The sequence below is a fragment of the Vidua chalybeata genome, chromosome 28 (assembly GCF_026979565.1).
Source record: "Vidua chalybeata isolate OUT-0048 chromosome 28, bVidCha1 merged haplotype, whole genome shotgun sequence".
Lineage (NCBI taxonomy): Eukaryota > Metazoa > Chordata > Aves > Passeriformes > Viduidae > Vidua > Vidua chalybeata.
The window spans coordinates 3961068-4193402 of record NC_071557.1 but is presented as its reverse complement, the minus strand read 5'-3'; the positions used below and the strand labels follow the sequence as shown (position 1 = coordinate 4193402).

General features: G+C 58.0%; 9 protein-coding genes and 2 long non-coding RNA genes across 30 annotated transcripts; 2 read left to right on the top strand and 9 right to left on the bottom strand.

Annotated features, from left to right (window-relative positions):
* Nucleotides 1-40351: 40351 nt before the first annotated feature.
* LOC128800964 (uncharacterized) lies at nucleotides 40352-40890 on the bottom strand. Its single transcript, XR_008435097.1, has 2 exons — nucleotides 40689-40890; nucleotides 40352-40563 (listed from the first exon to the last, which is right to left on the bottom strand). It is a non-coding gene; the product is annotated as an uncharacterized LOC128800964 (long non-coding RNA).
* Nucleotides 40891-40926: 36 nt separating this feature from the next.
* Nucleotides 40927-42279, bottom strand: LOC128800965 (uncharacterized). Of its 2 annotated transcripts, none has more exons than XR_008435098.1 (3): nucleotides 41783-42279; nucleotides 41625-41692; nucleotides 40927-41453 (listed from the first exon to the last, which is right to left on the bottom strand). It is a non-coding gene; the product is annotated as an uncharacterized LOC128800965 (long non-coding RNA). The 2 variants fall into 2 exon arrangements; XR_008435099.1 differs by having other exon boundaries at nucleotides 40927-41205.
* Nucleotides 42280-43575: 1296 nt separating this feature from the next.
* Nucleotides 43576-67870, bottom strand: FER1L5 (fer-1 like family member 5). Of its 8 annotated transcripts, none has more exons than XM_053966460.1 (52): nucleotides 67477-67870; nucleotides 67286-67341; nucleotides 67117-67208; nucleotides 66929-67037; nucleotides 66725-66856; nucleotides 66520-66648; nucleotides 66382-66444; nucleotides 65729-65779; nucleotides 65333-65363; nucleotides 64680-64795; nucleotides 64502-64607; nucleotides 63659-63738; nucleotides 63504-63572; nucleotides 63367-63410; nucleotides 62602-62678; nucleotides 62450-62526; nucleotides 61663-61776; nucleotides 61432-61576; nucleotides 60583-60707; nucleotides 59411-59502; nucleotides 58567-58750; nucleotides 58273-58425; nucleotides 57798-57911; nucleotides 57469-57632; nucleotides 57228-57336; nucleotides 57050-57152; nucleotides 56717-56880; nucleotides 56110-56283; nucleotides 55766-55877; nucleotides 55542-55619; nucleotides 55276-55457; nucleotides 54714-54872; nucleotides 54516-54614; nucleotides 53728-53877; nucleotides 53459-53657; nucleotides 53072-53160; nucleotides 52929-52970; nucleotides 52729-52848; nucleotides 52074-52205; nucleotides 51843-51998; nucleotides 51669-51760; nucleotides 50937-51107; nucleotides 49985-50133; nucleotides 49186-49325; nucleotides 48779-48867; nucleotides 48585-48680; nucleotides 48062-48203; nucleotides 47335-47434; nucleotides 46669-46907; nucleotides 45457-45566; nucleotides 45242-45380; nucleotides 43576-45168 (listed from the first exon to the last, which is right to left on the bottom strand). In XM_053966460.1, the coding sequence occupies exons 1-52, from the start codon at nucleotides 67559-67561 to the stop codon at nucleotides 45085-45087; spliced, it is 6027 nt and encodes a 2008-aa protein (XP_053822435.1). In that variant the 5' UTR covers nucleotides 67562-67870; the 3' UTR covers nucleotides 43576-45084. The 8 variants fall into 8 exon arrangements, 6 of the variants coding, with proteins under 6 accessions (XP_053822435.1, XP_053822438.1, XP_053822437.1 ...); XM_053966463.1 differs by having other exon boundaries at nucleotides 52729-52842; XM_053966462.1 differs by having other exon boundaries at nucleotides 63659-63735.
* Nucleotides 67871-68230: 360 nt separating this feature from the next.
* KANSL3 (KAT8 regulatory NSL complex subunit 3) lies at nucleotides 68231-88636 on the top strand. Of its 4 annotated transcripts, none has more exons than XM_053966472.1 (20): nucleotides 68231-68480; nucleotides 69980-70150; nucleotides 71241-71331; nucleotides 72141-72326; nucleotides 72444-72575; nucleotides 73122-73238; nucleotides 73941-74042; nucleotides 74162-74233; nucleotides 74840-74914; nucleotides 76189-76346; nucleotides 76743-76806; nucleotides 77221-77421; nucleotides 77828-77981; nucleotides 80677-80859; nucleotides 83011-83089; nucleotides 83995-84143; nucleotides 84918-85030; nucleotides 85954-86173; nucleotides 86336-86460; nucleotides 88416-88636. In XM_053966472.1, exons 1-20 carry the CDS (start codon nucleotides 68248-68250, stop codon nucleotides 88416-88418), a joined length of 2628 nt encoding a protein of 875 aa, XP_053822447.1. In that variant the 5' UTR covers nucleotides 68231-68247; the 3' UTR covers nucleotides 88419-88636. The 4 variants fall into 4 exon arrangements, with proteins under 4 accessions (XP_053822447.1, XP_053822446.1, XP_053822448.1 ...); XM_053966471.1 differs by having other exon boundaries at nucleotides 77825-77981; XM_053966473.1 differs by lacking the exon at nucleotides 80677-80859 and having other exon boundaries at nucleotides 77825-77981.
* Nucleotides 88637-88714: 78 nt separating this feature from the next.
* On the bottom strand, nucleotides 88715-95596 carry ARID5A (AT-rich interaction domain 5A). Of its 3 annotated transcripts, none has more exons than XM_053966478.1 (7): nucleotides 95412-95596; nucleotides 93630-93719; nucleotides 92349-92502; nucleotides 92187-92239; nucleotides 91675-91772; nucleotides 91438-91573; nucleotides 88715-91232 (listed from the first exon to the last, which is right to left on the bottom strand). In XM_053966478.1, exons 2-7 carry the CDS (start codon nucleotides 93681-93683, stop codon nucleotides 89988-89990), a joined length of 1740 nt encoding a protein of 579 aa, XP_053822453.1. In that variant the 5' UTR covers nucleotides 93684-93719; nucleotides 95412-95596; the 3' UTR covers nucleotides 88715-89987. The 3 variants fall into 3 exon arrangements, with proteins under 3 accessions (XP_053822453.1, XP_053822456.1, XP_053822457.1); XM_053966481.1 differs by lacking the exon at nucleotides 95412-95596 and adding an exon at nucleotides 93940-94181; XM_053966482.1 differs by lacking the exons at nucleotides 93630-93719; nucleotides 95412-95596 and adding an exon at nucleotides 92672-93134.
* Nucleotides 95597-98138: 2542 nt separating this feature from the next.
* On the bottom strand, nucleotides 98139-110561 carry NCAPH (non-SMC condensin I complex subunit H). 2 transcript variants are annotated; one of them, XM_053966476.1, is made up of 17 exons: nucleotides 110350-110561; nucleotides 109838-109928; nucleotides 108942-109034; nucleotides 107268-107406; nucleotides 106659-106777; nucleotides 105194-105383; nucleotides 104712-104803; nucleotides 103909-104093; nucleotides 103212-103360; nucleotides 102721-102827; nucleotides 102417-102539; nucleotides 101703-101810; nucleotides 100783-100941; nucleotides 100144-100242; nucleotides 99581-99663; nucleotides 99134-99209; nucleotides 98139-98678 (listed from the first exon to the last, which is right to left on the bottom strand). In XM_053966476.1, exons 1-17 carry the CDS (start codon nucleotides 110541-110543, stop codon nucleotides 98619-98621), a joined length of 2067 nt encoding a protein of 688 aa, XP_053822451.1. In that variant the 5' UTR covers nucleotides 110544-110561; the 3' UTR covers nucleotides 98139-98618. The 2 variants fall into 2 exon arrangements, with proteins under 2 accessions (XP_053822451.1, XP_053822452.1); XM_053966477.1 differs by having other exon boundaries at nucleotides 102721-102824.
* Nucleotides 110562-110733: 172 nt separating this feature from the next.
* SLC4A5 (solute carrier family 4 member 5) lies at nucleotides 110734-179814 on the top strand. 4 transcript variants are annotated; one of them, XM_053966339.1, is made up of 30 exons: nucleotides 110734-110996; nucleotides 127932-128162; nucleotides 128747-128966; nucleotides 133878-133928; nucleotides 145531-145623; nucleotides 146176-146364; nucleotides 151750-151879; nucleotides 153665-153825; nucleotides 154833-154988; nucleotides 156782-156877; nucleotides 158053-158108; nucleotides 160069-160226; nucleotides 160315-160402; nucleotides 160571-160725; nucleotides 161559-161705; nucleotides 162466-162640; nucleotides 163288-163421; nucleotides 163528-163799; nucleotides 166354-166415; nucleotides 167136-167336; nucleotides 168713-168826; nucleotides 170359-170520; nucleotides 171276-171454; nucleotides 171699-171771; nucleotides 171966-172034; nucleotides 172734-172907; nucleotides 173716-173877; nucleotides 174298-174379; nucleotides 176316-176383; nucleotides 179174-179261. In XM_053966339.1, the coding sequence occupies exons 5-29, from the start codon at nucleotides 145551-145553 to the stop codon at nucleotides 176348-176350; spliced, it is 3303 nt and encodes a 1100-aa protein (XP_053822314.1). In that variant the 5' UTR covers nucleotides 110734-110996; nucleotides 127932-128162; nucleotides 128747-128966; nucleotides 133878-133928; nucleotides 145531-145550; the 3' UTR covers nucleotides 176351-176383; nucleotides 179174-179261. The 4 variants fall into 4 exon arrangements, with proteins under 4 accessions (XP_053822314.1, XP_053822310.1, XP_053822311.1 ...); XM_053966335.1 differs by lacking the exons at nucleotides 168713-168826; nucleotides 174298-174379 and adding an exon at nucleotides 169422-169535 and having other exon boundaries at nucleotides 179174-179814; XM_053966336.1 differs by lacking the exon at nucleotides 174298-174379 and having other exon boundaries at nucleotides 179174-179814.
* TACR1 (tachykinin receptor 1) lies at nucleotides 115785-125635 on the bottom strand. Its single transcript, XM_053966340.1, has 5 exons — nucleotides 125223-125635; nucleotides 121421-121615; nucleotides 118621-118771; nucleotides 117858-118054; nucleotides 115785-117332 (listed from the first exon to the last, which is right to left on the bottom strand). The coding sequence occupies exons 1-5, from the start codon at nucleotides 125618-125620 to the stop codon at nucleotides 117038-117040; spliced, it is 1236 nt and encodes a 411-aa protein (XP_053822315.1). The 5' UTR covers nucleotides 125621-125635; the 3' UTR covers nucleotides 115785-117037.
* A 2334-nt stretch (nucleotides 179815-182148) lies between the features above and the next one.
* MTHFD2 (methylenetetrahydrofolate dehydrogenase (NADP+ dependent) 2, methenyltetrahydrofolate cyclohydrolase) lies at nucleotides 182149-192563 on the bottom strand. Of its 2 annotated transcripts, XM_053966586.1 has the most exons (8): nucleotides 192457-192563; nucleotides 191244-191428; nucleotides 190419-190541; nucleotides 189388-189540; nucleotides 188272-188379; nucleotides 186002-186094; nucleotides 184778-184903; nucleotides 182149-183908 (listed from the first exon to the last, which is right to left on the bottom strand). In XM_053966586.1, exons 1-8 carry the CDS (start codon nucleotides 192540-192542, stop codon nucleotides 183769-183771), a joined length of 1014 nt encoding a protein of 337 aa, XP_053822561.1. In that variant the 5' UTR covers nucleotides 192543-192563; the 3' UTR covers nucleotides 182149-183768. The 2 variants fall into 2 exon arrangements, with proteins under 2 accessions (XP_053822561.1, XP_053822562.1); XM_053966587.1 differs by lacking the exons at nucleotides 186002-186094; nucleotides 188272-188379.
* Nucleotides 192564-193821: 1258 nt separating this feature from the next.
* On the bottom strand, nucleotides 193822-196486 carry BOLA3 (bolA family member 3). Of its 2 annotated transcripts, XM_053966571.1 has the most exons (5): nucleotides 196395-196486; nucleotides 195841-195964; nucleotides 195090-195178; nucleotides 194124-194190; nucleotides 193822-193919 (listed from the first exon to the last, which is right to left on the bottom strand). In XM_053966571.1, the coding sequence occupies exons 1-4, from the start codon at nucleotides 196440-196442 to the stop codon at nucleotides 194125-194127; spliced, it is 327 nt and encodes a 108-aa protein (XP_053822546.1). In that variant the 5' UTR covers nucleotides 196443-196486; the 3' UTR covers nucleotides 193822-193919; nucleotide 194124. The 2 variants fall into 2 exon arrangements, with proteins under 2 accessions (XP_053822546.1, XP_053822545.1); XM_053966570.1 differs by having other exon boundaries at nucleotides 193822-194190.
* An 8887-nt stretch (nucleotides 196487-205373) lies between these two features.
* On the bottom strand, nucleotides 205374-215948 carry TET3 (tet methylcytosine dioxygenase 3). The gene is made up of 9 exons (XM_053966577.1): nucleotides 213784-215948; nucleotides 211552-211642; nucleotides 211094-211187; nucleotides 209770-209978; nucleotides 208784-208934; nucleotides 208340-208429; nucleotides 208107-208244; nucleotides 207440-207776; nucleotides 205374-207121 (listed from the first exon to the last, which is right to left on the bottom strand). The coding sequence occupies exons 1-9, from the start codon at nucleotides 215921-215923 to the stop codon at nucleotides 205386-205388; spliced, it is 4986 nt and encodes a 1661-aa protein (XP_053822552.1). The 5' UTR covers nucleotides 215924-215948; the 3' UTR covers nucleotides 205374-205385.
* Nucleotides 215949-232335: the final 16387 nt, after the last annotated feature.

Here is a 232335-nt window from a genome sequence, read left to right as displayed (position 1 = left end):
GGTGCTCCCTGTAGATTCCTACCCTATTTGAGAATATCCCTTACCTGTGGGGATGATCCGGTGGGTGTCCGTGCTCCTCCCGCCCGATCCCGGCACCCTCTTCACCGCTGACCCGGGTGGATGCTCCATGGGTCCCCGTGGTGCTCCTGGTTCCGTGTCCCTCGCTCTGGGGCGGTGCTCGGCCGCTCTCGGTGCTTGCTGCCCCGGGGGATGCTCTGTCCGTGTCTTCCTTTCTCACCCCGGGGATGCTCCGCCGCTCTCCGTGGGGATCCCTACCCTATTTGGGAAAATACAATACCTGTGGGGATGCTCCGGTAGCGTCGGCGGAGCTCCCTCACGATCCTGGCACCGTTTTCGCCGCTTGCCTGGGGAGATTCTCTGTTGGTGTCCGCCCTTCTCACCTCCGGGGGATGCTATCTCACTCTCCGTGCTGCTCCTGGCACCGTCGTCCTCACCACGGGGATGCTCGGATTGCTCTCGGCACTCGTTGACCCAAGGGATTCTCTGTCGGTGTCCTCCCTTCGCACCCCGGGGATGCTCCGACGCTCTCGCTGCTCCGTGGGGATTCCTACCCTATTTGGGAAAACACATTACCTCTGGGGGATGCTCCGGTAGTGTCTGCAGAGCTTCCGCCCGATCCCGCCACCGTCTTCACCCCTGCCCCCGGGGGATGCTCTGCCCGTGTCTTCCCTTTTCGCCCGGGGATGATCCGCCACTCTCGGTGCTCCCTGTAGATTCCTACCCTATTTGAGAATATCCCTTACCTGTGGGGGATGATCCGGTGGGTGTCCGTGCTCCTCCCACCCAATCCCGGCACCCTCTTCACCGCTGACCCAGGTGGATGCTCCATGGGTCCCCGTGGTGCTCCCGGTTCCGTGTCCCTCGCTCTGGGGCGGTGCTCGGCCGCTCTCGGTGCTTGCTGCCCCGGGGGATGCTCTGTCCGTGTCTTCCTTTCTCACCCCGGGGATGCTCCGCCGCTCTCCGTGGGGATCCGTACCCTATTTGGGAAAATAAAATACCTGTGGGGGATGCTCCGGTAGCGTCGGCGGAGCTCCCTCCCGATCCTGGCACCGTTTTCGCCGCTGCCCTGGGGAGATTCTCTGTTGGTGTCCACCCTTCTCACCTCCGGGGGATGCTATCTCACTCTCCGTGCTGCTCCTGGCACCGTCGTCCTCACCACGGGGATGCTCGGTCGCTCTCGGCGCTCGTTGACCCAAGGGATTCTCTGTCGGTGTCCTCCCTTCGCACCCCGGGGATGCTCCGACGCTCTCGCTGCTCCGTGGGGATTCCTACCCTATTTGGGAAAACACATTACCTCTGGGGGATGCTCCGGTAGTGTCTGCAGAGCTTCCGCCCGATCCCGCCACCGTCTTCACCCCTGCCCCGGGGGATGCTCTGCCCGAGTCTTCCCTTTTCACCCAGGGATGATCCGCCACTCTCGGTGCTCCCTGTAGATTCCTACCCTATTTGAGAATATCCCTTACCTGTGGGGGATGATCCGGTGGGTGTCCGTGCTCCTCCCGCCCGATCCCGGCACCCTCTTCACCGCTGACCCGGGTGGATGCTCCATGGGTCCCCGTGGTGCTCCCGGTTCCGTGTCCCTCGCTCTGGGGCGGTGCTCGGCCGCTCTCGGTGCTTGCTGCCCCGGGGGATGCTCTGTCCGTGTCTTCCTTTCTCACCCCGGGGATGCTCCGCCGCTCTCCGTGGGGATCTGTACCTTATTTGGGAAAATACAATACCTGTGGGGGACGCTCTGGTAGCGTCAGCGGAGCTCCCTCCGGATCCCAGCACCGTTTTCGCCGCTGCCCTTGGGAGATTCTCTGTTGGTGTCCACCCTTCTCACCTCCGGGGGATGCTATCTCACTCTCCGTGCTGCTCCTGGCACCGTCGTCCTCACCACGGGGATGCTCGGTCGCTCTCGGCGCTCGTTGACCCAAGGGATTCTCTGTCGGTGTCCTCCCTTCGCACCCCGGGGATGCTCCGCAGCTCTCGCTGCTCCGTGGGGATTCCTACCCTATTTGGGAAAACACATTACCTCTGGGGGATGCTCCGGTAGTGTCTGCAGAGCTTCTGCCCGATCCCGCCACCGTCTTCACCCCTGCCCCGGGGGATGCTCTGCCCGAGTCTTCCCTTTTCACTCGGGGATGATCCGCCACTCTCGGTGCTCCTGTAGATTCCTACCCTATTTGAGAATATCCCTTACCTGTGGGGGATGATCCGGTGGGTGTCCGTGCTCCTCCCGCCCGATCCCGGCACCCTCTTCACCGCTGACCCGGGTGGATGCTCCATGGGTCCCCGTGGTGCTCCCGGTTCCGTGTCCTCGCTCTGGGGCGGTGCTCGGCCGCTCTCGGTGCTTGCTGCCCCGGGGGATGCTCTGTCCGTGTCTTCCTTTCTCACCCCGGGGATGCTCCGCCGCTCTCCGTGGGGATCCCTACCCTATTTGGGAAAATACAATACCTGTGGGGGATGCTCCGGTAGCGTCGGCGGAGCTCCCTCACGATCCCGGCACCGTTTTCGCCGCTGCCCTTGGGAGATTCTCTGTTGGTGTCCGCCCTTCTCACCTCCGGGGGATGCTATCTCACTCTCCGTGCTGCTCCTGGCACCGTCGTCCTCACCACGGGGATGCTCGGTCGCTCTCGGCGCTCGTTGACCCAAGGGATTCTCTGTCGGTGTCCTCCCTTCGCACCCCGGGGATGCTCCGCAGCTCTCGCTGCTCCGTGGGGATTCCTACCCTATTTGGGAAAACACATTACCTCTGGGGGATGCTCCGGTAGTGTCTGCAGAGCTTCCGCCCGATCCCGGCACCGTCTTCACCCCTGCCCCGGGGGATGCTCTGCCCGAGTCTTCCCTTTTCACCCGGGGATGATCCGCCACTCTCGGTGCTCCCTGTAGATTCCTACCCTATTTGAGAATATCCCTTACCTGTGGGGGATGATCCGGTGGGTGTCCGTGCTCCTCCCGCCCGATCCCGGCACCCTCTTCACCGCTGACCCGGGTGGATGCTCCATGGGTCCCCGTGGTGCTCCCGGTTCCGTGTCCCTCGCTCTGGGGCGGTGCTCGGCCGCTCTCGGTGCTTGCTGCCCCGGGGGATGCTCTGTCCGTGTCTTCCTTTCTCACCCCGGGGATGCTCCGCCGCTCTCCGTGGGGATCCCTACCCTATTTGGGAAAATACAATACCTGTGGGGGACGCTCCGGTAGCGTCGGCGGAGCTCCCTCCGGATCCCAGCACCGTTTTCGCCGCTGCCCTTCGGAGATTCTCTGTTGGTGTCCACCCTTCTCACCTCCGGGGGATGCTATCTCACTCTCCGTGCTGCTCCTGGCACCGTCGTCCTCACCACGGGGATGCTCGGATTGCTCTCGGCGCTCGTTGACCCAAATGATTCTCTGTCGGTGTCCTCCCTTCGCACCCCGGGGATGCTCCGCAGCTCTCGCTGCTCCGTGGGGATTCCTACCCTATTTGGGAGAACACATTACCTCTGGGGGATGCTCCGGTAGTGTCTGCAGAGCTTCCGCCCGATCCCGCCACCGTCTTCACCCCTGCCCCGGGGGATGCTCTGCCCGAGTCTTCCCTTTTCACCCGGGGACGATCCGCCACTCTCGGTGCTCCCTGTAGATTCCTACCCTATTTGAGAATATCCCTTACCTGTGGGGGATGATCCGGTGGGTGTCCGTGCTCCTCCCGCCCGATCCCGGCACCCTCTTCACCGCTGACCCGGGTGGATGCTCCATGGGTCCCCGTGGTGCTCCCGGTTCCGTGTCCCTCGCTCTGGGGCGGTGCTCGGCCGCTCTCGGTGCTTGCTGCCCCGGGGGATGCTCTGTCCGTGTCTTCCTTTCTCACCCCGGGGATGCTCCGCCGCTCTCTGTGGGGATCCGTACCCTATTTGGGAAAATAAAATACCTGTGGGGGATGCTCCGGTAGCGTCGGCGGAGCTCCCTCCCGATCCCGGCACCGTTTTCGCCGCTGCCCTGGGAGATTCTCTGTTGGTGTCCACCCTTCTCACCTCCGGGGGATGCTATCTCACTCTCCGTGCTGCTCCTGGCACCGTCGTCCTCACCACGGGGATGCTCGGTCGCTCTCGGCGCTCGTTGACCCAAGGGATTCTCTGTCGGTGTCCTCCCTTCGCACCCCGGGGATGCTCCAACGCTCTCGCTGCTCCGTGGGGATTCCTACCCTATTTGGGAAAACACATTACCTCTGGGGGATGCTCCGGTAGTGTCTGCAGAGCTTCCACCCGATCCCGGCACCGTCTTCACCCCTGCCCCGGGGGATGCTCTGCCCGAGTCTTCCCTTTTCACCCGGGGATGATCCGCCACTCTCGGTGCTCCCTGTAGATTCCTACCCTATTTGAGAATATCCCTTACCTGTGGGGGATGATCCGGTGGGTGTCCGTGCTCCTCCCGCCCGATCCCGGCACCCTCTTCACCGCTGACCCGGGTGGATGCTCCATGGGTCCCCGTGGTGCTCCCGGTTCCGTGTCCCTCGCTCTGGGGCGGTGCTCGGCCGCTCTCGGTGCTTGCTGCCCCGGGGGATGCTCTGTCCGTGTCTTCCTTTCTCACCCCGGGGATGCTCCGCCGCTCTCCGTGGGGATCTGTACCTTATTTGGGAAAATACAATACCTGTGGGGGATGCTCCGGTAGCGTCGGCGGAGCTCCCTCCCGATCCCAGCACCGTTTTCGCCGCTGCCCTTGGGAGATTCTCTGTTGGTGTCCACCCTTCTCACCTCCGGGGGATGCTATCTCACTCTCCGTGCTGCTCCTGGCACCGTCGTCCTCACCACGGGGATGCTCGGATTGCTCTCGGCGCTCGTTGACCCAAGGGATTCTCTGTCGGTGTCCTCCCTTCGCACCCGGGGATGCTCCGACGCTCTCGCTGCTCCGTGGGGATTCCTACCCTATTTGGGAAAACACATTACCTCTGGGGGATGCTCCGGTAGTGTCTGCAGAGCTTCCGCCCGATCCCGCCACCGTCTTCACCCCTGCCCCGGGGGATGCTCTGCCCGAGTCTTCCCTTTTCACCCGGGGATGATCCGCCACTCTCGGTGCTCCCTGTAGATTCCTACCCTATTTGAGAATATCCCTTACCTGTGGGGGATGATCCGGTGGGTGTCCGTGCTCCTCCCGCCCGATCCCGGCACCCTCTTCACCGCTGACCCGGGTGGATGCTCCATGGGTCCCCGTGGTGCTCCCGGTTCCGTGTCCCTCGCTCTGGGGCGGTGCTCGGCCGCTCTCGGTGCTTGCTGCCCCGGGGGATGCTCTGTCCGTGTCTTCCTTTCTCACCCCGGGGATGCTCCGCCGCTCTCCGTGGGGATCCCTACCCTATTTGGGAAAATAAAATACCTGTGGGGGACGCTCCGGTAGCGTCGGCGGAGCTCCCTCCGGATCCCGGCACCGTTTTCGCCGCTGCCCTTGGGAGATTCTCTGTTGGTGTCCGCCCTTCTCACCTCCGGGGGATGCTATCTCACTCTCCGTGCTGCTCCTGGCACCGTCGTCCTCACCACGGGGATGCTCGGTCGCTCTCGGCGCTCGTTGACCCAAGGGATTCTGTGTCGGTGTCCTCCCTTCGCACCCCGGGGATGCTCCGCAGCTCTCGCTGCTCCGTGGGGATTCCTACCCTATTTGGGAAAACACATTACCTCTGGGGGATGCTCCGGTAGTGTCTGCAGAGCTTCCGCCCGATCCCGGCACCGTCCTCACCCCTGCCCCGGGGGATGCTCTGCCCGAGTCTTCCCTTTTCACCCGGGGATGATCCGCCACTCTCGGTGCTCCCTGTAGATTCCTACCCTATTTGAGAATATCCCTTACCTGTGGGGGATGATCCGGTGGGTGTCCGTGCTCCTCCCGCCCGATCCCGGCACCCTCTTCACCGCTGACCCGGGTGGATGCTCCATGGGTCCCCGTGGTGCTCCTGGTTCCGTGCTCCTCGCTCTGGGGCGGTGCTCGGCCGCTCTCGGTGCTTGCTGCCCCGGGGGATGCTCTGTCCGTGTCTTCCTTTCTCACCCCGGGGATGCTCCGCCGCTCTCCGTGGGGATCCCTACCCTATTTGGGAAAATACAATACCTGTGGGGGATGCTCCAGTAGCGTTGCCGGAGCACCCTCACGATCCTGGCACCGTTTTCGCCGCTGCCCTGGGAGATTCTCTGTTGGTGTCCACCCTTCTCACCTCCGGGGGATGCTATCTCTCTCTCCGTGCTGCTCCTGGCACCGTCGTCCTCACCACGGGGATGCTCGGATTGCTCTCGGCGCTCGTTGACCCAAGGGATTCTCTGTCGGTGTCCTCCCTTCGCACCCCGGGGATGCTCCGACGCTCTCGCTGCTCCGTGGGGATTCCTACCCTATTTGGGAAAACACATTACCTCTGGGGGATGCTCCGGTAGTGTCTGCAGAGCTTCCGCCCGATCCCGGCACCGTCTTCACCCCTGCCCCGGGGGATGCCCTGCCCGAGTCTTCCCTTTTCACCCGGGGATGATCCACCACTCTCGGTGCTCCCTGTAGATTCCTACCCTATTTGAGACTATCCCTTACCTGTGGGGGATGATCCGGTGGGTGTCCGTGCTCCTCCCGCCCGATCCCGGCACCCTCTTCACCGCTGACCCGGGTGGATGCTCCATGGGTCCCCGTGGTGCTCCCGGTTCCGTGTCCCTCGCTCTGGGGCGGTGCTCGGCCGCTCTCGGTGCTTGCTGCCCCGGGGGATGCTCTGTCCGTGTCTTCCTTTCTCACCCCGGGGATGCTCCGCCGCTCTCCGTGGGGATCCGTACCCTATTTGGGAAAATAAAATACCTGTGGGGGATGCTCCGGTAGCGTCGGCGGAGCTCCCTCCCGATCCTGGCACCGTTTTCGCCGCTGCCCTCGGGAGATTCTCTGTTGGTGTCCACCCTTCTCACCTCCGGGGGATGCTATCTCACTCTCCGTGCTGCTCCTGGCACCGTCGTCCTCACCACGGGGATGCTCGGTCGCTCTCGGCGCTCGTTGACCCAAGGGATTCTCTGTCGGTGTCCTCCCTTCGCACCCCGGGGATGCTCCAACGCTCTCACTGCTCCGTGGGGATTCCTACCCTATTTGGGAAAACACATTACCTCTGGGGATGCTCCGGTAGTGTCTGCAGAGCTTCCGCCCGATCCCGCCACCGTCTTCACCCCTGCCCCGGGGATGCTCTGCCCGAGTCTTCCCTTTTCACCCGGGGATGATCCGCCACTCTCGGTGCTCCTGTAGATTCCTACCCTATTTGAGAATATCCCTTACCTGTGGGGGATGATCCGGTGGGTGTCCGTGCTCCTCCCGCCCGATCCCGGCACCCTCTTCACCGCTGACCCGGGTGGATGCTCCATGGGTCCCCGTGGTGCTCCCGGTTCCGTGTCCCTCGCTCTGGGGCGGTGCTCGGCCGCTCTCGGTGCTTGCTGCCCCGGGGGATGCTCTGTCCGTGTCTTCCTTTCTCACCCCGGGGATGCTCCGCCGCTCTCCGTGGGGATCTGTACCTTATTTGGGAAAATACAATACCTGTGGGGGACGCTCCGGTAGCGTCGGCGGAGCTCCCTCCGGATCCCAGCACCGTTTTCGCCGCTGCCCTTGGGAGATTCTCTGTTGGTGTCCACCCTTCTCACCTCCGGGGGATGCTATCTCACTCTCCGTGCTGCTCCTGGCACCGTCGTCCTCACCACGGGGATGCTCGGATTGCTCTCGGCGCTCGTTGACCCAAGGGATTCTCTGTCGGTGTCCTCCCTTCGCACCCCGGGGATGCTCCGACGCTCTCGCTGCTCCGTGGGGATTCCTACCCTATTTGGGAAAACACATTACCTCTGGGGGATGCTCCGGTAGTGTCTGCAGAGCTTCTGCCCGATCCCGCCACCGTCTTCACCCCTGCCCCGGGGGATGCCCTGCCCGAGTCTTCCCTTTTCACCCGGGGATGATCCGCCACTCTCGGTGCTCCCTGTAGATTCCTACCCTATTTGAGAATATCCCTTACCTGTGGGGGATGATCCGGTGGGTGTCCGTGCTCCTCCCGCCCGATCCCGGCACCCTCTTCACCGCTGACCCGGGTGGATGCTCCATGGGTCCCCGTGGTGCTCCAGGTTCCGTGTTCCTCGCTCTGGGGCGGTGCTCGGCCGCTCTCGGTGCTTGCTGCCCCGGGGGATGCTCTGTCCGTGTCTTCCTTTCTCACCCCGGGGATGCTCCGCCACTCTCCGTGGGGATCCCTAACCTATTTGGGAAAATACAATACCTGTGGGGGATGCTCCAGTAGCGTTGGCGGAGCACCCTCACGATCCCAGCACCGTTTTCGCCGCTGCCCTTGGGAGATTCTCTGTTGGTGTCCGCCCTTCTCACCTCCGGGGGATGCTATCTCACTCTCCGTGCTGCTCCTGGCACCGTCGTCCTCACCACGGGGATGCTCGGTCGCTCTCGGCGCTCGTTGACCCAAGGGATTCTGTGTCAGTGTCCTCCCTTCGCACCCCGGGGATGCTCCGCAGCTCTCGCTGCTCCGTGGGGATTCCTACCCTATTTGGGAAAACACATTACCTCTGGGGGATGCTCCGGTAGTGTCTGCAGAGCTTCCGCCCGATCCCGCCACCGTCTTCACCCCTGCCCCGGGGGATGCTCTGCCCGAGTCTTCCCTTTTCACCCGGGGATGATCCGCCACTCTCGGTGCTCCCTGTAGATTCCTACCCTATTTGAGAATATCCCTTACCTGTGGGGGATGATCCGGTGGGTGTCCGTGCTCCTCCCGCCCGATCCCGGCACCCTCTTCACCGCTGACCCGGGTGGATGCTCCATGGGTCCCCGTGGTGCTCCCGGTTCCGTGTCCCTCGCTCTGGGGCGGTGCTCGGCCGCTCTCGGTGCTTGCTGCCCCGGGGGATGCTCTGTCCGTGTCTTCCTTTCTCACCCCGGGGATGCTCCGCCGCTCTCCGTGGGGATCCCTACCCTATTTGGGAAAATACAATACCTGTGGGGGACGCTCCGGTAGCGTCGGCGGAGCTCACACCGGATCCCAGCACTGTTTTCGCCGCTGCCCTTGGGAGATTCTCTGTTGGTGTCCACCCTTCTCACCTCCGGGGGATGCTATCTCACTCTCCGTGCTGCTCCTGGCACCGTTGTCCTCACCACGGGGATGCTCGGTTGCTCTCGGCGCTCGTTGACCCAAGGGATTCTCTGTCGGTGTCCTCCCTTCGCACCCCGGGGATGCTCCGCAGCTCTCGCTGCTCCGTGGGGATTCCTACCCTATTTGGGAGAACACATTACCTCTGGGGGATGCTCCGGTAGTGTCTGCAGAGCTTCCGCCCGATCCCGGCACCGTCTTCACCCCTGCCCCGGGGGATGCTCTGCCCGAGTCTTCCCTTTTCACCCGGGGATGATCCGCCACTCTCGGTGCTCCTGTAGATTCCTACCCTATTTGAGACTATCCCTTACCTGTGGGGGATGATCCGGTGGGTGTCCGTGCTCCTCCCGCCCGATCCCGGCACCCTCTTCACCGCTGACCCGGGTGGATGCTCCATGGGTCCCCGTGGTGCTCCCGGTTCCGTGTCCCTCGCTCTGGGGCGGTGCTCGGCCGCTCTCGGTGCTTGCTGCCCCGGGGGATGCTCTGTCCGTGTCTTCCTTTCTCACCCCGGGGATGCTCCGCCGCTCTCCGTGGGGATCCGTACCCTATTTGGGAAAATACAATACCTGTGGGGGATGCTCCGGTAGCGTCGGCGGAGCTCCCTCCCGATCCTGGCACCGTTTTCGCCGCTGCCCTTGGGAGATTCTCTGTTGGTGTCCACCCTTCTCACCTCCGGGGGATGCTATCTCACTCTCCGTGCTGCTCCTGGCACCGTCGTCCTCACCACGGGGATGCTCGGTCGCTCTCGGCGCTCGTTGACCCAAGGGATTCTCTGTCGGTGTCCTCCCTTCGCACCCCGGGGATGCTCCAACGCTCTCGCTGCTCCGTGGGGATTCCTACCCTATTTGGGAAAACACATTACCTCTGGGGATGCTCCGGTAGTGTCTGCAGAGCTTCCGCCCGATCCCGGCACCGTCTTCACCCCTGCCCCGGGGGATGCTCTGCCCGAGTCTTCCCTTTTCACCCGGGGATGATCCGCCACTCTCGGTGCTCCCTGTAGATTCCTACCCTATTTGAGAATATCCCTTACCTGTGGGGGATGATCCGGTGGGTGTCCGTGCTCCTCCCGCCCGATCCCGGCACCCTCTTCACCGCTGACCCGGGTGGATGCTCCATGGGTCCCCGTGGTGCTCCCGGTTCCGTGTCCCTCGCTCTGGGGCGGTGCTCGGCCGCTCTCGGTGCTTGCTGCCCCGGGGGATGCTCTGTCCGTGTCTTCCTTTCTCACCCCGGGGATGCTCCGCCGCTCTCCGTGGGGATCCCTACCCTATTTGGGAAAATACAATACCTGTGGGGGATGCTCCGGTAGCGTCGGCGGAGCTCCCTCCGGATCCCAGCACCGTTTTCGCCGCTGCCCTTGGGAGATTCTCTGTTGGTGTCCACCCTTCTCACCTCCGGGGGATGCTATCTCACTCTCCGTGCTGCTCCTGGCACCGTCGTCCTCACCACGGGGATGCTCGGATTGCTCTCGGCGCTCGTTGACCCAAGGGATTCTCTGTCGGTGTCCTCCCTTCGCACCCGGGGATGCTCCGACGCTCTCGCTGCTCCGTGGGGATTCCTACCCTATTTGGGAAAACACATTACCTCTGGGGGATGCTCCGGTAGTGTCTGCAGAGCTTCCGCCCGATCCCGCCACCGTCTTCACCCCTGCCCCGGGGGATGCTCTGCCCGAGTCTTCCCTTTTCACCCGGGGATGATCCGCCACTCTCGGTGCTCCCTGTAGATTCCTACCCTATTTGAGAATATCCCTTACCTGTGGGGGATGATCCGGTGGGTGTCCGTGCTCCTCCCGCCCGATCCCGGCACCCTCTTCACCGCTGACCCGGGTGGATGCTCCATGGGTCCCCGTGGTGCTCCCGGTTCCGTGTCCCTCGCTCTGGGGCGGTGCTCGGCCGCTCTCGGTGCTTGCTGCCCCGGGGGATGCTCTGTCCGTGTCTTCCTTTCTCACCCCGGGGATGCTCCGCCGCTCTCCGTGGGGATCCCTACCCTATTTGGGAAAATAAAATACCTGTGGGGGACGCTCCAGTAGCGTCGGCAGAGCTCCCTCCGGATCCCGGCACCGTTTTCGCCGCTGCCCTTGGGAGATTCTCTGTTGGTGTCCACCCTTCTCACCTCCGGGGGATGCTATCTCACTCTCCGTGCTGCTCCTGGCACCGTCGTCCTCACCACGGGGATGCTCGGTCGCTCTCGGCGCTCGTTGACCCAAGGGATTCTGTGTCGGTGTCCTCCCTTCGCACCCCGGGGATGCTCCGCAGCTCTCGCTGCTCCGTGGGGATTCCTACCCTATTTGGGAAAACACATTACCTCTGGGGGATGCTCCGGTAGTGTCTGCAGAGCTTCCGCCCGATCCCGGCACCGTGTTCACCCCTGCCCCGGGGGATGCTCTGCCCGAGTCTTCCCTTTTCACCCGGGGATGATCCGCCACTCTCGGTGCTCCCTGTAGATTCCTACCCTATTTGAGAATATCCCTTACCTGTGGGGGATGATCCGGTGGGTGTCCGTGCTCCTCCCGCCCGATCCCGGCACCCTCTTCACCGCTGACCCGGGTGGATGCTCCATGGGTCCCCGTGGTGCTCCCGGTTCCGTGCTCCTCGCTCTGGGGCGGTGCTCGGCCGCTCTCGGTGCTTGCTGCCCCGGGGGATGCTCTGTCCGTGTCTTCCTTTCTCACCCCGGGGATGCTCCGCCGCTCTCCGTGGGGATCCCTACCCTATTTGGGAAAATACAATACCTGTGGGGGATGCTCCGGTAGCGTCGGCGGAGCTCCCTCACGATCCTGGCACCGTTTTCGCCGCTTGCCTGGGGAGATTCTCTGTTGGTGTCCGCCCTTCTCACCTCCGGGGGATGCTATCTCACTCTCCGTGCTGCTCCTGGCACCGTCGTCCTCACCACGGGGATGCTCGGTCGCTCTCGGCGCTCGTTGACCCAAGGGATTCTCTGTCGGTGTCCTCCCTTCGCACCCGGGGATGCTCCGACGCTCTCGCTGCTCCGTGGGGATTCCTACCCTATTTGGGAAAACACATTACCTCTGGGGGATGCTCCGGTAGTGTCTGCAGAGCTTCCGCCCGATCCCGGCACCGTCTTCACCCCTGCCCCGGGGGATGCTCTGCCCGAGTCTTCCCTTTTCGCCCGGGGATGATCCGCCACTCTCGGTGCTCCCTGTAGATTCCTACCCTATTTGAGAATATCCCTTACCTGTGGGGATGATCCGGTGGGTGTCCGTGCTCCTCCCGCCCGATCCCGGCACCCTCTTCACCGCTGACCCGGGTGGATGCTCCATGGGTCCCCGTGGTGCTCCCGGTTCCGTGTCCCTCGCTCTGGGGCGGTGCTCGGCCGCTCTCGGTGCTTGCTGCCCCGGGGGATGCTCTGTCCGTGTCTTCCTTTCTCACCCCGGGGATGCTCCGCCGCTCTCCGTGGGGATCCGTACCCTATTTGGGAAAATAAAATACCTGTGGGGGATGCTCCGGTAGCGTCGGCGGAGCTCCCTCCCGATCCTGGCACCGTTTTCGCCGCTGCCCTGGGAGATTCTCTGTTGGTGTCCACCCTTCTCACCTCCGGGGGATGCTATCTCACTCTCCGTGCTGCTCCTGGCACCGTCGTCCTCACCACGGGGATGCTCGGTCGCTCTCGGCGCTCGTTGACCCAAGGGATTCTCTGTCGGTGTCCTCCCTTCGCACCCCGGGGATGCTCCAACGCTCTCACTGCTCCATGGGGATTCCTACCCTATTTGGGAAAACACATTACCTCTGGGGGATGCTCCGGTAGTGTCTGCAGAGCTTCCACCCGATCCCGCCACCGTCTTCACCCCTGCCCCGGGGGATGCTCTGCCCGAGTCTTCCCTTTTCACCCGGGGATGATCCGCCACTCTCGGTGCTCCCTGTAGATTCCTACCCTATTTGAGAATATCCCTTACCTGTGGGGGATGATCCGGTGGGTGTCCGTGCTCCTCCCGCCCGATCCCGGCACCCTCTTCACCGCTGACCCGGGTGGATGCTCCATGGGTCCCCGTGGTGCTCCCGGTTCCGTGTCCCTCGCTCTGGGGCGGTGCTCGGCCGCTCTCGGTGCTTGCTGCCCCGGGGGATGCTCTGTCCGTGTCTTCCTTTCTCACCCCGGGGATGCTCCGCCGCTCTCCGTGGGGATCTGTACCCTATTTGGGAAAATACAATACCTGTGGGGGACGCTCCGGTAGCGTCGGCGGAGCTCCCTCCGGATCCCAGCACCGTTTTCGCCGCTGCCCTGGGAGATTCTCTGTTGGTGTCCACCCTTCTCACCTCCGGGGATGCTATCTCACTCTCCGTGCTGCTCCTGGCACCGTCGTCCTCACCACGGGGATGCTCGGTCGCTCTCGGCGCTCGTTGACCCAAGGGATTCTCTGTCGGTGTCCTCCCTTCGCACCCCGGGGATGCTCCGACGCTCTCGCTGCTCCGTGGGGATTCCTACCCTATTTGGGAAAACACATTACCTCTGGGGGATGCTCCGGTAGTGTCTGCAGAGCTTCTGCCCGATCCCGCCACCGTCTTCACCCCTGCCCCGGGGGATGCCCTGCCCGAGTCTTCCCTTTTCACTCGGGGATGATCCGCCACTCTCGGTGCTCCCTGTAGATTCCTACCCTATTTGAGAATATCCCTTACCTGTGGGGGATGATCCGGTGGGTGTCCGTGCTCCTCCCGCCCGATCCCGGCACCCTCTTCACCGCTGACCCGGGTGGATGCTCCATGGGTCCCCGTGGTGGTCCCGGTTCCGTGTCCCTCGCTCTGGGGCGGTGCTCGGCCGCTCTCGGTGCTTGCTGCCCCGGGGGATGCTCTGTCCGTGTCTTCCTTTCTCACCCCGGGGATGCTCCGCCGCTCTCCGTGGGGATCCCTAACCTATTTGGGAAAATACAATACCTGTGGGGGATGCTCCGGTAGCGTCGGCGGAGCTCCCTCCCGATCCCAGCACCGTTTTCGCCGCTGCCCTGGGAGATTCTCTGTTGGTGTCCGCCCTTCTCACCTCCGGGGGATGCTATCTCACTCTCCGTGCTGCTCCTGGCACCGTCGTCCTCACCACGGGGATGCTCGGTCGCTCTCGGCGCTCGTTGACCCAAGGGATTCTCTGTCGGTGTCCTCCCTTCGCACCCCGGGGATGCTCCGCAGCTCTCGCTGCTCCGTGGGGATTCCTACCCTATTTGGGAAAACACATTACCTCTGGGGGATGCTCCGGTAGTGTCTGCAGAGCTTCCGCCCGATCCCGGCACCGTCTTCACCCCTGCCCCGGGGGATGCTCTGCCCGAGTCTTCCCTTTTCACCCGGGGATGATCCGCCACTCTCGGTGCTCCCTGTAGATTCCTACCCTATTTGAGAATATCCCTTACCTGTGGGGGATGATCCGGTGGGTGTCCGTGCTCCTCCCGCCCGATCCCGGCACCCTCTTCACCGCTGACCCGGGTGGATGCTCCATGGGTCCCCGTGGTGCTCCCGGTTCCGTGTCCCTCGCTCTGGGGCGGTGCTCGGCCGCTCTCGGTGCTTGCTGCCCCGGGGGATGCTCTGTCCGTGTCTTCCTTTCTCACCCCGGGGATGCTCCGCCGCTCTCCGTGGGGATCCCTACCCTATTTGGGAAAATACAATACCTGTGGGGGACGCTCCGGTAGCGTCGGCGGAGCTCCCTCCGGATCCCAGCACCGTTTTCGCCGCTGCCCTGGGAGATTCTCTGTTGGTGTCCACCCTTCTCACCTCCGGGGGATGCTATCTCACTCTCCGTGCTGCTCCTGGCACCGTCGTCCTCACCACGGGGATGCTCGGTCGCTCTCGGCGCTCGTTGACCCAAGGGATTCTCTGTCGGTGTCCTCCCTTCGCACCCCGGGGATGCTCCGCAGCTCTCGCTGCTCCGTGGGGATTCCTACCCTATTTGGGAAAACACATTACCTCTGGGGGATGCTCCGGTAGTGTCTGCAGAGCTTCCGCCCGATCCCGGCACCGTCTTCACCCCTGCCCCGGGGGATGCTCTGCCCGAGTCTTCCCTTTTCACCCGGGGATGATCCGCCACTCTCGGTGCTCCCTGTAGATTCCTACCCTATTTGAGAATATCCTTACCTGTGGGGGATGATCCGGTGGGTGTCCGTGCTCCTCCCGCCCGATCCCGGCACCCTCTTCACCGCTGACCCGGGTGGATGCTCCATGGGTCCCCGTGGTGCTCCCGGTTCCGTGTCCCTCGCTCTGGGGCGGTGCTCGGCCGCTCTCGGTGCTTGCTGCCCCGGGGGATGCTCTGTCCGTGTCTTCCTTTCTCACCCCGGGGATGCTCCGCCGCTCTCCGTGGGGATCCGTACCCTATTTGGGAAAATACAATACCTGTGGGGGATGCTCCGGTAGCGTCGGCGGAGCTCCCTCCCGATCCTGGCACCGTTTTCGCCGCTGCCCTCGGGAGATTCTCTGTTGGTGTCCACCCTTCTCACCTCCGGGGGATGCTATCTCACTCTCCGTGCTGCTCCTGGCACCGTCGTCCTCACCACGGGGATGCTCGGTCGCTCTCGGCGCTCGTTGACCCAAGGGATTCTCTGTCGGTGTCCTCCCTTCGCACCCCGGGGATGCTCCAACGCTCTCGCTGCTCCGTGGGGATTCCTACCCTATTTGGGAAAACACATTACCTCTGGGGGATGCTCCGGTAGTGTCTGCAGAGCTTCCGCCCGATCCCGCCACCGTCTTCACCCCTGCCCCGGGGGATGCTCTGCCCGAGTCTTCCCTTTTCACCCGGGGATGATCCGCCACTCTCGGTGCTCCCTGTAGATTCCTACCCTATTTGAGAATATCCCTTACCTGTGGGGGATGATCCGGTGGGTGTCCGTGCTCCTCCCGCCCGATCCCGGCACCCTCTTCACCGCTGACCCGGGTGGATGCTCCATGGGTCCCCGTGGTGCTCCCGGTTCCGTGTCCCTCGCTCTGGGGCGGTGCTCGGCCGCTCTCGGTGCTTGCTGCCCCGGGGGATGCTCTGTCCGTGTCTTCCTTTCTCACCCCGGGGATGCTCCGCCGCTCTCCGTGGGGATCCGTACCCTATTTGGGAAAATACAATACCTGTGGGGGATGCTCCGGTAGCGTCGGCGGAGCTCCCTCCGGATCCCGGCACCGTTTTCGCCGCTGCCCTTGGGAGATTCTCTGTTGGTGTCCACCCTTCTCACCTCCGGGGGATGCTATCTCACTCTCCGTGCTGCTCCTGGCACCGTCGTCCTCACCACGGGGATGCTCGGTCGCTCTCGGCGCTCGTTGACCCAAGGGATTCTCTGTCGGTGTCCTCCCTTCGCACCCCGGGGATGCTCCGACGCTCTCGCTGCTCCGTGGGGATTCCTACCCTATTTGGGAAAACACATTACCTCTGGGGGATGCTCCGGTAGTGTCTGCAGAGCTTCCGCCCGATCCCGCCACCGTCTTCACCCCTGCCCCGGGGGATGCTCTGCCCGAGTCTTCCCTTTTCACCCGGGGATGATCCGCCACTCTCGGTGCTCCCTGTAGATTCCTACCCTATTTGAGAATATCCCTTACCTGTGGGGGATGATCCGGTGGGTGTCCGTGCTCCTCCCGCCCGATCCCGGCACCCTCTTCACCGCTGACCCGGGTGGATGCTCCATGGGTCCCCGTGGTGCTCCCGGTTCCGTGTCCCTCGCTCTGGGGCGGTGCTCGGCCGCTCTCGGTGCTTGCTGCCCCGGGGGATGCTCTGTCCGTGTCTTCCTTTCTCACCCCGGGGATGCTCCGCCGCTCTCCGTGGGGATCCCTACCCTATTTGGGAAAATACAATACCTGTGGGGGACGCTCCGGTAGCGTCGGCGGAGCTCCCTCCGGATCCCGGCACCGTTTTCGCCGCTGCCCTTGGGAGATTCTCTGTTGGTGTCCGCCCTTCTCACCTCCGGGGGATGCTATCTCACTCTCCGTGCTGCTCCTGGCACCGTCGTCCTCACCACGGGGATGCTCGGTCGCTCTCGGCGCTCGTTGACCCAAGGGATTCTCTGTCGGTGTCCTCCCTTCGCACCCCGGGGATGCTCCGCAGCTCTCGCTGCTCCGTGGGGATTCCTACCCTATTTGGGAAAACACATTACCTCTGGGGGATGCTCCGGTAGTGTCTGCAGAGCTTCCGCCCGATCCCGGCACCGTCTTCACCCCTGCCCCGGGGGATGCTCTGCCCGAGTCTTCCCTTTTCACCCGGGGATGATCCGCCACTCTCGGTGCTCCCTGTAGATTCCTACCCTATTTGAGAATATCCCTTACCTGTGGGGGATGATCCGGTGGGTGTCCGTGCTCCTCCCGCCCGATCCCGGCACCCTCTTCACCGCTGACCCGGGTGGATGCTCCATGGGTCCCCGTGGTGCTCCCGGTTCCGTGTCCCTCGCTCTGGGGCGGTGCTCGGCCGCTCTCGGTGCTTGCTGCCCCGGGGGATGCTCTGTCCGTGTCTTCCTTTCTCACCCCGGGGATGCTCCGCCGCTCTCCGTGGGGATCCCTACCCTATTTGGGAAAATACAATACCTGTGGGGGATGCTCCAGTAGCGTTGCCAGAGCACCCTCACGATCCTGGCACCGTTTTCGCCGCTTGCCTGGGGAGATTCTCTGTTGGTGTCCGCCCTTCTCACCTCCGGGGGATGCTATCTCTATCTCCGTGCTGCTCCTGGCACCGTCGTCCTCACCACGGGGATGCTCGGATTGCTCTCGGCGCTCGTTGACCCAAGGGATTCTCTGTCGGTGTCCTCCCTTCGCACCCGGGGATGCTCCGACGCTCTCGCTGCTCCGTGGGGATTCCTACCCTATTTGGGAAAACACATTACCTCTGGGGGATGCTCCGGTAGTGTCTGCAGAGCTTCCGCCCGATCCCGGCACCGTCTTCACCCCTGCCCCCGGGGGATGCTCTGCCCGTGTCTTCCCTTTTCGCCCGGGGATGATCCGCCACTCTCGGTGCTCCCTGTAGATTCCTACCCTATTTGAGAATATCCCTTACCTGTGGGGGATGATCCGGTGGGTGTCCGTGCTCCTCCCGCCCGATCCCGGCACCCTCTTCACCGCTGACCCGGGTGGATGCTCCATGGGTCCCCGTGGTGCTCCCGGTTCCGTGTCCCTCGCTCTGGGGCGGTGCTCGGCCGCTCTCGGTGCTTGCTGCCCCGGGGGATGCTCTGTCCGTGTCTTCCTTTCTCACCCCGGGGATGCTCCGCCGCTCTCCGTGGGGATCCGTACCCTATTTGGGAAAATACAATACCTGTGGGGGATGCTCCGGTAGCGTCGGCGGAGCTCCCTCCCGATCCTGGCACCGTTTTCGCCGCTGCCCTTGGGAGATTCTCTGTTGGTGTCCACCCTTCTCACCTCCGGGGATGCTATCTCACTCTCCGTGCTGCTCCTGGCACCGTCGTCCTCACCACGGGGATGCTCGGTCGCTCTCGGCGCTCGTTGACCCAAGGGATTCTCTGTCGGTGTCCTCCCTTCGCACCCCGGGGATGCTCCAACGCTCTCGCTGCTCCGTGGGGATTCCTACCCTATTTGGGAAAACACATTACCTCTGGGGGATGCTCCGGTAGTGTCTGCAGAGCTTCCGCCCGATCCCGCCACCGTCTTCACCCCTGCCCCGGGGGATGCTCTGCCCGAGTCTTCCCTTTTCACCCGGGGATGATCCGCCACTCTCGGTGCTCCCTGTAGATTCCTACCCTATTTGAGAATATCCCTTACCTGTGGGGGATGATCCGGTGGGTGTCCGTGCTCCTCCCGCCCGATCCCGGCACCCTCTTCACCGCTGACCCGGGTGGATGCTCCATGGGTCCCCGTGGTGCTCCCGGTTCCGTGTCCCTCGCTCTGGGGCGGTGCTCGGCCGCTCTCGGTGCTTGCTGCCCCGGGGGATGCTCTGTCCGTGTCTTCCTTTCTCACCCCGGGGATTCTCCGCCGCTCTCCGTGTGGATCCGTACCCTATTTGGGAAAATACAATACCTGTGGGGGACGCTCCGGTAGCGTCGGCGGAGCTCCCTCCGGATCCCAGCACCGTTTTCGCCGCTGCCCTTGGGAGATTCTCTGTTGGTGTCCACCCTTCTCACCTCCGGGGGATGCTATCTCACTCTCCGTGCTGCTCCTGGCACCGTCGTCCTCACCACGGGGATGCTCGGTCGCTCTCGGCGCTCGTTGACCCAAGGGATTCTCTGTCGGTGTCCTCCCTTCGCACCCCGGGGATGCTCCGACGCTCTCGCTGCTCCGTGGGGATTCCTACCCTATTTGGGAAAACACATTACCTCTGGGGGATGCTCCGGTAGTGTCTGCAGAGCTTCCGCCCGATCCCGCCACCGTCTTCACCCCTGCCCCGGGGGATGCTCTGCCCGAGTCTTCCCTTTTCACCGGGGATGATCCGCCACTCTCGGTGCTCCCTGTAGATTCCTACCCTATTTGAGAATATCCCTTACCTGTGGGGGATGATCCGGTGGGTGTCCGTGCTCCTCCCGCCCGATCCCGGCACCCTCTTCACCGCTGACCCGGGTGGATGCTCCATGGGTCCCCGTGGTGCTCCAGGTTCCGTGTCCCTCGCTCTGGGGCGGTGCTCGGCCGCTCTCGGTGCTTGCTGCCCCGGGGGATGCTCTGTCCGTGTCTTCCTTTCTCACCCCGGGGATGCTCCGCCGCTCTCCGTGGGGATCCCTACCCTATTTGGGAAAATACAATACCTGTGGGGGATGCTCCGGTAGCGTCGGCGGAGCTCCCTCCCGATCCCAGCACCGTTTTCGCCGCTGCCCTTGGGAGATTCTCTGTTGGTGTCCGCCCTTCTCACCTCCGGGGGATGCTATCTCACTCTCCGTGCTGCTCCTGGCACCGTCGTCCTCACCACGGGGATGCTCGGTCGCTCTCGGCGCTCGTTGACCCAAGGGATTCTCTGTCGGTGTCCTCCCTTCGCACCCCGGGGATGCTCCGCAGCTCTCGCTGCTCCGTGGGGATTCCTACCCTATTTGGGAAAACACATTACCTCTGGGGGATGCTCCGGTAGTGTCTGCAGAGCTTCCGCCCGATCCCGCCACCGTCTTCACCCCTGCCCCGGGGGATGCTCTGCCCGAGTCTTCCCTTTTCACCCGGGGATGATCCGCCACTCTCGGTGCTCCCTGTAGATTCCTACCCTATTTGAGAATATCCCTTACCTGTGGGGGATGATCCGGTGGGTGTCCGTGCTCCTCCCGCCCGATCCCGGCACCCTCTTCACCGCTGACCCGGGTGGATGCTCCATGGGTCCCCGTGGTGCTCCCGGTTCCGTGTCCCTCGCTCTGGGGCGGTGCTCGGCCGCTCTCGGTGCTTGCTGCCCCGGGGGATGCTCTGTCCGTGTCTTCCTTTCTCACCCCGGGGATGCTCCGCCGCTCTCCGTGGGGATCCCTACCCTATTTGGGAAAATACAATACCTGTGGGGGACGCTCCGGTAGCGTCGGCGGAGCTCCCTCCGGATCCCAGCACCGTTTTCGCCGCTGCCCTTGGGAGATTCTCTGTTGGTGTCCACCCTTCTCACCTCCGGGGGATGCTATCTCACTCTCCGTGCTGCTCCTGGCACCGTCGTCCTCACCACGGGGATGCTCGGTCGCTCTCGGCGCTCGTTGACCCAAGGGATTCTCTGTCGGTGTCCTCCCTTCGCACCCCGGGGATGCTCCGCAGCTCTCGCTGCTCCGTGGGGATTCCTACCCTATTTGGGAAAACACATTACCTCTGGGGGATGCTCCGGTAGTGTCTGCAGAGCTTCCGCCCGATCCCGGCACCGTCTTCACCCCTGCCCCGGGGGATGCTCTGCCCGAGTCTTCCCTTTTCACCCGGGGATGATCCGCCACTCTCGGTGCTCCCTGTAGATTCCTACCCTATTTGAGAATATCCCTTACCTGTGGGGGATGATCCGGTGGGTGTCCGTGCTCCTCCCGCCCGATCCCGGCACCCTCTTCACCGCTGACCCGGGTGGATGCTCCATGGGTCCCCGTGGTGCTCCCGGTTCCGTGTCCCTCGCTCTGGGGCGGTGCTCGGCCGCTCTCGGTGCTTGCTGCCCCGGGGGATGCTCTGTCCGTGTCTTCCTTTCTCACCCCGGGGATGCTCCGCCGCTCTCCGTGGGGATCCGTACCCTATTTGGGAAAATACAATACCTGTGGGGATGCTCCGGTAGCGTCGGCGGAGCTCCCTCCCGATCCTGGCACCGTTTTCGCCGCTGCCCTTGGGAGATTCTCTGTTGGTGTCCACCCTTCTCACCTCCGGGGGATGCTATCTCACTCTCCGTGCTGCTCCTGGCACCGTCGTCCTCACCACGGGGATGCTCGGTCGCTCTCGGCGCTCGTTGACCCAAGGGATTCTCTGTCGGTGTCCTCCCTGCGCACCCCGGGGATGCTCCAACGCTCTCGCTGCTCCGTGGGGATTCCTACCCTATTTGGGAAAACACATTACCTCTGGGGGATGCTCCGGTAGTGTCTGCAGAGCTTCTGCCCGATCCCGCCACCGTCTTCACCCCTGCCCCGGGGGATGCTCTGCCCGAGTCTTCCCTTTTCACCCGGGGATGATCCGCCACTCTCGGTGCTCCCTGTAGATTCCTACCCTATTTGAGAATATCCCTTACCTGTGGGGGATGATCCGGTGGGTGTCCGTGCTCCTCCCGCCCGATCCCGGCACCCTCTTCACCGCTGACCCGGGTGGATGCTCCATGGGTCCCCGTGGTGCTCCCGGTTCCGTGTCCCTCGCTCTGGGGCGGTGCTCGGCCGCTCTCGGTGCTTGCTGCCCCGGGGGATGCTCTGTCCGTGTCTTCCTTTCTCACCCCGGGGATGCTCCGCCGCTCTCCGTGGGGATCCCTACCCTATTTGGGAAAATACAATACCTGTGGGGGACGCTCCGGTAGCGTCGGCGGAGCTCCCTCCGGATCCCGGCACCGTTTTCGCCGCTGCCCTGGGAGATTCTCTGTTGGTGTCCACCCTTCTCACCTCCGGGGGATGCTATCTCACTCTCCGTGCTGCTCCTGGCACCGTCGTCCTCACCACGGGGATGCTCGGTCGCTCTCGGCGCTCGTTGACCCAAGGGATTCTGTGTCGGTGTCCTCCCTTCGCACCCCGGGGATGCTCCGCAGCTCTCGCTGCTCCGTGGGGATTCCTACCCTATTTGGGAAAACACATTACCTCTGGGGGATGCTCCGGTAGTGTCTGCAGAGCTTCCGTCCGATCCCGGCACCGTCTTCACCCCTGCCCCGGGGGATGCTCTGCCCGAGTCTTCCCTTTTCATCCGGGGATGATCCGCCACTCTCGGTGCTCCCTGTAGATTCCTACCCTATTTGAGAATATCCCTTACCTGTGGGGGATGATCCGGTGGGTGTCCGTGCTCCTCCCGCCCGATCCCGGCACCCTCTTCACCGCTGACCCGGGTGGATGCTCCATGGGTCCCCGTGGTGCTCCCGGTTCCATGCTCCTCGCTCTGGGGCGGTGCTCGGCCGCTCTCGGTGCTTGCTGCCCCGGGGGATGCTCTGTCCGCGTCTTCCTTTCTCACCCCGGGGATGCTCCGCCGCTCTCCGTGGGGATCCCTACCCTATTTGGGAAAATACAATACCTGTGGGGGATGCTCCGGTAGCGTCGGCGGAGCTCCCTCACGATCCTGGCACCGTTTTCGCCGCTGCCCTGGGAGATTCTCTGTTGGTGTCCGCCCTTCTCACCTCCGGGGGATGCTATCTCACTCTCCGTGCTGCTCCTGGCACCGTCGTCCTCACCACGGGGATGCTCGGTCGCTCTCGGCGCTCGTTGACCCAAGGGATTCTCTGTCGGTGTCCTCCCTTCGCACCCCGGGGATGCTCCGACGCTCTCGCTGCTCCGTGGGGATTCCTACCCTATTTGGGAAAACACATTACCTCTGGGGGATGCTCCGGTAGTGTCTGCAGAGCTTCCGCCCGATCCCGGCACCGTCTTCACCCCTGCCCCCGGGGGATGCTCTGCCCGAGTCTTCCCTTTTCACCCGGGGATGATCCGCCACTCTCGGTGCTCCCTGTAGATTCCTACCCTATTTGAGAATATCCCTTACCTGTGGGGGATGATCCGGTGGGTGTCCGTGCTCCTCCCGCCCGATCCCGGCACCCTCTTCACCGCTGACCCGGGTGGATGCTCCATGGGTCCCCGTGGTGCTCCCGGTTCCGTGTCCCTCGCTCTGGGGCGGTGCTCGGCCGCTCTCGGTGCTTGCTGCCCCGGGGGATGCTCTGTCCGTGTCTTCCTTTCTCACCCCGGGGATGCTCCGCCGCTCTCCGTGGGGATCCGTACCCTATTTGGGAAAATACAATACCTGTGGGGGATGCTCCGGTAGCGTCGGCGGAGCTCCCTCCCGATCCTGGCACCGTTTTCGCCGCTGCCCTCGGGAGATTCTCTGTTGGTGTCCACCCTTCTCACCTCCGGGGGATGCTATCTCACTCTCCGTGCTGCTCCTGGCACCGTCGTCCTCACCACGGGGATGCTCGGTCGCTCTCGGCGCTCGTTGACCCAAGGGATTCTCTGTCGGTGTCCTCCCTTCGCACCCCGGGGATGCTCCAACGCTCTCGCTGCTCCGTGGGGATTCCTACCCTATTTGGGAAAACACATTACCTCTGGGGGATGCTCCGGTAGTGTCTGCAGAGCTTCCGCCCGATCCCGCCACCGTCTTCACCCCTGCCCGGGGGATGCTCTGCCCGAGTCTTCCCTTTTCACCCGGGGATGATCCGCCACTCTCGGTGCTCCCTGTAGATTCCTACCCTATTTGAGAATATCCCTTACCTGTGGGGGATGATCCGGTGGGTGTCCGTGCTCCTCCCGCCCGATCCCGGCACCCTCTTCACCGCTGACCCGGGTGGATGCTCCATGGGTCCCCGTGGTGCTCCCGGTTCCGTGTCCCTCGCTCTGGGGCGGTGCTCGGCCGCTCTCGGTGCTTGCTGCCCCGGGGGATGCTCTGTCCGTGTCTTCCTTTCTCACCCCGGGGATGCTCCGCCGCTCTCCGTGGGGATCCGTACCTTATTTGGGAAAATACAATACCTGTGGGGGACGCTCCGGTAGCGTCGGCGGAGCTCCCTCCGGATCCCGGCACCGTTTTCGCCGCTGCCCTTGGGAGATTCTCTGTTGGTGTCCACCCTTCTCACCTCCGGGGGATGCTATCTCACTCTCCGTGCTGCTCCTGGCACCGTCGTCCTCACCACGGGGATGCTCGGTCGCTCTCGGCGCTCGTTGACCCAAGGGATTCTCTGTCGGTGTCCTCCCTTCGCACCCCGGGGATGCTCCGACGCTCTCGCTGCTCCGTGGGGATTCCTACCCTATTTGGGAAAACACATTACCTCTGGGGGATGCTCCGGTAGTGTCTGCAGAGCTTCCGCCCGATCCCGCCACCGTCTTCACCCCTGCCCCGGGGGATGCTCTGCCCGAGTCTTCCCTTTTCACCCGGGGATGATCCGCCACTCTCGGTGCTCCCTGTAGATTCCTACCCTATTTGAGAATATCCCTTACCTGTGGGGGATGATCCGGTGGGTGTCCGTGCTCCTCCCGCCCGATCCCGGCACCCTCTTCACCGCTGACCCGGGTGGATGCTCCATGGGTCCCCGTGGTGCTCCAGGTTCCGTGTTCCTCGCTCTGGGGCGGTGCTCGGCCGCTCTCGGTGCTTGCTGCCCTGGGGGATGCTCTGTCCGTGTCTTCCTTTCTCACCCTGGGGATGCTCCGCCGCTCTCCGTGGGGATCCCTAACCTATTTGGGAAAATACAATACCTGTGGGGGATGCTCCAGTAGCGTTGGCGGAGCACCCTCACGATCCCAGCACCGTTTTCGCCGCTGCCCTGGGAGATTCTCTGTTGGTGTCCGCCCTTCTCACCTCCGGGGGATGCTATCTCACTCTCCGTGCTGCTCCTGGCACCGTCGTCCTCACCACGGGGATGCTCGGTCGCTCTCGGCGCTCGTTGACCCAAGGGATTCTCTGTCGGTGTCCTCCCTTCGCACCCCGGGGATGCTCCGCAGCTCTCGCTGCTCCGTGGGGATTCCTACCCTATTTGGGAAAACACATTACCTCTGGGGGATGCTCCGGTAGTGTCTGCAGAGCTTCCGCCCGATCCCGGCACCGTCTTCACCCCTGCCCCGGGGGATGCTCTGCCCGAGTCTTCCCTTTTCACCCGGGGATGATCCGCCACTCTCGGTGCTCCCTGTAGATTCCTACCCTATTTGAGAATATCCCTTACCTGTGGGGGATGATCCGGTGGGTGTCCGTGCTCCTCCCGCCCGATCCCGGCACCCTCTTCACCGCTGACCCGGGTGGATGCTCCATGGGTCCCCGTGGTGCTCCCGGTTCCGTGTCCCTCGCTCTGGGGCGGTGCTCGGCCGCTCTCGGTGCTTGCTGCCCCGGGGGATGCTCTGTCCGTGTCTTCCTTTCTCACCCCGGGGATGCTCCGCCGCTCTCCGTGGGGATCCCTACCCTATTTGGGAAAATACAATACCTGTGGGGGACGCTCCGGTAGCGTCGGCGGAGCTCCCTCCGGATCCCAGCACCGTTTTCGCCGCTGCCCTTGGGAGATTCTCTGTTGGTGTCCACCCTTCTCACCTCCGGGGGATGCTATCTCACTCTCCGTGCTGCTCCTGGCACCGTCGTCCTCACCACGGGGATGCTCGGTCGCTCTCGGCGCTCGTTGACCCAAGGGATTCTCTGTCGGTGTCCTCCCTTCGCACCCCGGGGATGCTCCGCAGCTCTCGCTGCTCCGTGGGGATTCCTACCCTATTTGGGAAAACACATTACCTCTGGGGATGCTCCGGTAGTGTCTGCAGAGCTTCCGCCCGATCCCGGCACCGTCTTCACCCCTGCCCCGGGGGATGCTCTGCCCGAGTCTTCCCTTTTCACCCGGGGATGATCCGCCACTCTCGGTGCTCCCTGTAGATTCCTACCCTATTTGAGAATATCCCTTACCTGTGGGGGATGATCCGGTGGGTGTCCGTGCTCCTCCCGCCCGATCCCGGCACCCTCTTCACCGCTGACCCGGGTGGATGCTCCATGGGTCCCCGTGGTGCTCCCGGTTCCGTGTCCCTCGCTCTGGGGCGGTGCTCGGCCGCTCTCGGTGCTTGCTGCCCCGGGGGATGCTCTGTCCGTGTCTTCCTTTCTCACCCCGGGGATGCTCCGCCGCTCTCCGTGGGGATCCGTACCCTATTTGGGAAAATACAATACCTGTGGGGGATGCTCCGGTAGCGTCGGCGGAGCTCCCTCCCGATCCTGGCACCGTTTTCGCCGCTGCCCTGGGAGATTCTCTGTTGGTGTCCACCCTTCTCACCTCCGGGGGATGCTATCTCACTCTCCGTGCTGCTCCTGGCACCGTCGTCCTCACCACGGGGATGCTCGGTCGCTCTCGGCACTCGTTGACCCAAGGGATTCTCTGTCAGTCTCCTCCCTTCGCACCCCGGGGATGCTCCAACGCTCTCGCTGCTCCGTGGGGATTCCTACCCTATTTGGGAAAACACATTACCTCTGGGGGATGCTCCGGTTGTGTCTGCAGAGCTTCCGCGCGATCCCGGCACCGTCTTCACCCCTGCCCCGGGGGATGCTCTGCCCGAGTCTTCCCTTTTCACCCGGGGATGATCCGCCACTCTCGGTGCTCCCTGTAGATTCCTACCCTATTTGAGAATATCCCTTACCTGTGGGGGATGATCCGGTGGGTGTCCGTGCTCCTCCCGCCCGATCCCGGCACCCTCTTCACCGCTGACCCGGGTGGATGCTCCATGGGTCCCCGTGGTGCTCCCGGTTCCGTGTCCCTCGCTCTGGGGCGGTGCTCGGCCGCTCTCGGTGCTTGCTGCCCCGGGGGATGCTCTGTCCGTGTCTTCCTTTCTCACCCCGGGGATGCTCCGCCGCTCTCCGTGGGGATCCGTACCCTATTTGGGAAAATACAATACCTGTGGGGGATGCTCCGGTAGCGTCGGCGGAGCTCCCTCCGGATCCCGGCACCGTTTTCGCCGCTGCCCTTGGGAGATTCTCTGTTGGTGTCCACCCTTCTCACCTCCGGGGGATGCTATCTCACTCTCCGTGCTGCTCCTGGCACCGTCGTCCTCACCACGGGGATGCTCGGTCGCTCTCGGCGCTCGTTGACCCAAGGGATTCTCTGTCGGTGTCCTCCCTTCGCACCCGGGGATGCTCCGACGCTCTCGCTGCTCCGTGGGGATTCCTACCCTATTTGGGAAAACACATTACCTCTGGGGGATGCTCCGGTAGTGTCTGCAGAGCTTCCGCCCGATCCCGCCACCGTCTTCACCCCTGCCCCGGGGGATGCTCTGCCCGAGTCTTCCCTTTTCACCCGGGGATGATCCGCCACTCTCGGTGCTCCCTGTAGATTCCTACCCTATTTGAGAATATCCCTTACCTGTGGGGGATGATCCGGTGGGTGTCCGTGCTCCTCCCGCCCGATCCCGGCACCCTCTTCACCGCTGACCCGGGTGGATGCTCCATGGGTCCCCGTGGTGCTCCCGGTTCCGTGTCCCTCGCTCTGGGGCGGTGCTCGGCCGCTCTCGGTGCTTGCTGCCCCGGGGGATGCTCTGTCCGTGTCTTCCTTTCTCACCCCGGGGATGCTCCGCCGCTCTCCGTGGGGATCCCTACCCTATTTGGGAAAATACAATACCTGTGGGGGACGCTCCGGTAGCGTCGGCGGAGCTCCCTCCGGATCCCGGCACCGTTTTCGCCGCTGCCCTTGGGAGATTCTCTGTTGGTGTCCGCCCTTCTCACCTCCGGGGGATGCTATCTCACTCTCCGTGCTGCTCCTGGCACCGTCGTCCTCACCACGGGGATGCTCGGTCGCTCTCGGCGCTCGTTGACCCAAGGGATTCTCTGTCGGTGTCCTCCCTTCGCACCCCGGGGATGCTCCGCAGCTCTCGCTGCTCCGTGGGGATTCCTACCCTATTTGGGAAAACACATTACCTCTGGGGGATGCTCCGGTAGTGTCTGCAGAGCTTCCGCCCGATCCCGGCACCGTCTTCACCCCTGCCCCGGGGGATGCTCTGCCCGAGTCTTCGCTTTTCACCCGGGTATGATCCGCCACTCTCGGTGCTCCCTGTAGATTCCTACCCTATTTGAGAATATCCCTTACCTGTGGGGGATGATCCGGTGGGTGTCCGTGCTCCTCCCGCCCGATCCCGGCACCCTCTTCACCGCTGACCCGGGTGGATGCTCCATGGGTCCCCGTGGTGCTCCCGGTTCCGTGCTCCTCGCTCTGGGGCGGTGCTCGGCCGCTCTCGGTGCTTGCTGCCCCGGGGGATGCTCTGTCCGTGTCTTCCTTTCTCACCCCGGGGATGCTCCGCCGCTCTCCGTGGGGATCCCTACCCTATTTGGGAAAATACAATACCTGTGGGGGATGCTCCGGTAGCGTCGGCGGAGCTCCCTCACGATCCTGGCACCGTTTTCGCCGCTTGCCTGGGGAGATTCTCTGTTGGTGTCCGCCCTTCTCACCTCCGGGGGATGCTATCTCACTCTCCGTGCTGCTCCTGGCACCGTCGTCCTCACCACGGGGATGCTCGGTCGCTCTCGGCGCTCGTTGACCCAAGGGATTCTCTGTCGGTGTCCTCCCTTCGCACCCCGGGGATGCTCCGACGCTCTCGCTGCTCCGTGGGGATTCCTACCCTATTTGGGAAAACACATTACCTCTGGGGGATGCTCCGGTAGTGTCTGCAGAGCTTCCGCCCGATCCCGGCACCGTCTTCACCCCTGCCCCGGGGGATGCTCTGCCCGAGTCTTCCCTTTTCACCCGGGGATGATCCGCCACTCTCGGTGCTCCCTGTAGATTCCTACCCTATTTGAGAATATCCCTTACCTGTGGGGGATGATCCGGTGGGTGTCCGTGCTCCTCCCGCCCGATCCCGGCACCCTCTTCACCGCTGACCCGGGTGGATGCTCCATGGGTCCCCGTGGTGCTCCCGGTTCCGTGTCCCTCGCTCTGGGGCGGTGCTCGGCCGCTCTCGGTGCTTGCTGCCCCGGGGGATGCTCTGTCCGTGTCTTCCTTTCTCACCCCGGGGATGCTCCGCCGCTCTCCGTGGGGATCCGTACCCTATTTGGGAAAATACAATACCTGTGGGGGATGCTCCGGTAGCGTCGGCGGAGCTCCCTCCCGATCCTGGCACCGTTTTCGCCGCTGCCCTGGGAGATTCTCTGTTGGTGTCCACCCTTCTCACCTCCGGGGGATGCTATCTCACTCTCCGTGCTGCTCCTGGCACCGTCGTCCTCACCACGGGGATGCTCGGTCGCTCTCGGCGCTCGTTGACCCAAGGGATTCTCTGTCGGTGTCCTCCCTTCGCACCCCGGGGATGCTCCAACGCTCTCGCTGCTCCGTGGGGATTCCTACCCTATTTGGGAAAACACATTACCTCTGGGGGATGCTCCGGTAGTGTCTGCAGAGCTTCCGCCCGATCCCGCCACCGTCTTCACCCCTGCCCCGGGGGATGCTCTGCCCGAGTCTTCCCTTTTCACCCGGGGATGATCCGCCACTCTCGGTGCTCCCTGTAGATTCCTACCCTATTTGAGAATATCCCTTACCTGTGGGGGATGATCCGGTGGGTGTCCGTGCTCCTCCCGCCCGATCCCGGCACCCTCTTCACCGCTGACCCGGGTGGATGCTCCATGGGTCCCCGTGGTGCTCCCGGTTCCGTGTCCCTCGCTCTGGGGCGGTGCTCGGCCGCTCTCGGTGCTTGCTGCCCCGGGGGATGCTCTGTCCGTGTCTTCCTTTCTCACCCCGGGGATGCTCCGCCGCTCTCCGTGGGGATCTGTACCTTATTTGGGAAAATACAATACCTGTGGGGGACGCTCCGGTAGCGTCGGCGGAGCTCCCTCCGGATCCCAGCACCGTTTTCGCCGCTGCCCTTGGGAGATTCTCTGTTGGTGTCCACCCTTCTCACCTCCGGGGGATGCTATCTCACTCTCCGTGCTGCTCCTGGCACCGTCGTCCTCACCACGGGGATGCTCGGTCGCTCTCGGCGCTCGTTGACCCAAGGGATTCTCTGTCGGTGTCCTCCCTTCGCACCCGGGGATGCTCCGACGCTCTCGCTGCTCCGTGGGGATTCCTACCCTATTTGGGAAAACACATTACCTCTGGGGGATGCTCCGGTAGTGTCTGCAGAGCTTCCGCCCGATCCCGCCACCGTCTTCACCCCTGCCCCGGGGGATGCTCTGCCCGAGTCTTCCCTTTTCACCCGGGGATGATCCGCCACTCTCGGTGCTCCCTGTAGATTCCTACCCTATTTGAGAATATCCCTTACCTGTGGGGGATGATCCGGTGGGTGTCCGTGCTCCTCCCGCCCGATCCCGGCACCCTCTTCACCGCTGACCCGGGTGGATGCTCCATGGGTCCCCGTGGTGCTCCCGGTTCCGTGTCCTCGCTCTGGGGCGGTGCTCGGCCGCTCTCGGTGCTTGCTGCCCCGGGGGATGCTCTGTCCGTGTCTTCCTTTCTCACCCCGGGGATGCTCCGCCACTCTCCGTGGGGATCCCTAACCTATTTGGGAAAATACAATACCTGTGGGGGATGCTCCAGTAGCGTTGGCGGAGCACCCTCACGATCCCAGCACCGTTTTCGCCGCTGCCCTTGGGAGATTCTCTGTTGGTGTCCGCCCTTCTCACCTCCGGGGGATGCTATCTCACTCTCCGTGCTGCTCCTGGCACCGTCGTCCTCACCACGGGGATGCTCGGTCGCTCTCGGCGCTCGTTGACCCAAGGGATTCTGTGTCAGTGTCCTCCCTTCGCACCCCGGGGATGCTCCGCAGCTCTCGCTGCTCCGTGGGGATTCCTACCCTATTTGGGAAAACACATTACCTCTGGGGGATGCTCCGGTAGTGTCTGCAGAGCTTCCGCCCGATCCCGGCACCGTCTTCACCCCTGCCCCCGGGGATGCTCTGCCCGAGTCTTCCCTTTTCACCCGGGGATGATCCGCCACTCTCGGTGCTCCCTGTAGATTCCTACCCTATTTGAGAATATCCCTTACCTGTGGGGGATGATCCGGTGGGTGTCCGTGCTCCTCCCGCCCGATCCCGGCACCCTCTTCACCGCTGACCCGGGTGGATGCTCCATGGGTCCCCGTGGTGCTCCCGGTTCCGTGTCCCTCGCTCTGGGGCGGTGCTCGGCCGCTCTCGGTGCTTGCTGCCCCGGGGGATGCTCTGTCCGTGTCTTCCTTTCTCACCCCGGGGATGCTCCGCCGCTCTCCGTGGGGATCCCTACCCTATTTGGGAAAATACAATACCTGTGGGGGACGCTCCGGTAGCGTCGGCGGAGCTCCCTCCGGATCCCAGCACCGTTTTCGCCGCTGCCCTTGGGAGATTCTCTGTTGGTGTCCACCCTTCTCACCTCCGGGGGATGCTATCTCACTCTCCGTGCTGCTCCTGGCACCGTCGTCCTCACCACGGGGATGCTCGGTCGCTCTCGGCGCTCGTTGACCCAAGGGATTCTCTGTCGGTGTCCTCCCTTCGCACCCCGGGGATGCTCCGCAGCTCTCGCTGCTCCGTGGGGATTCCTACCCTATTTGGGAAAACACATTACCTCTGGGGGATGCTCCGGTAGTGTCTGCAGAGCTTCCGCCCGATCCCGGCACCGTCTTCACCCCTGCCCCGGGGGATGCTCTGCCCGAGTCTTCCCTTTTCACCCGGGGATGATCCGCCACTCTCGGTGCTCCCTGTAGATTCCTACCCTATTTGAGAATATCCCTTACCTGTGGGGGATGATCCGGTGGGTGTCCGTGCTCCTCCCGCCCGATCCCGGCACCCTCTTCACCGCTGACCCGGTGGATGCTCCATGGGTCCCCGTGGTGCTCCCGGTTCCGTGTCCCTCGCTCTGGGGCGGTGCTCGGCCGCTCTCGGTGCTTGCTGCCCCGGGGGATGCTCTGTCCGTGTCTTCCTTTCTCACCCCGGGGATGCTCCGCCGCTCTCCGTGGGGATCCGTACCCTATTTGGGAAAATACAATACCTGTGGGGGATGCTCCGGTAGCGTCGGCGGAGCTCCCTCCCGATCCTGGCACCGTTTTCGCCGCTGCCCTCGGGAGATTCTCTGTTGGTGTCCACCCTTCTCACCTCCGGGGGATGCTATCTCACTCTCCGTGCTGCTCCTGGCACCGTCGTCCTCACCACGGGGATGCTCGGTCGCTCTCGGCGCTCGTTGACCCAAGGGATTCTCTGTCGGTGTCCTCCCTTCGCACCCCGGGGATGCTCCAGCGCTCTCGCTGCTCCGTGGGGATTCCTACCCTATTTGGGAAAACACATTACCTCTGGGGGATGCTCCGGTAGTGTCTGCAGAGCTTCCGCCCGATCCCGCCACCGTCTTCACCCCTGCCCCGGGGATGCTCTGCCCGAGTCTTCCCTTTTCACCCGGGGATGATCCGCCACTCTCGGTGCTCCCTGTAGATTCCTACCCTATTTGAGAATATCCCTTACCTGTGGGGGATGATCCGGTGGGTGTCCGTGCTCCTCCCGCCCGATCCCGGCACCCTCTTCACCGCTGACCCGGGTGGATGCTCCATGGGTCCCCGTGGTGCTCCCGGTTCCGTGTCCCTCGCTCTGGGGCGGTGCTCGGCCGCTCTCGGTGCTTGCTGCCCCGGGGGATGCTCTGTCCGTGTCTTCCTTTCTCACCCCGGGGATGCTCCGCCGCTCTCCGTGGGGATCCCTACCCTATTTGGGAAAATACAATACCTGTGGGGGATGCTCCGGTAGCGTCGGCGGAGCTCCCTCCGGATCCCAGCACCGTTTTCGCCGCTGCCCTTGGGAGATTCTCTGTTGGTGTCCACCCTTCTCACCTCCGGGGGATGCTATCTCACTCTCCGTGCTGCTCCTGGCACCGTCGTCCTCACCACGGGGATGCTCGGTCGCTCTCGGCGCTCGTTGACCCAAGGGATTCTCTGTCGGTGTCCTCCCTTCGCACCCCGGGGATGCTCCGACGCTCTCGCTGCTCCGTGGGGATTCCTACCCTATTTGGGAAAACACATTACCTCTGGGGGATGCTCCGGTAGTGTCTGCAGAGCTTCCGCCCGATCCCGCCACCGTCTTCACCCCTGCCCCGGGGGATGCTCTGCCCGAGTCTTCCCTTTTCACCCGGGGATGATCCGCCACTCTCGGTGCTCCCTGTAGATTCCTACCCTATTTGAGAATATCCCTTACCTGTGGGGGATGATCCGGTGGGTGTCCGTGCTCCTCCCGCCCGATCCCGGCACCCTCTTCACCGCTGACCCGGGTGGATGCTCCATGGGTCCCCGTGGTGCTCCCGGTTCCGTGTCCCTCGCTCTGGGGCGGTGCTCGGCCGCTCTCGGTGCTTGCTGCCCCGGGGGATGCTCTGTCCGTGTCTTCCTTTCTCACCCCGGGGATGCTCCGCCGCTCTCCGTGGGGATCCCTACCCTATTTGGGAAAATACAATACCTGTGGGGGACGCTCCGGTAGCGTCGGCGGAGCTCCCTCCGGATCCCGGCACCGTTTTCGCCGCTGCCCTTGGGAGATTCTCTGTTGGTGTCCACCCTTCTCACCTCCGGGGGATGCTATCTCACTCTCCGTGCTGCTCCTGGCACCGTCGTCCTCACCACGGGGATGCTCGGTCGCTCTCGGCGCTCGTTGACCCAAGGGATTCTCTGTCGGTGTCCTCCCTTCGCACCCCGGGGATGCTCCGCAGCTCTCGCTGCTCCGTGGGGATTCCTACCCTATTTGGGAAAACACATTACCTCTGGGGGATGCTCCGGTAGTGTCTGCAGAGCTTCCGCCCGATCCCGCCACCGTCTTCACCCCTGCCCCGGGGGATGCTCTGCCCGAGTCTTCCCTTTTCACCCGGGGATGATCCGCCACTCTCGGTGCTCCTGTAGATTCCTACCCTATTTGAGAATATCCCTTACCTGTGGGGGATGATCCGGTGGGTGTCCGTGCTCCTCCCGCCCGATCCCGGCACCCTCTTCACCGCTGACCCGGGTGGATGCTCCATGGGTCCCCGTGGTGCTCCCGGTTCCGTGTCCCTCGCTCTGGGGCGGTGCTCGGCCGCTCTCGGTGCTTGCTGCCCCGGGGGATGCTCTGTCCGTGTCTTCCTTTCTCACCCCGGGATGCTCCGCCGCTCTCCGTGGGGATCCGTACCCTATTTGGGAAAATACAATACCTGTGGGGGATGCTCCGGTAGCGTCGGCGGAGCTCCCTCCCGATCCCGGCACCGTTTTCGCCGCTGCCCTGGGGAGATTCTCTGTTGGTGTCCACCCTTCTCACCTCCGGGGGATGCTATCTCACTCTCCGTGCTGCTCCTGGCACCGTCGTCCTCACCACGGGGATGCTCGGTCGCTCTCGGCGCTCGTTGACCCAAGGGATTCTCTGTCGGTGTCCTCCCTTCGCACCCCGGGGATGCTCCGCAGCTCTCGCTGCTCCGTGGGGATTCCTACCCTATTTGGGAAAACACATTACCTCTGGGGGATGCTCCGGTAGTGTCTGCAGAGCTTCCGCCCGATCCCGCCACCGTCTTCACCCCTGCCCCGGGGGATGCTCTGCCCGAGTCTTCCCTTTTCACCCGGGGATGATCCGCCACTCTCGGTGCTCCCTGTAGATTCCTACCCTATTTGAGAATATCCCTTACCTGTGGGGGATGATCCGGTGGGTGTCCGTGCTCCTCCCGCCCGATCCCGGCACCCTCTTCACCGCTGACCCGGGTGGATGCTCCATGGGTCCCCGTGGTGCTCCCGGTTCCGTGTCCCTCGCTCTGGGGCGGTGCTCGGCCGCTCTCGGTGCTTGCTGCCCCGGGGGATGCTCTGTCCGTGTCTTCCTTTCTCACCCCGGGGATGCTCCGCCGCTCTCCGTGGGGATCCCTACCCTATTTGGGAAAATACAATACCTGTGGGGGATGCTCCGGTAGCGTCGGCGGAGCTCCCTCACGATCCTGGCACCGTTTTCGCCGCTTGCCTGGGGAGATTCTCTGTTGGTGTCCGCCCTTCTCACCTCCGGGGGATGCTATCTCACTCTCCGTGCTGCTCCTGGCACCGTCGTCCTCACCACGGGGATGCTCGGTCGCTCTCGGCGCTCGTTGACCCAAGGGATTCTCTGTCGGTGTCCTCCCTTCGCACCCCGGGATGCTCCGACGCTCTCGCTGCTCCGTGGGGATTCCTACCCTATTTGGGAAAACACATTACCTCTGGGGGATGCTCCGGTAGTGTCTGCAGAGCTTCCGCCCGATCCCGGCACCGTCTTCACCCCTGCCCCGGGGGATGCTCTGCCCGAGTCTTCCCTTTTCACCCGGGATGATCCGCCACTCTCGGTGCTCCCTGTAGATTCCTACCCTATTTGAGAATATCCCTTACCTGTGGGGGATGATCCGGTGGGTGTCCGTGCTCCTCCCGCCCGATCCCGGCACCCTCTTCACCGCTGACCCGGGTGGATGCTCCATGGGTCCCCGTGGTGCTCCCGGTTCCGTGTCCCTCGCTCTGGGGCGGTGCTCGGCCGCTCTCGGTGCTTGCTGCCCCGGGGGATGCTCTGTCCGTGTCTTCCTTTCTCACCCCGGGGATGCTCCGCCGCTCTCCGTGGGGATCCGTACCCTATTTGGGAAAATACAATACCTGTGGGGGATGCTCCGGTAGCGTCGGCGGAGCTCCCTCCCGATCCTGGCACCGTTTTCGCCGCTGCCCTTGGGAGATTCTCTGTTGGTGTCCACCCTTCTCACCTCCGGGGGATGCTATCTCACTCTCCGTGCTGCTCCTGGCACCGTCGTCCTCACCACGGGGATGCTCGGTCGCTCTCGGCGCTCGTTGACCCAAGGGATTCTCTGTCGGTGTCCTCCCTTCGCACCCCGGGGATGCTCCGCAGCTCTCGCTGCTCCGTGGGGATTCCTACCCTATTTGGGAAAACACATTACCTCTGGGGGATGCTCCGGTAGTGTCTGCAGAGCTTCCGCCCGATCCCGCCACCGTCTTCACCCCTGCCCCGGGGGATGCTCTGCCCGAGTCTTCCCTTTTCACCCGGGGATGATCCGCCACTCTCGGTGCTCCCTGTAGATTCCTACCCTATTTGAGAATATCCCTTACCTGTGGGGGATGATCCGGTGGGTGTCCGTGCTCCTCCCGCCCGATCCCGGCACCCTCTTCACCGCTGACCCGGGTGGATGCTCCATGGGTCCCCGTGGTGCTCCCGGTTCCGTGTCCCTCGCTCTGGGGCGGTGCTCGGCCGCTCTCGGTGCTTGCTGCCCCGGGGGATGCTCTGTCCGTGTCTTCCTTTCTCACCCCGGGGATGCTCCGCCGCTCTCCGTGGGGATCCGTACCCTATTTGGGAAAATACAATACCTGTGGGGGACGCTCCGGTAGCGTCGGCGGAGCTCCCTCCGGATCCGGCACCGTTTTCGCCGCTGCCCTGGGAGATTCTCTGTTGGTGTCCACCCTTCTCACCTCCGGGGGATGCTATCTCACTCTCCGTGCTGCTCCTGGCACCGTCGTCCTCACCACGGGGATGCTCGGTCGCTCTCGGCGCTCGTTGACCCAAGGGATTCTCTGTCGGTGTCCTCCCTTCGCACCCCGGGGATGCTCCGCAGCTCTCGCTGCTCCGTGGGGATTCCTACCCTATTTGGGAAAACACATTACCTCTGGGGGATGCTCCGGTAGTGTCTGCAGAGCTTCCGCCCGATCCCGCCACCGTCTTCACCCCTGCCCCGGGGGATGCTCTGCCCGAGTCTTCCCTTTTCACCCGGGGATGATCCGCCACTCTCGGTGCTCCCTGTAGATTCCTACCCTATTTGAGAATATCCCTTACCTGTGGGGGATGATCCGGTGGGTGTCCGTGCTCCTCCCGCCCGATCCCGGCACCCTCTTCACCGCTGACCCGGGTGGATGCTCCATGGGTCCCCGTGGTGCTCCCGGTTCCGTGTCCCTCGCTCTGGGGCGGTGCTCGGCCGCTCTCGGTGCTTGCTGCCCCGGGGGATGCTCTGTCCGTGTCTTCCTTTCTCACCCCGGGGATGCTCCGCCGCTCTCCGTGGGGATCCCTACCCTATTTGGGAAAATACAATACCTGTGGGGGATGCTCCGGTAGCGTCGGCGGAGCTCCCTCCCGATCCTGGCACCGTTTTCGCCGCTGCCCTGGGGAGATTCTCTGTTGGTGTCCACCCTTCTCACCTCCGGGGGATGCTATCTCACTCTCCGTGCTGCTCCTGGCACCGTCGTCCTCACCACGGGGATGCTCGGTCGCTCTCGGCGCTCGTTGACCCAAGGGATTCTCTGTCGGTGTCCTCCCTTCGCACCCCGGGGATGCTCCGCAGCTCTCGCTGCTCCGTGGGGATTCCTACCCTATTTGGGAAAACACATTACCTCTGGGGGATGCTCCGGTAGTGTCTGCAGAGCTTCCGCCCGATCCCGGCACCGTCTTCACCCCTGCCCCGGGGGATGCTCTGCCCGAGTCTTCCCTTTTCACCCGGGGATGATCCGCCACTCTCGGTGCTCCCTGTAGATTCCTACCCTATTTGAGAATATCCCTTACCTGTGGGGGATGATCCGGTGGGTGTCCGTGCTCCTCCCGCCCGATCCCGGCACCCTCTTCACCGCTGACCCGGGTGGATGCTCCATGGGTCCCCGTGGTGCTCCCGGTTCCGTGTCCCTCGCTCTGGGGCGGTGCTCGGCCGCTCTCGGTGCTTGCTGCCCCGGGGGATGCTCTGTCCGTGTCTTCCTTTCTCACCCCGGGATGCTCCGCCGCTCTCCGTGGGGATCCGTACCCTATTTGGGAAAATAAAATACCTGTGGGGGATGCTCCGGTAGCGTCGGCGGAGCTCCCTCCCGATCCTGGCACCGTTTTCGCCGCTGCCCTGGGAGATTCTCTGTTGGTGTCCACCCTTCTCACCTCCGGGGGATGCTATCTCACTCTCCGTGCTGCTCCTGGCACCGTCGTCCTCACCACGGGGATGCTCGGTCGCTCTCGGCGCTCGTTGACCCAAGGGATTCTCTGTCGGTGTCCTCCCTTCGCACCCCGGGGATGCTCCAACGCTCTCGCTGCTCCGTGGGGATTCCTACCCTATTTGGGAAAACACATTACCTCTGGGGGATGCTCCGGTAGTGTCTGCAGAGCTTCCGCCCGATCCCGCCACCGTCTTCACCCCTGCCCCGGGGGATGCTCTGCCCGAGTCTTCCCTTTTCACCCGGGGATGATCCGCCACTCTCGGTGCTCCCTGTAGATTCCTACCCTATTTGAGAATATCCCTTACCTGTGGGGGATGATCCGGTGGGTGTCCGTGCTCCTCCCGCCCGATCCCGGCACCCTCTTCACCGCTGACCCGGGTGGATGCTCCATGGGTCCCCGTGGTGCTCCCGGTTCCGTGTCCCTCGCTCTGGGGCGGTGCTCGGCCGCTCTCGGTGCTTGCTGCCCCGGGGGATGCTCTGTCCGTGTCTTCCTTTCTCACCCCGGGGATGCTCCGCCGCTCTCCGTGGGGATCCCTACCCTATTTGGGAAAATACAATACCTGTGGGGAACGCTCCGGTAGCGTCGGCGGAGCTCCCTCCGGATCCCAGCACGGTTTTCGCCGCTGCCCTTGGGAGATTCTCTGTTGGTGTCCACCCTTCTCACCTCCGGGGGATGCTATCTCACTCTCCGTGCTGCTCCTGGCACCGTCGTCCTCACCACGGGGATGCTCGGTCGCTCTCGGCGCTCGTTGACCCAAGGGATTCTCTGTCGGTGTCCTCCCTTCGCACCCCGGGGATGCTCCGACGCTCTCGCTGCTCCGTGGGGATTCCTACCCTATTTGGGAAAACACATTACCTCTGGGGGATGCTCCGGTAGTGTCTGCAGAGCTTCCGCCCGATCCCGCCACCGTCTTCACCCCTGCCCCGGGGGATGCTCTGCCCGAGTCTTCCCTTTTCACCCGGGGATGATCCGCCACTCTCGGTGCTCCCTGTAGATTCCTACCCTATTTGAGAATATCCCTTACCTGTGGGGGATGATCCGGTGGGTGTCCGTGCTCCTCCCGCCCGATCCCGGCACCCTCTTCACCGCTGACCCGGGTGGATGCTCCATGGGTCCCCGTGGTGCTCCAGGTTCCGTGTTCCTCGCTCTGGGGCGGTGCTCGGCCGCTCTCGGTGCTTGCTGCCCCGGGGGATGCTCTGTCCGTGTCTTCCTTTCTCACCCCGGGGATGCTCCGCCGCTCTCCGTGGGGATCCCTACCCTATTTGGGAAAATACAATACCTGTGGGGGATGCTCCGGTAGCGTCGGCGGAGCTCCCTCACGATCCTGGCACCGTTTTCGCCGCTGCCCTTGGGAGATTCTCTGTTGGTGTCCACCCTTCTCACCTCCGGGGGATGCTATCTCACTCTCCGTGCTGCTCCTGGCACCGTCGTCCTCACCACGGGGATGCTCGGTCGCTCTCGGCGCTCGTTGACCCAAGGGATTCTCTGTCGGTGTCCTCCCTTCGCACCCCGGGGATGCTCCGCAGCTCTCGCTGCTCCGTGGGGATTCCTACCCTATTTGGGAGAACACATTACCTCTGGGGGATGCTCCGGTAGTGTCTGCAGAGCTTCCGCCCGATCCCGGCACCGTCTTCACCCCTGCCCCGGGGGATGCTCTGCCCGAGTCTTCCCTTTTCACCCGGGGATGATCCGCCACTCTCGGTGCTCCCTGTAGATTCCTACCCTATTTGAGAATATCCCTTACCTGTGGGGGATGATCCGGTGGGTGTCCGTGCTCCTCCCGCCCGATCCCGGCACCCTCTTCACCGCTGACCCGGGTGGATGCTCCATGGGTCCCCGTGGTGCTCCAGGTTCCGTGTCCCTCGCTCTGGGGCGGTGCTCGGCCGCTCTCGGTGCTTGCTACCTCGGGGGATGCTCTGTCCGTGTCTTCCTTTCTCACCCCGGGGATGCTCCGCCGCTCTCCGTGGGGATCCGTACCCTATTTGGGAAAATACAATACCTGTGGGGGATGCTCCGGTAGCGTCGGCGGAGCTCCCTCCCGATCCTGGCACCGTTTTCGCCGCTGCCCTTGGGAGATTCTCTGTTGGTGTCCACCCTTCTCACCTCCGGGGGATGCTATCTCACTCTCCGTGCTGCTCCTGGCACCGTCGTCCTCACCACGGGGATGCTCGGTCGCTCTCGGCGCTCGTTGACCCAAGGGATTCTCTGTCGGTGTCCTCCCTTCGCACCCCGGGGATGCTCCGCAGCTCTCGCTGCTCCGTGGGGATTCCTACCCTATTTGGGAAAACACATTACCTCTGGGGGATGCTCCGGTAGTGTCTGCAGAGCTTCCGCCCGATCCCGCCACCGTCTTCACCCCTGCCCCGGGGGATGCTCTGCCCGAGTCTTCCCTTTTCACCCGGGGATGATCCGCCACTCTCGGTGCTCCCTGTAGATTCCTACCCTATTTGAGAATATCCCTTACCTGTGGGGGATGATCCGGTGGGTGTCCGTGCTCCTCCCGCCCGATCCCGGCACCCTCTTCACCGCTGACCCGGGTGGATGCTCCATGGGTCCCCGTGGTGCTCCCGGTTCCGTGTTCCTCGCTCTGGGGCGGTGCTCGGCCGCTCTCGGTGCTTGCTGCCCCGGGGGATGCTCTGTCCGTGTCTTCCTTTCTCACCCCGGGGATGCTCCGCCGCTCTCCGTGGGGATCCGTACCCTATTTGGGAAAATACAATACCTGTGGGGGACGCTCCGGTAGCGTCGGCGGAGCTCCCTCCGGATCCCAGCACCGTTTTCGCCGCTGCCCTTGGGATATTCTCTGTTGGTGTCCACCTTTCTCACCTCCGGGGGATGCGATCTCACTCTCCGTGCTGCTCCTGGCACCGTCGTCCTCACCACGGGGATGCTCGGTCGCTCTCGGCGCTCGTTGACCTAGGGGATTCTCTGTCGGTGTCCTCCCTTCGCACCCCGGGGATGCTCCGCAGCTCTCGCTGCTCCGTGGGGATTCCTACCCTATTTGGGAAAACACATTACCTCTGGGGGATGCTCCGGTGGTGTCTGCAGAGCTTCCGCTCGATCCTGGCACCGTCTTCACCCCTGCCCCCGGGGGATGCTTTGCCCGAGTCTTCCCTTTTCACCCGGGGATGATCTGCCACTCTCGGTGCTCCCTGTAGATTCCTACCCTATTTGAGAATATCCCTTACCTGTGGGGGATGATCCGGTGGGTGTCCGTGCTCCTCCCGCCCGATCCCGGCACCCTCTTCACCGCTGACCCGGGTGGATGCTCCATGGGTCCCCGTGGTGCTCCCAGTTCCATGTTGCTCGCTCTGGGGCAGTGCTCGGCCTCTCTCGGAACTTTCTGCCGTGGGGATGCTCTGTTGGTGTCCTCACCCCGGAGCATTTCGTGCCGCTTGCCGTTGTCCTTGGCTGGTGTTGGTTCCGGGGCCCTCCCGGGGTTCCGCTGCCGCCGCCGCTCCCATCACCAGGCCCGCACTGGGCCCCGTGCGCTCGCGCACGCCTTTTATAGGCCCGCTAAGCCCCGCCCTCTCGCCGGCAGCCAATGGGAGCGCAGTGACGTCATAGGGGCGAGGGGTGATCGTCAGGGCTCTTTGTGAAATCAGAGTGAAAGGGTGGGGCCAGAATGAGAGAGCAATCTGATCTAGGTGCTTCGCACCCTGCGGGATTCTCTGTCCATGGCCCCCTTCCTCAACCCCAGTGATGCTCTGCTGCTCTCAGTGCTCCGTGGGGATCCCTACCCTATTTGGGAAAATGCAATACCTTGGGGAGACGCTCCAATAGTGTCCGCGGAGCTTCCTCCCGATCCCAGCACCGTCTTCACCACTGCCCTGGGGAGATTCTCTGTTGGTGTCCGCACTTCTCACCTCCGGGGGATGCTATCTCACTCTCTGTGGTGCTCCCGGCACCGTCGTCCTCACCACAGGAATGCTCCGCCGCTCTCGCTGCTCGCTGCCTCGGGGGATTCTCTGTCGCTGTCCTGCCTTCTCACCCTGAGGATGCTCCGCCGCTCTCCGTGCTGCTCCCGACACCGCGGTCCTCGCTCCGGGCCGATACTCCGCCACTCTCTTGGTGCTCCATGGGGATTCCTAGGCTATTTGGGAAAACACATTACCAGTGGGGAATGCTCCGGTAGGGCCCGCGGAGGTCCCGCCCGATCCCAGCACCGTCTTCACCGCTGCTCCGGGGGGATGCTCCATGGGTCCCCGTGGTGCTCCCGGTTCCGTGGTCCTCGCTCCGGGGCGATGCTCGGCCGCTCTCGTTGCTCGCTGCCCCGGGAATGCTCTGTCGGTGTCCTCAACCCTGGGCATTCCCCGCCGCTGGACGCCGTCCGTGGCCGGTGTTGGCTCTGGGGTGCTTCAGGGCTCCGCTGCTGCCGCCGCTCCCATCGCCGGACCCGAACTGAGCTCTGCGTACCCACGCACGCCTTTTATAGGCTGGGCAAGCCCCGCCCTCCCGCCAGCAGCCAATGGGAGCGCAGTGACGTCATAGGCGTGAGGGGGGATCGTCACGGATCTTTTTGATGTCAGAATGAAAGGGTGGGGCCAGAATGAGAGAGCGATCTGATTGGTCGGTGCCGAAGGCCTTCCCGCGCTGATTGTTCCAGCTGCTGATTGGTTAGTTCGAGGCAGAGGGTGGGGCAAGGCGGGGAGTGGGCGTGGCTTACATGTGGGGGTCCCAGCCCCATTTCTTACAGTCCCAAGTCCATGGGGAGGGGTCTGTGGAGGTTCCAGCCCAATTCTGAGGGTCCCAGCCCCATTCTGGGGGTGTCCAGCTCCATTTTGGGGATGCCAAACTCCATTTTGGGGGTGGCAGCCCTATTCTGGTTGTCCCAGCTCCATTTCTGGGAGTCCCAGCCCCATTTCTGGGAATCTCATGCCCATGGGGAGGGGTCTTCTGGGGGTGCCAGCCCTATGGGGAGGGGTCTCTTGGGGTCCCAACCCCATGTCTGGAGTGCCAAGTCCATGGGGAGGGGTCTGTGAGGGTCCCAGCCCCATTTCTGGGGGTGCCAGGTCCATAGGGAGGGGTCTTCTGGGGGTGCCAGCCCTATGGGGAGGGGTCCCTTGGGGTGCCAGCCCCATTTCTGGGGATCCCAGTCCTGTTTCTGGGGGCTCTGGGGGTCCCCACCTTACTACTGGTAGTCCCAGATCCATGGGGAGTGGTTCGTGAGGGTCCCAGCCCCATTTCAGAGGGTCCCAGGTCCACAGGGAGCAGTGTTCTGGGGGCCCCAGCCCTATGGGCAGGGGTCTCTGGAGGTCCCAGGTCCATGGCAAGAGGTGTCTGGTGGTCCCAGCCCCATTCTGGGTGGTCCTAAGACCATGGGGAGGGGTCTCTGGGGGTCCCAGCCCCACTTCTGGAACTTTCAGGTCCATGGGGAGGGTCTGTGAGGGTCCCAGCCCTATGGGGAGGGGTCTCTGGGGGTCCCAGCGTCATTTCTGTGGGTCCCAGCCCTATGGGGAAGGGTCTCTGGGGGTCCCAACCCCATGTCTGGAGTGCCCAGTCCATAGGGAGGGGTCTGTGAGGGTCCCAGCCCCATTTCTGTGGGTCCCAGGTCCATAGGGAGGGGTCTTCTGGGGGTCCCAGCCCTATTGAGAGGGGTCTCTGGGGGTCCCAGCCCCATTTCTGCGGCTCCCAGCCCCACTCTTGAGGACGAGCTTTGTGATTTGTGTGGCTGGCACACGACTCATGGGGACAGCAAAGATCAGGCACAGCATTTAAGGAGATTTTTGTCAACTTTATTTCAGAAATTTGGGGGCGGGGGGGTGGGCCTTAGCTGTGGGAGATTCTTCGGTGGGCGTCCACGGAGCTTCTGCCCGATCCCTGCACTGTCTTCACCGCTGCTCCGGGGGGATTCTCTGACCATTGCCTCCTTCCTCATCCCCGGGGATGCTCTCTCTCTCTCTCGGTGCTCCGTGTGGATTCCTAGGCTATTTGGGAAAACACATTACCTGTGGGGAATGCTCCGGTAGGGCCCGCGGAGGTCCCGCCCGATCCCAGCACCGTCTTCACCGCTGCTCCGGGGGGATGCTCCATGGGTCCCCGTGGTGCTCCCGGTTCCGTGGTCCTCGCTCCGGGGCGATGCTTGGCCGCTCTCGTTGCTCGCTGCCCCGGGAATGCTCTGTCGGTGTCCTCAACCCTGGGCATTCCCCGCCGCTGGACGCCGTCCGTGGCTGGTGTTGGCTCTGGGGTGCTCCCAGGGCTCCGCTGCTGCCGCCGCTCCCATCGCCGGACCCGAACTGAGCTCTGCGCACCCACGCACGCCTTTTATAGGCTGGGCAAGCCCCGCCCTCCTGCCGGCAGCCAATGGGAGCGCAGTGACGTCATAGGGGTGAGGGGGGATCGTCACGGATCTTTTTGATGTCAGAATGAAAGGGTGGGGCCAGAATGAGAGAGCGATCTGATTGGTCGATGCCGAAGGCCTTCCCGCGCTGATTGTTCCAGGCGCTGATTGGTTAGTTCGAGGCAGAGGGTGGGGCAAGGCGGGGAGTGGGCGTGGCTTACATGCGGGGGTCCCAGCCCCATTTCTGGGGGTCCCAGCCCCATTTCTTGTGGTCCCAAGTTCATGGGGAGTGGTCCGTGTGGGTTCCAGCCCCATTCTAGGTGTGCCCACCTCCATTTTGGGGGTCCCCGATCCATCCTGGGGCCCCCAGGCCCATTCTGATGGTGGCCAGCTCCATTTTGGGGTTCCCAGCCCCATCCTTGCAGTGCCCAGCTCCATTTTGGGGGTTCCCAGCTCCATTTTGGGGGTCCCCAGCCCCATCCTGGGGGACCCAGCTCCATTCTGGGGTCAGGTTTGAGAATAGGGTGGTGGAGGGGCCGCGCCGGGATTTGGGGTGAGTTTGGGTGGGATTGGGTCCGAGGGGGTCTCGGTGCGGGGCTGGGGGAGGCAGTGGCACCAGGGCTGGCGCTGGGGTGGCAGCTGATGACGGTCTGGGTTTAGAGCAGGAATTGGGGCCGAATTTGGGAGCTGGAGCTGCAGCTAGGGCTGATTGGGATCGGGGCTGGGGGGTTAGGGTGTCTGTGTCCCTCTCGCGCTGCCAGAAACGGGGACGATGCTCTGGTGCTGCTCGGACATGGCTTTTGTTCAGGAGAGAACACGTTCCTGCTGGCACAGCGGCTCCGGAGCGGAGCAACCCCCTGCGGGCTGGAGAAGCCACCGAGGACATCCAGAAAGGGAAGGGGGGATGTTCAGAGCCGGGAAATCGGGGAGCTCGGCGGCTCCTCAGCGTTCCGTCCCCGTCCCGCCCGGGGGACGCTTCATGTCCGGCCGCTGGCGGGGTTCAGCCACCGTCACCGCCAGGGAGCCCTGCGGGGCGACACAGGGGGACTCAGTGCGCGCCCAGGGGTGACAACGGGGCGCTCGTGGGGACGCCGCTGACCGGGAAGAAGGAACGGAGCAGCAGGAGCAGCAGGAACGCCGCCAGCCCCACGCCGACCCACAGCAGGTAGCGCCAGCGGACGCCGTGGCGGACGAGGCTCAGCGGCGAGCGCAGCCACAGGAACGAGGACTTGGGGCGCCTGCGGGGACACCGGGCTCAGGCACCGCTTGTCCCCCCGCTCCCCGGCCGCCCCTCCTGGCTCGCCCCGGGCTCACCTGGGCTCGGGCAGCGTCGGGTGCTTGTTGGGCTCCTCCCGAGCCTTACCCACCGGGCGCTGCTCGGCCTCGCGCGCCGTCAGCAGCTCCAGGCTGAGCTCCAGCTTCCCCTTCCAGGGCGGCCGTCGAGAGGGAGAAATGGGTTTGGGAAAGGGTTTTTCAAAGCTCGGTAGGAAATTCAGGCGGTTTTGTAAATAAACGCCGAGATGGAGGGTGCTGGTTGAGGGAAGTTACGGAGCGGAGGTGGCGGTGCTGTCGGTGGAACTGGGAACGGGTTTTGGTTAAGTTTTCAAATGGGGTTTTGTGAAAAGGCCAAGTGTTTTAGAGAATTCAGAGTGTAAAACTGAACTGGAGGAGGACTGCCAGGGGTGAAAATTGGAGTGATTGGTGTTAGTAGTTATAGGTAATTAGGTAATTCGATGTAATCAATTAGATCATTAATATCATCGAATTATAAATAATTAAGTAATTAATAGAGCTATATAATTAGACAGTAAGCAATTAGTAATAGTATATATTTTATATACATTACAATATATTGTATATATAATATATATTATGTAAGTAGCCATAGATTAATAATAGTATGTATTATATATATTATATTATATATTGTAAAATACATTATATTATATTATATTATATTATATTAATTATATTACATTACATTATATTATAGCAACAGATTAGTAATAGTAGCATTGTATAGCAGAAGCTAATAAGCTGAAAAACATTTATAAAATATCGTAACCAAAAAATAAGTTTGCTTCGGATAGAATATGGTTAAGTTTTACATCTCTTATGTCTTTTAATGCCAGAAGATCATCTATTACCTTCTGGATAATACCAATATAATAAATACCAATAATAGACTAATAATGTTATAACAAAAAATAATAAAATTAATAAATACCGAAAAATAATAAAAATACTAGAATAATATAATCAAATATAATATATAATACTATAATGTAATGCAATGTAATATCATATCCAATCATATACTATAATATAATATAATGTAATGTAACGTAATGTAATGTAATGTAATGTAATATAATATAATATAGTATAGTATAATACATAATAACAATATAATGAAAACCATTAAAACGCCTCTCAGTCAGTCGCCCCATCGCTGTGAAGCCCAGCAGGCTGGCGCAGGTTCTGTTGCCGCTGTCCCCCAGCCCTGCGCAGATGTCCCCAACCTACCGAGAGCCGCTGGCCGCCCTCGTCCTGCATGGTGCAGGGCCACCAGCCCCGCGCCCTCCTCCTGCGGAACAGGTTCAGGGGCGAGCGCTGCAGCGCCGGGGCGCGGCACCAGCACCGGGAGAGCCGGGCCAGGGAGAGCCAGGCCCGGGAGAGCCGGGACAGGTCCCGCGGTGAGGCCCGGCACAGGCGGGCGCTGCTGGCCGGGCGGGGCAGCCGCGTCAGCTCCAGCTCCAGGATCCCTGCGGGAGAGGCCAGGGGACAGCTCTGTCACCGGGGGAGCTCCCTGTCACCAGTGGGTGCTCCTTATCAGCAGTGGGTGCTCCCTGTCACCAGTGGGTGCTCCCTATCACCAGTGGGTGCTCCTTATCATCAATGGGAGCTCCTTATCACCAGTGGGTGCTCCTTGTCACTGGTGGGAACTCTTTGTCACCAGTGGGAGCTCCTTATCACCAGTGGGTGCTTCTTATTATCAGTGGGTGCTCCCTGTCACCAGTGGGAGCTCCCTGTCACCAGTGGGAACTCCTTATCACCAGTGGGAGCTCCTGGTCCCCAGTGGCCGCTCCCTGTCCCCACTGGCCGCTCCCTGTCCCCACTGGCCGCTCCCTGTCCCCAGTGGCTGTTCCCTGTCCCCTGCAGTGTCCCCCCGGTGGTGGCACGGGCTCTCACCCAGCAGATCGTCCGCCTTGAACTTGTCATTGTCCCACACCTGCAGGATGAGTTTGGGCGGCACCTTCAGCAGCGTCTCATCCAGGCTCCACACGTGCTCCTGCCCGGGGACACGGGAAGGTCGTGCGTGTCCCTGCTCTGTCCCCAGGCCATGCCCTCACACCGTGTCCCTGCTCTGTGCCCGGGCCATGCCCTCAGACCGTGTCCCCGAGCCATGTCCGCAGGCCATGTCCTCACACCGTGTCCCCACGCTGTCCCCGCACTGTCCCCACTCTGTCCCCATGCTGTCACCACTCTGTCCCCATGCTATCCCCGCTCTGTCCCTACTCTGTCCCTGCGCTGTCCCCACTCTGTCCCTGCTCTGTCCCCGCGCTGTCCCCACTCTGTCCCCGTGCTATCCCCGCTCTGTCCCCGCTCTGTCCCCATGCTATTCCTGCTCTGTCCCCGCTCTGTCCCCGTACTGTCCCCGCTCTGTCCCCATGCTATTCCTGCTCTGTCCCCGCACTGTCCCCGCACTGTCCCTGCTCTGTCCCCATGCTATTCCTGCTCTGTCCCCGCTCTGTCCCCGTACTGTCCCCGCTCTGTCCCCATGCTATTCCTGCTCTGTCCCCGCTCTGTCCCCGCACTGTCCCCATGCTATCCCTGCTCTGTCCCCGCTCTGTCCCCACGCTGTCCCCACTCTGTCCCCACTCTGTCCCCGCGCTGTCACAGCCCAGCTGCCGCTGACCTTGCGGCGGATGGCGCAGAGCTTCTCTGCCACCAGGAACTCGAAGGCGAACACGAAGCGCCAGTTGAAGGCGCCGTTGCCGTCCAGGGAGCGATAGTGGATGTCGGTGTGCTGCCGCTGCTCGGGGAGCCCGTCCAGCCACCTGCGGGGACAGAGCTGTCACCACTGTGTCACCCCCCAGGGGACACCGCAGTCACCTCTGCACCCATCCCAGCCCATCCAGCCACCTGCAGTGACAGCACTGTCACCACTGTATCACCCCCCCAGGGGACACTGCTGTCACCCCTGTGCCACTCCAGCCACTTGTGCCATCCCGCAGGGGACACCGCTGTCACCACCGTGCCCATCCCAGCCATCCGTGCCACCCCACAGGGGACACTGATGGCACCACTGGTGATGGGGACACCCTGGGGTGACAGGGACCCTGGGGATGGGGACCCTGGGGTGACAAAGGACCTGCCAGGGGCTCTGGGATGAGCAGGACAGATGCTGGGGGGTGACAGGGGACACCATGGGGACACACCCGGTCACATAGATGTCACTCATGCGCTGGCCCAGCAGGTTGATGTCCCCAAGGTCCGTGTCCCGCACGTTCCACACCACGCAGCGCAGCTCGTACCTCGGGAGGGGACACCGACATGTCACCTTCCGCCTGGGGTGGCACTGTCCCCACGGGGATGGCCCTGTCCCCACGGGGGTGGCCGGTCATTCACTCACCCCTCGGCCTTGCGGGGGTCGATGTTCACGGGGGGCCCGGGGGGGCCGAGGCTGGTGGGGAAAATGTCCACCCACATCTGCACCTTGCCCTGGGGACACCGTGACAGGCTAGCACTGGCCCCAGTGTCCCCCAGTGTCCCCTCTCTGTCCCCAGAGCCCCAGGCTCCTCATCACCGTGGGGTCCCTTTGTCCCCGCAGCATTTGTCCTTGTCAGCCCCCAGTCCCATCAGCCACTCCTGGGGTCCCTGGCACCCACACCAGTGTCCCTGTCACCACAATGTCCCCACCCCCAGTGCCCCTGTCCCTGCGGTGTCCCCATCATTCCCCACAGTCTGCTGTCGCCGTGGTGTCGCTGTCCCCGGGTGTCTCTGTCCCCAGCTGTCGCTGTCCCCAGGTGTCGCTGTCACCTGCTCCAGCCCGGGCCGGGCACGGCTCTGCAGCCCGCGGGTCTCCAGGTGCTCCGGGACGAGCTCGCACAGGTTCAGCACGTGCAGGGCCAGGCGCTCCCGGGGGGCCCCGGGGTGTCGCGGCGGGGGGTGGCCGCGCTCTGTGACACCGACCGACCTGTCACCCGCCCGCCGGCGACCCCCCAGACCCACCTAGATCCCCCAAACCCTCAAACACCCCCCAAACCCACCCAGATCCCCCCAAACCCCCCCAGACCCACCCAGATCCCCCCAAACCCTCAAAACCCATCAGACCCTCCCCAGATCCCATCAATACCCCCAAATTACCCCAAAGCCCCCCAGACCCACACAGACCATCCCCAGACCCCCAATCCCTCCCAGACCCTTCCCAAACCCTGCCCAATTCCCTCCACACTCCCCAAATCCCCCAGACCCCTCCAAACCCCCACCAGATCCACCCAGATCTCCTCAGATCCCCCCAAACCCCCTCAGACCCTCCCTAGATCTCCTGAAACTCCCCCAACCCAGACCCTTCCCAGACCCCCCAAACCCCCATCAGACCCTCCCCCGCCCCCTCAAACCCCCACCAGATCCCCCAAAACCCCATCAGAGCCTCCCCAGCCCCCCCCAAACCCCCATCAGACCCCCCCAGACCCCTACAAACCCCCCCAAGACCCTCCCCAGCCCCCCCAAACCCCCACCAGATCCTCCCCAGAGCCCCTCAACCACCCCTAAATGCCCCCCAGCCCCCTCCAAGCCCCCCCCAGATTCCCCCCAGCCCCATTCCATCCCCCCTCACCGAAGTGGCGCAGCTCGAAGCGCTGCCCACTCAGGCTCAGGGCGGTGCCCCCGCGGCTGAAGCGGGGCCCGGGCAGCCCCCGGGCGCCCGCCAGGAGCTCCAGGGCCCGGCTGGGGCACAGCTGGTCCCGCCAGCACGAGGGACCCGCGCTGGGGACAGGGCAGTGGCACCTCTGCTGGGTGTGACCCCTGTGCCCGCTCCGTGCCATCCTCCTGTGCCCCCCATCCTACCCCTCCTTGGCCCTCTCTCTGCCACCCTCCTGTGCCCTCCAAACCCTCCGTACCCCCCAACCCTCCTGTGGCCCCCGTGTCCCCTCCCTATCACGCCCCCTGTGTCCCCTCCTGTGCCTTCCCAGCCCCCGTATCCCCCCTGTATGTCCCCCGTGTCCCCTCCTGTGCCCCCATGTACCCTCCCTTGTGCCCTCCCCGTCTCCCCCCGTACCTCTCCCCGTGTCCCCTTGCCCCCCATGTCCCTTCCCCACCCCCCGTGCCCCCTCCCCATGTCCCTTTCCTGTGCCCCTCCCCAGCGCCCCGTGTCCCCTCCCCGTGTCCCCCCTGTGTCCTCTCCCCGTGTCCGTCCCCAACCCCTGGTGTACCCCTGTGCCCGGTGTCCCTTTCCCGTGTCCCTCCCTGTCCCCCCTGTGTCTTTTTCCCGTGCCCCTCCCCGTATCCCTTTCCCGTGTCTCCCCTGTCTCCCCCGTGTCCCTTTCCCGTCTCCCCCGTGTCCCCGTGTCCCCTCCCCGTGTCCCTCCCTGTCCCACCCCAGCCCCCGGTGTCCCCTCCCCGTGTCCCCGTGTCCCTCCCCGTGTCCCCCGTGTCCCCTCCCCGTGTCCCCGTGTCCCTCCCCGTGTCCCCGTGTCCCCTCCCCGTGTCCCTCCCTGTCCCACCCCAGCCCCCGGTGTCCCCTCCCCGTGTCCCCCCCCTGTGTCCCCCCCGTGCCCGGGGACACGCACGCGTGGTACAGGGTGGGCAGCCCGCAGTGGGCACGGCGGTGGGACAGCAGCCGGTCCTCCAGGTCGATGGTGGTGCTGCCGATCTCCTGGTCCGGTGGCACCTTGTCGTGGTCCATGATTGTCACCCGCAGGTCCTTCTCCAGGGGGATGGTGGCCGTCAGCTCGAACATCCTGCTGGCAGCAGGGACGTCAGGCTGTCCCCGGGCTGGCATGGGGACAGGGACCCGCGGGGACAGGGGAGCTGGGGACACAGGGACACGGTGGGACAGGGAATGGGACAGGTGATGGCACAGGGACATGGCAGGACAAGGAAGGGGACAGGTGGGGACACAGGGAATGGGACAGGCAGGGGCACAGGGACACGGTGGGACAGGGAATGGGACAGGTGGGGACACAGGGACACGGTGGGACAGGGAATGGGACAGGTGATGGCACAGGGAATGGCACAGGGATGTGGTGGCACACCAGCACAGGGAATGGCGACCTGGTGGCACCAGGCCAGGCTGACACAGGGCCACGCTGCCATCGGGAATGAGTCCCCTCAGTGCCCCCTGGGGGTGACAGTGGCATGGGCCACCCACCCCGGGAGTGACACTGCCAGGGCCACTCATCCGGGGAGTGACAGTGACATGGGCCATCCATCCCGGGAATGACACTGCCAGGGCAACCCACCCCGAGGGTGACACTGCCACCTGCCCCGGGGGTGACAGTGCCAGGGCCACCCGGCCGCACCTGCCAAAGACGGGCTCCAGGGTGTTGGGCACGTACTGGTCCCGCCGTCCCAGCGTCTTCTTGCCCAGCGCCACCCGCACGTAGGGATCGCTCTGGGGCACGGAGGGGACACCGCGGTGACACCGCGGCCCGCACGCCCCGCCCGGCCCCGCCGGGGGTGCCCGCTGTCCTTACCAGCCCGGTGACATCGCGGGGGGACAGGTCGAAGGCTCGCACGACGTAGACGCGCACTAGGCACGGCTGCGGCTGGCGGGGCGGCAGCCGCTGGAAGCAGCGCGGCGCGGGGGCCGCTCCGGCCTCCTCGGGCACGGGGTAGATGCGGAAAAGCCCCTGAGAGACCCCGCCGTGCCCTCCGGGGGTCCCGCCCCGCTGCCGGGATCCCACGGGGTGAGGGGGGTCACCCACCTTGAAGCTGCCCACGGGCTCGGGGTGCTGGCCTGGCACGGGGGCACGGCCCGGTTTGGAGAGGGGGAAGGTCTGGCAGAAATCCTGCAGCCCCTCGAACTCGGGCACCGCCTCCAGCTCGCAGCCGTAGATCTGCGGGGCCGGGCCGGCCTCGGATCAGCCCCGGGCCCGGCCCCGTCCTGGAGCTGCTCCCCACTGTGGCCCCGGCCCCTTCTTCATCCCTGTCCCCATTCCCTCCTCATCCTCATCCTTGTTCCCTCCCCAGTTTCATCATCATCCCTGTCCTTGTCCCCATTCCCTCCTCATCCTTGTCCCCCCCAGTTTCATTATCCCTGTCCTTGTCTCCATTCCCTCCTCATCCTCATCCTTGTCCCCTCCCCAGCTTCATCATCCCTGTCCACCTCAGCTTCATCCCCATCCTTGTTCCCCTCAGTTTCATCCCCATCATTGTCCTCCCCAGCTTCATCATCCCTGTCTTTGTCCCCATTCCCTCCTCATCCTCATCCTTGTCCCCTCCCCAGCTTCATCCCCATCCCTGTCCCCAGTCCTATCCTTGTCCTCACCCACTCCCTTCATCCTCCCTGTCCCTGTCCTGTCCCTGTCCCTATTCCTGTCCCTGTCCCCATCCCAGGGCAGGCCCCAGGCTCTGGCACACCTTCAGTCTGTCCCCGTTGGTTCCCCTCGGAGATTTGGGGTCCTTGTCCTCCATGGAGGCGTAGAATTTGCTCCACCAGTCCCTCTCCTCCTCCTCCTCCTCCTCCTCGTCTTCCTTGTCCTGGTGGGGAGCAGAAGCAGGTGGGCACAGGTGGCCCTGGTGGCATCCCAGGTGCCACCTGTCCCCATTCCTGTGCCCACCTCATCCTCAGCCCGCTTGTTCCTGAGGTAGCCGAGCAGGTCCTGTAGGGACAAAGGGTTCTGGGGGAAACTGAGGCACAGGGCCGGGCAGTACCAGTGCCCAGCGGTGCCAGGGCTGGTGCCAGGTGGCCAGGGGGACTCACCTGAGCCATCCTGGCCGGGGCTGTGGGCAGGAACAAGGGACACCAGCGCCTGCAGGGGCTGGAGGAGATGGGCACGGAAAGGAGCTCGTCTGTGGGACAGAGGGACAGCAGGGATGAGGGAGGGGACAGCTGGGACGGGCTGGGGACACCGGGGATGGGGCTGGGATAGGGCAAGGGACAGCTGGGATGGGTTGGGGATACAGGGGATGGGCAGGGGGTACAAAGAGCGAGGCAGGGATGGGACAGGTGGCACCAGGCATGGGCAGGGACAGGCAGGGATGGGACAGGTGGCACCAGGCATGGGCAGGGACCGGACAGGTGGCACCAGGAACGGGCAGGAACGGGACAGGTGGCACCAGGGACGGGCAGGGATGGGACGGGCAGTACCTGGCATTGACACAACCGTGTGAGAGCCGCTGCCGGACCTGCCGGAGCCCGGGAGCTGCTCCTGGCGGGGCGGGTGGCAGCGGTACCGCCCCAGGTCCCCGACGCTGGCCTGGCCCAGCAGCAGCCGCCGGTCGGTGTCCGCGCGGTCCCAGAGCCGCAGGCGGATGGGCGGCACGAACCGCTCCTCCTCGGGCAGCGCCTGCGGGGACAGCCCGGTCACCCGCGGCGACACCCGTGGGCCCGGTGCCCTCCACCCGTCCCGCCCTCACCAGGGTGAGCACGAAGACGTTGCTGGGAAAGTTGGGGTCAGTGGCCATGTCCTGGATCGGGGGGGTCCACAGGCTCTGCTCCCCCCACTGCAGCTCCAGCCGCGGCTCCCGCACGGCCCCGCGCAGCCCCCGCAGCCCCCAGGCCAGCACCTGGCGGGACACGCAGCTCCTGTCACCCGCGGCGCTCCCTTTGGTGGCATGCTGAAGGTGCTGTCACCATCCGTGTCCCTGTCCCCACCCCTGTGCTGGCTTTGCCTTCACCCCCTGTGCCCGCTCTCATCTTGGCTCCTGTTCTGGTCCCCATCCTGTCCCCATCCCCTGTCCCTGTCCCCATCCCCAGGACCTTCAGCTCTGCCCACAGCCTGTGCCACACCCAGGCTCCATCTCCAGTCTTGTCCCCATCCCACTTTTATCCCCATCCCAGTCCTGTTCCCATCCCTGTCCCCATCCCACCTTTATCCCTGTCCCATTCCCTGTCCCCATTCCTGTCCCCATCCCACCTTTATCCCTGTCCCATTCCTGTCCCCATCCTTGTCCCCATCCCACCTTTATCCCTGTCCCATTCCTGTCCCCATCTTGTCCCCATCCCACATTTATCCCTGTCCCATTCCTGTCCCCATCCTTGTCCCCATCCCACATTTATCCCTGTCCCATTCCTGTCCCCATTCCTGTCCCCATCCCACCTTTATCCCTGTCCCCATCCTTGTCCCCATCCCAGCCCCGCCTCCATCCCATTCCCCACTCCCTGCTTGTCCCCGCGCTGTCCCCTCCCCGCAGGTGGCTCCCACCTCCAGCGCCACCCTCTGCAGGCGCGGCCGCAGCTCCGGGGGGATGCCGAACCCGTCCTTCCTCAGGGGCGGGGGGCTGAGCGGAGCCGGGGACCCGTCCTGCCGTGGGGGGGGGACACCACGACAATGCCACCCCGGCCCTGGGTGCCCTCTGTGCCACCCCTGTGTCACCCTGTGTCGCCCGAGTCACCGCCTCACCTCGGGCTCCTGCAGGAGCTCGAAGGCCGCCAGCAGCTCTCCGGCCGGGCCCCGCGGCCCCCGCAGCGGATGGGGCTGGAGCCGGGGCGGCTCCCGGAGCGCCGCGTCCAGCCAGACCCGCGGGGAGCACACGCACCGGCCCAGGAACACCGCGGCGCCCTGCGAGGCAGAGCCTGAGCGCGGGGCTGGCCCAGCCGGGGGTGTCCCTGTCCCTCCATCCCTGACCTCCTGTCCCTCCATCCCTGATCCCTGTCCCTCCATCCCTCCTGCCAGACCTCCATCCATGTTCCTTCCATCCATCCATCCATCCATCCATCCCTCCCTCCCTCTGCTCCCATCCTTCCCTCTTTCCTTCCTCCTTCCCTCTCTCCTTCCTCCCTCCCTCTCTCTCCACATTGCTCCATCCTTCCATCCTTGGTCCCCCATCCTTATCCACGTCCTATTTCTCATCCATTCCTCCCTCCCTTCCTTCTTCTCTCCCTCCTTCCCTCCCTCTCTCCTTCCCTCCCTCCCTCCATCTCCCCACCCCACGCCTCGCCCCCTCGCCCGGTGTGTCCCGTACCTGTCCCCGCTGGTCGCACACCTCCACCACCACGGCAGGTGGGTCCTCCCGGACGCCTCGGGGGTCCCCGAACAGCGGCACCCGGGGGAACAGCAGCGTCTGCTCCCAGCGCGGGTCCAGCACCCCGCGCACCGCCCGCGTGCACTGGCTCAGCGACACGAACGACACGTGCGCGGTGGCATCTGGTGACAGCGACAGCGTCAGCGCCCCGGGCTGCCGGCGTGGCGGCGGCCGGGGCCGGGGGGGTCCCGGCAGGGGGGTCCCACCTATGGAGGTCCTGGCGCTGCCAGGCGCCAGATCCAGCGCCTGGAAGATGTAACAGCGGAGCTGGAAGCGGCCGGGCCCTGGGGACAGCCGGGGGTCAGGGGGGGCTGCGAGCCCCCAGCCCCTTCTGACCCTTCTGCATCCCTCCTGACCCCTCCTTGGTAATTCCCAGTCCCTCCCGGTTCCTCCCCAGTCATTCCCGGTCACTCCTGGCCCCCGGACTCACGTTGGAAGGTGCAGAGGATGAAGGGGGGCGGCTGCTGAAGGGGCGTCAGGGAGGAGCCCCCCGGCAGCTGCGGGGCCACAGATGGATTGTCCTGGGCTGGCTCTTCGGCGTCCTGGGAGAGGACAGGGCTGGGGCCTGCTGTCCCCCTGTTCTCTGTGCTACTGTCCCGTCATGGCCTTGCTCCACAGGGTTCCATCCACCATCCATCCATTATCCACCCATCATCCATCCATCCATCCATCCATCATCCATCCATCCATCCCTCTCCTTCCCTCTTCCCTCCTCTCCATCTCCACTTCTCCCGTTCCCCCGGGTCCCTCCCGCCTCCCCGGCCCCATTCCTACCGGGACTCCCTGGAGCAGGAAGAGCGGTGCCACGGCCACGGGCTCGGCAGGCACCAGGCTGCGCTGCCAGCGCCGCCGGCGGCACCAGGGACCGGCCGGGACCTTGGACTGGAAGGTGCAGCCCCAGAAGCACTCGGGCTGCCAGGCCTCGTCCTCCCACAGCTCCTCGGGGTCCTGCAGGGGCACAGCACGGGGACAGCGTGACACGGGGACAGCGTGACACGGGGACTGCCACCCTCATCCCCATCACCTCCTTCCCTGTCATCGTCATCCCATCACCCCAACCCACTGCCCTCATCCCCCATCACCCCCATCCCTGTCACCTCCATCCCTGCCATCCCCACCCGTGTCACCCCCATCCCTGTCACCTCCATCCCTGTCACCCTCACCTCTGTCACCCTCATCCTGCCATCCCATCCTTGTTATCCTCTATCATCCCCATCCTGCCATCCCCACCCGTGTCACCCCCATCCCTGTCACCTCCACCCCTGTCATCCTCATCCTGCCATCTCCATCCCTCTCACACCCATTTCTGTCCCCTCCAGCCCCGTCACCCCCACCCTGCCACCTCCATCCCCATCGCCCCGCCCCTGTCCCCGTGTGTCACCAGGGTGCTGCGGGTGTCCGTGTCCTGCTCCTGTGCCCAGCTGTCGCTGTCCCTGTGGCAGACCCGGACCCAGCGCCGCCGCCGGAGGGTGTGGCACTGCTGTCCCTTGCCGTGCCACGCTGCCGGGGGGCTGCCATCCTCCGTGCCCACCCCGTACTGCCAACCTGCACACACGGGTCAGCTCCTTCCGTGCCACCCTGTCCCTATCACCGTGACCCTGTCACCCCATCTCCATCCCCTCCTTCCCTGTCACCCTGCCCCTGCCACCCCCAGCCCTGTCATCCCATCTCTGTCCTCTCAGTCCCTGTCACCCCACCGGGGACCCCCACTCACCGTCCTCATCCTCGGCCCCCTCCGTGTCCACGTGCCAGTCACTGGTGACGCGCCAGCCCTGGGGACACGCCACCTCTTCCTTCGGTGGCACCGCCACTCCCTTCTGCAAAACCAGGCGAGCGCTGAGCCCTGACACTCCGGTGTCACCCGCGCTGTCCCCGCGTTGTCCCCAACTCACGGCGTCCGTGCTGGTCGTGCTGGCCCAGCCCCCGCTGGGGTCGCGCCTCTGGTTCTCGTAGAGCTCCTGCAGCACCGCGCTGCCCGCGCCCTCCGCCCGTGCTAGCACCCTGGGGACACCGGGGACACGGCTGGTGTCACCGCGCCCTCCGCCCGTGCTGGCACCCTGGGGACACCGGGGGACACGGCTGGCGTCACCGCGCTCCCCGCAGGGACAGGGGGTGGCCGTCCCCTCGGCTCACCGCTGCGGCCGCTCCACGCTCCAGGGGCCGTCCCAGCGCCAGCCCTTGGGGGGCCGCAGCTCGTCCGGGGGGGGCGCGGCCCGGCCGGAGCTGTCGGAGAACGCGGCGCGCCCCAAAAGCCTCCGGGGCCCCCATTTCCCCAGCAGCCGCGTCTGGTTCTCGTACTGCGGGGACACAGGCGCTGGCCTTAGGGGACAGTGTGGGGTGCTGTCCCCTCCCAGGTGTTCCCTCCCCGCTGTACCCTCCCGGTGCTGTCCCCTGTACTGTCCCCTCCCCTGTCCCCATGCTGTCCCCGCCCTGTCCCCATGCTGTCCCCCTGCTGTCCCCACCGTCTCGCTGTAGAAGCGCAGGCTCCCCTCGAGCAGCCGGGCCAGCTCCCCGCTCTCGGCCACTCGCCCCAGCCACAGCCGGACCCGCACCTGCGCCTGGCTGTCCCCGCAGCCCTGCGGCACAAAAGTGTCACCGAGGGGCGGGGACACGCGGGGGGGGGACAGAAAGGGGACACGGCGGGGTGTGCAGGGGACAGGGAGGGGACACAGAGGGGACAGAGAGCAGGGACTTGGAGGAGATGAGGTGGGAAGAGAGAGAGGACATGGAGCAGGGATGGAGGGGACATGAGGGGACATGGAGGGGACAGAGGGGGACATGGAGCAGTGAGGAAGGGGGACATGGAGGGACACACAGGGGACACGAAGGGACACAAAGGGGCTGTGGGGACACCGAGAGGACACGGAGGGACATAAAGGGGCTGTGAGGACACCGAGGGGACACGGAGGGACACCAGGGGACAGCGGGAGCTCCCACCAGGAACAGGGTGAGGATCCTCCCGCAGAGTCGGCCGCAGGCGCCGGGGCCACGCGGGGAGTGCAGGACATCGGTGGCGGCGACACGGGCCGAGGCCACCCGGAGCTGGCCCCGCAGCAGCCACAGCTGCACGTCGGGGACACCGGCCTGGGGCTGCGGGGACACGGGGACAGGGCACAGGCGTGAGAGCGGCACCGGAACGGGCACGGGAACTGCCCCAAAGGCGCCCTGGACGCGCCCAAGCTCAGCGTTGTGGGGTTTGGATTTGTCCCACGTTGGGGTTTTGGGTGTCACCTCCACGGCCAGCGCGGCCGCGCGTCGCAGCCACCCCTGGGCCGCTGTCCCCAGGGTGTCCCCATGCTGGCCACCGGCCCCGGCCTCGCGCCGCAGCCGCCGCAGGAGGAGGCGCCGGCAGCTGCGGAGCTGCTGGTCCAGGGCGGTCAGAGTGGGCTGCTCCTCCAGGCAGTGCAGGGCGGCCCTGCAGCACCCAAAACAGCCCAAAATCACCCCAAAATCACCCCGAAAACATCCCAGAATCAACCCAAAACCGCCCCAGTCCAGGGCGTCCTTGCAGCACCCCAGAACACCCCAAAATCACCCCAAAAACATCCCAGAATCGCCCCAGTCCAGGGCGTTCCTGCAGCACCCCAAAAAGATCCCAGAATCACCCCAAAACCACCTCACTCCAGGGCATCCCTGCAGCACCCCAAAAAGGTCCCAAAACACCCCAGAACCACCCCAGAACTGCCCCCAAATCATCCCAGACCAGGGCATCCCTGCAGCACCCCAAATTACCCCAAGAAGATCCCAAAACACCCCAGAATCATCCCAAATCACCCCAAAATCACCCCAGAACTGCCCCCAAATCATCCCAAAACCACCCCAGTCCAGGGCATCCCTGCAGCACCCCAAAATCCCCCCAAAACATCCCAAAATACCCCAAAATCACCCCAAAACCACACAGGGCCACCCCAAACACCCCTCATCCCATTTCCACCCCAAATTCCCTTCCGGAATGACCCAGTGTCCCCCAGAGTGTCCCAAATTCCCCAAACCCCAACCGCCAGCCCCACATTCCCCCCCGAGATTGGGGATCCCCCGACCCCAAACCCCGATTTTGGGATTTGGGATCGCCCACTCGCAGTCCTGCTCCAGCTCCCGCAGCAGCTTCGTCCTGATGTCCCTCGCGGTGTCCCCGCGGTGTCCCCGCAGCTCGGCCAGGTTCCCCTCCTGGCAACGGCCCCAGACCGTCCCCAAATGGATTTGGGGTCAAACCCACCCCATCCCAGCTGGATTTGAGAACAATCCCATCCCAAACCGTTCCCACATGAGCTTGGGAATCATTCCCATACAGATTTAGGATCAGTCCCAGCTGGATTTAGGATCAATCCCACCCGGATTTGGGGTCAATCCCAGCTGGATTTAGGATCATTCCCACACAGATTTGGGGTCAGTCCTGCCTGGATTTATGATCAGTCCCACCTGGATTTGGAATCATTCCCACAGAGATTTGGGATTAATCCCACCTGGATTTAGGATGAGTCCCAATGGGATTTGGGATCAATCCCACCTGGATTTGGGATCATTTCCATACAGATTTAGGATCAATCCCAGCTGGATTTGGGATCAGTCCCAGCCAGATTTGGGATCATTCCCACACAGATTTAGGATCAGTCCCAGCTGGATTTAGGATCAATCCCACCCGGATTTGGGATCACTCCCACCTGGATTTGGGATCATTCCCAGCCAGACTGGGGATTAGTCCTGCCTGGATTTAGGATCATTCCCAGCCCGATTTGGGGTCATTCCCAGCCGGATTTGGGGTCAGTCCAAGCCGAATTTGGGATCACTCCCATACAGATTTGGGGTCAGTCCAAGCCGGATTTGGGGTCATTCCCATACAGATTTAGGATCAATCCCAGCTGGATTTGGGGTCATTCCCAGCCAGATTTGGGGTCAGTCCTGCCTGGATTTGGGATCATTCCCATACAGATTTGGGGTCAGTCCCAGCTGGATTTGGGGTCAGTCCCAGCCAGATTTGGGGTCATTCCCAGCTGGATTTGGGGTCAGTCCAAGCCGGATTTGGGATCATTCCCACCCGATTTGGGGTCATTCCCAGCCAGATTTGGGGTCAGTCCAAGCCGGATTTGGGATCATTCCCACCCGATTTGGGGTCATTCCCATACAGATTTGGGCTCAGTCCTGCCTGGATTTAGGCTCATTCCCAGCCGGATTTGGGATTATTCCCAGCCGATTTGGGATCATTCCCAGCCGATTTGGGATCATTCCCAGCCGGATTTGGGGTCTCACCAGGCGTTGGCACAGGGCTCGCAGGAGGTTCAGGCTGTCCCAGCGGTGCCCGGCGTCCTCCCACTGCGAGGTGACAGCGGCCACCGGTTTGTCCCCGAACCATGGCAGGTGGTGGTAGAGGTTCCCTAGATCCGGAAAATTCGGGAAAATCGGGAAATTCGGGGTCAGAATGGACCCAGCCGCACTGCTGGGGGGCAGCTGTGGCTTCCTGGGAGGTGGCATGGGATCATCCAAGATTCCCAAATTGTCCCCTGATCCGCAGGTGACATCAGCCAGGTGACACCCAATCCGTGTCCCCAACACCCCAAAAACCACCCCAAAATAACCCTAAAACACCCTGAAATCACCCCAGCCCAGGGCATCCTGGCAGCACCCCAAAACACCCAAAAATCAACCCAGAATCACCCCAAACCACCCCGAAATCCCCCCAAAACACCCCAAAATCAACCCAGAATCACCCCAAATCACCCCAAACCACCCCGAAATCACCCCAAAATCAATCCAGAATCACCCCAAACCACCCCGAAATCCCCCAAAACACCCCAAAATGAAACCAGAATCACCCCAAACCACCCCAAAACCATCCCGAACACTCCAAACCACCCCAAAATCAATCCAGAATCATCCCAAACCACCCCAAAACCACCCCAACATGACCCCAGTCCCTCACGCGCATGGGGACGGAACACTCTGATAATTACACTAATTAACCATTCTCAACAATTAACCACTCCCAACCTTGCCCCCCCCCCCCCGCCCCGCTGTCTCAACCGCCCCCTTCCCAAGACGGGGCACGGTTTGGGGGGGTGACAATGTCACCGGTGCCACGCGGGCACTGTCCCCGCTCACCATCGAACGCGGGCGCTGCCGGCGCGGTGGCGGCCGCGGCGCCGCCGATGCCCAGCTCGAGGCTCAGCCCCTCGGGGCCGCCTGGCACCATGGTGGCCGAGTAGAAAACCCCACAGAGCCCCAGCTGGCAGCGGGGCAGGCGGCTCTGCGGCGAGGAGAAACCCCAAAAAAGCGCTCAGCTGGCCCCTCGGGGCGCAGGTGGCACCAGCCCCGTTGCCCCCGTGTCCCCACCTGCGCCCGCTCGGCATCCACGGGGGCGACGGTGTCGCGTTGGCGCCCAGGCGGGGTCCCCGTGTGGGTGTAGAGCTCCAGCAGCAGCCGGCCCCGATAAACCAGCCCCGAGTCCTGGGTAACGAGCTCGGCATGGGGGGTGTCCAACGGCCACCCCAAATGTCCCGTTGTCCCCTAAAGTCCTGCCCCAAAAATTCCTGTTTTCCCCTAAATGCCCCATTCTCTGTTTCCCATCCCATTTTCATCCCAAATGTCCCATTGTCCCATCAAGTCCTGTGTTTTCCCCACCAATTCCTCATTTACGCTCAAATTCCCTGTTCTCCTTGCCTCCATCCCATTTTCACCCCAAATGTCCCATTGTCCCATCAAGTCCTGCCCCAAAAATTCCTGCTTGCCCCTAAATGCTGCGTTCCGTTTCCCATCCCATTCTCACCCCAAATGTCCCATTGTCCCCTAAAGTCCTGCCCCAAAAATTCCTGTTTCCCCTCAAACACCCCATTCTCCATTTCCCATCCCATTTTCACCCCAAAAGACCCTGAAAACATCCCAAATCCCCTTTCCCATTCCCCAAACCCCCAGGGACAAAGCCCCAGAACCCCATTCCACCTCCAAACCCCCGATTTCCTCCTCCATCGCCCCGTTCTCACCCCAAACATCCCATGGCCCTCAAAAATCCTTCCTTTGCCCCAGTGACCCGTGATTTTCCCCACGGATGCTCCATTCCCACCCCAAAAACCCCATTTCCCCCCAAAAACCCCCTTTCTCCCCCAAAAACCCTGCTCTGTACCCTGGCAGCGTCCGGCCGGGGGCCGTAGAAGGGCAGGAAGCTGGGCCCGAAGGAGGGCAAGAACCCGGGGGTCCCCTCTGGGGGCAGAGAAAAGGGGGTTCGGGGTGGGCTCTGGCGAATGGGGACCCCAAAAAAGGGACAGCTCTGCTCACCCTCGAGCTCGTCGGGGTCGCGGGAGATTTGGGACAGGCTCAGGGTGGCCCTGCCCACGGCTTTGCTCCGGCACGGCCTGGCGGGGGCACGGTCAGGGGTACCCCGAATGCGGGGGGGTCCCCAAATCCGAGGGGGTCCCCCAAACCCACGGGGTGCCCCCCAAACCCGCGGGGTGCCGCCCAAACCCGCGGGGTGTCCCCCTAACCTGGGGATGTACCCCAAACCCGCGGGGTGTCCCCCAAACCCGCGGGGTGTCCCCGTAACCTGGGGATGTCCCCCCAAACCCGCGGGGTACCCCCAAAACTGGGGATGTCCCCCAAACCCGCGGGATGTCCCCCCAAACCCGAAGGGTGTCCCCCAAACCCGAAGGGTGTCCCCCTAACCTGGGGATGTTCCCCCAAACCCGCGGGGTGCCCCCAAAACTGGGGATGTCCCCCATACCCGCGGGGTGCCCTCCAAACCCTCGGGATGTCCCCCAAACCTGGGCATGACCCCCCAAACCCGCCGGGTGTCCCCCAAACCCGCGGGGTGTCCCCCAAACCCGAGGGATGTCCCTCAAACCCGCGGGGTGCCGCCCAAACCCGAGGGACGTCCCCCAAACCTGGGGATGTCCCCCCAAACCCGCGGGGTGTCCCCCAAACCCGAGGGGTGTCCCCCCAAACCTGGGGATGTCCCCTAAACCCGCGGGGTGTCCCCCCAAATCCGCGGGGTGCCCCCCAAACCCGCGGGGTGCCCCCCAAACCCGAGGGGTGCTCCCCGCTCACCCACGCAGGATTTCCAGCAGGATCTCGTCACAGATGGGGGGCAGCTGCGGGGACAGAACAGCGCCGAGTGTGGCTCTGGAAATGGGGGCGTCCCCCTTTTTGGGGTGCCCCTGTTTGGGGCCGGGGCCGCTCCTCACCCGCAGGGGGAAGAACAAAACCTCGTTCCACTCGGGGCTGGCGTCGGCGGGCACCTCGCGGGTGCAGAGCTGCGGCAGGGACGGCCGTGAGCCCCCGAAAAGATCGGGCACCCCCAGAGCCCCCGGGCACCCCAAATTCCCCGCCCGGCGCTCACCGTCCTGCCCGCAAAGCCGACCCGCACCGACACCTTCAGCGAGCCCACGGTGCCGCCCAGGCACGGCCGCGCCGGCTCTGCTGCGCAGGGATGGCGAGCAGCGAGATTTTGGGGGGTCCCCAAATCCATCCCCACCCCAAATCCCCCCCCCCGGTTTCCACTCTGCAGCAAGCAGGGGGTCCCCAAATCCACCCCTCATCCCAAATTCCCAGTGTCTCCACCCTGTGGTGAGCAGGATGGTCCCCAAATCCCCCCTTCGCCCCAAATTCCCCCATGCCCCCCTTGTGATGAGAAGGGGGGTCCCCAAAGCCACCCCCACCGCAAATTCCCGCTGTCCCCACCATGCGGCAAGCAGGGGGTCCCCAAATCCACCCTTCACCCCAATCCCCGGTGTCCCCCCCCAATTCCCTGGTGTCCCCACCCCAATTCTCGATGTCCCCACCCCAATCCCCGATGTCCCCACGCCAACCCCAGGTGTCCCCACCCTAATCCCCAGTGTCCCCACGCCAATCCCCGATGTCCCCACACCAATTCCCTGTGTCCCCACACCAATCCCCGGTGTCCCCACCCCAATCCCCAGTGTCCCCACCCTAATTCTCGATGTCCCCACCCCAATCCCCAGTGTCCCCACCCCAATCCCCAGTGTCCCCACCCCAATTCCCAGTGTTCCCACCCCAATCCCCAGTGTCCCCACCCCAATTCTCGATGTCCCCAACCCAATCCCCAGTGTCCCCACACCAATCCCCAGTGTCCCCACCCCAATTCCCCGATGTCCCCAACCCAAACGCTGGTGTCCCCACGCCAATCCCCGGTGTTCCCACGCCACACCCGCGGTGTCCCCACCCCGCGGCAGGTCCTCGGCGCGGAACACGCGGATCTGCAGCGTGGTGGCGCAGGGTGGTGGCCGCAGCAGGTTGGCCTCCACGTCCCCCGCCGGCATCTCCTGCTCCTGGAGGGGGGAGGTGACAGCGTGGGGACCCCCCAGGAGGGATTTTGGGGTGCGGGGGAGGGGGGCGCTCACCTGGGCACGCTCGCCGGCGCGGCGCACCGCGAGGCTGACCTGCAGCAAGCCCTGCGAGCGGCCGTCGCGGTGCCGCGGGTGCTGCAGGCTCAGCCACTTCCCGCTCAGGCTGCGCCCTGCCCCGCCGGGGACACCGCGGTCACCTCCTCGGTGGCACCGGAGCCACCCCGGAGGCACCGCGGGGCCCGCCTAAATCACCCCGAAAACGCATGGTGCTCCCCCAAAATGAGGCTTCACCTCTGGCTAGTGCTGGCATGAAACGTCGCCCAAAATGTGTCACCCCAGTGTCACCCCAGTGCCACCACAATGTCACCCCAGTGGCACCCTGGTGGCACTGCAGGGCCCGCCTAAATCACTCCCAAAACACACGGTGTTCCCCCAGAATGAGGCTTCACCCCTGGTCAGTGCTGGCGTGAAATGAAACATCACCCAAAATGTGGCACTCCAAAATGTGTCACCCAGTGCCACCCCCATGTCACCTCAGTGTCACCCTGGTGGCACCGGAGGGCCCGCCTAAATCACCCCCAAAACGCACGGTGCTCCCCCAAAATGAGGCTCCACCCCTGGCCAGTGCTGGCGTGAAACATCGCCCAAAATGTGGCACCCCAGTGTCACCCAGTGTCACCCCAGTGCCACCCCAACCCTGTCGTTACCTGGGGCAGAGTAGACGGTGCCGACATCAAGCTGTGGGAATGGCAAAGGGAGTGAGAGTGCTCTGACACCCCAATCCCAAAATCCCACCCCTGACACCCCATTCCCAAAGCCCCAGTCCCAAAATCCCATTCCTGATCCCCCATTCCCAAACCCTGATCCCAATCCCCCAATTCCCAATCCCCCACTCCGAAACCCCAATTCTAATCCCCATTCCAAATCCCCCATTCCCAATCTCCCATTCCCAAACCCCAATCCCAATCCCCCATTCCTAAACTCTGATCCCAATCCCCCATTCCCAAACCTTATTCCCAATCCCCACTCCCAATCCCCCATTTCCAAACCCCCATTCCCAATCCCCCGTTCCCAAACCCCAATCCCAATCCCCCACTCCTCACCTCGAAGATGCCGATGACGGCTTTGGTGCAGATGTTTGGTGAACGGAGCACCTGGGACAGGGAAGGGGACACGGCTGTCCCTGTGTCCCTTGTCCCTCGTCCCTGTCCCTGTGTCCTTGTACCTGTGTCCCTGTGTCCTTGTTCCTGTCCCTGTGTCCCTGCTCCTGATTCCCTGTCCCTGTCCCCATGTCCCTGTCCCTGTGTCCCTGCTCTTGTGTCCCTGTCCCGGTGTCCCTGCCCCTGTGTCCCTATCCCTGTGTCCCTGCTCCTGTGTCTCTGTCCCTGTCCCCATGTCCCTGTGTCCTTGTGTCTCTGTCCCTGTCCCCATGTCCCTGTCCCTGTGTCCCTGCTCCTGTGTCTCTGTCCCTGTCCCCATGTCCCTGTGTCCTTGTACCTGTGTCCCTGTACCTGTGTCCCTGTCCCTGTCCCTGTGTCTCTGTCCCTGTTCCTGTGTCCCTGATCCTGTGTCCCTATCCGTGTGTCCTTGTCCCTGTGTCCCTGTCCCTGTGTCCCTGTCCCCATGTCCCTGTCCCTGCCCCTGTGTCCCTGTCCCTGTGTCGCTGTCCCTGTGTCCCTGTCCCTGCCCCTGTGTCCCTGCCCCTGTGTCCCTGCCCCTGTGTCCCTGTCCCCCCAGTGCCACCGCTCCGTCCCACCTGGATCTGGATGGGCTGTGCCACCAGCTGCTCCGGCGTCAGGCGGAAATTCTGGCAAAACACCTGAAAACCCGAGAAGGGACAGTGAGGGCGGGCTGGGGGACAGCGGCCACGCCCGTGTCCCCTCGGCGGTGTCACCTCGTTGAAGTAGGGGTTGTTCCCGCTGCGGCTGCGGCTGCGGAAGTTCTGCGTCCCGATCTGCACCCTCACCACGGGTTTGATGTCATTGCCCCGCAGCTGGTGGCCCTTGATGACCCTCACCCGGACCTGCGGGGTGGCACTGACGTGGTGGCCGCGAGGGGACGTCACGCCCCGGGTGCCACCGCGCCCGTGGGTGCCCTACCTGGAAATCCTCTTTCCTCTCCGCGGGTGCCACCGCCGGTGGCTCCAGGGCCACCTGGCCGTGCGCGGGGGGAACAGGGACGTCCCCGGCCGCGCCGTGCGGGTCGTGGTAGCAGCGGAGGGTGACGGTGCACTGCAAAGGGACGGTGACGTGGGGACAATGCCACCCCGGGGTGCTGTGGGGTGCTGTGGGGTGGGGGCTCACCCCCGTGGGCCGTTCCCGGTGGTCCAGCAGGGGGATGTCCCGGACGGCCATCGGTAGGCTGGGGTTGGCCACCAACTCGTCCAAGGACACCGTGGTGGCACCCAGGTCCCTGTGGGAGCGGGGGACACGGTGAGGGTGGCCGTGCTGAGGGGGTGGCCGCAGGGCGGCCGCCCAGGGCTGGCACTCACCCCTGGGGCAGCGGGCAGTCCCCGCGCCGCAGACGCAGGCCCAGCGTGTCCGTGGCACTCAGGGGACACGTGTCCAGTGGCCACACCAGCTCCTGAGGGGCGTGACACGGCTCAGAGGGGTGACCCGGTGTCCCTGTGCCACCACGGGTCACCCCCGGGGCCGCCTCACCTCATTCCAGGTGAGGCTGCGCTCCTCGGGCACCACCTGGGTTCTCCTGGGGACGCCTGTGTGGGACAGAAGGGGTGGTGGCAACTCAGCATGGGGACACTGGGGACTAGCCACATGCACGGGCAGTGCGCCGGTGCCACCCGGTGCCACGGGGTGTCCCAGACCCCGCGGTGTCCCCAACCCCGCGGTACCTCGGAAGCAGACGGACAGCAGGACACCGGGACCGAAGCCGGTGGCCCCGGGAATGTGGACGGCGACCACGTGGCACCGCAGCATGGCCACGGAGCGCTGGCACCGGGGACGGAGCTGTCACCAGGGCGTGTCACCAACGGGCCACCCCCGACGTGCTGTCATCGGGGATGGCGGCAGCTCTGTCACCGAGGGGTTGCCACCAATGTGCCACTCCCGAGGCTCTGCCACCGGCGGCAGCTTTGTCACCAAGGGGGTGCCACCAATGTGCCACCCCCGAGGCTCCGCCACCGGCGGCAGCTTTGTCACCGAGGGGCTGCCACCACAGTGCCAGCCCCAGGTGCCACCAGCCCTCTGGCGAGCAGCACGGCGGTTGGCTCGCCGCGCCCCAGCGCCAACGGCGGGTGGCGGCGCGGGGACTGTGGCGCGGGCGGCTCTCACCGGTAACTGCGTCCCCGCGTCCGCACGCGGGACGCTCCGTGACCCCGCGGGAGCGCGCAGCGTCCTGCGCGGGGCTGGGTGGGCCTGGAGTGTCCCTTCCCGCGGGGACATCCCTCGGGGACATCCCCTGGTCCCCGCGGGTCGCTTCCCACGGGGACACCCCGCGGGAGCGCGCCCCGCGCGCGAACGCTGAGGGGAGGCGGGAGCGCGCCCCGCGCACGCGCGCTGAGGGGCGGGCGGAGAGGAGGGAGCGCGCCCCGCGCACGCGCGCTGAGGGGCGGGCGGCGGCGGCGCCGTGAGGGGAAGGGGGGGAAGGGGGCGGGGCTCCCGCCATGTCGCAGCGCGCCGGGGACCGCGATCGCGACAGGGAGCGCGAGCTGCAGTGGTCGGCCCGCAGGATGGGCACGTCGCTGCTGCTGCAGCTGTCGGCACACGAGCGGGAGCTGGACCTGGTGTGCCTCGACCACAGCTACGCCAAGCCCTGGAGCGCGCACCCGGACGCCAGCGCCGCCCGGCCCGCCCGGCTCCTCTTCCTCACCCCGCGGAGGCACCTCGGCGGCGCCCCGTGAGAGCCCGCGCGGCGTAGGGGACGGCAGGGCTCGGAGGGGGGAACTGGGGGGGGTCCTGTGAGGCTCAGGGGCCTGTGAGGGAAAAGGAGGGGGTTCTATGGGATCTGAGGGGGCCGTGAGGTGAAAGGAGGGGTCTTATGGGCTTGTGAGGGGAAAGGAGGGGATTCTATGGGACTGAGGGGGCTGTGAGGGGAAAAGAGGCGTCTTGTGGTCTTGTGAGGGGGTCTTGTGAGGCTCAGGGAGAAATTGAGGGGGTTCCTGTGCGGCTATGGGGCCGTGAGGGGAAGGAGGGGGGTCCTGTGGGGTTGTGAGGGGAAAGGAGGGGGTCTGTAGGGTTGGGGGCGCTCATAAGGGCGAGCGGGGAGTTGTGAGGGGGAAACTGGGGGGTCCTGATGGGTGAGGAGGGCAGTGAGGAGTCTCGGTTTGGGGTGTCCAGAGGTTTTGATTTAGGGTGTCCAGGGGTCTCAGTTTTGGGGCTCTAGGTTTAGTGGTCCAGGATGCTTGGTTTGGGCCTTCAGGGAGATCAGTTTGAGGGTCCAGAATAGGTTTGGTTTGGGGGTCAGGAGGTCTCAGTTTGGGGTGTCCAGGGGTGTCGAGGGGGCCATGGTTTGGGGTGTCCAGGGGTCTCAGTTTTGGGGCTCTAGGTTTGGCAGTCCAGGATTCTTGGTTTGGGGCTTCAGGGAGATCAGTTTGGAGGTGCAGAATAGGTTTGGTTTGGGGGCCCAGAGGTCTCAGTTTGGGGTGTCTAAGCTGCTTGGTTTGGTGGTCCAGGGGCCACCAGTTGATGGCCCAGGAGTACCAAGGTCCCTGGGTCAATCCCACCCTGTGCATCCCTGGGAGAGCTGCCCCAATCCCCCTGGATCCCCCAAATCCCCTGGATCCCCCAAACCCCCCCTGGATCCCCCAAACCCCCCTGGATCCCCCAAACCCCTGGGATCCCCCAAATCCCCTGGGAATCCTAAACCCCCCTGGATCCCCCAAACCCCTGGGAACCCCAAACCCCCCTGGATCCCCCAAATCCCCTGGATCCCCCAAACCCCCCTGGATCCTCCAAACCCCCCTGGGAACCCCAAACCCCCCTGGATCCCCCAAATCCCCCTGGATCCCCCAATCCCCTGGGAACCCCAAACCCCCCTGGATCCCCCAAATCCCCTGGGAACCCCAACCCCCGCCCCTGGATCCCCCAAACCCCCCTGGGAACCCCAAACTCCCCTGGGATCCCCCAAATCCCTGGGAACCCCAAACCCCCCTGGGAACCCCCAAACCCCCCTGGGAACCCCAAATCCCCTGGGAACCCCAAACCCCCCCTGGATCCCCCAAACCCCTGGGATCCCCCAAACCCCTGGGAACCCTAAACCCCCCTGGATCCCCCAAATCCCCTGGGATCCCCCAAATCCCCTGGGAACCCCAAACTCTCCTCTAACCCCAAACTCCCTGGAACCCCCCAAGCGCCCGGGGTGCCCCATCGTTGCCCTGACGCCCGTGTGGGTGGCAGGGAGGCCGATGTCCCCATCGACGTGGAGACGGTGACGCCCACGCCGGTGCCGCTGTACGACAACCAGAAGGCTCGGAGCGTGATGAACGAGTGCGAGCGGCACGTCATGTTCGCCCGCACCGACGCTGACGCGCCCCCGCCGCCCGACGACTGGGAGGAGCACGTCAACAGGTGGGAACGTGGCCTGGGGATGGGAATATGGGCTGGGAATGGGAATTTGGCCTGGGAATGGAAATTTGGCCTGGGAATGGGAATTTGGGCTGGGAGGAGCACGTCAACAGGTGAGAACGTGGGCTGGGAACGGGAATATGGGCTGGGAATGGGAATTTGGCCTGGGAATGGGAATTTGGCCTGGGAATGGGAATTTGGGCTGGGAGGAGCACGTCAACAGGTGAGAACGTGGGCTGGGAACGGGAATATGGGCTGGGAATGGGAATTTGGCCTGGGAATGGGAATTTGGGCTGGGAGGAGCACGTCAACAGGTGAGAACGTGGGCTGGGAACGGGAATTTGGGCTGGGAATGGGAATTTGGCCTGGGAATGGGAATTTGGACTGGGAGGAGCACGTCAACAGGTGAGAATGTGGGCTAGGAACGGGAATTTGGGCTGGGAGGAGCATGTCAACAGCTGGGAACATGGGCTGGCAACGGGAACATGGGCTGGGAATGGGAATATGGACTGGGAGGAGCATGTCCACAAGTGGGAATTTGGGCTGGGAACGGGAATATGGGCTGGGAATGGAAATTTGGGCTGGGAACAGCAGGGGATATGGGCTGGGAATGGGAATATGGGCTGGGAGGAGCACGTCAAGAGGTGGGAACGTGGGCTGGGAACAGGAATTTGGCCTGGGAATGGGAATTTGGCCTGGGAATGGAAATTTGGGCTGGGAACAGCAGGGGATATGGGCTGGGAATGGGAATCTGGTCTGGGAATGGGAATATGGGCTGGGGGGAGCACATCAACAGGTGGGAATGCCAGGGAATCTGGTCTGGGAATGGCAGGGAAGGCCAGGGAATATGGGTTGGAAGTGCCAGGGAATGCGAATCTGGGCTGGGAATGTCAGGGAATCTGGGCTGGGAGTGGCAGGGAAGTGGAATATGGGCTGGGAGTGCCAGAGAAAGGGGATCCAAGCTGGGAATTCCAGGGAATGGGAATCTAGGCTAGGAGGAGCACATCAACAGGTGGGGTGGCAATTCCAGAGCAGAGGGAGCAGGAATGCTTTGGTGGTTCTGTGGGTGACCCCGCTGTGTCTGTCCCCGCAGGACGGGCTGGACCATGGCCCAGAACAAGCTGTTCAACAAGATCCACAAAGCGCTGCAGTCAGACAGGCTGGCCCGCCTGGCCAACGAAGGGGTGAGAGGGGCTGGGGTCCAGCCTTCCCACAAAACCTGGGGTGGTCAGCGTGGAAACTGTGACCCTGGGGTAGCCTTGAGGAGCAGCTCTGGGCTCCCCTGAGCCATGGCTTTTGTGGGATCTTAGAATGTCCTGGGCTGGAAGGACCTGAATGGATCATCAGTGCAACCTCTGGCAGTCCTGCACAGACACCTCAAAATGCCAACTTGGCAGTCCTGCACAGACACCTCAAAATGCCAGCTTGGCAGCCCTGCACAGACACCTCAAAATGCTACCCCAGGCCCTGCACAGACACCCCAAAATCCCACCCCTGGCCCTGCACAGACACCTCAGAATCCACCCTGGGAACCCTGCACAGACACCCCAAAACCCCACCCTGGGCATCCCTGCACAGACACCCCAAAATCCACCCTGGGAGCCCTGCACAGGCACCCCAAAATCCCACCCTGGCAGCCCTGCACAGACACCCCAAAATCCAAAGGCTCCTGGTCTCTGGCAGCCTCGGGGCCATGGCCGTTCCCTGGACAGTGCCCAGCACCCTCTGGGGAAAACCTTTCCCAAAACCCAGCCTGAGCCTGCCCTAGCCCAGCTCCAGCCGTTCCCTGGGTCCTGTCCCAGGGATCAGAGCCTCCCCTTGGAAGGTTTGGATTGCTCTGAGGGCTCCCTTCATCCTCCTCCTCCTCGGACAGATGCTATCCTCACTCAGGATGTTTGGGCAGCTCACACTGACATTTCCCTAAGGATGAGGTTGCAGTGCCATGCTCCATCTTCCTTCCCCTGAGCTGTTTTTTGGGAATTCCTGCTTCCAGGCCTGCAACGAGCCCGTGCTGAGGAGGATCGCTGTGGATAAATGTGCCCGCAGGGTGCGCCAGGCCCTGGCCAGCGTCAACTGGGACACCAAACTCATCCAGTGGCTTCACACCACGCTGGTGGAGACCCTGAGCCTGCCTGTGCTGGCTGCATACCTGGATGCCCTGCAGACCCTGAAGGGAAAGGTGATAAAAGCAGGAGGAAGCTTGGCTGTCACAGCTGGCAGAGGGGAGAGGCTGGAATTGTTGTCCTGTGGTTTGGGTGCATTTTCTCAGGCCCCCCCACCCGGCCTCTGCTTGCAGATCCCTGCGCTGATCGACAGGATGCTGCTCTCCTCCACGGCCAAGACGGGAGCAGCGGGGGCTGAGGCGCTGTCCCTGCTGCTCAAGAGACCCTGGGACCCAGCAGTGGGTGTTCTATCCCATAATAAACCAGTGAGTGCCCTGGGGGGTGTGGGAGTCCCATGGCAGATTCAGTCTTCCCATGATCTGCCTCTGTCCTCTCCCTGGGCTCTTTGGCCCCTGCTTTAGACCTGCTCCGTGAAGGGAAGGGACCCACCAGGATCATCAATCCAACCTGTCCTTGCACAGACAACCCAAAATCCCACCCTGGGCATCCCTGCACAGACACCCCAAAATTCAAAGGCTCCTGGATCTCTGCAGCCTCGGGGCCGTGCCCATTCTCTGGGCAGTGCCCAGCACCCTCTGGGGAAGAGCCTTTCCCAAAATCCAGCCTAAGCCTGCCCTGGCCCAGCTCCAGCCATTCCCTGGATCCTGTCCCTGTCCCAGGGAGCAGAGACCGGAGCTGTCCCTCAGAAAGGAGAGTCCCTTCTGTTGGAGGAATTCCAGCTATCCTGAGGGAGCTTTGGCTTGGGAAGACAATTAAAGAGCTGTGCAAGATCCTTCCCTCTTCCTCGTGGGGCAGGGAGCCTTTCCTGGCAGCGCTGCTGTCCCTGACACGGCTCCTTTTGGACTTTGCAGAGCAAACTGCCCGGATCCCCCCTGATCCTCATCGCCTCCTCCGGCCCCGCCAACTCTCTGTTCCCCACGTCCCGACGGCACCGCTTCTGGCAGTCGCAGCTCTCCTGCCTGGGAAAGGTCTGTGGGGTTCCTCTGTGGGACTGGATCAGTGGGGCTGGCTCTGTGGGGTTCCTCTCTGGGGCTGGATCAGTGGGGCTGGATCTGTGAACTGGATCTGTGAGCTGGATCAGTGGGGTTCCTCTTTGGGGCTGGCTCTGTGGGGCAGCTCTGTGGGGCTGGATCAGTGGGGTTCATCAGTGGGGTTGGCTCTGAGGGGCTGGATCTGTGAGCTGGATCAGTGGGGTTGCCTTTTGAGGCTGGCTCTGTGGGGCAGCTCTGTGGGACTGGATCAGTGGGACTGGCTCTGTGGGGTAGCTCTGTGGGGTTCCTCTGTGAGGCTGGATCAGTGGGGTTCCCCTTTGGGGCTGGCTCTGTGGGGCAGCTCTGTGGGACTGGCTCTGTGGAGCTGGCTCTGTGGGGCTAGATCAGCGGGGCTGGATCTGTGAGCTGGCTCTGTGGGGTTCCTCTGTGGGGCTGGATCAGTGGGGTTCCTCTGTGGAGCTGGCTCTGTGGGGCAGCTTGGGCTGGATCTGTGGGGCAGCTTGGGCTGGATCTGTGAGCTGGATCAGTGAGGCTCCTCTGTGGGGTGGCTCTGTGGGGCAGCTTGGGCTGGATCTGTGAGCTGGATCAGTGGGGCTCCTCTGTGGGGTGGCTCTGTGGCCATTCCCGCCGTTGTCCCCAGCCCTGCCAGCTGTCCCTGATGTCCCCTTTCCCTCGCAGGTGATCCCCATCGCCACGTCCCTGCTGAACAACGGCAGCGGCGTGGGGGTGCTGCAGTGCCTGGAGCACATGATCGGCGCCGTCAGGGGCAAGGTGGCTGAGGTGAGGGACAGCAGGAGGGTCTCCCTGTGCCCCCTGCCCCGTGCCCAGGGGAGCTGTGCCACCCTGGGCACCGCCCCCATGTCTGTCCCAGCTCTCCAGCTCGGTTTTGTGTCCCGCAGATCCACAACCACTTCTCTCACAAGCAGATCATCCTGATCGGGTGGAACACGGGTGCCTTGGTGGCCTGTCACGTGAGTACCCCAGTGCTCCGTGTCCTCGGGGGGCACGGGAAGGGTGTGGGTCTGGGAGAGCAGGTCCAGAGGAGGCCACAGAGCTGCTCCAGGGCTGGAGCCCCTCTGGAACTGTGCTGGGAGAGCTGGGAATGGTCCCCTGGAGAAGGGAAATTCCAGGAGAGCTGGGAATGATCACCTGGGGAAGGGAAGGCTCCAGGGAGAGCTGGGAATGGTCACCTGGAGAAGGGAAGGATCAGGGAGAGCTCAGAGCCCCTTCCAGGGGCTGAAGAGGCTCCAGGAGAGCTGGAGAGGGATTTGGGATAAGGGATGGAGGGACAGGACACAGGGAATGGCTTCCCAGTGCCAGAGGGCAGGGATGTTGGGAAGGAATTCCTGGCTGGGAGGGTGGGGAGGGGCTGGGATGGAATTCCCAGAGGAGCTGTGGCTGCTCCATCCTGGGAAGTGTCAGGAGCCTGGCAAAGCAGCCTTCATTCCTGGGATGTGCTGGGCTCTGGGAATGCTGACCTGTGATGGAATGTGTGCCTGCTGGGCTCTGGGAATTCTGACTGATGGAATGTGTCCCTGCTGGGCTCTGGGAATGCTGACTGCTCTCTCCCTGCCCAGGTTTCCGTCATGGAATATGTCACTGCTGTCGTGTGCCTTGGCTTCCCACTGCTCACTGTGGATGGCCCCAGAGGGGTAAGGACCGCATGGAGCTGCTTAAAGAACCCTGTTTGTCTTTAAACCTCCCTGGGTTGTTTTGTGGAATGGTTCCTGGAAGTCCAAGGCTGATTTTTTGGGGGAGTGTGGCTGTGAGTGTTGTTTGGAGGAGCTGTTGCTCTCAGAGGAGGGGCTGTAGCACCCTGGTGGGGTTCTTGATGCCATAGCTGGTGTGAGGAGTGCTCTTGGCTTGTCTCTGCTGTGGTGTGGTTTTGGGGCTCCTTCCTGGGGCCTGGATCCCTCGTTATCCCTGTCCTGTGTCTCTGGTTATCCCTGTTATGGTTCCATTATCCCTGTCCCGTGTCCCTCGTTATCCCTGTTCTATGTCGGTCATTATCCCTGTCCTGGCTCCCTTTTCCATGTCCCGTGTCCCTCGTTATCCCTGTCCCATGTCCCTCGTTATCCCTGTCCTGTGTCCTTCATTATCCCTGTCCTGGCTCCATTATCCCTGTCCCGTGTCCCTCGTTATCCCTGTCCTGTGTCCCTTCTTATCCCTGTCTTGTGTCGCCTGTTATCCCTGTCCTGGCTCCCTTTTCCATGTCCCATGTCCCTCCTTATCCCTGTCCCGTGTCCTTCATTATCCCTGTCCCGTGTCCCTCATTTTCCATGTCCCATGTCCCTCGTTATCCCTGTCCTGTGTCCCTCATTATCCCTGTCCTGGCTCCCTTTTCCATGTCCCGTGTCCCTCGTTATCCCTGTCCCGTGTCCCTCATTATCCATGTCCTGGCTCCATTATCCCTGTCCTGTGTCCCTCGTTATCCCTGTCCCATGTCCCTCATTATCCATGTCCTGTGTCCCTCGTTATCCCTGTCCTGGCTCCGTTATCCCTGTCCCGTGTCCCCCATTATCCCTGTCCCGTGTCCCCCATTATCCCTGTCCCGTGTCCCTCATTATCCCTGTCCCGTGTCCCTCATTATCCCTGTCCCGTGTCCCTCGTTATCCATGTCCCGTGTCCCTCGTTAGCCCTGCCCTGGCTCCGTTATCCCTGTCCTGTGTCCCTCATTTTCTGTGTAATTTCCACGGAGCCCAGATTTGTCCCTTCTGGGTGTGACTGGATAGGGACTGGTGATGGACACAGCCACGCTGGGAAGTGGCTCCTTCCGAGGGCAGTGGAATTCCACTGGAAAGGCTCCATTTCCTGCTCCATTTTCTGGAGCACGCTGCAGCTCAGGCAGAGTTTCGCTCCAACCTCAGTAAATCCCGTTGGGCCTCATCCCTGGAAACTCCTCAGCTCCATCCCAGCCCTGTTGCAGGATGTGGATGACCCCCTCCTGGAGATGAAGACCCCGGTGCTCTTCGTCATTGGGCAGAACTCCCTGCAGTGCAACGTGGAAGCCATGGAGGATTTCCGGGAGAAGATCCGCGCGGACAACAGCATGGTGGTGGTGGGAGGAGCAGATGACAACCTCAGGTGAGGCTCTGCTACCTGGGCTCTGTCTTCCTGGGAATTCTGGGGACACCAACCCCAAATCTGGAGGTGGGAATTGCAAGGAAATACTTCCAGACTTGTCTGCGTTGGGAATAAATGCAGGAAAAATATGTATGGGAATGAGCCTAATTTAGGGGTGCACCCAGCAGCACAGAGGAGGTTTTGGAGCATCACAGGAGTCAGGAATGTCTAGCAGTGAGAATCAGTAAAGAAAGAAACCTAAAACTGACACTGGGTGTGAAGGCAAAGCTCTGAAATGTCAGGTTGGTTTTGGGGAGTCGCAAAAAGGATCTTTGTCCTCACCAGGTGAAGAATGATGGGAGTGTGCTCGTGGAAGAGTGTGGATTTCCACCTGGTTTGGTTCTTTTTTCCCCCTAGGATAAGCAAAGCCAAAAAGAAGTCAGAAGGCCTGACCCAGAGCATGGTGGACAGGTGCATCCAGGTACCCACAGGGATCAGGGAACGGGAGGTGAAGGGCCCCAGGTTACAGCAGGGATGGGTTGGATTGGGGGGAATCTTCTCCTGAGGGGGGTTTGGAAGGGAGGTGGGAGATCCCCAGGGGTGCCCTTTAACCTGAGCAGTTTCCTGAGTGTCCCAACACGTCTGCCTGGGGGCACAGCAGCATTTTGGGAGAAACCATTGTGGTTTTTTTCCCCACAAGCCCTAAATCAGTGCTTTGTGAGCTTCACTGAGAAATCTACATTCTCTCTGTGAGGTTTTGGGGATTTCCTGCAGAATACCAAACCCACAGTGTATCCCTGTGGGAATGCTTCATTTCCTTGCTTCGAGCTGTGGAGATCCATTGCTCAGTGACCTGCCCAGCACTGAAGCCCACTGTTTATCCCAAAATTCCCAGGATGAGATTGCAGACTTCCTGACAGGGGTGCTGACCCGGGCCGAGAGCCACTCGGGCTCCGAGCCCCGTGACCTGGATGCCGAGAGGAAGAAGAAGCCCCGTGACTGCAGCAGGAGGGATCTGTCCTTCGAGCTGCCCGAGAGGAGCAGTAGACCCACCTCCCCTGCGGCCAAAGTGCCAGCCTCGCCCTCGGGCTCCGAGGTGGGGGATCTTCCTGGCCTAATTCCAGCTGGGGGTGTGCAAAGAGGGGGTTTTGTGACACCAAAATCTGTGCTGAGCGCTGGGAGAGGGAGGTGAGAGGGTACCCGGGGGGATGTGGCCTCACAGGAGGTTTAAATGAGAGATTTGGGAAAATTTTCTCACGGGAAGGGTTGTAAGGCTTTGGAAGAGGCTGGTGGAGTCATCACCCCTGGGGTGTTCAAAACACAGCTGGATGTGGCACTGGGGGACAGGGCTTGGTGGTGACCCTGCTGTTGACAACGGCCCTTGATCCTGAAGGTCTTTTCCAGCCTTAAAAATCCCAGGATTCTCACAGTGAGGGAAATGAGTGCTCAGGGCCAGGACTGCCTCAGGCAAGCGTGGGCTGAGTGTCCCTCTGTCCCAGCAGGACCTGTCCAGCGTGTCCAGCAGCCCCACGTCCAGCCCCAAGACCAAGGTGGCCGCCCTGGCCCTGCCCAAGCCCAGCCAGATGGGCCCCACGCAGCTGCAGAGGAGGCAGGTGCCGAGGCCAGACGCTGTCCTGACCCACAAGCAGGCACAAGGTAATTCCCTGCAGCTTCCCCACCCTTCCAGCAGCCGGAATTTTGGGGTTTCTCTCTCTGGACCTGTGTAGGTTTTTATTTTCCCTGTCCTGTGTTGAATTCCAAGCTCCTCGTGGCAGCTTTCTCTGCAGCACAGCTCCTGTCACAGCCTTGGAGGGTTGGAATTGGGTTGGAAATGGTGTTTCTGCAGCTTGTGGAGCCTTGCTGCTGTTGGAAGGGGGAAGGATTCTCTCTCTGGCTGACCAAACCCCCTGTAGCCATGCTCTGATCCTTTTGGGACACCCTGGTCTGGTGTCTCCCTCAAGGCTGCCTGGGGAGACCCTGAAGGCACTCAGGAGATGGTTGAGGTGGAAACTGGGATTTGGGGAATTCCAGAACCATCCTGTGGAAAACCTGCTGTGGAGAAGGAACCAGCTTGAGCTGTGGGGTTTTGTGTCCTCTTAGAGGTTGGTTAAAAACTTTCAGTGTGGTGGTGAGCTTGGGGAGTTCAGGGATTGCTTTTGTGGCTGAGGAGCCCTCCTGGCAAATTCCAGCAGCACCTGGGATGCATGGCTCTGCATCCCCCCTTCTCCTTGCTGTGCTCAGGTCAGACCTGAGCAGGCGCATGGGTGTCACCTGCAGCTGTGACCCTGCAGGTCCATGGGTGTCACCTGCAGCAGTGTCACCTGCAGCAGTGTCCCTGCAGATCCGTGGGTGTCGCCTGCAGCTGTGACCCTGCAGGTCCATGGGTGTCACCTGCAGCAGTGTCACCTGCAGCAGTGTCCCTGCAGATCCGTGGGTGTCGCCTGCAGCTGTGACCCTGCAGGTCCATGGGTGTCACCTGCAGCAGTGTCACCTGCAGCAGTGTCCCTGCAGGTCCCTCCTGGCTCAGGGATGGGCTCCAGGGGGAAGCTGGAGCTTGGATCAGCCTTCATTCCTCAGCCCAGAGACTGAAGGGAGTTCTGAGGGAGGCAGGAGGAGGCTCTGTGGTGGAGCTGTGTCCTGGTGCCTGGTTCTGTCAGGAATGGTGGGATTTAATTCCCAGTGCCTGGTTCTGTCAGGAACGCTGGGGTTTACTGAGCTCTTCCTGCTCCCCATGGATAAATCTCAGGCTTTGCTGAGCTCCTCCTGCTCCCCATGGATTCTGGGTTGCTCTGATGGACTGGAGCTTAGTGTTTAACCCTTTCCTGCACTGGGGGTGTGGACACACCTGGGGACATGAGGGACAGCCAGGGCTGGACACGCAGCAGCATGGCTTGGCCTGAGGGTTAGAGAGGAACAGAGAGGTCAGGGACAGGGACGGCTTTGGGAAGGCTCTGATGGATCAGGGCCGGCTTTGGGAAGGCCCTGATGGATCAGGGATGGATTTGGGAAGGCCCTGATGGATCAGGGACGGCTTTGGGAAGGCCCTGATGGATCAGGGCCGGCTTTGGGAAGGCTCTGATGGATCAGGGCCGGCTTTGGGAAGGCCCTGATGGATCAGGGATGGATTTGGGAAGGCCCTGATGGATCAGGGACGGCTTTGGGAAGGTTCTGATGGATCAGGGATGGCTTTGGGAAGGCTCTGATGGATCACAGATGGATTTGGGAAGGTTCTGATGGATTAGGGACAGCTTTGGGAAGGTTCTGATGGATCAGGGACGGCTTTCGGAAGGCTCTGGTGGATCACGGATGGATTTGGGAAGGCTCTGATGGATCAGGGACAGCTTTGGGAAGGTTCTGATGGATCAGGGCAGGCTGGCATGCAGGGAGCCATGCAGGCTGGCACAGAGGGAGCTGGGCAGGCTGGCACGGAAGGAGCCGGGCAGGCTGGCACAGAGGGAGCTGGGCAGGCTGGCACAGAGGGAGCCGTGCAGGCTGGCACGGAAGGAGCCGTGCAGGCTGGCACGCAGGGAGCTGTGCAGGCTGGCACAGAGGGAGCCGAGCAGGCTGGCACGCAGGGAGCTGTGCAGGCTGGCACAGAGGGAGCCGTGCAGGCTGGCACGCAGGGAGCTGTGCAGGCTGGCACAGAGGGAGCCGTGCAGGCTGGCACAGAAGGAGCCGTGCAGGCTGGCACGGAAGGAGCCGTGCAGGCTGGCACGCAGGGAGCCGTGCAGGCTGGCACAGAGGGAGCCGTGCAGGCTGGCACGCAGGGAGCCGGGCAGGCTGGCACAGAGGGAGCCGTGCAGGCTGGCACAGAAGGAGCCGTGCAGGCTGGCACGGAAGGAGCCGTGCAGGCTGGCACGGAAGGAGCCGTGCAGGCTGGCACAGAGGGAGCCGTGCAGGCTGGCACAGAGGGAGCCGAGCAGGCTGGCACGGAAGGAGCCGGGCAGGCTGGCACAGAGGGAGCCGTGCAGGCTGGCACGCAGGGAGCCGAGCAGGCTGGCACAGAGGGAGCCGAGCAGGCTGGCACGCAGGGAGCCGAGCAGGCTGGCACAGAGGGAGCCGAGCAGGCTGGCACAGAGGGAGCCGTGCAGGCTGGCACACAGGGAGCCGAGCAGGCTGGCACGCAGGGAGCCGAGCAGGCTGGCACAGAGGGAGCCGAGCAGGCTGGCACGCAGGGAGCCAAGCAGGCTGGCACAGAGGGAGCTGAGCAGGCTGGCACAGAGGGAGCCGTGCAGGTTGGCACGTAGGGAGCCATGCAGGCTGGCACAGAGGGAGCTGTACCTGGGCACGTTCCCCTCCCAGCACCCCAAGCCACCCTGGGCGCTCCAAAAGCCCCTTCTGTGTCCCCCAGTTCCAGCGGCCTCCGAGCCCTCGGAGGGGGCTGACAAAGACGCGCGAGTGCAGCTGAAGAGGCAGCAGAGCCCCAGCCCGAGCCGGTGCACCAAAGCCTCCAAACGAGCCAAAATCAAGGTGACCGTTGTCTCCCACGGCGATGGCACGGGCACCGGAGCAGCCCTCAGCACCCAGGCTGGAAGTGAGTTGGGACCCGACTGTGGCACCCAGCAGGGCCTGGAGGGGAGGGAGCTGTGCTTCCTTAGGCCTGGTTTTCCTTAGCCTTGCTTTTCCTTAGGCCTGTTGTTCATTGGGCCTGGTTTTCCTTAGCCCTGGTTTTCCTGCTTTTCCTTAGGCCTGCTTTTCCTTAGCCCTGGTTTTCCTGCTTTTCCTTAGGCCTGCTGTTCATTGGGCTTGGTTTTCCTTAGGCCTGCTGTTCATTGGGCCTGGTTTTCCTTAGCCTTTCTTTTCCTTAGGCCTGTTGTTCATTGGGCCTGGTTTTCCTTAGCCTTGCTTTTCCTTAGGCCTGCTGTTCCTTAGCCTTGGTTTTCCTGCTGTTCCTTAGGCCTGCTTTTCCTTAGGCCTGCTTTTCCTTAGGCCTGCTTTTCCTTAGGCCTGCTGTTCCTTAGGCCTGCTTTTCCGTTGTCCCTGGTTTTTGGAGGATTTAGCTGCAGGGGAAAGCTGGAGACAGCCAGTGAGTGGCTGGGGGGGCCTGGAATTCCACACTCCTGAGAACCAGCCTGGAGCTGGGATGGAATCCTGCCCCTCCCTCTGCTCGTGCACCTTCCTCTGGAGGCCTGGAGCTGCTGCTGGGAGCAGGGTGCTGGTGCTACTGGTCCTGCTGGGAGCAGGGTGCTGGTGCTGCTGGTGCTACTGGGAACAGGGTGCTGGTGCTGCTGGGGGCAGGGTGCTGGTGCTGCTGGTCCTACTGGTGCTGCTGGTACTACTGGGAATGGGGTGCTGGTGCTACTGGTGCTGCTGGGAGCAGGGTGCTGGTGCTGCTGGGGGCAGGGTGCTGGTCCTGCTGGGAGCAGGGTGCTGGTACTACTGGTCCTACTGGGAGCAGGGTTCTGGTGCTGCTGGGAGCAGGGTTCTGGTGCTACTGGTCCTACTGGGAGCAGGATGGATACTGGTCCTGCTGGGAGCAGGGGTCTGATGCTGCTGGGAGCAGGGTTCTGGTCCTGCTGGTGCTGCTGGAGCAGGGTGCTGGTGCTACTGGTCCTACTGGGAGCAGTTTTCTGGGCCTGCTGGGCCTGCTGGTCTTGCTGGGAGCAGGGTACTAGTCCTGCTGGGCCTGCTGGTGCTGCTGGGAGCAGGATTCTGGTCCTGCTGGGCCCCTCTCTCTGTGTTCCTCCTGCCTGGACCCCGCTGCTGCTTGAGGGATCTTGGCGAAGTTGCTCCCTCTGGAAGAGTTCTGTGCCCTCCAGATCCCCCACCCAGCCGAGCTGCTCGTTCTGCTGGTCCCCCTCCGGCCTGGAGCGTGGCAGGCACCCCTGGGGTTCACATCCGAGCAAACCCAGCTCCCAGCCTGCCTCTGCACCCCGGGAAATGCCCAGGAAGAGCTGGTGGCTGCATCTTCCTGCCCTGAGCTGTTACAGGAGAGCCCCAAAGCTCAGGACTCAGCACCTTCCTCCTTCAGAGCAGGTGGAATTTGTGGAATCAGAGGCCAGCAGCTCCGTCTTGCTGGGAAATCCCAAGGTGTTCAATGCTGGGGAATGACTCTGCTCCTTTCCAAGCACCTTTCAGCATCTCTGAGCTGCCAGAAGACACAAATCCACGTCCTTCTGGAAGGTTTCACTTGATCTTCTGGCAGCTTTGAAAACCTCTGCTTTCCAGAATAATTTTTTTTTAATCATTTTTAATTTTCCAAACTTTACTTCTTTCCACAGAAAGGAAATGAATTGCAGAAGTAAACATGAACCCAAACAGAGAATTGCCTCTTTGCCAGGAGGAATGCACGAGGAAGGAATGCAGTTGTATCCCCCAGTGCTGCAATAAACAAATTCCGTGACTTGTTGCATCCCTGTGTATTTTGTAAAGTGTCTTGAACCAAGAATCCTTACAAAATCACCCAGACCCCAGCAATCCATCCCTGGAACAGGAGGGGATTGGTGGAGAGAACCTTCAGGAGAGAGATTTGCATTTGGTGCCAGGGGCCTGAGGTTCCTTAGGGATTTCGGGAGGCGATTCCTTCCCTCCTGCCTCTGTAATTCCATCATTTGTGTGTTCTAACTGGATTTTGCTCCTCCCAGTCTGGGATTCCTGCAGAATCTTGGAAAAAGGGGGATCCCAGAGGAGCCCCAGAGGATCTGTGGGGGACAGGAGCTGAGCATTCTCCTTTCTTGTCTTGCAGTTGTCTCTGGGAAGCCGCTGCCCCTGGGCCAAGCCGTGTCCAGCACCAAGGAGCTCTCGGGGCTGCTCTCCACCCCCAAGTGAGTGGGAATTTGGGAATTTTTTTGGGGTCTTTCTCTCCTGCACGTGGAGCTTTCCGGCGTCTTGCTCCCCACTGGGATTTTCTGGCGTGGGGGAGGCTCTGGGGCTCCTGGAAACTCCAGTGGGGCCTGGGGATGGCAGGAGTGGCTGTGCTTGTGTCTGCTGCGGTTTCCCAGCCTCAGGTTCGTTTATCTCTGTCTTTGTAGTGGCTTTGGCAGAAATTCTGTGTTTAATCCTTCCCTTCTGGCACCTTTGCAATAAAAAGAAACATTTCTGTTGCAAAGACAAGGGAGAGAAGCCCCAAATCAGGTCGTGAAGGGCATGAGCTGCGCACTGCTGGGGAGTAAACCTCACCTTGACACCTTTTTCCCATCCTAAAATGGAAACATTTTCACGCTTTGGGGAACTGGGCTCTGACTGATCCCATTCCCAGAGGAGCTGTGGAGGTGTTGGACGGGGCTGAGTGACCTGTGGCAGGGGGAGGTATCCCTGCAGGTGGCACTGGGTGGGCTTTAAGGCCCTTTCCAGCCCAAACCATCCCAGGATTCTGTGATCTGGGATAGGAGAGGAAGAAGAGCTGGTTTTAAATAAATAAATAAAATCTATTTTATTTATAAAATGAAATTTTAAATCAATAAAAAGTGGGGTTTAGGCAGGGACAGTGCAGTGCCTTTGGGGCAGGGTGACCCTGGGAGGTGAACACAGCCACCAAGCTCTCCCAGTTTGGAAATCCTTGGATTTGGCTGCTGCTCTGGAAGCTTCTCTTGGAATTGATAATTTTTAGGTTATTTTTTCAGCCTTCCAGCCCTGCCATTCCCCTGCTGTGCTTGTGCAGCTCAGGGCTGTCGGGGCAGTGCCAGCTCTCTGTCCCAGCCCTCACTGTGGTCTCTCCCTTCCCTTTTAGGCTGAGCTCAAGCACAGAGGCCTCGCTGAGCCCGGCTCAGCCCGGCATCCCCAGCAGCTCCGCCCCCAGCGCCTTCCACGCCCTGCAGAGCCGGCTGGTGGCCAGCAGCAGCCACGGCCTGCCAGCCCAGCCGGCCACTGCCCTGCCAGGTACCAGGGGAGAGCTCACGGGGTTTGGGGGAGCCTCTCCTCGCCCTCCCCGGCCTGGCTGAGGTGGGGCTTTGCTCTGGGGGTTGTGGCATTTGTGTGTAAAACACCCAAAACCCCAAAAGCTGCCGTGCTCCACAGCTGCCCCTCTGCAGGAAATGAGCCAGGGGGGCTTGGGTGGGTTTTGGGAAAGGTTCTTCCCAAACGAGGGGAAGAGGTTTGGGGTGGGTTTTGGGAAAGGTTCTTCCCAAAAGAGGGGAAGAGGTTTGGGGTGGGTTTTGGGAAAGGTTCTGTCCCCAGAGGGTGCTGGGCACTGCACGGGGAATGGGCATGGCCCCGAGGCTGCAAAGTTCCAGGAGGGTTTGGATTTTGGGGTGTCTGTGCAGGGATGCCCAGGGTGGGATTTTGGGGTGTCTGTGCAGGGATGCCCAGGGTGGGATTTTGGGGTGTCTGTGCAGGGCTCCTAGGGTGGGATTTTGGGGTGTCTGTGCAAGGTTCCCAGGGTGGAATTTTGGGGTGTCTGTGCAGGGCCTGGGGTGGGATTTTGAGGTGTCTGTGTAGGGCCTGGGGTGGGATTTTGGGGTGTCTGCGCAGAGCTCCCAGAGCTGGATTGGATGATCCCAATGGATCCCTTCCCGCTCAGGACATTCCCTGATCACCTAAACAAGCTGTGGGAGGATTCCCCAGTGACCTCAGGTTGAAGAACAGCTCTGCAGCCCCAGAATTTGGTGCTGGTGAACCCTCCCAGGCTGACCTTGTCCTCCCATGGGTTTTCAGGAGCAGCCTCGGCCAGCAGCCTGCTCCAGGGGCTGAGCTTCAGCCTGCAGGACATGGGCACCAAGGCCTCCAGCCTGGCCCCCAGCGCCGCAGCTGCCGGCTCACCTGCACAGGTGAGCGGCCTCTGGAGCCCCCACCGGGCCAAGGAGGTTTTGGAGGGCAGAGGAGGTTTTGGGGGGCAGAGGGAGCCTGGATGGGAGCTCAGGGCTGTGCTCTGGGTGTTCCTGAAGGGGTTCTGTGAGCAGCTCTTTCTGTGCAGGTGGCCCCAGAGTGCTGAGCTGGTGAACAGGTGGGGAGGGATCAGTGGGAAAAGCCACACTGGGACCTCTCAGGGTCCCGCTTTGTCCCGCTCAGAGTTTCAGGCTGGGAGGGACAAATTCACCGAGACCAGACCTGCCCGTGGCCAGGGAGAAGTGTGGAACCCCCAAAGGCTCTGCTGGAGAGGGGAGTGACAATCCCGGCCTGGGCCTGGGCCTAAAGGAGCTCAGGGCTGCCCTCTGTCCTTGCAGAGCTCGGCCCTAAAGGAGCTCAGAGCTGCCCTCTGTCCTTGCAGAGCTCGGCCCCAAAGGAGCTCAGAGCTGCCCTCTGTCCTTGCAGAGCTCGGCCCTAAAGGAGCTCAGGGCTGCCTCTGTCCTTGCAGAGCTCGGCCCTAAAGGAGCTCAGAGCTGCCCTCTGTCCTTGCAGAGCTCGGCCCCAAAGGAGCTCAGAGCTGCCCTCTGTCCTTGCAGAGCTCGGCCCTAAAGGAGCTCAGAGCTGCCCTCTGTCCTTGCAGAGCTCGGCCCCAAAGGAGCTCAGAGCTGCCCTCTGTCCTTGCAGAGCTCGGCCCTAAAGGAGCTCAGAGCTGCCCTCTGTCCTTGCAGAGCTCGGCCCCAAAGGAGCTCAGAGCTGCCCTCTGTCCTTGCAAAGCTCGGCCCCAAAGGAGCTCAGAGCTGCCCTCTGTCCTTGCAGAGCTCGGCCCTAAAGGAGCTCACAGCTGCCCTCTGTCCTTGCAGAGCTCGGCCCTAAAGGTGCTCACAGCTGCCCTCTGTCCTTGCAGAGCTCGGCCCTGAAGGCTCCGGGGGCCCTGCAGAGCCTGGCTGCCATCAGCACGGACACAGGCGCCGTGGTGCGCACCATCCCCGTGGCCACCTCGCTGGCCCTGGGTGCCTCGGCCAGCGGCAAGCCCACGGCCATCCACCAGCTGCTGAGCAACGGGGGGCTGGCCAAGCTGGCCAGCAGCCTGCCCGGGCTGGCCCACATCTCCAACCAGGCCGCAGGTGAGCAGGACGGAGGGAGGGAGGTGCTGCTGGTGCCTGGAGTTTTTTTCCCAAAGCTCCTCCTGCTCTGTGGGCTGCTGCTTCCCGAGCAGCCCCAGTCCTGTTTGGAAGTGGCCTCCGCCATCCCCTGTGGCTCAGGGACATTTTCTGTGTGCCCTACAGGCCTGAAGGCCCCAGCCACCATCACGGTGACACTGCGGGGACAGCCCGGCCGCGTGGGCACCCTGAGCCAGGCGGGGCTGGGCACCGCACAGCCCCAGCTGGAGGAGCAGCCCCAGGGCCCTCAGGTAAGGGGGACACCTCTCCTTGCTCACCTGGGCAGCTCTTGCCCCTGCTATGTGTGGCTGTTCCATGTCTGGGCTGTGAGGAGGGGGTGACAGCAGCCAGGGCATTGTCACTGTGTCCGTTCAGGTTTGATTGTCCTTGATCCATGGAATCCTGGGATGGTTTGGGCTCAAAGAGACCTCAGATCCCACCCAGTGCCCTTTTTGGGCTGAAAGGGACCTCAGATCCCACCCAGTGCCCTTTTTGGGCTGAAAGGGACCTCAGATCCCACCCAGTGCCACCCCCACTACAGCAGGGACACCTCCCACTGTCCCAGGTTAGTTTGGCTCGTGCTGCCCCAGACCTGACGCTGCACCCGTCGTTGCCAGGAGTTTCCAGGCAGAGTCCTGGATAATCTCAGGATTTGGGAGCACCCACATCCCCCTTCCCTCGACCTTCCTGAGTTTCATGCAGTCGCTGAGCTCAGAGCTTGCAGCCCCTCAGGTCACTGGGGACTGGTCTGAAATTCTGTGTCAGAGGCAGCTTTGGTGCTTTTCAGTCCCCCTCAGAGCTGCTGTGCTGCCCTTGGTGTCCCTGCCACCTCCAAACCCTCAGGACAGCCAGGAACAGCGATGGACTTGGTCTCCAGGGTGAGGCCATCCAGGAAGGGGTTAAATTTTTTGGATCTTGACTTTCCCTTACAATGCTGAGCTTGTGTGTTCAAGGCAGGGCTCAAACGGTGCCAGGGCTGCTCCAAAAGCAAACTGAAAGCAGCTCTGGCAGGAAATGAGGCTTTGTTCCTAATTTTAGCCCTGACATCAGCGGGGTTACGTAACCCTCCCCAAAGGCCTCGGCAGCAGCCAGATCTGAGATTCCCCTTGGAATTCCCTTGGAGGGCTCTGCAGGAAGCTGGGATTTGAATTTGGGGCTGAGCTGTGCTTTGGGGTGGGCACTTCCCTTTCCTTCCCCCCCGTGGGCATCACAGGAATCTCCCCTGGGAGCAGGGTGAGGAGAAAGCTGAGGGTTTGTGTGGCTGGGAGGTGAGAATTGGAGTAAAACCGAGTTTTATCTTTTCAGTAAACTGCTCGGGGGGGGGGGGTTGACCTTGTGGGGTGTCCCCTGCAGCATGGGGACAGCCACACCTCTGTGTGCTGTGGTTCTCAGCAAGGCCTGGAGCTGGGTTTGGGTGAGGATGGTGGGAGAAAAGCTCACTCAGAGCCCGTGGAGGCAGGAATTCATTTCCCCTCCTGAGCTCTACTGACAGATTTTAGTCATAGCCTGTGCAGCCAGGGCTGTAAGCTGTGGGGGCCTGGCCTTGCTGGGAAGGGTCTCAGCATCCTGGGATGGGTTGGCTGGAAGGGATTTGGAGCCCATCCAGCCCCACCATGGGCAGGGACACCTTCCCCTGCCCAGCCTGGCCTTGGGCACTGCCAGGGACCTGCCCTGAGGGACCTGTGTGGGGAGAAACTGCAGGGAGAGAGGAACTTCTGGGGGATCTGAGCAGGGAAACACCTCTGGGGATCTGGGAATGGAGCAGTCCCAGTTTGGGTGCTGTGGATTGGAGCAATCCCAGTTTGGGTGCTGTGGGATTGGAGCAGTCCCAGTTTGGGTGCTGTGGGATTGGAGCAATCCCAGTTTGGGTGCTGTGGGATTGGAGCAGTCCCAATTTGGGTGATGGATCTGGGTGCCCTGGCAGTGGAGCTCTCCCACTTTGGGTGCTGTGGGAGTGGAGCAGTCCCAGTTTGGGTGCTGGATCTGGGTGCTATGGATTGGAGCAGTCCCAGTTTGGGTGCCCTGGGAATGGAGCTCTCCCAGTTTGGGTGCTCTGGGATTGGAGCAGTCCCAGTTTGGGTGCTGTGCTTGCCCTGCCAGCCCCAGGGTCAGGTTTGGGGGATGAACCAGGCTCAGGGGGGGGAGTTCTGCAGCCCGGGGTGGGCAGGATGTCACCAGAGCACTGACCCTGTCCCCTTGTCCGCAGTGACCACCATGGAGCCCCTGTGGTGTGGGAGGCCAGGCTGTCAGCCCTGGCCGGGTGTGGCACTGCCAGCCTGGGCACCCCAAGGTGGCACCTGTCCTGCAAGGCACCTCCAGGACACTGCAGGGACACTTTGGGGATACTGTGGGGCCGGCCAGCAGCAGCCACGCTGTCCTGGGGGCTGTGGGGACCCCCAGGATTCCTGGAGGGTGGGAAAGGGGGGGGGGGGTGTTCTTCTGGGTTTGTTGCTGTTTAATAAAAAGTTCCTTTTTTTTATAGTTTTTTTTTTTAATTTTGTTGCGCTTTTGGACTGAGTTTGTGGCCGTGGCCACGCTGGGGCTGGCTTTTGTTGAGGGTGGATTTTGTGAGCGGTGAAGGGATGGAGGGACAGAGCAGGGAAGGATCCACCCTGAAATCATCAGAGAATCCTGGAATCTCCTGAGTGGCAAGGGACCCACTGGGATCATCAATCCAGCCCCTGGCCCTGCACAGACACCCCAAAATCTGAGCTTGGGCAGCCTCGGGGCCGTGCCCATTCTCTGGGCAGTGCCCAGCACCCTCTGGGGGAAGAACCTTTCCCAAAATCCAGCCTATTCCAGCTTGTTCCCAATTCCTGTCCCCAAACTTGGCCTTTCCATGGATTCCGTGGTCTTTCCACGCTGACTCACAGCTCCTGCTCCCCCCGAAGCTGTCACAATCCTGGGGACAAGGAAGTGCCACCATCGCTGTGCCCTGTCCCAGCTGCCCTGGGGGGAGCCAGGCCTGGAGCTCCCACAGAGCCTTGGGATGGACTGGAACGGCTCAGGTGCAGCTGCTGGGGGCAAAAAAGTAATCTGGAGGCAAAAAGGGATTCTGGAGGCAAAAAAGGACCTGCAGGGAAAAAGGGTTCTGGGGGTGAAAAGGACCTGGAAGCAAAAAAGAATTCTGGAGGCAAAAAAGGATTCTGGAGACAAAAAAGGATTCTGGAAGCAAAAAAGCCCTGGGGACAAAAAAGGATTCTGGGGGCAAAAAAAAAGATTCTGAAGGCAAAAATCACCTGGAGGCAAAGAGGACTTGGGAGGCACAAAGGACCTGGAGCTGTTGCTGGGCTCCTTCCCACGTGGACTCGTGGCTGCTCCCTGGAATTGCTGCGGTTCCCCCAAAACTGAGAGGGAAAAGCTCCTCCTTCCCTCCCCACGGGATGAGTTCTCAGCCCTGCAGCTCTGCATTTAGGGAGAGGAACCCCCAAACCCCTGATCCCCGAAATCAAGGACACCCCAAGATCTGCCAGCTCGGGACCAGCCAGGCAGGTTTATCCCCTTTCCACCTCTGGATGGAGCGACCCAAACTCCAAATTCTGGTGTAGGGGGCCCAGGGATGGGAACAACCATCCCCACCCGTGCCCGGGCACGAACAGAAACCTGCGGCACAGCTTTTGCTCCCTTTTTTTATAGATTTGTGTGTGGATATATAGAAAATAGAGATATCCATGGGGCGCCCGCAGCGGAGCCACCGCCGGCCACAAACAGCTCTGAGACGGGGAATAAAAACGGCCCAGTCCGGATTGTCCCCTCGCTGTCCCCAGCGATGGCAGCGCTAGGGCCTGGCGTGGTGCGGGAAGGCCGGGACGTGCGGGGAGCGCTGGCCGTGCCACGGAGCCGCCGGGTACAGCCGCGGCGAGCTCCCGTAGGACGCGGGCAAGCGGCCGGCGCCGGTGGCCAGCGGGCGGCACAGCTCCGAGGCCACCACCAAAGGGCTGGGGAAGGCCGGGATCACCAAGGGGCTCACGGAGAGCGCCGGGGCCACCGGCACGCCCTGGGTTTTCAGGTGCTCGAGGGGGCTCCCGAAGGCGCCCGGGAAGTGCAGCGCGGCTCCCTTGAAAGCGTCCGGCGGCAGCGGCGCGGTGAAACCCGGAGTGGCCACCACGGCCTTGGGTTTGGCCAGCCCTCGGTGGCCCCCCGGCGAGCGGCTCCGCATGTCCCTGCCTTCCTTGGCCAAGGGGGACACGGCGCGTGACTTGGCAGCGAGGCCGAAGGGCTCCTCGTCCTCCTCATCATCATCATCATCTTCCTCTTCCTCCTCCTCCTCCTCGTGGCGGCTGCGGCCGGCCCGGGGCGCGGCGGGGCCGAAGGTGGCCCCGGGGGGCACCCAGCAGGCCTGGACAGCGGCGGCCCGGCCCTCCCACGGCCGCCCTGCGTGGCTCCGCAGCTCCGGGGGCTGCTCGGGCTCCTCGGGCCGCGCCGGGAAGGCGGAGGGCGGCTCCAAAAAATCCTTCAGGTTGGAGAAGTACCCCCAGAGCGGGGGACAACCGCCGGGCTGCGGGCCCTCGCTGCGGTAGGCGTGGAAGTAGCCGGTGAAGACGGCGGGGGCCGCGCCCCCGTCCTGCGGGCAGCCCTGGCTGTCTCTGCCCGCCGGGGATGCGCTGCGGGCCGGGCCCGCCTCGCTCGCCACGCTCGGAGCTCTGTCCGGAGCTCCCGACGGCTCCGGGCTCCTTTGCTCAGCCGGCCCAGCGCCGGGGAGCCCGGGAGGCTCGGGGCCGGTGTCGCTCGGTGCCCGCCGGCCCTCGGGGCAGTGGCGCTTGTGGCAGGGCAAGGACTCGGCCTTGCTCACCTGCGCCAGCAGCTTCTTCTTGGCCAGCGGGGACATGATGGGGTGGTTCCCTTTGGAGTAGAAGCTGGAGAAGAGGCGCTTGTAGGTCTCGCTGTGGCTCCTGCAGGGGCTGGGACACCTCCCCGAGGGGCTGGGGGCCGGGATGGCCGGGCTGGAGCGTCCGTCTGTCCCCCGGCCCCGCTCCGCCGCGTCCTCCGCGCCCGCCTCCGGCCGCGCCTTGTCCGGAGCCACCTGCGAGCGGAGGGGTCGGGCTGTGGGCGCCGCATCCCGGGCTGGGGTCCCGGCTGCCCGCCCACCTCTGGCTGCCCTCCCAGCCCCGCTCTCGTTCCCCGGCCGGGCCCATCCCTCCCTGCCCTGCCCGTCCCCGGGCAGGTTCCGCGGCGAGGGCGGACCCCGCTCCGGGGCCGCTCCCATCCCCTCCGGAGGGGCCGCGCACCTGCTCGCGGCCCTTCTCCTTCCTGGCCCTCTTGCTCTTGTCGTCCTTGTTGACCTTGTACTGCCTGCGGGGTTTGCTGGGGGGCAGCGGTTTGTCCTCCTCGCCCTTGAGGTGCCGCACGTAGGGAAGGACAAGCCTGCGGAGCGAGCGGTGAGCGCGGTCAGCGCCGCGCCGGGGGAAACTGAGGCACGCGGCGGGACACCCCCCCCGGCCCCGCCCGGCCCGGCCCGGCCCCACCTCTCGTAGTGGCGCCGGGTGCAGGTGGCCGCGCTGGTGCTGCCGGGGCTGCCCCCGAGCTCGTCGTAGACGTTCTTCCAGAGCCGGCGGCCCGTCACCTGCGGCGGGAGGGAGGGACGGAGGGGTGAGCCCCGGCACCTCGGGGGACAGCCTGGAACCCAGGGGACGTCCCGGCACCCCAGGGGACATCTGGATGCCCAAGGGACATCGGGGTACCCAGGGAGGCACCCTAGAACCCAGGGAACGTCCCAGCACCCCAGGGGACATCCGGATGCCAGGGGACGTCGGGGCACCCAGGGGACATCCGGGCGTCCCGGGGACACCCTGGAACCCAGGGGACATCCGGGCACCCAGGGGACATCCTGGCACCCAGGGGACACCCGGATGCCCAAGGGACACTCTGGAACCCCGGGGTCACACTCGTGTCTAGCCCTGATGTCCAGGGGACATCCTGATACCGAGGGGACATCCTGGCACCCAGGGGACACCCCGGCTCCACGGCCACCACTCACCAGCTCGTAGGCTCCCAGCTTTTCCACAGCCTTGTAGATCTTCCAGAGGTTAACTGGGAATAAATAAAGGGGAGATGCCGAGGTTCAGGAGGACACGGGAGCTGAGCACGGCCACCCCCCCCCCATGTCCCTGTCCCTGTCCCCGGGGTGGGGGGGACATACTCTGCTTGAAGCCGAGGTGCGGGATCCTCTCGATGGGCGTGTGCCGCTCCTTCATGAACTTGTAGAGGCTGACGAGGAAAGCTTCCTCCTCCTCCTTCTCCTTGTCCTTGTCCTCCTTGTCCCTCTCGGCGCCATCCCCGGCCCCCGGCGCGTCCTGCGGGACACGGGGCTGAGTTTTGGGGGAGCTGCGGCCGCTCCACCCGCACCCCCCGTTCCCCACAGCCCCGGGGAGCTCCGGACCCGTTCCCCTCAGCCTGGAAAGCTCTGAGCTCGTTCCCCGGTAGCTTCAGACCCGTTCCCCACAGCCCCAGGGTACTCCGGACCCGTTCCCGGCAGCCCCGGACCCGTTCCCCGCAGCCTGGGGAGCTCCGGACCCGTTCCCGGCAGCCCCGGACCCGTTCCCCGGCAGCCCCGGACCCGTTCCCCGGCAGCCTGGGGAGCTCCGGACCCGTTCCCGGCAGCCCCGGACCCGTTCCCCGGCAGCCCCGGAGAGCTCCGGGCCCGTTCCCCGGCAGCCCCGGAGAGCTCCGGGCCCGTTCCCCGGCAGCCCCGGGCCGGTGGCCAAGTTGGTCAAAGCGCTGGATGCGGGCGAGAGCACGAGGAGCGGCTTCCAGGAAAACAGACGGGCAGAAATTCCGAAATTCAGGCCCCCCCGCGCCGCCGCCGCCGCCTTTCTCAGCTAAAAATGTTCCTCGTTTGTTTGTTCTACATTTTCCGGAGTTATAAAACTTGTTGCTATTTTTGGGCAAAGAAGCTGCTCGGCTCCCAAGTCCGTCCTTTTCTATTTTTTTTAGGTTTGTTTTTTTTTTTTTTTGTTTTTTTTTTTTTTTTTTTTTTTTTTTTCTATTCATTTAACGGCTTGTGACAGACACCGGATTTTAACGGCTGAAAGAGTTCAAAGCTTTCTCTTTTTGTTTTCTTTTTTGGTGTGGTTTTTGGTTTTTTTTTTTTTTTTTTTTTTTTTTTTTTTTTTTTTTGTGGTGTGAAATAAAAAGCTGCTGGGGGAGGGAAAAGCTCCAGCGCCACAAAATCCAAACCCCTTTTCCTCACGAGGATAAAAAATAACTACAAAAACGATCCTGTTCCCACGGGACCGCTCACTTTCTCCCCCCAAAAATGCCAATTTTGTTCCATTTCCCCCCTGGTCCCCCACCCAAAGCTGGGAATTTCCCGTTTCTCTCCCTCATCCTCACTTCCACCGGCGGCCAAAGCGCTCCTCCCTCCCTCCCCCGAATTTTTGGGGCGTTCAGCACCCCCCAAAAAACACCGGGGCGCACTCACGGCGGGGCTGGAGGGGTCTCGGGGGTCTCCTTGCGGCTCTCGGTTCTTCTCCATGGGGGGAAATCGCTGCCTTTGGGTTTGGGACGGGACCTGGAAGGGGAAAAAACGGGCGGAGGGTGAGACCCAAATCGCGTCTGCTCTCCTAAAATGACGGGGCAGTCGAGGTGATTTGGGGCTGCACGTCGGGCACCGGAACCGGCCCGAAGCTGCTCCGTCCCTGCCCCCCTCCCCATTCCGGGCTCGCTGCCCCCAAATCCCCCGGGTTTTGAGGAAAAACTCCGGGAAAACGGCGGAAAGCGGCGGTGCCAACCTGGGGAAGGAGCGGGGCGGGCACAGGGGGTCCCGAGGGGGTCCCCAGGTGCTCCCGGTGCCACCGAGCCCCTCCGGTGCCCCCGGTCCCGATTGCGCTCACCGGCCGCGCCCGCGCCACGTGACAGCGAGGCGCGCCCGAGGGGCGGGGCCTATACGCCCTCTTCGCTGCCCATTGGCTGGTGCCAACACGCCCCTTCTCCTATTGGGCAGCGGCGCTGCCTGTCTCCGCCCCCCGCGAGGGGCACGCCGGGAGTTGTAGTCCTGAAGCCGCAGCGTGGGCACGGCTGTGGGTGAGCGCACCTGAGCACAGGTGAGCACGGCCAGGTGATTGTGCCCGTGGGCAGGTGGGCGCGTGTGTGTGTACAGATACAGGTGTGCAGCACACACACACACAGGTGTTTATCAGGTACAGGTGACATGCACAGGTGTGTGCAGGTACAGGTCACACACACACACCTGTGTTTACCAGGTACAGGTTACACACACACCTGTGTTTATCAGGTCCAGGTGTCCCCCGCACACACACACACACCCCCCTGTATTTATCAGGTACAGGTGACACGTACAGGTGTTTATCAGGTACAGGTGTCCCCCGCACACACACACCTGTATTTATCAGGTACAGGTGACACGCACAGGTGTGCAGTTACAGGTGTCCCACACGCACACCTGTGTTTATCAGGTACAGGTGACACACACAGGTGTTTATCAGGTCCAGGTGTCCCACCCCTGTGTGTGCAGGTGCCGGTGTCCCCCCCGTGTCCCGCCCCCGCGGCCCCGGTTCGGTTCCCGGCACCGCTGACGCGATTTCCTCCCTTCCCGGCGGCGCTCCGAGCGCAGGAAACCGCCGCGGCTTTTGGGGCAAAAAGCGGCCGCTTCGGGGCTCAACGACCCCCCCCGGTGCCAACAGCCCCCGCAGCCCCCGACCCGCCGGTACCGGGGCTGGGGGCGGCACCGGGCTCTAATTACACCCTTAATGAGCTAACAACCATCATTATCACAACACTAATTTCGGGCGCTTCGGCGGCGGCGCTTTCCGACCTCATCCCGAATCCCGCCCCGCTCCTCAGCCCCGCGGAGCCCGGCGCCGCTCCTCTTTCCCCCGCTCCCCCAAATCCCGCCGGTTTAGGCCCAAACCGGCGGGGCTGGAGCGTCACGGCCCGGAATAGTGCGGGAGCGCTGCCAGGCCGTGACGGCGGCTGAGCAATGGGCTGAAGTCATCCTCCTTCCCCATCCCGTACCGCCGGTTTGGCCAAACCCCCACCCCCACCCCGACATCCCCGGGGGGCTGCCCGAGGGGCCGGGGGCCCGCGGGGCGGCCGTGGCTCCGGGACCCCCGCGGGGCTCCCGCTGGCTTCGGGATTTCGGGGTTCCCGGCCGGTCCCGCTCGGGACGCTGCGGGCCGGGGGACGCGCAGTTCGGGGCGGGCTCCGGGACCCCCCCGGCCCCCCGGGGGACCCCCGGACTCACCGGCGGAGGCTCGGGCCGGGCTCCGGGGCGGCCGGAGCGGAGCGCGGGTGTCGCGGAGCGGGACCGAGCCCGGGATGAGTCAGCCCCGCTCGGGGAAGTGGCGTGTGCGAGCCGGAGCGGGGCGAGCCGCAGCCATTGACTCTTTCCTTACCGGAACGGACGCGCTTTTGGGGCTTCTCCCCCCGCGCCCCGAATGACTGGGCCGGACTTTCCCGGCCCCAAAGCGCCGCTCCCCTTGGCGGAGCCGCCCCGAGGGCGGGGACACGGCGGGATGCTCCGGGGTCCCGCTCCCTTCCCGGGGGTCCCCAGCATTCCGGGGACGCTGTCCCTTGTCCCGGGATTGCCAATCCCCGTCCCGCGGCACCGGAGCCGCTCACACGCCGGGGACAGTCGGGGCTCAGCCCCCCGAGAATCCCCCCTCGGCTTCGACTGGTGAGAGAGTCCCGAAAAATGAGAGAAAAAGAAAAAATCCCCCGGTGACTCATTTTGGGCCAAAAGCCCGAGAAAGCAGCAGCGAGGGGAAGTCGGGAGGGGCGTCGGGCTCCTGCTGCCCCTCCCGGTGTAGGAAGGGGATGAAGCAGACGCGGGCGCCACCGAACCCCCCCTTCCCCGCCTCTCCCCGCGATAAATCCGGGATTTAGCGAGAATGGGTGAAATAAACCAGCAAAAAGCCCCGCTCGGGGTTTTATTCCCGGCTTTTGTACGGAACTGCGCGAAGGGAGGGCCCTGCCTCAGTTTCCCCTCGCTCCCGGTGCAGCCTTCCCAGATCCATCGGCGCTGGGATGTATTTCAGGAATAAATAAAGGGATTTTTAGGAACAGATCGGGTTTCACGAATAAAAAACCGGGATTTTAGGAACAGATCGGGTTTCAGGAATAAAAAAACGGGATTTTAGGAACAGCTCGGGTTTCAGGAATAAATAAAGGGATTTTAGGAACAGCTCGGGTTTCAGGAATAAGTAAAGGGATTTTAGGAACAGCTCGGGTTTCAGGGTCCCGGGGCCAGCTGAATACCCCTGGGTGGGACCGCTCGTGGGAACCGTCCCGACCCCACAATTCCGAGGGTGAAAAATCCCGAAATCCTGCCGGGATTTCCTGAGGAGGCGCCCGGAGAAGAGCCCCGAGGGGCGCCCACGGAGATGCTGCAGGTGGGAGCCCCCAGAGCCCCCTCCCCATTACCGGGACACCTCTCTGGTGCTCCTGGGACCCCTCTCCGATTTTGGGACCCGTCCCCAGAGCTGGGACCAGTCCCCGGTGCTGCTGGGACCCCTTCCCTGGTTCTGGGACCCCTCCCCGGTGCTGTCCCATCGCCCCTCGCACCCGTTCCTTGCCGGGTCCGGGACACGGCGCCGCTCCGAGGAGGAGGAAGGTCCGGTGCCTTTGGGGGTGCGGGATCGCTCCAGCCCTGCCCGAAACTCCCGGAGCCTCAGCTCTGCCCTCGCATCCCCCCCACAGCCCGGGCGGGAGCACCGCGAGTCCTCCGGCCCCCGGGATCCCCTGGAATAACAACACTGGAGCAGCAGCCCTTGGAGCATCAATCCCTGGAATATCAGCCCCCGGAGCAACAATTCCTGGAGCAGCAGCTCCTAGAATATCCGTGCCTGGAGCATCAATTCCTGGAAAATCATCCCCCGGAGGAGCAGCCTCTGGAACACCGATCCCGGGAGCAGCAGCCCCGGGAGGAGCGAGGGAAGAGCCGCACATCCCTCCTGGAATCCCCTGCGGAGCCCTGGGAGAGGCTCCACATTCCCGGAGCAGAGGAGCGGGAGGTCCCAGGCCGAGCCCGGCGGAATTCCCGAGCCCCGGGAGGCGGCGCCGGCCGCTCCTTGGAGCGGAGAAATGCCGGGAAGAGCCCGGCGGGTCGGGAATTGTGGCTCTGGATGTTCCCAAGGGAGCAGCAGCCCCAGGAAAAGCAGAAGGAGACCCTTCCCCTGGGGATCCTTATCCCAGGAAAGGCTGGAGGAGAATTCCAGGGGGGGCGAGAGGACCCACCCCTCCTCTGGGGACCCCATTCCCAGAAAGATCAGGAGATCCCTCCCCTGGGGACCCCCAGTTCCCCCTGGAGCTGCGGGAGGAGCGGGATGAGTCCAAGGCAGACCCCCAGGAGGAAAATCCAAGTCCTGACACGGCCCCAAATCCCACTGAGGAGCCCCAGAAGTGGCAGGAAGGAGCCAGGATCTCCCGGCTGATCCCAATCCCAGAACTGATCCCATCCTGGACTTGATCCCATCTCAGAACTGATCTCATCCCAGAACTGATCCCAATCCCAGAACTGATCCCAGTCCCAGAACTGATCCCATCCCAGAACTGATCCCCATCCCAGAAATGATCCCAACCCAGAACTGACCCCCATCCTAGAACCAATCCCATCCTGGACTTGATCCCATCTCAGAACTGATCTCATCCCAGAACTGATCCCAGTCCCAGAACTGATCCCATCCCAGAACTGATCCCCATCCCAGAACTGATCCCAACCCAGAACTGACCCCCATCCTAGAACCAATCCCATCCTGGACTTGATCCCATCTCAGAAGTGATCCCAATCCTAGAACTGATCCCCATCCCATAACTGATCCTATCCCAGAACCGATCCCATCCCAGAACTCAGCTCCTGGATCCCATTCCCAGCTGCTGCTCCAGGCTCTGATCCCTGCATTCCCTTTTTTTTAGGGATTTGTCCCCATTTTCTGCCCCACCCTGCTCCGGGGTTATTCTTCCCAGGCCGCTCTCCAAAGTGTGCAGAATTTATTAACCCTAAAACCAGTAAAAAAAACAGGAATAATCCCAGGGAATGGAGGGAACAGGGACCAGGAGTAACAGTCAGTCCAAAAACTGGGAATTACAGACTGGGAAGGACACGGGGAGGGAATTCTGGGACACACAGAGGGAATTTTGGGATAGACAGAGGGAATTTTGGGACACAGGAAAGCTTGGGACACAGACAGGAAATTTTGGGATACAGACAGGAAATTCTGTGACAGAGAGAGAGGAAGTTTTGGGACAGAGAGAGAGGAAATTTTGGGACACAGAGAGGAAATTTTGGAACACAGAGCAGCCTGGGTTCACAGTGAAGTGCAGGAATTCCCAATCCCAGGGAAAAGCTGCTGGATCCTGGCTGGATCTGTCCAGCCAGGACATCCCTGAATGTCCTTCCCAAGGAATTTGGGAATTCTCAGAATTCCCTGCTGGATTGGGAGCGGCTCCGGGGTCAGTCTCCCGCTTTCACCAGGATATCCGACAGGTCCTCGGTGCTCTCCAGCCTCAAATTCTGGGAATGGGAAGGAAAAGCTTTGGAATAAAATCCCCTGGGATGAGGCTCAGGAACAATCCCAGCCCCTTATGCCCTGCTGAGGGCTTTTCCAGGGAATTGGGACAGAGCAGGAATTTCCTCGTGGGAAGGGGCCCCCAGGGGGGTTTGGAGGAATTCCAAGGAATTCCTGGGTGTGGAAGGAATCCAGGTGGGGATTGGGCATGTTGTGACCTTGGAGAGTTGTTCAGGAATTCTGAAAATTCAGGAATTCTGGGATTTTGGGATTCTGTTCCCTTATCCAGAGTCTGGAATGCTTGGGATGGGTCTGAGGGACAAACCCTGCACGAGCTGGGAATGTTCCCATTCCCTGGAATGATGGGATGAGCTGCATTCCCTGAATTCCTGGGATTTTTGGGGTTGAGCTGCATTCCCTGGAATTCCTGGGATTGTTGGGAATGGCTCCCTGCTCTCACCTTCTCGTTGGCCAGGTGCAGGAGGCACACGAAGGCCAAGGGCACCGACAGGTTGGTGGCCATGGCAGGAGGGAGCCTGCGGAAAAGCGGGATCGGGATCAGAGCCCAGGAATGCCAGAGCAGCCAGGAATGCTTGGGAGCAGGGACTGGGCACAGCTCGGCTCCTCCCTGGGAACACCCACAGGGATTTGCCCTGTCCCATTCCCAGTCCCATCCCAACATCCAGAGGGATTTTCCCATTCCCATTCCAACTCCCATGAGGGATTATCCCATTCCTGTTCCCATTCCCATTCTCCTTCCCATTCCTAGTCAGGATTTTCCCTGTCCCATTCAGGATTTTCCCATTCCCATTCGGGATTTTCCTGTTCCCATTCCCATTCAGGATTTCCCTGTCCCGTTCCCATTCCCATTTGGGATTTTCCCATTCCCATTCTTCCCATTCCCGACCTGTGGAGCAGATCCTTGGTGATGTCACTCAGGATTTTCTCTCCGCCCATCTCCATGTCTGTCCCTTCCCCGTCTTCCTCCCCCTGCTCGGAAAAATCCAGGAATGCAGAGCCCCGAAATTCCAAGGAAAACCCCTGGGAACCTCAGCCCATCCTGGTCAATGGGAAACTTGGGGCTGATCCCATGGGATTGGGGTTTATCCTATAGGATTGGGGTTCATTCCCATGGAACTGGGGTTTATCCCTGGAACTGGGGTTTATCCCATGGAACTGGGGTTTATTCCCATGGAATTGGGTTTATCTCCATGGAACTGGGGTTTATCCCATGGAATTGGGGCTGATCCCATAGAATTTGGGGTTTATCCCCATGGGATTGGGGTCTCTTCCCATGGAATTTGGGTTCATTCCCATGGAACTGGGCTTTATCCCTGGAACTGGGGCTGATCTCATAGAATCTGGGGTTTATCCCCATGGAATTGGGTTTATCCCCATGGGATTGGGGTTTATCCCTGGAACTGGGAAGGAACCCCTGCAGAATTCCCAGTGGGAATTTCCCTTCCCGACCTCTTCCTGCCCCGTCAGCAGCTCCCACATGTTCCTCTTCAGCCTCCTCATGTCCATCCTCTTGGCCGTCCTGGCGTATTGGATGGAGATCTTCTGGATCTGAGGGGGGAATCCGGGATCATCTCTGGGATCATCACTGGGATCACAGCTAGAACGATCAGCATTCCCAATTTTCCCCGGGAATAATATCGAGTGCAGCCTCGCTGCCAATCCCGGTGTTTAATCTGGGAATTGTTCCTCTGGGAATGCCAATCCCGGTATTTAATCTGGGAATTGTTCCTCTGGAATTGACAATCCCAGTGTTTAATCTGGGAATTGTTCCTCTGGCAATGACAGTCCCAGTGTTTAATCTGGGAACTTTTCCTCTGGCAATGACAATCCCAATGTTTCATTTGGGAATTGTTCCTCTGGGAATGTCAGTCCTGGCAATCCCTGGAATCACATGGCTGTCCTGGGATTTTTAACCCTGGAGGTGCCGAGAGGTTTTTGCTCCAGTCGCCAGTGAGGAATTCTCAGTCCCCAGGGAGGAGCTCCCAATGCCAGGGAGGAATTTCCAGCCCATTACTCCTAATCATTCCCAGTCCCTCCCAGTCCCAGTGTTCCCAGCGCTCCCAGTCCATTCCCAGTGCTCCCAGTGACCTTGTGGGGCTCGTCGATCAGCTCCAGCTCCTTGCAGCCCGGGACGTTCCCACCATTGATCCCGGAACCCTCTGGAGCCTCGGGATGATCCGGGAGTGGGAACAGCTCGGCCTGGCCCAGGAATTCCGTGGGATCGGGATCGTCATCGCTGTCAGGGACCTGCCAGGGGACACGGGGGGACACCAGAGGGGACACCAGGGTCACCTGAGAGGAGCCAGAGGCAGGAGCCACTCCGGAGGGTGGGAATTCCTGCCTGGCTTCCCCATGGGATTGGGATTTATCCCCTTGGAATTGGGTTTATCCCCTTGGAATTGGGGCTGATCCCCATGGGATTGGGTTTATTCCAATGGGATTGGGGTTTATCACCATAGGATTGGGGTTTATCCCCATGGAATTGGGTTTATCCCCTTGGAATTGGGGCTAGTCTCCATGGAATTAGGGCTGATCCCCATGGGATTGGGGTTTATACTCATGGAATTGAGTTTATCCCATGGGATTGGGGTTCATCCCCATAGGATTGGGGTTCATCCCCATGGGATTGGGTTTATCCCCATGGAATTGAGTTTATCCCATGGGATGGGGGTTTATCCCATAGAACTCGGGTTTTCCCCATCGGATTGGGACTCATCCCCATGGGATTGGGGCTCATCTCCATGGGACTGGGTTTATTCCAGTGGGATTGGGGTTTTCCCCATAGAATTGGGGCTGGTCTCCATGGGATTGGGTGTATTCCCATGGAACTGGGCCAAAGCTGAAGCTAAGGCAGCTGCAGGGAGCAGAAATCCCAAAGTTTTCCCATCCTTGGGAATATCCAGGCGAGGCTGGATGCCCTGCAGCTCCAATTCCTCCCCTCAGGAATTCTCTAGCCATGGATCTCCCCAGGCTATCCCAGCAGGAATTCCCCAATCCCGGGGCTGTACCTGCAGGGCAGGGCAGAAGTTGGAGGTGTCGTTGGGGTTATTGTAGTCGTAATCCTCAATTCCAGCCTCGCTGTCCAAGGCTCCCACTGGATCCGAGCTCGGGCTGAGCTGGGGGAAAACATTCCAAAACATTCCTGGATAAAGGCTGGGCCTTGGCCCCTCTTCCCCCTTTTTGCCCTCCCAGGAGGGTTTGTGGTGAGAGCAGCCCTGGGGAACATCCAGAACATTCCCAGGGTCTGGTGAGGAGAGGTTTGGTGCTGGGAATGGCTCCCTGGGATGATTCCCCAGGATGATTCATTCCTTGGGATGATTCATTCCCTGGGATGATTCCTTGAGTTGGCTGATTCCCCAGGATGATTCCCTGGGATAATTCCCTGGGATGATCCCTAGGAATGATTTCCTGGAATGACTCCCTGGGACAATTCCCTGGAATGGCTCCCTGGGATAATTCCCTGGGATGATTCCCTTGGGATAATTCCCTGGGATGATTCCCTTGGGATGATTCCCTGGGATGATTCCCCGGGATGATTCCTTAGGATGATTCCACAGGATGATTCCTCGTGATGATTCCCTGGAATGATTCCCTTGGGATGATTCCCTGGGATGATCCCTTGGAATGATCTCCTGGAACGATCCCTTGGAATGACTCGCTGGGACAATTCCCTGGAATGGCTCCCCAGGACAATTCTCTGGAATTCCTTTGGGAATTCTCACCTTGAGCAGGGGTTTGAGGAAGAGCTGCCGCAGGTTCTGGGGGTCGTAGCTGAAGTCTGCAGGGAGCGTGGTGCTCCGGCTGTTCTGGCTTTCCAGGATGGATTTGGCCAAAGTTGTGGATGCCTGGGAATGGGATCGGACAGCTCCATGGAAAAACAGGAAGCTCCACCAACTTTCCATGGAAAAACAGGGAATGTTTTGTCTGGGAAGGGGCAGGGTCGGAGGTGCCCCCCAGGACATGCAGCTGGAGCTGCCCAAATCCCGGGAATTCCGGGCTGCTGTGGGAAAAGGGCACCGTGGGCACCTTGGTCTTATGGAAATGGGCTTGGAAGTCGATGTCCTCCTGGAAATCCAGCTCAAAAACCTTCCTGGGAATCCTCTGCCGGGAATCCTTCTCTGGGCCTGGGGCTGCTGAGGGAGAGCAGGGGAAAAGGGAAAGGGAAAAGGGAGGGAAAGGGGGGAAAAGGAGGGAAAAAGGGGGAAAAGGGGGGAATTCCAGGATTGAGCCCTTCCAGTCTGGAAGTCCAGGATTTGAGCCCCTCCCAGCCTGGAATTCTAGGATTGAGCCCTTCCCAGTCTAGAATTCCAGGACTGAGCCCTTCTCAGCCTGGAATTCCAGGATTGAGCCCTTCCCATTCTGGAATTCCAGGATTCCAGCCCATCCCAGCCTGGAATTCCAGGATTTGAGCCCCTCCCAGTCTAGAATTCCAGGATTGAGCCCTTCCCAGCCTGGAATTCCAGGATTCCAGCCCTTCCCAGCCCAAAATTCCAGGATTCCCTGCCCTGGACACTCACGGGGCTGGCGGGGCCGGAAGCGCCAGTGCTCAGGGCCAGCCCACATGGAGAGAACACGGGGGCTGAAGTAGGAATATTCCCCGGGATTCAGGGACACGTGCAGGCTCAGCGTGCCGATGTCCCCCTCTCCCAGGGGAGCCCCATTGCTCCTGGAAAAGGAATGGCAGCTGCTCAGAATTCCCAGGATTTCTTATCCCTGCTCAGAGTTCCCGGGATTTGTTATCCCTGCTCACAGAATTCCCTCGGCATTCCCAGGATTTGTTTTTCCTGCTCAGAATTCCCTCAGCATTCCCAGGATTTGTTATCCCTGCTCACAGAATTCCTGGGATTTCTTATCCCTGTTCCCTCAGCATTCCCAGGATTTGTTATCACTGCTCAGAATTCCCTCAGCATTCCCAGGATTTGTTATCCCTGCTCACAGAATTCCTGGGATTTCTTATCCCTGTTCCCTCAGCATTCCCAGGATTTGTTATCACTGCTCAGAATTCCCTCAGCATTCCCAGGATTTGTTATCACTGCTCACAGAATTCCTGGGATTTCTTATCCCTGCTCAGAATTCCCTCGGCATTCCCAAGGGATTTGCTATCCCTGCTCAGAATTCCCTCGGCATTCCCGGGGTTTTCTCCCTGGCATTGGGAATTCCTCCCTGGCACCGGGAATTCCAGCCCAGCCCCCCATCCCTGGATCCCAGCCCCACCTCTTGCTGTGGCCGACGGAGTCTCCGTTGGCCTGGAATTCCCGGCTCCGGTCCCCGGCTGGGGATTCGGGCTGGAATTGGGGCTGGGAGGGGACCCAGCCCTCCCCGTCCTCGCTGTCGGGATCCAGGTTGGGATCGAAGGCCTGCTCGCTCTTCCGGAACTTCTCCAGGAGCGCTGACACCGACTGCAACACAGGAGTGCCCAACCTGGATCGGGAATTCCCGCCTGGATCGGGAATTCCCCGCCTGCATCGGGAATTCCCCGCCTGCATCGGGGATCCCCTGCCTGGATCCCCTGCCTGGATCAGGGATCCCTGCCTGGATCAGGGAATTCCCCACCTGGATCGGGGATCCCCGCCTGGATCGGGGATTCCCGCCTGGATCGGGGATTCCCTGCCTGGATCAGGAATTCCCCACGTGTATCAGGAATTCCCCACCTGGATCAGGGATCCTGCCTGGATCAGGGATCCTGCCTGGATCAGGAATTCCCTGCCTGGATCATGGATCCCCACCTGGATCAGGGATCCCCCACCTGGATCAGGGATCCCCCACCTGGATCGGGAATTCCCAACCTGGATCGGGAATTCCCATCTGGACTGGGAGATCCTGCCTGGATCAGGGATCCTGCCTGGATTGGGAATTCCTCAACCTGGCACAGGAATCCCTGATCTGGCACAGGAATTCCCAAACTGGCTCAGGAATCTGGTTTAGGAATTCCCACCTGGATCAGGGATTCCCAACATCGCTCTGGAATTCCCACCTGGATCAGGAATTCTCACCTTGGCTCAGGGATTCCCACCCACCTCGTCGTGGGACTCCTCATCCCACTTGGTGAACTGGAATCCAGACAGGGAGGAGCAGATCCGGCGTTTTTCCAGGCACGGGGCCAGCAGGGCTGCAGAGGGGTGGGACACAGGTGAATTCCTGGGATCCCAGCAGGAATTCCCACCTGGATCAGGACCTCAAACCTCCCAAATTCCTGCACAGGATCCGAAATTCAGGAATTCCCACCTGGCTCTAGAATCCCTAATCTGGTTCAGGAATTCCCACCTGGCTCAGGACCTCAAACCTCCCAAATTCCTGTACTGGATCGGAAATTCAGGAATTCCCACATGGCTCTGGAATTCCCACCTGGCTCAGAACCTCAAACCTCCCAAATTCCCAGTTCTCCAGCAGCCTGGAAAACTCCCAGTTTTCCAGCTGCCAGGGATCCAAGCAGCGAACAAACGCAGGGGAAAAGGAGCTGGATAAGGGCAGGAAAAGCAGGGAAAAGGCTGGGACTCACCTTTTAGAGCCGGCACGGTGACGGGCTGGGAGCTGGGCAGGGCCAGGCTCTCCGAGGAGGGCAGAGGGACAATTCCAGAGTGGAAAAGGAGCCGGCTCTGGAAGCCCTGGGAGCGCAGCCCCGTCAGGAAAATGCCGGCAGTGTTACACTCGTCGAAGGAGGCGGCTGCTCTCTGGAACATGGGATCCACCTGGAAAGCGGGAATGGACACAGGAATTAGGGAGTGGGGATGGGAATGAGGAGGGGAATGGAGAGGGGAATTGGGAATGGGAATCAGGGAATGAAGAGGGGAATTAGGGAATGGGGATGGGAATGGGGAGGGGAATTGGGGAATGGAGAGGGGAATTAGGGAATGGGAAATGGAGAGGGGAATTAGAGAGTGGGGATGGGAATGCGGAGGGGAATTGGGGAATGGGGAGTGGAGAGGGGAATTGGGAATGGGGAGGGGAATTAGGGAATGGGGAATGGAGAGGGGAATTAGGGAATGGGGAATGGAGAGAGGAATTAGGGAATGGGGATGGCAGTGGAGAGGGGAATCAGGGAGTGGGGATGGGAATTGGGAATGGAGAGAGGAATTAGGGAGTGGGGATGGGAATGGAGAGGGGAATTGTGGAATGGGAATCAGGGAATGGAGAAGGGAATTGGGGAATGGGGATGGGGAGTGGAGAAGAGAATTGGGGAATGGGAATCAGGGAATGGGGAATGGAAAGGGGAATTAGGGAGTGGGGATGGGGGAGTGGAGAGGGGAATCGGGGAGTGGAAATGGGAATAGAGAGGAGAATTGTGGAATGGGGATGGGAATTGGGGAATAAGAATCTGGGAATGGGAATCTGGGAATCCAGAAATGGGGTATAAATCAGGGAATGGCGATTGGAATCAGGGAATGGAGGTGGGAATTAGGGAGTGGGGATGGGAATGGAGAGGGGAATTAGGGAATGGGAATCAGGGAATGGAGAGGGGAATTGTGGAATGGGGATGGAGAGTGGAGAGGGGAATTGGGGAATGGGGATGGGAATGGAGAGGGGAATTAGGGAATGGGAATTGGGAATGGAGAGGGGAATTAGGGAGTGGGGATGGGGAGTGGAGAGGGGAATTGGGGAATGGGAATCGGGGAGTGGAGAAGGGAATCAGGCAAAGGGAATTAGGGAATGAGAATGGGAATCAGGGAATGGGGATAGGAATCCAGGAATGGGGCGTAAATCAGGGAATGGAGGTGGGAATTAGGGAATGGGGAAGGGAATGGGGAAGGGAATGGGGGAGTGGTGAGGGGAACTGGGGAATGGGGATCCAGGAATGGAGAGGGGAATGGGACTAGGGAATGGAGAGGGGAATCAGGGAATGATAATCAGGGAATGGAGGTGGGAATTAGGAACAGGAAAGCAGGACAGCAGGGCAGGGAGGATGAGGAGCAGGGCAGGGAGGATGAGGAGCAGGGCAGGGAGGATGAGGAGCAGGGCAGGCCCACCTCGGCCCTGCGGCTGCCCTCGGGCACGTTGATGTTGCTCAGGTTCTGCTCGATGGTTTTGAAGCTTTGCTTCTTCTTTGGCTGAGACTTCCTGGCAGCCTCGGAGGCTGGGCTGGAGCCTGGCATGGGAAAAGGGACAAATCCCACCTCAGAAGGGCTGGGATATCCCAAAGGAGGGAGAAAACCTGGAATTTGTACAGCAAACTGCTGTTTCAGCAGGCACTGAAATTCCTCAGGATCTGTGGGCATGAGCAACGTTCTGCTGGCTTTTTATGGATTCTGTTGGACAAAAAAATGCCCTTGTTTGATCCCAAAGTGCCCCTGTTTGATCCCAAAGTGCCCCTGTTTGATCCCAAACTGACCCCGTTTGATCCCAAACTGGCCCTGTCTGGCCCCAAACTGAAATCTGAAATCACTGAGTGACAGATCCAGCTCCTCCTCCCATCCCTCCCTGCCCCGGCATTCCAGGAGAACCAATCTGGGATCTCCCAGCCCAATTCATCCCAAACCTCTTCAGAACTCCCAAAGAGCGCTGAATCTCCACCTGATCCCGGGTGGGAAATGAGGGAATTCCGGGTTTTTTCTGGGAGGAAAAGAGGGCATTCCCACCTTCCTGGGGGCTGTCCTGGCCCTTGGCAGGGGCTGGCTCCTTGCCCAGGTGGCCCAGGACCCTGAAGGCGTCGGCGTGGACGGAATCCACGCGCACGGCGTAGATCTTGGCGCTGGCGTCCAGAGTCCCCGCGGCCACCTGCAGGGAACGGGGAATTCCCAGCTGGGCAGGGAGATCCCTGCCTGGAGCAGCCCAGAGCTGATCCCCCAGAGCTCTGCACCCCCAGGAACATCGAGGCTAATGGGGAAAGGGAGCAGTGGAAGCTCCAGGCTCCCCAAAGGGGTGTTCTCGCCACGGCTTGCTTCGTTTTTTATGGGATTGCAGCTAAAAATCCTTTAGGAATTTTTAGGAACCCCACTTTTGTGCAGTGGTTTTGGTTTGTTAATTGAGGATTTTTTTTTTGTTAATGTATTAATTAGTGTGGTGGGTTTAGCGCTGGTTAATTATGAGTGTATTTATTCAAATGTGTTTGTGTGTTTTTTGTTGTGAGATAGAATTAGGAGAGAGGTAAAATAGGTTTTTGGTTTGTTAATTTGGGATTTTTTTTTCATTAATGTATTAATTAGTGTGGTGGGTTTAGCGCTGGTTAATTATCATTCATAATAACTTAAAAAAATGATCAAAATATATTACATTACATATTAATGTTAATATATATTAGTATTAATATTATACATTAGTAATTACATATATAGAACACATATTAATATATATTAATATAACTTACATTGTGTATTTATTAGAATGCTTTTTTTGTGTTTTTATTAGAATTTTTTGTTGTGAGATAGAATTAGGGGGTAAAGAGGCTTAAAACTTTAAGAGTATAAAGAAAAATGTATTAATAATTACACCAAATTTATTAAAAAAAAACCAAGAAATGAGGCTTTTCAACCTTTCCTTCTTCTCCTTTAAATCTATTAAGTATTAAGTCACTTTTAAAAAATATTCAATTTCCCCTAAGTATTAAAAAGATCCTACCTAATATTTAACCTGTTTTCATCCCAAAGGCCTTCCCAGTCCTTTTTGACCCCAAACTGGGAGGATTTGAGCCCTTTTTGACCCCACAACTGGGAGGATTCAGCCTTTAATGACTCAGTGCCTCCAATTTCTGCTGAGTTTTGCCCTAAACAGCGTTGGAGGTTTCACATGAATTAAGCCTGGGGTTAATTAGAGGTGGAAACTGTGGGAATTAGATTTGTGGAAAATTCTCAGAACCTGACAGAAAAGTCACAGAGCGTGGATCTGTATGCAAACCTTGAGATAAGAAATGCTGACTTAGGAATGCCATGGAATAGGGCAGACATTGCTGAGACAGAAATGGAAATAGAAACAAGTTTCAAAGGGTGGCCTTGAAAATAAGACTGGACACTTGGGAGAAACAGAACTTTGAAAGATACCACGAAGGGTAATTTTAGATGAGTGGCTTTAAGTCATTTACAGCATGGTGTAGCAAAAGCTGACAGGCCAAGAAACACTTACAGTGTTTGGTAATTAGGAAATATTTGGCTTCTGATTGTGATGGCGTGAATTATAACACCTGTATTGTCTCACCCTTCACACGAGACTGAAAATGGAACACAAGCTTTTAAAATGCCTCTCAGATGCCCCATGTCTGGGTCAGAAAGGGCATGATCTGACAAAAACAAGGCAGCAGCAGCAAGGACCCTTCTGACCTGGAAGTTGGTGAGATCCGAGTTCTTCTGCTTCAGGATGTCGGTCATGTAATCGATCAGGTGCAGGCCAAAGGCGTTCTTGGTGGTGATTTTCTGCAAGAAAGCACAGCTGGGAACCCTTCCCCTGGCCAGGGACACCCTGGGGACCGAGGGGACAGCCCGGGTAGCACCAGGGACCAAGGGCAACACCAGCCCGGGCATGGCCACAGCTTCCTCTTGGGAGAGGAGCGAGAGCTGGGCAGAGAACTGTCAGAAATTCAACAGAGAATTGTTTGAAATTCAAACTCAGGCAGGGAGGGACAGCCCTGGACACTGGCACAGGCTGGAGGTGATGCCTATGAAGGACCTGAGGGATAACAAGGTGTCCCTGAGTGCCACAGGGTCCTGGGGACAAGGACACCAATGGGATCCACCAGGAAGAGCATTCCCAGCAGGACAGGGAGTGATCAGCCCCAGGAGTGCTGTGTCCAGCTCTGGCATCATCAGGACAGGAGGGACAAGGAGCTCCAGCAGAAGGTGACAAAGATGAGGGATCTGGAGCATCTCCCTGACGATCAAAGGCTAAGGGAGCTGGGGCTGGGCAGCCTCGGGAAGAGACGGCTGAGAGGGGACCTCAGCCCTAAATACCCAAGGGGGAATGTGGGAGGATGGATCCAGGCTCTGCTCCATGGGGCCAGCCATGGGACGAGAGGATGAGGCAGGAAAAAGTCCCACAGGAACTTTTTCCTGGGATTGCCCAGATATTCCAGAACCGTGTGGACAGAACACATGGCCCAGCTGGGACCTGACATCCCTTTACGGTCCCTTAACGTGCCCCACCCCACTGCAAAGCCCCGGGCTTCTCAAACCCCACTGCTGAGGGGTTTTAAACCCCAAACGCGTCCGCCCCAACTCACATTCTCGGCGGAGAGTTTGATGCAGGTGCTGTAGTGCTCCGAGATCTGCGCGTTGCTCCACTGGGGCAGCGGCGGCTGCCAGCTCTCGGGCCTGCGGGACACAGCGGGGTCGGTGTTGGGCAGCCCCTCAGACAGGGACACAGCGGGGTCGATGTCCGGCTACCTCCCAGCCCAGGACACAGCGGGGTCGGTGTCCGGGCTGTCCCCAGCCCCAGGACACAGCGGGGTGGGTGTCCAGCTGCCCCTCAGCCCCAGGAGACAGCGGGATCAGTGTCCGGCAGCCTCTCAGACAGGGACACAGCGGGGTCGATGTCCGGCTACCTCCCAGCCCAGGACACAGCGGGGTCGGTGTCCGGCTGCCCCTCAGCCCCAGGACACAGCGGGGTCGGTGTCCGGCAGCCCCTCTGACAGGGACACAGCAGGGCCGGTGTCCGGCTCGCCCCTCAGCCCCGGCCCGGCGGGGTCGGTGTCCGGCCTCTCTCCTCTGCCCGAGCCCCGCGCACCGGCCGTACCTGAGCGAGGGGGAACCGAGGCCCTGCAGCGACGAGTCCACCGCCCTGGAGCGGCGGCGCTGGCGCCTCTCGCGCTCATCGTCGTTGCCGGGGCACTCAGCGAGCACGGGCGTGCCGGCGCCGCCGAGGGCCCGCGGGGTCGGGGAGAGGAAGGCGGCGGCCGCCGCGGCGGCGCGGGGCCTGCGGGCGGCCATAGCTGCGGCTCTGCGCCGCGCTCAGGGGGAACCCGCCATGGCCGCGACCACGCCCCCTCCGCCCCTTCCTACCAATCAACGCGCGGGGTGCCAGCCCGGCAGCCAATCAGCGCGCGGAGCGCCCGCCCGCGAGGCGGGTTTGAACGGCGGCGCGCGCTCAGTAACGGTCGTGAGGGTGAGAGGGCGGGGCCGCGCTCTGAGGGAGCCCGGGGGGGGCCCGGGAAGGGAAGGGGCGGCCTTCCCATTTTCCTTTTTTTCCCCCTAATTCCGGGGCTGGAGCGCCGTCAGCAGCCTCCAGTGCTGTCCCGGCACACTCCGGAAGGAGGAGGAGCCGCCAGAGCAGCGCCGCTTGCCCCGGAATCCCGGAGGTTGGAATCTTTGGGATCACCGAGTCCAAGCTGGGCCCGATCCCCGCCTTGTCACTGAGTGCAACGTCCAGGCCTTCCCCTCCAGGTGGGTCCCGATATTCCCTTTGCCCTTCCAGGTGTGTTCCCACATTCCCTGTCACTCTCCAGGTGTGTTCCCACATTCCCTGTCACTCCAGGTGTGTTCCCACATTCCCTGTCACTCTCCAGGTGTAATTCCCACATTCCCTTTGCCCTTCCAGGTGTGTTCCCACATTCACTGTGATGCTCCAGGTGTAATTCCCACATTCCTTGTCACTCTCCAGGTGTAATTCCCACATTCCCTGTCACTCTCCAGGTGTAATTCCCACATTCCCTTTGCCCTTCCAGGTGTAATTCCCACATTCCTTGTCACTCTCCAGGTGTAATTCCCACATTCTCTGTCACTCTAGGTGTGTTCCCACATTCCCTGTCACTCTCCAGGTGTATTCCCACATTCCCAGTGACTGCAGGTGTGTTCCCCCATTCCCTGTGACCCTCACCTGGCTCCAGGTCCCTCATCCCGGGCTTAGGGGACACTCCTGGGAGAGCCCCGAGCTCTGTGCCTAAGGCAAAACTCTGCCAGGAGGGAAGGAAATCCATGGCTTTTCCTTCTGGAGCATCCCTCGTGCTCTGGGAGCTTTAGGAAAAATTTGGGATGGCCTGGATGTGGCTGATCCGTCCCCAAAGCTTGGGAATCCCGTTGCGTTCCAAAGTTTGGGAAGAGGGATTTGAATCCACCGGGAGCAGGAGCTTTTCCGGCATTCTCAGCCGGAATTTAGGATTTAGGGACGCTGCCGCTGGGTGCCGCCGTTTTTCCCGGCGGTTTTTCCCGGCCAAGCCGCTGGATGGAGCAGGGGGAAAAGCCGTGGATTGATCTCCACAGAAATGATTCCCAGGATTTCCCCTCCCCGCACGGAGCAGCCAAGGGGTCACAGAACCATGGAATTGTTGAGGCTGGAAAACACCTTTGGGATCATCAAATAGGAGCTCCAGAGCGGGATGGAGCCGCAGGATCTCCCTGCGGGGGTGATAATCCGGATTTAGGGAATGGTGTCCCTATCCAGGATATTCCAGGCTCTCGGGAAGGGCTGATCCAAGGAAACGCCGCCCAGCCCTGTCCCCAGGACGGGAGTGACAGCTGGGTTTTCATAGAACCCCTTCCAAACACGGCCATCCATCAGCCAAGCAAGGACAATCCCATTTTTTCCTAAGGAATATGTGGGTTTAGGGTGATCCTTAACCGCCAAATCCCATTTTTATTTTGGCTCCATCTGTCCTTCTGGAGCTGAGCTTGATCCACACTTGGATTTTTATAGAACCCATTCCACACACAGCTGTCCATCAGCCAAACAAGGACAGTCCCATTTTTCCTAAGGAATGTGTGGATTTAGGGTGATCCTTAACCTCCAAATCCCACTTTTATTTTGTCTCCGTCTGTCCCTCTGGAGCTGGGCTCCATTCCCGCCAGGATGGAGCCAGAGGGATCTCAGCTCTGCCTTCATCCAACCCCAAAAATGGCAAAGGAATCAACGCTTGGAGCCCGGAATCTCCTTGGAAGAGCAGCCCAGAATCTCCTTGGAAGATTCCAAGCACCCGGGAGGCCCCAGCCAGTTCCCAAACCTGGAAGATCTGAACCACTTTAGGGTTTTTTTTGTCTCCCCGATAATTTGGGGGCTGAGCAATGGGCTCAGTTCCTTCCCTCCTTCCCTCAGCTGCTCCAGGATAAACGGGAGAGGCTGGAAAATCCCTGGCTGAGTCTGGGATGTGTTTTCCTGGGAGCAGCCCCCGCTTTCCATGGCTGCAGTAAACAAATCAATCTCTGCAGCTGAGCCCGTCCCGGAGAAGACTCCAAGGAATTCTGATGGGTTTTATGCCCAAATAAATCACTCCTGCCCTGGCAACGGTGTTGGATTTTCCCCCGGCATCAACAGGAACATTCCCGAATGGAAGTGGAAATTGAGGGAATGGATCACTGTGACAGCAGTGGTGTAAACGGCTATGATCCCTTCCTGGCTCCAGAAATCCCTGCCAGGACTCCATTCCCAGCTCCCCACATTCCAGAGGGGTTTGCATTCCCAAAGTGCCTGGGAGGATGTGGGGATGCTCCTGGGTGCAGGGTGAGCTTTCCTTCGGGAGCTGCCGGGGCTTTTCCAGCTGGGCTCCTGTAGGATTTGGGAGGATTTGGGACACTGGGATGTCCCCGAGCTGTGGGGTGGGAAACTTGGGAAAAGGGGAGGAAATGGGGATTGGAGGAGAGCTTGCCTGGAACAGGCAGGGAATGGGCAGGGAATGACCTCAGAATGAGCAGGGAATGGGCAGGGAATCCCACCCCAGGACCAACTGCCCATTCCCTGAATGGAAGCCTGGAAAAGGCCTCGGATTTGGGATTTCAGGGCATTCTCCCCCTGCTTTCTCCTTTCAGGGCCGTGTCCATCCCCTCTACCACAGCTCCAATGCTCGGGAGAGGGAAAGGGGTTGGATCTTTCCAAGATTTCATTGGGAAGCTCTGTTCTGCCTGGTGGCCGCTCGCCTCGCTCGCATCCAGCTGGGATGGATTCTTTTCCCTTTAGTGGGAATGCTCTGGAAGAGGCTGGAGTGTCACAGACCTCGGGATGGCCCCAGTGCCTTTTCCCTGCTCCTGAGAATGGCCCCAATCCCTTTTCCCTGCACCTCATTCCCTGGGAATGGTCCTAATCCCTTCTCCTGCTCCTCATTCCCAAAAAGCAGTGAGGATCTGACCTTTGGTGCTCCCATTCCCTGTGTTTTATCCATACTTCTTGTGCCACAAATCCCAGGATTTCACAGGTTTTTGGTGCTCTCATTCCCTGTTTTTTATCCATACTTCTTGTGCCACAAATCCCAGGATTTCACAGGTTTTTGGTGCTCTCATTCCCTGTGTTTTATCCCCACTTCTTGTGCCACAAATCCCAGGATTTATCAGATTTTTGGTGTTCCCATTCCCTGTGTTTTATCCCCATTTCTTGTGCCACAAATCCCAGGATTTCCCAGATTTTTGGTGCCCTGTCCAGCCTGGCCTTGGAAACTCCCAGGGCTCCAGGGGCAGCCACAGCTCCTCTGGGAATTCCATCCCAGCCCCTCAGGGAGGAATTTCATCCTAAAAATCCTGGCTGGAATCCCCCCAGGATTCCTTAAATCCTCCTACAACTCCTTGGTTGCTACAATGAATAATTAATTTCTAATTAAGCCCATCAGAGCATCCTTGTGGAAGTGATTCCCTCTTTCCCCTTGTCCCTTTCTTCCCTCTGGAATTCCTGATGCCCAGGAGGTTCCTCGGCCCTGGAAACACCAAATCTGATTGAATTCCTCATTTCCCACCCCAAAATTCCCACCCAGCCCGGCTTGGTTTCCAATCGCCAGCAGCTCCTGCTCAGGGCTCAGTAATTACCAGGGTAATTAACGCTAATTACTGCTGGGAACAAGCTGGAATTCTCCACCCTCCAGGAACCCCAAATCTGCCGGAATCTGCCCCAAAAATGAAACTGGGCATTCCTGAAAAACATGAATTCACTTCCATCCGGATGTCCTGAACACAAATCGTTCCTCCCTGAGCTCTGATTTTTTGGGAAGCATCCCAGAGCGCCCCGGGTGCCATGGAAACTGCGGGATCCGCCCCGGGAGCCGCCTTGAATTCCCGTTTTTTTTTTTTTTTTTTTATTATTTTCTGGGATATTTTGGACTCTGCATTAAGCAAACATTTATGCAAAATGCTGGAGTGCATCCATGGAAATGAGGCTGAACAACCAGGGGGGGAATTCAGCGGGATGGGCTCGCTCAGAGCTGCAGATCCTGCTCAGGAAGCACCAAAATCGACAAAATTTGGGGTGTTTTGGGGGATTTCCCATGGAATTGGAGATGGAGGGACAACCCAAAGCCCTGGGAATGTGGAATTCCCTTTTTCTTGTTTGGCTGAGGGGGATTTTTATACCTCATTTTATAGGGTGGGGGTGAAATTCCCCATTAGGGACAGCCCTGTAAAAGGGGATGGGATGATCCCAATGGATCCTTTGGGATCTGAATCCTGCTGGGAAGGGATGATCCCAAACAGTTCTGTGGGGATCTGAATCTGTATGGGATGGGACGATCCCGATGGATCCACTGGGATCTGAATCCTGCTGGGAAGGGATGATCCCAAACAGCTCTGTGGGGATCTGAATCCGTATGGGATGGGATGATCCCGATGGATTCATCGGGATCTGAATCCTGCTGGGAAGGGATGATCCCAATGGATCCATTGGGATCTGAATCCCACTGGAATGGGATGGGATGGGATGATCCCAAAAGAGAAAACAGCTCCATGGGGATCTGAATCCCGCCGGGATGGGGGATCCAGCCTGGTGTTCACAGGAAGCTCGGCCAGGAACATGTGGATGTTCATCCCTTCCCTCCTTTTTCTCGGATAAAATCACCAATGGAAAACCAACAGCCGGAGCTTACTGGGCCCGTGGGATTGAGCTGAGCCCGGGAACGCTGCTTTAATTAAAATCCAGAATTCCAGCCAGCTGGAACCACCAGCAGGGGCGGGATGCTTCTGCAATTCCCACCTGGAATGTCCCGCTTGGAAAAGCATGGATTGTGCGTTCCCAGCGGAGCAGCGGGATTTGGGAATCCCAGCCCTGGAAGGGGAGCCGGACTCCATCAGGGATACATCCCAGCCCTGAGTTTGAGGAGGAATTTTGGGAATTGTCCCTTTTCCTGTTTCGGTGACATTTCAGGGCAAACCCCTCCCACAGAGGGTGCCCCAAACCCATCATCCATCTTTTTTATGGAATTTTAGCTTTTCCACCTCTTCCCGCTCCCACCCCTCCTCCCCTTGTTAAAGGATAACAAACCATTCTCCACATCGAAGGAATATTTATCCATGAAAATCCACGCTGGGACAATCCCGAGACACTTTGGGAAGGATGGTTGCGTTCTCTCTTGGGATGTTCCCATGGGAAGAACTTCCCAGAAAGCTCCCTCCAGCTGCCGACATCCTGAATTCTCCAGGGATGTCACAGTCACAGAGATGGGATTTGGGGATGGATATTCCAGTGGGAATGGGATTTGGGGTGGATATTCCACAGGAATGGAATTTGGGGGATATTCCATGGAAAAGGAAGATTCCCATGCTAAACTTTGCATTATAATGATTATGTCCATTTTTCAGCTGGACACGGGATTTTGGGGCAGGGTTTGGGAGAGGAATAAATCCTAAAATCCCAGAATCCCGGATTGGGGAAGACTGGAAGGGTCCATGGTGGGTCCTGAAGGCTGAAAATTTGATTTTTTTTGGATTAGGGTGATTTTAATGGGAAATAAACCCCAGGAGCTCCTGGGCTGGGCTCTGTGACCTCACACCAAGGCTCCAGCAAGGACACGGAAATCCCAAAAAACCCAAATCCTGTCATTCCCTGTGGGAATGCCCTGTAAACAGCAGATCCTGCACTTCCATCTTGGAACGCTCTGCTGTGAGGAGCCCTCGAGGGACAGAAAACAAAAACAACAGTAAAGACAAGGATGGGCGGGGCAGGCCTTGTATCCACGGCAATCCCAGAAAAACGCTCCGAACAATGGGAATGGCTCCCGGATGGATCCTTGGCTGCAGCTTCCAAAGGCGCCGCTGGATCCTTGGCTGCGGCTTCCAAAGGTGCCGCGGTTCTTCTGCCAAACAGACCCAAACCAGGGCCAGGCCTGTTTGAATCCCAAAATCTACGCTGTGGCCAATGACTCCCTGTGGAGCTGGAAAAAGCCTTTTTGGGATTTTGGGATTCAAGATCCCCGTGGATATCCAGCAGGGAGAATGAAATTAAGGATGGGAGGAGGGAGGTGCAGGATGGGGTCGTTTTCCGTGGGGTGGGATGCACCGAGAGGTCCCTCCTGCCTTGCAGAGAGCACGGAAGTGCCGGCCAGCGTTGGAATTCTGGAGGAAAACCCGGCTCTGTCCCGTTCCTGCATCCCCTTCATCTCCAGCCAGGCAGTGAATACATTCCTGGTGTCCAGCCCCACAGCGGAACTCATCCCAAGGAAAAGAGATGGGAAAACAGCGCGGGAAACGCCAGCACGGCACAAACAGGGCGGTGACACCAAGGTGGCACTGAGGGGACATTCCTAGGTGAGGGTGTTGGAGTAGAAGCTGAAGCTCTCGGAGACCGTCTTGGAGTCGCTGCGGGAGGAGCCGTTGGAGGTCATGTCCAGGGAGAGCCGGTCGGCCCGGCCGGGCTCGTCCGGCTCCTCGTCGGCCGCGCCGAGTGCCGAGGCCACAGTGGTGGTGTCCATGCGGCTGAGCTTGGACACGGAACTGTGCATGTGCAGGAAGCGCGCCGAGCGCAGCTCCAGCCCCTCGTACTCGCCGGCGCTGACCCACGGGCACCACCGGAATGCGTGCTTGAATCCCACCCGGAACCTGGCCACAGGGGTGGGATGGACACGGGCATGGACGGGGAAAGATGTGGGCATGGCCGAAGGAGTTGGGATGGATGTGGCCAAAGCAATGGGATGGAGATGGCCAAAGGAATTGGGATGGACATGGCCAATGGAACGGGATGGACATGGACATGGCCAAAGGAATGGGATGGACATGGCCAAAGGAAGGGGATGGACATAGAGATGGCCAAAGGAAGGGAGAAATAAAGCTGAGCTTTTCTAAACATGACAGAATTGTGATCTTTCACTGAGGGGAGGAAAAACCCACCAAGAAATGGAAAACCCACTGAGAAATGGAAAATCCCCCTCTAAACCCCAGTTAGGAGATGGGGTTGTTTCAGTTGATGTTTGCCCTCAAAATCTACAGGGATTAGGAAAGACTCCAGGTGAGAATTGTGCCACCCCCACCTCTGCTGGAAGTGGCAGAGGGCGGGACAGAACCATCCCAAAAAATCCCCATCCATGCTCTCCTCCGGGGCCCCGCGCCGCGTTGCCGAGCTCCCACCTGTCGTTGAGGCAGCAGTAGATGATGGGGTTGTACATGGTGGAGCTCATGGCCAGCCACATGACGGCCAGGTAGACCTGCTGGATGAAGCTCTGCAGGTACCACTGGGGCTGCAGGTACTGCAGCGTGAAGTAGACGTGGTAGGGCAGCCAGCAGAGCGCGAAGGTGCACACCACCATGATCATCATCTTCACCACCTGCCACGGGAGAGGGCGATCCTGCAGCCATTCCACTCGGGAATGGCCTTTCCAACCGGGAATGTGCGGGCAGCATCTTGGTTGCATCACGTTTGTGGAGATGGTGTCCTAAACCCATCCATCAGTCATTCCACCCTCTGGAATGATGTTTCCAACCGGGAACACATGGTCAACATCTTGGTTGAACCACACCTGTGGAGGAGGTGTCCAGAGGACTCTGCTCCATCCTCAACCACCAAGTCCTCACCTGCTCCCTAATGAAGGGTTTGGGGCTGGGACTGGCTGGGATTGGCCAGGAATTCTGGATCCAGCCTCTCCCAGAATTCCTCACCTTGTGGAGATTGGCCAGGAATTCTGGATCCATCCCCTCCTGGAATTCCTCACCTTGTGGAGATTGGCCAGGAATTCAGGATCCAGCCCCTCCCGGAATTCCTCACCTTCCTTTTGTCCAAGACTGCTCATGGTTGGGATTGGCCAGGAATTCTGGATCCAGAACTTCCCAGAATTCCTCTCCTTGTGGAGATTGGCCAGGAATTCTGCATCCATCCCCTCCTGGAATTCCTCACCTTCCTCTTGGCTGACACCTGCTCGTGGTAGCGGTCAGAGGAGTCTCCGGGGATGGCGCTGGCCCAGAGCGTGCGGCCGACGGCAGCGTAGGCACAGCCGATCACCAGCAGCGGCAGCAGGTACAGCAGCACGGTCATGGAAAAGTGGTACCTGGAAAAAAATGGGATAGTCCCTGAGGATCCAGCAGCATGGACATGGAGAAATGGTGGGACAGGGAAAAAATGGGATAATCCTTAAGGATCGAGCAGGACAGTCAGGGAAAAGTGGTTGGGACCTGGAAAAAAACAGGATAATCCCTGAGGATCCAGCAGGAAGGACATGGAAAAATGGTGGGATCTGGAAAAAATGGGATAATTCCTGAGCACTGGAAATGCTGTGGAAGCACTGGGAATACTGTGGGAATGCCATGGGAAATCTGGGAATGCCGTGGATCAGTGAGAACTTCTGTTGGAGAGGAGTTGGTTTAAAAGGAAATCAAATAATTCCAGGTTTAAGCACAGCGGGGGATGGAGGCTTTAACCTTGCGGAAAATCCTGGAAAATCCTCTCTTCCCTAAGAACTGAGTCCACAAATATGGCTGGAAAACTTCCCAAATCCTGCCTGGTTAGCGGGAATCTTATTCCCAAGGTTTTGGGGCCTCTGGGTGGATTTTTGAGCTCCAAAAGATTTTTGGGCTCCCAGCTCCTTTAACTTTCCAAGGATTTGGACTCTAGTCCAGGCCCTGTTCCCGCTCCTCTTCCCGGGAGGTTGGATTGAATCCTGGCTCCAGAGGGTGAGGAGTGGCTCTGGGAATTCTCCCGCAGGGATCGGGGCTGGCCCTGGCCCTGCTGCTGCTCGGTACCGGAATCTGATTTTCCCGGCCCTAATTCCATTTGGGATGGGCTCGGCGGGGCTGGATTTCGTTTCACTCATTCCAGAGGCGTCTTGGCGGCTCCGGAGGAGGATTTTGTTGCCGTTCCCATGGAATTCCGGATCCTCCGAGCGCTGCAGGAATGTCTGGAGGAGCTGCGGGATAACGTCAGCAGCGCAGAGCCCCGTTCCCAGAGGGGTCTGGGCTCGAGAGCCCTTCCAGACAGCTCCGGGAATCCTTTTGGGATGCCAGGCATGGAAAAGCAGTGGGAATTGTTCTGCCTGCAGCATTCCCGGGATCGCAGCACTCTGGGAGGTTTGGGGTTTGCAGCTGGGAGGGTTTTAGCATCTGGTGTGGGATGGAGGATCCCATGGGGATCGCAGGATGCTGGAGGATGGAGCTGCCACCTCCTTTTCCCTGGGAATCCCGGGAATGTTGGCATGGAAGGGACATCCCTGAATTCCCAGGGGACCCAGGGGTGGCTTCTCCCTCCCCTCAAAACCCCAAATGGAATTCCTGATCCTTTTGGGAAGCAGGGATCGACAGCTGGATCCAATCCTGCAGAATTCTCAGCTCTGGGATGTTTTCCAGGGAAAAACCCTCTGCACACCAGGCTTGTGCTCCCCAGAGGTTTTTCAAAGGAATTCCCCCACAAAGTGTTGGAATTCTCCTGTTTTCCCTGGTTTTTCCTCCTCTTTTCCCTGGGAACTGGAAAAAGGATGGATTTTTTTTCCTTCTGGCACTGCAAACAGTGCAGCTGCCACTGCAGCGTTCCCAGAATATCCACTCCGAGGGCATGGAGCGGGGAAGGGGCTGGAATGACGCCTCTGGAATGACCCAAACACCTGTCCCGAGTTATTTAGGGCAGGAAAATCCCATCCCGGGATTCCCGAGGACTGGAGACGCCGCCGAGCCGCGAGTTCCTCCCAGTCCCCAAATTCTTTGGGATTTGCCATCCTGAAGCTGCTGAGGACCTCCTTTCCCAGTTTTCCCAGTTTCTCCAGTTTTCCCAGTTTTCCCAGTTTCCTGGAGTGCGGGATGCGGATCCCTTGTGGATTTAAAGGCGCCGTTTTCCTTTGGGATCAGCCTTTGGAAAAGCCCCTTGAATGATCCATCCCAGTCAGCAGCTGCCTCATTCCGGGCTGGGAATCTGGGAATATTCTGGGATGGAAGAACGGTGCCACTCTGGGAATGAGGTGACAAAGGACACGGGGAGGGTTTGGCACTGGCCACTCCTGGATCTGACACCTGCCCTGGCTCCAGTGAAATTCCAGAGCGGAATTCCAGAGCCCCCAATTCCTCCCTCCTCAGGGCTGGAGATCACAAACTCCTTTTTTATTCCCTTCTTTATTCCCTATTTTATCCCCTATTTTATTCCCTTCTTTAGTCCCTATTTTATTCCCTTTTTTGTTCCCTTTTAAAAATCCTTTTTTCATTCCTTTTTTTCCCCCCTATTTTATTCCTCCCCCACCCTTTCTTTCCTCAACACCTGACATTTAACTCCCCTTGGCAAACCATTCCCAGACCCTTTGGAAATTCAGGAGTTCCCTTCCCCTTTCCCCCTTTTTTTCCTCCTCTTTTCCCCCCTTTTTTCCCCTCCCCCCCTTTTCTCCCCCTCTTTTTTCCCCTTTTCCACCCCTTTTTTTCCTCTTCTTTCCCCTTTTATTTCCTGTTTTCTCCTCTTCTTTTCCTCTTTCCCCCTATTTTGGCTCTTTTTTTCCTCCTTTTCCCCCTCTTTTTTTTTACCTGTTCTTTTATTTCCTCTTTTTTCCTCTTCTTTTCCTCTTTTCCCCCTACTTTTTCCTCTTTTTTCCTCCTTTCATTTTACTTTTCCCTTTCTTTCCCTCCTTCCCCTTTCCCTTTCCCCCCCTCCCTTTCCCCTCTCCACTCCCCCTGGATCTGCCCTGTTTTCCCCCTTTTTCACCCCGTTTTTCCCTGTTCCCACTCACGTTTTCCCGGACATGGCTCCTCCGGGCTCCGGCCACTCCACGAGGCAGACGAGGCGTCCCGGGAGCTCAGCGGTGACGGAAAAATATCCCTGGGGAAAGGCCAGCAGCAGCGCCAGCAGCCAGATCAGCCCGATCAGAGCCTTGGTGGCCGCGGCCGAGAGGCGCGGCCGGAGCGGGTGGATGATGGCCATGTACCTGGGCGGGAAAAACGGGAATTGGGAAAAATGGGAAATCCCAGTGTTCCCTTTGGGAAAAACGGGAATCGGGGCCGGGAAATCCCAGTGTTCCCTTTGGGAAAAATGGGAATTGGGGCCAGAAAATCCCAGGGTTCCGCCTCTGGGAACAGTGGGAATATGGCGTGGAAAATCCCAGGGTTCCTTTTGGGAAAAGTGGGAATCAGGGCTGGAAAATCCCAGAGTTCCAGGTCTGGGAACAGCAGGAATATGGACTGGAAAATGCCAGCATTCCCTTTAGGAAAAATGGGAATTGGGGATGGAAGATCCTGGGGTTCTGGCTCTGGGAACAGCAGGAATCAGGGCCGGAAAATTACAGGGTTCCAGCTTTGGGAACAGTGGGAATATGGCCACAAAATCCCAATGTTCCAGCTTTGGGAACAGCAGGAATGGGAGCTGGGAAAATCCTGGGGTTCCCTTTGGGAAAACAAAGGATGGGGCAGGAATTTGGGAGCTGAGGGAGCTGCCGGGCCCTGAATTCTTTGGGATTTTCCTGAGGCTCTTTCCGCAGTGCCAGCCCCGATCCCGAATTTCCTGCCATTGTCCCGAGTGTTCAGAACAACTTCCGGCTGTTTTTCTTTCGTGCCCGGGCCTGGAGCAGCTCCAGGGGAAGGAGGGGATGGAGGAGCTTCCAGCAAAAATCCCGCATGGATCCACGATGGATCCCACAGAAAATCCCACTGGGGATTGCTGGGGGAGCCGTGGGTTCCCCTGGATCCCAGGAAGTGCCCAGGGCTGGGCTGGAGGGGTCTGGGGCAGCCTGGGATAGGGATGGTGGGACTGGGTGGGATATGAGATCCTTCCCAATCCCAGCCAGTCCAGGACTTTGGAAACACAACGCTTGTTCCGTGCTGCCTCCCTGATTTTTTGTGGGATTTGGGAATTCCAGCCCCAATTGAGAATTCTGAAATCTGCCCGTTCCCGATTGTGGCTCTGGCTCTCCCCATTCCCAGTCCCATTCCCAATCCCATTCCCAGCTCTTCCCATTCCCAGCTCTGCCCATTCCCATTTCTAGCTTTCCCCATTCCCAGTCCCATTCCCAGCTCTCCCCATTCCCAATTCCATTCCCAGCTCTGCCCATTCTCATTCCCATTCCCAGCTCTCCCCATTCCCCCAGATCCTCCTGCTCCTGGAGCGATTCCTCCCTCCCAGGCTCCTGGAACTCATTCCAGTTTTTCCTGCCTTTCAGCTCCCAGACAGAGGAAAAAGAGGAATTTTCCCAAGCTTTGGAGGGGCTGAGGATGGGATTTGGAATTTGTTCCCTTCCCCATTCCTGGATGGAATTTGGCATGCAGCACATGGAGGCTGCAGCTTCCAGGTGGGAGCCTGGGTTTTTTTTTGGGAAAACCAAGCCTCTCTTCAGGGTTTGCAGGTGCAGGATGATTTTTTGGGAATGCTAATCCTCAAAAAATTCCAGCCCTGGCCTCCCAGACCTCCCTGTTTTACTGCAGCTTCCCTGGGTTTGCTTTCCTGTTGTGTTTTTTTTTTTTTTTTTTTTTTTTTTTTTTTTTTTTTTTTTTTTTTTTTGTGTGGATCAAAGGCTGTAAATTAAATTATTCACCCCCAAAAATAATCCCTGGAATTCATCCCAGCCCCAAAGGGGCTTTTCCAGCCGATCCCAAGGATCCTCCTGGAACCGCACCATGGGAGAGGAATTGGAAATATCCCGGTTTTTATTGATGATTGCCTCAATTCCTGTGGATTTTAGGGAGAGGATTTGGTGACAAAATCAAACCTGGGGCTGTTTGTAACGACCAGGGAGCCTCATCCACCGCTGGCCCTGCTTCCTGCAGGGAATCCTGGAGCCAGAAAAGGGCAGGAAAAGCGTCCTCCCCCCGGGATCCTGGCCAGAATTCCCTTTATTCCCTGGGAACAGGGAGAGGAGGCAGAGCCTGGGAACGAGAGGGAGCCACGAGGGCGGCTCCGGAGCTGTGATTTGTCCTGGGGCTTCAGGGGGAAATGTCCCCAAATTCCCGGGAAGGGAACGGACTTCCTGGGGGTTCTGGGGATTTGGGGCCCCCCAGTCGCACTGCAGGCTGGCTGAGCTTGGGATCACGGCTCCAGTGGGACCTGGGATCTGGCTGAGCTTGGGATCACGGATCCAGTGGGACCTGGGATGACGGATCTAGTGGGATCTGGAATCACAGCTCCGGTGGGATCTGGGATCATGACTCCAGTGGGATCTGGGATCCAGCTGATCATTTGATAATGGATCCAGTAGGATGTGGGATCACAGCTCCAGTGGGATCTGGGATCCAGAGGAGCTTGGGATCATGATCCAGTGGGATCTGGGATCATGGGCACAGTGGGATCTGGGATCCAGCAGGAAATGGGCAGGGAAAACGCAACCCTGGACTCACCTGTTCCTGTGCTCCAGACAGGGATTGACCCTGTGACCCCATCACTGACCTGTCCCCGTGGTCTGGCCAGGACTGACCCCGTCACTGACCTGTCCCCAGGCTCCGGCCAGGACTGACCCCATCACTGACCTGTCCCCGTGGTCTGGCCAGGACTGACCCCGTCACTGACCTGTCCTTGGGCTCTGGCCAGGACTGACCCCGTCACTGACCTGTCCCCAGGCTCCGGCCAGGACTGACCCCATAACTGACCTGTCCTTGGGCTCTGGCCAGGACTGACCCCGTCACTGACCTGTCCCCAGGCTCCGGCCAGGACTGACCCCATCACTGACCTGTCCCCGTGGTCTGGCCAGGACTGACCCCGTCACTGACCTGTCCTTGGGCTCCAGCCAGGACTGACCCCATCACTGACCTGTCCTTGGGCTCCGGCCAGGACTGACCCCGTCACTGACCTGTCCTTGGGCTCCGGCCAGGACTGACCCCGTCACTGACCTGTCCTTGGGCTCCAGCCAGGACTGACCCCATCACTGACCTGTCCTTGGGCTCTGGCCAGGACTGACCCCATCACTGACCTGTCCTTGGCCTCTGGCCAGGACTGACCCCATCACTGACCTGTCCTTGGCCTCTGGCCAGGACTGACCCCATCACTGACCTGTCCTTGGCCTCTGGCCAGGACTGACCCCATCACTGACCTGTCCCCAGGCTCCGGCCAGGACTGACCCCGTCACTGACCTGTCCCCAGGCTCCGGCCAGGACTGACCCCGTCACTGACCTGTCCTTGGCCTCTGGCCAGGACTGACCCCATCACTGACCTGTCCTTGGCCTCTGGCCAGGACTGACCCCATCACTGACCTGTCCTTGGGCTCCGGCCAGGACTGACCCCGTCACAGACCTGTCCCTCTGCTCCGGCCAGGACTGACCCCGTCACTGACCTGTCCCTCTGCTCCGGCCAGGACTGACCCCGTCACTGACCTGTCCTTGGGCTCTGGCCAAGACTGACCCCGTCACTGACCTGTCCCCAGGCTCCGGCCAGGACTGACCCCGTCACTGACCTGTCCCTCTGCTCCGGCCAGGACTGACCCCATCACTGACCTGTCCCTCTGCTCTGGCCAGGACTGACCCCGTCACTGACCTGTCCCCAGGCTCCGGCCAGGATTGACCCCGTCACTGACCTGTCCTTGGCCTCCAGCCAGGACTGACCCCATCACTGACCTGTCCAGCGCGATGGCCGTCATGGAGTAGATGCTGGCGAAGACGGCGGCGATGGGGAAGAAGTTGTGGAAGCGGCAGTAGGCGGGCCCGAAGTACCACTCGTTGTGCACGGCGTAGCTGAAGTTCACCACGGTGTTGAGCGCGGCCATGGCGGCCTCGGCGAAGGCCAGGTTCACCAGGAAGTAGTTGGTGACCGTGCGCATCCGCTTGTGCGCCAGGATGATCCACATGACCACGGCGTTGCCCACCACGGCCACCACCACAATGAGGGCGTAGGCCACGGCCCACAGGGCCACCTGCCACGGCGGCTGCACGAATGGGTTGGCCCAGGACTCGTTCAGGGAGGCGTTGAGGGGCTCCAGCTCCAGCTCGGCCACCAGCAGCGGGGACTCATCCATGGCCCGGGGAGATTGGGGCGAGGGACCTCCGGAACAGCAAGATTGGGGTGAGGGATCTCTGGATCGGCAAGATTGGGGTGCAGGGACCTCCGGATCAGCCAATTTGGGGTGCAGGAAGTTCCTGGATCAGCAAAATTGGGGTGAGGAATCTCTGGATCACCAAGATTGGGGTGCAGGGACCTCCGGATCAGCAAAACTGGGGTGAGTGATCTCTGGATCAGCAAAACTGGGGTGCAGGGACCACCTGGATCAGCCAATTTGGGGTGCAGGAAGTTCCTGGATCAGCAAAATTGGGGTGCAGGAACCTCCAGATCAGCAAGATTGGGGTGAGGGATCTCTGGATCAGCAAAACTGGGGTAAGGGACCTCCTGGCTCAGCCAGTTTTGCGTGCAGGGCCTTGCTGATTTAGGGTGCAGCAGGATCAGTGCACAGCCAATTTGGGGTGCAGGGACCTCTGGATCAGCAAGACTGGGGTGAGGGACCTCCGGATCAGCGAAATTGGGGTGCAGGGACCACCTGAATCAGCCAATTTGGGGTGCAGGAAGTTCCTGGATCAGCAAGATTGGGGTGCGTGGCTGCTTCAGGGCATTGGCACCTCCCAGTTTGGGGTGCAGAACCTGTCTGGGTCAGGGTGAAGCGGATTTGGGGTGCAGAACCCGGCAGGGTGCTGAGGGTTTGGGGTGCAGAGCCTGTCTGGGTCAGGGTAGAGCAGGTGTGGGGTGCAGAACCCGTCTGGGTCAGGGTGAAGTGGATTTGGGGTTCTGGTCCTTCCAGTGTCTGGGGGCAGCTGGAGCCGCGAGCGCAGCCATGGCACAGCTGGGTCGGGGTGCAGGACCCTCCGGTTCGGGGTGCGGGTCCCTCCCGGTTCGGGGTGCGGGTCCCTCCCGGTTCGGGGTGCGGGTCTCTCCTGATTTGGGGTGCGGGTTCTACCGGTTCGGGGTGCGGGACCCTCCCGGTTCGGGCACGGCTGGCTCAGCGTGCGGGGCTGGTTCAGGGTCCGTGCTCGGCTGCGGCTTCCCCAGGGTTCGGATTCCTACCGGTTCGGGATGCGGCCGGTTCGGGATGTGGGTCCTGCCCGGTTCGGGATGCGGGGCCTGTCCGGTTCGGCACCAGACTGGGCTGCAGGGGCAGCGCAGCAGGTGCGGATGCCTCCCGGTTCGGGACTCGGTCGGTTCGGGAAGCAGCCGGTTCAGGGTGCGGCTCCTCTTGGTACCTGCTGCAGCCGGTTCCGGATGCAGATTCCCCGGTTCGGGATGCGGATTCCCCCCGGTTCGGGATGAAGACGGTTCCGGATGCGGTCGGTTCGGGATTCAGGCGGTTCCGGATGCGGATCCCCGCTCGGTTCGGGATGTGGATCCCCACTCGGTTCGGAATGCGGATTCTCCGGTTTGGGATGCGGATCCCCGCTCGGTCCTGGCCGCCGCCGGTTCCGCCGGTTCCGCCCGGCCCAGCCGCGGGCTCGGGGCGCAGCCGGTGCCGCGGACCCGACTGCGGCGGGCGAGGCACGAGCGGCGCTTTTATGGGCGGCGCGGGCGGTGCCAGAGCGGGGCGGGCAGAGCCGGCGGGGGACAGCCCTCCCCCGGTCCCCGGTCCCTTCTGTCCCCTCCCCTTGGACCCCCTGTCCCCTCCCCTTATCCCCCCACCGTTCCCCGGATCCCTCTGTCCCCTTCTCCGGTTCCCCCCTTGCGCCCCTCCGTCCCCTCCCCTTGTCCTCCCCCCCATCCCCCGGAACCCCCCCAGTTCCTCCCTCGGTCCCTTCTGTCCCCTCCTCTTGTCCCCCTCTGTCCCTCTCCCGGTCCCCTCCGTCCCCTCCCCTTGTCCCCCGGTCCCCTCCCCGTTCCCGGGGGGCTCCGCAGGCGCCGCCGCCGCCGTTCCAAGCTCCGCTGGCAGCGGCTCCTCCGCCTTTCCAGGCACCCCCCATCCCAAATTTCCCTCCCCCCCATCCCCTCTCCCACCTTTCCCCCCCCCAAAATCTCCCCGGGCACTTTTGGGGCCCGACTCCAAAATCAGCGGGAATGTAAAGATCCCGGTAACGGCAAAGCTCCGGGGCTTTATCAATGATTTTATTGATTATTGGTTGATTTCATCTTTATTAATCCCGAGCCTTTTCAGCCTCCCCCAAAAAAGGGGCTGGAAAATCCTTCTCCATGAAATTCCTTCTCCATGAAAATTCCTCTCCATGAAATTCCCTCCCCATGAAATTCCCTCCCCATGAAATTCCCTCTCCCTGAAATTCCCTCTTCTCCCCAATTAATTTAATTAAACTGGGATCAGGGAATTGTCCCTTCCTGCAGCCCGGCTTTGTCTCCAGGGATTTGAACTCTGCTGCTGCCAGATCCATCCCGGCCCTGCTGCTCCAGCCGGGAATTCTGCCAGGAACGCTGCCGGGAATTCTGCCAGGAGCGCCGCTTTCCCCTCGGGAATTCTGCCGCTCCCTCGGGATGCGCCACCGCTTTTCCTCGGGACTCACCCGGGGAGGTCGCTCCGGTGTGGCCGCGAGTGATCCCAAATCCCGGATTTGGGGACGAGGAGCTGCTCCCAGGTAAATTCCGGAGGAATTCAGGCCAGGAGCTGCGCGTGGGGAGGAGCCACTGGAATTCTTTGCTCCCAGAGCGATCCTGGGCTTTATTCCAGGCGGGAATAAAGAAATTCTCAGCGTTCTCAGGGGGATCCAGAGGGGCCGGGCTGGGCGCTCCTCCCACTCCATCCCAGGAATGCTGCTCGATGGCAGCATTCCCTAAAAACCTGGGAATGGGAGAGCTGGGAATGTGGGAATGGGAGCTGGGAGTAGGAACTGGGAATGTAGGAATGGGAGCTGGGAATGTGGGAATGGGAATGTGGGAATGGGAGCTGGGAATGTGAACTGAGATTGTAGGAATGGGAGCTGGGAATATGGGAACTGGGAGCTGGGAATAGGAACTGGGAATGCGGGAATGAGAATGTGGGAATGGGAGCTGGGAATGAAGGAATGGGAGCTGGGAATGAGAATGTGGGAATGGGAGAATGTGGGAATGGGAACTGTGAATGAGGTAATGGGAATGTAGGAATGGGAGCTGGGAATGTGGGAATATGGGAATGGGAGAATGTGGGAATGGGAAATCGGCCCCAAGTTCAAATTCCCCGCAGGAATTCCAGCCAGGAAGAGCCGGGAGATCCAATTCCTGCAGGAATTCCATCTGGGAGTTCCAATTCCTGCAGGAATTCCAGCCAGGAAGGAGCTGGGAGTTCCAATTCCTGCAGGAATTCCAGCTGGGAAGAGTCGAGGATGGCCTGGACCTGCCGTGATTCCCACTTTTATTACTACGGCATCAAATTTGCGCTCTCCGCCTACACCACGCTCTTCTCGGTATGTTTTTTCCCTATTTTTTCCCAATTTTCCCCTATTTTTTCCCTATTTCCCCCCTATTTTTTCCCTATTTATTTTCCCCCTTTTTCCTCCCATTTCCCCCCGTGTTTTTCCACGTTTTTTCCATGTTTCTCCCAACCAGATTTGGCTTTTCCAGCCCCTTTCGCTTTTCCACCTCCCAGTTTCCCCTTCCCAGACCCCAAATCCTTCAGGAAAACCCGCGGTGCCTCCAAACCCTCGGGGCCAGCTCCAAACGTGGCGATTTTGGGCTCCAAACGTGGCGATTTTGGGGTGAACCTGCGGCTTTTGGGGTTTTTTCCAAGCACATCCTTCCCCGTGGTTCCTTCGTGGTCACAAGTCCCATTTAGAGCAGAAAAAAACAGGAAAAATCCCTTTTTTTTTTCACCTCCCCAAGTGCCCCCTGCAGACATCTAGAGGGTTTCAGCCATGTTTTTGTCAGAAAAATTGCAAATAAATTGATTTTTAGGTGGTTTTGAAGCCTTGGACTCTGATCCAGGGTCACCTCCATGGAGGGAATTCCATGGATCCAGGGTTACCTCCATGGTTTGGAAATTCCATGGATCCAAAGTCACCTCCATGGTTTGGGGATCCATGGAGGGAATTCCATGGATTCCAAGTCCAAACCGTGTCTGGGAGGTCTTAAGGAGGGAATTCCATGGATTTGGAGTCACTGTCATGGTCTGGGGATCCGTGGAGGGAATTCCATGGATCCAAGGTCACCTCTGTGGTTTGAGGATCCATGGAGGGAATTCCATGGATTTGGAGTCACCTCCATGGTTTGGGGAGCCCAAGGAAGAAATTCCACGGATTTGGAGTCACTGTCATGGTTTGGAGATCCATGGAGGGAATTCCATGGATTTGGAGTCACCTCCATGGTTTGGGGAGCCCAAGGAAGAAATTCCATGGATTTGGAGTCACTATCATGGTTTGGGGATCCATGGAGGGAATTCCATGGATTTGGAGTCACTGTCATGGTTTGGGCATCCCAAGGAAGGAATTCCATGGATTTGGAGTCACTGTCATGGTTTGGGGATCCCAGGGAGGGAATTCCATGGATCCAGGGTCACCTCCATGGTTTGGGGATCCATGGAGGGAATTCCACGGTATTTTCCCTCCCGAGATCTGTCCCGGGATGCGAATTCCCAAGGAAAGGAGAATTCCCAGGAACAGCCAATTCCCAGGAACAGCCAATTCTCAGGAGCAGCGCCTCCCCCTCCCTGGCCAGCCAGGTTTTGTGGGAACGGGGCGGTGAAAAGCCAGGAATTGTTGAGGGCGGGAAGAGGAAGAGGAGGGAGCAATCAGAGCCCTTGTGGCATCGGGAATTGTCCCTTCCAGGAGAATCCCCGGGAACAAAAGCAATCAGGGAAAGAGGCCCTGGAGGAGCTCTTGGAGCTGAGCTGGGCCTGGCAGCTGCGGCTTTTGGGGTTTTTTATGGAAAAAACAGGGAAATTGTGTTTGAAAGGATCCAGGATTTTGTTTTAAAGGATTGGGGAATTGGATTTAAAAGGATCCCAATTTGTGTTTTAAAGGATCCGGATTTGGATTTAAAAGGACCCGGATTTGTGTTTAAAAGGATTTGGATCGTGTTTAAAAGGATCCGGATTTGTGTTTAAAAGGATTTGGGATCAAGGATCCGGGATTTGTGTTTTAAAGGATCTGGGATTTGTGTTTAAACCTGGATTTGTGTTCCAAAGGATCTGGGATCGGTATTTAAACCTGGATTTGTGTCCAAAGGATCTGGGATTGGTGTTTAAACCTGGATTTGTGTTTTAAAGGATCTGGGATTTGTGTTCCAAAGGATCTGGGATTTGTGTTTAAACCTGGATTTGTGTTCCAAAGGATCTGGGATTTGTGTTTTAAAGGATCTGGGATTTGTGTTTAAACCTGAATTTGTGTTCCAAAGGATCTGGGATTGGTGTTTAAACCAGGATTTGTGTCCAAAGGATCTGGGATTGGTGTTCAGTAGGAGCTGGGCTGCTTTCTCCCCTGCTTTCTCCCCGGAGCCGTGGAATTCCCGCTGGAATTGTGGATGATTTGTGCCCGCTTGGATGGAGCTGACAGCTCCATCCATCTCCCGCCTCCGCTCCCGTTTATCCGCCGGGAACAGCCGGTCCCAAATCCCCAGGATCGGGATGGATGGCCTGGAAACCCCAACCCCAACCCACGGGATTTGTGCTCCACAGGGATGGGAATTAACCCCAAATCTGCTCTGGGGGGACAGGAATTAATTAACCCCAAATCTGCTCTGGAGGGACAGCAATTAATTAACCCCAAATCTGCTCTGAGGGGACAAGAATTAATTAACCCCAAATCTGCTCTGGAGGGACAGGAATTAATTAACCCCAAATTTACTCTAGAAGGACAGGAATTAATTAACCCCAAATCTGCTCTGAAGGGACAGGAATTAACCCCAAATCTGCTCTGGAGGGACAGGAATTAATTAACCCCAAATTTACTCTAGAAGGACAGGAATTAACCCCAAATCTGCTCCAGAGGGACAGGAATTAATTAACCCCAAATCTGCTCCGGAGGGACAGGAATTAATTAACCCCAAATCTGCTCTGGGGGGACAGGAATTAATTAATCCCAAATTTGCCCCAAAGGGACAGGAATTAATTAACCCCAAATTTACTCTAGAAGGACAGGAATTAACCCCAAATCTGCTCTGGAGGGACAGGAATTAACCCCAAATCTGCTCCAGAGGGACAGGAATTAATTAACCCTAAATTTACTCCGGAGGGACAGGAATTAATTAACCCCAAATCTGCTCTGGGGGGACAGGAATTAACCCCAAATCTGCTCCAGAGGGACAGGAATTAATTAACCCCAAATTTACTCTGGAGGGACAGGAATTAATTAACCCCAAATCTGCTCTGGGGGGACAGGAATTAACCCCAAATCTGCTCCGGAGGGACAGGAATTAACCCCAAATTTACTCCGGAGGGACAGGAATTAATTAATCCCAAATCTGCTCTGGGGGGACAGGAATTAACCCCAAATTTACTCTGGGGGGGGACAGGAATTAATTAACCCCAAATTTGCTCTAGAAGGACAGGAATTAATTAACCCCAAATCTGCTCTGAAGGGACAGGAATTAACCCCAAATCTGCTCTGGGGGGACAGGAATTAACCCCAAATTTGCTCCAGAGGGACAGGAATTAATTAATCCCAAATTTGCCCCAAAGGGACAGGAATTAATTAACCCCAAATTTACTCTAGAAGGACAGGAATTTACCCCAAATCTGCTCTGGGGGGACAGGAATTAATTAACCCCCGATCTGCTCTGAAGGGACAGGAATTAACCCCAAATCTGCTCCAGAGGGACAGGAATTAATTAACCCCAAATCTGCTCCGGAGGGACAGGAATTAATTAACCCCAAATCTGCTCTGGGGGGACAGGAATTAATTAACCCCAAATCTGCTCCAAAGGGACAGGAATTAACCCCAAATCTGCTCTGGGGGGACAGGAATTAACCCCAAATTTGCCTCGGAGATGGAGGAATTAACCCCCCAAATTTGGTGTCTCAGAGCTGGAATGTCTGGATTTGGGAGTAATTAACGAGGAACAAAACCTCGGAGCTCGTTCAGGGAGGGCAGGAGCAGCTCCCGGGAGGGGTTCATCAGTTCCTGAGGTTGCTGCGGGAACTGGGATTGATGAGCTCGTTAGTGGCCGCGTTAATTGAATTGGAATTGAGCCGCTCTTCCTGACTCAGCATCCAGAGCCGGAGAATGATTTCCTTGGGAAGTTTCTCCAAGAAATCCGGAATTTGTTTGGAGCTTTGTGCTGGGGGAGACCCTCGAGCTCCTTCCCAATCCCTTCCTGATCCCTTCCCAATCTTCCCTGATCCCACCCCAGTCCCTTCCCAGTCCCTTTCCAATCCTCTCTGGTCCCTTCTCAGTCCTTCCCAATCCCTTCCTGATCCCTTCCCAATCTTTCCTGATCCTTTCCCTGATCCCTTCCTGATCCTTCTCAGTCCATTCCTGTTCTCTTCCCGGTCCCTTTCCGATCCTCCCTGGTCCCTTCCCAATCCTTCCTGATCCTTCCTGATCCTTCCCAATCTCCTTCCCGATCGTTTCCCGATCCCTTCCTGATCCCTTCCCAATCTTTCCTGATCCTTTCCCTGATCCCTTCCTGATCCTTCTCAGTCCATTCCTGATCTCTTCCTGGTCCCTTCCCGATCCTCCCTGGTCCCTTCCCAATCCTTCCTGATCCTTCCTGATCCTTCCCAATCTCCTTCCCGATCCTTTCCCGATCCCTTCCTGATCCCTTCCCAGTCCTTTCCCATGGGAGGGAAGGGACCGGGATCCTTCCCAAGTGAAGGGACTTGATCTTTCCCAATCTTCTTCCTGATCCCTTCCCAATCTCCTTCCTGATCCCTTCCTGATCCTTCCCAATCCCCCCTGATCCTTCCTGATCCCTTCCCCAATCCGTTCCCGATCCCTTCCCCGATCCCTTCCCAGTCCATTCCTGATCCCTTCCCAATCCCCCTTGATCCTTCCCAGTCCCTTCCCAATCCTCCCTGGTCCCTTCCTGATCCCTTCCTGATCCCTTCCCAGTCTTTCCTGATCCCTTCCCAATCCTTCCCAGTCCCTTCCCAATCTCCTTCCTGATCCCTTCCTGATCCTTCCCAATCCCCCCATATCCTTCCGGGTCCCTTCCCAATCCCTCCTGGTCCCTTCCTGATCCCTTCCTGATCCTTCCCAATCCCCCCGATCCCTTCCTGATCCCTCCCGATCCCCTCTCCGGGATGGACGGTGACCCATGGGGACACCAAGGCGGAATTTCAGTCAAAATTCCAGGAAAAGCCAAAATTCCGGTGAGGAATTCCTGGCTGCCTGGTGTCCTCGTCGGACATGGAGCCGGGATCATCCGTCCTTTCCCCATTCCAGTTCTTCTGGGTGCTCCTGCTGATCCTCCTGGAGATCGTCTTCGAGAGCAAGGTGGGACGGGGACAGCCCCGGGAATTCCATCAGCATTCCCGGGAATTCCATCAGCGTTCCTGAAAACGGGATCGTCATTCCCAAACACGAGATGGTCATTCCCAAGAATTCCATCATCATTCCCAAAACCAAGATGGTTATTCCCAAAAATTCCATCATTTTTCCCAAGAATGAGATGGTTATTCCCAAAAACGAGATGGTTATTCCCAAAAATTCCATCATTTTTCCCAAAACTGAGATGGTTATTCCCAAAAATTCCATCATCATTCCCAAAAATGAGATGGTTATTCCCAAAAACGGGATGCTGTTCCCAAAAATTCCATCATCATTCCCAAAAATGAGATGGTTATTCCCAAAAATGGGATGCTGTTCCCAAAAATTCCATCATCATTCCCAAAAATGAGATGGTTATTCCCAAAAATGGGATGCTGTTCCCAAAAATTCCATCATTTTTCCCAAAAACGAGATGGTTATTCCCAAAAATTCCATCATTTTTCCCAAAAATGAGATGGTTATTCCCAAAAATTGAACCGCTATTCCTGAAAATGGAATGGTTATTCCCAAAAATTCCATTGTCATTCCCAAAACTGGAATTTTTACTCCTGACCATGGCTTGGTCATTCCCAAAACCAGAATGGTCATTCCCAAAAATGGAATTGTCATTCCCAAAATTCAAATTGTTATTCCCAAAACCAGAATGGTTATTCCCAAAAATTGAGTTATTATTCCTGACCATGGGATTGTCATTCCCAAAAATTGAATTTTTATTCCTGACCATGGAATTGCCGTTCCCAAAAATTCCATTGCCATTCCCAAAACTGGAATTGCAGTTTCTCGGGATGGAACTCCGGGATGCAGCGGGAGCTTTAAAGTTAATTTTTAATTTAAAAATATATCAATATTAATTAAATAAATTAAACAAATTTAAAATATATCAAAAGTGGATTAAGCCCCAGATAAAGAGGGAATTGTGGGAAGCACAAATCCCCCGGAACAATCAAACCCCCGGGCCCAGAATTAATCGGATTCCAGCTGAAATCAGCCGGAATTAATGCCGATATGCAAATCAGCTTCGTTGATATGCAAATGAGCCCGGGGGTTGGGATCCTGGGGAGGGAGGTTCAGCTCCCACCTGAGAAATGGGGATTTAATTCCAGAGGGATTCTCAAAAAGGGAATTGCCATTCCCAAAAATGGAATTATTATTCCCAAAAATGGAATGGTGATTCCCAAAAACGGAATGGTCGTTCCCGAAAATCAAATGGTGATTCCCATAAATGGAATTGTCATTCCCAAAAATGGAATGGTCATTCCCAAAAAGGGAATGGTGATTCCCAAAAATGGAATGGTGATTTTCAAAAATGGAATGGTCATTCCCAAAAACGGAATGGTGAGTCCCAAAAATTGAATGGTCATTCCCAAAAATCAGATGGTGATTCCCAAAAATGGAATGGTGATACCAGAAAATGGAATTGTCGTTCCCAAAAAGGGAGTGGTGGTTCCCAAAAATGGAATGGTCATTCCCAAAAATGGAATGGTGATTCCCATAAATGGAATTATCATTCCCAAAAATGGAATGGTGATTCCCGAAAATCAAATGTTCCCATCCCTGAGGTGTTTCCCTTGGATATCTTCACCTGCTTTGGGATATTTTGGGTTTTGCCTCCCTGAGCTCAGCCCTGGGGGATTTTTTTGGGAATTATCCTGGGATTTGTGAAAAGTGAAAAATAAAAATCCCAAAATTTGAGGAGGGAATTCTGGGACTGGGGAGCAGAGCTCAGTTTTGAGCATTCCCAAATGCGAAAAAACCTGGAAAATCCCAACATTTGAGGAGGAAATTCTGGAAATCCAGGAATTGGAAATCTGTGCCTGGGATGGAGCAGAGCAGGAGGATCCCAAGAATTTTTCCTGCTTTTCCATGGAAAACAGGAGCAGAGAGAAAAACCCTTCAAAATCTGTTCCTGGATGAGTTCGGTGCTTAAAAAATGGGAAAAATCCTTTTCCCCCCTGCTTTTCCAAGCACTCCAGCCTTTCCTGGCCATTCCAGGGTTTTTTTGGGGAGGAAATCTCCAATTCCGATTGTTTTCTGTGGGGAGGGAGAAGCTGCTCCAGACCTGGCTTGTTTTTATTCCGTGGAGGACACGGAGTGACTTTGATTGGAATTTTTTATCTTCGCTGCGGGAAAAAAAAAGAGATTTTTTTAAATTGATTTTTTTTCCCCCCTTTGTAGCTGCAGGATTTGATCCCAATTTATCCTGACGGGAAGAGAATTCCTTGAGGGGCTGACTGGGGATTTTGTGGGATTTTGTGAGGTGGCTGAGAGCCACCAAATCTATCCCTGCCTCGGGAAAAGCCGGATTTGTCCCCTGGAATTAAAGCGTGGAAGTGGGGATGGATCTAAGGCATGCCCAAACCCCTCTAAAATGGAAAAAAATGGGAAAAAATGGGGGAAAATGGGAAAAAATCCCTTTTTTTTTAACCTTCAACTTCCCTGGGAGCAGGGAAGGGAAAAAATGGGAAGTGGAAATGCAGGGAAGGGGATGGAATTCTGGGGGAATTCCCAAAATTCCCCTTCCCCTTATCCCAGGGTGGCCTTGGACACTTCCAAAGGATCCAGCTTTTCTGGGAATTCCATCCCAGCCCTCCCAGGGAGGAATTCCCATGATCCCAATTAACGATGATCCCAATTAATGATTACTCCAATTAATGATGATCCTAATTAATGATCTCCCACTATCCCTGTGCCCACGGGAATCCATTCCCTGTTCTCCCAGGGCTGATTCCAAACCCCTTTTCCAAAATGTTTAAGGAATTTCCAGAGCTGGAAAATTCCCTGGGAATTCCATCCCTGCCCTTCTCAACCTTCCCAGGGAGGAACTCCCATTATCCCAATTAATTATGATCCCAATTAGTGATGATCCCAATTAATGATCCCTGTGCCCATGGGAATCCATTCCCTGTTCTCCCAGGGCTGATTCCAAACTCCTTTTCCAGGATTCCCGGGAAATCCTGAAATTCCAGGGAAATCCCAAAATTCCAGAGAAATCCTCTCTGCCCCACTCCTGCTGCGTGCACGGGGTGAGCATGGAAAAATCCCAAAATTCCCGGGGAATGCCAAAATTCCCATGAAATCCCCTCTGCTCTATTGTCCTTGGGGTGAGCTGGGAAAAATCCCAAAATTCCCAGGGAAAAATCCCAAAATTCCCAGGAAATCCCAAAATTCCAGAGAAATCCCCTCTGCCCCATTGTCCACGGGGTGAGCCGGGAAAAACCTCAAAATTCCCGAGAATCCCCAAATTCCAGGAAAATCCCCTCCAAAATTGCATGGAGCAAAATTTCACTTAAAATTTCTTTCATCCAACCCCAAAACTTTGCAAAAAATTAGTTTCATCCGAGGCTGCTCCTGCGGGGATTCCGGGCCAGGACGGAAAATCCCGGAAAATCCCAAAATCCCAAATTTCCCAGTGAGGATTTTGGGGGAAATTTGGGAAAAATCCCAAAGTGGCTCTGCTGAGCTCGGCTCTGTGGGAGCACCAGCCAGGAGAATTCCAGGAGAATTCCTCGTCAATCCCGCGGCTTTTAATGGAAAACCGGGGAAATGTGAAGGGGTTTAATTGGCCTGATATGCAAATGAGATGCAGATTTTTCGCTCCTGGCTAATCAAGGCCTTGATGAAGGGGTGGAGTCGGGGATTCCTGCCGTGAGGAAGGGCTGCAGGGAGCCCAGGAGTTTTTCTGGGTATTTTTCCACTCCTGTGGATTTTTTGGGGGACAATTTAGTAAAAAAAAACCCAAAAAAATTCAGCAGGGAGAGGGAAAAACCCCCTCAATGCAGAGGGGGAGAATTTGGGGAATTTTTTTTGGGAATGCTGGAGGTGGGGCTGGAGCAGCCTGGGATGTTGGGATGGGATGGGATTCACAGCCCCTTCCCACCCAAACCCTGCCAGGACTCCCCGAGCTGGGTCTGGAGGCTGCTCCAGGAGGAAAATGATCTTCTCATCCCAAAATCCCACCGTGGCCGGGGCTGGCTGGGTTTAATCCCGGAGCTGGGACAGGAAAAATCCTGTTGGGATCCAGCACCGATTGAGCAGGAGCTGCTCCCAAATCTGGGATCCCCCAAATCCAGCAGCATCCCGGCCCTTTTTAATGGGAAAACCCCAATCCCATTGGAGAGGTTGTGTTCGTTTTCCATTCAGAGCCAGGCACAAACTCCACCTTGATCCATTTCTGGAATTCTCTTTTTTCCCATTCCCATGTTCCCTCCGTGCCCTTCATCCCCCCCCCCGCCCATTCCCTGTCACTCCCGAGGATCTTCTCATCCCAAAATCCCGCTGTGGCCGGGGCTGGCTGGCTTTAATCCCAGAGCTGGGATGGGGAGAATCCTGCCAGGATCCAGCACCGATTGAGCAGGAGCTGCTCCTGAATCTGGGATCCCCCAAATCCAGGAGCATCCCGGCCCTTTTTAATGGGAAAACCCCAGTCTCATCGGAGAGGTTGTGTTCATTTTCCATTTGGAGCTAGGCACAAACTCTGCCTCTGGAGCTTCTTTTTTCATCCCTGGAATTCTCTTTTTTCCCATTCCTGTGTTACCTTCGTGCCCTTCATTCCCCCCATTCCCTGTCACTCCCGAGGATCTTTTCATCCCAAAATCCCACCGTGGCCAGGGCTGGCTGGGTTTAATCCCAGAGCTGGGACAGGAAAAATCCTGCTGGGTTCTGGCACCGATTGAGCAGGAGCTGCTCCTGAATCTGGGATCCCCCAAATCCAGGAGCATCCCGGCCCTTTTTAATGGGAAAACCCCAATCCCATCAGAGAGGTTGTGTTAGTTTTCCATTCGGAGCCAGGCACAAACTCCACCTTGATCCATTTCTGGAATTCTCTTTTTTCCCATTCCTGTGTTACCTCCATGCCCTTCATCCCCCCATTCCCTGGCACTTCCAAAAATCCCGCCATGGCCGGGGCTGGCTGGGTTTAATCCCGCTTTTCCAGCAGAGCAGCCGAGCTCATCCATCCCTTTCCTGCCTCCAGCTGCGCTCTCCAGGGGCCGGCGACGTGCTCGGGGTGGAAATGAGCCTCAAAAACTCCGCCCTTGTTCTTCCAGCAGCTTTCAGGGAATGCAGCTCCAGCTCATTCCTTCCTGGAATTTCTTTTCCAGGGATTGTTCTCAGGGTGTTATTCCAGAGAATTCTGGAATGGTTTGGAGCTTCAAGATCCTGTCCCACCCCTGCCATGGGCAGGGACAATTCCCACTGTCCGAGGCTGCTCCCAGCCCTGTCCTGGACAATTCCAGGGATCCAGGAGCAGCCACAGCTCCTCTGGGAATTCCATCCCAGCTCCCCGCACCCTCATTCCATCCCAAAATCCCATCTCAATCTCCCCTTTCCCAGTGGGAAGCCATTCCCTGTGTCCTGTCCCTCCATCCCTTATCCCAAATCCCTCTCCAGCTCTCCTGGAGCCCCTTCAGGCCCTGGAATGTGCTGGAAGCTCTCCCTGGATCCCTCCCTTCTCCAGAGGAACATTCCCAGCTTTCCTGGAATTTCCCTTCTCCACGTGAACATTCCCAGCTTTCCCTGGAACTTCCCTTCTCCAGGTGGCCATTCCCAGCTCTCCTGGATCCTTCTCCAGGTGAACATTTTCTGGAATTTCCCTTCTCCAGGTGAACGTTCCCAGCTCTCCCTGGAACTTCCCTTCTCCAGGTGGCCATTCCCAGCTCTCCTGGATCCTTCTCCAGGTGAACATTCCCAGCTCTCCTGGATCCTTCTCCAGGTGACCATTCCCTGGAATTTCCCTTCTCCAGGTGACCATTCCCAGCTCTCCAGCCTGGCTCCAACCCAGGATCGCTCCCTGCCCCTCTCAGCCACTGCAGTGACACAGAACCAGCAGCAGCAGCAGCACCTCTGCAATCCTCGTTTTTCCCCTTCAAATCCGGCAGGTTTTTCCCACCCCCAAGAAGCAGAAAGTGCCGCATCCAGCAGAGCCAGCGGCTCCCGGAGGTCCCTGCCGAGGGCTCGCATCCCATCCATCCCCCGGAATTATTTTTCCCTCTTTCCCATCCATCCCCCAGAATTATTTCTCCCTCTGTCCCATCCATCTCTGCGTGGGGGCGGCCGCTCCCTCCCCGGAGCGTCGATCCCGGAGATGGACGACTCCATTCCATGAGAAACGCGGAATTTTCCCTTCGGCCGGCCGTTCTCCGGGCCGGCACCTCCATCTCCCGGTGACAGGGATGGAAAACATTCCCTGCGCGAGGGGAACGTTTCCTTGGAAGATTAATTTGGGATTCGGTCGTTCTCCAGCCTCCCCCACGGCTCCGGGGGATCCTCGAACGGCTGCCGAGCGTTATCGGGGCGGGAGAAGGGAACGAACGGGATTTTTCCATCTCAGCTCTCCAGAAATCCCAGTTTTTAGGGAATGGAAAGCCAAAAAAGGAGAAAAAAAAAAAAAAAAACAAACCCAATGCTTTGGGCTTTGTTAACTCTGGGAAAGCTGGGAATGGTTCGGCATTCCCAGTGTGAGCAGGAATGTTCCCGGATTTCCATGGAAAAGGGATTTTTTTGCAGGGAATTTGGAGTCAGGCACAACCCATCTCTAAGGGAAAACCTCCGTGGACTTCCAGGCCCTTTTTCCTTTGGAAAATGGGGTGAAAATGGAACTTGGAGGCTTTTCCTTCATTCCCGAGCCCCGTTCCCAGAGGAGGAGGAGGAGAGGAGCGTCCTTCGCTTCCCGGGAGGATTTGGGGTCGTTCCCAGCGGAAAACCAATCCCAAGGAACCAACGGAGACCCCATGAGCTAAGCTGGGCTTTGGGATGGAGCTGAGCCTTGGGATGGGGTTTAGAGGAACCACGGAGCGCTTTGGGTTGGGAGGGGCCTTCGGGACCGTCCCATTCCGTGGAATTCCCACTGGAATTTTATGGATTCCCTCTCTGTGCGAAACCCCCGGGATTTATTTTCCCCCTGCGGGAGCAGCTTTTCCGTGGATTCCCCCCACCCTGGGCACTCAAACCCCGCAGCAAAAAGCCTGGCAAGGGTGGAGTTCCAGCCAGGAATTCCCTGAATTCCAAATGACCGGCTCCCCGTCCAAGAGAAAATTCCGCTTTTTCCTTTCTCCTTTTCCTGGTTTGTGCCGTTTTCCTGCGGCGCCTCCCGAGCCCGGCAGTGCCGTAAAAGCCGATATTGGAAACATCCATAAGCGCTGGCACGTCAACGGCCAAGAACGGCCCAGGGGATTTGGGAATGGGATCGGAATGATTTCATTCCCTTTTATTCCTCGTTTTCTCTGGGATTTGGGATCTTGAATGATTTTATTCCCTCTTATTCCCCATTTTCTCTGGGGTTTGGGATCCTGACTGAGGGGTTTGGGTGGTCATTTATTCCTTTTTATTCCCCATTTTCTCTGGGATTTGGAATCTTTAATGATTTAATTCCCTTTTATTCCCTGTTTTCTCTGGGATTTGGGATCCTGAATTAATTTATTCCCTTTTATTTCCCGTTTTCTCTGGGATTTGGAATCTTGAATGATTTTATTCCCTTTTATTCCTCATTTTCCCTGGGCTTTGGGATCCTGAGGGGTTTGGATGATTTATTCCCTTTTATTTCCCGTTTTCTCTGGACTTTGGGATCTTGAATGATTTTATTCCCTTTTATTCCCCATTTTCTCTGGGATTTGGGATCTTGAATTATTTTATTCCCCATTTTCTCTGGGATTTGGGATCCCCATTGAGGTCTTTGGATGGTTTTATTCCCTTCCAGAATTCCCTTTGGGGTGTCCCTGACCCCTTTTAGGATATCCCTGTCCCCTTTGGGGTGTCCCTGACCCCTTTTGGGGTATCCCTGACCCCTTTGGGTTGTCCCTGACACCTTTGGGATATCCCTGACCCCTTTTGGGATACCCCTGACCCCTTTTGGGATATCCCTGACCCCTTTTAGGATCTCCCTGACCCCTTTTAGGATCTCCCTGACCCTTTTGGGATATCCCTGATCCCATTTAGGATCTCCCTGACCCTTTTGGGATGTCCCTGTCCCTTTTAGGATATCCCTGACCCCTTTTAGGATATCCCTTTCCCTTTTGGCGTGTCCCTGACCCCTTTAGGATATCCTTGACCCCTTTGGGTTATCCCTGTCCCTTTTAGGATATCCCTGCGCAGTTCCTTCCCGAATCCCTCAATCCCGATCCCAAATCCACGGGGACAAAAGTCCCCCAGAGCCCTGCAAACCCCAACCCCGCAGCTCGGCAGAGATTTTCCACGCCCCACACAGGAACCCCGGTTCCGCGGGTTCCCCCCTCCCTCCCCCCGTGATCCTCCGCGCTCCGGCCCCGATCGATCAATCGATCCCGATCCCGTCGGGATCAGGATCGGGGCTGGCCTTTGGGGTCGCTGAGCTGTTGGGAAGAGCGACTCCGTCAATCCCGCTGCTCCCTGACCCCGCTCCCGACCCCAAATCTGGTTTTGGGGAGCTCCAGGTGAGTTGGGAAGGGGGAATCTCCTTTTTGGGGTTTCACGGCTTTGCTCGCCCTGCCCGCATCCCGACGAATCCCGGTTGGCTTTTCCAGCTCTGGTTCCTGCTCCTCGTCGGTTTTTAGGGATTTAGGGGGGAAAAGCTTTGTGTGGGAAAAAATCCCAGATTGTCCGAGCCCGGAATCGATCGCGAGCTTCCATTTAGCTCTGCCTAACAAAACCTGGCTTTACCCCGGGGGTCCTTTGTGCTTCCCAGCTCATCCTGATTCCCAGGAAAATCCCATTTTTTTTTCCCGGTGTTATCCCAGCTGGGAGGGTTTGTGCCCCAATCCATCCCCCGGGAACCCCAACCTGCTGGGATTTCCTGGGGCATCTTTTAAAAGGGCATTTTTAGAGTAAAAATATTCCTGGCAGGTGTTTTCCTGCTTTTCCAGCATCCTAAAATCCTCAGGGTTCGCCCCAGAATGCTTTTGGGAAGCCAAGTTATCCCTAAAACTGCCAGAGGAAAAACCCTAAATTTCCCTCCAGAGGAAAAAAACCCTAAATCTGTTTGGCCCTAAATGAAACCAATTCCTGCCAAAAGCGTCGGATTGATGGAAAAAAAAACCCAAATCTTGGAAATTTAAAACTCAACCGGGATGGGACTGGAGCTGGACTGGGATTAAGTGGGCTTGAGCTGGACAGGGATAAACTGGATTTGATTTGGTCTGGGATAAACTGGACTTGAGCTGGACTGAGATAAACCAGATTTGATTAGGACTGGGATAACCTGGGTTTAATTTGGACTGGAATAAACTGGATTTGAGCTGGACTGGGATAAACTGGATTTGAGCTGGTTTGGGATTAAGTTGATTTAATTTGGACTGGGATAAACTGGATTTGAGCTGGACTGGGATAAGCTGGATTTGAGCCAGACTGGGATAAACCAGATTTAATTTGGACTGGGATAAACTGGATTTGAGCCGGACTGGGATAAACCAGATTTAATTTGGACTGGGATAAACTGGATTTAAACTGACTGGGATAAACTGGATTTGAGCTGGACTGGGATAAACTGGATTTTCCCGAGGTAAAGGGGTCAGGAATTCCCGCCCTGCCGGCCCCAGTGGCTCCAGCTGTTCCCGTTCCCCGCGGGTTTTGGCCAGATTTGGGGTTTTTGGCTGGATTTGGGGTTTTTGGCCGGATTTGGGGTTTTGGCCTGATTTGGGTTTTTGGCCAGATTTGGGGTTTTTGGCCAGGTTCGGGTCTTTTGGCCGGATTTGGGGTTTTGGCTGGATTTGGGGTTTTGGCCGGATTTGGGGTTTTTGGCCGGATTTGGGGTTTTGGCCGGATTTGGGGTTTTGGCCGGATTTGGGGTTTTTGGCCGGATTTGGGGTTTTGGCCGGATTTGGGGGTTTGGCTGGATTTGGGGTTTTTGGCCAGATTTGGGTTTTTTGGCTGGATTTGGGTTTTGGGCCGGATTTGGGGTTTTTCTCCGTGCAAGAGCTGGAAAATGCAGGAATGCCGCTGGGGTCGCCCTCCGAGTGACTTTGGAGGCATCGACCGGCCGGGAATGGAAACAGCCGTGCCCGGGCAGCCGAGTGTGAAAGGCAATCGCTGGAGCTTGGCTAATTAGGGAGTCGTTAATTAATTCATCAGCAGTGTCCCTGGCAGAGCGCCGCAGAAATCCCACCGGGATCAAAGGGGGAAAGGAAATGTGGGATCGGGAATGGGGAGAGGAAAATTTGGGCTGGGAAATCCCTTTGGATGTGGGGGGTCACTCTGGAATTCCTGGAAATTCCAGGGAAATGTGGGATCAAGAAAGGGGAGAGGAAAATTTGGGCTGGGAAATCCCTTTGGGGATGTGCAGGGTCACTCTGGAATTCCTGGGAAATTCCAGGGAAATGTAGGATCAGGGATGGGGAAAGGAAAATTTGGGCTCGGAAATCCCTTTGGGGATGTGGGGGGTCACTCTAGAATAACCGGAGCTCTGGAATTCCGGGAAATTCCAGGGAAATGTGGGATCAGGGATGGGGAAAATCCCTTTGGGATGTGTGGGGTCACCCCGGAATAACGGGGGGCTCTGGGATTCCAGGAAATTTGTGTCAGGAAATCTGCCAGGCTCTGAAATTTTGGGAAATTCATGTCCAAGGATTGTGCCAGGCTCTGGAATTTTGGGAAATTAGTGTCAGGAATTGTGCTGGGAAATCTCTGGAATGTTCTCCTGCGCTTCATGGACGCTGAGAGCAGCAGGAATTGGAGGACGGGGATGGGATCCCAGGGGAATTTTGGGAATATGGGGAGAGGAGAGCGGGGATGGCGCAGGAGGTGCCGGGGGGTCCCCGCTGGTCCCGCCGGGAATCCCGCTGGGATATTCCCGGGTGGAGGATCCAGAGCAGGGAGCTCCTATCGGGTGTGCAGAGAGGTTCTTCCCCTCCCAGATCCCATCAAAATCCCCAATCCCATAAAATCCCAAATCCCATCAAATCCCAGATCCCGTTAAATCCCAAACACCATCAAAATCCCAGATCTCATCAAAATCCTGTAAAAATCCCAAATCCCAGATCCCATAAAATCCCAAATGCCGTAAAAATCCCAGATCACATCAAATCCCAGATCCCACTCAAATCCCAGATCCCATCAAATTCCAAACACCATCAAAATCCCAGATCCTACTCAAATCCCAAATGCCGTATAATCCCAGATCCCATTAAATCCCAAACACCATAAAAATCCCAGATCCTACTCAAATCCCAGATCCCATCAAAATCCCAGACCCTGTTAAAATCCCAAATGCCATAAAAATCCCTGATCCCGTTAAAATCCCAGATCCCACTCAAATCCCGTAAAAATCCCAGATCCCATCAAATCCCAAATACCATAAACTCCCAAACACCATCAAAATCCCAGATCCCATAAAATCCCAAATCCCGTTAAAATCCCAGATCCCACTCAAATCCCAGATCCCATAAAGTCCCAAATCCCATAAAGTCCCAAATCCCACCCAAATCCCAGATCCCATAAAATCCCAAATGCCATAAAATCCCAGATCCCATCAAATCCCAGATCCCATCAAATCCCAAATGCCATCAAATCCCAGATCCCATAAAATCCCAAATACCAGCCAAATGCCAAATCCCATAGAACCCCGTTCCCAATCCTTTGCCAGCTCCCCCGAGCAGCCGGGCCATGCTGGAGGACGAGGATGGGCTGAGCGAGCGCGGCCTGGGCGGCGCCCGGAGGAGATTCGAGGATGAGGAAGGTGAGAGAAATCCGGGAACGTCCTGGAGGAGATTTTTTTAAAATTTTTTATTCCAGTAATTGCTCTGCCCACATCATTTTCACTGGGAATTTTTCTCCCAGGAAAATGAATTTTTTATTCCAATTATCTTTCTACCCACATCATTTCCACCAGGAATTTTTCTCCCAGAAAAGTGAATTTTTTATTCCAATTATTGCTCCCTCCATGTAATTTCCACCAGGAATTTTTCTCCCAGAAAAGTGAAATTTTTATTCCAATTATTGCTCCCTCCATGTAATTTCCACCAGGAATTTTTCTCCCAGAAAAGTGATTTTTTTTTTCCAGGAAAATGAATTTTTTATTCCAATTCTCTTTCCATTCACGTAATTTCCACCAGGATTTTTTTCTCCCAGGAAAATGAAATTTTATTCTAATTATTCCTCCACCCAGATCATTTCCACCAGGAATTTTTCTCCCAGAAAATTCATATTTTCACTGCATTTATCACCCCACGAACCTCATTTCCCATCCCAAAACCGAATTCTTTTTAACCCCTTCCTCTCCTGTTCCCAGACTACCACTCCATCTACATCGGGGTGCCGGTGCCGCGCGGCTTCCGCAGGAACCGGCGCCGCCGGCGCTCGCCGGGCTCCAGCCGGGAGCGCAGCGGCAGCGAGCGCCGCTTTGGCCCCCGCGAGCCCTCGGACACCGACGAGGGCCAGGGCTGGCCTGAAAGTGGCAACGACAACGCCAGCAGGACCAGTGAGCGCCCCCAAATTCCCAAAAATTCCCCAAAATTCCCAAAAATCCCAGCGGGGATTCCGGGCTCGGGGCAGGATCGGCTCGGGCGCGCGCGGCGGTTGCGCTGCTCCTGTTCTGGGTTTGTTGGTGCCGTTGGGATGGGGTTGGAGAGGATTTCCTGCTGGGATTGGGGTTCCCAAAACCTTCACACCGTGTTCCCGATGGGTTTTTCCCGTTGAAATGGGATTTGGGTTGGATTGGAGAGGTTTTACTGCTGGGATTTGGGTCCCCACAACCTTCACACCGTGTTCCTGATGGGTCTTTCCCATTGGGTTGGGACTGGAGGGGATTTCCTGGTGGGATTTGTGTTCCCCAAAACCTTCACACCGTGTTCCCGACAGGTTTTTCCCATTGAAATGGGATTTGAATGGAGTTTTCCTGCTGGGATTGGGGTTCCAGAAAACTTTCAGACATCCCACCTTGATCCAAATGAGTTTTTCCCATTGAAATGGGATTGGAGAGGTTTTCCTGCTGGAATTGGGGTTCCAGAGAAACTCCAGGCATCATATCTTCTTCCTGACGCATTTTTCCCATTGAAATGGGATTTGGATGGAGTTTTCCCACCGGGTTTGGGATTCCAGAAAACTTTCAGATGTCATATCCTGTTCCCAATGGATTTTTCCCATTGAAATGGGATTTGGAGGGATTTTCCTGCTGGAATTGGGGTTCCAGACAACTTTTGGGCACCACACCTTGTTGCTGACAGGTTTTTCCCATTGAAATGGGATTGGGATGGAGTTTTCCTGTTGGGATCGGGGTTCCAGACAACTCTGGAGAATCACACCTTGTTCCTAACACATTTTTCCTGTTGAAATCCCATTTGGGTGGGATTTTCCTGCTGGAATTGGGGTTCCAGAAAAGCTCTAGGAATCCCGCCTTGTTCCCGACAGATTTTTCCCATTGAAATGGGATTTGTGTGTGGTTGGAGAGATTTTCCTGCTGGAATTTGGGATTCCAGACAAGCTCCAGGAATGCCACCGTGTTCCCGCCGGGTTTTTCCCATTGCAGTGAGGTTGGGATGGAGTTTTCCTGCCGGGACTGGGGAATCACAGCGGGAATCACACCGTGTTCCCGCCGGGTTTTGCGGCTCCTTAGGGGGGAAATCTCCTTAGGGAGGATTAACATTTCACAAGGCCGCCGAGCCCTTCCATGGGCTGGGATTTTGCTGGAAATTTGCATTCGGGGTCAGGCCCAGGGGGCGGGCGGGGGCTCCACTCTTCCTTTCGGGAACTGAAGTTTTCCAGGGTTTTTTACACTGGTAGAGGTTTTTTATTCGCTGGGCTGGCAGCTTCTTTGTGCCGTGGCAGGAGCGGGGGCACATCCCTTCCTTTCCCCTCTTTTCCCCTATTTTCCCTCTTTTCCCCTCTTTTTCCCTCTTTCCCCCTTCTTTTCCCTCCTTTTCCCCTCCTTTTCCCCTCCTTTTCCCCTCTTTATTTCCCCCTCCTTTTCCCCTCCTTTTCCCTCCATTTCCCCCCTCCTGTTCCCCTCATTTTCCCTCCTTTTCCGCTATTTCCCTTCTTTCTCCCTCCTTTTCATTTTTTGCCCTCTGTTTCCCCTATTTTCACCTTCTTTCCCCTCCTTTTTCCCTCCTTTTCCTTCACTCCCCCCCCTTTTCCCCTCCATCCCCCTCCTTTTCCTTTATTCTCCCCTCTTTCCCCCTATTTCCCCCTCTTTTCCCTCTTTTCCCCCTTTTCCCTCCTCCCCACAACCACCCAGAGATAACTCCAGACCACTTTGGTGGCTTGGACAAAAAAATTCATTTTACAGAGGAAAAATTAAAAAAAAAAAAACCCAAACCCCCTCAAACCCAGAAAATCCCCGTCATTCCACCCCTGAAAGTGAATTAATTTTGGAGCGGCTTTTCCCACCCCGCTGCAGCCAGGAGAGGAAAACCCCGCAGGGAACGAGCCCAAATCATGGGATTTTTGCGGGATTTTTGCAGGATTTTTGCAGGATTTTTTCAGTATTTTGGTGGGATTTTTGCAGGATTTTTCCGGGATATTTGCGGGATTTTTGCGTGATTTTTGCAGGATTTTTGCGGGATTTTTTTTCAGGATTTTTGCGGGATATTTGCGGGATTTTTGCGGGATATTTGCAGGATTATTTTTGCGGGATTTTTGCGGGATTTTTGCACTTCCCGCCTCTTTTCCAAGCGCATCCCGGCGATTTGGCAACTTCCCGTCATGGGAGCGGCAGGAGAGGGAAGGGTTTAGTGCCACTAATCTGCTCCCTAAGCCGCGGAGTTTAGCGATCCGCAGTGGATAAAGGAGAAAGGAGAAAGGAGAAAGGAACTCCGGCCCTTTGCAGTTTTTTGGGATCGCAGCGAAGCTTTGGGGTTAAATGGGGGAAGAAATGGAAACAGCTCCAGGTAGGGTTTGGGGTATTTTTTCCCACCAGCGCCGTGGTGGGAGGGGGAAAATCTCCTTTTTTTCCTGTTTTTCCCTCGGAAAAGTGACTCTGGGGCTTCCAGGAGCGTCAAGATCCAAAGGTCATCCCGAAAAAATCAACGGGACAGCTCCCGGTTCCCGCTGCTCCTTGGTGGAAAAGTCAGTTTTTGGAAGGGTCAGAAATATCCCAAAGCTGGGGGATTTGGTGCAAATTCATCCCATGGGGTGTGCATCCCGCTCTCCTGGGTTTTGGGGGGGTGGGGACTCGTCTGAGGCAGGAAAATCCAGGGAAAAGTAGTGGAGAATACACAGGAAAATCCAGGGAAAAGCTGTGGAAAATCCACAGGAAAATCCAGGGAAGAGCTGTGGAGAATCCAAAGGAAAATCCAGGGAAAATCTGTGGAGAATCCAGGGAAAATCCAGGGAAAAGCTGTGGAGAATCCACAGGAAAATCCAGGGAAATGCTGTGGAAAATCCACAGGAAAATCCAGGGAAAAACTGGAGAATCCACTGGAAAACCCAGGGAAAAGCGGTGGAGAATCCAGAGAAAACCCAAGGAAAAGCTGGAAAATCCAGGGAAAAGCTGTGGAGAATCCACGGCAGCCCCTGGATAAGGCTGGACTTTAAGCCAGGCTTAGTCCCGGCCGGACTGTGGACCCCGGCAGCGCCGCCTTCCCTCATTTCCCAATTTTATCCCCATTCCGTGGGAATTTCGGTTTGGAAAAGGATCCCCAGACGAGGTTTCGTTGCGGGGTTGGGCTTGGGATGTGAGGGGATTCAAACCATTCCTGTCCTGTTTCCCTGGGAATGATCCCAAATATTCCCTGGGAATCCAGCGTGGCTGAAACCCCAGAGTTTCCCCATCCTAAAACCTGGTTCCGGGAGATCTGGGTCCCCCTCAAGGAGCTGATTTTGGGGTGTTTTTCTGGGATTTGTGTCACTTTCCCCCCTCCCCAACAACCACCTGCTGCTTGCCAGGGTTTTGGGTGGAATTCCCAGGAATAAAAAAACCCCAAAGCTGGGAGAGCTCAGAGCTCTCTGGGCCGTGAAATTCTCCAGGTGAACAAATCCCAGGAATTTTGGCTGCCTGGCCGAGCACCTCGGGGAGGGAGGGAAGCACAAGCTGCAAGTTGGATTTGTTCCCCAAAATCTGGCAGGACAAGGAAAAGAAGCTTAAAACGCTCTTTCTGTATGAGATTTTCTTTGGTTTTTGGGGTTTCGGGGTGACACAGCCCCGAGACCCCAAAATGAGGCCCTGGGGGAGGGGGAGGAAGGAAGGATCCATTTTTAAGGAGGGATTTTGGGAAGAGCCGGGAGCAGCAACCCCAAAATCAAGGACAGGAATTCCAAATCCCATTTTTTCCACCAGAGGCCTCACCCAGGACAGGGATTTCCAACAAAATCCCGATTTTTTTTTTTTTTTTTTTTTTTTTGTGGTTTAGCTCATTAAATGTGGGTTTTTTGGGGGGAATTTTGGGTTTGGTGCAGGGGTTGACCAGAATTTCACCCGTTTCATCCCTTTTCCGAGAACAACCCCGGGCTTAGAGAGCCTGAAACCCTCCAGGCACGGAGCCCAGCCCCAGAATTCCCGGGAATATTAATAACCAGAATAAGGGATTTATGGGAATGGCAGCAGGGCCGGGCCACAGGCTTTGGGCTCAGCTTAGAGGGGCTTAAGTGGTTTAGGCAGGCTCAGCCTAAAGGGACATCCTCTTCTTTTGGGGCCTGGCCTCTGCTTTGTGCAGGAAAAGGGGCAGAATTCCTATTTTTCTCTCATTTATCCACGGCAATTAAATTCCCTGATTTTTTGAAGTGCTGCATTACCCGACTTTGTTATTCCCAGCTTGGAGAAAAAGGAGGATTTTCCCAAAAAATTCGCGTTTTCCAAGGCTGGATCATTCCTGCTGAATCAGGAAATACAGGATTTCATTCCAAACACCCCATTTCCATGGATTTCAGGGCTTGGATTTCTCCCCAAATCCACCAAAATCTGGGAAGTTTTGCCAGAAAAAACCCCGAGGATGGAGAGGGTTAAGAACAAATCCAACTTTTTTTTTAATTTTCCTGGGATTTCTTCACCCTCCCGTGGGCACTGGGAATGTGCTGGGATGGAAAAGCCTTGGAGGGCACCGTGATCCCAAAACCATTCCCAGATTGCTCCATGGGCCATAAATTCTGCCCCTTCCCAGGGAAAAAATTTGGAATTTTTCCTGCAGGAACGACGGATCTGTGTCATTCCCCATTGGGAAAAGGGGGAAATCCCAGCACTGGAAGGGTTGGGTTGGAATGGAGCCTGGAAAAACGTGGGATAGCCCTGGGAAGTGGGCACAGGGAACTCCTGGAAAGGGAATTTGGGGGGAAATTGGTTCCTGGAGCTTCATGCTGCTCCTTCTTTCCCCAGCGTCCCCCAGGGAATTTGGGATGGGATCATTCAGAGTTCCCCCATTCCCTTCAACATTTCCCTCCAGTTTTTATCCCTTTTTTTGGGATCATCCCATTTTCCATGGAATTCCAGCTCTTTTCCCCAGCATCCCACAGGGAATTTGGGATGGGATCATTTGGAATTCCCTCATTCCCTTCAACATTTCCCTCCATTTTTATCCCTTTTTTCCCAATCCCAAACCCCCCCTCGGGGTAATTCCCTGTGGGATCATCCTGTTTTCCATGGAATTCCAGCTGGTTTTTTCCACAAGGAATTCGGGATGAGACCGTTTGGAATTCCCCCATTCCCTTCAACATTTCCCTCCATTTTTATCCCTTTTTTTGTGATCATCCCGTTTTCCATGGAATTCCAGTTGTTTTTTCCCACAGGGAATTTGGGATGGGATCATTCAGAGTTCCCCCAGTCCCTTCAACATTTCCCCCTGTTTTTTTGGGATCCCAACCCCCACCTTGGGGCCATTCCCTGGGGGATGGAGCGGGATTTTCCAATGGAATTCCGGCTCTTTTCCCCGGGCAGTGTCCCCGGCCGCGGAACGGCTCCGGTACATCCTGGGGGAGGAGGATGAGCCCCCCAACCCCACGCTCTTCACCGAGATGGACACGCTGCAGCGCGACGGCGACGACATGGAGTGGAAGGAATCCGCCAGGTCAGCCGGGATTCGGGGTCGTGGTTTTCCAAGTCCCAATTCCCACTCTCCGGCCAGGTTGGGACTCTTTATCCTCAGGGCACCTGAATCCACCATAAATGGGGAAAAAATGGGATTTTTTTTCTAGGATCACAGAGGTTTTCCAAGTCCCAATTCCCACTCTCTGGCCAGGTTGGGACTCTTTATCCTCGGGGCACCTGAATCCACCATAAATGGGGGGAAAAAAATGGGAATTTGGGATGCTGGGAGCAGCAGGAATTTGCCATAACCCCGGCCAAGGAATCCCAGGATGCCGACGGTGGGGCAAAGGCGCCGCTGGAGCCGTGCCCCCGATCCCACAGGGATTCCTGCCCCTGATTCCACAGGGATTAGTTTCCCCTATCCCACAGAGATTCATGCCCCCGATCCCACAGGGATTCCTGCTCCTGATCCCACAGGGATTCCTGCTCCCGATCCCACAGGGATTCCTGGCCTCGATCCCACAGGGATTCGTGTCCCTGATCCCACACTCCATCCTGAGCCCCCTAATGACCCAAATTCCTCGGAAAAAGGGGCAGAAAGGAGAGGAAAAGTGCCCTAATCAGCTCTGGGGGAGCTGCCGTGGGAAGCTCCCCGGGAAAGAGGAAGGGTTGGGGAATGGAGGAATCGGGGAAGGGAGATGTGGGATGGGCGCCAGGGCTGGGTGTTGGGTTTTGGGGGTTCTGTCAGGGCATTCCTGGGTGATATTTTGGGGTTTTTTAGTGGGGACACCGAGGTTTGCTCTGTGTAGCTGCTGATTCCATCCTGGCCCTTCCCCGTCCTTCCCCCTCAGAATTGTGGGGCCATCAGAATCCCATCCCAGAGTTCCTTCTCCTGGCTGTTCCCAAATCCCTTCTCCTGGCTGTTCCCAAAATCCCTTCTCCAGGCTCTTCCCAAAATCCCTTCTCCTGGCTGTTCCCAAATCCCTTCTCCTGGCTCTTCCCAAAATCCCTTCTCCTCCTCTGTCCTTCCCACCGGTGGTGCCCGCTCAGATGGGTCAGGTTAAACCCTGGGAAGGAAAATCCATGGAAGAAAAGCAGCTTTTGTCCCAAAAACCAAGAGCTGCCCTTCCAGGAACCTGAGTCCTGTTCCCAGGAATTTGGGAGGAACATTGACCCCATTCCAGAAGTTTCTCTGGAGTCTTCACTGTAAAAGGAAGGAAGGGAAGGGCTGAATTCCAAGGGCTTGCAAGTCCTCCCACAGTGGGGTCTGAGCATTCCTAAGGAATTGGGACATTGGGAATGCTCTGGGATGTTGGGAATGTTCTGGGACGTTGGGAATGCTCTGGGACATTGGGAATGTTCTGGGACGTTGGGAAAGCTCTGGGATATTGGGAATGCTCTGGCTGCTCCAGGCAGGAGCAGATCCAGGGTCAGGCCAGGTCATCTCCATGGGAAAAGATCCCAAAACTTTCAGGAGTGGTTTGAGGAGGGAGAAATCCATGGATTTGGGTTTCCTGGTGGAACTGGGAGCTTTTCCTCCATCCCACAATTCCCAAATCCCACAGGAGCAATTTGAGAATGGGGAAATCCATGGATTTGGGTTTCCTGGTAGGATTGTGAGCTTTTCCTCCCCTGCACAACCCTGCATGCAGCACTTTTGGGAATGACTCCACCAGATCCTCCCTTCCCAGCCCGGATAACGGGCGAGAACTCTGTGAGACGAATTAATCCAGGCCTTCCCAGCAGGGAAACTGCCCAGGAAGGAAAAGCCATTCCCGCATCCTCACACCCGCCCCATTCCGGGCCCATCCCGCTCCCATTCCAGGTGGATCAAGTTTGAGGAGAAGGTGGAGGAAGGAGGCGAGAGGTGGAGCAAACCCCACGTGTCCACGTTGTCCCTGCACAGCCTCTTTGAGCTGCGGACGTGTCTCCAGACAGGAACGGTGCTCCTGGACCTGGATGGATACTCCTTGCCCCAAATTATTGGTAGGAGCTCCTGGAGGTTTTCCCCCACCGTGTCCTGAAATGGTGGGAATGGATTTAAACTCATTGGTTTGCTCCATTCCCTGAGTTTGTCCAGGAATGAGCAAGGGGAGGAGCTGGGAGCCGTCAGGTGCTTCCAGAAATTGTTGTGTTGAGGTTTTGGGGGGGATTTGGGGGGTCACTACTGAAGCAGCAGATTCTGGGGAGGTTTTTGGGGTCACCCCTGGACCACCGTGGCTGGATGATGCTTGCAGATGATGTCATCAAGGAGCAGATCGAGGATGGGACATTTTGGGGAGGTTCTGGGAGGGTTTTGGGGGTCACCACAGCCGTGTGTTGCAGATGATGTCATTGAGAAGCAGATTGAGGACAGGACATTTTGGGGAGGTTTTGGGGTTCACCATGGCTGTGTGTTGCAGACATTGAGGAGCAGATTGAGGATGGGACATTTTGGGGAGGTTCTGGGGGGGTTTGGGGGGTCACCACGGCCGTGTGTTGCAGACGATGTCATTGAGAAGGAGATTGAGGACAGGACATTTTGGGGAGGTTTTGGAGTTCACCATGGCTGTGTGTTGCAGACATTGAGGAGCAGATTGAGGATGGGACATTTTGGGGAGGTTCTGGGGGGGTTTGGGGGGTCACCACGGCCGTGTGTTGCAGACATTGAGGAGCAGATTGAGGATGGAAGATTTTGGGGGTCACCACAGCTCTGTGTTGCAGACATCAAGAAGCAGATTGAGGATGGGACATTTTGAGGAGGTTCTGGGGGTCACCACGGCTGCGTTTTGCAGACGATGTCATCGAGAAGTAGATTGAGGATGGGAGATTTTGGGGAGGTTTTGGGGGTCACCATGGCTGCATGTTGCTGACATTGAGTAGCAGATCAAGGACAGGACATTTTGAGGAGACTTTAGGGGTCACCACAGCCGTGTGTTGCAGACATCAAGAAGCAGATTGAGGATGGGAAATTTTGGGGAGGTTTTGGGGGTCACCACGGCCGCGTGTTGCAGACGATGTCATTGAGAAGCAGATTGAGGACGGGCTGCTGAAGCCAGAGCTGCGGGAGAAGCTCAGCTACGTCCTCCTGCGCAAGCACCGCCACCAGACCAAGAAGCCGATCCACCGCTCCCTGGCCGACATCGGCAAGTCCGTGTCCTCCAGCACGGGTGAGCTCTTGGCGCCCAGCCCAACCTGGTGGCACCTCGGGAGCAGGAAGGGACATCTCGGGAGGAGGGACGGAGGACCCGAGGGTTTGGGACACCCTCGCAGGGTTTGTGGCTGGGAAGGAGCCCAGAACTCCAGCCCAGTGGGTTTAGGGGTGGGGGGTCAGCGGGAGCTGGGGGCCAAGGAGGTGATGGGGACGCAGAGAACGTGTGACAGGGACAGCGCTGTGTGAGGGATGTGGCCGTGGCAGGGACAATGTCACCGTTTGGTGGCGTCATTGAGTGATGGCGTCGTTGCGCGAGGGACAAGATCACGGCATGATGATAATGTCAGTGTGTGGTGACGTCATTGTGTGGTGACATCGTTGTGTGATGACATCATTGTGTGAGGGACAAGATCATTGTGTGATGACATTGTCGTGTGAGGGAGAATGTCATTCTATGGTGACATCATCATGTGATGACATCACCATGTGAGGACAGTGGCGCTGTAATGACATCACCGTGATGACAATGTCACTGTACGATGATGTCACTGGGGGCAATGGCATAGTGTGATGACATCATTGTATGATGACAGTAGCACTGTGTGATGATGTCGTAGTGGGGACAATGCCACCATGCAATGACATCACCGTGGGGACAGTGACTCTGTGTGATGATGTCACCATGGGGACAGTGGGGAACAATGTCACTGTGTGATGACATCACAATGGGGACAATGACTGTGTGATGATGTCACCAAGGGGACAATGTCATTTTGTGGGGTCAATGTTGCTGTGTAATGACATCACTGTGAGGACAGTGATTGTGTGATGACATCACAATAGAGTCAATGATGCTGTGTGATAACATCACTGTGGGGACAATGTGTGATGCTGTCACTGTGGGGACAATGACTGTGTGATGACATCACCTTGGGGGACAATGACGCTGTGTGATGACATCACTGTGGGGACCATGGCACCACGTGATGATGACATCACCACGTGCCGATGATGTCACTGCATGCTGATGACGTCACTGCGCTGACATCACGCGAGGCCAATGGCGGGCGCGGGCCCCGGGCTCCATGCCGGGCTTTCCTGGCGCGGCCGCCGCAGACAAATCCGGTCTGGCCCCGGCTGATCCCGCCTTTCCCAGCCCTTACAAAAGGGGATTTGGGTCTGTTCCCGATTATTCCCGCGGGGTTGGCGGGAGGTCACTCGCTGCAGCCTGGGACGCGCCAGGATTGGGCTCCAGCAGCTCCTGGGAGCTGGGAGCGTCCCAGCATTCCCAACGGGATCCTGCTGTGACATTCCTAATGGGATCCTGTCCCAAACATTCCCAATGGGATCCTGCTGTGACATTCCTAATGGGATCCTGTCCCCAACATTCCCAATCCTGCTGTGACATTCCTAATGGGATCTTGTCCCCACATTCCCCATGGGATCCTGCCCCACATTCCCAATGGGATCCTGCCCCAACATTCCCAGAGGGATTCTGTCCCCAACATTTCAAATGGGATTCTGTCCCAAACATTTCAAATGGGATTCTGTCCCAAACATTCGCAGTGGGGTTCTGTCCCCAGTATTTCAAATGGGATTCTGTCCCCAGCATTTCCAATGGGATCCTCTCCTGACATTCCCAATGGGATCCTGCCCAACATTCCCATGGGATCCTGCCTCACATTCCCCGGGGATCCTGCCCCACGTTCCCCATGGGATCCTGCCCCACGTTCCCCATGGGATCCTGCCCCACATTCCCACGGGATCTCGTCTCACACCCCTCTCCTCTCCTCTCCTCTCCTCTCCCAGCCCGCAGCCCCGGGCGGGGCCCGGCCGCCGGCGCCGCCTTCCACCGCTCCACCGAGGACCTGCGGATGCGGCAGAGCGCCAGCTACGGCCGCCTGCGTGAGTGGGGGCACAGCCGCCCCAGAGCCTCCCTGCCCCGCCACGAGGCTCCCTGGAACGCCACATGGTTCCCTAGAATTCCACATGGTTCCCTGGAACACCAAATGGTTCCCTGGAATGCCACATGATTCCCTGGAACGCCAAATAACTTCCTGGAATGCCAAATGATTCTCTGAAAACCAAATAACTCCCTGGAACACCAAATGATTCCCTGGGAAACCGAATAATTCCCTGCAACACCAAATGATTCCTTGGAACATCAAATGATTAATTCTCTGATAACCAAATGATTCCCTGGAAAACCAAATAATTCTCTGAAAACCAAAACTTCCCTGCAACACCAAATGGTTCCCTGGAAAACCGAATGATTCCCTGGAATGTCAAATAATTCCCTGGAACACCAAATGATTCCCTGTAACACCAAATTATTCCCTGGAATGCCAAATAATTCTCTCAAAACCAAATAACTCCCTGCAACACCAAATAATTCCCTGCAAAGACAAATTATTCCCTGGATGCCAAATAACTCCCTGGAACACCAAATTCCCAGCCCCAGGGGCAGAGCAGGAGGTTGAAAAGGGGTCCCACTGTGGCTGCCGTCCCAGGAACGCAGCGCGGAACTCGGGATGAGCGAGGCTGCCAGGGTGGGGTGGAGGAAAACATCCTTGGAGTCTTTAGAAAGGGAAGGCTTGGAAGAGGGAGGGAATCCTAAAAGATTGCTTGGCTGGGAGAGGGCGGGTGGGAAATCCCAAAGGAACCCGGGAGCTTGGTTTGGGTGGCTGAGCCTGGGAATGCTCCAATTTACAAAGTTTTGGGATCATTAGGGTTGGAAAAGCCCTCCGAGGTCATGGAACACCACGATGTCCCCAAGAGCCACATCCAGGTGGTTTCTGGACCCTTCCAGGGATGGGGGCTCCATCACTGCCCCGTGCCAGCCTTCCCACCCTTTCAGAGGAGGAATTTTCCCTAATTCCCGGCTTTTCACGGTGCTGCTGCTGCTTTGCAAGCCCAGACACCATCACCAATATTTTATTTCTGTGCACGGATTCTCCCGTGGGTTTTCTCCTGGCACCTGGGCTGGCTTTTCCCACCAGGTTTTCTCCTGGCTTTTCCCACCAGGTTTTCTCCTGGCACTTGGGCTGGCTTTTCCTCACAATTCCCTCTGTTCCCTCCAGGTCACGCCCAGAGCCGGAGCATGAACGACATTTCGGACACACCAAGCACTGACCAGGTACCCAAAACCCCAAAACCCTGACGCAATCCCCACTGGGCTCTGGGGCTGTCGGCTCCATGTGAGCCGTGGCTGGGTCGATACCCGCACAAATCCCTAATTAGGGCAGTTAATTGCTGGATTGATCCCTGCGGGGAAGCTGCCCTGGAGGTGACACCTGTGCTCTCAGCACGGAATTAGGGACGAGCCAGGAGCCCAAATCCATCGGGGTGGGGCAGAAATTCCCTCCAGATCCTGCAGGAGCTGCTTGGAAGTGTAGGAATCCTAAAGGGAGAGGGTGGCAAATCCCACCCGAGCTCTTGGGTTTGCGCACGGGGATTCAGCTCTGGGGGTGAGGGGCTGGAATTTGGGGTGGGATCTGTTTTTTCTGAGGGTTTCTCAAGGCAAAGCTCAGCCCAGAGCCCGTGGGGGGCTTTTCCTCCTGGGATTGATTTTAGGAGGGAGCTGGGAAGCAGGTCCCGCCTTGGGAATGGGATGGGTCAGTGGGATTTTGTCCCATTCCCATGCCAGACTCTTCTGGGAATGGTTGGTTCCTTGGAAGAGCTTTGCTTCATTTCTGTTCCTTATTCCACCCTAAACCAAAGGCAGAATCATCAATCCCGTGGGATTTTAAGGAATGGGATGAGATAAAGACTTGAGTTGGGATTTTAGGGAATGGGATCTTTGGGTTTTTAGGGAATGGGATGGGAACAATAACTTGCTTTGGGTTTTTAGGTAGTGGGATGGGATAAAAACTTGAGTTGGGTTTTTAGGGAATGGGATGGGATAACAACTTGAGTTGGTTTTTTAGGGAATGGGATAGCAATTTGCATTGGGTTTTCAGGGAATGGGATGGAATAATGACTTGCTTTGGGTTTGTAGGGAATGGGATGGGATAATGATTTGTTTTTCCCCTGGGATGTCCTCGCTGGGCTTACCTAGGGTGATGCACTTTAGGGCAAGTCCAGACACCATAAATAATGCTTTATTTCCTTGGATTTCATGGATGGAAATCCACGTTCTGCTGGGAGCCATGGGACAAGGACACCACGAAGGTTTTCAGGACACCTCCTGAAATGAATCCATCCTGGTGCCCACTCAGGAACCCCAAATATCCCCTCCAGCAATGGGGTTCGGAGGGTTAATCCCAAAATATGCAAAGCATTTAGGTTTAATCGCCCTATTAGGCCCACTACAAAGGGACTTTTAAGTGTTACATGAAGCTTAGTGGCCACTGGTAACTCCTGCTCTTATTCTGAGCAGAACTGGAGGAGTTGCTTTATTATTATTATGATTTTTTTGTTTGTTTTTTTTTTGTTTTTTTCCATTTGGATTTAGAAGATTAGGCCGGGGCGAGGCGGCTGCCCGGCTCACATGCCTCCCCTCATGCTGCCATATAGATTATCATAACTCCCTGCCCGGCTGGGTATTGAACCCTTTTAGGCTCCTAATGAAAAGAGCTGCGGGGGAGAAGAGACCTGGGGGATAAATCCATGGATGAGGTTTTCCTCCTCCCATTATTGGAACGGGGCTGGGGAGGAGCGAGGCACCAAAACCTCCCCCGTGCAGGGCTTGTGCACAAGGCTGTGCCACAAGGGGCTGCAAATAAACTCCAAAAATGTTCCTGGCTCGCTGCAGCACCCCTGGGGTTGGCTCGGGTTTTCCACAGGGGGGTTTCAGGGAGCTTTCCTCGCAGAGAGCCCAGGAGAGCAAAACCAAACATTGCTGGTTGGGTTGTGGAGCCCTGGGGGTGCGATTTAGTCTCGGTTTTAGCCACGTTTCGGAAGAAATCTGGCTTTGTGAAATTTTCCTGGCTGATTCTCGGATGTGGCTCCTCAGTCCCCACCTCTGGGAGTCCTGGGACTACAAGAGGTCAAATCTTGCAGCCTGAGGCTTCAACTTTGGTGGGGAAAAAAAAAAAAAGAGGGAAAAGCCAAATTTTGGCAACCGCTCCCTTCCTCGACCTTGCCTTTCCCAACAGCTGAAGAACAAGTTCATCAAGAAGATCCCCAAGGACGCCGAGGCCTCCAACGTGCTGGTGGGGGAGGTGGAGTTCCTGGAGAAGCCCTTCGTGGCCTTCGTGCGGCTGCTCCAGGCCACCATGCTGGGGGGAGTGACGGAGGTGCCCGTCCCCACCAGGTGAACGCCGTCCCCAGGCATGTCCTGAGGGGTCTGGTGGCCCCGGAGCTCCGAGGTGGCCAACACAGCGGCGCCTTTCCCTCCCCAGGTTCCTCTTCATTCTCCTGGGTCCGGCGGGAAAAGCCAAGTCCTACAATGAGATCGGCAGGGCCATCGCCACGCTCATGGTGGACGATGTGAGTTGAGGCCACCCCAGCCCTCCTTTGGGGCCCCCATGGCTCAGAACCCAGCAAAAAAAAGCAATTTCACACCTTATCACCCCAAAAATTGAGATTGAAACCCCCAAGAGGACGTGGGGCTGGAGGCCACGGCCAGGCTAACCCCTGTCCTGTGCCCACCCCCAGCTCTTCAGCGATGTTGCCTACAAAGCCCGGGACAGGGAGGATCTGATCGCTGGCATCGACGAGTTCCTGGACGAGGTCATCGTCCTCCCGCCTGGCGAGTGGGACCCCAATATTCGCATTGAGCCTCCCAAAAAAGTGCCCTCAGCTGAGAAGAGGTGGGTGGGGCTGGACCAGCCCTGTGGCCACTCCTGTGTCCAGGTCTGGGGGGGCAAGAGCCTTGCTTGGCTTCATCGCTGGCAGCAACCCCTCCAGATGTTCCACAAGTGCTGGGTTTGCAGCAGGGCTTCTTCCCCGCTCGGCTCTGCGCCGTTTCCACTCTCCTGGCACAGCTTTTACCGGGAGGTGACCCTGCCCAGGCCAGGAGTTGAACTGGGTGATCCTTGAGGTCCTTCCCAACCCAGCCCAACCCAACCCAACCCAACCCAACCCATGACTCCACAAATTGAGCAAGCCCAGCTCTGGATCTGTCCAAATTCGCCCCAAAACCCAATCTCAGTGCAGGCTCAGAGCTGCACCACGGCTTTGGCCATGGTCCTCACACCGGTGCCAATCCGGCAGCACCGATCCGGTGGGGCTGATCCAGCAGTGCTGAGCCGGCGGTGCCAATCTGGCGGTGTTGAGCCAGCGGTGCCAATCTGGCGGTGCCAATCCAGCAGTGCCGATCTGGCAGTGCCAATCTGGCGGTGCCGATCCAGCAGTGCCGATCTGGTGATGCCAATCTGGCGGTGCCGATCCAGCAGTGCCGATCTGGCAGTGCCAATCTGGCGGTGCCGATCCAGCAGTGCCGATCTGGTGATGCCAATCTGGCGGTGCCGATCCAGCAGTGCCGATCTGGTGGTGCTGATCCAGTACAGCTGATCGAGCAGTGCCAATCCAGCGGTGCTGATCTGGCATTGCCGGGTGGGCGGGGCTGATCTGGGTGTGCCCATCTAGCGCTGCCACTGTGGCGGTGCCAGAGTGGGTCCGAGGCGGTGCCGCTGTCCCGCAGGAAGTCGGTGTTCTCGCTGAACGAGGTGGGGCAGATGAACGGCGTGGCCGGCGGGGCGGGCGCCGGGGGCAGCGGCGGTGGCGGCAGCGATGATGGGGAGATGCCCGAAGTCCACGAGATCGGGGAGGAGCTGGCCTGGACGGGCAGGTGAGCAAGGAGCCACCCCCAAAATCCTCCAGAACATGCCGGGATCCATCAGCGTCTCCTGCAGGCTCATCCTGGGGTGAAATCCCGGTGGGAAGGGGTTCTTGTCAGCACCACACTATTTGTGTGTCTGTATATAAATTCCATTTCTGTGTCAATATTTATAAATCTCCCAACTGGCCAGAGCAGCTGTGCAGCCCCAGAAGTGTCCAAGGCCAGGTTGGATGGGGCTTGGAGCAGCCTGGGACTGTGGGAGGTGTCCCTGGGTGGGACTGAGGGGGTTTTAGGGCAAATCCCAACCCAAACCATTCCAGGATTCTGGGATGCTTGAGCCTCTCTGCTCTGGAGCCAATCTGGGAATGGTCACCTGGAGAAGAGGAGGATCCAGGGAAAGCTTCCAGCACATTCCAGCCTAAAGGGACTCCAGGAGAACTGGAGAAGGACTGGGGAAAAGGAATGGAGGGACAGGACACAGGGAATGGCTTCCCAATGGGAAAGGGGAGATTTAAATAGGATATTGGGCAGGAATTCCTGGCTGTGAGGGTGGGGAGGGGCTGGGATGGAATTTCCAGAGGAGCTGTGGCTGCTCCATCCTGGGAATGTCCTAGGCCAGGCTGGAGCCCCCTGGGACAGTGGGAGGTGTCCCTGCCATGGCAGGGGTGGGATGGGATGGGATTTAAGGTCCCTCCCAACCCAAACCTCTCTAGGACTCCACGATTCTGTTTTGCTGGAAGTCACCAGGCCCTCGGCGGTGTCTCCGCAGGTTTTGTGGCGGCCTCTACCTGGATATCAAGAGGAAGCTGCCCTGGTTCCCGAGCGACTTCTACGAAGGTTTCCATATCCAGTCCATCTCCGCCATCCTCTTCATCTACCTGGGCTGCATCACCAACGCCATCACCTTCGGGGGGCTGCTGGGGGACGCCACCGACAACTACCAGGTGTGGCCCGCGGTGTCACCGGCTTGGGGACAAGCAGGGGTGGGATCAGTGGGATGGGATCTATGGAATGGGATGGGATTGGGATGGGATCCATGGGATTGGGATGGGATCCATGGGATTGGGATGGGATCCATGGGATTGGGATGGGATCCATGGGATTGGATGGGATCCATGAGATTGGATGGGATAGGATCCATGGAATGGAATGGAATGGGATGGGGTGGGATGAGATGGGATCCATGGGATGGGATCCATGGGATTAGGATGGGGTGAGATGGGATCCATGGGATGGCATGGGATCGATGGGATGAGATCTGTGGAATTGGGATTGGATAGGATGGGATCCATGGGATTGGGATGGGATGAGATGGGATCCATGGGATTGGGATGGGATGGGATGGGATGGGATCCATGGGATGGATTTTACCCTACTTGTGCCATGCCAAGCTTCTGGGGATGGACATTCTCTGCCAGGTGGGACTGGCAGCCCCGGAGTGTTGGAATGCCCCATGGCAATGCCAGGAGTGGTCCCAGCCATCCTGGGCAGGCCCAGGCCAAGGTCCCTCAGCCCCATCTCCATCGGGGGGGTCCGTGGGGACATGGCGTGGCCCGGCACCCCCATAACTCTACCTCTGCTCCGTCCCCAGGGGGTTATGGAGAGCTTCCTGGGCACGGCCATGGCCGGCTCCATGTTCTGCCTCTTTGCCGGGCAGCCCCTCATCATCCTCAGCAGCACCGGCCCCATCCTCATCTTCGAGAAGCTGCTCTTCGACTTCAGCAAGTGAGTGCTGGGCCACCCCAGGGGACACCAGGTCCCATCCCCGCAGGGGTGGGACGCATCCCCAGCCGCCGGCCACTCTCACAGGGCCGCGTGTCCCCTCTTCCAGAGGCAACGGGATCGACTACATGGAATTCCGCCTGTGGATCGGGCTGCACTCGGCCCTGCAGTGCCTTATCCTGGTGGCCACCGACGCCAGCTTCATCATAAAGTACATCACGCGCTTCACTGAGGAGGGCTTCTCCACCCTCATCAGCTTCATCTTCATCTACGACGCCATCAAGAAGATGATCGGGGCCTTCAAGTACTACCCCATCAACTCCGACTTCAAGCCCGACTACGTGACCATGTACAAGTGCGAGTGCGTCGCCCCCGACCCAGGTGAGTTCACCCCGGGGCCTCCCGGGCAGGAGCCGGGGGTGGGAGGAGGGTCCTGGCGTGGATGAATCCCACGGGATCGCCGGCCCAGGACGTGGGAGGAGGCCTGGGCTGGAGAGACCTCGTCCTCATCGTCCTCCTCGAGGGGGTTGTGGAGGTGGAGGAAGAGCCTCGTCCCCCTTGGATGAAGGCCCCGGCGCTTCCTGGGACGCGGCAGACGGAGAGTCGGGATCTCAGCCTGGAGCAGCCAGACCTGGATATGGATAAGGAGGAATTATGGAAGAATAAAAAGGACATTTCAGGTCGTTCCAGCCTGCTGCCAATGGAAACTGAACGTCCAGGAAACACCTGGAGTGGTTCTGTGCTCTGCGGTGTCCGGGACACCCCGGGATGTCCCAGCTGGGTGTGGAAACCTCCATGGACCGTTTTCCTCCTTTTTCCACTCCTTTTCCAAAAGGGGAGGCCATCAGGCTCTGAGCAGAAGGTCCTCCCATGGTTTTGCTCTTGGGTAGACGTCCTGGACGATCCCAGATCTGAATTGCGGAGCTCGGACGCTCCGGGAAGGGAGCGGAGCGGCTTCGGGCTCACGGCAGCGAGCTGCTGCTCTTCCAGGAGCTGAATTTATGTCAAAAATCCAAATTTTGGGGAGCACCAGCTGCAGCCAGAGGAGACTGACAGTGGGCAGAGGTGAAGGTGGATGAAGGTGACAGTGGGTGAAGATGATGGTGGATGAAGGTGATGGTGGATGGAGATCATGGTGTATGAAGGTTACGGTGGGTGGAAGATGATGATGGATGAAGATGAAGGTGGATGCAGATCACAGTGGATGAAGATGGTGGTGGATGAAGATCACAATGGATGAAGGTTATGGTGGATGAAGGTCGTGGTGAAGTTCTGCCTGTCTCCTTCCTTCAAGAGAAGCACCCAAGACCCTCCACCCAAGACATTCCCAACGCAACTGCCACTCCAAGGAGAGCTCTCACCCTGTGCCAATTGCAGCCGTTGGGTTGAATTTTGCATTTTTCCCAATTTGTGCTCATCCACCCCTCCGTGAGCACCGCAATCCCGCCAGGAACTGAGACCCCGAGCAGCACCAGAACCGACGCAGTTCTTCCCCCAAACCCAACCTGCAGAGAGCCAAGACGGAACCCCCGGAGCCGGAATTCCCGGATGGAGCCGTGAGCACCCCCGGGATGCGTCCGGCAGCTCCCGCGGGAGGAGCCTTCAGCCTCCAGGGAGGTCTCCCCCTTCTCCAAGCCCCCACCCTGAGCAAACCCCGAGCAGCCCAGAGGCATCCGCACCCCAATCCCCGACCCCACTCCTCGCCCTGGCTGCCCGAGGCAGCGGTGTCCAGGTTGGATTTAAAAGCCTTCTAGAAATGGTGTTTATTCCCCCATCATCCTTATTTTTTTTTTAATTCCCTTTTTTTTTTCATCCCTGCTGATTTTTGATTATTATAACTGATTTGTCCCATATTTGTCTCTGCTGCACACATCAATTTGGGCTGATTTCAATCTCAAGTGAGTATCACCTTCTGAATATTAAAACTATTTTAATATTTGATACTCTCCCCCCCACGGGGGGGATTCCATTGTTATTTTTTTTTCCCCATGTATTTGACTTTTCTCTCTCTCTGAAAAGGTTTGTGCAGAGCCCTTATGGCTCCTCTCTTTAACCCCACCAGTGCCTTGCCACCCTTTAGAGGCGGAGAAATCCCAAAATAGTGTTTGTGGAAAAAAGAAAAGGTTGTGGAGGAGAGAAATGAGAGCAAAGCCGATGTTTTTAGGGCCAGCTTTGTCCCCCAGAGCTCGGTCCCAGCAGCTCTCTGTCCTAGCCCAGCCTCTCCTTCATTAATTCCCAGCGCTGGGGCTGGAGGCAGCGGCCGAAATTCCCGCTGGGCGAAGAGGATGGAAGAGGGGGGCAGCAAAGCCGTCCTGGAATTCCAGAATTCCTGAATTCCCTCTTTTAGAGGTACCCCGAGAGGTCCCGGGGGTGCTCCCAGAGCTGCGGAGCTGCATCGCCTGAAGAGCCGAGGAGGAGAAGGTGCCGGGGGCTCGAAAAGATGGAATTGTGCACCGATGAGACCAAAACAGCCCCAAACAATTAAAAAAAAAAAAAAAAAAGAACAATAATTAAAAAGATGCAAATCGGGCGTGATTTGGGTGCCAGCCCTCTCCAAAAAAAAAAAAAAAAAAAGAAAACCACCCCAGGCTGCTTTCCCAGCCTTCCACCCCCATGGTTTCAAGTCTACCCCACTCCCGGCGGCTTCCCTGGGAAGCTCCTGGAAATTTTAGGAATGGGAAGCTCCTCAAAAATCCCCTCTGGCCTCAGCCCTCGCCAGCCCCACAGGGAGAAGCTGCCGCGGGAGCCGCCACGTCCTCCCCAGCGCGTGGGATTAATCAGGGAGAGGTTAGAAAAGGGGGATTCCCCCTCAAAAATCCGGGATGCCAATCTCTGCCGGGCTGGGCAGGTGAAGTCCAGCTGGTGGTGATGCCCAAAAGCTCCCAAAAGTTTGGGTTTAGCCCCAAAACCTCAATAACCGACTCCTCTCCCGCAGCCAACGCGACCTCGTTCGATGCTCCAGCTCCAGTGGCACCGAACACCACTAACGTGTCTCTGGTAAGGATTGGGATCCGCTCGTCCCGGGGGAAATTTGGGATCAGGGAGGGCGGATCCGGGGCATTTCAGCACCCAGGAGCGGGATGGGCCAGCTCGGAGTGAGGGGAACTCAAATTTGGGCTCCCAGCGGGGCTGAGCAGCACCAAATCCACGCTTTTCCCCCCAAATTTGTATCAGCGCTGCGGTTTTCCTGTGGTTTTGGGTATCCCCAAAAGTCTGGAAATTCACTTTTCATTGAGTGCTGAAACAGCTCAAACTGCTCTTTTTGGGGGTTTGAGCAGGAAATTTCCTTTTTTTGCAAGCTGTAGTTGCTAAAAACGCTGGTTTTGCTCAATTCAGTTGTGAAATTTCCCTTTTCTTGGACAACATGATCCTAAAAGTACAAATCTGGGGGTTTGGGGAGGAAATTTTCCTTTTCTTGCACAACGTGATCCTAAAAGTACAAATTTGGGGGTTGGGAGAGGAAATTTTCCTTTTCTTGCACAATGTGATCCTAAAAGTACAAATTTGGGGATTGGACAGGAAATTTCCCTTTTCTTGCACAATGTGATTGTAAAAGTACAAATTTGGGGGTTTGGACAGGAAATTTCCCTTTCTTTCCATACAGCATCTTAAAAATTCCAGTTTTGCTGGATTTGGGCTGAAATTCCCCCTTTCCCTGCACACACCACAGTAGTTCCAAATTTTACTGATTTTGCTTTTTTCGGGGTCTCTCGCCAGTCCAATGCTCTCAACCTCACAGCTCTGGACTGGACCCAGCTGAGCAAGAAGGAATGCCTCAAATACGGCGGCAGCTTAGTGGGAAAATCCTGCAAATTCGTGCCCGACCTGGCCCTCATGTCCTTCATCCTCTTCTTCGGCACCTACTCCATGACCCTGACCCTGAAAAAGTTCAAATTCAGCCGCTACTTCCCCACCAAGGTGAGGAAAGAACCAAATCCTGCCAGATCATTTCACAGAAAAGAGGGGAAACGGGAGCTGCCGGGAGGTTTGGGTGGAAGCAAAGAACTCCAGGAACACAAATCCCTGGTTTTAGGAGGACTTGGCCACGATTGGGGTTCTCCCCGAGGTTTTAGGCCCCGATTTTTGGGATTCTGTGAGGTTTTTATGGCATCCTCCTCTCCGAACTGGAGTTGGGTTAATGGGTGGACAATTAATGGAGGGACAATTAATGAACAAGGATTTGTGGGATCATGGATTAGGATTTTGTGGGGTCATGGATAAGCAATTTGTAGGATGATGGATGAGGAATTTGTGGGATCATGGATGAGGAATTTGTGGGATGATGTATGAGGAATTTGTGGGATCATGGATAAGCAATTTGTGGGATCGTGGATGAGGAATTTATGGGATCATGGATGAAGAATTTGTGGGATCATGGATAAGCAATTTGTAGGTTCGTGGATGAGGAATTTATGGGATCATGGATGAAGAATTTGTAGGATGATGGATGAGGCATTTGTGGGATCATGGATGAGGAATTTGTAGGATGATGGATGAGGAATTTGTGGGATCATGAATGAGGAATTTGTGGGGTCATGGATGAAGAAATTGTAAGATGATGGATGAGGAATGGGTTGGATGATGGATGAGGAATTTGTGGGATCATGAATATGGAATGGGTGGTATGGTCCCACCCACAGGGAAGTGGTCACCAGCCCAGGGTCCATGGACATCAGTGACCAGTGGTGCCCAGGGCTCCCTGTCGGGGCCAGCATTAATTAATGTGCTCATTAATGATGGAAACGAAGGGGTCAGGGCACCCTCAGGAGGTTTGCAGGTGACACCAAGGGACAATCCTGGAGGATGCGGATGTCCACAGAGACCTGGACAAGCTCCCTTCCCACCCCATTAATTACCCTTCCCACCCCAATAATTACCCTTCCCACCCCATTAATTACCCTTTCCACCCCATTAATCCCCTTCCCCCCCCCATTAATCCCTTTCCACCCCCATTAATCCCTTTCCACCCCCATTAATCCCCTTCCCCCCCCATTAATCCCCTTCCCACCCCATTAATCCCTTTCCACCCCCATTAATCCCCTTCCCACCCCATTAATCCCCTTCCCACCCCATTAATCCCTTTCCAACCCCATTAATTACCCTTCCCACCCCATTAATCCCCTTCCCACCCCATTAATCCCTTCCCACCCCATTAATCCTCTTCCCACCCCATTAATCCCCTTCCCACCCCATTAATCCCTTTCCAACCCCATTAATTACCCATTCCAACCCCATTAACCCCCTTCCCACCCTGTGAATCCCTTTCCAACCCCGTTTCCCTGTCTTGCCTCCAGGTCAGGGCTTTCATTGCTGATTTTTCCAATGTCTTCTCCATCCTGCTCTTCTGTGCCGTGGACGCCTGTTTCGGCCTGGACACTCCCAAACTCCACATCCCCAGTATCATCAAGGTTCGGCCTCCCCTCCTCTCCCATGCTCTTTTTCCAGGTTTTTTTGGGAATCTCACGGCTCCAGGCACCTCCTGAAAAGTTACTTGGTCTTTTCTAACAAGATTCTAATTTTCTGACTTTCTTTCCTCTCTTTTTTTTGTTGTTTTTCCTTCCCTTTTTGTGTGTTTTTCCTCCTTTTTTTGTTTGTTTTTGCTCCTTTCTTCCCCTCCCTTTTCTGTTGTTTTCCCTCCTTTTCTTGTAATTTTCCTCCCTTTTTATTGTTTCCCCTCCCTTTTTTGTTGTTTTTCCTCTTTTATTTATTGCTTTTCCTCCTTTTCCCCCTCTCTTTTTTGTTGATTTTTCTCTTTTTCCTCCCCTTTTTTTTTGTTTTTCCTCCCTTGTTTTGTTTTTCCTCCTTTTTTTTGTTCTTTCTCTTCTCCTTTTGTTGTTTTTTCCTTTTTTTTTGTTGTTTTAACTATTTTTTTGGTCTTCCTCCTCTTTTTTTTTTTTTTTTTGTTTTCCCTGCTTTTTTTATTGTTTTCCTCCCCTTTTTGCTGTTTTTCCTCCAATTTTTTGCCGTTTTCCCTCCCTTTTCTCTCTCCCCTCTGGCTGGCAGCTCCGTAAGCTCATTAGCGATTTCTCAATCTTTATGTCCATTCTAATGTTTGTGGGGCTGGATGTGCTTTTTGGACTCAACACCCCAAAGCTCCAAGTGCCTACCGACTTCAAGGTAAAAAGCCACAACTCCACAAAACCCCATTCCGGAAGGATTTCTCCTCCCCCATCCAGGGGGTGACATGGGGATCCCAATGGGGACCCCAAATGGAAATCCCAATAAGAATCCCAATGAGGATCCCAATGTGGAACCCAAATGAAAATCCCAATGGGGATCCCAATGTGGAACCCAAATGGAAATCCCAATGAGAATCCCAGTGTGGAACCCAAATGGAAATCCCAATGAGGATCCCAGTGTGGAACCCAAATGGAAATCCCAATGGGGATCCCAATGTGGAACCCAAATGGAAATGAGGATCTCAATAGGGATCCCAGTGTGGAACCCAAAGGGGATCCCAATGGGGACCCCAAATGGAAATCCCAATGAGGGCCCCAATGGAAATTCCAATGATGATCCCAATCAGGATCTCAATGGAAATCCCAATGGGGACCCCAATGGGGATCCCAATGTGGAACCCAAATGGAAATCCCAGTGGGGATTCCAGTGGGGATTCCAGTGGGGATCCCAGTGGGGATCCCAATGTGGAATCCAAATGGAAATCCCAATGGGAATTCCAATGGGGATCCCAGTGAGGATTCCAATGGGGAAACCAATGAGGACCCCAATGAGGATCCCAATGGAAACCCCAGTGAGGATCCCAGTGAAGATCCCAATGGAAATCCCAATAAGGATCTGGGGGCGGTTTGGGGCACAGGATTTAGGATGGATCTGGGATGGGGTTGTCCCCAGATGCCACCCCTTGGGTTTTCCTGACCCGTGCCGCGTTCCCGAGGTTCCAAGCCTGTTCCCGAGGTTCCGACCCCGTTGTCCTCCCCAGCCCACGCGCGTGGACCGGGGCTGGTTCGTGTTCCCCTTCGGGAAGAACCCATGGTGGGTGTACCTGGCCAGCGCCCTGCCCGCCCTGCTGGTCACCATCCTCATCTTCATGGACCAGCAGATCACGGCCGTCATCGTCAACAGGAAGGAGCACAAGCTGCGGGTGAGACCCCTGGGGGATCCCCCAGAGTACGCAGGGCACCCCAGATTTCCCCCACAGCCCTCAGGGCACCCCAGGATCCCCCAGAGCACCCAGATTTGGGGTGGGTTTGGGAGTTTGCCCTGGCTCCAGGAGGGGCTGCCCCTGGCTTCCGCCAACTGTGGGTTTGGGGTGATGGAGGGCCTGGGGGGTGAAGTTCTGTGGGTAACGGGGTGCAGGGGGATGATACGGAGTGATAGGGGGTGATACAGGGGGATGTGGGGTGATACAGGGGGATGTGGGGTGATTCAGGGTGCCCTATGTCCATGTGGGGCACATCACGGTGACACCGGGTGTTTTGGGGTGACACAGGCTGCTTTGGGGTGACACCAGGTGCCCTACGTCCATGTGGGGCACATCATGGTGACACTGTGTGCCCCATGTCCATGTGGGGTACGTCAGGGTGACACCGGGTGTTTTGGGGTGACACCACGTGCCCTATGTCCATGTGGGGCACATCACGGTGACACTGGGTGTTTTGGGGTGATGTGGGGTGATATGGGGTGACACTGGGTGCCCCACATCAGTGTGGGACACATCATGGTGACACCGCGTGCCCCATGTCCATGTGGGGCACATCATGGTGACACCAGGTGTTTTGGGGTGACACCAAGTGCCAAGGCCATTCAGGGCACACCCAAACCCTCCAAGAGGCCTCGGGGGTGCCTGGGGGACACCCCCAGGGCAGAGCCCCCAGAGCCCCCCGTGCTGTGTTGCAGAAGGCAGCCGGGTACCACCTGGACCTCTTCTGGGTGGGCATCCTGATGGCCGTGTGCTCCTTCATGGGGCTGCCCTGGTACGTGGCCGCCACCGTCATCTCCATCGCCCACATCGACAGCCTCAAGATGGAGACCGAGACCAGCGCCCCGGGGGAGCAGCCCCAGTTCCTGGGGGTCAGGTGGGTCCTGGGGGCCCAGGTGGGTCTGAGAGGTGTCCTGGAGCTGGGGGGACATCCCTGTCCTGGGCCAGGGAGGGATTGTCATGGAGGGGACACCAGGGACAGTGTGGCCAGGGAAGGATTGTCATGGAGGGGACACCAGAGCCAGCAGGGCCAGGGAGGGACCGTCATTCCCATTCCCACTGGAATTCCCGTGGTTCCTCGGCGGTTCCTCGGGCTGAGCCTGCTCCTGTCCCCTCTCCAGGGAGCAGAGGGTGACCGGCATCATCGTCTTCGTGCTGACGGGCATTTCAGTTTTCCTGGCTCCTATCCTGAAGGTAAAACATTCCCATCCCCCTTCCCCAAAGAGATTTGGGGACACGGGCATGAAAAGCTGGATCCTGCCCCGTCCTAGTGACCTCCAGCCCTGTCCCTGTCCCTGTCCCTGTCCCTGTCCCTGTCCCTGTCCCTGTCCCTGGGGAGGAGCTGCTGCCTCCCCTGGGCTCAGGGCCGTGGTTGTTCCTGTTCCCAGTACATCCCCATGCCGGTGCTCTACGGCGTCTTCCTCTACATGGGCGTGGCGTCGCTGAACGGCATCCAGGTGAGTGCCCTTCCTCCTTGGCATCCTCTTCCTCTTCATCCTCCTTATCCTCCTTGTTCTCATCCTCCTTGTCCTCTGTCCTCTTCGTCCTCATCCTCCTTGTCCTCTGTCCTCCTCATCCTCCTACTCCTCATCCTCTTCGTCCTCATCCTCCTCCCTCTTCCTCACCCTCGTCCTCCTTCTCCTCATCCTCTTCATCCTCATCCTCCTTGTCCTCCTCGTCCTTATTCTCATCCTCCTTCTCATCCTCTTTGTCTTTATTGTCTGCTTCCTCATCCTCCTCGTCCTCCATCCTCCTCATCCTCTTCCTTGTCATTCTCCTTGTCTTTGTCCTCCTCCTCTTCCTCATCCTCCTCGTCCTCCTCGTCCTCCTCGCCCTCCTCGTCCTTCTCCTCACTGGCCACAGACTGTCCCACACTGGCTCCAAAAGGAGGATTTTTACTCCAAAATTTCCACGCATGGGACAGCAGATCCCCAAAACCCCCTGAGAAACACCAAAAACCTGGAAATTCCCCATTTTGGGGGGAATAAAAGAGGCTTTTTCTGGGCAGCCGGTGGGGTGGGGCTGAGGATCAACCCCAGGCCTTCCTCCCCTGGTGGTTTTGGGATCACTGAAGCTCTTCCACCATTTTGGGGACTAAAAGAGGTTTTTCTGTGGGGTGGGGCTGAGGATTAACATGGACCTTCCTCCCCGGACAGTTTTGGGAACGTTGCAAGCTCTTCCTGATGCCGGCCAAGCACCAGCCCGACTACGTGTTCCTGCGGCATGTCCCGCTGCGCCGCATCCACCTCTTCACCCTGGTGCAGATCGTCTGCCTGGCCGTGCTCTGGATCCTCAAATCCACCGTGGCCGCCATCATCTTCCCCGTCATGGTAACCCCATCCTTGATCCAGAGGGTTTTTTTTGGGATTTAATGAAATTTTTGGCATGGTCCTACAATGGCCATCATCATCTTCCTCATCATGGTGATCCCATCCTTCCTGGAAGGGTTTTTTGGGATTTTTGGCATGGTCCCACCATGGCCATCATCATGTTCCCCGTCATGGTAATCCCATTCTCAATCCAGTGGGTTTTTTTGGGATTTAATGAAATTTTTGGTGTGGTCTCACCATGGCCGCCATCATCTTCCCTGTCATGGAAATTCCAACCTCGCCCCAAAGGAGGTTTTTTTGGGATTTAAGGAGATTTTGGCATGGTCCTACCATGGCTGCCATCATCTTCCCCGTCATGGTAACCCCATCCTTGATCCAAAGGGTTTTTTTGGGATTTAATGAAATTTTTGATGTGGTCCCACCATGGCCACTATCATCTTCCCCGTCATGGTGATCCCATCTGTGATCCAAAGGGGTTTTTTTGGGATTTTTGGCATGGTCACCACCATCATTTTCCCCATCATGGTGATCCCATCCTTCCCTGGAAGGGTTTTTTGGGGTTTTTGGTGTGGTCCCACCATGGCCACCATCATCTTCCCCATCATGTTAACCCCATCCTCGATCCTGAGGGTTTTTTTGGGATTTAATGGGATTCTTGGCATGGTTCCACCATGGCCACCACCATCCTTCTCCATCACGAGCAATCCCATCCTCGCTCCAGAGGGTTTTTTGGGATTTAAGGGATTTTTAGCTTGGTGGTCACCACCAGATCTTGGGTTGAGCTGCCCTTGGACCTCTCCCCTGTCAGATCTTGGCCCTGATCCTGGTCAGGCGGCTTCTGGATTTCGTCTTCTCCCAACACGACCTGGCCTGGATTGACAACATCATCCCCGAGAAGGAGAAGAAGAAGGAGGACGACAAGAAGAAGAAGAAAAAAGGCAACAAAGGCGACAGCAGCAGCGACGAGGAGGTGGGCGCGGGGTCACCAGGGGCTCCCGGGGACATCCCAGACCTGGGGAGGGACAATTCCCACGGAAACCTCCGGGTTTGGGATGAAGGTCTTGGATTCCTGGAGCTGTTCCGGGGCAGGGACAGAAGCGGGTTCTGTGAGTGAGGGGCTCCATCTAGGGGATGTCCCAGAAGCTGGAAAATCACGGCCAAAGAAAGGAAATCCTCCGGGAGAAGAGCCCAAATCTCCCAATTTAGGGCACGGCACCATCGATCAAAGCCTCGGAGCAACTCCTGTCCCAGGATTTGGGAAGAGGAAGGCAAAGCCTCCTCCTCCTCCTCCTCCTCCTCCGGAGGTCTCGGGTCGCTGTGGGAGCTCCAGGCGGTCTCAGAGCCCCCACAGGCGCTGCCTTCAGCAGGAATTTCCCCGTTTCTTCCCCAGTTCCCACCTCCCTCAGTCATTAAGATCCCCATGGAGCCCCTGCCCGCGCAGCCCCAAAACGGGGGCCCCCATTGCCTCAGCCGTAAGTACCGAGCCCAGGAGCCTCTCCTAACCCCTCCCCGGGCTCCGCTCGGCACTAACCCCGCTGGACACGCACCCGACCCCGCCCAGAGCACCGGGATCAGGAAAACCCACCGGGGAAACCCACCAGGATCAGGGAAAACTCACAAGGGAAACCCACCGGGATCAGGGAAACCTACCAGGAGAAACCCCCCAGGGGAAACCCCCTAGGGAAAGCCACCAGGGAAACATACTAGAATCAGGGAAATCCACCAGGATCAGGGAAACCCACCAGAGAAACCCACACAGGGGAAAACCCACCAAGAGAAACCCCCTAGGATCAGGGAAAACCCCCCCAGGATCAGGGAAATCCACCAGTGGAAACCCATCAGGATCGGGGAAACCCACCAGGGAAACCTACCAGGATCAGGAAAACCCACCAGGAGAAACCCCCCAGGGAAAACCCACCAGGGAGAAACCCCCCAGGATCAGGGAAACCCCCCAGGGAAAACCCACCAGGGAAAACCCACCAGGAGAAAGCCACCAAGATCAGGGAAATCCACCAGGGGAAACCCATCAGGATCAGGGAAACCCACCAGGGAAACCTACCAGGATTAGGGAAACCCACCAGGATCAGGGAAACCCGCCAGGAAAACCCACCAGGGGAATCCCACCGGAGAAACCCACCAGGGGAAAACCCACCAGGGAAACTCACCAGCTCCAGAGCTGCCGGAGCACCGCTCATCCCAAAGATTGCCAAGATTTCCATAAATCACAAAAAAAAAAAATCTGGGAATCTCCTGGGTTTTGTCACCCCCGAGCTGATGAGGGTTTGTGAAAATCCTCTGAGTTTGGGATGGTCTGGAGCCCCCAAAAGCTTCTCGTGGTGGAGTTTTATGGTTGGGAAAGAGCAGATTCGGCTCCGCCATCACCAAAAAGACTCGGAATAAATTTGGGGTGGTTCATTCCACAACCCCAGGGAGCTTGAGCTCAGTTTAACCCCTTAACTGCTGCTGGCAGGGCTTTTCCTCACGCTGATCGCCCCCAAAAGCTGCAATTCCCAGGAGTTTTCCTCCTCCTCCCACTGCCCAGAAAGGTGTGATCGGTGATTTTGGCACAGGAATGGTGAAATTGATGATTTTGGGACAGAAAAGGTGGGATTGGTGAATTTGGGCCCAGAAAGGTGGAATTGATGGTTTTGGCAATGAAAGGTGAAATTGATGATTTTGGCCCCAGAAAGGCAGAATTTATTATTTTGGCCCAGGAAAGCTGAAATTGATGATTTTGGCAATGAAAGGTGGAATTGATATTTTGGGACAGAAAAGGTGGGATTGATGAATTTGCCCCAGACAGGTGGAATTGGTGATTTTGGTCCAGAAACGTAGAATTTATTATTTTGGGAATGAAAGGTGAAATTGGTGACTTTGGCACCAGAAAGGCAGAATTTATTATTTTGGCCCAGGAAAGGTGGGATTGGTGATTTTGGCCCAGGAAAGATGAAACTGATAATTTTGCCCCAGAAAGGCAGAATTTATTATTTTGGCCCAGGAACGGTGGGATCAGTGATTTTGGCAAAGAAAGGTGGGATCGGTGATTTTGGCCCAGGAAAGGTGGGATTGGTGATTTTAGCAATGAATGGTGGGATTGGTGATTCTGGCACAGGAAAGGTGAAATTGATGATTTTACCCCAAAAGGTAGAATTTATTCTTTTGGCCCAGGAAAGGTGGGATCGGTGATTTTGGCCCAGGAAAGGTGGGATCGGTGATTTTGGCAAAAAAAGGTGGGATCGGTGATTTTGGCCCAGGAAAGATGAAATTGATAATTTTGCCCCAGAAAGGCAGAATTTATTCTTTTGGCCCAGGAAAGGTGGGATCGGTGATTTTGGCCCAGGATGCAGCGGGGGCCCAGGGGGATTTTTGGGGTCACCCGGGCAGTGTTTCAGCTGCGTGTCCCCGCAGGAAAGAGGGCCTCCACCTGGAGCTTTGCGTTCTGACTCCTCCCCGAACGGCTCGGACATGGACCGCAGGTACCGGGGACCCCTCCCCATCCCCATCCCCATCCCCATCCCCATCCCTGGGGGAGGATTTTGGGATCCTCCCGGCTGATGCTCCACCATCCCCGAGCAATTCCCAAAAGCACAGGGAAACCTTGGCAGCATCCCTCTGCTTTTGGGGTGGTTTTGTTGTCCCCCACCGTGGGGTTGGAGCTGTAAAAATTCTGCTTTTTTTGGATTTTTCCGACTCTGAATCCTGAATTTCGGGAAGATCTTCTTTGGGAATCTCAGTTTTTATAAGGTCGATTGATAACCTTGAATCTCTAAAGAATAAATTGAATATTGTCCAATTAGAAGAGGTCATTTCCCCCAGGTTTTGCCCCACTGGGGTTGTTCCAATTTTTGGAACCAAAATTTTTGGAATTTTTGGGATTGTTCATCTTTGCCTTTTGAGTTGTGGTGGAAAACAAAATCATCTTGTCAGGCTTCTCCTTAAGACGAAAGAGAATTCCAATGTGCATTGGAAGGGTTAATTGATAATTCTAAAATCTGAGAGAAAGGGAATGAAAAATGCCAAAAATATAAGCGTGTATGAACAGTCAGCCAAATATGTTAATATGTGAAAAATATATAGGAAAAATCTAGGAAAAATATGTTAAAATGTAGGAAAAAGAGATGAAAAATAGATAGGAATAAACTATGAATATGGGAAAAATATATGCGAAATATATGTTAAAATGTGTATAGGAAATAAAAGGAAAATATGTAGAAAATATCAATAAAAATATATAGAAAATATATGGAAAATATATAGGAAATATATGGGAACTATATGGAAAATATATAGGAAATATATGGGAAATATATAGGAAAATATATAGGAATAATACATGAATTATATAGGAAAAGTATAGGGAAAAAATAGGAAAAATATATGGAAAATATGTAAGGAAAATCTATGAATAATATATATAAAATATAGGAAAAATATATGGAAAATATACAGGAAAATATAGAAATAATATATGAAAAATATATATCAAATACATGGAAAATATATGAAAATTATATAGGAATGATATAGGAATATATGAAAATTATATTGGAATAATATATGAATACATGAAAAAATATATTTAACACACATGAAAAAAGATGGAAAATATATATAGAAAATAATAAATATGGAAAATAATAAATATGGAAAATATACAGAAATTATATAGAAATAATAGATTAAAAATATAAAAATACATGGAAAATATGTGAACATTTTATAGGAATAATATATGAATATATGAAAAAATATATGAAATACACATGAAAAATACATGGAAAATACATGAATAATAGATATAAAATACAGGAAAAATACATGGAAAACATATGGAAAATACATAGAAATAATATATGAAATATATATATAAAATACATGGAAAATATATGGAAAAATATAGAAGTCGTATATTAAATACACGGAGAAGATATGAAAATTCTACAGGAATAATATATGAATACATGAAAAAATACATGAAATACACATGAAAAATACATGGAAAATATACATGGAAAATATATATGGAAAATAATAAATATTGGAAAGATCTGGAAAATATATGGAAAATATATACAAATAATATATTAAAACTATAAAATACATGGAAAACACATGAAAATTCTATAGTAATAATATATGAATATATGAAAAAATATATAAAACACACATGAAAAATAGATGGGAAATATATGAATAATACATATAAAATATAGGAAAAATATATGGGAAATATGTAGAAATAATATATGAAAAATATATATGAAATACTTGGACAATATATGAAAATTCTATAGGTATGAATAGATGAACGTGTGAAAAAATACATGAAATACACATGAAAAATAGATGGAAAATAGATGAAAATTCTATATATGAAAAAATATATGAAATACACATGAAAAATAGATGGAAAATATACATGGAAAATATATATGGAAAATAATAAATATTGAAAATAACTGGAAATTATACGGAAAATATATAGAAATAATATATTAAAAATATATATGAAAATTAGAAAATATGACATATGAAAAATATGAAAATTATAAAAATATGGATTAATATATGAATACATGAAAAAATATATGAAATACACATGAAAAATATATGGAAAATATACATGGAAAATATATATGGAAAATAATAAATATTGAAAATATCTGGTAATTATACGGAAAATATATAGAAATAATATATTAAAAATATATATGAAAATTAGAAAATATGACATATGAAAAATATGAAAATTATAAAAATATGGAAATATATGGAAAAAATAGATGAAAATTCTATAGCAATAATATATAAATATGTGAAAATTCTATAGGATTAATATATGAATACATGAAAAAATATATGAAACACACATGAAAAATGGAAAATATATGAAAATTCTATAGGATTAATATATGAATATATGAAAAAATCATATGAAACACACATGAAAAATAGATGGGAAATAGATGAAAATTCTATAGGTATGGATATATGAATACATGAAAAAAATATATGAAACATACATGAAAAATAGATGGGAAATAGATGAAAATTCTATAGGTATGAACATATGAATACATGAAAAATAGATGGGAACTGGATGAAAATTCTATAGGTATGAACATATGAATACATGAAAAATAGATGGGAAATAGATGAAAATTCTATAGGTATGAATATATGAATACATGAAAAATAGATGGGAACTGGATGAAAATTCCACAGGAATAATTAACGTATGTATCTATATGACCCTCTGCCCCCAGCATCACCCTCCACCTGAAGATCTCGTGCCCGTCGTCGCCCGCCTTCAGCTACCCCCGCAGCGCCGTGTGCGCCGTGCCCCAGGTGAAGATCGAGATGGAGTCGGACTACGAGGACAGCGACGCGGAGAAGGCGCCGCGGGACATGGGCAGCGAGACCACGCTATAGCCCCGCCCAGCAGCCAAACTCGATTTAATTTATATATATATATATATATATGTAAATGGATGTATATGTATGTATAGAGGTAGCGCCGCGGGCACGTGCACGGATAAAGGAATCGGCTTCGCTTCTCTTCGCTGGACGCGGGCGGCCCTGGTGGATTTAGGGTTTGTGCCCCTGTGGATTTAGGGTCTGTGCCCCGGTGGATTTAGGGTCTGTGCCCCAATGGATTTTAAGATTGCACACCCTGGTGGATTTAGGGTCTGACCCTGGTGGATTTAGGGCCCTGCACCACGGTGGATTTAGGGCCCCGCGCCCCCATGGATTTAGGGTCTGTGCCCTCGTGGATTTTAAGATCGCACATCTCGGTGGATTTAGGGTCTGACCCTGGTGGATTTAGGGCCCTGCACCACGGTGGATTTAGGGCCCCACGCCCCCATGGATTTAGGGTCTGTGCCCCAATGGATTTTAAGATCGCACACCCCGGTGGATTTAGGGTCTGACCCTGGTGGATTTAGGGCCCTGCACCACGGTGGATTTAGGACCGCACGCACCCCAGTGGATTTAGGGTCTGTGCCCCGGAGGATTTAAAATCTACCCCAGTAGATTTTAGGGTCTGAGTCCCCATGGATTTAGGACCCTGCGCCCCAGTTGATTTAGGGTCTGTGCCCCAGTGGATTTAGGGCTGCACACCCCAGTGGATCTAGGGTTGCACGCCCTGGTGGATTTAGGGCCCTGCACCACGGTGGATTTAGGGTTGCACACCCCGGTGGATTTATGGCCCCATGCCCCAGTGGGTTTACGGTCTGAGCCCCCGTGGATTTAGGGCCCTGTACCATGGTGGATTTAGGGCCCTGCACGCTGCAGTGGATTTAGGGTCTGTGCCCCAGTGGATTTCAAGATCACGCACCCCGGTGGATTTAGGGTCTATGCTCCTGTGGATTTAGGGCCGCAAACTCCGATGGATTTACAGTCATGCACCCCAGTGGATTTAGGGCCCCGCACCCCGGTGGATTTACAGCCCCACGTACCCCGGTGGATTTAGGGTCTATGCCCTGGTGGATTTAGGGTCGCACACCCTGGTGGATTTTAGGGTCTGTGCCCCTGTGGATTTAGGGCCCCACGCCCCGGTGGATTTAGGGTCTGTGCCCCAGTGGATTTAGGACCCCACGCCCCAGTGGATTTTAGGGTCTGTGCCCCAGTGAATTTAGGGCCCTGCACCACGGTGGATTTTGGAAATCCCCAAATCCTCAGAGACTTGAAGGCCGTTTCCTCTTTATGGCATTTCTGGTTCTGGCACAGCTCCGGGGACTCGTGGCAGTGCCCACCATGTCCTGGTAACGCCCAAACCCTGCCCCGGTAACATCCAAACCCTGCTCTGGCAAAGCCCAAACCAAACCCTGCCCTGGCAGTGCCCAAACCCTGCCCTGGTAACATCCAAACCCTGCCCTGGCAGTGCCCGCCATGCCCTGGTAACATCCAAACCCTGCCCTGGCAGTGCCCAAACCCTCTCCTGGTAACATCCAAATCCTGCCCTGGTATTGCCCTGGCTCCTCCTGGAGCTCTGGTCCCCTCCCCGTGCCAGCTGCGGCGTGCTCCGGGTAGGTTTAAGGTTAGGTTTAAGGATTTAATCCCGGTTTAATTCTGTTACTCTGCAGCATGCTCCGTGTAGGTTTAAGATTTTAATCCTGGTTTAATTCGCTTTCTCTGCAGCGTACTCGGTGTAGGTTTAAGGATTTAATCCCGGTTTAATTCTGTTTCTCTGCAGCGTGCTCCGGGTAGGTTTCAGGTTAGGTTTAAGGATTTAATCCCGGTTTAATTCCCTCTCTCTGCTACCCAGGGCTGGGGTTGGCCTTTCTGGGGAGGTTTGGGTTAGTGCCAGGCTCAGCTCAGCTCGGCGCCGCCGCCTGACCCGTTTGTACTTCTCGGTGACAGAACCCAATAAAAACCTCGAAGCACCAGTGTGGGTCTCATCCAAGAACCCCAAAATCAGAAATAATCCTATATAGATCTGGTTTTAAAGTATTAAAAACATATAGATCATTAAGATATATATTAATATATAATTATATATATAATTACATAAAATTTTTAAAATATATAATTATATATATAAAAATACAAATATTCTTGAATATATAAAATATTTTAAAATATACTTTCTATATAAATATAAATTATTTATATTAATTGCATATAATCATGATAAATCAAGATTATGTGAATAAAACCTGCAAGATCATAACAGAATATATATTTATATATTATATATAATAATATATATATTATAATATATATATATTATAATTACCTATAACATAATAATGATAAATCATGATTATATTAATAAAACCTCCAGGAACATCATAAAATATTTATTTATATATAGAAATATATATATATAATTATTATACATAATATAACCATGATAAATCATAATTATATTAATAAAACCTCCAAGATCATGATAGAATATATATTTATGTTTATATATTATATATAGAGTAATTATATACAATTATGATAAATCATGATTTTAGGAAAAACCTCCAAGATCAAATTATAATATATATTTATATATTTGATAATTATATATAATTATGATAAATCATGATTATATGACCAAAACCTCCAAGATCATAATAAAAATATATATTTAAATATATATATTTATATATTTATTTATATAATAATATTATATATATTTATACAAATATATTTATACAGCTTTAAAAGCGAGCTTTAAAACCCAGCTTTAAAAGCGAGTCCTGCTCCTTTCCCAGGACGGCTCAAGAATCATTCCAGGGCACAAACAGGAATTTATTTATTTTTATTTATTTTATTTGGTTTTTTTGCTTTATTCAGGCAGCCTGCGCTACTCCCCGGGTACTCCCACCTTACACACCGCTCAGCAAAGCTCCCCCCACCCCCAGGGCTTCTTTGGACACAAAAAAAGGCTTTTACAAAATTCCCCACCCGTTCAAAGAGCAAGAAAAGCCCGGCCTAGCTGAACTCCTGCACAGGCCCAGGACTAAAGTATGGCTTTGATTTTTAGTTTTAGTTTTTTTTTTTTTTTTTTTTTCCAAGTAATTTCTCTAGAGAAGAGTTTAAACTAAAATCCAGCACTGAGGGGGAACTGGAAGTGCCAGGCTTTGGGAATTCCATCAATCCCAGCTCAAACACAAAACTGAGTTTGGATAATCCCAACTCAAACAAAAACCCGGAGTTTGGGTACAAAGCAGGAGGAGTGTGGATAATCCCAGCTCAAACACAAAGCTGAGTTTGGATAATCCCGGCTCAAACAAAAACCAGGAGTTTGGGTACAAAGCAGGAGGAGTGTGGATAATCCCAGCCCAAAACCAAAGCTGAGTTTGGATAATTCCAGCTCAAAAAAAAAAGCAGGAGTGTGGATAATCCCAGCTCAAACACCAAGCAGGAGGAGTGTGGATAATCCCAGCCCAAAACCAAAGCTGAGTTTGGATAATCCCAGCTCAAAAACAAAGCAGAAGCATGAATAATCCCAGCTCAAACACCAAGCAGGAGGAGTGTGGATAATCCCAGCCCAAAAACAAGGCAGGAGCATGGATAATCCCAGCTCAAACACCAAGAGGAGGAGTTTGGGTAATCCCAGCCCAAAAACAAGGCAGGAGCATGGATAATCCCAGCTCAAAGACAAAGCAGGAGGAGTTTGTGTAATCCCAGCTCAAAAACAAAGCTGAGTTTGGATAATCCCAGCTCAAAAACAAAGCAGAAGCATGAATAATCCCAGCTCAAACACCAAGCAGGAGGAGTGTGGATAATCCCAGCCCAAAACAAGACAGGAGCATGGATAATCCCAGCTCAAACACCAAGAGGAGGAGTTTGGGTAATCCCAGCCCAAAACCAGAGCTGAGTTTGGATAATCCCAGCTCAAACACCAAGCAGAAGGAGTTTGAATAATCCCAGCTCAGCCAAGCCTCCAATAAATACCTGTGACCTCAGATGGGGACAAGCCCCACGTGTGAGACAATAAATAACAAATATGGCATTTTCTCTCGGTCAGAATGGCGTGCTTAGGCCTGGCTCTGAGGAGCCCCGCTTAGGCCTGGCTCTGAGGGGCCCCGCTTAGGCCTGGCTCTGAGGGACCCCGCTTAGGCCTGGCTCTGAGGGGCCCCTTGTTAAACCCAGCTCTGAGGGACCCCTTGTTAAGCCTGGCTCCAAGGGTCCCTTGCCAGGCCTAGCTCCAAGGGCCCCCCCATTAAGCCTGGCTCTGAGGGGCCCCTTGCTAGGCCTGGTTCTGAGGGCCCCTCATTAAACCCACCTCCAAGGAACCCCTCGTTAAGTCCAGCTCTGTTTAGAGCCTGGTTTCACCAGTTTCTTGTCAGCGATGATGGTGTTCAGAGGGACCCCTCGCTAGGCCTGGCTCTGAGGGGCCCCCCGTTAAGCCCGGCTCTGTTTAGGCAGGCAGAGCCTCGAGCTCCTGTGGTTTCAGCAGTTTCTTGGCAGCGATGATGGTGTTCTTCATCAGCATGGCCACCGTCATGGGTCCCACGCCGCCGGGTACCGGTGTGATGTAGCTCGCCTTCTTCCTCACCCCTGAGGGGAAAAGCTCGGCTTAAGGGCCGGGCGAGGCCACCCGGCCTAAAGCCACACAGGTTCTGTCGGGATTAAGGCTTTAGGAACAGGGCCGGGTGTTTTTTCCCTGTTGGACAGTGGGGCAAGGTCCAGCCTGGGTGTGAAGGCCAAGGTGGGGAAAGACACCAAGCCAGGCCTAAAAATGCCAAGCAAGGCCTGGAAGCACAAAGGTCCAAGGTGGGGAAAGGCACCAAGCCAGGCCTAAAAATGCCAAGCAAGGCCTGGAAGCACAAAGGTCCAAGGTGGGCAAAGGCACCAAGCCAGGCCTAAAAGCGTCAAGCCAGGCCTGGAAGCACAAAGCTCCAAAACAGCAAAAATCAAAAGTGCCAAAAAGCTGGGCCTCAGAGCCCCAGAAAGTCAGGCCTAAAAGCACCAAAAAGCCGGGCCCAAAAGCACCAAGCAAGGCCTGGAAGCACAAGGGTCCAAAACAGCAAAAAGCCAAGCCATAAAGTACCAAAAAGCTGGGCCTAAAAGTGTGCTTTAGGGAGTAAGTAGTAAGGCCTAAAAGCACAAAAAGCCAGACCTGGGAGCCCCGAAAAGCCAGGCCCAAAAGCGCCAAGCCAGGCCTAAAAGTACAAAGATCTGTGAGCGCCAAAAAAACAGGCCCAAAAGCACCAAAAAGCTGGGCCAGAAAGCATTAGGGCCTAAAAGCCAGGCCTAAAAGCTGATTTTTAGCACAGAAACGCCAAATCCAAGCCCAGGACTGGAGCAGGGGCAGACGGACACGGATGCGTCCTGAGCGCGGTGACACAAACCAGGCTTTGTCCCCTCCTCGGTGCCCACAAAAGCTGATTCTGAGCCTAAAGAGATGATCCTGAGCCTGTCCTCACCTTCAAAATCCACGTCCCCGACCAGCCTGGGCTGGGCCGTGAGCGGGTCCTGCACCCGGGTGATGCCCACGTCGATCACCGCCGCACCCTCCTTGATCATGTCGGCCGTGATCAGGTTGGGGATGCCTGGAGAACGCAGCCACAGCTCAGAGGGGCTCCAAGGCCCCGATCCTCCTGATCCCAACGTTCCCAGGATGTCCCGACCCACCCGGGCTTTAGGAATTTTAATGCTTTTTTCCAAGTTAAACCATCCTAAGGAATGTAAATCTACCCCACTCATGCCAGTTCCCAGGATGTCCCGACCCACCCGGGCTTTAGGAATTTTAATGCTTTTTTCCAAGTTAAACCATCCTAAGGAATGTAAATCTATCCCACTCATGCCAGTTCCCAGGATGTTCCAACCCACCTGGGCTTTCCTGCTTCCCAAAATTATTGGATTCAGGTATTTTAAGGGTTTTTCCAAGCTAAATCATCCTAAGAAATGCAAATCTACCCCCTGATCCTCCTTATCCCAACATTCCCAGGATGTTCCAACCCATTTGTGATTTCCTGCTTCCCAAAAATTATTTGATTCAGGAATTCTAAGGTTTTTTCCAAGCTAAATCATCCTAAGAAATGTAAATCCATCCCCCTGATCCCAACATTCCCAGGATGTTCCAACCCATCTGGGCATTCCTGCTTCCCAGAAATTATTGGATTTGGGAATTTTAAGGTTTTTTTCTAACCTAAACCATCCTAAGAAATGCAAATCTACGCCCTGATCCTCCTCATCCCAACATTCCCAGGATGTCCCGATCCATCTAGGCTTTGCTGCTTCCCAAAAATTACTGGATTCGGGAATTTTAAGGGTTTTTTCGAAGCTAAACCATCCTAAGGAATGTAAATCTACCTCCTCATCCCCTGCCAGGGATGCCAGGGTAGGTTTTTGGGGTGTCTGTGCAGGGTTGCCAGGGTGGGATTTTGGGGTGTCTGTGCAGGGCCAGGGAGGGATTTTGGGGTGCCTGTACAGAGCCAGGAGCTGCACCCACAACCCTGCTGGCTTCCCTCCCACCCCACCCCACGACTCCCCAGGTGCGTTTGGGGCGTTCCCAAGGCAGAACCCCCCAAAACAACGCGGCTTTTGTGCCTCAAGTACGGGAACCCCCAGCCCCAGGAGCCCCCCCAGGATGTTCCAGGACGAGGATTCCCAGCAGGAGCAGCCCCCAGGCCCGGCCAGCCCCCGACCTGCGGCTGCCACCACGATGTCGGCGCGGATGGTGTGCTGCTTCAGCTGCTCCTTGGGCGTGTAGCGGTGCGAGATCGTCACCGTGGCGTCACCTGCGGGGACAAGGAGGGGGCCACCGAGGGGTCACTCCTGGAGCCAGCTCTTCCAGGGAGCCACCGCACCCCGAGATGGCTCAGCCGGCCCAAACGGCATCAACGGAGCAGGATGGCTTCTGAGGGAGTGATGGAAACAGGAAAAGTTCTAATAAAAGGCAGAAGAACGAAGTTCTTACAGAGAAAAACTGAGCTGAGGGCAAGAGGTTTTTTTGTTCTTGCTAAAACACCCCACAAAAGCGATTATTTCTTTTGTTCTCTTTTTTTTTTTCTAGTGAATTACCCAGGCAGGACCTCTTGGCCTCTGTCCAATCGACAGCGCCAGGTTGGAGGTGAAGCCCCAAAGGTCCCATGAGGTGTCTTTGTACTTAATTTGGGAGAGAAACTTGTGGGCTTTTTGCCTTTTTAAGGAGACAAAGGATAATTTGGTCACTCCATCAACAAGGGGCACGTTCCTACAGGCCAGGAATTCACAGCTCCCAGCACCCAAACCCAGCCACTCCTCTGCTTCTTTACCTCCAAGGCCACCCCTGTGCTCCTCAGGAACATCAGAGCCTGCTGGTGAGCCCCAAAATCAGCCTCTGGAGGGACAGGCAGGGATTGGGGGTGGAACAGGACAAGGAGCTGCTGAAGGTTTTCATCCCAGTTTAATTCTGTTACTCTGCAGTGTGCTCTGGGGTAGGTTCAAGGTTTAATCCTGGTTTAATTCCCTTTCTCTGCAGCGTGCTCTGGGTGGAGTTGCTGAAGGAGGCTCAGGGGTGGAAGAGGACAACGAGCTGCTGAAGGTTTTAATCCCAGTTTAATTCTGTTACTCTGCAGCATGCTCCGGGTGGGTTTAAGATTTAATCCTGGTTTAATTCCCTTTCTCTGCAGCGTGCTCCAGGTGGAGCCATGCTGAAGGAGGTTCAGGGGTGGAACAGGACAAGGAGCTGCTGAAGGTTTTAATCCCAGTTTAATTCTGTTACTCTGCAGTGTGCTCCAGGTGGGTTTAAGGTTTAATCCTGGTTTAATTCCCTTTCTCTGCAGCGTGCTCCGGGTGGAGCTGCTGAAGGAGGCTCAGGGGTGGAAGAGGACAAGGAGCTGCTGAAGGTTTTAATCCCAGTTTAATTCTGTTACTCTGCAGCATGCTCCAGGTGGGTTTAAGATTTAATCCTGGTTTAATTCCCTTTCTCTGCAGCGTGCTCCAGGTGGAGCCATGCTGAAGGAGGCTCAGGGGTGGAAGAGGACAAGGAGCTGCTGAAGGAGGCTCAGGGGGGACCTTCTGGCTCTCCACAACTCCATGGTGACCCAGCCAGGGCAGGGTCAGGCTCTGCTCCCAGGAAACAAAACAGCCCTAGGAGAGGTTTAGGATTGGATATTGGGAAAAAATTCATCATGGGATTATGTAAAATAGGAACAGGGACAGGATGGGACAAAGCAGCCTCAAGCTGTGCCAGGGGAGGTTTAGGGCTGGATATCAGGAAAAAAATCATCATGGAATTATGTAAAATAGGAACAGGGACAGGATGAGATAAAACAGCCTCTGGAGAGGTTTAGGGTTGGATATCAGGAAAAAATTCCTCATGGAGAGGTTGTAAAATATTGGAAGAGGCCACCCAGGGAAAGGAGGGAGGCCCCACCCCTGAAGTGCTCAGATCAGGTGTGGATGTGGCACTTGAGGCCATGGTGACCGTGGCTGTGAGATGGTCACTTCATCATCCTGGAGACCTTTCCAAACCTGAACAAGTCTGTGATTCCAAGACTGTTGCCCTGTTCTTTTCAGGGTTTTAAAGCTCTTCCAAAAGTTTTCCATACCTTCTAATGTTTACATATTTCTACTGCAGTTTCACACACTGTTCATATAAACAATGGTCATTTTACATTCCTCTTTGCAAGTGGAAAAAATTAATAAACTGTTCGTTTAACCAGTGTGGTTGGAGAGGTGGCAGTTTCACCCTCCAATCCCCTGCCACTTTTGCTACTGTAAATATTTGAGTCAGAAAATAAAATCCCTCTTGGAGTTCTTTTCTTTTCTCTTTTTACATCTAGCAGCCATATAGAAGTTATTTCATATCACAGTGTAACACAAGGCCACACTGAGGATTATTTCTCCCAGCTCCCTGGCCCTGCTGGGAGTGCTTTAGGAGGTTTAGGGGAGGGATTTGGGGTCTCTCCCTGAGGTTCCCCCACTGTCCTACCTCCGGGGCGCTCGTGGCGGCCGTCGGTGTGCAGCAGCATGGCGATGGGCATGCCCACGTTCTTGGACCTGCCCGCCACCACCACATTCCTGCCCAGCGTGGGGATTCCTGCAGGGGACACAGCACAGCCTCACATGCTGGCCTGGCCTGGGAGGGCTGATCCAGCCCGGAGGGACCAGCATGGGCACCCCAAAATGCCAGCCTGGGCATCTCTGGGAGCCCTGCACAGACACCTCAAAATCCCACCCCAGGCCCTGCACAGACACCCCAAAATCCCACCCTGGCAACCCTGCACAGACACCCCAAAAACCTACCCTGGGCATCCCTGCACAGACACCCCAAAATCCCACCCTGGGTGCCCTGCACAGACACCCCAAAATCCCACCCTGTCATCCCTGGCAGCCCTCAACCACTCCTCGTGTGGCCCCTCCAGACCCTTCCCCACCCTCATGCCCCTCCTTTGGGCACTCTCGAATCATTTATTGTCTTTTTTACACCGTGTCACCCAAATCTGGTGAGTTTTGAGCTGAGGCCAGCACAGCCCAGAGCAGAGAAGGACAATCCCTGCCTGGCCCTGGTGTCCCCTCCAGGACAGGACAATCCCTGCCTGGCCACGCTGTCTCTGATGTCCTTCAATCCAAGCTGGAATTCCAGAATCACCAAATCTCCAGCTCCCACCCGAGCTGGAATTCCCAGAAATCCCTAAAAGCTGCAGCAGCAACTCTCACTTGAACTGGAATTACCAGAATCCCCAAAAGCTGCAGCAGCAGTTCTCACCCAAGCTGGAATTCCCAGAAATCCCCAAATACTGCAGCAGCAGCTCCCACTTGAGCTGGAATTCCCAGAATCACCAAACCACCAGTTCCCACTTGAGCTGGAATTCCCAGAAATCCCCAACAGCTGCAGAAGCAGCAGCTCTCACCCAAGCTGGAATTTCCAGAATCACCAAAATCTGCAGCAGCAGCTCCCACCTGAGCTGGGATTCCCAGAAATCCCCAAACGCTGCAGCAGCAGCTCCCACCTCAGCAGGAATTCCCAGAATGACCAAACCACCAGCTCTCACCTCAGCAGGAATCCCCAGAAATCCCCAAAAGCTGCAGCAGCAGGAGCTCTCACCCGTTCTCTGGATGATCTCCCAGACGCCCCGGGGCGTGGCAGGCAGCATGGAGTCCTGGTCCAGGCACATCCTGCCCACGTTGAGCACGTGGAACCCGTCCACGTCCTTGTGCGGGCTCACGGCGTTGCAGACCCGGCGCTCGTCGATGTGCTCTGCAGAGGGCAGGGGCTCAGGGAGCAGGCACACAGCTGGGCTGTGCCGCCAGCTGTGCCCGTGAGCCCGAGTCCTGGCATGGAGCTCTGACCCCAAACTGGAGCTGTGACTCTGAGCCTTGAGCTGGAATTGTCACCCCAAGCCTTGAGCTGGAATTGTCACCCCAAACTGGACATGTGACCCTGAGCCCTGAGTTGGAATTATGATCCCAAGCACTGAGCTCTGATCCTGAGCCTTGAGCTGGAATTGTGATCCCAAACTGGAATCGTGACCCCAAACTGGAATTGTGATCCTGAACCCTGACCTGGAATTGCAACCCTAAACTGGAGCTCTAACCCCAATTCTTGAGCTGGAATTGTCACCCCAAACTGGAGCTGTGACCCCAAGCCTTGAGCTGGAATTGTCACCCCAAACTGGAGCTGTGACCCTGAACCCTGAGCTGCAATTGTCACCCCAAACTGGAGCTCTGACCCTGAACCCTGAGCTGGAATTGGGACCCCAAACTGGAGCTGTGACCCTGAGCTGGAATTATGACCCTGAGCCTGAGCTGTGCCCCTGGAGCCCCTTCAGAGTGTGGGGCCTGGCCCTCCCCAGCACTCCCAGTTGCAGGCTGGCAGCTCCCAGCATAGGGCACTGGGAGCACCGTGCAGGGCCAGCCCTGCTCACACTGAGGCCATTTTCAGGCAGCCCAAGGCCACGCACGCCCAGCTCGGGAAGCTGATACTCCCACCCAGGAATAGATGCCAGGCCCAGAGGCTGAGCCCTGCAGCAGCTGCTGCTGAGGGGGAGGATCAGGGCAGGATTCCCCCCATGCTGCCCCATCCTGCAGCCCTTGGAAGCGTTCTGGGAATGCAGGAGGGGGAGCTGAGCTGCTCACCAGGCAGGGGAAGCTGCACCAGGAGCCCGTCCACGGCCGTGTCGCTGTTGAGTTTGGCAATCAGCTCCAGCAGCTCCTCCTCGGTGATGGAGGCTGGCCTGAGGATGGTCTCGCTGCTGATCCCTGGAATCACCAAATCCACGGAGTCAGTGAGGCACAAAAGAGAGATTTTCCCAGAGTTTGTGGATTTAAACTGCCCCGTTTCACTGCCTGGCTAAATCTGGGAGGTGCACGCTAAGGACGGAAGGGTTTGTGCAGCTCCCAGGCTGGAGAGACCTTCACAAGCCTTGGGATTTGTTGTTGAGGATGATTTTATGGGGCTGGTGGCCTGGGAAAGGGGGTTTGGGACCCTGCCAGAGCAGGGAGAAACCCAAGCAAAGGCTGCTGCCATGAAAATAAAACCACATGGCCTGAGAGGACTCTCTGGACACAATAAAAAGGGATGTTTGCCTCAAAATCTCAGTTCCAGCTGTTGAGACCCAGGTGAAATGACACCATTTACTGCAGGACCTTGGACTGCAGGATGGAGCCAGAGGGCAGCGAGGCTGCTGAACAGGGGCTGCGTCCCAGGCAGATGGGGAAAGGAGGCCAAAAATTCCCTCCTGTGCTTTTCATGGCTCTGGGAAAGCTGACAAATGCCAATCCTGCCCCGAAGGATCCGACTGATCGCAACCAAGCACACCTCAGTACAACTGGGCAGCCACGAGAACCCAAATTTCAAGTGAAGCTGAAAAGCCAGCAGGTGGGTGCATCCCAAAAAAAGCTTCCAGCATCGAGGATTCCCAACCAAACAGCGTTTTTAGGGCAGGAAACCCCTCCACTCACCCACATCAGCCGCTGCTTTGGTTTTGTTGAGGACGTAGGAGTGGCTGGCTGGGTTCTCCCCCACCAGCACCACGCTCAGGTGGGGCCTCCTGTTGCCGGCAGCCACCCACTGTTGCACCTCGTGCCGCGCTTCCTGCCGGATCTGCCGCGCCAGCTTCCTCCCCGAGATCACCACGGCGTCCCCCCTGCAGCACAAAAAGGCTCAGCACGGCCTCGGGTCCGCAGCTGCCAGCCCCGGGCAGGATGGAGCAGGAAACCAGGGGGAAAAGGCTCCGGCCCTGGTGCTTCGTCAGGGCCTTTGGCACCTCTGTGCTCGCTCCTGCCCAGCTGAACGTGTTAGGCTCGGTTCCAGCATCAAAGCTGGGACCAAATGGGGCAGAATCGGAATATCCCGAGCTGGAAGGGACCCACTAGGATCAGTGATTACAACCCAAAATCCCACCCTGTGCAAGCCCGGGAATGTTGTGCAAACACTGTTTGGAGCAGGGTGGGATGCTCGGGGGTCTCTGTCCCTGTCACACAGGGAGTGCTCAGGGGTCTTTATCGCTGTCACACCAGGGAATGGTCGGGGGTCTCTGTCCTCGTCACATAAGGGAATGGTCGGGGGTCTCTGTCCCTGTCACAGCAGGGAATGGTCAGCGGTCTCTGTCCCTGTCACACCAGGGAGTGCTCGGGGGTCTCTGTCCCTGTCACACCAGGGAATGCTCAGGGAGGTCTCTGTCCCCATCACCTCAGTGCCCAGGGAGTACTCAGGGTGGTCTCTGTCCCCCTGATACCAAGGAATAATCAAGAAAAGGAAGGGTGGTGGTGGTCTCCTTTCTCACTCAGGGGGTTTCTGTCCCTCTCACTCTGGGGGATGCCCGGGGCTGTCTCCGTCCCCCTCACCCGGGGCTGTCTCCGTCCCCCTCACGCCGGAGCTCCAGGGTCGCTCCCGCTCCCTCCCGCCCGTGCCGGGGCAGCCCCGCACTCCCACGCAAGGCGGCCGCGGGATTTCATCAGCCTGCAGCGCCCGCCGCGACCGCTAGGGGCCCGCCCACCGCCCCCGGAGCCGCCGGGACCAAACGGGCCGCGACCCCGGCCCGGGGACCGCCCGAACCGGGCCGGGCCTCGCCCCGCACAGCACTCAGCGCGCCGGGCCTGGGCGGAGCGCGGCGGGCGCTGCTCCCACCTCCCTCCCAAGCATCCCCGCACATCCCCGGTGTCCCGGCCGTACCGGGCGGCGCTGAGGTGCAGGCGGCGGGCGCGGGGCTCCAGCGCGGCGCGGCTGAGGGCGCTGAGGGGCCGGAGCGCGGTGGCCATGGCGCGGCTGAGCCTGACAGGCGGCGGGAACGGCACTGAGGGCAGCGCGGCTTCCGGCTCCTTATATAGCCGGCAAGCCCCGCCCCCACGGCGGTAGCCAATGGGGTTCAGCCCAAAGGTGATTCATTTGGGTTTCACCTTCGGCGGCGGGAGAACCGCCGGGACCGGAATCTGGGAGCGATCCCGGCAGCTCCAAACGGAGCGGAAAATAACATAAACACCGTGAGATCGGTGGGTTTGGATATCTAGTGTCACCGCGCACGGGTCCGGCAGTGGGCACAGGGTGGGTGGGTGAGAGGCTGGAGTGAGCCCAAAGGTGCCCTGGGCTGAGCCCCAGCGCGGGCGGGTCCCGGCAGGAGCCGCCACCGCTCCCTCAGCGCAGCCCGGCCCGGCTCGGCTCGATCCGCTCCCTCCGCCCTTTCCCGCTGCCCTCAGTCCGCTCCCTCATTCCTTCCTGCTCCCTCAGTAAGTTCCCTCAGCCCTCTCCGCTCCCCCACTCCGTTCCCGTTCCCTCAGCCCTTCCCGCTCCCTCAGCCCTCTCCGCTCCCTCACTCCGTTCCCGTTCCCTCAGCCCTTCCCGCTCCCTCAGCCCTCTCCGCTCCCCCACTCCGTTCCCTCAGCCATTCCCGCTCCCCGATCCCTCTCCCCTCCTTCTCCCTCAGCCCGTTTCTGCTCCCCCTCAGTCCCCCTTCCAGCCCAGGAGGACCCTCCTGGCCTCCAAGGATGGATAAATCCCACAGGAGGGCTCTTCTGGGCTCCAAGGACAGGTAAAACCTTCCGGGGGGACCCTTCTGGCTCCAAGGATGGATAGAACCCCCAGGCGGACCCTCCCTGGGCTCCAAGAACAGGTAAACCTTCCAGGAGGACCCTTCTAGGCTCCAAGGATGGATAAATCCCACAGGAGGGCCCTTCTGGGGTCCAAAACCAGATAAACCCCCCTGAGGAGACCCTCCTGGGCTCCAAGGACACCTGGAGTGGCTGAGCTAATTTTTGTGAAGTGCTTTTTGGGGTTTTTTTTTGGGATAAAAGAGGTGGACTCTGACCCAGAGCCCTAAGCTCCACGTGGGGGTGAGGAGGAGATGTGCCTGGCCCCAGGGTAGGCTCTCCCTGTCCCTGTCCCTGGGCAGGAGGAGCAGCTGTGGGCTGTGCCACAGGTCCCTCCTGTGCGGCAAAGGCAATAAAAAAAAAAAAAAAAGTTCTTTCCCACTCTTCTTTCAGAGGAAACGGAGCTTCTCCTCTCCTTCTCCCATCCCACAAGCATTGAACACACACCACTGGGGGGGGTTTGCAGCCAGGGGGGCAGCCCCGGGCCCCTCCTGGAGCTCTTTATTGAGGCTGGGGTCTCTCCTGGAGCTCTTCAAGGGGGCTGGGGGCAGCCTCAAGCCCCTCCTGGAGCTCCTTATGGGGCTGGGGGCTGCCCCGGGCCCCTCCTGGAGCTCTTTATGGGGCTGGGGGCAGTCTCAAGCCCCTCCTGGAGCTCTTTATGGGGCTGGAGGCTGCCCCGGGCCCCTCCTGGAGCTCTTCATGGGGCTGGGGGCTGCCCCGGGCCCCTCCTGGAGCTGTTTTGGGGCCTGGGGCAGCCTCAGGCCTTGGGGGCCGAGGTGAAGATGCGCAGGCCGTGCATGTGCTTGATCTCCTCGCTCAGGGCCTGCAGGGCACGCGCGGCTCAGGGGCGGCTCTGGGCTCGGAGCAGCCTCAGCCCCACAGCCAGGAGTGCCTCACCCTCAGCCCCACAGGGTGCCTCTCCCCCATTCCCTCCCACCCATTCCCTCTCCCCCATTCCAACTGCTCCCATTCCCTCTCTCCATTCCCTTTCTTCCCGTTCCCTCTCCCCCACTCCTTTTCTCCTATTCCTTCACACCAATGCCCTCTCCCCTATTCTCTCCCACCCATTCCAGTTGTTCCCATTCCCTCTCCCCCATTCCCTCTCCCCATCCTCTCTGTCCCATTCCTTGTCCCCATTCCCTCTCCCCATCCCCTGTCTCCATTCCCCATTCTCTCCCCAGTTCCCTCTCCCCATTCCATCTTCCATTCCCTCTCCCTGTTCCCTCTCCCCGTTCCCTCTCCCCCATCCTCTCTCCCCGTTCCCTCTCCCCCATTCCCACTCCCTCTCCCCCGTTCCCTCTCCCATTCCCCATCCCCTCTCCCTGTTTCCTCTCCCCCATTCCCTCTCCCCTCTCCCTGTTCCCTGTCCCTCTCTCCCCGTTCCCTGTCCCCTCTCTCCCATTCCCATTCCCTCTCCCACGTTCCCTCTCCCGTTCCCTGTCCCATTCTGTCCCTCTCTCCCTGTTCCCTGTCCCCTCTCCCCTGTTACCTGTCCCATTCTGTCCCTCTCTCCCTGTTCCCTGTCCCCTCTCCCCTGTTCCCTGTCCCATTCTGTCCCTCTCTCCCCATTCCCTGTCCCCTCTCCCCTGTTCCCTCTCCCATTCCCTGTCCCGTTGTGTCCCTCTCCCCCGTTCCCTGTCCCTCTCTCCCGTTCCCATTCCCTCTCCCCCATTCCCTCTCCCGTTCCCTGTCCCGTTGTGTCCCTCTCCCCCTGGCCCACACCTGTGTCACCATCTGATGCTGCTGCACCGGCCGCTTCTCCCGGAACTCCTCCGACTCCACGTGGATCTCGTACATGGCGCCGCAGCCTCCTGGTGACCCGGCCCAATTAACGTCACTTAATGCCAATTAATTAATGCCACTTCGCGTCAATCAACGCCAGTTCAAGTCAAGGCTTGAGCACCCTCACACTCCTGCCCCGTCTGAGGTCCCCGCAGCACAGCGGGGGCTGGAGACTGACTGGGTTCCCCCCTAAAAACCGGGTTTAGGGCAATAAAGACCAGGTTTAGGGCAAGCAAGAGCAGATTCAGGGCAATAATGAGAGGGTTTAGGACAACCAGGAGCGGGTTTAGGAGCACCTGGTGCGGGTTTAGGAGCACCAGGAGCGGGTTTAGGATCACCTGGTGCGGGTTTAGGATCACCAGGAGCGGGTTTAGGAGCACCTGGTGCGGGTTTAGGATCACCAGAAGCGGGTTTAGGAGCACCTGGTGCGGGTTTAGGATCACCAGGAGCGGGTTTAGGAGCACCAGGAGCGGGTTTAGGAGCACCTGATGCGGGTTTAGGATCACCAGAAGCGGGTTTAGGAGCACTAGGAGCGGGTTTAGGATCACCAGGAGCCGGTTTAGGAGCACCAGGATCAGGTTTAGGAGCACCAAGAGTGGGTTTAGGATCACCAGAAGCGGGTTTAGGAGCACCTGGAGCGGGTTTAGGATCACCAGGAGCGGGTTTAGGATCACCTGGAGCTGTTCCCTACCTGAGATATCCACGACCTTGATGGCCGAGGCCCGCGGGAACTTCTCTCGCAGCAGCCGGGCCAGGCGCGACTCGCCGTCCGTCCCGGAGGCCAAACCCCGCCAGGAGCGGCAGCGCAGCCAGAGCTGGGGGGAAACGGCCCTGAGAGACCCGGGGGGACCCCAAAACACCCCCGGGAAGGGAAGGAAGGGGAAGGGAAGCTGCCGGTACTGGAGTGGGGCACGAGAAGCTGCGGAAAAGCGGGAGATGGGGGTGGACCGGGAGGAGGGGCGGTGGGAACGGGAGCTGCCCCCACCCGAGGACCGGGCGGTGGGAACGGCGGGGGGGGTTACCTGTGCCTGGGGGACATCGGGAGGAGCGGAAGCACCGGGAGCGGTACCAGGAAAGGGGGAACACCGGGAGAGGGCGGGGAAGCGGGCTGGGACAGCGGGAGGGGGCGCGGGCCGCGCTTACCGGCACCGGGGGGGACACAGGGAGGGGAGCACGGGCAGGGGGAGGGACACGGGGAGTGACGGGGACAAGGACAGAGGGACACGGGGACTGACGGACACTCACCGGGCCCCGGCTCAGCCCCGCCGCCGCCATGCCGGGGGGCGCGCCCATGTCACCTCCGCCTCAGCCAATCAGAGCGCGCCGCTGCGAAAGGGGCGGGGCCAGCGCTGCGGCGCTCGAGCGCCCCCTGGTGGCTCGGAGGACCATGGGGTGCCCCCGATGGCACCACAAAGGGTCCCCAACTGACCCCCCAAAAAACCCCATCCTGACCCCATAAATGGTCCCCTCCTGACCTCATAAAAACCGTCCTCCTGACCCCATAAAGGGTCCCCAACTGACCCCCAAAAAAGCCCCATCCTGACCCCACAAAGGGCCTCATCCTGACCCCAAAAAGGGTCCCTTCTTGACCCCAAAAAGCCCCCTCTTAACCCCATAAATGGTCCCATCCTGATCCCAAAAAGGGTCCCCTCCTGACCCCATAAAAAGCCGACTCCTGACCCCACAAAAGGCCCCTCCTGCCCCCCCATGGCCTTAAAGAAGGCCCCCTCCTGCCCCCCTCAATTCCCATATCCAGGGTCCCATCCCAACCCCCCCAAAAGGATCCCAAAAGGATCCCATCCACCCATCATCCCATAGATGGAGAGCCCACCCTGATCCCCCCCAAAAGGACCCCATTCTGCTCTACCCCCAAACCCCACACCCAGAGCCCCCAACCCCAAAACCCCAATCCCGCAGGAATTGCAGCCGAGCCTCGTGTTGAGTGCAAAAAATAAATATAAAATTTATTAAAACACCCACAATATTTTAAAGGTATCGGGAATAATAACACAGCCCAACTCAGAATAAAATACAAATTAAAAATAAACAACGACAGAACAAAAAAAAAACCCCAAAAAAACAAAACCAAAACCAGAGGGGAGGGAGGATCCGAACTTGCGATTTTTAGGAATCCTAAAAAATAAATTTATTGAAACACTGGGGGAAAGAAAAGGAGGGAAAAGGGGAAAAACAACACAAAGAGAAAAAGGGAAAACGATACAAAATAAAATTATCGGCATCAATTTCCTGTCCTAGGAGTATCTACAGTTTAATTACATGTTAATTAATTCATTCATTAATTAATCCTATTGCCTTGAGACGTGGGAAAAAATTCTACCGCTCCTCGATCCGCCCCGAAAACTTCATTTCAAGTAACCCCAGTGCGAGCCCAGTCAGAAATCCTAAAGGGAATTTGGGACGCCCCCGCGGTGCCTCCCCCGCAGCTGCTGCTGTCCCAGAAAAACCCCAAAAAGCGACGGAACACCCTGGAAAAAAATCCCAAAATAAACCCCAAAAAGCACCAGAACACCCCGGAAAAAATCCCAAAATAAATCCCCCCAAAAAATCCCAAACAATTCTGGAACACCCCGGAAAAAATCCCAAAATAAATCCCAAAAAGCACCAGAATAACCCCAAAAAAATCCCAAAATAAATCCCTAAAAGCACCAGAATAACCCCCCCAAAAAAAAATCCTAAAATAAACCCCAAACAGTGCCGGAACACCCCAGAAAAAATCCAAAATAAATCCCCCAAAAAATCCCAAACAGCGCCGGAACACCCCTGAAAGAATCCCCAAAAAAACCCCAAAAAGCGCCGGAACACCCTGGAAAAAATCCCAAAATAAATCCCAAAAAGCACCAGAATAACCCCCCCAAAAAAATCGCAAAAACCACCAGAACACCCCGAAAAAATCCCAAAAATGTTGGAATACCCCCGAAAGAATCCCCCCAAAAAATCCCCAAATAAGTCCCCCAAAAAATCCCAAAATGTACCAGAACACCCTGGAAAAAAATCCCAAAATAAACCCCAAAAAGCACCGGAACACCCCAAAAAAACCCCCAAAATCAATCCCAAAAAAATGCCTAAATAAATCCCAAAAAGCATCAGAATAACCCCAAAAAAAATGCAAAAAATCTCCAGGACACCCCAAAAAATCCCCAAATAAATCCCAAAAAGCGCCGGAACAGCCCAAAAAAACAATCTCCCAAAAAATCCCAAATAAATCCCAAAAAAATCCCAATAAAATCCCAAAAGCACCGGAACAGCCACCCCACCCCCGGCCGAATTCCTGAATCCCACAAGAAATGCGCTCAGGTTGTCAATTTGGAATTGCCACGGTGAAATAAAATAAAATAAAATAAAATAAAATAAAATAAAATATAAATAAAATAAAATAAAATAAAATAAAATAAAATAAAATAAAATAAAAATTAAAAAAAATCCAATAAAATAAAATAAAATTTCAAAATAAAATAAAATAAAATTTCCAAAATAAAATCAAATTTAAAAAAATAGAATTTAAAAAATAAAAAAAAATCAAAGAAAATAAAATGAAATAAAATTTCCAAAAAAAATCAAATTAAAAAAAAAAGAATTTCCAAAAGAAAATATAAAATAAAATCGAATTTCCAAATAAAATTAAATGAAATAAAATGAAATAAAATAATGAAATGAAATGAAATGAAATGAAATGAAATAAAATAAAATAAAATAAAATAAAATAAAATAAAATAAAATAAAATTTCCAAAATAAAAAACCCCACGGACCCACAAACCCTCCTCGCTCCCGGAACCCAAATGAGGAAATTGCGGCGGGGTCGAAAATCCCTGAAGGAGGCGTAGAAATGGGGAAAAACCTGGCAGGAAAGGGAAAAGGAGGGAAATGGAGGAGGAAACCCCAAAAGGATCCCAGATCCCAGAAATGAGGGAAAGGATCCTGGAAATCCAGGAAAAAGGATCTCGGAAATGCGGGAAAAAGGATCTCGGAAATGTGGGAAAGGATCCCTGATCCCAGAAATGCAGGAAAGGATCCCAGAAATTTGGGAAAGGATCCCTGATCCTGGAAATGCAGGAAAAAAGATCCCTGATCCCAGAAATTCAGGAAAGGATCTCGGAAATGTGGGAAAGGATCTTGGAAATGCAGGAAAGGATCTCGGAAATGCAGGAAAGGATCTCGGAAATGCAGGAAAGGATCTCGGCAATGCGGGAAAGGATCCCAGAAATGTGGGAAAGGATCTCGGCAATGCGGGAAAGAATCCCAGAAATGTGGGAAAGGATCTCGGAAATGCAGGAAAGGATCTCGGCAATGCGGGAAAGGATCCCTGATCCTGGAAAAGCTGCACCCGGGGCTGGGGCTGAGGTATCTGCTGGGGGGCGCGGGGGGGAAGTAGCACCAAGAAACCCAAAAAAACCAAAAATCAACCCAAAAAAAGGGGAAACAAAGGAGGCGGGAGGAGCGGGGGGAGAGCGAGGAGCTGCAGGAGCCTGGACAGGGCTGGACACGGGATGGACACGGCATGGACTTAGGATGGACACGGGATGGACATGGGATGGACACGGGATGGACACGGTGATTGACACAGGATGGACACGGGATGAACACAGGATGGACACGGGATGGACACGGTGATGGACACGGGATGGACACGGTGATTGACACAGGATGGACACGGGATGAACACAGGATGGACACGGGATGGACACGGTGATGGACACAGGATGGACACGGGATGGACATGGTGATGGACACAGGGATGGACACAGAGATGGATGCGGGGATGGATACAGGGATGGACGCAATGACGGACACAGAGATGGACATGGAGATGGACACAGGGATGGACACAGTGACAGACACAGGGATGGACACGGGATGGATGCAGTGATGGACACAGGATGGATGCAGTGATGGACACAGTGACAGACACAGGGATGGACACAGGGATGGACATTAAGATGGACACAATGATGGACACAGGCATGGACGCAGAGATGGACGTGGGATGGACACAGGATGGACACGGTGACGGACACAGGGATGGACATGGGGCTGGCGCAGTGCTGAGCACCAGGAGCGCGGGGTTGGCTGCTCAAGGTTGGCTGCTCAAGGTTGGTGCTGAAGGGGAGCAGTGCCAGGACCAGGCCAGCCCGGCGGTGCCATGGGGGTGCCCGGTGCCCGAGCAGCACCGAGCTGTGTGCTGTGCCTGTGCAGAGTGGGCAACCACCATGTCCATGCTCTGGGCAATCACCGTGTCCATGCTCTGTGCTCAACCACCATGTCCATGCTCTGTGCCCAGCCATGGTGTCCATGCTCTGGGCAACCACCGTGTTCATGCTCCATGCCCACGCAGGGTGGGCAACCACCGTGTCCATGTTCTGTGCTCAACCACCATGTCCATGCTCCGTGTCCGAGCACTGTCCATGCTCTGGGCAACCACCATGTCCCTGCTCTGTGCCCAACCATCATGTCCATGCTCCATGTCTGAGCACCATGTCCATGCTCCATGCCCCACCACCGTGTCCACACGTCGTGTCCAAGACCATGGCTGAGCGCCGTGTCCACACACCGTGGCCGAGCACCGTGGCCAGGGCGTGTGGCCAAATGCCGTGTCCACCACTGTGCCCGAGCACCACCATGGAGCACCACGCTCAAGCACCATGTCCACAACACGTGGTCAAATCACATCGTGGCCAAGCACCACGGCCATGGGCCATGTCCAAGCACCACGGCTGAGCACGGGTCCAGGAACCACGGCCGAGCACCGAGTCGAGTCCAAGCACCAAGCAGAGCACCCGTGTCTGTGTGCCACGTCTGAGCACCGTGTCCACCCACCACGTCCGAGCACCACGTCCACAGTGCATGGCCGAGCACCAATGTCCACTCACCATGTCCAAGCATCAATGTCCAGCATGTCTGAGCACCAAGGTCCACGCACCACGTCCACTCACCATGTCTGAGCACCAATGTCCATGAACCATGTCCATTAACCATGTCCGAGCACCAGGTCCGAGCACTGTGGTCAAGCACTGTCCACACATCATGTCCACACAGCATGGCTGAGCACCACGTCCATGATGCATGGCTGAGCACCATGCCCGAGCACCATGTCCATGCATCATGTCCAAGAACCATGTCCATGCACCATGTCCACACGCCATGTCCAAGCACTGCGGTAAAGCACCGTGTCCATGCACCGTGTCCGAGCACCATGTCCACACACCATGTCTGAGCACTGCGGTCAAGCACCACGTCCATGCACCATGTCCACACACCATGTCCAAGCACCACAGCAGAGCACCGTGCCCAAGCACCATGTCCATGCACCAAGTCCAAGCACCAAACACAGCACCATGTCCACGCACCACGTTCGAGTGCCGTGCCTGAGCACTGTGTTCACGATGCGTGTCCAAGCACCACGGTTGAACACCATGTCCGAGCACCATGTCCGAGCACCACGTCTGAGCACCATGTCCATCATGTGTGGCCAAGCACTGGGACCAAACACCACGTCCAAGCACCACGTCCACCATGAGTGGCCAAGCACGGGGACCAAGCACCACGTCCACGCACCACATCTGAGCACCGCACTGAGCACCACGGCCGAGCGCCACGTCTGAGCACCGTGTCCACAAGGAGTGGCCGAGCACTGTTCCTGAGCACCACGTCCAAGACCACCCTATGTCCATGACCTGTGGCCGAGCACCACGTCTGAGCACCACGTCCATGACCTGTGGCCGAGCATTTTGAGCCTGAGCACCGAGTCTGAGTGCCGCATCTACGATGTGACTGAGCACCAAGTCCAAGCACCACGTCCGAGCACCACAGCCACCACATGTGGCCGAGCACCGTGCCCGAACACTTATGTCCACACGCCATGTCCGAGCACCCTATCCGAGTGCTGTGGCCAGGCACCATGACCACACACCTGGCCAAGCACCATGGTTGAGCACCACTGACCACACACCTGGCCGAGCACCCTGTTTGAGCACTGTGGACACCTGGCAGAGCCCCACACCCGGATGTCACCTCTAGCACCTCATCCCAGGACCACGCCTGCCCCGGACCCGCAGGGAACGGCTCCACCGCGACGCGGCGCCTCTTTCAGTTTGCATAAACCCAACCGGCTCCCGGCACGCCTCGAGCTGTCGCTCCAGAAAAGTAAACTTCCTTCTCAACGACATTGCTTAATTTTTTTTTTTTTTTTTTGTTTTTGTTTTTGTTTATCTTGGTTCCTTAATTTGATATATACATTAGTAGCACCTCAGCGAGATGGAATCAGGCAGAAGCGTGATACAGTTTGTTAAAACACCATAGCACCGTTTGTATTACAAGATTTCATTTAATAAAAATATGCCTTATAGAGCCCACAAAGCGTACTCCAGTATTAAAAGGAAAAATCAGCAATTGAGGCACCTCAGGGATTCTGGTTTCCTTCTCCTTCCCATGCCTCATGCCGAGAGCATCGAGATGGAGGGGGACCCAAATTGCATCCCCCGTTTCCTGCCCGAGGCGAAGCACCGCGGCCAGAAAAACCAAAGCGGGACAGAGGAGCCGGTCGTGGCTCCCCGTGCCGAGCCCTCCCTGGGGTTTCCACCACGGGTGTTGTTCTAGCACCAATGTGGCCACGACCTGCTGCAAAACCAGGTCCCCACATCCCACTCACTAAAAACATCCCTCCCCCGAGCTCCACGACCCCCGCGGCTTCGGCACGGGCGGGACGAGCGCGGCCGCCAGGATGGGTAAAGGGAAAAGATTTTGCTTGGAAACAGCCTCTCAGCAGCAAGGGGTAAAGAGCTGTGCATAGATTTCGAGTTTGTGTAGAAGTCTGAAGCGTGCGAATTTGTAATGACTGAGAGTTGAGGTAGGTTAGACAAAGTTTATGTAGTGTAAAAACGTTGAGACTGCAGCAGTTCTCGCTCCCCGACCCGCGGCGCCGGCAGCTCCCCCGCTCTCCTGGGCCGAACCCGCCGTGCCGGACTGACCCCTCCCTGCACCGAAAAACCTCTGAGGAAGCAGGACTTAGACAGGTTCCACGGACCATCGCCTTCTCCCAACGCTTCTTCTCCTCCAAGGCACCCCCGTCACGCCAGCCAGAGACCCCAGGCGATGCCAACGGGGCCGGCACCCGAACCCGGCCCCGGATCGTCCCCGCCCCACGTTCCGAACCACGGCGACACGGCGGGTCCCCAGCATCGCCCGCCGGCGTCCCTAAAATCTGACACTTACAATCCTGATATGCTATTGGGTATTTCTAAGAAAAGCGGGAATAGCTTGTTGAGTTTCCTTGTCAAATATACGCGACTTTACAGATTACGGTTAAAAAATGAACAAAAAACAAAAAAAAACCCCCAAAAACAAACAAACAAACAAAAAATTTCATTAATGATGAAGGACGGACAAAGCATGTTAAATATTCTGCCACTATTTACACTTCTCCCACGATAATCTTGTTTAAAACATACTGCTTCAAGTTGGGGGGGAGTGGGGGGAGAGGAAAGAGGGGAGTTGTTTGCTTTTTTTAAGTTTCGCTTCCTTTTTTTTTTTTTTTAATCTAGGTGAAAGTGCTTTTAAAAAAATTTCTTTCCCTATTTACAGGTTTAAAATCAGACCACGTCAATGTTCAGGCTGCTTTACCGAGATCCTGCTGATCCATGCCCGTGCGCGAGGGGGGAAGGAGGGTGACGGTAAAACACGAGGTGATCCCGCACGGCGACGGCGTCGGCGCTGCCTCGCTGGCTCTCCAAAAGGCACCTCAAAGTGCAAAAGCAACGACCCCGCTCGGGGACGCCAGGCGCCGGCCACGCCGCGCTCCCGGTGAGCCGCGGGGCGGCTCGGCCACGCTCCATCCGTCCCAACGCCGGGCGGGAAGTCTCGACTGAGAGTGTTCGAAAAGCACCACGCGGTTGTCGTCGTTGCTGGGTTATTGGTTGGGTTGGGGTTTTTGTTTTGTTTTTTTGAGGGAAGAACGGTGATCCGTAGGAAGGAGGGATGGCACCCGGGAAGAGAAAAGAGCACCGAGCCCCGGCGGCGCTGGCCGCGGCTCGCCGGCACCAGCGGGGAAGGCGGACCCGGCAGGGTTTTGGCCAGCCAAGTCTTGGGATTCGCTCTTCCCAGAGCCGATTGCACGGAGAAAGTCCCCCGGAGACGGAAAGCACCAGACTTTAGCAACAGTGATGTACAGAGAGCAACACTCACTATTCACAGTTTGGGGTTGTGGTTTGTGTTTTTTTTCCTGTTCTTTGTATTTTTTTTTTTCTTCTTTTTTTTCTTCTGTTTTTGTCCCGTCGGCTCCTATGGAGACGCCGCTGCTGCCGCTCGCCACGGAGGCCGTGGGCAAAGGAGCCCCAAGTCCGAGCCCGAGCGCAGCCCCCCGGCAGCGGCGCTCTCCAGCCCGGACGTGTCCTGAGGTCTCCGGCGCCAGGAGAGGCACCGGCTTGCTCTGCGGCGGCAGAGCCGATCCCGCCGGAGGCGAGGAGCCGGGTGGAGACGTGCTGTCCCGGGACAGCCCGCTCGCTCGCGGGCTCCCGTTGCTGTGAGAAAGGACTCCTCGAGCTGCAAAATTGGTATTTTTAGGTCCTTGGAATAAAAATAATTGGATGTTCAGCGTGTCCGGCTGACAGTAAAGCACACGGTCCCACCAGCCCCCCATGAGGCAGAGCTGGAGGGAGTCACCTCTTGCCTCTGAGCTGGTTTGGTGTTCAGGTTGGTTTGGATTCATGATTAGGGTGGCTTTTGTTGGCTTCTCTTTCGAAGATCGGCTTCGTCGTTGTCATCGGAGTAAAAAACAAAATAAAATCAAATCCAACAAACAGGCCATTTTAAGTGGAATTAAAAACCTCTCCTTGCGAAAGGACGCTAGGAAATTCATCCGAGGCTAGATTAAAAAACATGGAGATATAAATATGAGATTACCTAAAATCATCAAACAGCATCATTCCTCTTGGGTTTTTTAACCAAGTTTTGCTTGGTTTGCCAACTCCTCGCTGGGCGCAGCTCTCCAACGGCGTGAGCCCGCGCCGGCTCCGCTGCTCCCAAGCACGCACATTGGGCTCGTTTCCTATGGGTTGGATTTTTTTTTTTTTTTTTTTTGTGGTTGTTGTGTTTTGCTTCGGTTTCGTCTATTTACTTTTGTTTTCTTCTCCCCAACAGCCGAGGAGAAAGCACCACGAAGCAACGCCGGGCTGCGGCGCTGCCGAGGGTTGAGGTAAGATGGGGCCATGGCAGTCGCCTCGGTCTCAGATCCAGCGGCTGTAGGGGCCCGTCACCTTGGTGTAGGCGTAGGAGGACACAGTGATGGCAGAGTTGGTGGGGATGGCCACCGCCTGCCGCGTGGGGACCGAGTCCCTCCTCTCCTTGCTGGGCGCCTCGGTCGCCAACGCGCCGCCCCACTTGCGCTTCTTGGCAAAGGCTTTGGCGTCTGGCGGCAGCCCCAGACGCGCCGCCTCCTCCTGCCGTGCCCGAGCCCGCTCCGCCAGCTGCTTCACCTTGGCCTCCCACAGCGCCAGGCCGTGGTTGGGCTGGTTCAAGTTCTTGTGTTGGTAGAAGACGAGGGAGATGCGGGTGGGGTGGCAGCGGTTGGGTTTCTTCAGTGGGGTGGTGGCGTGGAGCTCGCGGCGGGCGCACTCGATGAGGATGGAGCCGTGGGCGGGTGCCACGGCCACTCCGCCGATGTTCTCGTCCAGGAAGTTGTGCTCGCTGTCCGACCACTCCTCTTCCTCTTCCTCCTCCTCTTCTTCCTCCTCTTCCTCTTCCTCCTTCACTGCCTTCTCCGGCAGATCCTCCTCCAGGCCAAAGGGGTCCCACGGCTTCTCCTGGTGGGGCCCTGCCGCCCCCTTCTCACCCACCGCTGCCTCCCATGGCTTCTCCGGCAGCCCCGGGCTGGGTGCCGGTGTCCTCTGCTCCTCCACCTTCACGGAGCCCCATGACTCCTCAGTGAAGCCGGGGAGCCCTGGCAGAGCCGAGCTGAACCCCAGTGACCCCAGCAGGCTCGGGGTGCCCGTGCCGGCCAGCGGCGTCTCCCCCAGCTTGCAGGGACTCCACGGTTTCGGCAGCAAGCCCGAGCCATGCGCCGCCGCCGCTGGCTCTCCCGCCAGGACGTTGGACCACTGCTTCTCCGGCGGTGGCAAGCGCACGGCGGCGTCGAAGGCGCTCAGCTTCTCCCGCCCGCCCGAGCCCGGCGCCAGCTTGCTCCACGAGCCCTCGGCCGTGCTAGTCCTCTCAGGGGAAGCCGTGCCGCGGGGCGCCTTGAAGGGGCTCCACCGCTGCTCCGGCGCCGTGCCGTGTGCAGGGACGGCCGGCAGCGTTAAGCCAGTGCCGGGCACGGCCGCGGCGCTGGGAAGGGGCTCAATGGTGGGCGGGGGATCTGGAGGCTCCTGCTTGATGGGCCGGCTGCCGAAACAGTTCTGTGCAAACGCCGGTGCCTCCTCCGAGCCCGAGCTAGTCCTGTGTGCCCCAGCCGTTGCCGCCGCTGCTTTCTGCTGGCTGGCGTAGCGGTTGGCTCGCTCGTAGGTGCGCTGGTGATGGTTTTTGCTCCGCACGCCATGCGGGATGGGCTCGGGGAAATTGCTGTTCGCGTAGGTGTGATTGAGGTTCTCCTGCAGTGCTGAGACGTCGGGCTTCTTCTCGTAGCCGTTGCTGACCCAGCTGCTCCCGCTCCTCTCGGGCGCCCCATAATTGAGAAACTGCGAGGGGAACACGTGGTTGCTGGAAAAGCCGTAATACCCGAAGGAGGGAAGTGCGAACTTGGAGTGAAACCCATTCACGGAAGGCAGATTGGGCTGTGCATAGTAGGAATGGTAAGAGTAAACACTGTTCATGCTGTACGGGTCAGAGGGCCGGCAGCTGCCCAGCACCGAGTAGCTCTCCACCACGGCGTTGCCGTTGTACTTGAAGGCGTTGTAATGGCTCTGGGGTTCCACCTTGATGGAGGGTTTCAGCGGCTGCGGGGGTATCCCGCCTTTCAACGCCATACCTGTGGGACAGCACACACAGCCCCCGGTGACCTGCTGGCTGAGGAATCCACCGGAGGGGAGCCAGGACCCCAAAACAGTCGGCCAGACTAAGAAATCCCACAGTGATGGGTTTGCCAGGCAACTGCAGAGGGTGGCATTGCTTGCCATCACCTGGCGCACTGGCATAGATTCACACCTTCATGAAAACCCAGGTGGCACAGAGATGCCATCCAGCACCACAACGCAGCGGCCCAAAAACGTCCCCAACCACATCCCCATCCCCTCGCGCGCGTTCCGGGCGGCTCGGGGCGGCAGGACCTCACCTCTGCCCCCATTACCTGCATTTGGCTGGAGCGTGGGGAGCTCGAGCGCTTCCTGCTTGATTTTCTCTGGCGTCATCAGCTTCTCTTTCTGCAGCTTCTTCCTCTCGGCAGCAGCTCTCCTGGCTTCCAGCTGCCGCTGCCGGCAGGACTTGGCAGGCTCGGGCAGCTTGCGGACCTCGCGGGGGAAGGACGTGAGCACCTGGATGGCCCCGCTGCCCACCTTGGCGTTTTGGTTCTCCTCGCTGCCGAATTCATCCGTGCTGGACATCTTGTAGAGGGGGAGGACGTGCAGCTGCTCATCTTCGGGAATTTTCCCCACCACACGATTGTCTTCCTTCGTCAGCGTGCAGACCTGGCCAGAGCAGGTGCTGTCAGTGGGATGCTGATGGATGTGGCCCGTGCTGGACAAGCCAAACTTCCCACTTCTTGCCCACACTGATGTGAAGCCACATCAGCATGTCATCCCCCCAGCGTGCTCTGGTCCCCATCTGGTATTTGGAAACCTCTCATGGGGTTTGGGTTGGACAAAAGTAGGTGCTGGTCCCTGTTAGATCTGAGCAGCTCATGTGAGGTGTGCCCACACCAAAGACCTGGAGTCACCAGAGTGGGACAACTGGGGATGGAGCCCCTCAAGAAGGAGCATCCCAAATTAGGGGAGAGCACCTCGAAAAGCCCTGCTTACCACGGTGCAGCCGTTGTAGAGGTTGTGCTGGTCCTTGTGAGCGTGAGCACAGAAGTCCATGCACGCCGTCACCCCCGAGAACGGCCTCCCCTCCTTCAAGCCCAGCCGGCAGTCGATGGCTACATCCTCGTTGGTGACCTGTGGAAAGAGGATCTGGTCACCCAAAATCCCCCCAACAGCACCGCCCCAAACCCATTCCAGCTGTGTGTGCCAAGGGCTGGGATGACCAGGACCTGGTTTTGGTAGGCTTGCGGTGCCAGCCTCTTGTAAAGTGGAGCAACCTCGGTGGCCAAGTCCTGAAAGCTTCTCCGGAGCAGCTCTTCCTGTGGTAGGGAAAAGAGGAGGATGTTACCCAGGGGTTTTGGCAGCAGGGATGGAATTGGGGACAGAGCCCACAGACACCACACGGCAGCCAACCCTTCCCACGATATCCACCACGGCACAAAGCACGTGGCTTAAATTCCCCATGAGGATTTGACCGTTCAAGCTCCAGCCTCACTGTCTGTTGTGTTTGACCAAAGAGCCCTCTGGGATTTCTACAGTGGCCCCATTCATGCCCCCTTTCCTTTCCTCATCTCTAGCCCATAAAAAACCCCACAAGGAATCCTATTTTCAGAGTCCTGAAGGAAAGGAGCTCCAAACCACCACCCCGCTGGCGCTGGCCCCGCTCCACCCACCTCTTTGGGATTGTCTCCCACCAGCCTGAACTTGCGGGGAGTTTTGCTGCGGGCGTATTTGCAGCCGTTGAAGTACATGCTCCAGGAGCAGCCGAAGGAGAAGGAAGCACCGCAGGTGTTGGGGTCCTTGCCTTGGCATGCGCAGGTCCGGCTGGGGGGGAACACGGTGAGGGAGCGTCAGCCGCCGGTGCCACGCGGTGACGGCAGCTCTGGGAACGGGAGGGAGCCCCGCATCCCATTCCCGCATCCCATTCCCACATCCCATTCCTGTACCCCATTCCCACATCCCACTCCTGTACCCCATTCCTGCATCCCACTCCTGTACCCCATTCCCGCATCCCGTTCCTACATCCCATTCCCACATCCGATTCCTGTACCCCATTCCTGCATCCCGTTCCCTCATCCTGTTCCCATACCCCGTTCCCACATTCCATTCCCGTACCCCATGCCATTCCCACACCCCATTCCCATACCCCATTCCCACACCCTGTTCCCGTATCCCATTCCTGCACCCCACTCCTGTACCCTGTTCCCACACCCAATTCTCACATCCCATTCCCATTCCCATATCCCGTACCCCGTTCCCACACCCCATTCCCATACCCCGTTCCCACACTCGGTTCCTGTATCCCGTACCCCATTCCCGTACCCCATTCCCACATTCCATTCCTGTTCCTGTACCCCGTACCCTGTTCCTGTACCCCGTTCCCACACACGACATCCCGTATCCCGTACCCCATTCCCACATTCCTTTCCCGTTCCTGTATCCTGTACCCCATATCCCATACCCCGTTCCTGTACCCCATTCCCACATTCCATTCCTGTTCCTATACCCCGTACCCCCTTCCTGTACCCCATTCCCACACCCCATTCTCACATCCCGTTCCCATATCCCGTACCCCGTTCCCACATCCCATTCCCATACCCCGTTCCCACACCCCGCATCTCGCCTCCCCGCCCCGGGCTGTGCCGCCGGTGGGACTCACTCGTCGTTGAGGCCGCAGCGGCGGCTGGTGGGGTTGCCGTACTTGGTGAGGGTGTCGGTGAGCTCCTGGTAGAGCGTGTCCCCCAGCGTGCGGGGTATGCCCTCCCAGGCCAGGATGAGGATGATGATGACGGCGTTCTGGCAGTGGTGGCCGGCGCGGTGCCGCACCAGGCACAGCAGCTTCTCCTCCTGGTTGTGCCTGCGGATCACCTGGGGAGCGCAGGGGCCCGCTCAGACCTCCCAGGCTGGGGAATCCCACAGGGATCCCCAGGGATGCCCCAAGCCTGGGGAATCCCACAGGGATCCCCCGGGATGCCCCAAGCCTGGGGAATCCCATAGCGATCCCCCGGGATGCCCCAAGCCTGGGGAATCTCCCGGGATGCCCTGAGCCTGGGGAATCCCACAGGGATGCCCCGAGCCTGGGAAATCCCACAGGAATCCCCTGGGATGCCCTGAGCCTGGGGAATCCCACAGGGATCCCCCGGGATGCCCTGAGCTGGCTGAGCCCCTGTGAGGAAGGAGCTGCTGCATGGGGGAGAGGCAGGAGGGTAAGGGGGCTACAGGGGAAGGGTTTGGGCTATGGGAGGATTTGGGCTACATGAGAAGGATCTGGGCTCTGGGAGAAGGGTTTGGGCTACAGGAGAAGGATCTGGGCTATGGGAGAAGGATTTGGGGTACGGGAGAAGGATTTTGGCTACAAGAGAATTATTTGGGCTATGGGAGAAGGGTTTGGGGTGCAGGAGAAGAATTTGGGCTGCATGAGAAGGCTTTAGGATATGGCAGAAGGATCTGGGCTACAGGAAAAGGATTTGGGCTACAGGAGAAGGGTTTGGGCTACAGGAAAAGGGTTTGGGCTACAGGAAAAGCATGTGGGCTACAGGAAAAGGATTTGGGCTGCGGGAGAAGGATTTGGGCTTCAGGAGAAGGATTTGGGTTGCGGGAGAAGCATTTGGGCTATGGGAGAAGGATTTGAGCTATGGGAGAAGGATTTGAGCTATGGGAGAAGGATTTGGGCTATGGGAGAAGGATTTGGGCTGCAGGAGAAGGATTTGAGCTGCAGGAGAATAGTTTGGGCTACAGGAAAAGGATTTGGGCTGCAAGAGAAGGATTTGGGCTATGGGAGAAGGATTTGGGCTGTGGGTGAAGGCTTTGGGCACTGGACATGCCGTTCCCCAGGTGCTGAGCTTGGTGATCCCCAGGGAGTGAGGTTCCCTCAATTCCTCCTTGCCAGCCATAAATCCCTCCCCGGCCATGGTGGCCACAGCACAGGGAGCTCCTGGTGGCTGGGCACGGAGGGGACAGGCCTGGGGACGAGAGGCACTCACCCACTTGGCGATGGGGCAGCCCCGGGAGCTCTTGCCCTCCTTGCCTGTGTAGATGACCTTCTCGATGCGGATGGCCTTGCCCTTCTCACCATACCTGCCGGGGCACGGCCGTCAGCCCCATGGACCCAGAGAGCCCCAGTCACCTTCATGGGCACCTCAGGAGCCCCAGTCAGCCTCACGAGCCACCAGTCACCCTCAGGAGCCCCCAGTCACCCTGACAGGACCCCAGTCACCCTCAAGAACCCACAGTCACCCTCAGGAGCCCCCAGTCACCCTGACAGGACCCCACTCATTCTCCCAAGTCCCCAGACCCCTGACAGGACTCCACTTGCTCTCTCAAGCCCCCATTCACCCTGACAGGACCCTACTCACTCTCTCAAGTCCCCACTCCCCAGACAGGACCCCAGTCACTGTCCCCACTCCCCTGACAGGACCCCAGCCCGGTGAGGGGCTCTTACCGCTCCTCCATGAGCTCCCGGATGGAGGCCACGGTGGGCCCCGAGCCCAGGTGGGTGTAATAGGGCCCCTCATCCTTCTCCACGATTTGCTCTGCAGAGACAGGAAGGGGCACAGAGATTGCGGGGTTTGCACCTCTGCTGGCTGCCCCAAAGGATTCCAAACACCCAAATCCCCTCAAACCGAGCTCTTCTGCACCAAAAATAAAGGGTTTGCCAACAGCAGCTCCTCATTCCCTGCTCTGGAAGATTCTGCCAGCACTGAAATGCTGCTGGAGAACCCTCACCCATCGACACCCACCCCTTTTTGGGACCCAAAAAAAACCCTGAGCAGCCACAGCCATTGGAAGCACAGCTCCATCCAGGGAATCTGCTCTGGCCACTGGAGCTCTGCTGGGTGGGAGATGCAGATTCCAAACCCCCTCCTCATCCTGCTCCCACCCCAGGGCTCCTGTCCAGAACCTCTCACAGGCACCATGGGATGATTTTGGGGGCAGGGAACTCTTCAGGCTTTCCCAGAGGATTTGGGGATGCTCATGGGATGCCCTGAGCTGGCTGAGCCCGTGTGAGGAAGGAGCTGCTGCATGGGGGAGAGGCAGGAGGGTAAGAGGGCTACAGGGGAAGGATTTGGGCTACAGGAGAAGGATTTGGGCTACAGGAGAAGGATCTGGGCTATGGGAGAAGGATCTGGGCTACAGGAGAAGGATTTGGGCTACAGGAGAAGGATTTGGGCTGTGGGAGAAGGGTTTGGACTACAGGAGAAGTATTTGTGATATGGCAGAAGGATAAGGGGGCTCTGGGAGAAGGACTGGGGCTACAGGAGAAGCATTTGGGCTGCAGGAGAAGGATTTGGGCTGCAGAGGATCCTGGGGCTGCAGGAGGATCCTGGGGCTATAGGAGAAGGACACTGGCACACAGCCCTGCACAAAGCAAACCCCCGGGATGCTCCAAAACCACCGTCTGGGATGTGTCCTGCACCACGGCCGGGGCGGATCTGTCTTTGCATCCCTCTGCTCTCACCACCCTGATTTTCATTCCCATCATGTCCAGCTGGCCGGGAGCCAGGCCGAGGAGAAAGCCGGGCTCAGCTGGGCTGCAGCTGTCCAGACAGGGATCAATATGGGATGCTTGGAAAAAGCTCATTTTATTACAGCCTCCAACAGCTCCCGTGCCCAATAAAGCACCGAGCCGTCTCCTGCTGCATTCTTTCTCCCACAGCTTTTCCCTGAAAAAATAGAGAAGTGGAAGGGGGGGAATCCCCCCTCTCCCAGCCCCCAAACAAATCTTTTCCTGGCAAACTCCAAGGTTGGGTTTGAGTGGCTTCAGGAAAGCTCTCCCTCCTCTCCGTGGAGTTTGGGCTCATTCCTGCTGCTGTTTACAAGCAAATAAATAAATAATCATAAGCTCCACTAATAAAGTGCAGCTTGTGCTTAGCCCAGGGCATCCTCTACCAGCAGTGAGGGGCTCGTTTTTCCAGCTGGATGCCCCCCAAATCCTCACCTTGCTGCTCCCAGGGGAGCACACAGGTCCAGTCTAAATACTGGGGAGGGAATATCCAGCTCCCCACGCTCGGATGGAGGTGGACTGGAAGGACTGGGTAGGAATTCTCTAGCACTTGCTGCAAAGCCTGACAAATGCCAATGCACACAAAAAATAACCACAAAGAACCCCACAAATCCAAGAGTTTGGTGATTTTTCAATGCACCCCAGTGGGATTGGCCAGTGAACAAGGCAGCATCCCAGCAGCAAGTTATTTCTCCAGTGATAAGCACAAGCATCAAGCCAAAGTTTGGGTTACTCAAAGCAACCTGAACCAGCCAATTTGGCTGAAAACACCAGGAATAACCAGGTGAGAGGGAGTTTAGATGGGTTTTGGCACTGGGACCACCATGGATTCAGCTGGTTGAGGTTAAAGAGAAGGAAAACCCAAGAGCCCTTTGGTTTTGCTGCTCATCCAACCCCCCACCTCGGTACAGCCAGTGGCACCAGTGCCACCCCCGCGCTGACTCAGGTGGGCACTCGGCATTTCCATCCAACTGTAAAAACAAGCGAGAAGGAGAGAAACCAAAAGGAAGTTCCACAGCACCAGGGTTTCACCACATGAGTGCCTTACCTCCCCAGAAATCGGGGCTTTGCTGATGCCATGGCTTCCCTTACTGACCCAGGTCAACCCCGCCCTGCAAAGCTACCTCTGCCGCCCTCCCCACCACCCCCCCAGCACGGCTGCTTGCTCACCAACGCAGTCACAGGTGGGGAATTCAGCCTGCGCCCTCTTGGCAGGGGTGTCCAGGAGGCTTTTGGTTGGTGTGTCCAGGTATTTCAGCGGAGACTCCAAGAAGCCGCTCAGGGTCGGCGTCAGCGGCACCTCGTCCTTGGTGGGCGTTCTGTCGACATCGTCCACGTCTGGGTTTTGGCTTTCCTCAGAGTAAAAACACGTGGTAGACACCACGGTGATAGCACCAGAAGACTCGATTTTGATCTGTTTGGGGGAGCGGGCAGTGAAGGGTGGCTCTGACAGCGGCCCCTTCCCTGGAGAGACGCTTTTGGGTCTGGCTTGGGGAGCGCTGCTGGGAGTGGGAGCCGGGCCGGCGGCGGTGGCCGTGGTGGGAGACCCTTGTGGGGCTGGTGCTGGCGCCCCCGGCAGCGGGGCAGGCGTCTCAGGGGGCGGCAGGTTGAAATTCTCCCCAAATTCGGCTTCAAATTGTCGGATGAGCTCTTCCAACTTGTCATCCACCATGATGGGAGCCGAGCCGGCTGGCGGGGGCACAGCCGGTGCTTCCTCCGAGCCGGTCGAGCCCGCCGGCGCCGAGTGAATTTGGGGGCCCCCTCCGGGGGCACCCCTTTCCTGAGAGTCGGAAGCCGGGGGGACGCCGTCCAGGGGGTTTGGTGGTGGGGGGCATGCTGCGGGCAGGGGTAGTGCAAGAGGCTGGTGCGGGAAGGCCGGCGGCGGCAGCTCCGTTTGCATCTCTTCGGCGGGGGGATCGGCGGGCGCCCGAAACCCCTCCAGGCTGATCTGCCAGAGGGGTGGGAAGAGCGGCTGCGAGTCCTTCTGCTTCGCCTTCTTGATCTGCACTTGCTTGCGGAGAGGTTTGGCTGGCGGGGGCTTTTCAGGCGGCGTTTTCTTCTTCTTCTCTTTGGGCTGCTTTTCGAAGGGCTTGGGGGGCGCGGCGGGGGCGCCAGGGGTCCACCAGCCGCTCGGCCGCTCTGGGGGCGACGCCGCCGCCAGGCTTTGCTCGAGGAAGAGGCTGCGCTTGTGGTGGAGGTGCTGCTGCAGGACCAGCTGCGTCTTCTTGTGCAGGTTGGGCTCTGGCGGCGCTGGCGGCAAGCGGGGCCCACCCGGTGCTTCTTTGCTGGGTGCTCGCTCGGGGGGTTCCGTTTTGGGGGCTGTCGCTTTGCCAGCCGTTGCTTCGGGTCTCTTGAAAGCCGCCTTGATGTAGTCGTCAGCATTACCCAGCAGCTGCTCCAGCTCTGCCATGGGGTCTCCAGCCCCCGCTGCCCCCTCGGCCTCCAGCCCCCAAGAGGCCGCGAAGTTCCCCCGCGGAGGTGCCGCGCCGAAAAATGGCTCAGGTGCTGCTCCCGGCTCCGGTGGGTAGCGGGGCTCATCCCCTTGCTGCCACACGGCCCCCGGCGGGCAGAGGGGGCCAGAGCCGAAGGGGACGGCGGGGGGCGGCGGCGGGGGCTGCCCATCACCCGTGGGCTGGGGCAGGGCGGCCGAGAGCTGCGTGAGGGCTTCGATGGCTATGGCGGTCTGCAGGCTGATGTTCTTCTCCTTGGCGATGGTCAACGCACTCTGGGAAAAGGGGAGGCTGTCGGGCGGGCACGGCTCGGCAGCCTCAGGCACCGGCTGGGGGTCGATAGCACCTTCTGGGGGAGGAGGCGGGGGGACGGCGGCGGCGCGGGGCCGCGGTGACACCGGCTCTTCTCCAAGAGCCGTCTTGATCTTCTGCTCCAGCCATTCCAGGTAGTCGGGGCACTCGGGGCCGTCGCAGTTGCAGTTGGGGGGCTTCACACCGTGCTTGGCCAAAGCCAGGGCGGCCTTGAGGGCATGCAGGTCCTCGCCCCGCGGCACCCCGTCCGCCGTGCCCAGCCCACCCCGGCTCATCTCCGAGTCGAACTTCTCGTACAGCAGCGACGGCGACCCCGGTGGCGGGAGCCGGTAGGAGGAAACGGCTTCGGCCACCGCTGAGAAGGCCACCAGGTTCCGGACGTCTTCCAAGTGGGCTTTGCCAGTGGCGGGCGGCTGGCCCGGTGACCACCTGCTGGGCTCCATCAGCACGGTACCCCCCGCCTCCGGCTGGCCCCCATTCACCAGGCTGAACCCGCTGCCCTCGTTCAGCCGCCTTTCTTCCACATAATTAATTGGCCCTTCTTCCATTTGGCTTCTGCTGGGTCCATCAACCGCCTCGCCCGCCGAACCTGTCTGTGAGGAGGGAGAGAGAAGAGCCGTGAGCATCCCCACATGCCCCAGCCCTAATTTTTCTCCTCTGTTTCCTTTAGTTCCCCTTTCCCCATCCAATTTTCTGACCGGGGGGGATGAATACACAGACGAGCCACGCGGGTTCTGCCCGGCTGCGTGAGAGACGAGCAGCTCAGCTCTGCTCAGCGGGCCGCTGCTTTCCACCGTGCCTACCCACGTCCCCACCCCGCCACCCGCTTTCAAAATCACTCACAGGGACCGTTTGGGATTTCCACCACCCGCGGAGGGCGCCACGCCCGCGGTGGGACAGGCAGGGTGTCCCTGGCTGCCATGGCACAGCTTGCCCACACTGAAGGAAGCGGCACAAGGAGGAGAGGGGGTTTTTGGAGCCATGCCAGGAGCGAACATCCCGGGCAGGAGCAGCCGTCCTTCGCACGGCAGGAAGCCGCCGAGTTGGCTACGCCAGTGCCAGGGGCTGTTTCACCTCAAATAACCCCAAGTCTGGATCAACACGGCCGGCCAGGGCTCCTGGCAGCACCGGGGCTGTGTCAGGCACATGCCAAACCCACCAGGCCACGCCAACGCTGGGTGGTGGCACCCGGGGAGCCCAACACCGCAGCGTCTGGGCTGGACACTCTGGTGAAGATCCCCTAAGAGGCTCTGCCAGGGATGGAGGGGGTTTTTCTGTTCTCTCTGGTGCCGTCCCACCTCGGCAGTGGGGATTTCGTGCGGGCAGCGCACTGAGTCGTTTGCTGATAAGCAGGGGGAGCTTCCGGCAAGCTAAAAATACAGCAGAGCTCGCTGGAAAAACCATGCCAAAGCAAGCAGAGGCCGTGGGCAGAGCTTCCTGCCTCCGGACCGTGCCTCTCGTGGGAAGGATCCGTGGCTCAGATGAGCGGGGAGAGCCGAAAGTTAAACACAAAGTCACGGCTCCGAGTTAAGCCGGGGTTCAAAGCCCCTGCGTGTGGCTGCTTTAACCCTTCTGGCACCACGGCTTCGGCACAGAATCCTTCACCCTTCGCTGTGAGAGCGTGAGCAGAGGCATGCTGCAGAGATAAGAACGCTAAGCTGCAGAGATAAGAACGCTACACTGCTGACTCCGGCGAAACCTTGGAGGAACCACTCCCAGCACGACTCCGTCCAAAAAAAACCCTTTTCCCCAGCGGGGAACCCCCCCAGGGCAGCACAGATGCTCCTGCTCCGCTCAGGCATCACCCCGTGATGTTTTCAGAGGGGCTCCGGTGCCTTTGGGGCGATGGGACCGGTCCGGCAGGTCCGGGGAGAAAGCGCAGCCCGGGCAGGGTGGGGACAGCACGCCTCCGCTCTCCTTTGCAAACCCAGCAGGGAACGGCCTCGCCCGTCCTTCCTACACCGTCATCTTCCTCCTCCTTCTCCTCCTCCTCCTCCTGCCCAGCCCAAGGGGATTTTCCCAAGCGCCCTGAGATAAACGCGCTGAGCTCCCCCTCTCAAGGGCTCTGGGGGACGCGGCGGTGATGCCAGCCCAGGGAAATGATGGCAAACCTGTTTTGCTCCGGGTGGGGAGCGGCCCCAAGGGTTTGCCCAGGGGGGAAATCTGCTGGGAAAGGGCAGGGCAGCCCCAAAAATCAGCCGCGGGGCCAGAGAGGCACCTTGGGCTGCTCCATCCCATAAACTGGGTTGTGGAAGCGGGCTGGGAACATAGGAAAATTCATTTTAAAAACCCATAAAATTAATAAAAATTCATAATTCATAAAAATTCATTTAAAATTTCGTTTCAAAATTCAAAATTCATTTAAAAAAACCCATAGTCCATCGTGTGAACTAAAGGAAGGAGCAAACACCTCACGCTGCTCCCCTAAAGGGTTAACCCGAAAGCCAAAACCTTCCCCAAATCAGTGGAGGAAAAAAACTTCACACATGTATATACACACACACATATATACATAAATATAAATATAAATATAAATATATAAAACCCGATTTTTTTTCCTGGCTGTCCCATCCAGCTCCTTTTGTTCCTGGCCCTGCTGGCTGGCAGATGGAAAGACCCCACAGCTTCTCCCCAAAAATCGATGTCCCTTCCCCATCCATCCCCCCCTTACTGCTGTGGGCACCAACTCCTCCACCCTCAGCTTATTTTCCTCGGAAAAAGTTCTGCCTGCCCAAAGCTCCCAAACCTCCTTCCATTCACCCCGAGAAAGGACAAAAGCCGGGGAGGGGAGGAAATAAATTAAAATAAAGAGAAAACCAAGCGATACATTTGGGGTTAACCCAGCTGCTCCTGCACATCCCCTTCTGCATCCTCCAGGCGCTATAAAACAGGAGAAAATCCGCGTGAGGACAACAACTTTTTTTCTTTTTTTTTTTTAATCCGTTTTTCCTCCCTTTTTAAATCCCCCCATCCCAGTTTAAATACCTTAAACTGAGAGAAGAAAAAAAAAAAAAAAAAAAAAACCACCACACACAGGCTGCGCCCGGCTTGGAGCGCTTCCAGCCTGGGCTGCGCTCCCTGGAGCAGCCCGGAGCTGTTCGGAGCCCAGCGAGCGCGGCGGGGGCACCATGTCGGGCTCGGGGACGCCTCCGGCCGGGCGGCACTTACGCGTGCAGGGGCGGGAGGCGAAGCCGCGGGCGGTGGCGGCGGCACCGGCACAGGCACCGTGCGGGGGAGGAAGGAGCGAGCGTGGCCGCGGGAGCCCCGGGAGCCCCGGCCCACCCCGCCCCCCGCCAGAGCAGCTGCAGGAGCCATTAGGGCCGGCGCCGCGCGCACGTACAGACCGGCCGGGCGGACGGACGGACGGAGGCATGGACGGACATAGGGATGGAGGAAGGGAGGGAGGGAGGGAGGGAGGGAGGGATGGAGAGAAGGAGGGAGGGATGGAGGGAATAATGGAGGGATGGATGGTGGATGGACAGAGGGAGGGAGGGATGGATGGAGAAATGGATGGATGGATGGATGGATGGATGGATGGATGGATGGATGGATGGATGGATGGATGGATGGATGGATGAGGGATGGATGGACGGGCAGAGGGATGGATGGATGATGGATGGATGGATGGATGATGGATGGGTGGATGGATGAGGGATAGATGGATGGACAGAGGGATGGATGGATGATGGATGGATGGATGGATAGATGGATGGATGGATGATGGCTGGATGGATGGATGATGGATGATGGATGGATGGATGGATGGATGGATGGATGGATGATGGATGGATGGTGGATGGATGGATGGATGGATGGATGGATGGATGGATGGATGGAATGAATGATGGATGGTGGATGGATGGATGGATGGATGGTGGATGGATGGATGATGGATGGATGGTGGATGGATGGATGATGGCTGGATGGATGGATGGATGATGGATGGATGGATGGATGGATGGATGGATGGATGGATGGATGGTGGATGGATGGATGGATGGATAATGGATGATGGATGGATGGATGGATGGATGGATGGATGGTGGATGGATGGATGGATGATGGATGGATGGATGGTGGATGGATGGATGGATGATGGATGGATGGTGGATGGATGGATGAATGGATGGATGGATGATGGATGATGGATGGATGGATGGATGGATGGATGGATGGATGGATGGTGGATGGATAGATGGATGGATGGATGGATGGATGGATGGATGGATGGATGGATGATGGATGGATGGTGGATGGATGGATGGATGGATGGATGGATGGATGGATGGATGGACAGCAGAGCCCCCAGCCCGCGGCTGGACCCTGAGAGCCGCCTCGACCCCCACAGAGGTCACAGGGGGGACCCAGTGGGGAGGGACGGCGCCAGCTCCGGCTGCTGGGGCAGGAACAGCGGCCTGAGAGATCCATTGCTCTAGAGATCCAGTGTCCTGGAGACCCACTGCCCTAGGGATCCACTGCCCTAGGGATCCTCTGCCCTATAGATCCTGCTATCCTATAGGTCCTGTTCTCCCACAGATCCTAGTTCCCTATAGGTCCTGCTCCCCTACAGATCCAGTGACCCATATATCCAGCAATCCTATATATCCCCCCACCCCATATAGCCTATACAACCAAGAACCTGCAAATCCAGCAAACTTAAACATTCAGCACCTTAAATATTCCACAATCCCACATAACCCACATATCCAGCAACCCTAAATGCTCAGCAATCCTAAATCTCCAAGTCCTGTGTACATTCAGTGGGGGCACCAGGGTGGTGGTGGGGCCACCAGGATGGTTGTGGGGACACCGGGGTGGCTGTGGGGACACCGGGGTGGTTGTGGGGACACCAGGGTGGCAGTGGGGGCACCGGGATGGCAGTGGGGGCATCGGGGTGGCTGTGGGGGCACTGGGATGGCTGTGGGGGTACTGGGATGGCAGTGGGGGCACTGGTGTGGCTGTGGGGGCACCGGGGTGGCTGTGGGGGCACTGGAATGGCTGTGGGGGCACAAGGGTGGTTGTGGGGGCACTGGGATGGCAGTGGGGGCTCTGGGGGCACTGGTGTGGCTGTGGGGGCACCAGGGTGGCTGTGGGGGCACTGGTGTGGCTGCGGGGGCACCGGAGTGGCTGTGGGGGCACTGGGGTGGTTGTGGGGGCACTGGGGTGGCAGTAGGGGCACAAGGGTGGCTGTGGGGACACTGTGCGGCGCGGTTGCCGCGAGGGCACGGCCGGGAGCCGTGGAGGTCAGCAGGAGCCGCTGCCAGCCGGCGGCACGGGCCAGCCAAGAGGGAGCTTTGGCTGCTGGCCCCACTCCGGTGGAGCCCAGCCAGCTCCAGCACTCGGATTGTGGTTTTCCTCCTCTGGCACCAACCCCGGGGATCCTCCGTTGGGACGGTGGCTTTGGGGGCAGTGCCGGGGGAAGCCCTGAGCACTGGAAGCCCTACAAGAACAACCCAAGGGCTGTGCCAGGGACGGGAATGCTGCTGGGATCACACCACGCTCCTGGGGAGCACCGCCAGGCCCCAGGAGATGGGAAAGCCCTGCCCGCTCCCAATCCACGGCACAGCCCCCAGCCATGGAGAGGAAGGGGAGAGGAAGGGGAAGAAGGGAAAGAGGAAGGGGAGGAGGCAGAGGAAGGGAAAGAGGAAGGAGAAGAGGGAAGTGGAAGGAGAATATGGGAAGGAGATTAAGGCAAAGGAGAAGCGGGAGGCAGGCCGCACAGGAGCAGATGACCTACATCCAACCCAATGCCCCTGACAAGGGAAATTCAAGGAAATGTGGGAAGGCCAAGTGCCAAGTCAGAGCGGTGAGAGCCCCCGGGTCCCCCCCGAGTCCCCCCCAGTCCCCCCGGGGTACCCACTGCGGTCCCGCCACCTCCCCGCGCTGTCTCCGTGGCCCCGGCTGACCCCGGCGCCGGGGCTGAGCCGCTCGCTCCTGTCCTCATTTAGCCCGGAGGAAAGCTGGAGTAGCGGCGGTGCCGAGGGAGCTGAGCTGATTTACACCGTGGGAAGCCCGGCTCTGCTCTACCCCAGTCCCAGGAGCACTTCTGGGGACCCCCATGGCCACGACCCCTTCCACCCCAGCAAGCACTGCACCCCCTTTTCCTCCTCCTTTGCGGTTTGATGAGCTGGTTGATTGTGATACAGTCCCACTCCCTATCCCACCAGAGCCAGGGGCTTCCGAGGGAGATGGAGGATTTTTTTAGAGGTGGGAAAAAAAGATTTGTTCCCACTTCCAACCGCCTCGTTTCCTCCAGAAGTGTTTTCCCTTTTGGAAGGGATGCTTGATGGGGGGATGTTCAGGGTCAGGATGGTTGGGGAAAGGAGGCTCAGGGTGGGAATACTCAGGAGTGGGGATGCTCGGGGTTGGGGTATTCGGGGCGAGGATTCTTGGGATCAGGAATGCTCAGCAAGGGGATGTTCAAAGCAGGAACGCTCGGTGAAGGCTTGGGGTTGGAATGTTTGGAGTGAAGATGCTTGGGGTTAGGACACTCGGGGCAGGGACATTTGAAGAAGGGACACTTGGAGAAGGGACTCTTGGGGCAGGCACACGGAGCAGGGACACTCAGAGCGGGGACACTCAGGGCAGGGACACGGAGCAGGGACATTTGGGACAGGGACACTCAGGGCAGGGACACGGAGCAGGGACATTTGGGACAGGGACACTTGGGGCAGGGACGTGGAGCACAGACACTCGGAGCAGGGACATGGAGCAGGGACATTTGGAGCAGGACACTCGGGGCGAGGACAAGGAGCAGGAAAACTCAAAGCAGATACACAGAGCAGGGACAGAGAGAAGGGACATGGAGCAGGACATTTGGAGCAGGGACACTCGGGACAGAGACATGGAGCAGGACACTCAGAGCAGGGACACTCAGAGCAGAAACACAGAGCAGGGACATGGAAGAGGACACTTGGGACAGGGACACGGAACAGGGACATGGAGCAGGACACTTGGAGCAGGGACAAGGAGCAGGGACACTCGGAGCAGGGACATTTGGAGCAGGGACACAGAGCAGGGACACGGAGTGGGGACACGGAGTGGGGACACGGAGCAGGGCCACGGAGCAGGGACACTCGGAGAACGGACAAGGAGCAGGAAAACACAGAGCAGGGACATTTGGAGCAGGGACACGGAGCAGGGACAAGGAGCAGGGACATTTGGAGCAGGGGCACTCGGGACAGGGACACTCGGGCATGCTCAGCACCGCCTCAGCAGCTGCTCCCAGCGGAGCAGTTTTTGGGAAGCTGAATGCCACGGCCGTGTGCTCCCAGCGCAGCGCCAAGCTCGGGCGGGAACCGCCAGTTGGCACGGGCACGGGGAAAGGCTTGGCATGGCACAGCTGCCGGCCCCAGCCGGGAGCCGAGCTCTTGAAAGGCAAAAAAAGGAGAGGGAAAAAAAAAAATCCACCCCACGGGACTATTTTTGTTTCTCAAAGAGGTTTTTTTCCTTAAACACAGCTGGCTCCCCTCGTGCCGGCTCCCAGATTGGCACCAGGGCTGGCTCGGCAAGGCTGAAACACCGTGCCCGCTCCGTCCCTGGGGAAGGGAAAGCAGGGATGGAGAGGAAGGGAAGAGGAAGGGGGAAAAGGAAAAGGAAAGGGGAAGGGGAAAAAGGGAAATCAGAAAAAGGGGAAAAGGGAAAGCACCGGGACTGGCTCAGCAAGGCTGAATCACCATGCGTGCTCCATCCCTGGGGAAGGAAGAGCAGGGATGGAGAGGAGGGAAGAGGAAGGGGGGAAAGGGAAAGAGGAAGGGGAGAAGGTAGAGGAAGGAGAAGAGGCAAGTAGAAGGAGAATATGGGTAAGGAGATTAAGGCAAAGAGGAAGGAGATGAGGGGAAGGAGGTGAAGGAGAAGGGCAAGGTAAAGGAGAAGGGAAAGAAGGGGATGGGGGAAAAGAGGACAGGGAAGGAGAAGAAGGGAATGAAGAGAAATGGGGAGAAAGGTGAAAAAGGGAAGGAAGGGGAAGAAGGAATGGGAGAAAGGGGATGGGCAAGGAGGGGAAGAGGGCATAGAAAAGGAAGATGGGGATGGGGAGGAAGGGAAACAAGGGGAAGAATGGGAACAGGGCAAGGAGGAAGGTGACAGGGGCAGGGAAGGACGAGGACTCGTATGGGAAGGAAATGGAAGCATACAAGCTGTGTGGGGAAGGCCTGGGGCCTCTCCTCATCTGCCACCCAGCCAGCTGCATTTCCCATCCCACTCCAGCCCAGTTTCACAGCCCCCCAGTGCCAGCATTCCCCACAGGACCAGGCTCTGTCCCCTCCCAGCCACTGCAGCCCCCAGAGCCCCCAGTGGGGGCATTTCCACCCCGCCGATCGTTTTGCACTGCACATCAGAGGGGAAAAACCAGATTTGGAGGAAAGGTTTTCCACAGCCATGTGCTGACCAAACTGCACCCCAGTTTCCAAGGCTTTGAAGAGAGGAGGAGCCCCTGCACCCTCCTGGTCCAAACGTGCAAGTCAGGGATGTGCCAGCCAGCACCCACGGGTGCTCAGCTCCCCTCCAGGTCACCCCAATCCCGTCATACCTGGGAGATCCTTCCGGGCCCCCCCTCCCCGGGATGTGGGGCTCCTCACGCCACGCACAGCCCGACCTTCGGCAGAGGAGGAGGAGGAGGAGGAGAACCGTGTGTGCCGCCGCCCTCCCACCCGGCAAGCACGGGCACGTTGTTGGCACGACGGCCGGCGGGCAGGAGCTGGGAGATGAGTGGGAGCCGGGCCCTGCCCCGCCTGGGAGCAGGGAAAACGCCTCCCCTGCCAAACCCGCAGCTGGTTTCGCCACCACGACCCGTTCCTCGTGGGGAAAAGCATCTCGTGGCAGGTGGGAGACGCGACCCCCTCGGGATGAAATCCCTTTCCCGAAGCTGAAGGAAGGTGCACGGCAAGGAAAACGCGTTGGCAGCACGGCATCAGCAAACTGCAGCACGCTGCACAAAGAAGTCCCTTTTTCTACCCAAAAATTTCAAGCTCTCCCGCTCTCCCACTGCCTCCCTGGGGGCTGGGGCTGCTGAGTCAGCACGGGCTCTGCTGAGTCACCGGGGCCACCTCAGCCGATGAGCTCAGCGCGGGGGTTTGGCATCTCCTGGCACTGCCAGGCCCCCAGGAGTCTTTTGCCAGCACCTCTGCCAACATTTTGGGGTCTCACCACCCATCCCCAAAACCATAGCGATCGGCATCACCTCAAATCCAACACTACAGAAACACAACCAACACAGGGTGAGGGCGCCGGGGAAGGCAGCGACATTCGACCCTTCCCACCCTCCAACCACGCCGTGGTCCTCTCCAAAAACACTTCACCACAGAGCACCCACGAGCCGGGCTGGCAGCCACGGCCACCGCCCGCATCCTCCCCATCTTGCTCGCCAAAAGAGGAAACGGTGTAAGAACAGAAAAATGGAATCTGATTTTGCTTTTCTTTTCCCCCTGGCTGGGGTCAGCAGCACCATGGGGAAAGCACTGAATGGTGAAAGAACAGAAAAATGAAATCTGGTTTTGCCTTTTTTTCTTTTCCCCTCCTCGCTGGGGTCGGCAGCACCATGGGGAAAGCGCCGATGCCGCCTCCAGCTCCCCCGGCCCAGTGCCGGTGGCTCACGGGGAATGAAGGAAGGAGCGGGGGAAGCGGCGCGTGCACGGGGCCGTGGTGTTTGTAAACCTAAAAAAAGCCATGTGCGGGCAGGCAGCGTGCGCCGCTCCGCGCGGCTCCACTCAGCCGGCAGCGCGATCCGCAGGGAGGCGGGGAGATCCCAGCGTGATGCCAGCGTGACTCCAGTGTGATCCTAGTGGGATCCCAGCGTGACCCCAGCGTGATCCCAATGCCATCCCAGCGTGATCCCAGAGGGATCCCAGTGCCATCCCAGCGTGATCCCAGTGCGATCCCAGCATGATCCTAGCGGGATCCCAGCGTGATCCCAGGGTGATCCCAGTGTGCTCCAGCTGGCAGACAGGATGTTCCCAGTGCGATCCCAGTGCTCCCAGTATGATCCCAGTGCGCTCCAGCTGGCAGACAGGATGTTCCCAGTGTGCTCCCAGTATGATCCCAGTGCGCTCCAGCTGGCACAGGCTGTTCCCAGTGTGCTCCAACACCAACCACCCCAACCAGGGAGGCTCATGGAGACGGCCGGCACGGCCGGGAGAAGCCGGCACTGCCACCAGGGCTGGTGCAGCCATGGCATTAATTAAGTGCCGGGGCTCTAATTGCAGCGGCGTTAATTGGTGCGGGTTTAGGCGCCTGAGCTTTAACTGCAGCTGCTTCAACGCAATGGCCTCAAGTGCAGAGGCTTTAATGCAACACCAGCACGTTCCTCAGAGGCTCAGGGCCTTTGGAGCCCCTCACTCATCCTGCCCCACTTTTGGAGCCCCTCACTCCTCCTGCCCCACCTCAACAGCCCCTCACTCATCCTGCCCCATCTCTGGAGCCCCTCACTCCTCCTGCCCCACCTCAGCAGCCCCTCACTCATCCTGCCCCATCTCTGGAGCCCCTCACTCATCCTGCCCCACCTCTGGAGCCCCTCACTCATCCTGCCCCACCTTTGGAGCCCCTCACTCATCCTGCCCCACCTCAGCAGCCCCTCACTCATCCTGCCCTATCTCTGGAGCACCTCACTCATCCTGCCCCACCTCTGGAGCCCCTCACTCATCCTGCCCTACCTCTGGAGCCCCTCACTCATTCTGCCCCACTTCAGCAGCCCCTCACTCATCCTGCCCCATCTCTGGAGTACCTCACTCATCCTGCCCCACCTTTGGAGCCCCTCACTCGTCCTGCCCCACCTTTGGAGCCCCTCACTCGTCCTGCCCCACCTCAGGAGCCCCTCACTTGTCCTGCCCCACCTCAGCAGCCCCTCACTCATCCTGCCCCACCTCTGGAGCCCCTCACTCATCCTGCCCTACCTCTGGAGCCCCTCACTCATTCTGCCCCACTTCAGCAGCCCCTCACTCATCCTGCCCCATCTCTGGAGTACCTCACTCATCCTGCCCCACCTTTGGAGCCCCTCACTCGTCCTGCCCCACCTTTGGAGCCCCTCACTCGTCCTGCCCCACCTCAGGAGCCCCTCACTTGTCCTGCCCCACCTCAGCAGCCCCTCACTCATCCTGCCCCACCTCTGGAGCCCCTCACTCATCCTGCCCTACCTCTGGAGCCCCTCACTCATTCTGCCCCACTTCAGCAGCCCCTCACTCATCCTGCCCCATCTCTGGAGTACCTCACTCATCCTGCCCCACCTTTGGAGCCCCTCACTCGTCCTGCCCCACCTTTGGAGCCCCTCACTCGTCCTGCCCCACCTCAGGAGCCCCTCACTTGTCCTGCCCCACCTCAGCAGCCCCTCACTCATCCTGCCCCACCTCTGGAGCCCCTCACTCGTCCTGCCCCACATTCCCTGCTCCATCTCAGCTCCTGGGATGTTTCTCCATCCCTTCTAGCCAGCCTGAGAAGCAGAGCAGACTGTGCCACCAACCCTGCGGTGACAAACCCTCCGGCCACTCCACGGCCTCCACACTGACAACTGCAGCATTTACAACTTGCTCCAATCCTTTTTTTTTTTTTTAACAGCATTTTCATAGCTCGGGGTGGTTCGGAATTTTTCTTTTCCCCTCGTTTGGCTGCGATGGGAACTGCAGGCTCAGAAGCTTGTGGTCCCCAGCTCCCCCCTTCGACAGCAAAATCTCATTTAATCAGAAGATGAGGCGACTGGATGTGCAGAAGCACTTCGTTCTCGCTCTCTTTTTTTCCCCTTAAGAACTGCCATTTTAGCTGTAGCAAACAAACACGCTGCATTGTCCCCGCTCCACGGCTCCCTCCGACAGCCCTGCCCACAAATCCCAGCCCAGGAAAAGGGGATTCTGGCCCCGGGACAGAGGAGAAAATCGGGGCTGAGCTGGGTTTGCGGGGCTGGCAGCAGCGTGGCGGGCAGATGTGGAGCGGGGACGGGGCCCATCGCAGCTGTTTCACCTCCAGCCTCTTCCCGTTTCATTTCATCTCCCCTTGGATGCTGGCCCGGGGAGCGGCGGGATAAATAAAAAAAGCTCTTTCATCCTCAGAAACGGTCTGGCACCCTTCTACACCGAGCTCAACGCACCGAGATGAAAGCGCTGGCTCGGCAGGGAGCAGGGGGTGTCCCCACGAGGGATTTGGGGGCATCTCCCTCATGCCAGCCCACACCCCCACCTGCAGTGGGGACAGCAAGGGGACGGGGACAGCGGGGTTTGGCACTGGCCCCTTCAGGATATCCCCCTGAGAGGACACCCCAAGCACACATGGAGTAGGGCTAGGGAGCGGGGACCCCAGTGCCACAGGGACAGGGACAGCAACACGTGCTGGCACCGAGGAACTCAACGTCACAAGGGGGCCAGCACAGCAGGAAGGGACCCCAGGGGAATGGGAAAGGGGACAAGGGACCCTGCACCATGGAAGAAGGGACCCCAATGGCATGGGAATGGGGACAAGGGACCCCAATGGCACAGGAATGGGGACAAGGGACCCTGCACATGTAGGAGTGGACCCCAGTGGCTTGGGAAAGGGGACAAGGGACCCTGCACAGGCAGGTAAAGGATTTGGGATCCCAATGGCATGGGAATGGGGACAAGGGAACCTGCACAGGTAGGGAAGGGGTCTGGGGACCCCAGTGGCATGGGAATGGGGACAAGGGACCCCAATGGCACAGGAAAGGGGACAAGGGACCCTGCACAGGCAGGGAAGGGATTAGGATGCCAGCGTTGCAGAAACAGGGAGCAGGGAGCCGAGCGTGCACAGGTGGGGGACAAGGGACACCACTGCCATAGGGCTGGGGACACTGGCACACACAAACAGGGAGCCAAGGATCCTGATGCAGCAGGGACTGGGGAGCTCCCCCAGGGAACCACAGGGCTGGGGACAGGGACACACAATGCCACGGGGACAGGGCACCCTGGCACACACAGGCATGCCGATGTCGCATGGATGGGGAGCAGGGATCCCAGCGAGGACAGTGTGGGAATGGAGACTGGGAACACTGGAACATGCAGGAAGGAGTCTGAATACCCCAAAGGCACGGGGACGGGGACCAGGCACGCCAGCACAGGCAGACAGGGCACCCATGAGGACAGGAACTGGGGACTGCAGCACATGCAGGAAGGGGACTGGGGACCTTGATGCCACGGGGACAAGAATTGGTGACTGCAGCACATGCAGAACCAGGACCAAGCACCCTGGTGCCACGGGGACAGGGACTGGGGACAGCTCGCTCCCAGTGTGCCAGCACCAGGAACACCCCAGCAAGGGTGTTTTGGGACACAGACCCGAAGCTCAACCACGTGTCCCATCGTGCCACCTCTTTGCCATCCCCATTCCCAGCTGGGCCAGCAAAGCCCCTCAAAGGAAAGGCCAAAATGCTGGGGGAACACACAAGTTTTACCTTCCCCAGACCCCACCGGAGCCACCTTCCCCCCTAAATTACCTTCGAAAAAGAGTCCACGTCGGGCAATCCGCAAAACAAACCTCATCACGGCTAACGAGGTGCCAAAGGCCAACAGCGGGGCTCCTTTATGGGGCCACAGTAACAACCTGGAGGACTCTGCCCAGCCCTTCCCAGCATGATGCAACCTTGGGGCTCACCGCATCCCAGCCGAACCCACTGCCCTGGCACCTGCCGCCGGATTTCTCATTTTTGGGTGGTTTTTTTTTGGGTTTTTTTTTTTTTTTTTTTGTGTGTGCACAGCATCCGCCACTCCGGAGGCAGCTCCGGCGTTGGCGGGCGCATCCCCGGCTGCGAGAGATCCGAAGCATCCCCGAAAACACGTGCTGCCAAAAAGCCGCTCACCGCCGGCTCCCAACTCAGTGCTTTGGCCACGCTCTCCCCCTGACCTCGGCGACGTCCCTTGGAGCCACCAGCATCCGCAGCTGCTCTGGGGTGCCAAATCCGCCAAACCGCGCCGCTCTCGGCGCCGGGATGACCAAAACCACCACCTGGGCGGGTGAGTGAGACCCTCCTGAGGAGGAGCAGCTGGTTTTTGTGCCCACCTCCGTCCTGCCGTGACGGAAAGCAGTGGGTGGGAGGGGGGGGTTGCCCGCGCCGGACCCCCGGACTTCGTCACGGCGAGGGATGACAGCTGCCACCGGCCGGGTGACGTCACGGTGACGTCACGGCGGGGAGCCTCATCGCCCTTGTTCGCATCACCCCGCCGCACCTCTGAGCTCAGCACATTTCGGGGACGGTTAACATAAATAACGGTTAATAAAGGCGAAAAAGCACACGGGGGAATAACGATGTGGGGGGTGCGGCGGGGGGGGGCGCACCTTAAGGCTTATCGCCCGCCCACCCCTATCCGCTACCCCCCCGTTTCCCTCCCCCAGCCCCCCCACCACGAAGCGATGCCGGAGGGAAAGGAAAGGGATAAAAGAAGGAAAACAGCCCCAAAACGGGGGACGGGGGCGCGGGGCCCTCCCCGGGCCCCGCCGCTTTGTCCTCGCGGCCCCGCGGGGCCGCCAACACCGGGGGGGGGGGGGCTTTAACCTCCCCCGCACCGCCCCGCAAGGCCGGGGAGAAATTGGTTTTTTTTTGTTTTGGGGGGGGTTTGGGGGGTGCAGAAGGAGTGTTTTGGAGGGGGGAAGGGGTGCGCTTACCTCGCCGCTGCCCCCGCGCTGCCCCCGCAGCCCCCGCCGGCCCCGCACGGCGCCGGCCCTCAGGAGGAAGCCATCTTGTCTCCCTCTCCTCCGCGCTCCCTCACCGCCGCCCCGCTGCAGCCGGGGGGGGGAATGAGCGCCGCATCCCTACTGCCCCCCTCTCCTCCTCCTCCTCGTCCTCCTCCTCTTCTTCCCTCCTTCCTCCTCCTCCTTCCTCCTCCTTCCTCCTCCTCCTCCTCTCCCCCCCCCCCCCACGCGCAGCCCCCCCCCCCCCCTTTCCTCACGCAGTGGCACCGCCCGCCCGCTCCCTGCGCTGCGCAGGAGCGGGCCATGAGGGGGACACGGGGGGGGAACACGGGGGGACGTGGGGACACGAGGGGGACACAAGGGGGAGATGAGGGGGACACGGGGGGGGACGTGAGAGGGACGTGGGGACATGAGGGGGACACGCGAGGGGACGTGAGGGGGACACGGGGGAAGGTGGGGACATGAAGGGGGGATACGGGGGGAGACACGAGGGGGACACGAGGAGATGTGGGGACATGAGGGGGGACACACGGAAGGGACACGGGGAAGGTGGTGACATGAGGGGGACATCCCCACAAGGGGGATGTGGGGACATGAGGGGGACACGGGAGGACATGAAGGGGACACTGAGCAGGACAGGGAGTGGGACACGAGGGGACATGGGAAATGTGGGGACATGAGGGGGGACACACGGAGGGGACATGGGGGAGGTGGGGGGGACATGAGCGGGACACTGAGCAGGACATGGGGATATGAGGGGGATGTGGGGACATGAATGGGACAGGGAGTGGGACATGAGGGGGACATGAGGGGGATGTGGGGACATGAGGGGGACACGAGGGTGGTGCAGGTGGCACACAGCGGGGACACGGACAGGGACACAGCCATGCGACCCCACAAGCCCAGAAGGGGGTCCCAGGACCCCAAACTCTGCTCTTTGTGTCACTGTCCCCACAGGAAACTGAGGCAGGGCGTAGGAGCAGCCAAAAACCCCAAAAGCAGGCGGGGGAGCCCCCAGAGCTCTGTCTCCCCCCCCCCCCAAATTCTCCTGCCATTAAACCCCCCACAACCTCGTTAAGTGGGGTCCGTTAATTTGGGTATGTTAATTGGGGAACATGGATCGTTTGGCTTGGATAAACCCGAGCCTAGGCTTGGATAAAGCCAAGTCCAGGCTTGGATAAACCTGAGTCCAGGCTTGGATAAACTCAATTTCAGAGCTGGATAAAGCCAAGTCTAGGCTTGGATAAACTCGAGTCCAGAGCTGGATAAATCTGAGTCCAGGCTTGGATAAACCTGAGTCCAGGCTTGGATAAACCCGAGTCTAGGCTTGGATAAATCTGAGTCCGGGCTTGGATAAATCCGAGTCCAGGGCTGGATAAAGCCAAGTCCAGGCTTGGATAAACCCGAGTCCAGGGCTGGATAAAGCCAAGTCCAGGCTTGGATAAACCTGAGTCCAGGCTTGGATAAACCCGAGTCTAGGCTTGGATAAATCTGAGTCCAGGCTTGGATAAATCCGAGTCCAGGGCTGGATAAAGCCAAGTCCAGGCTTGGATAAACCCGAGTCCAGGTTTGGATAAATCCGAGTCCAGGCTTGGATAAACCCGAGTCTAGGCTTGGATAAATCTGAGTCCGGGCTTGGATAAATCCGAGTCCAGGGCTGGATAAAGCCAAGTCCAGGCTTGGATAAACCTGAGTCCAGGGCTGGATAAAGCCAAGTCCAGGCTTGGATAAACCCGAGTCTAGGCTTGAATAAACCCGAGTCCAGGCTTGGATAAGCCCAAGTTCAGGCTTGGAAAAGCCCGAGTGCAGGTAGGAATAAAATACATCCTAAGATTTAATTTAAACCACCTCGAGCCTGCGTGGCTGGTGACTTTCGGCGCCTTCTCTTCCACGCTAAGCCTGAGATGAAGACGGCGGCAGAACCTCTGATAAAATAAAAATAAACAACGACCCCAAGTCCCAAAAACCCCCCAAATCTCGTCTGAATCTCGTTCCTGGCACAGAACTTTTCAGGGCTCTCCCCATTAGGGGAAGTTTCGACAAAAACCAGGGAGGTTTCAACAAAAAATGATAAAAAATGATAAAAAAATGAAAAAAGTTACAAAAAAAGATAAAAAATGATAAAAAATTAATTACAAAAAACGATAAAAAATGATAAAAATTTACAAAAAATGATAAAAAATTATACAAAATTATTTTAAAAACCCCGGGAATGCCCCAGGGACACCTTGAGCTGCCCCACATCCCATCTCCAGCATCCCACAAAGGCGTTTTGGGGTCCTGGTGTGCCCGTCCCTGCTGGGAGTGGGGTTTATTTAGGCTTTATTTAGGATTTGTT

Bases quoted from the DNA above. Each gene is read 5' to 3' on its own strand.
- SLC4A5 (XM_053966338.1), top strand. From the start codon at position 145,551: ATGCTGGAGGACGAGGATGGGCTGAGCGAGCGCGGCCTGGGCGGCGCC. The intron at 162,641-163,287 runs GTGTGGCCCGCG...CTCCGTCCCCAG, and splicing joins ACGCCACCGACAACTACCAG to GGGGTTATGGAGAGCTTCCT. The intron at 176,384-179,173 runs GTACCGGGGACC...CTCTGCCCCCAG, and splicing joins GGCTCGGACATGGACCGCAG to CATCACCCTCCACCTGAAGA.
- NCAPH (XM_053966476.1), bottom strand. From the start codon at position 110,543: ATGGCCGCCCGCAGGCCCCGCGCCGCCGCGGCGGCCGCCGCCTTCCTC. The intron at 106,778-107,267 runs GTGGGAATGCCC...TTCCCATGCCAG, and splicing joins CCAGGACAGCCCCCAGGAAG to GCTCCAGCCCAGCCTCCGAG. The intron at 103,361-103,908 runs GTGGGGCTGGGA...TTCCTTTTCCAG, and splicing joins TCCGTCGGCCACAGCAAGAG to GAGCAATGGGGCTCCCCTGG.
- MTHFD2 (XM_053966586.1), bottom strand. From the start codon at position 192,542: ATGGCCACCGCGCTCCGGCCCCTCAGCGCCCTCAGCCGCGCCGCGCTG. The intron at 191,429-192,456 runs GTACGGCCGGGA...TTTGTGCTGCAG, and splicing joins CTGCACCTCAGCGCCGCCCG to GGGGGACGCCGTGGTGATCT. The intron at 183,909-184,777 runs GTGAGGACAGGC...TTTTCCCCTCAG, and splicing joins CGGGGACGTGGATTTTGAAG to GGGTGAGGAAGAAGGCGAGC.
- BOLA3 (XM_053966570.1), bottom strand. From the start codon at position 196,442: ATGGGCGCGCCCCCCGGCATGGCGGCGGCGGGGCTGAGCCGGGGCCCG. The intron at 195,965-196,394 runs GTGAGTGTCCGT...GTTTCCCCCCAG, and splicing joins CGGGGCTGAGCCGGGGCCCG to CTCTGGCTGCGCTGCCGCTC. The intron at 195,179-195,840 runs GTAGGGAACAGC...CCGGGTCACCAG, and splicing joins CAAGGTCGTGGATATCTCAG to GAGGCTGCGGCGCCATGTAC.
- TET3 (XM_053966577.1), bottom strand. From the start codon at position 215,923: ATGGAAGAAGGGCCAATTAATTATGTGGAAGAAAGGCGGCTGAACGAG. The intron at 211,188-211,551 runs GTAAGAGCCCCT...GTGCCCCGGCAG, and splicing joins CGGGAGCTCATGGAGGAGCG to GTATGGTGAGAAGGGCAAGG. The intron at 208,935-209,769 runs GTGAGTCCCACC...GTTCCCCCCCAG, and splicing joins CGCTGCGGCCTCAACGACGA to CCGGACCTGCGCATGCCAAG.
- ARID5A (XM_053966478.1), bottom strand. From the start codon at position 93,683: ATGGAGAAGAACCGAGAGCCGCAAGGAGACCCCCGAGACCCCTCCAGC. The intron at 92,240-92,348 runs GTATGTCCCCCC...ATTTATTCCCAG, and splicing joins GCACCTCGGCTTCAAGCAGA to TTAACCTCTGGAAGATCTAC. The intron at 91,773-92,186 runs GTGAGTGGTGGC...CTCCCGCCGCAG, and splicing joins AGCTGGGAGCCTACGAGCTG to GTGACGGGCCGCCGGCTCTG.
- KANSL3 (XM_053966471.1), top strand. From the start codon at position 68,248: ATGTCGCAGCGCGCCGGGGACCGCGATCGCGACAGGGAGCGCGAGCTG. The intron at 70,151-71,240 runs GTGGGAACGTGG...CTGTCCCCGCAG, and splicing joins TGGGAGGAGCACGTCAACAG to GACGGGCTGGACCATGGCCC. The intron at 76,347-76,742 runs GTGAGGCTCTGC...TTTTCCCCCTAG, and splicing joins GGAGCAGATGACAACCTCAG to GATAAGCAAAGCCAAAAAGA.
- FER1L5 (XM_053966460.1), bottom strand. From the start codon at position 67,561: ATGCTGCGGTGCCACGTGGTCGCCGTCCACATTCCCGGGGCCACCGGC. The intron at 50,134-50,936 runs GTGCGTGTCCCC...CCCTGTCCCCAG, and splicing joins CTGCCCACCCTGTACCACGC to CGCGGGTCCCTCGTGCTGGC. The intron at 47,435-48,061 runs GTCAGCGGCAGC...GTCCCCGGGCAG, and splicing joins TCTGCGCCATCCGCCGCAAG to GAGCACGTGTGGAGCCTGGA.
- TACR1 (XM_053966340.1), bottom strand. From the start codon at position 125,620: ATGGATGAGTCCCCGCTGCTGGTGGCCGAGCTGGAGCTGGAGCCCCTC. The intron at 121,616-125,222 runs GTCAGTGATGGG...TTTCCCGCCCAG, and splicing joins ACGGCCATCGCGCTGGACAG to GTACATGGCCATCATCCACC. The intron at 118,055-118,620 runs GTGAGGAATTCC...CTCCCGTGGCAG, and splicing joins AGGTGTCAGCCAAGAGGAAG to GTGGTGAAGATGATGATCAT.